At 43.9% G+C, this 234386-nt stretch overlaps 6 protein-coding genes across 10 annotated transcripts in view; 3 read left to right on the forward strand and 3 right to left on the reverse strand.

Moving 5' to 3' along the window:
* The window catches only part of LOC311228604 (uncharacterized protein), a 3682-nt gene extending 1481 nt beyond the window's left edge, over positions 1 to 2201 (forward strand). The window contains exons 3-4 of the mRNA XM_084314521.1: positions 177 to 320; positions 1012 to 2201. Coding sequence (XP_084170647.1) covers positions 177 to 320; positions 1012 to 1102 — 235 coding nt within the window. The 3' untranslated portion in view covers positions 1103 to 2201. The remainder of the gene's footprint in view (positions 1 to 176; positions 321 to 1011) is intronic.
* Positions 2202 to 16902: 14701 nt separating this feature from the next.
* Positions 16903 to 27752, reverse strand: mrps10 (mitochondrial ribosomal protein S10; the record flags this gene model as incomplete). The annotated part of the gene is made up of 7 exons (XM_084314634.1): positions 16903 to 18884; positions 20843 to 20932; positions 22642 to 22750; positions 23476 to 23615; positions 25573 to 25642; positions 25780 to 25835; positions 27681 to 27752. 7 exons carry the CDS (start codon positions 27750 to 27752, stop codon positions 18786 to 18788), a joined length of 636 nt encoding a protein of 211 aa, XP_084170760.1. The 3' UTR covers positions 16903 to 18785.
* Positions 27753 to 29771: 2019 nt separating this feature from the next.
* Positions 29772 to 143430, forward strand: tulp4a (TUB like protein 4a). The gene is made up of 15 exons (XM_084314984.1): positions 29772 to 29836; positions 30813 to 30870; positions 31492 to 32624; positions 89200 to 89328; positions 93072 to 93233; positions 99533 to 99713; positions 120767 to 120874; positions 121209 to 121375; positions 122694 to 122918; positions 125671 to 125905; positions 134031 to 134175; positions 136141 to 136285; positions 136438 to 136531; positions 136700 to 140196; positions 141170 to 143430. Exons 3-15 carry the CDS (start codon positions 32373 to 32375, stop codon positions 141284 to 141286), a joined length of 5457 nt encoding a protein of 1818 aa, XP_084171110.1. The 5' UTR covers positions 29772 to 29836; positions 30813 to 30870; positions 31492 to 32372; the 3' UTR covers positions 141287 to 143430.
* A 2386-nt stretch (positions 143431 to 145816) lies between these two features.
* On the forward strand, positions 145817 to 178100 carry tmem181 (transmembrane protein 181). Of its 2 annotated transcripts, none has more exons than XM_084315212.1 (17): positions 145817 to 146014; positions 147428 to 147531; positions 148570 to 148637; positions 159103 to 159193; positions 169242 to 169363; positions 169864 to 169980; positions 170083 to 170163; positions 170281 to 170380; positions 171035 to 171165; positions 171702 to 171793; positions 171886 to 171943; positions 172086 to 172188; positions 172875 to 172926; positions 173734 to 173816; positions 174553 to 174642; positions 175775 to 175841; positions 176254 to 178100. In XM_084315212.1, the coding sequence occupies exons 1-17, from the start codon at positions 145884 to 145886 to the stop codon at positions 176336 to 176338; spliced, it is 1575 nt and encodes a 524-aa protein (XP_084171338.1). In that variant the 5' UTR covers positions 145817 to 145883; the 3' UTR covers positions 176339 to 178100. The 2 variants fall into 2 exon arrangements, with proteins under 2 accessions (XP_084171338.1, XP_084171339.1); XM_084315213.1 differs by lacking the exon at positions 145817 to 146014 and adding an exon at positions 146975 to 147070.
* A 1362-nt stretch (positions 178101 to 179462) lies between these two features.
* On the reverse strand, positions 179463 to 183471 carry gtf2h5 (general transcription factor IIH, polypeptide 5). 3 transcript variants are annotated; one of them, XM_084314644.1, is made up of 3 exons: positions 183427 to 183471; positions 181723 to 181815; positions 179463 to 180710 (listed from the first exon to the last, which is right to left on the reverse strand). In XM_084314644.1, the coding sequence occupies exons 2-3, from the start codon at positions 181755 to 181757 to the stop codon at positions 180527 to 180529; spliced, it is 219 nt and encodes a 72-aa protein (XP_084170770.1). In that variant the 5' UTR covers positions 181758 to 181815; positions 183427 to 183471; the 3' UTR covers positions 179463 to 180526. The 3 variants fall into 3 exon arrangements, with proteins under 3 accessions (XP_084170770.1, XP_084170769.1, XP_084170768.1); XM_084314643.1 differs by lacking the exon at positions 183427 to 183471 and adding an exon at positions 182816 to 182861; XM_084314642.1 differs by lacking the exon at positions 183427 to 183471 and adding an exon at positions 182647 to 182802.
* Positions 183472 to 208863: 25392 nt separating this feature from the next.
* On the reverse strand, positions 208864 to 212417 carry LOC311229338 (cold-inducible RNA-binding protein B-like). 2 transcript variants are annotated; one of them, XM_084315423.1, is made up of 2 exons: positions 212327 to 212417; positions 208864 to 210384 (listed from the first exon to the last, which is right to left on the reverse strand). In XM_084315423.1, exon 2 carries the CDS (start codon positions 210349 to 210351, stop codon positions 209860 to 209862), a length of 492 nt encoding a protein of 163 aa, XP_084171549.1. In that variant the 5' UTR covers positions 210352 to 210384; positions 212327 to 212417; the 3' UTR covers positions 208864 to 209859. The 2 variants fall into 2 exon arrangements, with proteins under 2 accessions (XP_084171549.1, XP_084171550.1); XM_084315424.1 differs by having other exon boundaries at positions 208864 to 210381; positions 212327 to 212394.
* Positions 212418 to 234386: the final 21969 nt, after the last annotated feature.

A 234386-nucleotide genomic window follows, 5' to 3' on the forward strand; every position in this document is an offset into this window, starting at 1 on the left:
CAAATGTTCTTGCTGATGAATTCAGCACAATACGTAGACACAAATGTTCTTGCTGATGAATTCAGCACAATACGTAGACACAAATGTTCTTGCTGTTGAATCTTCAGTGACGTTCTCAAGCGGACGAGAGTATTGTTCCGCTTTTAAACGGCGCTCTTGCGCTCTCTCTTTCATAGACCAGGCCCACGCCCGCCTCCGCCCCACGGCCACCCAGGCTTCAGAGGGCGGCCCCCGCACCCCCACGGCCGGGGCATGCTTCCCCCCGGACCCCCGCGCCACTTCTACCCCCGAGGCCCCAGAGGCCCCAGAGGTCCCAGAGGGTAAGATGTTTTAACCATGCTACACCTTAACCCTTTCACTGCCGCACTACCAAAACAGTTAACCCTTTCACTGTGACAATACACAGAGGGTTAACCCTTTCACTGCCACACAACAGCCGGTTAACCCTTTCACTGCCACGCGACAGAAGGTTAACCCTTTACTATCACACAACCGACGGCGACCGGGGTTAACCTTCTGTCGTGTGGCAGTGAAAGGGTTAACTATGTGAGTCACAGTCCTCTTCACCTTTTTTACCCCCCCCCCCCCCCCCCCCTCTGATGTTCATGCTTTTGGGACTTCCCACGCGGATTCAAACACATTTGATTAGTTGCATGAGAACTCGCTCGCACCAGTTGTGTGCTTTTAAATCTACATTGCAGAATCTACATTGCAGAAATGGAATTTCACTGATCGTAAGGTTAATCGTCCCCCCCCCCCAAAATATTGCATCAAAATATGATAAATCCAGCTAGTGAATCCCTAAATAATAAACCATGCTCGTTTGATTTGGAACCATTATTGTAAAAGACATGTGCATGGGATAATATAGACAGAGGGGGGAAGCTACTTTAATTTTTAGGTGAAAGGGGGAGAGCATATTCCAGGGCAGTAGATCAGAAGGGCGTGGCTGCTCTCATCAGTGCGCCCAAAAGCCACAAATACAATGTGTGATTTCATCCTTTTACACAGCTACCACAATGGACCAGTGTCTCCTCTGCATCACCCCCCACCTGGCAGAGGCCAGAGGTGGCCAGGGCCCCCTGGTGGCCGACGCTTTTAACACAGCCTGACCTAAAATAGTAACAAGTGCTTCTTGTCCTGTAGCAGGGGGTCCTACGGAAATAAAACACAATAATAAAAAGGAATAAAGAATGAGGCCCCTGAATTATATGTCACAAAAGATCCAATTTTGAGTATCTTTATGAAACACTCTGTAGCCAAATGTCTTTGGTTATTAATATTGTCTTCTGCAAAGGACTAATGTGAGAATAACGTGACGACGACAACAACAAAGGACAATGCCTCATACCTTTAACAATGTAAAGGCAGTCTCTCTTTCCTCTGTCACTCATGTGTTATCGAGAAAAAACATGTTCTTGGTCCCGTATGAAAATATTTACTATTGTTGAGAAAAGCCTGTTTTTAAAAAAACAAAAAACAAGATTGCCTGTGAAATGTTCTCAAAGGGAGGGAAACTTGTTGTTCTACAAGTCGGTTAGATGTCCTGTGGTTCTTGTAGTGGTAACCCCCCCCCCCTCCCATTGTGTGTGAGAGAAGAAGCAGAACGGTACAGAAGGAGACACAGCCCTCAAGCACCAGTATTAACTAGTTTACTAGACCTTGGACCTCCCTAACCTTTGTTACACAGAGATAGTTTCCTATTATTATTGTCATTATACTATACTATTACAGTATAACGTCACCAAGCAGCAGCCGCAGCAATAAATCCTGCTTTAGACTCTCATTCTTTTCTCCCAGAGTGATTTAAATAAATATTTTACATGTCAAGTATTCATGGATATCTTATGTTACATTTTACATTATTATTATTAATAATGTGCAGCTATTTCTAGGTTATACATATTGCTGTTTGGAACATCCATGTGTTTGCTCAGCAGTCTATTCTGTGAAATGACAAATAGATGATAAACGATTATAAATGGATACTATTGAAATTATATACATTAGCATTTATACTTGAAAGCAAATTCCATTGAAGTACTTGCTTCACGTTAGTATAAGTATAAGATCTTTTTTGACTGTTTAGTTATTTTGAAGTGTTATCATATATATCATTTATTTACTGTAATGGACTTTAACTTTTGTGAATTTGTGAATGTGCTTTTGGAGAACCGTCAAGCGATTATGACGTAGTCGTGAAGAACAAAAAATAAATAAAAGTTAAAAAAAAAACTCAACTTCTCCTTTTTCTATTGTTCAGACCTGAGAGTTGTCATGACAATGTAACTAATTTGTCAAAAAGAATGATGGACGACAATGTCAGAATACCATACAACTTACACAGTCACATAATTTCTGTCTTAAATGTTTACTGTACTGTAAATGTATCTGTGTAACACAAACTGCACATTTGATACCTCATCAGAGGACTGCTGCACATAACCACATAATTAATATTGGATGGATATACAGTATATATATATTATTTATTTCATGAAGTTGGAGGACCAAGAGCCCTTTTGGGAATTAATGTAAAAATAAAATGGACAATAGAGAATGACTACTATAGTCTTGCTGAGGGCTGGAAATTATATCTCGCACACCAGAAAGGACTTAAACCATAGCACTTTTAGCCAACAACATTAAGTATTCGATAACGTGGATCTCTTTCAAATGGGACACAGCCACAGAAGATAAGATAAGATGGCTCCTTATTAATCCCAGTGGGGAGTATTCTGAAGTCAGCAGCATGAGGTGGAGGGGAGGTACGGGGTAGGGTAATAGAAATAAAATATAAGAATACAAGTCTAGTAGATGAATAAAGAGATAAAAATAAAGATGGAGGTCTGATCTGCACAGGATTTCTGAACAGGTGAACATGTTTGTACACATGGCCTTCCAGGTGAGCTTAGACCGGAGGACACGCGGCCATTGCACTCTGCAAGGCGCTGGAATGCTTCCCCCTGAGTTATCTCGCAACCTCAAGCCCCAGCGTGGTAGCATAAAAGGACGACGTCATCCCCAAAGGAATAATGTGACCCACGGCTGTAATATTTGACTACGCAACACGACGGAGGGAGTTTCACGCGCACCCCGACCAACCCAACCCACACAGGAGGGAACTGTACAGTGGGGTCCGTCCTGACCCTAACGGTGGTTTTTCAATGGTGGACAAACTTCAGAGAGACCTGGTCCAAAGTAGAACACTGGATATAGGACGAGTAACCTGCATCAAAGACCTGATGTTTCGACATGTGTTGAAAACGTCTTCAGTAAAAGTCCATTGTCCCGCGCCGTGTCTTGTGTGTTCCAGTTTTCTGCTTTGGCAAGTCTGTCTGAAGTTTGTCCTCGACTACAGAACACAGTGTTTGCATACAGCACATTTTAGGTTCAGAGAACACCAAGGGGTGCAGAGAATCTAACCGCCAAGTATTTCACACGTCTTCGCTATATATCCTCACATATACTCCTTATTTCCTTGATCCCGTTTTCTCTTTGTAATCATTATTTCATCTCTTAGTTTCTCGCCATGCATGCATTTGCATGTAAAGGTGCAATACAAGATGGAAACCACTTTATTATCAAATATATGATAAAATAAATGTTTTACAAAGCACAGTAGCACACTAGTATCTATAGTGTATATAGATACTGGACTGTATAGGACTGTGAAGCTATGTATCCCCCACCCTGTATCCCCCCCCCCCCCCCCCCCACTGCTTTGACACCCAAATTTCCCCAAGGGGATTAATAAAGGATCATCTTATCTAGTTATGGTCAATTATGGTACCATTGACATAATAAGAGTGTAATTTCTTCACGTGTTGCCAGTTTAGGCAATACTATTTTGAAAGGACAATAGAAGCTCTCTGGTAATTCGTGAGCAAAAATTTAATAACGGAGGCCAATTGTACATAGTACTGACAAACATCATTTGTATCCACTAAACCACATAGTGTTGGTTTCTCAAACATGGCCATAGACCTGAATACAAGTCCACAGCACCCAGTCCATACAACACATCCATGCAGAGACATCCTTCAATCAGGGATGGAACTCGTACTAGGCCACTACCCCGTGGCCAGGACTGGTCATACAAATAATAATAATAATGGATTGGATTTATATAGGGCTAGTGTAAAATTGCCCTCACTAGCCAGAATCTGAAGGGTGTGTAATGGCGATTTTATGTAGATGGTAGTCGAATAGCACCACTGGGGTGGAAAATCCTACGTTTCAATACAAGCACATCTCAACTTTAAAGCCTGAAGTGGGATCAGGCACAAACGGGTGTTGCACCTTCCCCCCCCCCCCCCCCCCCCTCGTCCTATCTGTCGGTCTGTTTCCTCTTTCCAAAATGAGTCGGTACCTTTCTACTGACCCCCCCCCCCCCTCCCCCAGTCTTTCTCTGCAGTCCCCTCTGTTGTTCCCCGCAGTTGATAACAGCTGGACTGTTGTCTTCTGAAAGAGGGAGGGGGGGGGGGGTTATACAGTCACCCTTGCAGGCCCCAAGGGACACGGACACGACCGTCATCTTTTCCCCTCCACTCCACTGGAGATACTGCTCTTCACTGCAAAGGTGAGCCTCCTCTTGTGTCCAAATCCCTAATCCTCACCTGACCCCACCCCACCCCACCCCACCCCACCCTCTGACACCTAGAGATTCTGTTTTTGCAGGACTGAAGTGGAGAGAGAGTCTGTGACGACACAAGCCACACCAAAGCAGGTGAGGCAGGAAGGATACGCTAGGTCGCTAGGGGGATATAGACCCTTTTCAGTGACACACTTGGATGGAACGGGACCATAATTAATCGCCGAATCGCGCTCCTGTCCGTACAGGCTGACCAGAGGCTCGCTGAGATTTGCTTTGTGTGCACCGTGGAGTACATCTCAGTGAGCCTCGGGTCGGCTTGTACAGACTGGAGTGTGGCCCCATTGACTTTGCATTGGTTTGTGGCTAACTATCTGGAGTTAGTTAGAGGAACGGTGTGGATTGTGAAAGAACTTCACAGATCAACCTCATCATTGGTAAGTAGGAAATAGGGCTAGGGTTCCAAACGTCTGAACTATCCCTTTAACCTCTTATCCTGCGCCCTCAAAAGTGGCCATTTTAGTTTGAATTTTTGAGGACTGCATACTTTTTTTGCAAACCAAAACAACATACTTTATACTTATAGCACATGCATGACCTTGGTCTCTTTTGAAAGATGACATTCTGAAGTTTCTGATTCCAGAAGGAAAATTCTATTTTAGTGCTAATGAAATAGAGTAACATAGGTCTGAACTTGTTACTCATGTTTTTCTGTAGTAGTTAGTAGTCCAGAGGTAGTATGGCTTACAAATCCATACGGACCCATAGCCTGAAGCCGTATGTAGTACATGGTATTTTGCGCAATACCGTGTACTTTGCACAATCCTCAAATACCGGCATGTAACTCGAGAACCGCTCAACGGATTTTGTCGGATTTTGTCGCTATCGACAGGCAACAAATAAGCATTCAATTCGATATATATATTGTATTACAAAATATGCACACCCGAGCCACTAGGGGTCGCCAAAGTGCCGGTGGGCAAATCGTCCTAAAAAGGGCCCACATGTGTGCCCTTGCAGCTTACTGATAATATAATAGCAGTATTTGCTAAAAAGAAGGTGTATGGAATCATAAAGTGATATGTTAGTTTTGTAGAACATTTTGATTGTTTATATTTCTTATTCCGATACAAGTCCATATTTTGTCGCTCACTTTCACCATTAGCTTCTGTGGTCGCAGAAATATGAACAGGATCAAAACTGAACATCAGATTCGATTTAAATGTATTGTCATTATACAGCACAAGTGCAGTACAATGAAAATAAGTTGGCATCCAACCAGAGTGCAAATGTAACAGTGAGGTGTAATAGTAATATACAATGTACAGGTGATATAAACTGTGTATAAAATATATAAATTAGTACTACTGAGTAATAATGCATACATCAGTCAGATGTATGTACAGTTTTAGTATTAATATGTACAGTGATACACGTGTAAAGACATTATGGTAGTAGTCATACTGGCCAGCAGCGTAAGAGTATGTATGGATATGTACAGATATAGATATAGTATCGACAGATATGTAAAAAGGATTATATGCAGAGGTATGTACAGATAAATGTATGTGGATATATACGGTAAGAATATATATATATATATATATATATATATATATATATATATATATATATATATATATATATATATATACTGCATTATAGTACATGCTATCATACATAATTATATAGGTTATATGCAGGTGTATAAGTAGGTATATAGAAGGATTATATGCAGGTATATTCAGATATGGATATATTATGCAGTAAATATAATATATAAATATATATATATAAGGTATATACAGCATTATTGTACATGCTATCATACAGAGTATATGAGTATAGTATGAGGTAGGTAGTTATGATTATTATGATTACTATGATTACAGTGTAGGGCAGTTGTAGACAGTGAAAGCAGTAGGTAGGTACACATTTAGTATAGGCAACAGAGTTCAAAGTTCGTACAGTATGGGTAACAGAGCCTAGGGTATATAGGCAATGGAGTTTATATGGTACTGTAACATTGTAAAACACTAACATCGTAAAAACCACAACATTTTTATAACGGATCCTCTTTTGCAAATATAATGTAAATCAGTTTACAGTAAATGGCACTAAACTCTTGTACCATAGACTCTCTCTTTTTTATTTTGTATATCCTTTCATGTTCCATTTCGACTTTCTTCATATGTGAGTTAGAAGTATGCTTTTGAGACTCTGTTTTCAAAACACATTGAAGTTAATGGAGACGAGGGAGAAAGAAAAGAACATCTCCATTTTCTACACAGCGACCACAGAAGCTACTTGAGTGTCTGTATATGGACTTGTATTGGGTTAAGAAACATAGACCGTCAAATATTCTACAAAACGTCCATATCGCTTCATGCATAACACTTAACAGTTGCATCCATAGGCAATCGCAAGATGCATAGTTTTCGGCCGTGAGAAGAAAGGATTTGCAAATCAATGTTACTTTTGCAATACGGATTACATTTTGCTATATGACCTGACTTTAGTTTAGCATTGATTTCATTATTATTGAAACAAATAGAATGTCATCAAACAAGCAAATGGGTCATTTCTAGTGCTTTGCTTTCACTGTGGGACATGTCACCAAACTGACCCTAGTCACTGACTCAACTCTCAACTCTTCACATTTCATATTTTTATACATGGCAGGTTTAAGGTGGAAGTCTACTATTTCCCCCTTTCACTTGTTTATCTCTCCAATAAACTCATTTGTAACTTGAAAGATCGCTGTCTAGTCAAGAATGATAATATGCATTCTTTTAGTTGTTGTTCATTAGTGATAATTTTTCATGACATTAAAGGTGCTATAGATAACAATTCTGTGACTAGATGTCACACTACAGCACCAGCATCATGTAATTCATCCAATCAGGTGCATTTCACTGAGAAAAACTGATTACTCTACATAAAATAATTATCTATAGTGCCTTCAAGCATTACGGCTTACATTACATTAGAGTTTTGGCCCTTTGGTGTTTGGAGGGACCAATTGGAGAGGCTGTGTACAGCCAGGCGAGCACAGTGGAGAGGAGAGGCTGTACACGCAGCCAGGCGAGCACAGTGGAGAGGAGAGGCTGTACAGCCAGGCGAGCACAGTGAAGAGGACTCGGGAGGCCTTGGTGCACCAGATTTGGCCAATAGTGGAAATAGAGCAGGTTTAAAGGGATAGTCCACTTATTTTAAGAAGCTCATCTGACATTTGACACGTCTCCGAGAAATCACAGGTGACATTGCTACTTTCTAACTGATATAGTAAGGTATATAGGTTTCTAGGGTCAATGAGGGTCCTCATTTCTGCTTCCAATATCTTAAGTCAAGTTTATTTGTATAGCCTATTATCACAAATACATGCCCCCCCCCCCCCAACCATAACCCGCAATAAAGATAAGGAACAATTCCCATAAAACCTTAAAAACAACTGACTTATTTAGCACATGTTGTGGAATATTTCAAATGAGCCATGACGGTCAACTGTAGAAATTTAGACGAGTCAATTTGTAATGTGTATATAAAAATATAGAACATAGTTTATTTCTGTGGCCAACAGAGCTCAGTTTACAATCACACGAACGTCTGACCAGAAAGTGAGAAAGAGCTCTGGTCAGAACTTATATAACCATAAATACATAATCAACATGACGTACATAAGATACCAGATATGACAAGAAATGTAAAAAAAAAAAAAATGCCCTAGTGAGAGAATGAAAACAAAGATTGGCTCTAGGGCTTTGTTATGTCTTCACACTAGAACTGGAGAAATTGGAGAATAGGCCAAATGTCATTATCTCCTAACCTTGGTCGTTGTTAAGAGACACTGTTAAGATGGTAGTCCTAGTGTCTGTGCTGTATGCTAGTTGATCATATTAACTAGTCAAGGCTGTGAGACATAGAATATGGATTTTAACACAGATATATAGACATATTTTCCTATCACACATAATCTCACATTCAGTTTTTCACACATTCATTTAGTTTGACGAGAGTTACTGAGTAAATGAAATTGCATTTCCTATACAGTACTTTCATCTACGTCATTTCATTGAGCTGTAATTAACACAATGGCTCCACACTCCCCCCCCCCCCCCCCAACAAGGGCAAACCTCTCGAGAAACCGAAAACACTGCTTTTGGAATGGACTGCAATGACTTTCTGTTTGTGACGTGTCCGATATTAGCACGATTAATGAAAGTGGACAGTGCCGGGAGAGGTGTTAGTTGGACAATGCCTAGGCTAACCGGCACTGTCCACTTCCATTCATTGTGCTAAGCTAGGCTAACGTGCAGCCAGATCGCTTTCTACTGAACGCACAGAGAGGAGACTGGTATCTATCTTCTCGTCTCTCTCCGGAGAAGACGGTAAGCTAATTTCCCAAAATGTTGGCGTGTTCCTTTAAAATTAACATACTGTGTTCAGAAACCTCGAGGAGACTACTTCTCTACCCCCCACGGTATGAGTTCTGTAATTCGAGATGTTATTATTACCTGGTGAATCTTCATGTGTGTGTAGAGCTGCTGCACGCTGCTCTCAAGAGTGGGGGATGACTCATGGTTATTTAATGATTAATGACTCGTGTTCGCATGACTCATCTTGATCCGGGGGGGGGGGGCTGGTCCCCTCAGGAGGCTTTATATAGATAAGTGGTCATGATGATGAAAGAAAGGAAAGTTTTACCAAGACATCTCCTTATATAACGAGCGCTATCCTTCACTTGCTCAGAGAATAAGGTCATGTGGGGGGTTTTAGTCTTAAGAGACGAGAGATCCGCCACTTACTACAGAGAGAGATCGACGGCACAGAAGGAAGGCTCGTTATTGGATTTTTGTAATTTAGCATATTGCCTTTTGCTTTTAAAATGGTAACATTTCAGGGGATGGGAACGCATTTTATATGCTTTGCTCAGTGTTTATTAAAAATAAAGAATTGATATTTTTCTAAAATGGATACGAATGATGAAAGAATGAAAGAAACCCTTCATGTTAAAGGACCATAACAGTGTTGGTACATGTCATTGTCATCATTGGCCACATAAACCTCGACCATTTCCCCCAAAATAGTTTTTTTGTTTGTTTGATATATTGTGTGTCCATATTCTATAAACATTACAAAATGTACCTGGAAATGTGTGCCAACGTTAGCGGAAACTAGTAACTGATGTTATCATTGGGAATAGGTCTGAGCTCGCAAAGGGCAAATACCGCCGCCTACGCCTTCCAGCCCGTATTGCACTCCATTAGAAACGATGTAGTTTATTTTCTGGGCCGATCTGAGCCATGCGGGCGGGGTTTAAATACTCCAGCAGGACGAGCGTTTACAACGATACATCTGCGAGGCTGCCCCCCCCCCCCCCCCCCCCTTCATATGCAATGCCGGACAATGTGGGAGGGACCTCCGCGAGCAGTATTTGGAATGGCGATCAGATAATTGGATTATTTTTTTTGCATTACATTAGACAAGGTAAGAACACTATCAAATCTTGCATTGATCTGATATTTCTTTCTCCCGCGATCGAAGCCGTCTGTGTGGACTGTGTTGTGCTTTTTACCGTTGGTGGCAGTGGGGAGGGGCGAGCGCCCCGCTACAAGCCCTATTTCATGGGTGCATGAGGAAGGATAATAACGATAATCTAGCGTTGATTTCAGGAAGATTCGATAATCAGGCGAAAAATGACAACGTGATAAGTGGATTTCACTAAAGGGCTATTATCGCGTCTTTTCCTGGGATTACTAAGAATCACCCAAACTATACTCCTATTCAAAACGGTATAAAACAGAAATGTACGGATGAAAAAACAATCTGTTTTTTGCATGTTGACCAGAAGCAACTCACTGACAATCAACGGTGTTATTAGACCCATAGCTATAATATAAGATATTTTAAGCACTCGCAAGTTTCACAGTCTCCCCATTGACTTACAGGCAGCGATGGCATTCTAGCCAGAAGGTAGACAGCGACCCCTGGCGCTGAATGAGTTAAAAGCCTCAAGCTAAAATCTTTGTTTGAAATGCAGAACTTGTAAGGAACTAGTTTTACAGACATATTAAAATGCGTCTCAACGGCTCCCTTGCGATTGATAGATCGGAGGGTTGTAATGGAGTATAATGGAGGTCAGAGCCAGACAGAGATGGGGTGCAGCCAAGGAAACGGGTTCCTTGTGAAGAAACCGGGTGCTTGTCATTGAGGCCGGCATACGCCCTCTTGAACTTTATATTAGCAGCTAGCTCCAGTCTGGCCACTTGCATGAACCGGGAGCACCAAGCACACTAATAAGGGTCCAAATATGTCCCAGCAAGAAATGTACATTTCTGATGGGATACCGTCAATTCCCGGAGCTTTGCCGTTTTTCATTCCGGATATGGCCTTCTTGAGTTCTTCTAATGTGATCGGTACTTCTAACTGTTTAGCGTCTTCATCTGTAAGTTTAGGGAGAGTAATTTGATTAAGATATGTGTCTAATTTGTCTTGATCAAAGGTCGTTTCTGAATTATATAAATCGGAGTAGAATTCTTTGAATGTATCGTTTATTATTTTGGGTTCTGTTACTAGAGCTTGTTGTTTCCTAATGGCAGTTATATCTGCAAATTTTGCATTAATTCTTAGTCGCATGGCTAATAGGTGACTAGGTTTAGAGCCTTGGAAGTACTGCTGTTGTCTTGTGCTGCGTATTAGCAATTCCGATTTTTGTCTGTATATTGCTTTGATCTCTGTCTTTAGAATGTTAACTTGGTTTTCTAGTCTAGTAGAGTTGTTGTATTTTAAAGAATTAAAAAGCGTTGAGTAAAGCGTTTCCATTTCAGATAGTTTTGTGTTTTGATTTTTGCGCAATATGGAGGAAAATCTATCAGAGAAATCCTTGATCATAGTCTTTACCGACATCCATAATATTCTGGGATCTTGCACCGAGTTAGCATTATCCCGTAGGAATATTGTGAGAGCTTCTTTAAATTGTGTAATGAATTCATTGTTGTTAAGCAGCATAGAATTAAAACGCCATCTTGGGGCCCGGGAAGATAGTGTACCAAATGTTGCTTTCAGGATTAAGTAGCAATGATCTGATAGCGCATTGGGTGTCATTTCCACTTCATATTTATCAAATATTCTCGGGGATGCAAAGACGTAATCAATTCTGGATAGTGTGTTGTGTCTCGACGAACGACAGGAGTACTTGCGGGTCATGGGGTTAAGTGAACGCCATAAATCAGTTACCCCTGTTGATTTCGACCAATCTTTTAATGCTTTAGATGAATTTTTTTGTTCGCTGGAAAAGGTAAGGTAAGTTTTGTCCATCCTTGGGTTCCAAATGGCATTAAAATCCGCACCTATTATATATGAGTACTCGGGATGGTTTAACATTTCTCCGGTTAGTGAAGTGAAGAAACCCACTTCGTACAAATTTGGGGCATATACCGCTGCCAATGCAATTTTCCTGTTATTGTGTATAATCCTAGCTATAGTTATGCGCCCCTCAGCATCCGACCATACCCCTTTCAATTCGATATTTAATTTGCGTCTGACGACTATGGCTACCCCTCTAGTTCTCGTAACAAAAGAAGAGTGACTAATATTATGGTATATGTTATCCGCTAACGTATTTATGTCTTCCTCTAAAATGTGCGTTTCGCTTAATAGAGCCACGTTCACATGTTCTTTTTTCATCAGTGTGAGCACGCTTTTGCGTTTGTGTTGTTTGTTTATCCCACCGGTGTTCCATACCATTATATTCAAAATAGCCATAGTCTATGCATGTTTTCGTGTAGTTTTTGGTAATGTTTCTGGAGTATGAAGCTACAATAGATGCACATCCAATTAATGAGGTCCCGTTGAGAGCTGAGCTTAAAAACATATATATATACAAATAAAAATCCCCTATTTTCCCCTCTCCCAGAAAGTCGAACATGCCTGTGTTCCAAGAACACATCCTCCGCGATTGACTTTCTCCCATGGTCCACCGGATTGCCCAACCTGAGCATTGTAATCCTAATTTTCCTATGCTCATTGCCATAGGATCTAACATTTCCATTCTATTGCAATAGAATGTCGCTTTTGGTCTTGCACCTTCCCTTACTGTAATGAAGTATTGTGATAAATAACCTAAAGATAAAAATAAAAAATAAAATAAAAAGAGAATAAACCTTTATCGACATATTCCTTTGAACCCTCCACCAACGTGTGAGGGGGAAAAAAAAAAAAAAAAAGGAAAAGATTGTAGATCAGTATTGACACTTAATGTGAAGAACATTGGAAAAGAATAATGTAAGTTACAATATATTTAAAAAATATATAGTAATATTGACACCTTAATGTGAAGAACATTGGAAAAGAACAATGTAAGTTAAATTATATTTAAAAAATATAGGGTGATGAGAAGAAAAAATTTAATAAAATAAAAATCAATGGAAAGATATAGATAAGGAATAAGAGATAAATAATTATCAACGTGGAGAAGCCACTAGAACCGATTTAACTGATTAGATAAGATAGAAAAGCAGCGCCTTTTAGCGCTTCAATGTGCCTTTAATGGAGTGATTACTTAAATTGTTAGAATAACCTTGCTGTGCCCATACGTTTATGTGTGGATAATTTTAAAGTATTATTAAGGGCTGATTGCACTTCATTTAATTTATATATGCTATGTGTATGCACACCGAATGTTATTGTTAGAGTTGTATGCTTCGTTGTCATGGTGCCTTATATTCTAGAAGGTTGTAGAATATACTAGTGCCTAGACTATTTTACATTCCAGAATGATCTAAGAGACCCAGGGCATTTGAGCGATAAACCCAGAATATTCCAGATAGATCTTTTTGCATTGATATTTATTTGTCCCCTCAGAGACCAGAGACTGAAATTATAATGTATTATGAATCGTATTATACACAGTACACATTGTTATAGACGACTTGCATATCGTTTGCTACTTTGATGAACACAGCAATGTTATTCCAACACTGGTGGAATTACCTCATTGATGAACACAATAAAGTCATTCCAACACTGGTATATATTTAGAGAGAGGCTTAACTGATTCCGGCATTTCCGTCATGCTTTGGGTTATTTGCTGCATTTTGAATCAGGAAATCCTCAGCATCAAAGGGTGTAAATGGACCTGACCTGCGGCCGTTATTGTCCAAGAATGATAACAGCGCCGGATATGCTAGCCTTGGCTTGTGGCCGGCTGTGTACAGCTTTTGCATCACAACTTTGTATGGTTGACGTCGGATGATGGCCTCTCTGCTCAAATCTTCGTAGATAAATATTGGTTTATCACCATACTTCAGCTTCCCACGTTGGTTGCGAGCATATTTGATGATTTCATCCCTTGTTGTAGTTTTCCGCAGAGTGACAATGATGACTCTCGGCCCGTTGATATTTTGCCCCTGGGAACCAATTCTGTAAACTTGTTCCACTTCTGGCACTTTGTTTGGATCGGAGTTATTCAAAATCGTTGATAACTCGTTTGGAAAGTTGATGTCATCGCAGTTCACTGATTCATCAAGCCCCACAATGCGGATGTTATTCCGCCTGTGGTAACGATGGGTTTCTAGTTGCCTCTCCATCACTTCGTTTTTAAGCAATTTTATTTCCCTCCGGTATTCATCTTTAACTTTTTCCATCTCTTCTCCCATCTCTGTCATGATACCTTCGTTCGCCTTGACTGCTTTTGTGTTTTCTGTCACCGAAATCTCCACTGTCGTGATTCGCTCTGACTGTGCATCGAACGCTTTCTTGACTTCTTCTAATTTCTCATCGATGTGATCGAATTTAGCCTCGATGCGATCGAATTTAGCCTCGACGTTTGCCTCGAGCGCCTTGATGTGTGTAATCTGCAGGTTAGACTGTTCTACCATCTGTTCTTTCATCAGGTTAGACTGTTCTACCATCTGTTCTTTCATCAGGTTAGACTGTTCTACCATCTGTTCTTTCATCTGGTTAGACTGTTCTAACTGTTCTTTCATCAGGTTAGATTGTTCTACCATCAGGTTAGACAATGTGTTGAAATTAGTTCATACGGACCAAACAGGCTTCATAAAAGGTCGCCTGATCAATGATAACATAAGGCGAATACTGCACGTACTAGATACAGACAAAGAGGACATCACACCTAAGGCGATACTATCCCTGGATGCTATGAAAGCATTTGACAGGTTGGAATGGTCGTTTCTATGGGCAGTATTGGAAAGGATGGGGTTAGGAAAAGGTTTCATTGATATGATTAAAGTACTATACAAGGACCCATCGGCCATGATTACAACAGGCACAATCATCTCCAAAATCTTTCCGGTATCACGCTCTGCCAGACAGGGTTGCCCTCTTAGTCCCGGACTATTCAATTTATCATTAGAGCCTTTAGCACAATATATAAGACAATCCCAATCCATAGAACCAATCGTAATCAAGGGCACACAACAAAAAATTAGTTTATATGCGGACGACGTAATATTGTTCATGCAAAACCCCAACACCACATTGCCTCATCTGCTCAAGTTGATTGAGAACTTTGGTGATTTATCGGGATTTAAGATAAATTGGCCGAAGTCGGCTTTCCTTCCACTTAACACCCCTGCAAAAAAAGATATAACCCTCCCAGGTGCGATACCGATGGTAAAACATTTCAGATGCTTGGGAGTGGAAATATTCCCCACCATAAGACAAACGGTGAAGCACAATTACACAAAAATACAGAACAAAATCAAGGACGACCTGGACAGGTGGGCAAAACTTAAAAACTCAGTACAGGCAAGGGTATCAATAGTTAAGATGGATGTATTACCAAGAATCAATTTCTTCAGCTCAATGCTTCCGTTACCTCCTCCAGAGGGCTACTGGAAAAGATTACAAACCTCCACATACAAATTTATTTGGAATAACAAACCACCTCGCATAAAAAGATCCACCGCACAGAGAAGTAAAGCAGACGGTGGCATGGCAGTCCCAGATTTTTTACAATATTTTAATGCCTTCACATTAAGACCATTGAAGAAGATATGGTTTGACCCCGAGGCTTTGGTATCTTGGAGAAAATTAGAAGAAAACATAGTAGCCCCACAGAGATTGAAAGACATAGCATACACTAAACTTTCAATCAAGCATTGTGAGCGAGAATTTGGCCCAATAATAACCCATGCAATCAGGACATGGCGGGAAACTCAAAGGAAATTTCCTAACAATCAAGTATGGCATAATCACACTCCCATATTCAATAACAATGCTCTCTTAATGGGAAAACGACCTATAAGATTCCCTGTATGGGAAGAAAGAGGCATACACTCATTAGGGGATATTTTTAATAACAAGGGCCTCTGTAGTTATGTCGAAATATGCATAAAGTTTAACCTCACCGAGTCCACATGGCTTTTTTACATACAGTTACGACTTTGTATGAGATCTCACGGTGTTCCATTACACATACCAATTGAACACCACAGATACCACAAATTTTTCTATGACAGAGATACATTGGGAGGTTTTGTATCAGGTTTTTATTCACAATTACTAACGTCCTCGTACGAAACCCTTCAACTAGACAATGTCTGGAGGAGGGATATACCAGACCTGGAAAATGACTTTGATTGGCAAGGAGCCTGGGCAAATGTCCGACTTACATCAAGGAACCCGGATCATCAACAAATCAATCTGAACTATATTCACAGGACATACTTGACTCCTATAAGGCTGTGCAAAATGGGGCTTATACAAGACTCCAAATGCTCCCAATGTACAAATGGGGACGAAGGAACATTTATGCACATGTATTGGGACTGCCCACCAGTTAAGGCATTCTGGGAAGATGTGTCCCAACAATTATCAATACTCGTATTTTGGAATATACCTGTACACCCCGCGGTATTGCTATTGAATGATGTTTTTGAGTTTGCAGTGAACCCACAACTAAAAAGATTGGTTTTATCGGGTATCACAGTAGCTAAAAAACTGATTGCATCACGTTGGTTTCAACCGGAAAAAATGTGCCGGAAAGTGTGGTTTCTTACATATCTTGATGTGATATATCAAGAAATATCAACAGCAAGAATTCTAGGGCTCAATGAATCCAAAATGTTAATGTGGTTAGAAGTGGTGGAGAGAATAAAAGCTAGCCTATAATGGTGATGTCTGGTTAGGAGTGAGGGATAATGGAGGTACTATCCAAGAGGGGGTCCGGGAGGGGGGGATTTGAGCTGGAGCATATGTGTGTAGGGTTTTAGAAAATAGGTATTCGGGGTATATTATATACTAACATTTATATAATTGTAACTTCGCTGGATATACACGGTATACGGTTAAAATGTTATTATTGACTATTTTTGTTTTATCCTGTTTCTGTACTTGCATATATTTTAACCACCTTTACTGAAAGTTTCATTATACATTGTGTGTTGAGTACTGACTTTTAATAAGTTTTGTTTTGCAATAATAAAAAAAATTTAAAAAAAAAAAAAAAGAAGGAAGGGTCATCACGTCGGAACACACAGCGTTCTATGCTCTGCTTGGTGCTAGTTCTATTGAAGCCTGTATTAAAATTCTAAATATACTAAGGCAAGCTATCTGAGGAAATATACACCCACCAATATATCAAACGTTAGCTAGTTAAAGGAACATGCCAACATTTTGGGAAATTGCGGACATGGACCGTTTAGTCTAGGCATTGTCCAACTAACACCTCTCCCGAAGGCTAACCGGTCATGTCCGCTTCCATTCATTGTGCTAAGCTAGGCTAACATGCAGCCAGATGGCTTTCTACTGAACGCACAGAGAGGAAACTGGTATCTATCTTCTTGTCTCTCTCTCTGGAGAAGACAGTAAGCTAATTTCCCAAAATGTTGGTGTGTTCTTTTAACATTGGCTGAATTACCTACCCAGCGTTCCTTCAAGTCTAGTAGTGTTTTTCCGTTTCAACATGGCAGTGAATGAAGTTTAAAAATGTAGGCCAAGATCTACTAACGCACACACTGTATACACTTGACATTTGTTGATCTCTGCTAATGGCGAGAAGTCAGAATTAGACTGGTATGGTCCTTTAAATATGAGTGTAATTTCTACAATTATATAATGTTTGGTCTTACAATATGTGTATCTTGATCAATAAAAAAAAAAAAAAAAAGGAATACCCCCTTGTGTGCTGGTTTTTGTGTCCTACCTACACATTCACAGAGCAATCAAATCCAGGATATTTCTCACACACACACATTATGGGAACTGCCCTTACCATCTTCTCCAGAGTCTAGCCTAGCTTACAACTCCGGGAAAGGTGTTCTTGACCAACAGCTAGGCTAGCGGTCCGTATCCATATCCATTCATTTGTGCTAGGCTAGCTTGCAGCTGGATAGCTTTCTACTGAACACGGAGAGAGAAAATTGGTATCTTATCGTCTTGTCTGACTCTGGAGAAGACCACAAATCGCTTCGGGCAGTCCTTTGTGCCGGTGGCATCAGGCTCCACAACCAGGCAGGGCCAGGGCGGGCTAACTGCCGTGGACTGGAGGAGCTGATTTGTGGACTGTAACTAATTAATTAACATCATGATTGGACTTGTTTCTTTTTTTTTCTTCCATTCACCACTTTTAGCCCTATTTTAGCTCTTCTTTTTAGCCCTACGTATTTGGGCATCTGTTTTTAACATGTACTAAATAATTGTATGTTATGTATTAACTGTTTTTAAATGGCTATGATGGACATCTGAATCTCCCCTCTGGGATAAATAAAGGTTTTCAATCAAAGTAAGCGCATTTCCCATAATCTTGCCGTGTTCCAAGACTAGAATACAGAGAGGGGAAAAATGTTATTACACCCGTTCTTAACATTGGCAATTTATTAACAAAGCATATTATATAATGATGTTGTTTCTCATCACGGAGAAATAACACAAGCGAGACAAAACATGGGAACCGAATAAGTGATGACTGATGGACATCATCATACAGTGACATAATGAACGGTAATTCTTCTAGAAGGGTTTCCCTTTACCTGCGCTTTATGGATGCCCTCACATCGTTTAATAGGATTTACTGGACATAATACCCATAACGGGGACGTCAATAACCCTGTTGGATGAATGTCACGTTGCGCTCAGACCTTCTCCCCTCGACTTGCCACTGAATGTTCAGAGTCCTTGTATATATATTAACCCGGCGGCCGAGAGGAACCGGTAAACAGGCAGCTGTTGCTCAGGACTCGGTTTTCATTGGCTGGGGGGCGTCATCCTCAGGGGGCAGGCTCTTCCACATGGGTTCGAGAATGTGTTCTGGGACCTTCTCCATGGCGACCTGAGGACGTGGACAAAGATGTTGGTGTAAACAAGCCTTCCCTGTTAAAAATATACTTTGAAAACACTTTGAAAGTTAATTGAGATATCTTTGAAAACAAAATACAAGGCGGTCAGGTGGCGTAGCGGAGATTGTGCTCGTCACCAATGCAAGAGGCTGCGGTCTCGACTCCCGGAGAGTCAGCATTGCCTTGGCTCGGGCTGATCGCTATACTAACTCTTTGGCTGAGTTAGGGGGAGGGGAGCCGTGGGTGGGTCCTGGGCGTTGTGGACAGCGACCCCTACAGTTCGGTCGGGGCGCCTGCACAGCGAGGGTAGGATCTGGAGAAAGGTAGTGTGACCTTCCACACGTTACACTCTCCCGGTGAGAATCTGCGCTGCCAGGCTGGCTGCCGGCTGGCTGCCGGCTGGCTGCCGGCTGGCTGCCGGCTGGCTGCACATGTATCGGAGGAAAACATGTGACAGTCTCCGGCCTCCCGGACCAACAGTAGGGGGGGGGGGGGGGGTGCAACAACCAGTAAGGGGGTTGGGAATTGGCATAACGACTAACAGTGGGATGGGAGAAAAATCGGAAAAAGGAGGGGGAAAAAGATAATAATAATAATAATAATAAAAAAAAAAAAAGTCCTTCTCCACCTCCCTGAAATGGTTTGTTAGCATTCCTAATTGATACCACGGGCACAGCTAGCTTAGTTAGTTATTTTTATTGAATTAAATCAGTTTGCATGTTTATCACAGGGATCAGTATTTATTTGAGTTATTTTAGTATTTAATGGCTATAACCGAGTACTGTATTTTGTGCTTCCATGTCCCATGGAAAAATAACAATAAACATGACAATGAATGCTTTCAATAGGAGGTTTTGTTTGGACAGAAGAGGACACGGTGGTAGAGAGTGACAGATTACACACAACACATAAGAATTTGACATAGTCTGCTCATCTACACCCTTCATAGACCACTAATAATCTCCACAACCATACTACATCCTGAGGCCTAGTAAGCCGAAACGTGTCGTCATACGAAGGTTTGACTCTGAAGACGACACAGTGCGTTGTCCAAACGCACCTCACTAATAAAATATTAAAGTGAACCGTGTTCTCCAGTAGTGGCCCATGGACCTGTTCCTGCTATATTTAGATTCAAATGTATTGCCATCGTACAGCACAAGTACAGTACAACGAAAAGAAGTTGGCATCTAACCAGAGTGCAAAGGTAACGGTGCATTAGCAATATACAGTGTACAAGTGATTAAATGTAATATATATAACAAGCTACTGAGTAAATATGCTAATTTGATGTATATAAGAGATAAGACAAGATGGTTCTTTATATATTTTATATTATATTTTTAAAGACAACCATGTTACAGTATAGACAAACATACATTACAGACAAGACATCAGAGAGACAATGTCATTAACCCCTTCCTTCCCTCCCAACCAACGTCATTCATTTGAAGTGGCACAGTAGCACACGTCCAAGGTTATATTGTATTGCACAGCCCTTAATTCACATTGCACTATCCCATGTAGGTTGCGACCACATTTCCATCATGCTTGTTAAGTAGGCTTATTGAATGTGGTACAATATATACAGTAATATTATATGTATCTATACTGCCCTATTCTGAGAGCACCGACCTCCAATTGAGCCAGGGGCTGCAGCGCAAGATATTCCTTCAACTCTGTAGCGATATATAGGAACTGCGTTATGCGCTTTCCACCAAAAGTGGCCGTGGCCGCGAATAAATCCAAAGTACCCGGACGCGCCGGTCTGATGTATATATACACATATAAGAAAGTTCCTGCGCTGATAAATGACACAGTGGCCCTTAGGACAGTTCTGCGTCAATGAATAGAATGACTAACCGATGTCGATGTGTACGCACAACAGAGCGGACTCATGGATCGAGTGGCTGGCTGCGTGTGTTCAGCCACTATAGGTCTCTAGCCTTACCTTGGACACTTCCATGGCTACGCCCTCGGGCAGGTTCCTCTGGATATATTCTAGGTACACCTGCGCCGTTGAGCCTGTTAAACGAGATAACTGGAGGACAAAAGGGGCAGACGTCAGATCGTGGGAAAACGCACAAGCGCACATCTTGGAATAACAACAACGTTCACAAATATTCTCTGGTCTAGTGGTCGATGTGCTCACCCTGCTGGACGCGCTGCCCCGCCCAGATCTGATCTTTTTTTTGTCCCTAGACCGACTTTGATAGGACCTCCGAAGAGGTACTCTGACATCACAGATTGGTGGCGGGGCAGAGTGTGCAACATGGTGAAAATATCAACCACTAATACAGCTAAATGTGTTTTAGTCACTCTTTAAAGAGGTATGTCTATTAAAGCCCTAATCTCTGATTTGCGGGGGAACAGTACTCATACCTATTACGGTACCTCTATACCTTTCCATCACATCTTTCATTCGTCATTGTTTACACTGATGGTTGGAAGAGTTTTCTTTCTGAATGTGAAACAATATGCTAAAGTATATGAATATAGCAAAAGGTGAAGAGTTAACTATCTGATAATAGCTGTGTGTGTGGTTTCAGAGTATATAGACCAGGGGTGGGCAATTATTTTTCCCGGGGGGCCGAATGAGCAACTGAAAATATGTTGGGGGGCCGGGCCAAAATTCCAAACTCAATTATGCATAATATACATTTTATTTCTATATAAAAAGCAGTAAATGGCATTGTTTTGACCCCTGGTAAGAATGTATGTTATTATTTGGCAATTAAAAGGTGAGGTTAGCTTTCAAAAATAGAATTTATTCAAATAGAATTTATTTCCAAAATGATAAACAAAATGTGAAACTTTAATAACAAAGGGCATTTTGAGTTTCATATACTATTGAAACAAGGATTTTCTTAGCTTTCTAAAGACATCACTTCATCTTATAGCAAAAATAAACAAGACATGTCACTGAACTGTGTAAAGAAAAGTGTCCCAGTTTTGTAGCCTTTTTTACTTTACATGCCTATATTAAACATTTAAGAAAAAAAAATATCAAGTGTCCCATTTCACTTGTTATATTTCCACATTTTAGTGTTCTTCAGTTCTTTTTTGTTTCATTCAGTGTGAGAAATCCAGTCTCTGTTGAGCTTTAACAAGTCCATCAAAGTCAGGTTGCATGTCTGAGGTGGAGATGCGAAGCACAGCTGCCAGATGTTCATCAGTGAGAGAGGATCTGTACCTGGACTTGGTAAACGAGAATGAGAATGTCTGTTCACATATGTAGGTGGATCCAAAGAGAACCAACATCTTCTGAGCATGTCTCCTAAGCGTATATTGTGCGTGTGAACGTTGACATGAAAAGAAAAAAGTAAAAAAAAAAAAAAAAAAAATATAAAAAAAAAGTTTTTTTTATTTTTTTTTTATTTTTTTTTATTATCATGTAATCTTTCGCGGGCCGGTCAGAATCATCCCGCGGGCCGGATGCGGCCCGCGGGCCGTACAATGCCCAGGTCTGATATAGACAATAGACAGTTACAAATTAGGCAGTACCTCTCCTGGCAGACAGGTGTCGCTACACCTGTGTTGACATTCTGGTGCATTTGTTTTTTGTTTTCGCTCCAGCAATCAGAGATTTGGTGGACTTAAAAAAAACATGAGTTGACAATAGCTCAGGGCCTGTATTTATCAAGCATCTTACAGTAGGAATGCTGATCTGAGACCAGATTGGCTCAAAGGTCATAGTGAGGTGTATATTTATGTTCATGTGTTCGGTGGTCCTGGATCAGTACTCCTCACCTCGATGCACCGGTAGTGTGTCCTCATCTCATACTGGACCCTGTGCTTCTTGAAGATGTGGATGGACTTGAGGAGTGTGAACCGCTCAATGTTCTTGGGAGGTTCAAATCTACGGCAGGGGGGAAAAAAGAAGATAATTAAAATACAGGTAGACTAAAGGACAACCAACATGAATACTTGTCACCGTTAGTTGTGTATAAATAGTAATAATAATTCATTTATTTTGTATAGCGCTTTTCAATGACCCAAAGTCGCCGACAATAGGCAAAAAAACAAAAACAAAGGAAACATAGAACCACAGGGAAACGGAGAACAGTATCAATACACAAGAACATAAAACCACGAGTAACGGATAACAAATACAGGAGTCAGTAGGGGAGAGTCGGGAAGTGAGTAAGGGAAACCGAGGGGGGTGGGGGGGGGGGGGGCAGGAGAGGAGAGAACGTAGGGCAAGGGAAAAGGGGGTGGTAGGTTGGAGGAGGGTGGTTATGGGTAAGGAAGGTTGAATGCTAGGGAGAACGGGTAGGTTTTGAGTCTGGATTTGAAAGTAGAGAGTGAGGGAGAGTCTCTGATGGTCTGAGGGAGGGAGTTCCAGAGTCGGGGGGTGCAGCTTGTGAGAATGCCCGGTCACCAAAACTTTTGAGTTTGGATGACGGGACAGTGAGGGAAAGAGTGGAAGAAGACCGGAGGGAACGGGTGGGGCGGTAGGGGACAAGGAGGTCAGTCAGGTAAGGGGGGGGGGGGGGGGGGGGGGCAGGCTATGGGATGTGCATTACATTCTTCTGTGGTCACTGAATTGACAGAAAGTGCATAGTTTTGTCTTTATGAACTCACACTTTGCCGAGAGTGATGCCGAACTCTTTAGCCGCCAGGGTGGCAAAGAACTCATAGCTGTCCAGGACGGCCTGGTCGTGACCCTTCACCAGCACGGACACTTTCTGAAACAGCGTGTCGGGCTCGTCTGTGACCGTGATCTGAAAGAAAGAGACTTTCAGAGCACCAAACGCAGCCCTGGAATGACTCCAGAGGACGGCTGTCCTTGTAAACCCGACTCTGTGCTACGGGGACTGGATACCGTGTCAGGCCCCAGAGTACCCGACCAAGCTCCTGTGTCTCCACACCCCATCCAGAGCCCTAAGGTCAGCCGACCAACTGTTGCTACATGTACCCAGGTCTAGGCTCAAAACCAGAGGGGACGGAGCTTTTTCCATAGCCACTGCCTAAACTGTGGAATAGCCTCCCCTTCCACATCAGGTCAGCCCAGACCCTTTAAGGTCTTTAAGTCCCAGCTTAAGACTCATCTATTGTCCCTGGCCTTTGACCAGAGCTGAGCCTAGGTCATTACTTTTAGTCCATTTATGCCTTATTTTTGTAATCTACTGCACTTTATTATTTTATTTTTTATTTATATCTGAACCCCTGCACTTATTTGTATCTGCACTATTATATTTAGTATATATATGTATAATATGTTTTTTTTGCTCTATGCTTTTATCTGTGACTGTGACGCACTTTGGTACATCATCTGATCATCAACCTTTATTTATTCTCAAATACAATTGAGGTCACCCTCATTTTCAATGTCGTCGAGACTTTACAGACATTTCAATGCACACATTTCTACAATATAACAATAATAAATATGAATAACTATCTATATAGTTACAACCCTGGAGACACTTCATCTATTCCAATCTTCTCCAAAGACTCACCACGGACAGTTCCAAGACCTCCTCTTCCCACAAATAGTTGAGTTCATTAATTAATTGTTTGTTCACCAGCTCTGCATTTTCACGACCACACGCTTACATTTAGTCATTTAGCTATCCAAAGACTTACAAGTTCTGTACAACAAGTCAGCAGGAAGGGATACAACTCTGGCAGCTAAGGGTAAGTAACATTGTTCGTCAAACACAGTGTTGCACTTGAGTGCTACAGTCTTGAATGCATAATAGTACAAACATATTAGCATAGTAGGTAGTAATATATAGGCATGGTAGATTACTTCGTAGCAAAGTGCAGTTTTTCCCCCCATTTCAGATTGATTGAAGAAGTGTGTTTTTAGTCGATGGCGGAAAATTGGGTGGGTTTCGGCTGTTCCGACTGTGGTGGGAAGTTTGTTCCACCATTGTGGAGCGAGGACAAAGAATAGCCTGCCTACCAAGAATAACCAAGAATAGGGGCCCCTTTAAATCTAGTGATTTTCCAGTGCCAACGCGAATATTTTTGTAACGTCAGAGATGTACGTATCTTCCAGAATAACACATTCAACATAAAAAAACACAAGTACAAATATTTACATTACATTTTACATTTAGCCGACGCTTTTATCCAAAGCGACTTACAGGTTCTGTACGACAAGTCAGCAGGAAGGGTACAACTCTTTCAGCCGAGTAAGGATGTTCATCAAACAGTGTTGAAACGTGGGCGCTGCAGTGTTGAGTTCATAGTAGTAGAGACATATTAGTATAGTAGGTAGTAATATAGGCAAGGAAGATTATTTAGTGGAAGAGTGCATGATAGTAGAAAACAGTAAGAAGATTAGGTGTTTTTCCCCCCCCTCTCCTTCTTTCATTTCAGATAGATTTAATTATATTCTCTCCACAAAAAAAAAGTCAGTTGACTAAGTCAAATCAGTAGACCAATAAACTTAAAGAGGAGCAGCCTGGGCGCCAGGGTGGTGCACCACGTTACTGCACTGCAGACCTACGCGGTCTACCCGGGTTCGTCTCCCGAACCCGGCGTACATTTGCCGCATATCTTTCCCCCCCCCTTCCTCTCTGTCGGTCATGTCTGACGTAAAAATGCTAAAAATAAATCTTTAAAAAGGACCAGCCTTACTCCAGAGTGATGCCAATGTAGCAGCATGCAAGCTAAATGTACAGTATGTATGTACTATAGTACAATGACGTGATTCATTGATAAACTCACTGATGAAGGGAGGGACGAAAGGCCCGCTCCAGAGTGGATGGAAGCAGTTGATGTCAGCGGAAGATGGGACCTGTTGAGGACAGATTCAATTCATTATTATCATTATCAACAACACATTCCCAGTATAACTTATTTAGAGGAAATGTAACAACAGACAACATGTGGATTGTGGATTGTTTACTAGAGGAGAGCAAACAGGTAACCTACCGGATTAATTTACACCTCCCACGGTCTCTAAAAGGGCCCAGCCCTCCTCCTGTTCCCTGGAAAACATACACATTACACTGTTAGCGTAAACAGACGGGTGACAAATTAAAGGAACAACCAACAAAGTATCTTAGTAAGGTGTTGTTGGGCCGCCAGAACAGTTACAGTGCTCCTTGGCTTCTATTCTACAAGTATCTGGAACCTTACTGGAGGGATGGAACACCATTCTTCCAAAACATATTCCCTCATTTGGTGTCTTGATGATGGTGGCGGAGATAGCGCTGTGACTTAACACGTCATCTGTCCAAAATCTCCCATAGGTGTTCAATTGGGTTGAGATCTGGTTACTGTGAAGGTCTTGATTCACATCATTCACATCACATCATCACTTCATACTCATCAAAGTGGCATTCAGTGACCCCTTGTGACCTCTGTGGCATTGATTGTCATCCTAAAAGAGACCATACTTCCACCAGGATAGACATGTTTCATCGTAGGATAAAGGTTTGATTGATTGAAAACTTTATTAACAGATTGCAGAATGGGTACAATACAGTACGGCTCAATACACACAATTGTTAAGGGGATGCAGACCAGAGAAAGACTTTCGTCTTGTTTACATCAGGGTCCCCCCATTTTCAATTCATAATGACATTAGTGACATACACAACATACAGATATATATCTTGACATTTCTGACTATACAGGTATACAGTACTGTCATACAATATAATGCAAATATACAGTACTGTACGAGGGGGAGGAAACTGTACACTAGGAGGGGGGGGGGTTGTACATTTACGGGGGCCATACAGATATATATCATGACATTTATGACAATACATGACAGATACAGGTATATATATACTATAGTACTGTTACATTTGTGAGGTGGTGCCTCTGAATAACGTTATATTGATTTGCAGTGACCCCCCCCTCCCCCTCATTCATTGAGGGTTTTCTTTTCATTTGTCTGTAGTAGGTGACAACGATATTGCTGACAAGGAAGCTAGTAGTAGAGAGAGAGGCTATTTAAGCTCAACATTACAGTACTGTATTTGCAAATCTGGTATGTCAGAAATGTATAGATGTAGCAGTACTGTCTATCTGTATGTCACCCAGATTCGGCTCAAACAAGGGACTAAACACGTTTCGCAATTATGCCACATCAATGTGGAACGCCCTACCTAAAGCTGTAAAGGAATGTGAATCACTACCCACTTTCAAAAACACTCTCAAAAAACACCTACGTGAGACTGCAATTCGAAACTGGCCCCTACAAATGTCCTAACCTAGTTGTACAGTAAATTACCAAGTAAGGCTTTGTCAGTATTCCAATGTACAGTGTAAAATGTGTATGTCCCCTACCCAACCCCCCCCCCCCCCCCCACCTCCAATGTACAGCCCTCACCCACCCACCCAACCCCACCCCACCCACCCAACCTCCTCCAATGTACAGTTTCTATGCCAAATGTATATACACTCTTTTTCTGGACACTTTTGTATCACAAACAGTACTGTATTTGCAGCAAATCTGATATGTCATAAATGTATAGATGTAGCAGTACTGTCTATCTGTATGTCATGTATGTCATATATGTTATGATGAATTGAAAATGGGGGACCCTGATGTAAACAAGACGAAAGTCTTTCTCTGGTCTGCATCCCCGTAACAATTGTGTGTATTGAGCCGTACTGTATTGTACCCATTCTGCAATCTGTTAATAACGTTTTCAATCAATCAATCAATCAATCAAACATCTCTGACGCTCTCACTCGGTAAGAAAATCGTGCTAAAACGGACACGCAGCAATTCGCAGACAACTTCTAGACCTGCATCGGTGAGACTTGAAGTGTGACATTATTGTACAATGCAAGTGTAGCAGCAGTTCATACTGTACCAATTGTGGGATCCCTGTGAATATCCTTGCTAAAGAGCAAATCTCGCGTCTGACAGCCATGGGGGCGGCCATGATGTGTGAGAGAGAGAGAGGAGGGGGGGGGAAGAGAACAGGGCGGATGATGCTGCCCCCTGCCGTATCGGATGGCATATACACTAGTTGAATGAATCCAGCTGTGACACAGCTGGATAATATAACGGCGTGGGTGGGTGATGATGAAAAGGTATTTAATAATGACAGATGGACATTTTTACTAAACTTCCAGCATCTACTATACTATTTATCTATGTCAAACGTCGTTTGTTTAACTCTTTACCGCATCTCAACCTGACAGCAAAACACGTGTGAATGAATGATGAATGAAAACTTTATTTAAAGGAAAACGCCAACATTTTGGGAAATTAGCTTATTTAACATCTTCCCTGGAGTTAGACAAGAAGATACATACCTTTTTTGTCTCTGTGCATGCATTAGGCTTAGGGAACGCCCACACTGTTAGCGTAGCTTAGCTTCATCACTGGAAGTGGGGCAGTCCTTTACCCTGAAGTTCCCTACAGTCCCCTACAGTCACAAAATACACTCCAAAAGATTTCATGTGAAGGTATGAATATGGTATGTATAAAGAGACTATTTCACTTTGATTAGGCCTGTATAAAGAGACTATTTCACTTTTATTAGGCCTGTATAAATAGGCTATTCTGTTTGTTTTATTATGTTGATGATTTTACGGTCAACAAATATATGGTATTTACTTTATATATTTAATTTCCTGGCATAGGCTGCACAGGCTATTTCTTTTTCATTATGCCTATGAGCTGTTTATCTTTTTATAGACTAAGGCTGTCATTTATCTAATTTCATTATTGCACATTTTGTAGCCAATTAAATGGCAATGAAGAGGAAAAAACCCTGACCTGCGATTTTGCCTTCGACTTTCAACAGCACAATAATTACAAAAACATAATTATAATTGGCGCTGAAGCTTTGAAGGCCAAAAAAAGGTATTCGAGACAGCCCTAATAAAAAATTATCACAAACACACACACTTTTTTAAGTTAGGGTAAGGTATGAATGTATGAAAACTTTATTTAACAGATTGCAGAATGTGTACAATACACATGCAGTACGGCTCAATACACACAATTGGGATGCAGACCAGAGAAATACATTTGTCTTGTTTACATCATGGTCCCCCATTTTCAATTCATAGTGACATTTATGACATACACAACATACATGACATCATGACATTTATGGAATATAGGGACATACATGACATACAGATAGTACTGTTACATTTGTGACATATACGATATGCAAGTACTGTTACCCATAGATCCTAACATATAATTTTTTTTGCTCCACATATTTTATATTCTTTTACCAATTTCTTTTATCAGTTTTATTTATTCTATGTTTCTCTATGTTATTCTATGTTTAGTCTTGCCTATTTTTTTTTATCCCTTCTTCCTTTATTCTTGCTAGTTCTTATGTTCTTTTAATTGTAGCGCTTTGAGATTTGCCCCGCAATTGTAAAGCGCATTACAAATAAAATCTATTATTATCTATTATTATATACATATGATGGGGAGGAGAGTGTCTTCTATTTGAAAGTAGCCAGATAGGTTGTCATATTTAGCCGACCGACACATATGGCAGTCGTTAATTTCGATTATTCACTCTCACATGATACTTTCAATTATTTTGGGGCTATTTTTGTTAGAAAATAACAAAAAGATTCGCTGGAAAAAAAAAAAAAAATCATGTGCCTGTCACGTGATGACCCAGTAGTTGGGGAGTAGGGTCCAGCTGCAGCGCCGGAGAATCCTCTCACTGGGCAAGCCTGTGTGGCAGCCACGAACCTACTTTCCCCAGTGAGAGGATACCCCGGCGCTGCAGCTGGACCATATTGGCCCTGGCGAGTAGGGTCCAGCTGCAGCGCCGGAGAATCCGCTCACTGGGCAAGCCTGTGGCAGCCACGAACCTACTCCCCAGTGTCAGAGGAAACGCCGGCGCTGCAGCTGGACCCTATTGGCCCTGGCGGTACAGTCAGAGCAGAGCAGAGCAGAGCAGAGGCAACACACAGACGAGGTAAGAAGAAGCACTTGATCAGACATTTGATCCATTGATATCTCCCCGAGCGACATTGACAACAGGTTTGATATCATTTCGTCACTTTGACAACTACACCTCGTCCCGGGGATGTTTCGGAACGACAGACGTGTCTAGTTTAAAAAAGAAACTAAGATAAAAACACCCAACTAGCTAACTTGCTAGCGAGCTACACCAGCAGCGAAAGACAGTTAGCTCGGCTACTAGCTTAGAGAGCCGCCAGCTAACGTTGTTGTCTTCTATCTTAGCATTCTTTGTGGCTTCGCTGTAACACAGATCTATCTATCTACTAGTCACATCTCACAACATCACTGTGTTTACCTTGTTGACATGTTGTGTTCTTTTGGTTTTACAGGTGTTTTTAATTGATCTGTAGGCCTTTTAACATAAGTGTTTTTACCTTGTTGAAATGTTGCGTTCTTTGGTTTTATTTACAGATGTTTTAATTGGTATACATGTTATTTCAGCTCTGAAATGTGCGTTAAAAATATATCTATTGTAAGAAAATGTGGAAATATCCAATCAAATGTATTGTGTACATGTACAATGACCTTGTGACAATAAACTTTTTTTTCAAATGAAAAAAATCGAGTCATCACATCTCACATGAATGAATTGAAAATGGGGGACCCTGATGTAAACAAGACGAAAGTCTTTCTCTGGTCTGCATCCCCTTAACAATTGTATGCATTGAGCTGTACTGTACCCATTCTGCAATCTGTTAATAAAGTTTTCAATCAATCAATCAAAACATCGGGCTTCGAGCCCTTTAGCTTGTTTATTGTCATCATAATAATAGCCCCGCGAAGCAGACTGGTCGATGTGAACTAATTTAATAATACCACACTGACGTCCCCCCCCCCCCCCCCCCCCCCCCCCGGCGGGCGCAGTCAACGTTTCTTTATTGTTTTAACGTTTAGCCGGTGGGATAATAGCGTGTCTCTAACGTTAATGGAGATGTTTCATTATTTTGACCCAATCCTTCTCTATGTCTGTGTTGTTGTTGCCAACGTCCCACAGAAGAAGAAGCAGCACGAACTCCAACATTAACTGGCAAAACCGTTTTAGCATCACTATGGTAACTGACCCCTCTCTCTATCATCATAACCTGGTCATAAACGTTGCAGCTGTTTTTGATTTGCTTATTGAGATGCGGTTAGGCGGCTCTGTTGTGTTGTTTTTCAGTCACTTGTGTGTTGGCTGTCTACATTTCAAGATGGTTGAAAAATGTGTATGGTGATATTAGTTGCTCTTACTGGGTGTGACTGACAGCCGCATTGTGTTTTCACGTTCATGTGACGGTATAGCCTGTACTGGGCCGAGCTCGGTTTTATTGCCTGATGACGATAACAGCTCGGTCCTTTGGTGGCTATTCGCCCACGCATCTCTCCCTCTCACCCCTACGCAGAAAGTTGGACGACGTTCCACTGTTTTGCAGGCTGTGACTTACAGGCGTAGAGCCAGCTCTGTGTAGGAGTATGTCTCTCTCCCCCCCCCCCCTTCTCTTTCAGTCTCTCTCTCACAGTCTCACTGTCTCTTTCTCTCACTATATCTTCACATCTCCCTTCCCCTCACTTTCCTTTTTATATTCACAGTATTAGCGTCTATTACTAGTTATTATGTTGCACCTGTTTACTTGACAACGACTGTGTTTAACTCTCACGTCTCACTTCTTCACGTTTTTGTTTTTTCACCACAGCATTCCTTGATGGGATCCCCGACGACGTGGATAGGAAAGATAAGCTGGTCGGCATAATGACGTTACCGGGAGAAGCGGCACTCCAGTGGGTTGACAGCTGATGTGAGGAGGAGCCCGTGCTCCTCTCGGACAGTGGAGGTCGCATTAGGAGGACAAACGGGTCCAGGAATGATCGGAGGAATTGGACCATACCCAGATTAATTGGAAGCGTTGGAAAGTTTGGACCTGAGAATGGACATGTTGCCGCTATAAGAGAAGGCAGGACTTTATTTCCCTGATAAGCCTAGTGCTTAACCCTTTATTCTGTGGATATCGTTGGCACTATTTTGGTCAGTCACTGTATGGCGGAACTCTGCAAGAAGAGAAAGTGCTACCGCAATCTTGTGAATGGTGACCATCCGGTAGTCTTTGATCCGATGCCTTGTCATGTTGAGACGACATTAAATAGGCAGCTCGTCGGTCGAACACATCAGAATGACATGAAGACGTGCCTTTTCTATTATGCTGTCTCAATTAATCACTGTTCAGTAATGTCGGCCTAAATCATTTCACAAGCGACATAATCTTGTGTCGCTTGAATTCATGACAGAGAGACCAACTCAATTGCGATGCTGTGGTAAACGTCAGTAACTAATAACTGGAACTATTGTAAAAGAAAGGACAAAGCACGAGGAAACCCATATAGCCTGAAGGAAAACGGGGGATACTATGCACCACCGTTGTCGCGGTTTCATCTCCGGCACCAAATTAATCTCAGCGGAGGGGAAACGCGCATAACGGGGTCCCCGCCACTCGGCAGAGTCATCACCGCCGCCTCCTGGATACATTCTGTCCGCCGGGGGGGGTGGGTAGAGTTGTGGTCTCTTCCCAACGCGGCAGGAATGTTCGCCGCGGTGGAGCACGGACCGGTCCTCTGCAGCGACTCCAACATCCTCTGCCTGTCGTGGAAGGGCCGCGTGCCCAAGAGCGAGAAGGAGAAGCCCGTGTGTCGGAAGCGCTACTACGAGGAGGGCTGGCTGGCCACCGGGAACGGCAGAGGGGTCGTCGGCGTCACGTTCACGTCCAGCCACTGCAGGAGGGACCGCACGACCCCGCAGAGAATCAACTTCAACCTCAGAGGACACAATAGTGAGGTGAGTCATGTTTGGTTTTTCATAAAGGAAGAAGTGGCAACAGGCCCATACCGATATTAGGGACTGGGAGTCAAATATTCCGATATTGATATATTGGCCATTATTCTTCATATATATATTATGTAGTCCCACCTTACTTCTTCCACACTAGTTTGCATTACATGTTCTATTTGAAATGGCTTAATCTTCACTAATGATGAATTTTTCTTTATATTTAGGTATTATAGGTAGGTTACGTAGGTATATTAAAAAAAAATACGTAATGAGTGAAGTCACTGGCAAAATGTGCTCTCTTACTAACGTTAAACTACATATTCTCTATATCAAGCTAGCTATGAGATTCATGCAGACAATGCTGCTGAGTCTGCTGAAAACAATGATGATTACGGCTGCTACTGAGTTATATGTAAACAATGGAGGCGGAGCACTCTCTCCCAAGCATTTTTAGAAAAAGGTTTTTATATCGGCACCTATCGGCAGATACCGATATGTCTGTGATAGACCAATATCGGCTGATTAAATCAGTCAGGCTCTAGTATGAACTGTTATCTGTCTGTATGTAATGTATATGTATGCATCTATCTATCTATCTATCTATCTATCTATCTATCTATCTATCTATCTATCTATCTATCTATCTATCTATCTATCTATCTATCTATCTATCTATAATACTAATCACAGTTAGATCTTGAGTCATTATAGTATTACTAGCTTATTACCTGCATGTTTCACACAAAAACCCAGCCTGTGTTTTCACTGTGAGTGGTTGTTAGTTACTGTGGGTCAGATGGAGCAAGGTGCTGTCTCAGCATTCCGTAAGGCAGCTGACTGGCGAGAGAGAGAGAGAGAGAGAGGAACCCTACAGCGAGTGACTGAAGCGCAGCAGAAATGTTGTCTAACTGTTGCCCAGTTGGATGTGCTCCAACAACTGACTTGTCTTTACTGTATGGTGGCTTGGTATACAGTGTTTGGCTCTGGGTCTCTGTGGGCCGTCAATTTCCTCCCAGAGGATGAATAAAGTATCTTATCTTTCTATCCGTCTGTCTGTCTGTCTGTCTGTCTGTCTGTCTGTCTGTCTGTCTGTCTATATCTATCTATTTCGGGGGGCTTTTCTCTCACATTTAAGTCACTTAATATGAAGACGGAGGGGAAACGGAGCCCCTCCTCTCGCCGTCCTCCCGTCCACTCATAATAACATCAGTAATGAAGTGGATAATGTCCCTCCCGCTTCCCCCGGTCCACATTTGATACCAAGCAATAAATAAGTGGAGCTTTGGGGAAGCGGAATCCATCACTTGGTCACCCTGCGCATGATTCGCTGTCCCTCGACAACGCTGCCTAATGGATTCTGTGGGGTTATGAGGGATCTGCTCACTCGGACACATCCCATCTCGGTTATTCCCATGAGCTGGGGAGAGGAGCCCCTTTCACCCTGTCCCACCATGCCCGGCAGCGTGAATATTTTCCCTAATGGAGTTGCACTTCCGCGTTCGATTTGCGCGATCTGATTGGCCACTGACGTTTCTGGTCATTTGACATGTGCGCCCAATCGTGTGACGCCTGTTTCTATCACCGGTTAAGCTTAGGCACTCTTTCGAAGTTGGTTAAGGTTAGAGTTTGTCTTAGAGCAGGGCGATAGAACACCAGCCCTGATTCCAAACTCTAACCTTAACCAACTTCGAAAGAGTCGCCTAAGCTTAACCAGTGATAAACTAGGCGTTAGGTAGTTTGCAGGCTGTTCGAGGCGGAAACAGGCGGCACACGATTGGCGCACATGTCACATGACCAGAAACGTCAGTGGCCAATCAGATCGCGCAAACCGAACGCGGAAGTGCAACTCCAGTAGGGAAAATATTCACGCTGCCCGGCAGACACACCTAGTAATAGTAGGGTTGGGTACCGTTCACATTTGAACCGATACCAACGGTACCTTTTTTATTTAGTGAAATCACAATTGCAATAGCAGTAAAAACAACACTTTTTTTCTTTCCAAACCCTTCAGCCCTAGTCAGTGGCTGGTAAAGTAGACAGACTTTAAAACCCATAACCAAAGATTTTGCCTGCTAGCTTGTGGCTGGTGGTAGTTTCCTATCCTGTCATTGCATCGTGGTATTGTCGACGCCAACACGGTCTTATTGTCTTTATGTAATGATAAAGATAGCAACGGGAATTAGCTTCTGAGAACGTTGAAACCCGTCGTTGACCTCAAGAGCCGCTCCCTCAGCAGTAGAGAAAGAAGGCGGCCCAGAAGTTAGACATGAGAAGCAGGCTTGTGAAACCCACACATCAGACCAAAACAAACAACCAAAAAAAGTAAACAAAGCTAAATACCAAGTGGGGCTCTTTTGCCTAGAGGTTATCGTTTGACGGCATTCCAGAATCTACCTTTTTAAACACACGTATTCAACATTGTCAGTGCGGGTGACAAGTGTCCTCTAATGCTATAATTACTAGGGGTGGAACGGTTTGCATTCGAACCGTGCACCGTTCGATAAGACCTCCACGGTTCGGGGCATGTGTGTATTGTTCGGTTATAACGTTAGCCGCAAGCTAACTGCGAAAATGCTCACAGCGAAGTGACTCCACGACACAAGATCCATTAGTGGGGACGGGGGGTATATTGACAAAGCTTGACAACAGAGGTTTAAAGATAACGTCACGTTTATTAGCTGTTCGTTTATATTATATCATCAGGGCTTCTCCAGGTTCCAATGCTGTGTGTTACTGGTGACTATTTACTTCCTGGTGTGATGTCACTTCAAATACGCCTAGCAAGACTCTCAAATAGCAAAAGCGAGTCAAGTTGATTAGGTACCATGCAGGGAAAAACGGCATAAGAGAATACTTCATAATGTTTCATGCAATTAAAAAGTAAATATATATTTAGTACACATGATTTATTTATTTTAAATAACACAGTGACTTTTCCTTTTTGATAAGAAAGTCTAGTGCTTGTTGAGCATATGCATACTCTGTGCATACTCTGTGCATCCCCTTAACAATTGTGTGTATTGAGCTGTACTGTATATTGTACCCATTCTGCAATCTGTTAATACAATTTTCAATCAATCAATACTTTATGTTGATGGCCTTTATCTATAATGTGGCCACAAAAAATATAATTATTTTGTTTGTTTGCACTAAGTTAATACTTTGACAAATGTTGCCTATATTTTTCAGTCAGTTTGGCCTTTGTGTGCCAGTTCGGTCTTTGTATTTAAGGCAAACCGCTGTAAACCTTATTTTTTACCAAATAAATGAGGCGTGTTTAAATCAGCAATGCCCCTCTTGCTGTACCAACATCTCATCATTAAAAAAACAAAAAAACAACGTATATCGAACCGAACCGAAAACCGTTAAACTAAAACCGTGATACGAACCGAACCGTGAATTTTGTGTACCGTTCCACCCCTAATAATTACCACTCATGTGATATAAGAACACACCAAAATGCAGCATGAGCTCACATTCTATTGGCGGCCAAGTCCTGCCAAGGTCAATATCTGTGCCAGGCGGCGTTCTTTAAGACTGGCCATTATCAGTGACAAAGGTAAGGTATACAGTACACACACCTGAGTGATCACTCGAACGGAGGCAACGTACTACAAATAGATGAGTTATTTGGACCGTAGCCCATAGGAGGCTGTGTAGTGTGTACTAGGCAGGAGAGACTATTAAGGCTGACAGGCTTTTGGTAAGAGTAGGACGGCTAGGGAGAGAGGACAGTCAAGGTTGTCGTGGCCCCACCATGGCACCCCTTCTTCAGCCTGATACGGACGTCTGAAAGAGTAGAGGTAATGACAAGGCTGCCAAAGGTCTGTCGGACCTCACTGATGAACATTAATGCCCCCCCCCCCCCCTGCGCATCTATTTCCCCTCAGCCGGGCTCAAAGGTAATTACAAAGTAGCCTCTTCCAAAGGACCAAGGTGTATGTGTTGTGTTGTGTGTGTGCGTTTGAAATGTGACACAAGTGGATTACAGATAGGAACAACTCTAATCTCGACTGCTTTGTCCGACACAATGATCTTTTCACGGTGAGAAGGGGGGCGTCGTGAGGAGGAGAGAGAAGGCAGGGTGGTTTCGGGCCACTGATCTACGATAAAACGCTGCTACATAGATCGGTGGTTAGATCAGAGGCAAAAATGGGTCTTGAGGACCATCTCAAAGCTGGGAGGTAGAGGAGAAAGGAGGAGAAGCCAGCTGGAAGGCAGGAGGATCGGAGAGCTGGTCTGAAGAGAGAGTGTTGGCGAATTACGTGGTCAGTGGTTTAGACGTGAGGTGCAGCTGCAGCAGTTTTAGCTAGCTGCGATTTAAACGGACTCTGATGTGAGCGACAGAGTTAGGAGAAATGTAGGTTTAGGATAGTAGCGTATGTGGGATTTTCCCTCTTAGTCGACTAATCAGTTATTAGGGATGTCAAGTAGTCGAGTAATTTAATATTGAGTTTCTGATCTGAGTCATTTAATATTGAGTATCTGATCTGAGTCATTTAATATTGAGTATCTGCTAGGGCTGTCTTAAATACTTCGAAGCTTCGTTCGATGGGCATGGGATTCGAATGGGGGAATTTTCTTTTTGTTGCAAAATCAACTCTGCCTCTCTTTGTTAACTACAACAAGCAATGCTGTTTGTTATTTACGATGAGGTTCGGACTCGGCACTGACAGATTTGTGTTCATTGTGCTGCTTTTATAAAGCCTCAAATGACTGCTTAGTACAATATTTTATGAAAGCAAAGTGTTTCGTTTGTCTAAGATTTAAAAAGGTTTAAACTTTACAGCACTGACAAAGTTGAACAAAGTGCTGTACAAGTCCCACAACATTAAAAAAAAAAAAGAAAGAAAATATTTAATTTATATATATATTTTTTTTTAATCTCGAAGCTTCGAATTAAAATCGAATCTCGGCCCCGAAGTTTCGAATGCCAAAAAAAAATTCGAAGGTCAGCCCTAGTATCTCTGCCGATGCCAAGTGAAGTCCCGATCCAATATTTGTATTTTCCTAGATAACATAGGAAAATATAATAGCAGCACGATGCACACTTCAAGTATATTAAAGTTAGTAAAACCAACTCAATGTAGCTAAGATATGCTTGGTAATTGAATAGTTCTGCTCAAAGGAAAAAAATTGCCTAACATTACATCACAGCTTTCCCTTAATGGTTTTAATTTCATGCTAGTCAGTAATTGACCTATCTCAAACCCTGCCCTCTTTTACGGATCCTCCAATCACAACTGTTGCTTCCAACAGTTTTGATTGGAGGATAAAAAAAAGAGGGCAGGGTTTGAGATAGGTCAGTTGTTTTGTACAGTGAGTGGTGGCAGGGAGTGCTGTCTCTTACTGGTCCGTCCATTTTTTACTCTTCGTTTTGCTTTTAGTGCAGGTCGTAGTACTAAAACATGTCTGGATACTTGATTATGATTAAAGTACTTCTTCTAAGCACTGGGCCTTTTCTAGTTTGTACTTTTTTGGGGACATCTGGTCTAGATTATAATGTTTAGACTAGTAATCTTTCCATTTAATCCAGCTATGTTGGTAATGTTGTTGTGGTGGTCCACCACTGTTTAATGAATGTGGAGGAAACGCTGGGCAGAGGGATAGTCAGGACCAGGATGAGACAGTTTGTCAGATTAAGCAAAGACACAAATATACCATATCTGGCTTCCTTCCTGTCGTCTGTTTTGCATTTCACACTGTGTATTTTTTGGCAACTAGTTACTAATGCACTTATAGTCGAGCTGAATCGCCATTTCGCAAGTATCTAGCTTCAGTGTTGTGACGTATTTCAGAGTGAAACAGGATAGGCAGGCGGGACATAACGTTGGGAAGAATTTGATTTGATCGTCGAAAAGCGGGGTGTCATCATAACAAGCCAGTGTTGTAATATATTTAATTTCTACAGAGCCAAGTGTATTTCTAATTGTCTTGTTGTCTGTCAACCTCCCTCAGTGTGGTCAAGTCGGCATATTACTACAATGATGATATCCACCAAGGCATCATGTGTTAATGACTTCAGTAAGTGTCTTACAGTTAAATGTATGGTCTGGAGCGTGTGCGCGTGTCCGTTCTGTGCACAACCTCTCGTGCGCCCAAATCATTCACGGTAGCGTGCCAGGCTCACAGACGAACGCCTTGTTTCTAGTCGACAAGGACTCTGCTAGCTTGCCAATTTTAAAATGAGCCTTCGAAGTCTGTCAAGTTTAAGTAAAAGAAACACCATGCCCTTTGTTCAATTACTTCACAAATAGCTTTGTTACAAGGATAACGACTTGGGCATAAAAGAAAATATTGTTTGGTTCCTGTTGGTTGTCAGTTAGGGCCATGGGTAGGTAGGGATTTTATAAAAAAAATTCCCACGGTGACTATGGATAGGGAATTTCTTTATTTAATTAAAATGTTCACAACAACATGGATGCATGTACTCTGCCAGCATGTTTAATATCCATAATACTAAAGGTTTGACTAAGATTTTTATAAAACTTTATTGTAAAATTTAATTTTTAATTTTTAATTTTATTTATTTAATTTAAAAAAATTTAACTCATAAAATAAATTGGGTCGCACCTAAATCAGCAGGGTCGGTCGGCAACCGGAACCAACCCATTATTTTTGTTAGGCCTTAGGAGTTTGAAACACACAGGTGCATGACGATCTTTCTCTCCTCTCTCTTTCTCTTATAATCTTTCAAGAGTGGACATAGGGCTGGGCGATATGGAAAAAAATCATATCGCGATAACGATATGATAATTTTATTTTATTTCTCGATATCGATAATTATCGAATTGTTATAAGTATTAAAAAAAAAAAAAAAAAAAAAAACATTTTTTTTTAACAACAGATGTATGTTTATTTTGCAGCAATTCTTTGTCATTGCCGCCATCTTTAGTGTTACATCCCCTCACACTCCAGTTCTCAGGCTGCAGCTGGTTTAAAAGCTAAAGTAAACCGGCTTCTCTGCTGGCTGTGGCTCCAGAGGAGTTGAACAGTTCTGGCTCTGCTCGTTTATTTTCGATCTTTTGGCGCTTTTTTGGTGGACAAACCACCGCACATGTGCACTGTCACTCGTGACTGGAGTCTAGTTCTGCTAGCACACATAGCCTACTGTGTACAGACGGTTTCAAAATGTATTTTAAATTAGAAAGCAAACAAAATAAATGGACAAGAGAAAAAGAAATCTGAATTTGGTCAGTATTGTCATTTGGACAAGCAAAGCCATTACTTTAAGTTGCAGGCAAGAAAGACAAGTCTGTCCACTGTATCTGGTTTTAAAACTGGCCTGTTGCAGGTAAAAAAAAAAAAAAAAAAAACGATTTTTCGATTTTTTTTTTAATTTCGATATTCGATATCGATTATTAAAATATATCGCGATATTTATCGTTATCGTTATATCGCCCAGCCCTAAGTGGACATACTGGACAATAGAAATGTTGCCTTGCCAGCTTCCACTGAAAACACATTCGTCTTTGTGTTGTTGGAACAGATTCCAGGTTGTGTGATTCAACAGCCTCATTGTCCTCAAGCCCAATCATTACCTCTGCGACATCTGTGGCACTTAGTCGCATAGTGACATTTCTCAGGTCTGAGAGACTTCCTCTCTACAGCCTCTATCACAAAGAGTAGGGGGTTCCCCCGACGTTCCTGGTCAAATTCCCTATCGGGCCTCTCACAGCAAGGCCACCTAATCATCCCTCCCCCTTAATTGGCTGATATCCATCATCCTCGTCTCCCGAGCCTTTCAGCCGTTGTATAGTGTGTTGTGTGCCTGGTGGCTGGTGCCAGTGTATGGCAGCCATTCACCCTGCGTAGGAGGCAATTTCCACCCTACGTTGTAAAGTGCTTTGAGTATCTAAAAAGTGCTATATAAACGCAGTGACACAACTACAATGGTTATGAAAATAGATGAAAGCAGTCAGTGGTCTGTCTGCGGATGTGAATCTAATTCCCTTTGGGACCTTGTCATATCAAACAGATCAGCCGTACTGAACACAGTGCTTATTTCACCAGAAAATATCAGCCTTACTGGTGACAACACAACACAGTGCTTATTTCACCAGAAAATATCAGCCTTACTGGTGACAACACAACACAGTGCTTATTTCACCAGAAAATATCAGCCTTACTGGTGACAACACAGTGCTTATTTCTGTGTTCAGACCCTTAGCAATTCCGCCAACTGATCTCCAATCTACCAACGTCAGCCCACGCCACCCCACTTCTTAACTCATTGAGCGCCAAAAATGAGATATCTCGTTTCTGAGAGCCAACGCTAGAGCGCCAATAACGAGATATCTCATTTTTTCGTTCCTTTTTCCTTTTTTTTGATTATTATTATTCTAAACACTCGCGCAGGCCTTTGTGAGTGTGCCTGGGACCTCTGGCTACGTTATAATTGCAATGACGATTGAATCCCGACAGGTGGCAGTATCGCCTACCTTATGAACGGCATGGGCCAGTTTAGTGTGGGGTCACCCCACGCCGCAGTGAGAGCAACCAAAGCACTAGGGAGTGAGCAGCAGTGAGCAAACTACAGCCATCTAACGTTTGACAATGGCGATCGCCTAGAGCAACCTATTTGATATTATGAAGAAGAAGACAAAACGGATGATATGGATGATGATTATGGATGATAAGGTGCGTTTTCACCAGACTATGTTGGACTCAGCACTTCTGGTAAATCATAAAAAGACTATAGTCAAACCGGCCGATGAGGAAACCTATGCGGCTCCGTGGTATAGTCTGGCCCCAGCACACGATAGTAGCCTGCAATGTAAGAAGACAACGGACTAGCCTCGAGGGCCACCTAACGTTATATGTATTGATCCTGTTATGATCCAAGACACTTGGAGCGAGAGTGGAGTACCTGCTGACAAAGGTAACGTCTATTTTACGTCTATTTTACCGAACCCCATCATAAAAAAGGCTTTTGTAATGATCGCAGCGTCGGCTTTGTGAAGAAACATATGGTCGTGTTTACCTTTGACCTGGCAATAATATAGGTTTCAGGCGAGCAGCTGCGAGATTTGCGCATTTGCGCACAAAACACTCTATATCTCATGATCTAGAAAACCAGCCTGGATTATTGTGAAATGGGGCGATCTTTACCGTGGTATAGCGCACAAACAAAGGTATGTAGAAATAAACTGTTTTGTCCCTGTTGGAGTATAAATAGTGCCTGTCAAATGAGCCATACTATTGTCTCCAATCCATATCTATAATATAGAATATACGATGGGTCCGCAAACATTGTGAAAATGGCCAATAACGCTGGCGCCAGGGAGTAAAGATGGAAAAACAGCGTGGCAGTCAATGAGTTAAGAGAGCTGCACTGGTCCTTGACCTGGCACATCGTGCAGTGAGGGGAACGGCTCCCTCCTACCTTCGGTCAATGGTCTCTAACTACACACCCTCAAGACTCCTACGCTCTGCATCTTCTGGCCGCCCTGAGACCCACTCCTATTCAAGCTCTTGGGGGGGGGGGGGGGGGGGGGGGTGTAATGAAAGCGTAGCAGGCTATTCTCTCTGACCTTTCTTCACAATGGTGGAATGAACGGACAGCTGAAACCCGCCCAATTTTCCCAATAAACTATGCTTACTGTAACTGAGGGGTACAATTCCCTGACTGTATGGTTAGATATGATACTTACTACCACTACCTCTTGTACTTTAGACTCTGGCCACCCAGTACTAGGTATGAATATGTTGAACACTCCCACCTGATAAACGGATCCAACACAAATGTACCAAATCGAAAGTTTGAGTTTTAATACATAGCAAAAGGTATGTACAACGATCACTTAATTACATTTATGATTTGAAATAGTATGCACTTTTATGGCAAATGAGTATTCGTAGGTAGATCAATATCGAATGTCCAATCTCTGATTGCGCAGGAAGCAAATATACAACCTGGAATATTTAGGGAACAATAGCGATGATACTTGAATGATTATATAGCTGGATACACTAGGGGAAGGTTCCGACTGCTTGTAGGACAGCTGGAGGGGGGGGGGGGGTTAGAGAGTCACTGGCTGGATCCCGTCTGGCCGAGGGTATCTTGGGAGAGTCCACAGTTGTGCGACACGGTGCCCAACGATCCTCGATCCACAGATGAATGCAGTTGGACCCTCTGTGGCCGGCGTCCTCCGGTCCACGACGGAGAGACGTGAGGCGACCTCACTGTGCGGAGCGCCATCTCACCTGTCGTCCTCTCCGGGGGGGGTATTTCCAACACACCGCAGTGTTGGCCTTTATCCATAGAATAATCAAAGTACTCAAAGCATAATCCAAGCCGGGGAAGGCTAGCCGTCGTCGGTAGAATAATCCAATATACAGGTCCACTCGCTCTTTGGCCTGGAGCTCCTCGGGTGCAGCTTCACGTGGGGTCAACCACCCTGGATAAGCGTCCAGCTGATGCCCGAAACGATGGGGGTGCTGATTACTATAGAACTCTTACCGCACGAGGCACTATATATGAATAGACTATTATTAGCTTAATAGAATACGTCCAACTCGACGATATAGTGCCAAATATGACTATTCAAATATTAATATACACGATGTCTCAATGCCGATACTGGGCCGAATTGGCCTTACTGCCCACACGTGGTTCGCGGGGAGGCTTTTGCGTCTGTCACTCTGTTGGAGGGTAAGGAACTGGACTAAAAGAAAGTTCTACTTTAATAGCGCAGTATATATACGCACTATGAACAAATAGTACCATTAGTGGTGCGGTAGACATATTCCTACGCGGAACTAGGACTTGTCCATACATGTTGAGCGGTACGATTGAACCTGGTCTGAGGGGTATGGCGACCTGGCACCAAGGTCTCGTCCAATGGTAGAATGGAGACTATTATGGGATGTTCAGTAGACTAGAAGGGATATTCAATGCATATTGTACAAGGAATATACAGGGGATATCAGGGGATATACAAATACAATTAAATATATATATATAAATAAATATATATATTCGGTTTAATCTGATCCTTCAGAACAGCCGCCCCCTAATTGGTCCCAACCTAATTAGTTAAGCAGAGACAGATTAACCGCACTGTCTACCACTCAAGGGTTCGCTGTAAGGGTCAGTCAACTCACAAAGTCATAGGGTCATGGTCATCATCGATTGTGTCTGGGAGTCGGGGCAGTTCTATGAGCCTCGCCACAGGACGGGTGTAAATGCGCCCTTGGACGAGTACTTCAGCTGCTCGGACCTTGCCATCGGCACCGGTGATCACTTTGCTTACGCGGCCAGCCGGCCACATAGCTCTGGGTAGTGACTGGTCAATAATCATGACGACTGTTCCTTCCGTCAAATTGTCTCTCTCTTTTACCCACTTCTGGCGGGTCTGTAGAGACGGTAGGTAGTGCAGTAGGAAACTGCTCCAAAACTTGTCGGCTAATACTTGGCTGTACCTCCACATTCGTCGGCCGTTCGCTTCTTCAGGCCGGTACATTGTCTGGGGTAACGCGGGATCTAGCCGCCCCATCAGGAGGGTGTTGGGGGTGACTGGGTCGACATCTGCTACATCACTGGAGACGTAACCGAGGGGCTTTGAGTTCAATACTCCCTCAATCTCCGTGAGGACTGTCATTAGGACTTCTTCCGCCACAGTCTGGGCCCCAAGTACTGCGTACAGGGCTGTCTTTATAGAACGTACTTCTCGTTCCCAAGTTCCACCGAAGTGGGGTGCGTTTGGGGGGTTGAATTGGAAGTCAATCTGGGCTGGAGCGAGGTGGGTCTTAAGTTCTGGGCCCATAGCTTGGAAGCTCTCCCTCAGCTCTCTTTCTCCGCCTTTGAAGTTTGTCCCGTGATCGGACAATAATGTAGACGGTTTTCCTTTCCGTGACGTGAATCTTCGGAAGGCCATAAGGAATGAGTCTGTGCTCATGGTCGGAAGGAGCTCGATATGTATCGCTCTGGTGGTCATGCATTTGAATACAATACCCCACCGCTTCTCGGTGCCTCTTCCTTTCTTTATGTGCAGCGGGCCAAAACAGTCCATGCCTGTTGAGTGGAATGGCTTGTCGCCGAGTCGGAGGCGACATGGAGGTAGGTCAGCCATCCGTGGTATGCTGGGCTGCGCGCGCCACTTTCGGCAGTCTAGACAGGTTCGCTGGAAGCGTCGCACCGCCTCTCTTCCTTGAAGTATCCAGTAACGACGTCTGATCTCCGCGAAGACTCTCTCTGCTCCTGCGTGGTGTACATCCTCGTCGTATTTCTTTATAATCAGCTCTGTGACCTTGTGTCGGCTGTTCAATACGATCGGGTACTTAATGTCATCCGGTAAATTGGGGGCTCTCCGCAGGCGACCACCCACTCTGATGAGGGTATGTGTGTCACTCTCGGGGGCCAGATGAATCAATCTGCTGTCTGATGGGACGGGCTTTCCTCCCTGTAGACAGTCTAGTTCATCGGGGAACGAGTCTCTCTGGGCTCGTTGCAGTAGAAGCAGTTCTGCTTCCTCGTAGTCAGCTGCTGACATATCAGCGGGGGACTGAATCTCTGGGTGGTGCCGCAGGAATGTCCGTTGCTGCGCACTCTCTATGGTAATGCAATCGTCTATGTTGGGGTCTGCGGAGACAACAGTGCTCAATCCACAGAACATAGGTTTCTTATTCTCAGCCTCCCTGTCACTTGCTTCCCTCGGGGTGGGCGTGGGCCAATCTCCTTCCGGGAGCTTGAGGAATGCTGGTCCGTCACTGTAGATGTTACGACGGGTTAAGTCATCTAGGGACATTCCCCGGGTGATGACGTCAGCTGGGTTGTGTTTCGTATCAACATAGCGCCAGTTTGCTTCTCCGGTTAACTCTCCGGTTAACTCTTGAATCTCAGTGACTCTGACTCCCACGAAGACTTTGTATTTGCATGAATCCGATTTGATCCAGGCGAGTACTGTCGTGGAATCTGACCACAGGGTTGTTCTATGCACCGGAATGGTGAGCTCACGTTGGATGAGCGTGGCTAGATGCGCTCCTGCGAGGGCTGCGCAGAGCTCTAGACGTGGGATAGACTGTTGCTTGCGTGGGGCTATTCTCGAGCGGGCGAGGATGAATGCTGTGTAGATCTCTCCCCCCTCTTCTTGGGCCCGCAAGTAGGCTACTGATCCGTAGGCGACCTCGGAGGCGTCACTGAAGACGTGTATATCCATTTTACATGTCTCTGGCCTCACCGTGGGTGGGAAGTAGCTTCGGCGTATATTAACGCCTGGGAGTGAGTGGAGTTCCATCTCCCACTCTCTCCAGGTGGATGCAAGGTGTGCGGGAATGGGGTCATCCCAGCCCTGGTCCTTGTCCCACAATGCTCGTACAATCATCTTTGCCCTGGTGGTGTACGGTAGTATACATCCTAACGGGTCATATTGTCGGGCGAGTGTTCTGTACACACTCCGTCTGGTGGTCGGTATTGCCGTCGACCTTCCCTGCTCCGTGGTCAGGGGTTTGTGTCTATAGTGGAGCGAATCTGTTTTGAAGCGCCACACTAGTCCTAGTGTCATCTCTTGGGCTTCTCCTGGGATTGTGGCCATCCAGGTCTCGCTGCTCGCTGCCTTGTCCTCGGAGGAGAGGCTGCGCAGTACGTGCGGATCGCTGCTGGCCCACTGCCTGAGATCAAAGCCGCCTTTGATCAGAGAGGCGCGGAGTTTAAGTAGGAGAGCCTCGGCTTCTTCCTGGGTCGAAACGCTTTGTAGACAGTTATCTACGTAGAAGCTGTTCTTCACACTGTGTCGGACCTCTTCGTCCGCTGCTGGGTCCTCTGCGACATGTCTCTGTAGTGCAAATGTAGCACAGCATGGGCTGCATGTAGTTCCGAAAGGGAGGACTTCCCATTGGTAGATGGCTGGGTGCTCATCTCCTGGCCTCTCTCTCCATAGGAACCGCAACAGGGGCTTGTCCTCCTCTACTAATCTCACCTGCAGGAACATCCCTTTGATATCCCCGCTGATAGCCACCTTGTCCTGGCGGAAGCGGAGTAGTACGCCTAGTAGGGAGGGGCCGAGTGTAGGACCGGGCAATAGTTCTTTATTCAGATTTTGGGATCCGATCTGGTAGCTGCAGTTAAACACGATGCGGTCTTTGCCGTTGTGATGAACCTTGTGGTGGGGCACGTACCACGATTCAGTCGTCTGGTCGGCCTCTTTAATGTCAATCTTTGTGACGTGTCCCGCTGTGATGAGCTTCTCAATCTCAGCGCGGTATACACTTTCTTGGGCGGGGTCCTTGGCTAAGCGCCGCTCTGTGTTTAGTAGGTACCGCTCTGTGGCGTCTTTCTTTGCGTGAAAGGTAGGCATCCCTTCCCGCCGCAGGAGTGGCGTGGCGTATCTCAACACGCCGCTGACTGGGACTCTCTTTGTTCCCGTCTCGAGGAGGTTAATGTCGTAGATGTCGTCTTTAGAGCGAATGTCTTTCTTTTCGTTCTTAAAGGGCATTTGTTCTAAGGTCCATAGCCTCTCTACATGCTGCAGGAGTGCGGTGTCTCCCTCTGTGACTCGGGAGTGGAGACAGCTAGTGGCTGTGGTTCGGTTGAGAGATTTGGCGAGTGGGCCTTGGAGAGTCCATCCTAGGCGGGTCTCGACTGCTGCAGGACAGCCTCTGGGTCCGGTATGAACCCGGTCTATCGGGACAATGAGGTCTGCATGGTCGGAGCCTATCAACAGTGTCGGGGTAGCACCGTCTATGAGTGGGATCGGTAGCTTGCGTAGATGTACATATTTCTCCATCAGCTTGGCTACGGGGTATGTGTACCGCGACAGTCCTATTTCTTGGCTGGTGAAAGCGTCTGTAATCCTGTACCGTCGCTCGGGCTGGCCGCTTGCTGCGATAGAGAATGAGACATTCTCGCCCTTTATCGTTTTCAAATCTCTTCTTATTGTCCGAATTGTCATTTGGTTTTCGCTCCCCCGCAGCCCTAGCTGGGCCGCAGCGGACGCGAGCAGAAGGGTCTTCTCTGACCCCTCATCAAGGACGGCGTAAGTGTCCATGACTTTATTCTGGTAGCTCAATGTCACACGGACTACCTTTAAGAGCACTCTGGCTCCGCTGCTGCTGGCGGGGTCGATGTACATGACGCTTGCTTTGCTGCTTGATGGTGCGGGTGGAGGCCGCCGTCTGTTACTGTCGTGGAGTATGTCCAGATGGGCTCCATCGCACCGACTGCACTTTTTCTTTAAGCGGCATTCGGCTGCCATGTGTGATCGCGCACAGCGAAAACAGCGTCTGTTGGACTTTATCCATTGACTCGCTTCCTCCGCATTCATCTTGGGGAATGAGTCACATTGTGACAGCCAGTGTTCTTTCTCACAGTAGGGGCACACTATCTTCCACTTCTCCTTTCTTGAGGGGGTACTGTGGCTCCTACTGCTTGGCACTGACTCCGATTGGTGCATGACAGTCACCGATCTTCTTCCATCATTTAGTCTCCTGGTTCCTTCTCTGGAGCCAGGGGTGCTCCGTCCGAATGTATCTAGCCGTAAGCTGCTGACTTCTCTCGCCAGGAAGTCGGCTAGATCGAGGAGGTTCGGTTCGGGGCCATTAGGGTCTCGGTGGTCTCTCTGCCGCCTAAAGCGCTCCTGTCGGGCGGGCGGTAGCTTCTCCAAGATCCTCTCTACATTTGAGTTGGCGTATAGTTCATGCCTACCCTTTTCCCTCTGCGCTCCCAGCATCCCTACCAGGGACTGCACTCTGATGGACAGGTCGTCCAGTGCTCGATTGTCTGTTGCTGGGGGTAGGCGGTCGATGTGCCTGATCTCCTGGATCACGTAATCCCATATACGTCCATATCTCTGGTCCAACGCTACCAGCGCTGCGGTGTATGGGGTCGTGGAAGTGGCGTAGGCGAGCGCTATGTTGTGCGCGCGGGGTACCTTTAAATGCTTCAGTAGTATCGCGTATTTATGGCGTTCATCAATGACATCCACCAACATTGTCTCCAGACACATGCGGAGCTCCGTATACTGGGCCCGGTTCTCCTGGGTGAAGTCTGGTACCATAGGTGTGCCAATGTATGACGCGGATTGTTGATACATCGGCGAGCGTTGGGGGAGAGGCCTCCTAGGCGAGTCTCCTCCTGCTCCTTGGCGTGGGCTGGTACCGGCTGTGTACCATGGCCCGCTGGTCCAGGTGCTGTTCCTCGGTGCGGGTCGTGCTTCGTGCTCACCCGTGAATAGCGTCGGGGGTCTGTAGCGCAGCTCCGTGGGGGTATAGCCTGGGCTGTACTGGACCTCCTGGTCCGGTAGAGTACTGTGCTGTCGTCGGGCGTGGTTCTCCTCCTCTTCCTCTTCGTCTTCCGTTAGGTCATCCAGGGCTTGTAGTCTCTGATTTAGCCTCTCCGCAGTGTATGCTGCTCCTTCCCGGTGGCTGGGTCTCGCTTGGACCGGTTGGGGAAGGGGGTCTGCGGGGGGTATAGACCTCGTCTGTTGGTCAAGTTCAGGGTCTCTTACTCGGCTAGGGGATGCCGCCCTGGAGTGATGTCTAGACGAGTTCCTGGAGCCTCTGGTGGAGGGAGGGGGTGTTGTCCTTCTGATCAGCTGTTCTATTAGTTGCGCTTGTGCTCTGTCGCGCTCGGCTTCGCGCTTGGTGAGATCCGATTCTCTCTGGGCACCGGTGGCGGCGCGCTGGGCGTCGGCCCGGTCTCTTGCCATATTCTCTTCCATCTGAATGCGTCTTATTTCCAGGCGTATGTGCTCTTCTTCGCTCCGTTGCTGTATCTGCAATCGATCGCGTTCACCCTGGAGTCTATCGCGTTCAGTAGAGGCTTTCAGGCTGACGAGGAATGCCTGCTGTAGTGTCCTCTCTGCCTCGCTGGGAGAAGACGGTTGTATAGGGGAGCCGTCCCTTGGGGTACTCCGTGCGGAGTCTTGGAGCTCTATCTCCACGGTGCTCTCCTCATCTTCTTCCGTGCCGAGTTCTCTCTCGGTAGTGTTGTCTTCCTCCCGGGACTCGTCGGGGACTACTTCTTCGGTATTGGCGGGGTGTAAAGTCATGTCTGGTTCCCCCTGGTCCCCACCGTGAGCTTGGTCAGTTACATTAGAACCCATAGGGGCCTCTATGGTCGGGGTAGCCTGGTCGTTAGGGTTAGACATAATTTTACTTTCTAGTTTTACCGCGTTTACTGTTGGTAGAAGACTAGGTTGTTGACTGACAGCGTAAGCCTCTAGGTACTGAGGGAGCTGTCGTTTGCGCCGCGGGCGTTGTTGGTTAGGAGGATCGTTTCGTGGAGTGTTCATCATAGGCCATTTTAATATTAATAACACTATATTAATATTACACTGATTACCCTCCGGCTCGAAGGACCAATTGTAACTGAGGGGTACAATTCCCTGACTGTATGGTTAGATATGATACTTACTACCACTACCTCTTGTACTTTAGACTCTGGCCACCCAGTACTAGGTATGAATATGTTGAACACTCCCACCTGATAAACGGATCCAACACAAATGTACCAAATCGAAAGTTTGAGTTTTAATACATAGCAAAAGGTATGTACAACGATCACTTAATTACATTTATGATTTGAAATAGTATGCACTTTTATGGCAAATGAGTATTCGTAGGTAGATCAATATCGAATGTCCAATCTCTGATTGCGCAGGAAGCAAATATACAACCTGGAATATTTAGGGAACAATAGCGATGATACTTGAATGATTATATAGCTGGATACACTAGGGGAAGGTTCCGACTGCTTGTAGGACAGCTGGAGGGGGGGGGGGGGTTAGAGAGTCACTGGCTGGATCCCGTCTGGCCGAGGGTATCTTGGGAGAGTCCACAGTTGTGCGACACGGTGCCCAACGATCCTCGATCCACAGATGAATGCAGTTGGACCCTCTGTGGCCGGCGTCCTCCGGTCCACGACGGAGAGACGTGAGGCGACCTCACTGTGCGGAGCGCCGTCTCACCTGTCGTCCTCTCCGGGGGGGGGTATTTCCAACACACCGCAGTGTTGGCCTTTATCCATAGAATAATCAAAGTACTCAAAGCATAATCCAAGCCGGGGAAGGCTAGCCGTCGTCGGTAGAATAATCCAATATACAGGTCCACTCGCTCTTTGGCCTGGAGCTCCTCGGGTGCAGCTTCACGTGGGGTCAACCACCCTGGATAAGCGTCCAGCTGATGCCCGAAACGATGGGGGTGCTGATTACTATAGAACTCTTACCGCACGAGGCACTATATATGAATAGACTATTATTAGCTTAATAGAATACGTCCAACTCGACGATATAGTGCCAAATATGACTATTCAAATATTAATATACACGATGTCTCAATGCCGATACTGGGCCGAATTGGCCTTACTGCCCACACGTGGTTCGCGGGGAGGCTTTTGCGTCTGTCACTCTGTTGGAGGGTAAGGAACTGGACTAAAAGAAAGTTCTACTTTAATAGCGCAGTATATATACGCACTATGAACAAATAGTACCATTAGTGGTGCGGTAGACATATTCCTACGCGGAACTAGGACTTGTCCATACATGTTGAGCGGTACGATTGAACCTGGTCTGAGGGGTATGGCGACCTGGCACCAAGGTCTCGTCCAATGGTAGAATGGAGACTATTATGGGATGTTCAGTAGACTAGAAGGGATATTCAATGCATATTGTACAAGGAATATACAGGGGATATCAGGGGATATCAGGGGATATACAAATACAATTAAATATATATATATAAATAAATATATATATTCGGTTTAATCTGATCCTTCAGAACACTTACTACTATGCTACTATAAGTTTATACTAACATACGAATATGTCTATACTACTAAGTATGCACTCAGAGTGTAACACTCAAGATCGACACTATTTTGAACAAAGCTGCCAGAGAGATGTACCCCTCCTGCTGACTTGTTCAGAAAACATATATCTGAACATTTTAATATTTGTCTTCATCATATCATCCAGCCCTGGCTACTAGCAGTCTGAACACACAGTTAGGCCTTTGTTTTTCTCTCTTTGTGTCTGTGTGTGTGTGTGAGAGAGAGAGAGAGAGAGAGAGCGAAAGCGAGAGAGAGAGAGCGAGAGAGAGAGAGAGGGAAGGAAGGAACATTAACAGTGACAGTCTCAAGGGGAGTGTATTACTTTTGCAGCTAAAAATATGAAACATTAAAAGGACTCCGCAGACTGTCTTTGGGGACTCTGAAATAAAGATTTGTCTTTCAGGCTGTGCCTTACATGGGGCATATTTAAATTACGTGCGGCCGGTCCGCATAAACCCACTGTTGACTCATCAATCAGTCAGGCAACTTTCCGGCTCCCGTAGGCCGGCCCTGGTGGGTCCAGCAGAAATTGTACCAATATAGCTAGCTAATGTCAATGTTAATGTCAATGTTAATGTCAAGTTGTGTGAAAAACTGACACACACACACACACACACACACACACACACACACACACACACACACACACACACACACACACACGGGCTGCGCACCATATATCTCTGGCATTAAAATGTCTATCTATTGTTCTATAATCTTACAAGCTGAATACGTTTCCTACCTCAAACAACCTTCGCAAAGTCTGCTTTCGCCGTTTTCTCTGCTCCCGCAATGTTAAATTGTGTGTTAAATTTCACTTTCAGTTCGGGCCTAGTTGTCGTGAGTCCGACGACCTCCTCCTTTGATTGGGAGGCAGGTAGCTTGATAGATTTTGTGGGAGATTGTATAGACGCATCATTTTGATGTGCGAGGGGGGGTATATGCTTCCAGTGACCTCTCTTTTTGTTCTGCGTAATTGGGAGCATTTGTGCGAGTGCAAATAATTGTTCTGGTGCGAATAATTTTTTCAAAAACTTGGGGGACGCCGAGCCTTGCGTTGTGCTCACACCGCCATCTTGGTCCACAGGCTTCACACTGTAGTTTAGTTACCAAAGATATTTCCGCCGTTATCGAGAAGCCACAAGAATGCTTTGGTGTGTTTGAATATTTTAGATTTTCGTTTGGGGCGGCTAAAGATAAATGCTCAACATGGGCCGCTTATTTTACAGGAAGAGAAAACATTGCAGACATAGCGTTATGTAGCATAGTAGAAAAACCAAAAATATCAGGAAAAGTACTCCTCTGAGTAGTACTTGATATATAGGTGAGTAGTAAATCTGTTTAGTGATCGTACTTTGTCTGCAATAAATGGCATTGATGCACGTCCAGTTTCAGACGTGTGTATGTCCTGCTTGTATGTGGCTATAAGTCCTGTCAAACAATGACATTCAAACATTGTGGTTGTTTGAATTATTTCATACTAATCCTGATTTAAGATGTATACACAGCTGAAGGCTTCACACTTTGCCTGAGTGAGGGATCTCTCCCTCTCTCTCTCTCCCTCTCTTTTTCTTTCTCATCCTCCTCTTATGCCCAGATGCACGTGTCCATGCGTTAAAATCTGTTTCCTGGTGGAGCCTCATGAATAACTCAGCTTCTCTACCTGGTAGAGGGGCCTCTACAGGGAGCCGGGCGTGGGTCTACCTGGTAGAGGGGCCTCTACAGGGAGCCGGGCGTGGGTCTACCTGGTAGAGGGTTCTCTACAGGGAGCCGGGCGTGGGTCTACCTGGTAGAGGGGCCTCTACAGGGAGCTGGTCCTGGGTCTACCTGGTAGAGGGGCCTCTACAGGGAGCTAGTCCTGGGTCTACCTGGTAGAGGGGCCTCTACAGGGAGCCGGGCGTGGGTCTACCTGGTAGAGGGGCCTCTACAGGGAGCCGGGCGTGGGTCTACCTGGTAGAGGGGCCTCTACAGGGAGCTAGTCCTGGGTCTACCTGGTAGAGGGGCCTCTACAGGGAGCCGTGCGTGGGTCTACCTGGTAGAGGGGCCTCTACAGGGAGCCGGGCGTGGGTCTACCTGGTAGAGGGGCCTCTACAGGGAGCTGGTCCTTGGTCTACCTGGTAGAGGGGCCTCTACAGGGAGCCGTGCGTGGGTCTACCTGGTAGAGGGGCCTCTACAGGGAGCTGGTCCTGGGTCTACCTGGTAGAGGGGCTTCTACAGGGAGCCGGGCGTGGGTCTACCTGGTAGAGGGTCCTCTACAGGGAGCTAGTCCTGGGTCTACCTGGTAGAGGGGCCTCTACAGGGAGCTGGTCCTGGGTCTACCTGGTAGAGGGGCCTCTACAGGGAGCTGGTCCTGGGTCTACCTGGTAGAGGGGCCTCTACAGGGAGCTGGTCCTTGGTCTACCTGGTAGAGGGGCCTCTACAGGGAGCCGTGCGTGGGTCTACCTGGTAGAGGGGCCTCTACAGGGAGCTGGTCCTGGGTCTACCTGGTAGAGGGGCCTCTACAGGGAGCTGGTCCTGGGTCTACCTGGTAGAGGGGCCTCTACAGGGAGCTGGTCCTGGGTCTACCTGGTAGAGGGGCCTCTACAGGGAGCTGGTCCTTGGTCTACCTGGTAGAGGGGCCTCTACAGGGAGCCGTGCGTGGGTCTACCTGGTAGAGGGGCCTCTACAGGGAGCTGGTCCTGGGTCTACCTGGTAGAGGGGCCTCTACAGGGAGCCGGGCGTGGGTCTTCTAGTCTGTCCCTTCTAGTCTGCCCCTTCTAGTCTGTTCCTTCTAGTCTGTCCCTTCTAATCTGCCCCTTCTAGTCTGTTCCTTCCAGTATGTTCCTTCTAGTATGTTCCTTCTAGTCTGTTCCTTCTAGTCTGCCCCTTCTAGTCTGCCCCTTAGTCCCCCTAGTTTCTCTTAAATGGTCTAGTAATTTTAGTAAAGTAAATCTAGTAAAGCAGCTTGACAACCGATATCCTTTGCGTCTAGTAGGCATGGGCAAATGTGTGATTTTGGTGGTATGTGCTATTGCACAGATGTTTGTCCCTTAGTATGCACACGCACGCACAGTATAATATGCATGTAATAAATAGTTTGTAATAAACTCTGTTACTCTGAGGATTTTCACTGTGCTCCTAAATGTCTTTTGTGTGCTCCTAAATCTTTTCATTTAGGAGCACATGTGCTCCTTGGGGAAAAAAAGTTAGCATTGAGCCCTGCGTAGGGGTCTTGAGGGTGTGTAGTTAGAGACCATTGACCGGAGGTAGGAGGGAGCCATTCCCTTTGTTGCATGGAATGCCAGGTCAAGAACCCCGAAGCTTGATTCGTGTGTCTCTCTGAAGCGAGTGTAGCTCTCTTGAGTGTGAACACTGCCAATTGTGTTCGTATGGGACGACTGACCGAGCCGGAGGTACCGCTGTCTGGAATTGAACAAACAACCTGTTTTTTTAGTGCAAACATTTTATTCGCACAAACCTGAATGGAAACAGCAGACATTTCGGTCACATGCTTCTGCTCCGCCAGAGAGCCAGTGAACGTAAACACCACACACTATATGTAAACTAACATAAACATTAGCATGTCATAAATGCCATATATTATTAAATGATGGAATAGATATACTGTAAATGTAAACTATCCATCTTTGGATGGCACTCTTTCAATTATGTAATCATGTAAGCTTCATACAAACAATTGATGGAAACAAACATTGATTTGCATTTTCCTTTGCCAACTTTCTGGAAATCCTTGCAACTTTTGGATGGAAAGTTATTCCCCCCCCCCCCTCTTCTCTATGCCTTTCTACACTGTCTCCATCCCTAAGCTCTCTTCACCTCAGAAGCCTCTCTTGGACCTTGTCCACATGAATAACAAAAGATTCTTAACAGATTTCTTAAACAAAAACTATCTCCATCCACACAAGTGTTTTATCACGGTTGCACTGAGAAGATATCCATCCATACAAGCTTGCCCGAAAGGCGAGAGAAACGCCAATTAGGGATGTGCGTGAGTAATCGATTACTTACTCACTGTTTCAACCGAACTCTACTAGTGGTTTTTGAGGGTGCTTGATTTTTTATTTGTAAATAATTTTATTTGGTTACCACCAAATCTCACTCTGAAACATCGCTCTGAAATCCTGCAAGGTGTTGCACGACGACAACAATGGTTACCTGTGGAGCACGGAGAGCTAACGGCCTCCTATATTCAGCCTCTTTGCTAAAGGTTACCTGTGGAGCACGGAGAGCTAAAGTCCTCCTGTATTCAGCCTCTTTGCTAACGGTTACCTGTGGAGCGTGGAGAGCTAAAGTCCTCCTGTATTCAGCCTCTTTGCTAACCGTTACCTGTGGAGCACGGAGAGCTAAAGTCCTCCTGTATTCAGCCTCTTTGCTAACTGTTACCCGTGGAGCACGGAGAGCTAAAGTCCTCCTGTATTCAGCCTCTTTGCTAACTGTTACCCGTGGAGCACGGAGAGCTAAAGTCCTCCTGTATTCAGCCTCTTTGCTAACTGTTACCCGTGGAGCACGGAGAGCTAAAGTCCTCCTGTATTCAGCCTCTTTGCTAACTGTTACCCGTGGAGCACGGAGAGCTAAAGTCCTCCTGTATTCAGCCTCTTTGCTAACTGTTACCTGTGGAGCACGGAGAGCTAAAGTCCTCCTGTATTCAGCCTCTTTGCTAACGGTTACCTGTGGAGCACGGAGAGCTAAAGTCCTCCTGTATTCAGCCTCTTTGCTAACGGTTACCTCGGAAAGTTTGTTGCACAGCTAGCTTAGCGTTATTTAAAAAGATTAAATCGGCTGTTCGTGTTTGTGCATTTCCAAATTGTGTCACCCACTTTGCGTAGCATTCAGAGACTAAGACCTAACTGGCGCTGCTCTGATGGCTGCCTTTCTGATCGCTCCGACGAGACTGTGCTTTATTTTGTTAATTTTTATAGTATTAGGAGTTTTATTTGCACCAACTGTTGGTGCATTATATGTGTATGACCGTCAGTCAATCATTGACATTGGATTAAGAAAAACTTACCGTTTGGATTGCTCTCTGGATCGGATCGCTGAACAGCAGAAATGGCCCGCCGAGATCCTTTGTTATGCCGGCCATGGCCAAGACCACCAGAAGCCGCCGCGAAGACGAGGAAAGAGAGCCGGGGTCCGGAACAGACTGAGGTCCAAACGACACAGAACCACATTGCCCAGCATATTGTTGGCCAATGTGCAATCGATAGGAAACAAATTGGACGACATCAGAGCAAGGATCCAATTCCAGAGGGACATTCGGGATTGTAACGTCCTCTGTTTCACAGAAACTTGGCTGAGTCCAGATGTCCCGAATCACGCAATAGAACCGGCAGACCATTTCTTCGTTCTCCGCAAAGACCGGACGGCAGAAGAGTCACTAAAGACGAGAGGAGGCGGCATTGCCTTCATGATAAACAAGGAGTGGTGCGATTTAGGCAACACAAAGGAACTGTCTAACCACTGCTCCCCAGACCTGGAGTTTATCACGATAAAATGTCGACCCTTCTTCCTCCCAAGAGAGTTAACGTCCATCATCCTCATCGGAGTGTACATTCCACCACACGCGAACACTGGGGTCGCACTTTCAAAACTTCACGACGAGGTAAACAAACTCCAGGCAGCTAATGTTGACGCTGCCATTTTGGTCTTGGGGGATTTCAACAGCGCGCGTCTTAAAAAGGTGCTGCCGAATTTCTATCAGCATGTGACCTGTCCCACCAGAGGCGAGAACATATTAGACCATGTATACTCGCAATTTAAGAATGGGTACAAGTCACAGGCTCTTAGTCCATTCGGTAAAAGCGATCACGCCGCCATTTTTCTTTTGCCTAAGTACAAACAGAGTCTCAAGCGAACGCCGGTGGTCTCGCGAGAGGTTAAGCGTTGGGCCGTGACGTCAGTGGAGTCACTCCAAGCAGTGCTGGGAAGCACAGAATGGAGTGTATTCCGTGATAACACAGCCAATATTAACGAATACACCGAAACGGTGATTGACTATGTCTGTACTCAGGTAGAAGTAATAATCCCCTCCACCAAAATTAATATCTACCCAAATCAAAAGCCCTGGGTAGACAAATCCGTCCGTGAGGCTCTGAAAGTGCGCACATCAGCATACAACACCGGGCTGGTGACAGGCAACATGGAAGAACACAAGATGGCAAGATACAACGTCAGGAGAACAGTAATAGAGGCAAAACGGCGTTACAGGGATAAAGTTGAACTTCAGTTTGAACAGGCTGACTCTAGAGGCATGTGGCAGGGCCTCAGAACAATGACAGACTACAAAGGAACCCCCCTCAAACTGAACAGTGACATCTCCTTAGCAAATGATCTCAACTCCTTCTATGCGAGGTTTGAGGCTGTGAATAACAACACCAGCCTACAAACCACGGCAATGGGGGGGGGGGGGGTCTGCTGATGGAGACTCAGTGTTCAGGGTAACAGAGCATGAGGTGAGACGGATCTTTAAAAAAGTGGATATCAGGAAGGCAGCAGGACCGGACGGCATCCCCGGCCGCGTCCTAAAAGTCTGTGCCGACCAACTGGCCCCGGTATTCACTGACATCTTCAACCTGTCCTTGGAACAGGCCGTCATCCCCACCTGTCTGAAGAAGTCCACCATCATCCCTGTACCCAAAAAATCTACGCCCGCTTGCCTCAACGACTACCGCCCTGTAGCCCTCACCTCCATAGCCATGAAGTGCTTTGAGAAGCTAGTGAAGGGCTACATCTGTTCCTCCCTCCCCATCAACCTGGACCCTCTGCAATTTGCATATCGCCCCAACAGGTCCACGGAGGACGCCATAGCCCATGTGCTGCACACAGCAGCATCACATCTGGACAAGAGGCAGGGGAACTATGTAAGAATGCTGTTCATCGACTACAGCTCAGCATTCAATACCATAGTCCCCTCCAAACTCATAGCCAAGCTCAGGGACCTGGGCTTGAACTATGACCTGTGCCAGTGGGTCCTGGACTTCCTGACGGGCAGACCCCAGGTGGTAAGAGCCGGCAACTGCACCTCCTCATCCATCACGCTCAACATAGGGGCCCCCCAGGGCTGTGTTCTGAGCCCCCTCCTCTACTCCCTGTACACACATGACTGCGTAGCACAGCGGAACAACAACACCATCATCAAATTTGCTGATGACACAGTAGTGGTGGGCCTGATCTCTGCCAACGACGAAAGGGCCTACCTGGAAGAGGTAGAGAACCTGTCACAGTGGTGTCAGGAGAACTGCCTCTCCCTGAACGTCAGCAAAACAAAAGAGATGATTGTGGACTTCAGGAGGTCGGGGGTCAAGGACTACAGCCCCCTCAGCATCGACGGGGCACCAGTTGAGAGAGTGAACAGTTTCAAGTACCTCGGAGCCCACATATCCGAGGACTTGACATGGACCACACACATTGACAGTGTTGTGAAGAAGGCACGACAACGCCTCTACTTCCTCAGGCGCCTAAGGAAGTTCCAAGTCAGTCAGAAGATCCTTAGGAACTTCTACTCATGTACAATAGAGAGCATCCTGACCGGCAACATCACCTCCTGGTTTGGGAATAGCACTGCACAAGACCGTAGCAGACTACAAAGAGTGACACGTTCAGCCGAACGCACAATTAGAGGGGGGCTTCCCACCCTCCAGAACATTTACAACAAGCGGTGCAAGGGGAAGGCTAAGAGAATTATTAAGGACTCGAGCCACCCGAACAACTGCCTCTTTGAACTGCTGCCGTCAGGCAAGCGATACCGGAGTCTTATGGCGAGCACAGAAAGACTCAGAAGGAGCTTCTATCCCCAGGCCATCAGGCTGCTAAACGAACAATAATCGCTAAACGAACAATAATCACTATGCAACAACCATCAAATGCACACAGCACACACACCCACACGCACACACTCACTCAAACAAACAACACACTGCAGCACCCACTCTCCACACTTTAGATCACACAAACACACTTACACTTTATATTTATTGATAAAGGATTTGCACTACAACTCGTACACCTACTGTGAATTGTACCTAAACTGCACCTCGTCCATTTATGCCTTGCACTATATAGTATTGTATATTAGTACACTGCACAGTATTGTATATTGTATGGTAACTACGTCTACGAACATTGTACATATGTCTAAACTGAATACTGTGACCTCTTTTTTTACTTCTAATTTTTACTATGTCTTTATTTCATACTTATCTTGTCATGCACAGTCTCTGGAGCGCAACAGTAAGAAGCATTTTGTACAAAAGTATTCTGTACTTCTGTATGACAACTATTAAAGAAACTTGAAAACTAGTATAATATACACATGCCATTCCATGAGCGGAGAGACCCGCTGCAGACCCGCTGCAGTAGAGATAATGTAATTATTACAAATGGTAACCCGGCTGGGCGATATGGCCAAAAATGATGTCACGATATCGATAATGATATCATATCACTCGATATCTATAATTATAATTATAATTAACTATACATTTTTTTTTTAAACAACATATGTATGTTTATTTTGCAGCAATTCTTTGTCTTTGCCACCATCTTTAGTGTTACAGCCCCTCACACTCCAGTTCTCAGGCTGCAGCTGGTTTGAAAGCGAAAGTAAACCGGCTTCTCTGCTGGCTGTGGCTCCAGGGGAGTTGAATAGTTCTGGCTCTGCTAGTTTCTTTTCTATCTTTTGGCGCTTTTTTGGTGGACAAACCACCACACATGTGCACCGTGACTCGCGACTGGAGACTAGCTCTGCTAGCACACATACTGTGTGGTTTCAAACTGTATTTTAAATTAGAAAGCAAACCAAATAAATGGACAAGAGAAAAATAAATCTCAAATTGGTCAGTATTGTCATTTGGACAAGCAAAGCCATTACTTTAAGTTGCAGGCAAGAAAGACAAGTCTGTCCACTGTCTCTGGTTTTAAAACTGCCCTGTTGCAGGTCACAAAAAGAAAGAAATGTTTTTATTTTTTTTATTGATATATTCTTTATTATCTATCGATTATTAAAATATATCACGATAATTATCGTTATTGTTTTATCGCCCAGCCCTATGGTAACTCCATGTTTTCACTGACAATACGCATTAAGCATCGGGTATATTGTTATGTCCACAGAGCGACACATAATACAATCAGTAGCGTGTGTGTGTGACTCTGCACAATTTCTTGTTATTGCTGCTGCGATGCTCTTTAACTCTTTCACTACCACACTACCAAATGGTTAACCCTTTCACTGCGGCATGAAAAAGGGTTAATCCTTTCACTACCACACTACAGAAGGTTAACCCTTTCACTACCACACTACAGACAGTTAACCGTCTGTAGTGTGGTAGTGAAAGGTTAACCTTCTGTAGTGTGGTAGTGAAACGGTTAAGATGCGTTCTAAAAATAGATTTCCCTAAACAATTACTTGAGCACTACTCCAGTAATTCATGCGAGTACTGGATCTGGGAAAACGATTACTCGTGCCCATCCCTAACATCAATCAGGTCATGCACTGAAGCCTGTCCTGAACCTGTTTGAGTTTAGCGCACGTGATCCAGCCTACTGCAAATTGCATGAAGTAGGCAACACAGTGTAAAAACTGTGAGAACTGAAATGTAAAAAAGACAGTTGTTTGCAGGCCAAAGTCAGAAGAATCAACAGGACATTTCCAAAGGACTGGCTGGTCATGGATTATCAAAGGACATCCAGTACTGCCCACGAAAGATCCCTGGGAAAAACCTTATGAAGCAGAAAGAGGCCAATTTCTTCCTGTTTTGTGGGCTGTTTCGGAAAGATTTAACAGAAAGGTGTGCACGCTTATTATTGCCATTCTCTAAGTAGTGTTGATGATAGATAAGAAGGATGATTGATGACGAGCATTATCACTGTAAGCCCCACAGCTAGTGGGCGTTTGTGCTGTGTGGTGAAATGAGTCAATTATAAGTCCCATCGTTGTGGGCATATTGTGTTTACTTGGCTCGTGTCAGAAGATGCAACTATACAGTATGTTCTATCAGTGCGCTGCACATAGCGTTGATTGTGTTTTGTGTTGGAAGTGAATGTGGGGCGCCTGCCTCATCGTTTTCACAACTCTCCGCCTCCTCCTGTCCACATTACCAGGCCAACCCAGATTTTTGCAAACAAAGAAAACGTTAGCCGTCTCCCATCTTTGGGACTCCGAAATGCCAGAGCTGTTTGGACGCTAGGGTTTGGTACCGTTCACATTTGAACCGATACCGGTACCTGTGTGAATCGATACTGGTACCCAACGGTACTTTTTTCCGGTACTTTAGTCTCTAAAAATGTAATCTACCTACCTTGGTTGTAAAAAAAAATTGTCCAAACTTCAAATTATTTATTATTATTATTTATTTAGAACAATCTGTTTATTTATTTATATATATATCTATCTATCTATCTATCTATCTCTCTATCTCTCTATCTCTCTCTCTCTATCTCTATCTCTATCTATATATCTTTAAATAAAAATTATGTTTTACAAAATAACAAGTAGGCCTGCCGCGATAAGCAATACATCGATTAATTGCTGCGATAATTAAAATGAATGCAATGATTTTGACGGGCGCGATTAATTGCTATTTGCGCGTTTGTTTTAATGAGGCGGAACCAGTGCCCCTCAGTCACTGTCCGTGTTGGGAGGCGGGCCGCTGACGTTACTAGAGTACAGCACGGGAGCTCCGTGGGGCAACGCCACATAGACATTTCTCAATAGTGTTGCTCCTTTTAACCAAGTAGCATTATTTGTAGGGGTGGGAATCACCAGTTTCATCATGATACGATACGATATCGATTCTTTGGACAACGATACGATATTTGCCGATATCACAAAGTCTCTCACGATACAATACGATACGATTAGATTCAGGTGCCTGCGATCGATATGAGATGATATCATATGCCCATTTAACACAATCAGTAACATTTAGATCAACAAAAAAAAGGTAATGAAAATATCATTTGACATTTGTATTTTTGAGCTCTTCCAGACATTTAAAGGAAAATCAATCTATTGTTTTTAATACAAATAGACCTCCTGTTCACTGTAAAGTGCCACGTTTTTTTATATTGAGCTTTAAACTTTAAGCTACATTTTTTGGAACTCAAAACTCACAACCTCCCTCTCCCAAACCGTTCCTACAACAATTTGTTGATGTTGCATGATCATGAATAGGCCTACATTCATTATGTATTATATTGTTTATGTTTAAATAACATTTAAACATCAAACTCCTCTGACCTCATCTGGTCTTTCCAAAGACGCGCGCACACACACACACACAGAAAGGGAGAATGCTATGCTGTAACATCTACACACACGGAGCTACTGCTGTTGTTCTTGGGCGGATATGAGACTCGCCACAGGATTTTCAAAATAAGAGTATCGATATGAATCGATCTTATTACATCGCATCGATCCGATTCGATTGTTGATAATTACATCGATGTATCGATCTGGATCGATGTATCGTCCCACCCCTAATTATTTGTAGTGTAACGTTAGCTATTTTTAGACCCAAGTAGTTACTCGCTACTGCCCGGAGAAACTGGACTGCTAAATAAAGATTAAAGATCTAGCGTTCGTTGATGCTCATTCAATGCTAACAACATTAGCTAAATATCTAACAAACGAAATACAACGTATAGCATAGCTACAAGTACAACACAGAATAACGTTAATACAATTACATGCATCATTGTTTACAATGAACGGGTGGGGCTAGTCAAAGGACTGGACACGGGGACAAGTTAAACATGAATTAATTTATTATAACACTCCGGTAGTTTCGAGTCGTGTTGCAGTGCCTACGCACCACAGCTATTCTATTATATACTGCTTTGACGCTTCCTCCTCATCGTTGATTGCCTGTAGTAGCTGCATCTAACGTTAGTAGCTAACGTTAAAACTAACCTAAAGTTAGTTGTTCACCAACAATTTGTTTTATCATTAGCTCAAAAACATCATATCATTAGCCCAAGTTGTCGGCTCATAGTTTCTGCTTAGGATAATCACAACAATACTTCCGGTCCGGTCGGTGGGCTTCAAAATAAAAGTCTAAACACCGGAAAAGACGGAGCGGTGGGCTTCAAAATAAAAGTTTTGGGAAATAAATTCCTCAAAAAAAATTCTCTAACCGGTCGCAATAATATCGCTTATCGCGATATTTTCGGGGGCAATTAATCGCCCAGCAAAATGTGTTATCGTGGCAGGCCTAATAACAAGTATAAAACGATTAAACAAACCACTGAATGAACTATTCTGCGGAACTAAAAGGTACACATCTATATATTTAAATAAATATACCTGAAGATGTCGATACCTCAGTGTCGTTGTCTGCATCTAGCTCGGTAAAGTGTAACCACACTTGCGACCGTTTTAGGCTTGCAGTTGCCCCGACTGCTTTTTTGTTGTTGAATCACGTCAAATCCTAGGTAGGAGTGTATTGTGCATGTGAACGTTGATGTGAACGTGCGGCACACTTCATAGGTTTCTTTATATATATATAGTATTTTTTTGCATTGCCGAAATTTGCCACCGGTGGATCTCACGTGAATCTGTAGTAGTACCGACGTGATTCGGTCGATACCCTTAAAAGTACCGGATTCCGTACCTATCCCTATTGGACGCTAAGTGCAAACGCAGCGAAGGTTCCGCAGTTTAGGACGAAAACGTATTAGTGTGAAGTGAACAAGCTCTCAGGAGGACGGAGGAGCCCGACCCTGTGCTGTATTACAGTAGGGGAGGTCAATGTACTTAGTAGTAGTAACAGCTTTAGCATCCTAATCTATGGTATTCCCTGGACGGGACATGTTGCATAACAAACACACGCACACGCACGCACACACACACACACTCATCTCCTCTCTCCCGTGCAGGTGTTGGCAGGGAACAAAATAAGTACCAGCCAACCGCCAATGGCTGGTAAAAAATCTGCCTGGCTGGTAGTTTTTAAAATCTACCAGCCAAATGGCTGGTAAGTCAAAAAGTTAAGTTTGTTCCCTGAGAGCAGAGCTACACAGCAGTGCGCCTATTTTGCGAGCCGAAATAAGTCTGTGGTTTTTTCTTCTTCTCACAACGGTTAAAATGCATCTAACATGCATTGCATCGTCGCCATTCCTTTATGCCCACATCGCCCGAAATGAACGTTATGTTAGCGTAAGCTAACAAGCTAATCCTGATCAGCGGCAGAGCCATAGAGAACAGCAGACAGTGTGGACTGGGGAAAGGGAAATGGGGGGGGGGGGGCACTCTCCCTTTCTCTGTGTGTGTGCGTGCGTTTGGAAAGACGATGAAGTCACTAGTCAGGACTCAGGAGAGGAGTATATTGTAGTAAACTGATTACTGAAACTGATACTATTACTGAGGATGCACAGATAATGTTGATATTCAAATATAAAAAGGTTTCGAGAGGAGTGGAAGTTTGAAGACAGACTAGACTACAATATGATGCGGGGGTGGTGAGTTGAAACAGTGTGTGTGTCCCCGACCCCACTTCTATGTTTCAATGAATTATTTGCATTTAAAACTATTAACGCTGACTCATTCCTTCAGTCCACTCAAAATTATGCTAATATTCCTTATGTTGTTTATGATATTAATTGAAAATAGCATATGAGAGTATTATATAGTAATAATAACACATGGCGATATACTAAAAAGCTATTTTAAATTTTTGGCTGGTAAGAAATCTGCCTGGCTGGTAGTTTTCTAAAATCTACCAGCCCAAATGGCTGGTAAGTCAAAAAGTTAATTTTGTTCCCTGGGTGTTGGTATGCTGTGTAAGGTTTCTCTCGAGGGAAATGTTGACTCATGCAATGTTCTTTTATTCTGTAGGCTATATGCCTCTGCGTCTTGTTTTAACCAATTGCATTCAACTTTATCATCTCGTTCCCCTCGTGTTTCTGGGTTTTAATGGCTTAGAAAGTCTCAATAAAGTTGGATTTCAAACCCATTTAGAGCCAGTAAACTGTAAGTAGTCTGACAGGCATTACTAAGTCTGTTCCCCTCTTTCTGGTGGTCTCTTTGTCTGGAAAGGAGTTGGAATTGAAAAGGGCAAGTTGTTTCCCCCCCGTAGGGTGAGTTGAATGTGAGGATCACCGGTCTGACAGGTGACTGGGGTTTTCATAATGTTAGGGGTGACAGTGGGTCAGGAGGAGGTAGAGCGGTCGTCTGGTAATCCGAAGGTTCCCGGTTCGATTCCAGCTCCAGTTCCCGGGCAGCTCCCGATGAGCAGGTTGGCACCTTGCATGGTTGCCTCCGCCGTCGGCGTGAGAATGTGTGAGTGAATGGGTGAAAATATGAGGCATAAGTTGCCATTCCATTCCATGTTAAAATTTTATGTTTTACTTTCAGGGGACTTCCAGAACTATGCTAAATGCCTGTGAATCCAAGTCCTACACAAAAGTATATACTTGTTTTGTCTTCCCTGAAGTTGTTTAGCCGTCGATTATTCAGGAAGAGAGTATTTGGTGTCAGTGCGCCAGGTGCACACCCTCAGCCCTCACAGTCTCCTCTATCTCCAGTGCTGTGGGGCATGGCTGCATGGGTGCTTCAAAGTTAAACCTTTTCATTACCCCCACAACCAGCTTTGACGGTTTTAAGGAAACAAAGCAGTTTCAATGTTTAAGTTTGTGTACCAGGTCTAATTTGTTGACTATAGTGACCGAATCAGGGCCAGGCAGCAGGCTACTCACCTAGCTAATGTTCCTACTTCCTAGGCAACAAGGGGGAAGCCGCCAGCTTTTTGCTGTGTACTTCCACATTCCACATGCGTGTGACATGGTATCTAATGAAAAGGTATATTAGCCTTTTAGGTTTTATTTACACATATCTTTGCTTCAAGGAGAACAAGCCAGCTACACAGTTTTGTGCATTATTTATTCAGTCTGGGGAGGGGGAGGGTGGCAGGCGACTGATGGTGAATGAGCTGGAAACTCACTATTTATTGTTAATTTGTTGTTTTAGCACAATATATTTCAGCATTTTCACCAGAGGGGTCAGAAGCAGGGCTGGGCAGTGAATTATATTTTATTTAATATTTTGGCTTCCAACGATTATGAAAATGAGAGAATTTTTATGGTCGAGCCTTTGAGCCAGTTTGTGTTTTTGTTTTTCAGTTGAATTGTATTTAAAGTTCAAGGAAATCCACTTTTTAAAAAGAGGGTTTTAAAAAGTTTCTTCTTTTTTTTTTGTTCAATAAATGCATGATGTTTCCAAAGTCAACGAGCAATCATGTTTAATAATTTAAATATTGACCAACATAATCATGAATATGATCTTTGTTCTAACCGAGCAGCACTAGTCGGAAGGCAGGGTCAGCTTTTTTTTTTAGGGGGGATTCAGTGTCTTTGCTCAAGGACACTTCGATGGGGATGGAAACATTGGTTATTTGCAGAGATGGGAACTGTGACCTTCTGGTTACGGGACTGTGTTTTTAACGAGCAGGAGGCCACGCCTGCCATCCTGTAATCTGTCATCAGGTGTCTCAGGGAGAGAGGCTGCAGGAAACCTGTGTTCTCCTTGAACCATGAGAGGAGAAACTGGGGGGGGGGAACTTGTGAGACAAGAGAGTGGTGAGTCTTTATTGACTGCACAGTGCATCCATTCAGTGACGTATTTCTGATTAGCTTATGGATATGACAGCTAAGTCAGAGCGACGTACAAGGATTCCATTATACTATAGTACCATTTTTCATTTTGGATTTTTATTTAACCTTTATTTAACCCGGCAGGTCAATTAAGAACAAATTCGTATTTACAATGATGGCCTGGCGAGAGGACAAAGAGGCCTCTTGAAGGGTAACAGGGAAAGGGGACAAAAATGTCAAAATAAAATAAAATAGAAAAGATACATACATCACAGAGGTAAGGGAAATAATTAAAACACATTATATGCCCAAATAATACTATAGTCTTTTCATAATAATCCCATGTGTTTCACTCGTGTGTTGGCTGTAGGGAATGAACAATCCTTTATGGATAACAGAGAAAAAGCAATTGTCACTAGTGATTTAACGCATGGAACTGTTTGCCTAGAGTTAACAGGTTGGTGTTATTGCATAGTCTAAATATAGTAATGACAGCCCACCGTCTACATGAAAATAAACAAATCCATAAAAGGGAATCTTACGTGTAGGTCAGAATGATAATATTGCATTCTTTGATATGAAAAACAAATCGATGTTACTATAACATTTAATCTAGAAAACGAGGGGTTGGCGTTACATCCAGGGTAGAGTCAACAAAATGACAGTATAGTGAAACTAGGATAGCACTTCAGGCTACTACTGAGTCCTAGCCCAGCTGGCCTCTGCTTGTTTTACGTAGAGAGCGGCGAGCCTAAAGAAACATTCTGTCCATCCATCTGAGTTGCTACTCTCCCCATGCAGCGCAGGCACAGCCCTGTGTTATGACCTGTGTCTGTGTGCTATTATCAGATATCGATATTTAATAAAGGTCCACACCATGCTCCCGCGGTCCTCATAAACATCTTGGACTTTAGCTCCCCTAAAGGTCCCGTCCCGCTACCTTTTCATGTCCCCCCACAAATCACTTTGCCCTGCACCCCCCTCCCCCTCTCTCTCCAACCCCTCTGCATTGGTCCTAGCACAGCGCTTTTCTCTAATTGAGTGCTGTGTCTGATTTAATGTCACGTCAGACACTGAAACAGAAGAGCGGAGAAGAGCGGGTGGTAATGTCTGTATAGACTCTCTCTCTCTCTCTCTCTCTCTCTCTCTCTCTCTCTCTCTCTCTCTCTCTCTCTCTCTGTGTTGTCTAGCATCGAGCCTCGTCAAGCCATTTTAACATGCAGTGTTGTCTAGCACAGTGGTTCCCAAACTTTTTGTTTATGTGGACCACTAATTGTTATAAAATTTTTTAGCGGACCACCTCGTATGCAAACAGTAAAAATAAATGAACATCAAACGTATATAAAGTAAAGACCGGAGATAGGACATGCGCTCACGCACGCACACACACATGTTTACGCTTATAGCAGACTTAATGATTTTAGAAATTAGAATAGTTCAGCTAATGAAGTTAAATCAACTATTCAGTTTGTTTATAGTGTAATTTGGCGAGAGAGAGAGAGAGGGAGATTCTTGTTATGCGCGGAGTGCGCACTGAGTCCGTTGTCTCAGGACTCTCAGGATTTGGTAGAGAGAGAGAGAGAGAGAGAGAGAGACTGGAAACAGATGACGTTATTACTTTCCTAACGAGACGGGTAATGTTGCTTTGCGTTTGTCTTGCACGTGAAAAACTGACTTCCCCTGAAGACTCCGATTGAGTCCATTCAAATGCTCAAAAATATCTGCCATGTATGCCAATTTGGCAAGCCACTGAGCATCACAGAAACGATGTGAAAGATCACATTTTGAGTCGAGTAAAAAAAACATTCTAACTTCATCACGCAACTCGCAACTCTATTATTCACTGCAAGCACCTTTCCTCTCGATAGCCAGCGGACCTCGGCGTGGAGAAGTAATTGCCGGTGATCACTGCCCATCTCATCGCATGAAGCTGCAAACAACCGTGAATTCAATGGACGGGCCTTGATAACATTGACAGTTCTTACCGCTTCGTCCAAAACAGTTTTGAGATCAGCAGGCATTTTTTTTGGCACCGAGAGCCTCCCTGTGGATGCAGCAGTGAATAATAGATTTCGCTTGCAGAGCCTGCACTGCTTTTACGCGGGTAAGTGCAGGTGTGTCGGTAAAACTCTCATCACGCACAAGCATGATAATGATTAGCCTAATTTGAGACAATAACAAACTATAATACCATGTTTTATATTACACAACGGTTTTACAATAAAATTTTAAATTAAATACATTTTCTATTGTATTTAGCTTTTTTTCCACGGACCGCCTGCAATACCCTCGCGGACCACAGTTTGGGAACCACTGGTCTAGCATCCAGCCTCGTCACACTGTTTTAACATGCAGTGTTGTCTAGCATCCAGCCTCGTCACACTGTTTTAACATGCAGTGTTGTCTAGCATCCAGCCTCGTCACACTGTTTTAACATGCAGTGTTGTCTAGCATCCAGCCTCGTCACACTGTTTTAACATGCAGTGTTGTCTAGCATCCAGCCTCGTCACACTGTTTTAACATGCAGTGTTGTCTAGCATCCAGCCTCGTCACACTGTTTTAACATGCAGTGTTGTCTAGCATCCAGCCTCGTCACACTGTTTTAACATGCAGTGTTGTCCAGCATCCAGCCTCGTCACACTGTTTTAACATGCAGTGTTGTCTAGCATCCAGCCTCGTCACACTGTTTTAACATGCAGTGTTGTCTAGCATCCAGCCTCGTCACACTGTTTTAACATGCAGTGTTGTCCAGCATCCAGCCTCGTCACACTGTTTTAACATGCAGTGTTGTCTAGCATCCAGCCTCGTCACACTGTTTTAACATGCAGTGTTGTCTAGCATCCAGCCTCGTCACACTGTTTTAACATGCAGTGTTGTCTAGCATCCAGCCTCGTCACACTGTTTTAACATGCAGTGTTGTCTAGCATCCAGCCTCGTCACACTGTTTTAACATGCAGTGTTGTCTAGCATCCAGCCTCGTCACACTGTTTTAACATGCAGTGTTGTCTAGCATCCAGCCTCGTCACACTGTTTTAACATGCAGTGTTGTCTAGCATCCAGCCTCGTCACACTGTTTTAACATGCAGTGTTGTCTAGCATCCAGCCTCGTCACACTGTTTTAACATGCAGTGTTGTCTAGCATCCAGCCTCGTCACACTGTTTTAACATGCAGTGTTGTCTAGCATCCAGCCTCGTCACACTGTTTTAACATGCAGTGTTGTCTAGCATCCAGCCTCGTCACACTGTTTTAACATTTTACGATTACGTTTAAAAAATTTTTAGTAAGTAATAATCTCGAACATTTTCACATAAATAAATGTCTATTTTGTGACTATCGCCGATTGATAACGCAACAGTGATTCTACCTCTATACCCAGATCATGAATGTTTTTACATGTGCTGTTCTGTGTCACCAGTAGCAACCGCAGATTATTAGGAATGAACAGAAGACTAAGCAGTAGTCGGGATGGATTTCCAAGATGTAAAGCAAGACAAATCCAGGGCAAGAACACGACAGCAATCATCGCTTATCGTCATCAACAGATGTCACTAAAACAAACAATAATGAGGATCTTGTAGATTACCACTTTAATCATACAAGATACAATCTGGATTCCCCCCCCCCCCCCCCCCCCCTTTCCTAAGTGGAACGGCTCCGACCTGTGTGACCATGACAACACCTCTCTGTGTCTCTACACTCTACCGGTGTCCTTTTACTTATGCTGACTCTGATGCGGCGAGCAGCTGTCCCATGATTTGATTTGGCCCCTCGGTGAGGCTGCTTGGGTCGCTGCTCGCTCGCTCGCGCCCCGCCCTCCCTCCCACCTCCCCCTCCCTCCCCCCTCCCCGGTCAGATGGCCAGGCTCGCACTGACAATAACCGTGACACACAGCTGGCACCCTAAACCGAAAGGCTGTGCCAAGTTTCCGGGCCGAGGTCCCGTTGTCAATGGCGCTGAGCTGTGGCCAGAGGGCAGCATTAAGGAGAGCGGAGCCTGGTACCTCTCTTTCTCTCACCAGGTATTAGTGAGGAAGGGATCAGTGTAATAAATGTGTATGTGTTAGGGGCATCGATTATTCTAAATGCATCGATTCTAATGTGACGATTCAACTGCATCGATTTCAAAATGTTAGAATCGATTATAATCTAAATTAAACGAAATTAAACATTTTAATAAAAAATGTTGTGTGTATTGTTTTTATTTACCTATTGATTCATGCTGCGTGAATCAGTTCCCCCAGCCACATTTGTGCATTCAACATTTTTTGGGGAATTAACTGATAGAAAATGTATCAAAAATGTATAAAAAAATAATCGAATCGAATCGTGGTCAAATGAAGAGATTTCATGATGCATTGAATCGTTGCCTGAATAATCGTAATTAATCGTTGTGAGGTCGCATCGTTACACCCCTAGTATGTGTGTCTCACAGTGTGTGAGAGAGAAAGAGAGAGAGTTTGTGTGTTTGTGAGAGAGTTTATGTGTTTGTGCATATGATAGAGTTTGAAAGAGAGATTTTGTGTGTGTGTGTGTGTGAGGGAGAATAGTTTGTGTGTGTGTGTGTGAGAGAGTTTATGTGTTTGTGCATATGATAGAGAGTTTGAAAGAGAGATTTTGTGCGTGTGAGGGAGAATAGTTTGTGTGTGTGTGTGAGTGAGAGAGTTTATGTGTTTGTGCATATGATAGAGAGTTTGAAAGAGAGATTTTGTGTGTGTGCGTGTGAGGGAGAATAGTTTGTGTGTGTGTGTGAGTGAGAGAGTACGCACACACGTGTATCTTTGTGTGCATGCATATGATGTGGCTCAGTGTGTGTGTGTTTGCGCTGCTTACAATTCTGGTCTTTCACTGTAGTTGTGTTTATCCGTATTATATTTCCCTGTAAAAGAGTTGTCCTTTGAATGACTCCTTAGCATGTATTGTGTGTGTGTGTGTGTTTGGGACCGGCCGGTCCCACTGTGTCCTGCGTGGCTGTCCCGTCTGATCCCGTCTGTCTCCATGTGACGTCTGAGCCCCTAAACCGCTGCGTCACAGCGAGGCGCTCAGCTGTCCCTCACGGGCCACTTGACCAGCTCCCGCTAATCCACACAGCTCCACGCTGGGCTAAATATACACACACATACTGTACACATGCACACACACACACACACACACACACACACACACACACACACACACACACACACACACACACACACACACACTGTACACATACATTACACATACACACTAGGAGTGTAACGGTACACAAAAACCACGGTTCGGTACGTACCTCGGTTTGGAAGTCACGGTTCGGTACGGGTTTTCGGTACATTGGGGGAAAGTTTGGCTTTCCATGTTCCACTCAGGGGTGATGTAGTGTGCAGTAACTAATTGTACTTGTGTAGGGCTGTCAACGAATATATTCTATATTGAAATTAATAATCAACTTGTAACATCTTTCATAATAATAATAATTATATTAGATTGTGGGCGGTCGTTAGTGGTTAACATACCGTTGTATTCGTTCGGTACACAGCCGTTCGGTACGGTACGGTACACACTGAAACGGTTCGGTACGGATACGGGTACCTTTACACCCCTAATACACACACATAATGTACACACACATACATATACTGTACACAAACACACACGCATACATGCATTGCACACACACATTTACATATACTGTGCACATACACACACACAGGGATTACTCTCACCTCTGTGGATAGAGGCCAAATGTGTGCACAGTGGCAAGGGAGAGTGCATGAAAACCATGTGTATTTGTTTTTATTATTTATCTTTTCTTATAGATTAATAGTAGATGCTATATTAATATAGTATTAATATGAAGATGCTTGACGTGACAAGAAATCATTAAAAGAGTCGATTTAATATATTAAAGAAAGATTATTATTAAATTTAAAGATTATTTATTAAATCTAGAATCATTAAACTTGAAGACACGGTTAAGTTTCAACCAATGTTAATTATGTTTAGGGCAAGAAATAATACACGGCCAGAAAAACTACTAAATCTTTTTCATTTAGAAAGTGAGTTTAGTAGGAGGAAATTCAATTTGAAACATCAGTTTGCACGTACCACACTTAAACACATGTGTCCTTCAGTTATTGGTGTAAAGTTGTGGAATTCTCTCCATAGCGAGCTTAAGGGATGTAATAGTGTTTGTCAATTCAAAAAGAATAATAAAAAAAAAAAATGTCAGTATGAAAGTCAAATGTGATCTGAATAGTGAGATCTTTTCTTTTTTTTCTTTTATTCTTTATTATTATCATTATCATTTAATTTTTTCTTTTTTAAACTGTGGATTGTTTGTTTCTTTGTATATGGTATACATTATTATTTTGTGTAAATTAGGTTGTACGCCGACCATCAAGTAATACTTGTTTAGTTTAGGAATAAGGGGCAGGTAATTTATTCTTCTTCCTGCTCCTTTTGTCCATGGTATGAAAAAACTCTATGATTGTATTGTTTCCATGTGGCAAATAAAACTCTGAATCTGAATCTGAAAGATGCTTGACGTGACAAGAAATCATTAACCCTCTAAAGCCTACATAGACAACGGTTTTTTATATTTTTGCCAATTCTTTTTTTTAACTACTTTTTCTCCTAATTTCTTTTTCTATTTTTCTCTCATCCCAATTTCATATTTTCCAATTCTTCCCTCCCCTGTCTTGAACGTTGCTAGACTATGCCTCCCACTGGTCGGCTGTAGTGAGGATAGAAGCCTTGCATCACGTGTCCCCTCCGGTACACGAGGAGGCAGCCTGTCGCATCTTTTCACCGCAGCAGCTCGAACTCTCAGTGGCGAGGAGTAACGCGTGGGAGGCTCACGCTGCCCCCGATACTTCCTGTTTCCACCGCACCGGCGCCACCCAACCGACCTGTAGGAGTCGCTGTCCACAACGTCCAATCCCCACCCACCGGCTTTCCCACCCTCTAACACTGCCAATTGTGTTAGTATGACGGCCGGCCAAGCCGGTAGCAACGCCGAGAGCTGGGCTCGAACCCAGCATCTCCTGTGTTAGTGGCGAGCGCCTTGCCCACTGCGCCACTCAGCCGCCTTTTTTTTGTGCCAATTCTGAGTTTATTCTTAAGTCAGTATCAAGTGTAATAACTTTTATGATTCAGGGGAACCTACCCTTTATTTCTGGTACAGTGTAAAGTCACCACCATACATTACCTTTGTGTGAGCATACAATATTTGACGTAAAAAGAATGCCCAGTAGAAAAACCCAGGGCGGGATCCACTAAGAATGGATTGTGCGGTGTTAAATGCACCCTTAACTGCACAGGGTTTGCCTGCGGTATCTGTTCCGTCTTTGCGAGCTATCCACTAAGGACATTGCGCGGATGAGATACCAGCACCGTTCATTTCGTATTTTATTTTGTTTACTTTGTAATGTATAGAGCTTGCTTAATTTGTATTTTCATGACCCATTGCATCCTTTGTTTTTTTTCACTATCTTTCGTCATTTTTATTGGATGATGGCGATGCTCATTTGCATAGAAAGGGAACATGTTCCGCCCATATTACCTCATTTAAATACGCACCAATTGCACCGGACGCAATGCTGACAGAACGCAGTTGCCACCTCATTTCACCCGTTGCGCGTCTTCTGTGGATAGAAAACTGAGTTTCAGAGCTTTAAGCACCGGCTTTGCGTCGTAAAAAGCCGCAGAAACCCTTTGTGGATCCCGCCCCCGTTTTTTTCTTTCAGTGAGTAAGTTCTATTTAGGTGTTTTGAACCTCCATGTGAAATTTGCTACGAATACACCTTTTCCTTAGTGAGTGATTGAGTTGTATTAACCCATTCAGTGTCAACCACAAGATTAGTCTGGTTAACTCGCCATGCGTTGAGTGCCAAGACCTGAGAAAACCCGAGAAAACTCGGGTTTTAATCGTTATTTCTTTTATTAGCAATATCCATAAATTTTTCATCCATCCAGCCTGACGTTATCATTGGGAATGGGTCTGAGCTCGAAAATGGCAAATACCGCCGCCTATCGTCTCCCGGATGGTATTGCACATCATTGGATTGGATTGGGTGGGACTGTGCATCAGAAAAAAACTCCGGTCCCGGGGTTTCCCTTCTCGGGCAAGCAGTAGCTGTTACCACATTCACTGGGGAGGCTGGGAGCAGCTTTCGATTATGTGTTTTGGACTATAACGTTGGATCAATAAACGCGATCAATATTTGGAATGGCGATCAGGAATTGGATTAATCTTTTTGCAGAACATCTGATCTGAGGTAAGGACTCTATGTTACCAGTCTTGGGTTAATCAGATGTTTTTTTCTCCGCCATCGCAGCGTGTGTGTGTGTGCGTAACGTTAACGCTGACCACGGCATGGATAATCGATTTTTCAGCCCGCTTCTCTAGCGTGCATAAGTACACATATACTATCGATAATCTAGCGTTTATTTGAAAACTATTCATAAATCAGCCGAAAAATTACAACGTGTTTTGTGTATTCCACTAAAGAGCTATTATCGCGGAATTTCTCTGGAATTACTAGAAATCTCCAAAACTATACTCGTATTCAAAATGGTATAAAACGGAAATGTACCAATGAAAAAACAATCCGTTTTGTACATGTTGACTGCAAGCAAGTCATTGATAAGCGACGGGTGTATAGGGATGGGCATTTTAAAGAAAAATCCAGATCGATTGATCGCATGCTATACTCGATTGATCGTGTATTACTCGAAAAAAAAAAAAAAAAAAAAAAATTGTGAAATATTATTATTATTATTTTTTTTTTACTTAATTTTGTTCATTCACGTATATGTTTAAGGAAACCAACAAAGTTATAATCTTACACATACATGTGAAACAAATATGTATTTTTTTTTAATAAAAATTATTAATACCGGTAATTTAAGATAGATTTTTCTCATAGCTACTCACGCCCATCCCTATATTAGACACATAGCCATAATTTAAGTTTAAGCGTTCGCAAATTTCCCCGTCCTCCCATTGACTTCAGTGTTGGCACACTAGCCCTAATATGGTCATAAGGGCGTGGCTCTGAATGTGTTAAGCATGACAGCAGTAGTGTACCATAGGTCTTAGAGGTATACCGATTCAAAGGTATTTTTACTATACAGCTGTCAATGATATATACATGTAAAATTATATATGATTTTTTTTTTATGTAATCTGAAAGATTTTACTTGTAGCAGTCTTATAAAGTTCATAATACCCTTCTAAATGGAAAAGCACCATGGCATTTTGTGTTACCGTTACAAAAAGATATCAAAACACACACTGGGATTTGCTCTGTAAAAAATAAAAAAATATATGGTCATACCGTCAAAAATAAGAAAGACTTGACAGTGACGTCATATTTCGACCATGTCGCACAGCCGCATACCGTCCTGTTGCATCGGCTGACCCATGTGGTGGGGAGTCTGTCTGAAACACCAGCGCCACAGGAAGAAAACGCTGGTTTTAAACTGAAGGCTTCACTTAGCTTATCTGCAGGGATACTACATTTTTAATAAGCACAAGCAGAGGCCCTGCGGCTTCACATATTTCTACTTGCCATTGTACGTCAGTGTGTGTGTGTGTGTGCCGTCAGTGTGTGTCTGTGTGTGTGTGTGCATGTGTCTGTCTGTCTGTCAGCGTGTGTGTGTGCGTGTGTCTGTCTGTCTGCGTGTGCGTGTGTCTGTCTGTCTGCGTGTGTGTGTGTGCGTGTGTCTGTCTGTCTGCGTGTGCGTGTGTCTGTCTGTCTGCGTGTGTGTGTGCGTGTGTCTGTCTGTCTGTCTGTCTGCGTGTGTCTGTGCGTGTGCTCCGTGTCCACGCTGCCTGGACATAAATTAACTGCTGTACTATCTGGAAAATTGATTTCGCTCAACAGAGGCCACAGACCACTGGTGAAGCGAAAAAGTGGATTTTTATTTTATTATTATTATCTTTTTTGTGTGTGTGTGTGGGGGGGGTGGGGGGGTTCCTGCTTTGTAATTCATCGCCTTCGACAACAACCTCGTCCCTTGGCCGGCCGGGCCGCGTTAACAGTGTGCCCTGGTGTAACCAACACTCGCTACCGGCGGTGACACCTGCGGCCAAATGATGGATGGCAGCCGGTCCACGTGTGAATACGGTCAACTCGTTCAGAATGACACGGAGACCTCGGTGCCGCCGGCAGAGCAGCAACAGGCCCGGTCTCATTGCGTTGCCTTCCCACGCGGCTTGTGAACGGGCCGGGGACGGGGCTCATAGAGCGCCGGTGTGATTTATGTTACTGGGAGCGTTGGGACCGAGCGGTAAATCTAGCACACAGGGCACCTTATTGGCCTGTTTCTTTGTGCACGGTGTGGGAAAGGAGTGTAGGTGTGTTTTTAAGTGTCTCTGTGTGTGTATTAAGTGTGCGTGTGCTGCAGACACAGTGTGTGTGTGCGTGCGAGTGCGCGCGTGCTTAATGCATAGCCGTGGGGGAGATGGATGCTCTTCCGTTCACCTGAGATAACTCTACTTGATTATCATGTAGCAGCATGTCAATGGCAGCCTGGACCGGCCCCCCAGCCCGCTCCTTTTTATTTCCTCTGCAAGAGTTCAGAGGTGTTATTAGTGGGCTATATATTTATAGTTTATTTATCTGTTTATATATATATATATTAGTGCTGTCAGGCGATTAAAAAAATGTATCTAATTAATTACAGGATTTGTAATTAATTAATCTAATTAATGGCATAACCATTTTATGCCTGATATTCTATATTCTATAATCATATTTCAAATTGCATGTGTCCAGATCGCAGAATTCAGTACTGTATCTACAAAACCTTCTGTTTAATCATCTTCCATCTATTAATTTGCTTAGATTTTTCAGGTCTGGTCAATTTGAGCATGGTGTTATTCACAGTCAAAGATAAAAAAAAATGTATTGATATTCTCATTTGGTTCATTACAATTGACTCAAAATAAAATTTTCATTCAATCAATCACCGCGCAGATTGATTGATTGAATGAAAATGTTATTAACAGATTGCAGAATGGGTACAATACAGTACGGCTCAATACACACAATTGTTAAGGGGATGCAGACCAGAGAAAGACTTTCGTCTTGTTTACATCAGGGTCCCCCATTTTCAATTCATAATGAATTGTAAGTAAGGGTGCACCTTGCACCGTGCAATCCATTCTTTGTGGATCTAGCCCACAGTATTTCTGACACCAATACATTCCCTGAGATTCATAGATGTCCCTAGAATCAGATACCAATTATTATGGAATGAATGAGATACAAAAAAAAATTATATAAAAAAGAAATTGTAATTAATTTTGAGTTAATTTTCATAACGCGATAATTTGCTGTGTAATTAATTAATCTAATTAACGCGATAAACTGACAGCCCTAATATATATATGTTTTGTGAATCATGACAAATTATTAACAATCAAAATATTAAAGGAGCTGTAAGTGGTATTTTTTTATATATAAAATAATAGTTCTACATTCTGACAATTATTGCTGATATAGAGTGTCTGGTCAGTAACATGGGTCTCTCAGTCCCTCCTGCTCTGCAGTAAACACAAAATACATTTCCTGGTATCTTGTTCCCACCTTATCCAATCGGGAGAGGGAACTTACTCCACACTGCAAAAATAAGAAATGAAAACTAGTTTCAAGCAAATATGACCTTGAAACAAGTATAATAATCTGCCAGTGCAGTAAGCACATTTTACTTGGCAGAGCGGAGGGACTGGGAGACCCAGGTTACTGACCAGACACTATATCAGTGATGGCTGTCGGAATGTAGAACTATTTAACCCTTATTTTAAGAGGAACATACCACTTATAGCACATTTAATTCCAATTCCTCAATTGAAGATCACAGTTTCAGTTCGCTAACCGTGTCAGGCTTCCTGTTACCATGTGTGATGACTGATGAGCGTCAGTTCTATGATGTGTGATCTTTCATACCTCAGATATTGCGAGATGTATTTTTCTCCCCTCATGCTGCACTGCCCTAGTAGTCGGTGTGTGAACTAAGCCTTGCCGCGGGTCAAACAACACACACTTTAATGAAGGTTGTTTCTATGGACTATAGATAGAAGTGGCAGGAGGGAGGGAGAGAGGAAGAGAGCGGAGAGAGACTAGAGAAAGCGAGAGTGACTGGCTGAGCTATAATCTTAACTCTCAGCCCACACACAGGAGCTGATCTGATGGATGTATGCAACTCAGTCAGTGTAAGCCACAGTAAAGCCTTCTCTCTCTCTCTCTCTCTCTCTCTCTCTCTCTCTCTCTCTCTCTCTCTCTCTCTCTCTCTCTCTCTCGCTGTGTGTGTGTGTGCGTGTGTTTCCCACGTGCTGGCAGGGTGAGGAGAAGGGATTATACCTCTGGGAATAGGCTGAGTCACGCTCCAGAAGACCAGACACACACGGAGGGAAAAGAAACACAAGCAATGGGGGGGGGGGGGATTAGAGGATCTGCTTGAGGTGAAGATGTTGGAAGTAAAGATGGTGATTTCAGATGCAGATAGGCTTTACAAACAAGGAAGAGGGAGAGAGCAATGGATTATATTTGGGCCTCGTGGCGGTTCCTAGTTTTAGGCTAAAATCAAAAGGTGACCGTGCTCTGCTCTATACAGCTCTATAGCTCACTCGGTTGGTTGGTTGATCGGTCGGTCTGTCTGTCCACAAAAGTGTCCCCACCCTCTAGCCGCCAGTTTTTGCCCTAGGAGGCTGAAATTTGGCATGAAGGTCAAGTGTGTGTGTGTGAAGATGTGTGTTTGTGAATGCATGGACACACACGGTCGCAGCTATTGCGGATTCACACTTGTTTTTGTAAAGTGTGTATTTGTTATTGTGTAATTGCCTCTCTTTTTCTTAAATTGTTATTTTTAATAGTGGTGGGACTCGATAATCTTTTTTTTTATCTAATTAATTCGAGACTTTATAGTTAATTAATCGGAATTAATTACATTTTAAACTCGTATCAATATTTTATGCGAAAAGTAAGGGTGGGAATCACCAGTTTCATCACGATACGATATCGATTCTTTGGACAACGATCCGATATTATTTGCCGATATCACAGTCTGCCACTATACGATACGATTCGGTGCCTGCGATCGACATGAGACAATATCATATAATAATAATAATAATAATAATAATAATAATAATAATAGATAAAATTTATATAGCGCCTTTCATAGAACCCAAGGTCGCTTCACAATCAGGATAAAATATAGGGCAAGGAAAATAGGGGGGGGGGAAAGGGGGGATGAGGGAAGGTAAGGGATAATGGACCTAATCTAATCTAAACTAACTGATGGGGAAAAGCCTTGGTGAAGAGGTGTGTTTTTAGAGCGGATTTGAAGGTGTCCAGGGTTGGGGCGTTGCGGATTTCGGGGGGGAGAGAGTTCCAGAGGGTAGGGGACGCCACGCTGAAGGCTCTGTCCCCAAAAGTCCGTAACCTGGTGCGAGGGATGGAGAGGAGACCTAGATCAGAGGATCGTAGGTTCCGGGATGGAGTGTACTGGTTGTAAGATTCTGATCAAACTGGCCAGTATCACGTCTTCGTCTGTTTGGCTCTCCATCCAATTCCTCTGCGTTGTGTACTTTTAATGGTCCTGACGTCTCCGATACTGGTAGATAAGATCCTTATCTCCCCCCCGTTAGTGCAATCCATAAACCATAATACTTCTCCACTTCCGTAAGAATTCGACACTTCGACACTGTGAGATACCTTATGAGGAGAAGCGTTGTTTTATTGCTATAAACAGAACCTCATGTTATCAGATGTTATCAAATTGTATCGTCCTTGAAGAGTCTATTTCTAATGATCTTTCGGTGTGTTCATATTATCGTCCTTTTGCTGTTCAGTCCAATAGTGTTCAGGCCTGTTCGTTAGCCTAAAACCATCCTCGTGGTAGCCGAAGCTACTGGTGATGTGCCATTCTCCCCCCCCCCCCCCTCTCTCTCGTCGAGAGGAGAGAGTCTCTTCTGGTTTCTTCCCTCTTAGTCTCAGTCAGATTTTAGTCTGCTCAACACCCGGAAACACCGTTCGACTTATAGATGTTCGTCGTCGCAACGACGGCCCCGCATTCTGGTTGTCATGTGACGTGTTGTCATGACAACTGCGTTTAACCTTTCACACATTAAAATGCAGTTTCATTCACTGTTGCATTAAGATGAACCTCTCTCCCTCCTGCTCGTCGAGACAGTACACTCTAATCTCAGATGTTCTAATGAGGAATGTCAACAAACATTCTCTCGCTGGCAGTGTGGCTCACAACAATCACCCTGCTACTGAACCACCGTCTCCTGCTTCCACCGTCCGCATGCACTTCGACCTCTCTGACCCGGCACCGTTTTAGCTGTGGTCACTCCCCCCAATCTATACATCACATACATTGAAAAACCACCATTTTCTCTCAATCCCCCCTTGATTCTTATCACCCCTTCAGAATCATAAATCATTATTTGGTTTTTTAATTAATTATGCCAAAAATAGCCTGTGGTTGAAGCAAACCAACCTCGTCTCTCGTGCACAAGAAACGAAGACGGCCCACGGTCAACCCAGTGATCCTGCTGCCTGATGTCTGTTTGCGCCCCCCTTCGTGCACAAAGGGAACCGAAACCGACCACCAAAACCAACAACATCCAACGACTCATAACCATTGGAGCCCCCCTGTCTGCTCCCAATAATTATATCCTGTTGTTCTACTGTTCTCCCTCTTATCTACCTTCTATATATATATATATCCTTCTATACATATATCTTATATATGAATCCTCCATTTATATCTCATACTCCTAATCAATGAACACAGGACTTCTCGCTGTTGTCTCGTCTCTCGATCTCCTGATTGACTCTGAAAGGAAGTCCCTGTTTGTTCATGATTCACCGCCCGTGCTCTGTTGTTTCAAAACGCTCTCTAAACAGCGTCTCCGCCGGGAAGGCCCCTCCGATGTCCGCCTCGTTCTCCCCTGGGCAACACCGCCTGCGACCGCTGGACTCCGCCTCGTCGGCCGTCTCCGCCCTGTTGGCCGCCTCCGCCCCGTCGGTCATCTCCGCCCTGTCGGTCATCTTGGTTGAGGCTCATCTCCACCGCCGTCGGCCCTCTCTCTCGTCGTGGACGATCTGTGTACCAGGCTGCCGTGCCTGGCCCCTGCGGCTTCCTCCTCCTCCAGTCTGTCTCCTGGCCATCTCCATCGCTGTCGGTGTCATTCCCCCCTTGAAAGCAGAAACACAACACCGGCAGTCTTTCTGTACACTCGACCCTGTGTTTTCTATTAGTCTACCGTGGCTTTGGGCCTGCAGCTCGTTCTCTATATATTTTTTTTCCTCTGCAAGCCCCTGCCATGGCCACGCCCTTTCAGACTGTTGGACGGTGTGAGTGTCCTACAGCCCATGGCGCTATTTGTTCTCTATTAGTCCCCCACCTTCTCAACACCCATATCTAATCCTACAGGGCTGTTCCCTGTTTTGTTGTCTTCCGGCGTGACACCAGCAGCTAAACGATACCCACTCGGCGCTCTACGTTTGTCCCACGGTTGACCCCCAGCGCGCGCCAGTTCTTTCTGGTGACGTGTCCCCTCAAGACTCTGCCTATTTATTAGGTGTGAGAAGGCCCCACTGGAGATCGAACTCCCTCTTATTTCATAATTAAACTTATTTAATTAACCTGTATATCGATCTTATTATTATGATAATAACATACAACCGAGCATCGCTCTAACATACAACAGAGCAGGTTGGTTCCCTGCTCCTAACTCACATACGTACTCGTACTATCATCTAACATACAACAGAGCTGTCCATCGCCCTATACCCTACGGGGCTGTCTACCGTCGCCCTGGAGCTGTCACCGTTGCTCTATACCCTACGGGGCTGTCTACCGTCGCCCTGGAGCTGTCACCGTCGCTCTATACCCTACGGGGCTGTCTACCATCGCCCTGGAGCTGTCACCGTCGCTCTATACCCTACGGGCCTGTCTACCGTCGCCCTGGAGCTGTCACGTCGCTCTATATACCCTACGGGGCTGTCTACCGTCGCCCTGGAGCTGTCCCGTCGCTCTATATACCACACTTTGAGTTCCTTTACAAAGTTCTCACATACACCACCGTGTATACACACAAGCAGTTGGTAATTTTGAAAAAATTCAACTCCTTAATTAACTTAAACTCTACATATTTGCCTATGGGTAATGGAAACTCCCCAGCACTACCCCCCCCCCCCCCCTCCGCAATTAAACTCCTTAATTGAATTAAACTCTAAATATTCCCCTATGGGTAATGGAAACTCCCCAGCACTACCCCCCCCCCCTCCGCAATTAAACTCCTTAATTGAATTAAACTCTAAATATTCCCCTATGGGTAATGGAAACTCCCCAGCACTACCCCCCCCCCCCTCCGCCACTAGGTGGCGACCTACTCCTCCATTTGCCTGTATTATCCCACTGCCCCCCTAGATGGCGGCCAAAACTCAGTCTAGAGGATTGTAGGTGACGTGTCACTTCCTGATTCTAAACCCCTCGTGGCTCTGCGGCCATTTTGACTCGGTGCAAATGGCTACTCTCTCAACAAACGGCCGCTGCCCTTCCTTCCAAGGCCTGAAAACACAGCTGTCTTTCCTCTCCATTATCAGGGGACGCTTTCTCAGACTAATACTCTTGCCTGATCGGACATAATACACACTGGTACAATCTCCTTTCGACTTTCCTTCTGTTATGAAAACAGTCCCGCCATAACAATTTTTCGATCTGATTCAAGCGCCCCCCCCCCCCCCCCCCCCTTTCCTCATCTCGCATTTACCCTCCTTAAACCAAAACTGTGCAGCCTGCCTCGTTTGCTTTTCATTCTCTGTAGATAACACCCTCGATTTCCACCATGGCTCTCTGCTCATATTATCACAGCTGGCATTCTCTGTGTCGAACTAGAAATGTTTACGTTTACGGATTCACTATCTGTTCGTTTTTATTTGGCTTAAAATCAAAACAACCGTGTGCACAGTGAACTCACATTTTTGATCGGAGCGCTGTTTCCCCTACAGCGCTGGTTCGCCTCCTGACCGCTCGACTCGCCGCTCTCTCCCAGGGCTGACCGGCCTTGCTTCGATCATGATTCTCCCACACATTGATGACTGTTGTCCACTGTCGCCCCATTATTGAAAAAGTCTTTATCCGTTGTTCTTATCTCTTGCAAATCCGGCTGTCATCAACAACCAACAACAACCAACTGTTCCCGTTGTTTTAATCTCTTGCAAATCCGGGTCCCAACGGCACCAACTGTAAGATTCTGATCAAACTGGCCAGTATCACGTCTTCGTCTGTTTGGCTCTCCATCCAATTCCTCTGCGTTGTGTACTTTTAATGGTCCTGACGTCTCCGATACTGGTAGATAAGATCCTTATCTCCCCCCCGTTAGTGCAATCCATAAACCATAATACTTCTCCACTTCCGTAAGAATTCGACACTTCGACACTGTGAGATACCTTATGAGGAGAAGCGTTGTTTTATTGCTATAAACAGAACCTCATGTTATCAGATGTTATCAAATTGTATCGTCCTTGAAGAGTCTATTTCTAATGATCTTTCGGTGTGTTCATATTATCGTCCTTTTGCTGTTCAGTCCAATAGTGTTCAGGCCTGTTCGTTAGCCTAAAACCATCCTCGTGGTAGCCGAAGCTACTGGTGATGTGCCATTCTCCCCCCCCCCCCCCCTCTCTCTCGTCGAGAGGAGAGAGTCTCTTCTGGTTTCTTCCCTCTTAGTCTCAGTCAGATTTTAGTCTGCTCAACACCCGGAAACACCGTTCGACTTATAGATGTTCGTCGTCGCAACGACGGCCCCGCATTCTGGTTGTCATGTGACGTGTTGTCATGACAACTGCGTTTAACCTTTCACACATTAAAATGCAGTTTCATTCACTGTTGCATTAAGATGAACCTCTCTCCCTCCTGCTCATCGAGACAGTACACTCTAATCTCAGATGTTCTAATGAGGAATGTCAACAAACATTCTCTCGCTGGCAGTGTGGCTCACAACAATCACCCTGCTACTGAACCACCGTCTCCTGCTTCCACCGTCCGCATGCACTTCGACCTCTCTGACCCGGCACCGTTTTAGCTGTGGTCACTCCCCCCAATCTATACATCACATACATTGAAAAACCACCATTTTCTCTCAATGGAGGAGATCAGACAGGTATCGGGGGGCGAGGGCATGGAGGGATTTGTAGGTGAGGAGCAGGAGTTTGAAGGTGATGCGGAACTTGACTGGAAGCCAGTGGAGGTGGATGAGGGTGGGGGTGATGTGCTGCCAGGGCTTGGTGTGAGTGAGAACCCTGGCAGCTGAGTTCTGAACATACTGGAGCCTGTCCAGGGCTTTGCTGGGTAACCCGAACAGGACTCCATTACAGTAGTCCAACCGGGAGGTGATGAATGAGTGGATCAGGGTCTCAGCCACTGAGTCTGAGAGTGAGGGTCGGAGACGGGAGATGTTTTTGAGGTGGTAGAAGGCAGACTTGGTGACGGATTTGATGTGGGAGTGAAATGAAAGTGTGGAGTCAAGGGTGACGCCCAGGTTACGGACTTCGAGAGACGGGGAGATGGAACAGCCGTCAACGTGGAGGAGGAGATCTCCAACCTTCCCGAGCAGTGCCTTGGGGGCCACAACCATGAGCTCTGTCTTTTTGCTGTTGAGTTTCAGTAATTTGGTTGACATCCAGGTTTTTATGGCGTGGAGGCAGTTGACTACAGACTGTGGGGGGAGCTGGGAGGATGCTGAGGTGCTGATATAGAGCTGAGTATCATCGGCATAACAATGAAAGTTGAGTCCGTGGTGACGTATAATCTGACCCGAGGGGGAGCATGTAAATGGTGAATAGTAGGGGACCCACTATGCCCATTTAACACAATCAGTATCATTTAGATCAGCTTAAAAAAGGCAACAAAAATATCATTAGACATTTTTCTTTTTGAACTCTTCCAGACATTTATATGAAAAACAATCTATTGTTTTTAATACAAACTGTACAGTGCCACGTTTTGATATATTGAGCTTTACACTTTATGTAAAACATTTTGGAACTCACAACACACAACCTAAAACCCCTCCCTACTTCCCTCTCCCAAACCGTTCCTACAACAATTTTTTTTATGTTGTATGATCATGTGTACATTTATTATGTATTATATTTTTTATGTTTAAATATCAACATTATCTGTCCAAATGCTCCCAATGTACAAATGGGGACGAAGGGACATTTATGCACATGTATTGGGACTGCCCACCAGTTAAGACATTCTGGAAAGATGTGACCCAACAATTATCAAAACTCGTATCTTGGAATATACCTGTACACCCCTCTGTATTACTATTGAATGATTGAGTTTGCAGTAAATTCACAGCTAAAGAGATTGGTTTTATCGGGTATCACAGTAGCTAAAAAGCTGATCGCATCACGCTGGTTTCAACCGGAAAAAATGTGCCGGAAAGTTTGGTTTCTTACATATCTCGATGTGATTTATCAAGAAATATCTACAGCAAGAATTCTGGGTCTCAATGAATCCAAAATGTCAATGTGGTTAGAAGTGGTGGAGAGAATAAAAGCTAGCTTATAATGGTAGTGTCTGGTTAGGAGTGAGGGATAATGGAGGTACTATCCAAAGAGGGGTCCGGGAGGGGGGGGTTCGAGCTGGAGCATATGTGTGTAGGTTTTTAGATAACAGGTATTAGGGGTATATCCTATATAAGACAATTAACTAAAATGTGATTTCATTGGATGTGCACTGACAACTAATGCTTGTATATCTTATCGTGTGTTGTCATGTTTGTTTATGTGTTTGTTTAAAAAATAATAAAAAAATAAAATACAAAAAAAAACATTATCTGTCCATCCTCAGTAAATACTATCAAACTACTCTGACCTCATCTGGTCTTTCCAAAGACCAGAGATGGGACACGAACACACACGCACACGCACACGTACACGTACACACACACGTACACACACACACACACACACACACACACCATGACCTGTTTCAATCTTATTTAATTCACTAGCTTAGATCATGTATAAAATGACTATTCTGATTAGGGGTGGGACAAAGAAATCGATACTGCGATATATCGTCGTACTTCCTCTTGCATATACTGGAACCAAGTATCGATATTTAAAAAAGAAATGCTTGCCAATCCCATTTTACTGCATTCGCAATGATTGGCATGAGGTAAACACACTGAAAATGTTATCTTATTAGATAAAATGGATGATGTATATATTTTTTTTTTATTGCAGATGGTAACAAAGGTTTCCGTTGGGGACATAATTAATAGTTGGTAATAATCAGTGTGTGTTAATTAAAGAGGCACTATGCAATTTGTTGTACATTGTTTCATGTATAATTGGGCAGTTTGTGATGCACAGAATCTGATAAGCTTTCATGTAAATTCTGTGAACAAATACACAATGCCTTTTTATGGGCATTTTCTCTTCTTCAGTTACACAGATATCATGACGCCAAATATCGGTCTTACTCTCTCCACTGTTATCTCCCCAGCTAGGGTATATAGACAGACAGTTCTGGACTAACTATTTTTTTTTTGTGATAAACTGTTCCTTTATTTTCCTTTTTCCACACGAAACAAGACACAACACAATACAGTAACAATAATAATAAACAAGACATCACAGGACAGTAACAGCAATAATAACAATAATGACAAGACAATTACATTAAATCAAATCGTTCTAATATAAATTAAATATATAAAGGAAAAGAAAAAAAGGAAGGAAAACAACCATACCCAGGTGAAGCTCAGCAGACCAGAACACCACAGGAGTGTCCACCCACCCCTGCTATCCAACCCAAAAAACAGCACCCCCATAGATCACAGGCCCACTGCACATAAAGCAGAGCATCCCAAGCCTCCAGCCCGACAGCTCCACGGCTCCCGGCCCATGAGAACCCCAAGTCCAGCATCCCAGGGAACCAGAGCACCACGCCTCAATGACACTCCGACTCCCAGAGACCCCGAACCCGGGGCCCCCACTGCCCAGAGCCAAGATCAGTTCTGAACTAACTCTTGTAAACAACAAATCTCTTCTCACATGGGGGACAAAATCAAGTTTATCTATTGGAGGGTCCTTTGATATGGACATTTTAGATCCAAAGCAGTGTTTTTGTAGTTCCTGATTAAAACGGGTCCCCCAAATTATTCTCTGATGGTAGCATCATATGAATATCCAAAGCCCTCTCAAATCCTTTTGAAAAAGGCAGACATGTTGAATAAAACACTGTAGGCTAGTAGTTTTAACAGGATACATTTTGTCCTGTTAGCTGACACAATTATCTGCCAAATCAGTTTTGCTTCACAAAAAATTTTATTCCGAGAAGCCAAGGTGTGTCTCCTGAGAAATGGTTTGACAAGCACCGACACAGATACTTTCCCTTTATCTTTAAACACGTACAGTACATCTATGATCCGCTCTAGGTGTGATGTGTAAACAGTAACAGTACGTTAATCCTTCCTGTGTTCTCACGCTAGCGCCTCGTATCCTTCCTCTCTGTCCTGCCTTCATCTTTTCTATGCAAGCTTCATTCTCTCTCTCTCTCTCTCTCTCTCTCTCTCTCTCTCTCTCTCTCTCTCTCTCTCTCTCTCTCTCTCTCTCCCCCCCCCCACTCTCTCTCTGTGAAAAACTGTGTGAGTTTGTGGGCTTTGCATATCATCAAAAATATAGATCCAGTGGTCAGCAGCAGTCCGTGAGAGATTAGATTGCTCACTTTTTATTTTCATGAATGAATGACAAAAGCATGAATAACGCACTCGCTCAACTCAAGAAAACCGTTGCTATTCGTACCGGGTGTGGACTCTTATGAATGTGATTCCATTCCAGTGGTGGTACAGTTACGATTCTCAGCTATTTGCTTCCAGTCTTATTGGTGTGCAGTAGTGCACTGCAGTCTCCATACGGTGACATTTTCCTGCCATGTTACTGATCTGAAGAAAGGAAGTGAGTGTGTGCGTGTCTGTGTGCGTGTCCGTGTGTGTGCGTGCATGCATGTGTGTGTGTGTGGGGGGGGCTAATAGAATCTCATTAACTAAGACATTCAGGATATTATCACCTCTTTTGCGTCACTTTGAAAATGAGGTTAACCCAATTTCCGACTTTTTCCTCTATCCAGTCTAAATTTAGCTGTGTGATATGCATTCTGCCGAGTTCTCATGATTTATTCAACTTTTTTATTTCCTGTGTGTGTCAGGTGGTCCTGGTGCGATGGAACGAGCCCTTCCAGAAGCTGGCCACCTGTGACACAGATGGAGGCATCTTTGTTTGGATCCAGTATGAAGGCCGCTGGTCAGTGGAGCTGGTCAACGACCGCGGTGCTCAGGTGAGACAGGCTGAAATATGAAGGGAAGTATGTCTCAGGAGCAGTGTTGTGCTAGTAGTTACTGAAAAATAGTAACTAGTTACCATTACTAGTTACTTTATTTCAAAAGTAACTCAGTGAATTTACTAGTTACTTACACACCCAAAAGTAATGCGTTACTCTGAAAAGTAACTATTTAGTTACTTAAAAAACAAAAACATTTCAATTGCTCCCATTAACTCAATGGTGGCCAAACCCGAGGTAAGTCGGGTTAACTCGCCATGCGTTGGGCGCCAGACCCGAGATTTCTCGGGTTTTGGTCATTTATTCCTTTATTCAATATTTTTATTCATTATTCATCCAGGGACCTTGGTGTTACCATAGGGAATGAGTCTGAGGTCGCCAAAGTGCAATACCGGCCGCATCCAGCTAGACGGCGGTATCAAGCACCCTTTGTAACCTTGTATCTTGGCCTGTGTAATGGCCAAATGTCTCTGGTTTCACTTTTCCTTGTCGGGCGAGGGGAGCGGTTCTCCCGGTTCCATTGAAGCGTGCCAAATATCCCCGATCCATATGTTGTGGCCGGTTATGCCGTGGAGCAAATAGACATTGGATGTACCAGATGGCGATCAAACAATTGGAATATTATTTTTGGAATACTCCCGATTAGGGCTGCACGATTAATCGATTTTAAATCGAAATCGCGATTTGGAATGATGCAATTATCAAATCGCAAAAAAATTCATAAAAAATCGCAATATATATATATTTTTTTACTCTTTTAAAATTTGTTTAACCAGGAAGTCCCATTGAGATACAAGATCGGTTTGGGAGAGGGAGGTAAGGGGTTTTAGATTGTGTGTTGTGAAGTTTAGACTTCAGAGAGGGAGAGTAAAGTACAGAAAAAAAGGTACCGTTGGGTACCGGTATCGATTCCCAGGTAAAAAGAAACATTTTCAGGCTCTGTGTCCCGAAAAGACCCACCGCATAGGTCAGATGCAAGCCGCATTTTACAATAAACCTCTGTGGGGCTGCTTACATTTTTTTTTTATAATCGCACATTTTATCGCAATCGCAATATCTGTCAGAAAAATCGCAATTAGATTATTTCCCAAAATCGTGCAGCCCTACTCCCGATCACAGGTAAGGATGATCTGACGTCAATTTTAGCTTGATCCTGCAATGCTTTTATACCGATCGGGCTGATAAGCGTTTTTAGTGTTCAATACGAATGCCGTTACTGACAATCAAATAATCAGAAACGACCCCCCCCCTTCATGCATTCACGATGGAACATAATACCTATGATATAGATTTGATTTCGGAATAATAGCGTGTACAGGCAAGAAACGGCAACGTCTATAGTGGAATTGACGTATGAGGCTATAACTCAGCATTTCGGGAATTACCCTAGACCGCTCTAAACTAAAACCATACTTATATTCACCACGGTATAACACGGGAACGTATGGATGGAAAAATTCATTCTTTTTCACATATTGAACGATAGATAGGTGATGTCAAATGGGCCATAGTATTGTATCCATAGCTATAATATAGAATATAGTTATTGTTCTGAAGGTCCAGATTAACACTGAAAGTCTGCGTTTATTATTTTGTATAACTTGTATATTGTTTATATATATAAGATATATATCTTTACGCCATCCGTTTGCATAATAGTATTCTTCGCTCGCCTCATTGGGTCCCGCCCTTGACATTGGAGGCGCCACCAGACGAGCCCCCCAGACATGGTTCTAGACATGTTCAGACAAGTTCAGACTTGCCCATAGCAGGCGCATTGATTCCGGACAGGTAACTCGGCTGCGCCCTAGAAATCAGTCTGAGTATATATATTGTGGATGGTGCAAGCAGCCGCGAGTCGGCAGTATCAGAACAGGAGAAGCAGCAGAGCGAGAGCGTGATACGTCCGGTACAGTTGTACACAGACCTACAAGCGGTGTATCGTTACAGATAGCTAGTAGCTACTTAGATACGACTATAATATTGTAGAGCCATTATTGGCGCAGTATAGTGACTTGTGTAAGCGAAGTAACGTGGAGAAACGTATAGTTAAACCCAGCGGCGTTTGGATCTAACTACTCATTGAAGACCGTCTGCGGGCTAGCTTCCAGTACAAACGAAGCTAGCTAGCTACCATCTATGCCAACGGGCTTTTGGATTAATAGCTATTAATTACAAGGACCGGTTCCGTACGAGACCCCTTTTCTTCCAGCGACGACAGGATTATCCGACCAGTCTCCAATTCCTCCGGAGCTTGGAGCTCCCGAGGGAAACCATTGTCTCCAGCTACCCTTGCTTTCCCCGTATCGCCTCGTCTCTTCTCACTCCCTGCAGAGCTCCGGTCGAGTATTCGTAACCTAGGAACTATTCATTACCGCTGACTTTGATACTCTGACATTCTATTATTAAAAGAGAAACGTGATAATTCAGATGTATGTTGCTATGACGATTAAAATGCTTATAAACCAGGTATCCTTGTCCCCGTGCCGTCAATTGAGTGTCCGCCATTTTGTCTAACTATACTGTCTGGCTATTAATATTCTTTAGTAGTGGTTTAATCTAAACAATCTTTAATACAGTCCGGGTTGTGTAGCCCCTTAGCTACAGTTATAGCTCTACAAACAAGGTGACGCACTCCTATCTTTTAAAGCGCGGCCTAGCTACAGCGGGCCGCGTCTAATGGCGGTCGCTGAATGAGTTAATGCCCTTACAGATTCGTACAGTCAAAATCTGTTGATCAACTTGACAATTTCCAGTGAATGACACCTGACAAAGTCAGTGATGTGTAGCGTCACTTAACGTTTCATAATGGTACCACTGGCTCATGCTAGCTTAAAAACTGAGCCCGCTATGGCCTTCAAAAGACAGTGATGGTTTGGATTTTTGGACATAGCGTGGTATGAAATACTTGCCAGTAGTGTAAGGATTAGGGCTGTCACATTATTTTCGAATTTCGAATTTAAGAGATTTGAACTTGAAGGGAGAAATGAGAATTTGAAATATCTTTTTATTATTATTATTTTTTTTTTTATAATAATATTATTTTTTTTAAACGGTCAGGTCATATAGATGAGACTGTGCTGAAAATAATGATACCAAACATTAGGTTTTAACCTTCCACAACAGAATACTGCAGTCCAAATGTATTTCCGATGCTTGATTCTTCTCTCAGACCGACGCAATGTCTTGAAACTATTCTGTTTATTGGCGAAGCGAGTGTATTACTAGTAGTAGTAGAGTAAACAAACACGTCCACAACGTGTCTTCGCATGACACAGGAGTCAGGACTGTGCTCAAGCTCGCTACCAATCTACATAAAAATAACGCAGTAACGCAGTGACGAACCATTCTGTTGCACCAAGGTCCCTGAGCCCTTTTCACTGTGCTTGCTTGGCTGCACAGCCTCTCCAAGGGCCAAAACTCTGATGTAATCTAAGCCACAGTGCTATAGATAACATTGTATGTAGAGTAAAAAAAATTCATCATCAATAATACAGTACATCCACATAGCTTTTAGAAATGTGCAGAATAAAAGTATTGCTTTTGATATATATTTCCAATGGAGAAAAAAAAATGGAAAAAGACATTTGAAATATTTTTTTCTTTTTTGAAAAAGAAAAAAATTTATTAATTAAGATTCAAATGCCAACGTAACGAACGAACGTTCGAACGTTTGGGCTCAGCCCTAGCTCCTAGTAGGTCATCTCGGTGTCGTTTAGCTGACCGCTTCTTCTCCGCAGGTGAGCGACTTCACCTGGTCCCACGATGGAACCCAGGCTCTCATCTCCTACCGGGATGGCTTCGTCCTGGTGGGCTCAGTCAGCGGGCAGAGACACTGGTCCTCCGAGATCAACCTGGAGAGCCAGATCTCCTGTGGCATCTGGACCCCTGATGACCAGCAGGTAACACACACACACACATATATATACATATATACTGTGTATATATTAGAGCTGGGCCGTTAACGGCGTTACCGGGCTAAGTTAACGCCGGACTATTATCACGCGTTAAACATGACCCGAGCGGGTCATGGGTGAAAATAATTACCATATCAAAACATCAGCTGCATGACAATGGAGGACGCTGTGAGCAGTGTGAAGCCGGGTTTGCTTCAGGGCTATTTAATTTACAAAAAGCTTCCCGATGGAAACCTCGACAAGACCAAGGTGCAAAGCTCAAATGGCTTACTGTAGGAGTTCCTCGAGTCTCAAATATCACCTAAGCAAAAAGCATCAAATTGATGTTAGCAAGGAAGGTGCCTGCCGGGCCAAGCACTGCTGCACCGGGGACAAGTGTTCGTCAAACTACACTGTTTGAGTGCAACCGAGGCAAGCCCATCAGCACAGCTTCATCAGCCAAGCTAACTAACCTCCTAGCCCAGTGGATTGCAGTCAATTGCCGGCCTATCAGCGTGGTTGAAGATGATGGACTCGAGCTTCTTCTCCGGGCGGCAACAGGCTACCTGCGAGGCGAATATCATGAGGAGAATCCAGGACCAACACGCCACAGAGAAAGCTGTGAAAGGTGAGAAGTTGGCCAGGGCGGCGTGTGTAGCAATGACTGGGGACCATTGGACATCTGTCAGCAACGATAACTACCTAGGCGTTACTGTACACTTCATCGATGTCAGCTGGGAACTTCACTCGTTCGCCTTGGGTACGTTTATGTAATTTAATTTATTTAATTGACCACGGTTAAGTTGGTTTCAGGCTGGATACCCAGCCATCCAACCATATTTTTTGATGATGATGTCATCAGAAGACACTGAATCATTGTGTTGTGTTAATAATGGGATAGTTTGGATTTTTATAACCCTAACTCTATATCTTACTTACCATTGATGTTGAGCGGTAGAGTCCTGTCTGCTGTTTCTCATCATACTACAGTAGCTGTGGGTAGTTAGCCCTGTTCATAATCATACTACAGTAGCTGTGGGTAGTTAGCCCTGTCCCTCATCATACTACAGTAGCTGTGGGTAGTTAGCCCTGTTCATCATCATACTACAGTAGCTGTGGGTAGTTAGCCCTGTCCCTCATCATACTACAGTAGCTGTGGGTAGTTAGCCCTGTTCATCATCATACTACAGTAGCTGTGGGTAGTTAGCCCTGTTCATCATCATACTACAGTAGCTGTGGGTAGTTAGCCCTGTTCATCATCATACTACAGTAGCTGTGGGTAGTTAGCCCTGTCCCTCATCATACTACAGTAGCTGTGGGTAGTTAGCCCTGTTCATCATCATACTACAGTAGCTGTGGGTAGTTAGCCCTGTTCATCATCATACTACAGTAGCTGTGGGTAGTTAGCCCTGTTCATCATCATACTACAGTAGCTGTGGGTAGTTAGCCCTGTTCATCATCATACTACAGTAGCTGTGGGTAGTTAGCCCTGTTCATCATCATACTACAGTAGCTGTGGGTAGTTAGCCCTGTTCATAATCATACTACATAGCTGTGGGTAGTTAGCCCTGTTCATCATCATACTACAGTAGCTGTGGGTAGTTAGCCCTGTTCATCATCATACTACAGTAGCTGTGGGTAGTTAGCCCTGTTCATCATCATACTACATAGCTGTGAGTAGTTAGCCCTGTTCATCATACTACAGTAGCTGTGGGTAGTTAGCCATGTTCATCATACTACATAGCTGTGGGTAGTTAGCCCTGTTCATCATCATACTACAGTAGCTGGAGGTAGTTAGCCCTGTTCATCATCATACTACAGTAGCTGTGGGTAGTTAGCCCTGTTCATCATCATACTACAGTAGCTGTGGGTAGTTAGCCCTGTTCATCATCATACTACAGTAGCTGTGGGTAGTTAGCCCTGTTCATCATACTACAGTAGCTGTGGGTAGTTAGCCCTGTTCATCATACTACAGTAGCTGTGGGTAGTTAGCCCTGTTCCTCATCATACTACAGTAGCTGTGGGTAGTTAGCCCTGTTCATCATACTACAGTAGCTGTCGGTAGTTAGCCCTGTTCATCATCATACTACAGTAGCTGTGGGTAGTTAGCCCTGTTCATCATCATACTACAGTAGCTGTGGGTAGTTAGCCCTGTTCATCATACTACAGTAGCTGTGGGTAGTTAGCCCTGTTCCTCATCATACTACAGTAGCTGTGGGTAGTTAGCCCTGTTCATCATACTACATAGCTGTGGGTAGTTAGCCCTGTTCATTATCATACTACATAGCTGTGGGTAGTTAGCCCTGTTCATCATCATACTACAGTAGCTGTGGGTAGTTAGCCCTGTCCCTCATACTACAGTAGCTGTGGGTAGTTAGCCCTGTTCCTCCTCATACTACAGTAGCTGTGGGTAGTTAGCCCTGTTCATCATACTACAGTAGCTGTGGGTAGTTAGCCCTGTTCCTCATCAATTTAACACAAGTACATCTTATTGAACATCATTTTGATATTTCATTACCAATTATCATAGCAAAACAGCTTTTTCAGTCTGTAATGCATTTTGGAAACGGGAGATGGGCTCATGGTGTAATGAGCCACCTGGCCTGAGAAACGTAAGGAGGAAAGAAAAAGTAAGGACTTACTTCTGGTCATTATTTGGGTAGAACACACATATTTTGAATGCCTTCGGCAGACTTCAAATGAGCCATTTTAATCTAGATTAATCTAGATTAACTCCAGGATTGCAGATAGATTAATCTAGATTAAAGAAATTAATCTATGGCCACCTCTAGTATATATACAAACATACATACATGCACACACACACACACACACACACACACACACACACACACACACACACACACACACACACACACACACACACACACACATACTGTACATATACACACACACACACACACACACACACACACATAGATACATAGACACATAACATACATACACAAATGCACACACACAGACGCGTACATATATACATACATACACACATAGGTGGAAAAGATATATTAACCCCCTGTGGTAGTGATAACAGATTGCTACCATACACACACATGTGCAGACGTCTGCAGCAGACTCCAGATAGATACATGGACCCCTGCAGCACTGTGCCAGCCTTTGAATACTAATAAACGGAGAGATCCGTGTTGTTGTTGTTTGCCAGTTGTTAGTATTCATTCTTCTTATTGCGATGCAGAACCAGACACACCCTAGGGGTTTGTCCTGAGAGTCAGCTAGCGCTTTCTGTCTTGCCTATGTGGCTGTTTTGTCAGGTAGTGTTGTTATTCATGTTTCATAGTTTGCCAGCTCAGGTCAGATGTCACCGTGCTATCAGTCTACATGTGTTTCTGCCCCCACACCCTCCCCCTCCTCATGTTTCCCTGTTATACTGTACTGTTACCTTTCTTTACTTGCGCTCTCAGTCTTCTCCATATCCGTCTCTATAGAGGCCTCTCGCTGCATGTTTACCACGCCCATGTTGTCCTCCGCGTTGGAAGAAACAGCGGTTGCTATGTGTTGATGTTAGGGATGGGCACCAGTAATGTCTTCCCAGATCCAGTACTCGCATGAATTACTGGAGTAGTGCTCGAGCAATTGTTTAGGGAAATCTATTTTTAGAGCGCATCTTAAAACGCATGGCAGCAGCAATTACGAGATACACACACGCTACCAATTTCATTATGTCTTGCTCCGCGGACATAAGAACGCACGGCAATATACCCCATGCTTAATGCGTATTGTCACTCAACACAGTCAGTTACCATTTGTAATAATTACATTACCTCCACTCTGTCTACAGCAGGTCTCTCCGCTCATGGAATGACATGTCCATATCAATAGTTTATGAGCGCTATGCAAAGTGGGCGACATGTTGTAGGCACAATTTGGAAATGCACAAACACGAACTGATGTTTTTATCTTTTAGATAACGCTAAAAGAGCTCCACAGCTCCACAACAACTCACGTGGGATTTCAGAGCGAGATTTCAGAGCGATATTTCAAAGCAAGATTTCAACGCAAGTTTTCTGTTTCGTTGCTACGAACAGGCCCTTTTGGGGGACGTATTTGGTGGTAACCAAAAAAGAAGAAAATTGAGCACCCTCAAAAACTATTCGAATTCATTTGAAACGACGAGTACTCAAGTAATTAAGTAATCGATTACTCATGACCATCCCTAGTTGATATACTGTATGAGAAACGTATCAACAAAAATGTAATACAAATGTAAAAAAAGAAATAAAAAATTATACTAACGTCTTATTAAATTACTGGATCGTGTGAACGAGACGCAGTGCAACTTGCTTTGCACCAGGGAGAGTGCTAGCATGATGCTGTTCCATAATATACAGATGACAAGAGCACCAGAGAGAGAGTGCTAGCATGATGCTGTTGTTCCATAATATACAGATGACAAGAGCACCAGAGAGAGTGCTAGCGTGATGCTGTTCCATAATATACAGATGACAAGAGCACCAGGGAGAGTGCTAGCATGATGCTGTTCCATAATATACAGATGACAAGAGCACCAGAGAGAGTGCTAGCATGATGCTGTTCCATAATATACAGCTGACCAGAGCACCAGAGAGAGTGCTAGCATGATGCTGTTCCATAATATACAGATGACAAGAGCAACAGAGAGAGTGCTAGTATGATGCTGTTTCATAATATACAGACGACAAGAGCACCAGAGAGAGTGCTAGTATGATGCTGTTTCATAATATACAGACGACAAGAGCACCAGAGAGAGTGCTAGCATGATGCTGTTCCATAATATACAGACGACAAGAGCACCAGAGAGAGAGCTAGCACGATGCTGTTCCATAATATACAGATGACAAGAGCACCAGAGAGAGTGCTAGCATGATGCTGTTCCATAATATACAGATGACAAGAGCACCAGAGAGAGTGCTACTAGCATGATGCTGTTCCATAATATACAGGTGACAAGAGCACCAGAGAGAGTGCTAGCATGATGCTGTTCCATAATATACAGATGACAAGAGCACCAGAGAGAGTTCTACTAGCATGATGCTGTTCCATAATATACAGATGACAAGAGCACCAGAGAGAGTTCTACTAGCATGATGCTGTTCCATAATATACAGACGACAAGAGCACCAGAGAGAGTGCTAGCATGATGCTGTTCCATAATATACAGATGACAAGAGCACCAGAGAGAGTTCTACTAGCATGATGCTGTTCCATAATATACAGATGACAAGAGCACCAGAGAGAGTTCTACTAGCATGATGCTGTTCCATAATATACAGACGACAAGAGCACCAGAGAGAGTGCTAGCATGATGCTGTTCCATAATATACAGACGACAAGAGCACCAGAGAGAGAGCTAGCATGATGCTGTTCCATAATATACAGACGACAAGAGCACCAGGGAGAGTGCTAGCATGATGCTGTTCCATAATATACAGTAGGGCTGACCCCTATTAATCGATTAGTCTACTAATCGGTCGAAAGGAGCCGTAGTCGACTGGCCAACCTCTTAGTCGAATATAATAATAAAAAAAATAATAATAATTATCATTCTTTCCAAAATAAAAGAGGCCTAGAAGCGTGGCTAACGCTAATGGCCCGCATACCAGAGGCTAACTGCCTACGAAAACAGGCACAAAGGCACTGAAAGAGGATTTCACCCATCTAATGAACACACTAGACTAGACAAATATCAAGATGTATCCATCAGTGGACCAATTGCATGCTTTTGCAGAGGACAAGAAGCCTTCCGTCGCCTCCTTCAGACATTAAGCACCCCCACAGCCCAAATGGAATGATAAAAAAAATAAAAATAAAAAATTATTATTATTTTTTAAGTCGACCAATAGTCGACTAACGGCAAATTTTGGCCAATCCTAGTCGACCATCCAAATCCTTAGTCGGGGACAGCCCTAATATACAGATGACAAGAGCACCAGAGAGAGTGCTAGCATGATGCTGTTCCATAATATACAGATGACAAGAGCACCAGAGAGAGTGCTAGCATGATGCTGCTACGATGACATGATGGCACTTTATTAACCATTAATGTACTAAAAATGCAATAGTTGTTGCAATATATTTCTGCTCCACAAAATGCACTCTCTCTCTCTCTCTCTCTCTCTCTCTCTCTCTCTCTCTCTCTCTCTCTCCATGATCTCTCCTTTCTCTCTCTCCATGATCTCTCCCTTGCTCACTCTCTCTCTTTCTCTCTCTCTCTCTCCCCTGAATGATCAGTAGTCGTACGCCACATGACGAATGGCTCCCGTCTCTCCCCCTCTCTCTCTCTCTAGGTGTTGTTCGGTACGGCAGACGGACAGGTGATAGTGATGGACTGCCACGGGCGCATGCTGGCTCACATTCTGCTCCACGAGTCGGATGGCATCGTCAGCATGTCCTGGAACTACCCCAGCTTCCTGGTGGAGGACAGCAGCGAGAGCGACACGGACTCGGACGACTGCTCTCCACCGCAAGGTAGAGGCCGCTTAGGCTCACAGTGTTATATGGTGTGTGACGCAAAGAGTAGCCCCCGGAGAGGGTTGGCGACTGGGCAGCGTAGAGGTCTAAGCACTTGCCTACCACCGCAGAGACTGACTCTGTGTTCGATTCCCGCTGTCAGCGCCGGTACCTCCAGCTTGGTCAGTCGTCCCTACGAACACAATTGGCAGCGGCGCCTGTTCAGCAGGGAGGGTATCTGGGGGAGATAGTGTGAACCTCCACACGCATTACATTCTCCTAGTGAAACTCCTAGCTGTCGGGTGAAACGAAGCGTCTGGTGACTCCACATGTATCAGAGGAGGCATGTGGTAGTTCTACACACCCTCCCCAGACGACAATAACCTGGGCAGCACAACGACCAGGAAGGGAATTGGCATAACGACTAATGACCCCTGTTTCTGGAACCACGTGTGCCCACGGTTTGAAACGAAGGGGGGGGGGGTCGTCATCCCGACCTCACGGGGCGGATAACAATTGTGTCTGGGTCTGGGATGACACAAATCACATTTATGGACGGTCCCCGGAATGGTAGATGAAACGAAGGTGGATTCATGATATGACCACACGTCATAAAAAAAAAAAAAAAAAACGAAGCCCTGAATCGAATCCTGCCAGACCCTTCTGTCATCTGTTTCCGCCTCAGCCTTCCCACTGCCTCAGGACACAAGAGGGAATTAGGATGTCCACTGTCATTTTAGGAAGAAAAGGTTGTGGTTAAGAGGACAGCTCTGGTTAATAATGTAGGCCTTCCTCCTCACACTCTTCATACACCCACACCTACTAGTACTCACTGTAACCACCACTACCTGCAGGGGCAAGAGATACTACTGAGTGCACCTGCGGTAGGCTTTTTTTCAACACACTGTTAATTGCAAGACGCATCACTGTTAACTTGGTGCAAATAATCAGTGTCGGTCAAACCATCATCGCTCAGTGTTATTTGATGCAGCTTTCCGCTCTGCTATCTTCTTTAGTCCTCTAAGTCCAAAATGTACAATACATTCCCTGAGATCCATAGATGTCCCTAGATACCAAGAACATGCAAATTTACTTAGGTATGTACTTTTCGGTGAATTCTTAGGTGAAATATAAAATGGATACCTTGAGGAGAAGGCTCATTATGTAAGCAGGTATAAGAGACAAATATAAAACAGATACCGTGAGGAGAAGACTCATTATGTAAGCAGGTATAAGAGACAAATATAAAACAGATACCGTGAGGAGAAGGCTCATTATGTAAGCAGGTATAAAAGACAAATATAAAACAGATACCGTGAGGCGAAGGCTCATTAAGTAAGCAGGTATAAGAGACAAATATAAAACAGATACCATGTGCTTCCTTGAAACCAAAGTTTGGTGCCGAATTGTAAACACATGTTCTTAAAAGTTATTTGTCGCTCTACTGCAAGACTTGGTCAGTAACCTGTGTTGCCCCAGAATTCAGTACCCCCCCCCAGTAGCTCTGTGCAGTATCATTTGTCTACCTCACTCCCTGTCTGTTCATTTCCTCTCTTCCACCTCTTATGCCTCAGTCTCTTCCTCCTCTTCCTCCCAGTCTCATTCTTTGTGACGCTCATTCCCTAATGATGCAGTGATGCTGGGCCAATGCATCAGAAGCTATTGTCATATTTCTTTCTGCATCATTGAAGAATTTCGGGACATTTGGTTTCTTTCTGCATCATTGAAGAATTTCGGGACATTTGGTTTCACTTTCACTTTCATTTAAGATGCTTGACAATGACATATGTTGACATATGACAATGACAATAATAATAATAATAAATTACTTATATAGCGCTTTTCTAGAACTCAAAGAGTCTTTACATTAGGGGTGGTGGTAGTGAGACAAATATAACACAAACACACAAGGATGGATGTAGTAGGGGGAGGCGGTGGAGAAGAGATGGGTCTTGAGGTGGGATTGGAAAACTGCGAGGGACTCTGAGTCTCTAATGTCTTGGAGAAGGGAGTTCCAGAGCCTGGGAGCTGCCCCGGAGAAGAGCTCTGTGTCCAAAACCGTGATGATTACCATTAACATGTTGACTAGGGCTGCACGATTAATCAAATAAATAAATTGCGATCTCGATTCATAGACCTATGCGATCTCATTTCTAAATTATGACGATTTAAAGTATTTTTTTTACTTGAAATCAATTAAAATAATTATAATCTTTTTAAATTTTTTTTGTAACTTAACTTTAAAAAATTATGACAAAATAAGAATCGTGTGAGAGAATCGTGATCTCAATTCTTAGAGAGAAAAATCGTGATTCACATTTTAGCAAGAATTGTGCAGCCCTAATTTTGACTACACTGCCTCTTTAAGCGTTAAACTGCTCATACTATACGGGAGGTTGGAGGGATGGGGGACTCTGAGGGCCACTAAAACAAACGAGGGGGGGGGATAGAGGTGGGGTGGGGTGTAGGGGTGGATGGAGAGGGAGGGAGGGAGGTATAGGAGGAGAGGACAACAGGGCGTACGATGTGAGTGACATTGCACCGACTTTGCCACAGGAAGTCCTAATTGCTGACTCTGTGCTGTGGGGTGGCGGCGCGCGCCGCGTCGTCACAACCACAACAGCTGTCCCACTCAGAGGGCGCACGTCAGCAGACCCCGAACGTGCGTCACCGCGATACCTAAGTGACCACTAGGGCCTTTGCCCCGTGGAAATAGAATTATAGAATGGATATGGTCGTAAATTCCCCGGTGTCTTCCATTACCCAGGTGGCACAAATGCTATAATTAAAAAGACTGAGCTCTTAGCGCCGTGGTCCCATAGCATCACCACTGCGGTATGGCCATTAGCAGTGCGACAGTAAAACATCCTCAATGGGCGTAATCATGTCTGTCTGGTGTTTGTGGCACTTTCTTTAGACCAAGCCTCTCCACAACCCCAGGACTCGCCTGGAATAAATGTGCTCATATCAGGGATAAATCCCAAGTGTTGTAGTGTTTAAGTTTATTTGGATCCCCATTAGCTGTTACCAAACAACATAATAAAAAATTAAAACAACAATAACAAACATACGAAACAATATACATAACATAATCAAACAAAATTCACCCCCCACACCCATCCAACCCAACCCAACCCACCTCATTACATTAGCATTATACCAAAATATTACAAAATGACTAGTAAAATAATAAAATGTCATATATCAAGCATTGTGCCTGTACCCAAAAGTAACCTTTTTACTTGATGTTTAAAGCTTTCTTTGCTTGTTGCTTGAGTAATTTCATATGGCAACCTATTCCACTGTGAGATGGCCCTATACATAGCAGTTATTTTCATTGCATTTGATCTCGGTAGAGGAATTGAAACATGACCCCTGGTGACTTGTCTTGTCCTGTGCTCATGTCTGTCTTGGGAAAAGGTTATTCTTGAGTACAGGCAGCTTGGTTGTTTAGACACAGTTATAATCCTGAATAATGTTAGTAGGCTGCGTGTCGATCTGTCCTCTACTTTCAACCACGCAAGATCACTATGCATTTGGTCTACACCTGTTCTAGTAGAACACCCGAGTGCAAGACGAGCTGCTCTATTCTGCACAATCTGAAGTTTGTTAAGATCTTTTTTTTGCTACACTTCCTGGGCAGTAGTCAAGGTTTGAATAACCTGTAAGAGGGTAAGTCGCGTTTAATAAAGAGGAGTATCTTCTTATCATAGATATTCCTTTCCCCATTTTACCTTGTCAATGTGATTCTGCCACGTTCAAGTCAAGTCAAGAGTTTTAATTGTCACGACATACAGGTATACAATGAAATGCGGGTGGTCTTGCCCGCAACGATGTGCAATACAGTGGTACATATAATAGAATCAAAAGAAGAAAACAACATTGTGCAGTAACAGGTAACAGTTAACATGGAGTGACATCTCGGTATCTGTACATAGTTATTTACAGAGCATGTGGGACATGCTAGTTAGCTTTGGTAGTGCAATACACTGTTCCTGTTATTCTAATTTAAAGTGTCCTTTCCTTTGGCCATAAGTGTGCGTGTGTGCGACATGAGTGTGTGCCCGCTCATGTTAAAGTGTTAAGTGGCTGCTCGTGTGTGAGCGTGCACAGTGTGCGTGTCGTGTGTGTGTTCATGTGTGGTTGTGTGTGGACAGTTCAATGTTCTGAGCACTCAATGTTCATTGTTCATGGCTCTGATGGCCTGGGGGAAGAAGCTGAGCCTAAGCCGCTCTGTCCTAGTAGCTGGGGTTCGCAGGCGTCTGCCTGACCTCAGCAGCTGAAACAGGCTGTTATTGGGGTGGTGAGGGTCTTTCATTATCCTGCAGGCTCTGGATTTGCACCTCTTGTTGTATAGAACCTGCAGGGGGGGTGGTGCAATACCCGTGGTACGCTCGGCTGAGCGCACCACTCTCTGTAGGGCCTTCTTGTCCTGTGCTGTGCTGTTTCCATACCAGGCAGTGATGTTTCCGGTCAGGATGCTCTCTACAGCTCCTGAGTAGAAGGACTGGAGTATCTTTCCCGATACTCTGAACTTCCTTAACTGTCTCAGGTGGTAGAGACGCTGTTTCGCCTTCTTTACTACTGTGTCTATGTGTGTTGACCATGTCAGGTCCTCTGAGATGTGGACCCCCAGGTACTTGAAGCTGCTCACCCTGTCCACGGTAGACCCGTTAATCATCAGTGGTGTGTGCGTCTCCTGCTGTCCTCTCCTATAATCCACGATCAGCTCCTTGGTTTTACCAATGTTCAGGAGCAGGCTGTTGTCCTGGCACCAGCGTTCCAGTACCTCAACCTCCTCCCGGTAGGCCTTCTCGTCGTTGTCCGAGATCAGCCCCACCACCACCGTGTCATCTGCGAACTTCACTATGGAGTTGGAGCTGAACTTGGCCACACAGTCGTGTGTGTAGAGTGAGTACAGCAGGGGGCTCAGAACACAGCCCTGGGGGGACCCGATGCTCAGGGTGATGGTGTTGGAGGTCTGACCCCCCACCCTGACCGCCTGGGGTCTTTCGCTCAGAAAGTCCAGTACCCAGGCGCTCAGGGCGGAGCTCAGACCTAGCTCGATCAGCTTGTCCACCAGTCTGGTGGGGACTATGGTGTTGAACGCTGAGCTGTAGTCAATGAACAACAGTCTCACATAGCCCCTGTTCATCAAGTAGGACTCCTAGAAGTTTAGCGTAACTTCACAGTATATTGTTCTCTTGTTTATAGTATAGCCTTGAAGTTGGCAGGTTGCTGGTTTGATCCCTAGTGCTGACAATGCCAATACTGCCAAAGTGCCCCTGAGTAAGGGCGCCTAACCCCCTACCCGATGTATATGTGTACCAACCTGCTGCAAGGACAGGTATTGGAAATGAGCTAGCCTAACATTATCTAAAATGCTGTGATACAACGCAATGTGCAGTTGCTTGCAATATGCCATTGTGGTATCTGTCCTTGTGAAAATAAACCATACATACGTTAATAGTGTTCTTTTTGTTTTTATTGAGTGTTAACCTAAGCAACATCTCTAAATATCACTTAGTAAGTGGTGCTTTGGCTCATCTAGGCAGCTGCCAGGGTACAGTCAGTGTTGTCTTGATATCCTCTCTGGGGAGAGACGTGTGTCTTGATATCTTCACTGGAGAGAGACGTGTTGTCTTGATATCCTCACTGGAGAGAGACGTGTGTCTTGATATCCTCACTGGAGAGAGACGTGTTGTCTTGATATCCTCACTGGAGAGAGACGTGTGTCTTGATATCCTCACTGGAGAGAGACGTGTGTCTTGATATCCTCTCTGGGGAGAGACGTGTGTCTTGATATCTTCACTGGAGAGAGACGTGTGTCTTGAGCAGCCTCTCTGGAGAGAGACGTGTGTCTTGATATCCTCACTGGAGAGAGACGTGTGTCTTGATATCCTCTCTGGGGAGAGACGTGTTGTCTTGAGCAGCCTCTCTGGGGAGAGATGTGTTGTCTTGAGCAGCCTCTCTGGGGAGAGACGTGTGTCTTGAGCAGCCTCTCTGGGGAGAGACGTGTTGTCTTGAGCAGCCTCTCTGGGGAGAGACGTGTTGTCTTGAGCAGCCTCTCTGGGGAGAGACGTGTTGTCTTGAGCAGCCTCTCTGGGGAGAGACGTGTTGTCTTGAGCAGCCTCTCTGGGGAGAGACGTGTGTCTTGAGCAGCCTCTCTGGGGAGAGACGTGTGTCTTGAGCAGCCTCTCTGGGGAGAGACGTGTGTCTTGAGCAGCCTCTCCTCCTCATCCCTCCTGCTGGTTCCCTGGGGGCACAGGTTGTTCTGCTGGTTGATTAATGGAGAACTCTGGCACAAGCTCTTTTTTCCTTCAACTACAGCTTAACTACTTAAGTTTGTATTGATGCGCAGAACAGGCCAGTGGTGGTCCTGCCCCCCCCCCCCCCCCCCCCCCCCCCCTCCCGTGCTGTGTTTACAGTGGGCCGAGTACTAAAGCTGGAAAAGTGCTGGCCTTAGCTGGAGCACTGATTACGCTCTGATTCACTAATTAAACCAGTCAATAATAATAATTGATTGGCCATGATAGAAATTATCATCTCTCAGGACAATGACGTCCAGGCTGAGATGGTGGCAGGTCCACCGCCACTCCCCTCTCTGCCAGATCCCTTCGGCGTGATGCACGGTGATGACGAATCCTTTTGACATGATGTACGACGATGATGACACACAGTGTTTGTAAGGTTTGCCTTGTGGAGGACCCAAATGCAGACGAGCAGGCTGGAGGCAGGTGATGACGCAAAAAAAAAAACACAATCCAGGATTTTTTTTATTGTACACGGCAGCAAACTGACAGTCGAGCTGACTAACCTTAAATAGCTAATAGAATAGTCTCGGACCCCTCCCATCATGTCTTACATGCCGTGTATGAGCTACTGCCCTCTGGGAGGAGGTTTAGAGTTCCACGCTCTAGACTAAATAGGTTTAAAAACTCCTTTATTTTCCGATCTCAGTTACACTTTTAAATAGTGCCAGATAAAGGGCAACTATCGAATAACTGATATTTGGTTGTTGTTATATCGATATTCGATAACCGATATTTGGTTTTTTTGGGTATACTATTATATTATTATACTAGTATATTTGGGTATACTATTCTAATGTGGTGTTGCCAGACATCCTGCTGTGCAGGTACTTTACTGTATCTTTTCTATTGTGTATCTTTTTCTTTTTTTTGTACTGTTGTATGCGTGGTGTATTGTGTCTGTCTGTTTTCTATCTGCTTGGTTGGACTGCCTGTATTTTTTTCAGTTTTTTCGTATTGTTCCTGTCTTTTTTATTTATCTTTTCTCTCCCCGGATGCGCCCCGGGCCGATGTAACTATTGGTTGAGGCCGAGGGCGCAATATAAATAAATGTATCATATCATATCATATCATCTCCTCTGTTTGGAGTCAGTTGTGTTGTGTCATGTCTGTATGTATGTGTCTGTGGCTGTAGTGGGTGTAAGCCCAAGAAAAATTTCGCAGCTGATGGGACAATATTAATAAAGTGACTCTTGACTCTTAAACTGAAAACTCAAACTGATGGCAGGAACGAACACGTGGAGGCAGGTAACGATGGGTACCAGACGGAGCACGTAGGGACGACTATACACCTGGGAATATAAACTTACAGTGACTAATGATCTGACTAAAGTGAACAGGGGAGAACAAACATGAATACACATGGGGGGGATGACATACTGAAAACACCTGGGTAGATTACAAACGAGGGACAGCTGGTTGTGAAACAAACTAACATAGAACTACAAGGACGTAGACAGTGAAACAAACTAACATAGAACTACAAAGCATAGACAGTGAAACACACTAGACATAGAACTACAAGGACGTAGACAGTGAAACACACTAGACATGGAACTACAAGGACATAGACAGTGAAACACTAGACATAGAACTACAAGGACGTAGACCGTGAAACACACTAGACATGGAACTACAAGGACATAGACAGTGAAACACTAGACATAGAACTACAAGGACGTAGACAGTGAAACACTAGACATAGAACTACAAGGAGGTAGACAGTGAAACACACTAGACATGGAACTACAGGACGTAGACAGTGAAATACACTAGACATAGAACTACAGCACGTAGACAGTGAAACACACTAGACATAGAACTACAGGACGTGGACGTGAATACACTAGACATAGAACTACAGGACGTAGACAGTGAAATACACTAGACATAGAACTACAGCACGTAGACAGTGAAACACACTAGACATAGAACTACAGGACGTGGACGTGAATACACTAGACATAGAACTACAGGACGTAGACAGTGAAACACTAGACATAGAACTACAGCACGTAGAGCGGTCAGGTGGCGTAGCGGAGATTGCGTTCGTCACCAAACGCCGGAGACGCTGGATTCGCCTGTTCGAATCCAGCTCCCGGCGTTGTCACCAGCTTGGCTGGCCGTTCACACTAATACAATTGGCAGTATTAGAGGGTGGGAAAGCTGGCGGGGTGGGTCCGGGTCGTTGTAAACAGCGACTCTCACAGTTCGGTCGGGGCGCCTGCTCAGCGCGGATAGGATCTAAGGGGGGTAGTGTGATCCTTCCACACGTTACACCCTCTCAGTGAGAGTCCGCGCTGCCAGGTGAAAAGAAGCGGTTGATTGGCTAGACGTGTGTCGGAGGAAGCATGTGATAGCCTCCACTCTCCCAGACCGACTGTGGGGGGTAAGTGCGCAGCGACCAGGATTGGGAATTGGCATAACGACTAACATTGGGATGGGAGAAAATCGGAGGAAAAAGGAGGGGGGAAAAGATTAAAAAAACTACAGCACGTGGACAGTGAAACACACTACAGGGCTGACCTTCGAAGCTTTTTTTGGCAATCGAAGCTTCGGGGCCGAGCTTCGATTTTAATTCGAAGCTTCAATTTTTTTTTTTTTTTTTTTTTATGTTGTGGGACTTGTACAGCACTTTCGTAAACGTTGTTGTTTTTAAATGTGCTCTATAAATAAAGTGGGTTGGATTAATTAATTAAGTAGCCCCTTTCGTGACTGACGCATCCAACAAGGTTTCACTCGGCTGTGTGATTTAATTCAAGGTGGATCGCTGTTGTCGTTTGAACAACTTCAGATTTCATGGGAACTACCAATCCCCCAAATCAAGAATGTTTAAGATGAATGAAGTAAGATTTTGATTATTTGAAATATGGCCTGTGTAGACTAAACTATGCACAGAATTATGTCAGTCTACAAGGTCCGGATTCTACATGGTCCGGCAATGTAGACCTTGTAGACTCCACTACAGACCAATTATCAGTGAATGTTCATGCATTTTTAAGAAGGGCAACTTTCACCAAAACATCTCAGTAGCACCTTATCTAAATGTTATATTTCATATATGGAGATTCATATTTATTGATGTATTGCATGCATTTCTACATTTTATTTCCTATTTTGTTTATTCATCCCAGTATCTTTCTTTCTTATGTGTGGAATTCTACAAGGTGCGCGCACACACACACACACCTACACACACACACACACACACACACACACACACACACACACACACACACACACACTTACATTTAGTCATTTAGCTGACGCTTTTATCCAAAGCGACTTACAAGTTCTGTACGACAAGACAGCAAGAAGGGTACAACTCTATCAGCTGAGTAACAATGTTCATCAAAGTGTTGCGTGTTACAGTGTAGGTTAGTTTATTAGGACAAGTGCATGACAGTAAGGTTAGTCACGGTTAGATTTTTTTTTTTTTTTTTTTTATCATTCAGATAATGGTTGAAGAAGTGAGTCTTTAGTCGACGGCGAAAGATTGGACGGGATTCGGCTGTCCTAACTGGGATGGGTAGTTCACACACACACACACACACACACACACACACACACACACACACACACACACACACACACACACACACACACACACACCTACACACACACACAAATCGAAGTAAACATTTTTTTTTTGAAAAATATATATATATATATATTTTTTTAAACTTCGATTTTTTTTTTAATGTTCGAAGCTTGTGCCATCGAATCGAACGTTCGCATCGAATCGAACGTTCGAAGCTTCGAAGCATTTAAGACAGCCCTACACACTAGACATAGAACTACAGGACATAGACAGTGAAACACTACTAGAGCATATTGTGACAATATTACTGCACAGCACTGTACAACATAGTATAAGAATAGTAGCATCATATACTGTAAATTCAACTGCTTTTTTACACAACCGACTTGATCAGTATGGTAAAGTAACATAATGGGTAGAACATTACAATGAGAAAAGAATAGCTTACTGTTTACGTTACATTTAGTCATTTAGCTTTTATCCAAAATGACTTGCGAGTTCTGGACAACAGGTCAGCAGGAAGGGTACAACTCTGGCAGCTAAAGGTAAGTGACATTGTTTGTCAAACAGTGTCAAACTTATAGACACATTAGCATAGTATAAAGTATATGTTGACAGTTAAATAACCCAGGGCATCTATCGCAAAGAGTAGGGGGTTTCCCGACGTTCCTGGCCAAATTCCCAACCAGGTCTCTGACATCAAGGCCACCCTTAATCCCTTCCCCCTTAATTGGCTGGTATCAGTCTTTGTCTCCTGAGCCTTTCAGCCATTGTGTCGTGTGATGTGTGCCGGGTGCCAATGTATGGCAGCCATTGAGCCTGCATAGCCCAATGTTGGGTGCGTCCAATGGTGATGAAGGAATTTCCACCCTACATTGTAACATTTAGAAAAGTGATATATAAGGTAGTAGGTAGTAGTATAGGCACAGTAGTTTACATAGTAGCAAAGTGCATAATAGTAAAAGACAGTACGAAGGTTAGTAGTTATTTGTAGTTGTTGTTATTGTTGTTGTTCACTTCACAGCACTGTTCAATGTAGTGTATAAATAGTAGCATTGTCTATACAGCCCACTGTACATTTTTCAATACAAGTTTCAAGTTTGCTTTTATTTGTCACGTATAAAGTACATGCACATTACAGTGAAGTGCTTGGTTCTGTATGAGCCCCTGAGAATGTGCTTCATACAGTCAAATAAAAAGTAAGAAAAAGAGGAATAAAGTCCCAACACTATACAATATTACAATATACAACTAAAGAACAACCTAAGTACAATGAGGTAAAAATGCAGGCAATGAGGTACAATGAGTGTAGATGGATGGGTTGATGTTACATAATTGAGTAATTGAGCATTGAGTAATTGAGCATCCTGATGGCCTGGGGATAGAAGCTCCTCTCTGTACTGGCCATGAGACTCCAATAGCGCTTGCCTCACCGCAGCAGTGCAACGAGGCAGTTTGGGTGGCTAGATTATTTGACTATTCTCTTAGCCTTGGCCCTGCAACGCTTGGTGTAAATGTCCTAAAGTATATAATACGTTACAGGAAATACGGAAAAGTAGGCCTGAGAGGTGTACCGAATATAAAGGTATACCATGCAAAGGTATGTATTTGTATTACGGTATTCCATCGTCAATATATACTAAAAAAATGTCTTTTATATATACATAACGTATATGTTTAAGTTAATACACTCTCGCCAAATGGGGATACTTAAATGATGGGGGTGTTGTGTGTGATTGTGGCACTGAAACACAGACCATGCAGCACCTCCTGATATGCCCCCTGCTAGAACAGCCCTGCACAGCATCGGCAGAGTTCAATGAGAAGGGACAGCAATGTGTTCAGCTGTGGTTAAACCACATCTAGCCAAGCCTTGTAATTGACTGTCTTGTGGACACGACAAGAAGAAGAAGTTAATACAAAAACAAAGTCCTTGTAGCAGTATTAAATAAAGTAAGCAGGGTTCGCACAAGGTCCTTGAAGTGCTTAAAGTGCTAGATTTTTTTACCAAAAGTCAAGGCCTGGAATTCCTTGAAAACAGCAATTTTTTTAACAAGGTGCTTAAAAAGTCCCTGAAATTCAAATCAACCATTCGCATTGAACGTTTTGTTCATCCATGATCAAATTGTTCTGAATCAAGAAATAGATTTTTTTTAATTTAAAGTGTAACTAATTGTGGGAAATTAGTTTTAAGCCGTACATATTGGATCTGATTTTTATATATAAAAAAACGACATTTAAAAGTTAATTTCATTTTGCAATGTCTGTGGGAACCCTGAGTAAGAGCATTTTGATTGAAATAGCAGCATGGCAAATGTATCGCAAGATAAAGACGTAAAAAAAAAAAAAAGGATCTTTCATAGTAAATCCTGATCAGTACGGTATAGACCTTTTCAAACCTGACACACATAAACCTTCCTAATGGACCAAAGTGTGTCTCCTGTCTCAGTGTTTGTTAATATCAACGGCGGACAGGAAATAAATCTGCCCCCAAGCTGTTCCCTAGCAACGCAGTTCCATTGGAACAAGGTCTACTACGGTATCGGATCATAGGTGGAAGATAAAAACGAGTCAGGGGTGGTGGGGGGGTGGGATAGGGTTAGCGTTTTCGTTATTTGGGTCACTGGGAACTCTGCGAGAGGACAGATTCAAGGGTGATCGCGGTGGGCAAGGGAGTAGGTGGCAGAGAGAGAGAGAGAGAGAGAGAGAGAGAGAGAGAGAGAGAGAGAGAGAGAGAGAGAGAGAGAGAGAGAGAGAGAGAGAGAGAGAGAGAGAGAGAGAGAGAGAGAGAGAGAGAGAGAGAGGGAGAGAGAGAGAGGAGAGAGAGAGAGAGAGAGAGAGAGAGAGAGAGAGAGAGAGAGAGAGAGAGAGAGAGAGAGAGAGAGAGAGATGAGAGAGAGAGAGAGAGAGAGAGAGAGAGAGAGAGAGAGAGAGAGAGAGTGAGAGAGAGAGAGAGAGTGTAATACATCAATACGTGGGATCTTTTCATTAGGACACAGTGTAGAGGTGAATCAATCAGAGGAGCTGCCAAAGATATAGAACTGCCCTTGTCTTTCCTGCACCACCTCCACAGCGTTTCCCATAACGTACTGTAGATGCAGTATATCTGTGGTGGCCCCACCTCAATATCGCAGAGACCCACCGCGAAGGGATTCCCCAGAGAGGTGATACAATAAGACGTTAACGGCGCTCGGTGTAACAATGTCTTTAACATATCGCTCAGCTGCTCGCCTATATGTAATCCTAACCCTCCCCAGCCTCCGAGCGCCACCACTAACCTAGGAGTCTTTAGGGGTGACACTGCACGTGCACCGTCTACATCCCCTCCGATCCATTTTCATGGCCCCACTTTGTAAATGCATATTGATCACACCCGTCCTCTGACGTGAGGTTGCTAAGGTGATCACGATGCTTCATGAAAGGTCTCTTTTTTTAATGCTGCGTGTGTAGGAGGCTTGTCGATGATCGGTCTCTTTCTTTTGTCTCGAAAGGCTTCAGTTTATATGCACGTTAACGTTCCAATATTATTTTGGAATACTTGAGTATATATCCAACGCAACAAACTTTTTGTGGTAACGTTGAGTGAGTGACTACAATTTACTGAGTTTACCTGGAAGGCACATACAGTGCATTGTGGGTACTGTAGTCTTTACCCAAAGTACTGCTCGACTTGAAGAACCTTGAGCGAGGGGTTTCAGACCAGTGCTTCGACCTATCGATCAACATATTGACAGGGCAGCCCTATAAACAACATCCAATTCCTTTTACTGTTGCATTTTGTGTTCTGTTTCCATGGTAGTAATACACACAATAATACTGAGCGTACTCATTTGTACAGGCATATTTGTGATCAGGATATGCAGATGAATGTAAACAGTACACCTTGTAGGCCTGTCACATTGTCCTACGTATATGGTGTTCTACAAGGACTGTCCTCTATTTATTTTTTTAATTATCTTTTTCCCCCTTTTTCTGTTTTTCTCCCATCCCAATGTTAGTCATTATGCCAATTCCCAATCCCCTCCCTGGTCGTTGAGCACTCTACCCCCTACCGTCGGTCCGGGAGGGCGGAGAGACTATCACATGCTTCCTCTGACACATGTGTACCCAGCCCACCGCTTCTTTTCACCTGGCAGCGCGGACTCTCACTGGGAGAGTGTAACGTGTGGAAGGTCACACTACCTCTCCTAGATCCTTTTCCTTGCTGTGCAGGCGCCCCGACCCAACTGTAGGAGTCGCTGTTTTTACAACGACCAGGACCCACCCTCGCCGGGTTTCCCACCCGCTAACACTGCCAATTGTGTTAGTATGGACGGTCGGCCAACCTGGAAGCACCACAGCTGGATTCGATCCCACTGTCTCTGTGCCAGACAGACGCTTAGTCTGCTGCGCTACCCGGCCGCCCTGTACTGTCCTCTATTAAGGAAATACCTACTCGACTAATTCTCGATTATTGTCCTTCTGCAAATGAATCCATGGCGAAGGACCTCCTTAAATCTGTTGTTGCTTATCAAAGACTAACATTTATTGGTGAACATTTTCCAGTGAATGACTAATTTAGCTTGAAAAACGAAACATACAAGCCATCTGATTAACTTAAAAAGACTCCCAGTCGACTAAGAGGTAGAAGACCTGCTCTCCACTTTCTATGTAATGCCTGACCTGGTTTTACTGTGTTTTCTTTTCCTTTGCTGACGCAGTTGTGTTGTGGTGGCAGCTAATCTCTACAGACATTCTCTCTGCTGTCTGACTTACTGTCTAACAGATCATTAATTTCCCCTGACTTTCTTTAACACTTTCACTACCACACTACAAAGGGTTAACACGTTCACTACCACACTACAGAAGGTGAACCTTTCACTACTACAGACAGTTAACCGTCTGTACTGTGGTAGTGAAAGGTTAACCGTCTGTACTGTGGTAGTGAAAGGGTTAACCTTCTGTAATGTGGTAGTGAAAGAGTTAATCTTCTGTAGTGTGGTAGTGAACGGGTTAACCTTCTGTAGTGTGGTAGAAGTGAAAGGGTTAACCTTATGTAGTGTGAAAGTGTTAACCCTTTGTAGTGCGGTAGTGAAAGGGTTAACCTGTAGTGCGGTAGTGAAAGGGTTAACCTTCTGTAGTGTGGTAGTGAAGGGGTTAACCTTCTGTAGTGTGGTAGTGAAAGGGGGGTTGATCTTCTGTAGTGTGGTAGTGAAAGGGTTAACCTTCTGTAGTGTGGTAGTGAAAGAGTTAACCTTCTGTAGTGTGGTAGGGAAAGGGTTAACCTTATGTAGTGTGGTAGGGAAAGGGTTAACCTTATGTAGTGTGGTAGGGAAAGGGTTAACCTTCTGTAGTGTGGTAGTGAAGGGGTTAACCTTCTGTGGTGTGGCAGTGAATGGGGTTAACCTTCTGTAGTGTGGTATGGGAAGGGTTAACCTTCTGTGGTGTGGCAGTGAAGGGGTTAACCTTCTGTAGTGTGGTAGGGGAAGGGTTAACCTTCTGTAGTGTGGTAGTGAAAGGGTTTAAAGGAGAGTGGGGCGGTCTGCTCCCCTTTTAGTATTTAGTCTTTAATGGAGGCGTTGGGAAAGGCTGGGAGTGTTGTGGTGGTGTCTGGATCCCAGGCCAGCAGCGCTACCTGTTGGTTCCTGAGGCGGAGGTCTTCATCACTACACCGCCTCCGGGCCTTATTGATTTCTGTGGCAAGACGCCAAGCCGGGAGAATAAGGAGGGTTATAAAGAATACAAAATAAATAATGGGTCTGACACACATCATGAACTAGAAGAAACAGCTGGATCTGACTCTGTGTTTGTTGTGTGGAAGAAGAAAGAAAAGCAGAATTGCCATGGTAACCATCCCAGACCACAACAAGTGTTCCGTCACCCTCGGGCAACTCGCGGTTGCGGGTTGGGAGCTATAGAAACACGAGATAGGCATTGTTTATCCTCACACGAGATACGTAGTTGCATCGGGAGACGTATTGATTCCCTCCGATTCTTTCCTGGAATGTGAAGGGTAACATGTGAATAAAGGCCGCCTGTGGAAATTGATCATGATTGATCGTATCCCTGGACTGCTGCTACGGTATATCAACGTGGATCAGCTGTAAACTGTAACGTGGTGCTGCATGGTATTTAGAAACGCTGTTGAAAGGAGATCAGCTGTTGTATATCCCAGCGTTTCCGTTAGCCGGTAATTACCGGTATTTGACCGGCAAAATCTGTTGAAGTCCGACATATTTCATCTCTCCGGTCTTAATGTCCGGTGAAAATAATTCCCTGAGTCTAAGCACAATTTGATTATTTGAATTGTATTAAAATAGGCTCAAATTAAATAGCCTATGCGATGAACGAAACGATCATTACATTTGTTTCCTCGTTGCTTCTAATAATGACAATGACGTCGTCAGCGAGAGCTTAGTGCTGGGTGTGCGAACTTTTGTGAAGCTGCAGAGCCATAGCAACAGCAGCACAATGCAGTATTCCAGCAGTACTCCAATTCAGCCATTTTCAGCCAATGTTGGGTGGGGGGCGCTGCTGTGCGGTTCCCAGAAAAGAGCCAATAACAGCTGAATCAGCTTCTCTGCAGCGCCATACTCTTTGCAAATAAGTCGTTGCGAGGTGGAGAGAGTCGTCACGCAAACCACGATAATGTTGCCGTCTCTCTGCTTTCTCAGTTCTTCGCTTGATATAATTAATACAAATGTCCAATATAACGGAATTCGTTAGCTCATAAAAATGTGATTATAACAGACTGCTGTTTAGTGTCGGACCGACTGCCCACATACGCGGTCTATTTTATTTCAAGTCAGCAGCAGCACGGAGTATCGAGGGACTTATTTTATTTGGAATATATTAATGACTGTATACGCAAAAGTAGCCTAGTTTTAAAGGGGTTATGCACTGCTATTCCTAGCACTATTTGGGCAACTTTACACACTTCCTGTGAGTCTATGTAACACATCTGTAATTTTTATTCCAAAAATAATCATTGTTTTATATTTCTAATCTTGTACTCAAAACCAGCATTTTTCAGCCTCATGAAAGCAGGCTATTATTGGCTTGGCTCCACCCATTCTGGCAGAATGCTTTGAGTGACAGCCACCCACCAAATAGCTCCGCCCATCTCCCCGTCAGAGATTAGGTTTCAGGTTACATACAAATATGGTATGTCATAAATATAGAGATGTAGCAGTACTGTCTATCTATATATATATAATATGTTACCATGAATTGAAATTGGGGGACCCTGATGTAAACAAGACGAAAGTCTTTCTCTGGTCTCCATCATAGCAGTACTGAGCAGTACTGTAGCAATACAAATATGGTATGTCATAAATATAGAGATGTAGCAGTACTGTCTATCTATATATATGTTACCACTATTTGTAAAAGCCACAACCACGTTACCATATTTGTAATAATGTAAATCATTGTGTCGTTGTACATATTGTGTATACACCGTTAGAAGCTAACATAGCTTAGCTTGGTAGCTATTGTGCTAACAACATATCCCGACGTCCGGCTCGCTGGCCGGCATGCACGCCCGACACAAAATGGTTCTCTCCTCTCTGTACACCCCCGTCCCCACGGGTACCCTGCCGGGGAGCCCATGGACGCGACAACGGCGGCAGCCGTAGGGTGCTCGAGCCCGCCGTAACGCTAGTGGTACACAATAGCTATGAGCTAACTAACGCTACGGCCGCCGCTGTTGTCGCGTCCACAAGCTCCCCGGCAGGACACCCGCGAGAACGGGGGCACACAAGGAGGAGAGAACCACCCCAAATCGAGCACTCATGCCGGCCGACAAGCCGGACACCGCGGTTGTTGTTAGCACAATAGTAGCCCACTGTGATGCACAGAGTGGGCCACCATTGATCAACATGCAGTGATGTGTAGCTTGCATGATGCGTGTGCAGTGCTTTGCCACACAGGTCTGAGAAGAGGACCTGCACATGATAGCAACCGGGAGCGTCGCGGAGCATTCAGCCTGCTGGCTACCTAGATCCACTTCAACCAGCCGAGCGTCGGGAGCTCCAGCAGCTTGTCGATGTGCTAATAGCCTGGAGCCAGCTACCGTTAGCTTGCAGAGGCTATTAGCACACCGACAAGCTGTGTAGCCAGCAGGCTGAATGCTCCGCGACGCTGGTTGAAGTGGATATAGGTAGCCAGCAGGCTGAATGCTCAACGACGCTCCCGGTTGCTAACGCCGGCCCCGGCTGGTGCTAAGTAGCTAGCGATCGCTCCCGAGTCCCGAGAGCTAACGCCGGTCTGTCTGTCGAAGACCGAGGGAACCGCATCAGGCTTCAGCTGATTAGTGATCTTCTGGACAAACCTTCCACCCTGCAGGTAGCAAGAATGGAGGCGGGCATTACTAAAACCACAGAGCCAATCACATCACCGTGCGCTATAAACAGCGCCCTGTGACGTGCACCAGGTCGTCAAATCAACATGACCTGATTTACTAGAGGCAAAGAGGGGATGGGCTGTAGCTGAGGAATTCGCCAATATAGTATTTAGGCCCAAAAACACATTGATACGAACTCCTATTACTATAATACAATGCTAGAGACTGAAAAATGACATTTATAATGCATAGCACCTTTAAGTAATACTATTATAAATCTACATGCCTTGAGGATGACATTCTTTATATAGCCTGCCTATCAATTGTTTTAAAGCTCAATAAACTATGACCGGAATTAATCTCATTTGTCCGGTAGATTGAAATCTTGCAGGTCACGGAGACCGGCAACAATTTTTTCTAACGGAAACCCTGGTATATCCCACGGTTCTTTGCATTTATTAAAACATTATTTTTATTTTTTCCTTTCAACCTTTTTCTCCCATCCCCCAATTTAGTCGTTCTGCCAATTCCTTTCCTGGTCGTTGCGCTGCCCTACTGTCAGTCTGGGGAGGGTGTACACTAACACATGCCTCCTCCGATACATGTGGAGTCGCCAGCCTGCTCCTGTTCACCTGACAGCTAGGAGTTTCAATTTTCCCCCTCAACATCCGTAATGGATATTCATTCGTTCGTTCGTTCATTCATTCGTTCGTTCATTCGTTCATTCATTCATTCATTCATTCATTCATTCATTCATTCATTCATTCATTCATTCATTCATTCATTCATTCAATCTTTATTTAATCTGGAAAGAAAATTGAGAACAAGCTCATTTACAATGGCGTCAAGAAATACAACACATAATAAATACAAAAAACAAGAAAACAATATAGAAACAGAAATAAATCAATTAAACATTTGAAATAAATAATTAATAACAACTGCAGACTATTGAAGTGGTTTGCTATTAAAGATATAAACTCACCAATAGATACAGGGTTCGCACAAGGTCCTTGAAGTTCTTAAAGTGCTTGATAATTATTATTTTCTTTTTAAAGTCGAGGCCCGGAATTCCTTGAAAACAGATTTTTCTTGAATTTCATTTTGCAATGTCTGTAGGAACCCTGTAGACAGTGTAGATACTAATGAATTGAGTTTTTAAGTGCATTGCAAAACGTGCCATGTTTCTGGGGCACAGAAGCTAAAAGCAGATTTTCCTAATGCAGTGCAAACTCTGGGAAACTTAACACTTTGAGTGCCAACGACGAGATTTCTGGTCCTAACTCACCATGTGTTGAGTGCCAATGACGAGATTTCTCGTTATTTAATCGTTATTTCTTTTATTAGCGATATCCATTCATTTTTCATCCATCCAGCCTGACATCATTGTGGGAATGGCTCTGAGCTCGAAAATGGCAAATACCGCCCCTATCGTCTCCCGGATGGTATTGCACATCATTGGATTGGATTGGCTGAAAAAGTGCATCGAACTCCGGTCCACGTTTTACTTCTGGGGCAAGCATCTCGATACTATTGCATTGACTGAGGGGACTGGAAGAAGCGTCGATTATCTGTTTCGGAGTATAACGTTGGATCAATAAACGCGATCGATATTTGGAATGGCGATCAGGAATTGGATTAATCTTTTTGCAGAACATCTGATCTGCGGTAAGGACTCTATGTTACCAGTTTTGGGGTAATCGGATGTTTTTTTCACAGCGACCACAACGTGTGTGTGTGTGTGTGTGTGTGTGTGTGCGTGCGTAACGTTAGCGCTGAGCACGCCATGGATAATAGATTTTTCAGCCCGCTTCTCTAGCGTGCATAAGTACACATATACTATCGATAATCTAGCTTTTTTTTTTTTTTTTTTTTTTTTTTAACTTTGACCAGTCAGCTGGTTCTTTTCGCGTTTATCGCTTTTTTTTCTGGTCAAGTATGACCGACAGAAACAGGTTGAATGGGGGTATAGATGGGGGGAAAGACACTCTGAGAAAGTACGGCTTGTCCGGGAGTCGAACTCGCTACCCCAGATCCGTGACGCGCACGGTTGTCCCCGACGCCGAAATAGCGTTCGAGGTACGCGGTGAGCTACTGGAGCTCCCCTGATAATCTAGCTTTTATTTGAAAACGATTCATAAATCAGCCGAAAAATTACAACGTGTTTTGTGTATTCCACTAAAGGGCTATTATCGCGGAATTTCTCTGAAATTACTAGAACTCTCCGAAACTATACTCGTATTCAAAACGGTATAAAACGGAAATGTACCAATGAAAAAACAATCTGTTTCGTACATGTTGACTGCAAGCAAGTCATTGATAAGCGAGGGGTGTTTTAGACCCATAGCCATAATTTAAGATATGGTTTAAGCGTTCGCAAATATCCCGACCTCCCATTGACTAAAGCGCTGGCACTCAAGGGGTTATCTGGGCAAAGGGGCGTGGCACCCAATGTGTTAAGTGTAAGAGCCAATCGCCAGGGTGAGTATGATCAGGCCCAGAGCTCCAATCCAGCAACAAGGTGACCTAGGGTGGGAGATCACCAATAATGGCCTTATACAGAAACGGCTGCCAATGCAGGTCACAGGCTAGTGACTAAACCAGCGAGCTATTAGACAAACATGTAATGAAACGATACCCTACTATTTAGTTAGAGGTTCGGAAACATCCACAGCCGCTGTGACCCTTGGTGTATCACCTGCTGGCACGAGCCAGCCATGTTGATCTCCCACAGCGTCCCCAGCACCATGGGTCCCATTGAATTTGTTGACGGTCAAACACTTCCTGCTGTTTCCATGCCAACTTGACCTCTCCTTTTCGGTAGCACTCCTCCTAGCATGGTGTCTGTCTCTTGTCTGTTCTCAGTGCATGGTGTCTGTCTCTTGTCTGTTCTCAGTGCACAGCCTGAAGCCTCTGCTAACGGTCAGCTTCACCTCCGGAGACATCAGCCTGATGAACAACTACGATGACCTCTCGCCCACCCTCATCCGCACTGGCCTCAAAGGTAGAAGTATATATAAATATGAAAATCCTGGGCTACCAGACTACTGATTTGGAGTGTGTGTGAGTGAGTGCGTGCGTGTATGTGTATGTATATGTGTGTGTGTGTGTGTGTATATGTGCGTGCGCGCATACACTTTGGAGTGTGTGTGTGTGTGTGTACGTCATGTGCAGGCCAGTCTGGCTCCTATGTTCCACTCACTCCCCACCCAATACATACATATGGGGGAGTGACATGTATATATTGTCTCATGTATATTTAGAACCCGTATTTATCTCTTCCGTCAGAAACTTAGCTAAACGTGTATTCCTCTGTGTCCTCCCGTCCCGTACGGCAGACGTCGTGGTCCAGTGGTGCTCTCAGGGGGACCTCTTGGCCGTCGCCGGGATGGAGAGAACCCACCTGCCCCCCGAGCCCTCCTGCGCCCCCGCCGCCAAGAGCGCCATCGTTAAGTTCTACAACGTCTGCGGGGAACACATCTACACACTGGACACGCCAGCACAGGTGATCAGCTGCCGGAGCGCCTCTACAACCTGCCGTCTCTAAGCCCTCTTCAGGTGTACGACCTCACAGAGGAGATTACAGCGAGCGTCCTAATGATGGGCTAGTGTAATTCTATCTTAGGCTCATCGCCAGCAGCAGACTGCATTAGTCTAGGCTGGTGACCTACCCAGTTTCTTCATGTGTTCACTAACTCTACTCTTAAGCTCAGTCTCCCCATCTCTCCCTCACTATTCTCCCAGACAGCCAGGATCAAGTTTCAAGTTTCTTTAATAGTTGTCATACAGAAGTACCGAATACTTTTATACAAAATGCTTCTTACTGTTACGCTCCAGAGACTGTGCTAGACAAGATAAGTATGAAATAAAATAGTATAGCATGTAAAATAGAAGTAAAAATAGAGGTCACAGTGTTCAGTATAGACATATGTACAATGTTCGATGCAGAATGAGAGCACTCCTCTTAGCAAACTCCTCCCAATGGCTGCAGAACAAAACCTCCTATCTGCATAAAAAAAAGTGGGGGAAAAACCTCCTATCTGCACTTTGTGAGGCACTAATACCTGGTCGGTATTGTAATATAGTCCCAAAACAGTGTATTGTATTGGATATTCTGGAATTTCCCCAAGGGGATCAATAAAGGAATATCTTATCTTATCTTATATCCTTAAAAAAAATTGCATTCTGCAAGAGAACAACATGAAAACAACACTTAACAAAAATGTTAACTTTTCAAATACGAGGTTTTATTAAACCTATATTGATCATGAAGATCCATCTAAGCATGAGTTTGGTACCGTTAGACCAACCAGACACCTTGCTTCAGATGAGAGTAACCCATCATTGTGCAAACAAGAAATAGGATGAATATACCGAACGTCACTTCATAGCACTGATATCTTGTCTTTTCAAGTGGGGACTGTTTTTTAGGGGTGCACTCTCAAGCACAGTTTAGTCTTGGGCCAAATGTACAATCGTACCTGTGTCGAGTGATGACGCGGTTGTGTGGGTTTCCTCCGGGTACCGCGGTCTCCCCCCACACCATATAATGACATGCATGATGCTAGTAGATATATCCTGCCGTTACCCTTGACCATGGTACTGGCACTACAGCTGGAGTGGGTCCCCCGGGCGCCACAGTGTGTGTGAGGCTGTGCCCACTGCTCCTAAATAGTTAGGATGAGTCAAGCGCAGAGGACGGATCTCCCCAAGGCGATTCATAAAAAGTATATATTATACATCATTAGCCAACTCATAAATAAATTAAAAAAAACTAAAAAAATCGAATCCTCATTACCGTGGCCTTCCCTCTGTTCTCACAGCGGCCAATCACCACGCTGTGCTGGGGTCACCGGGACTCTCGTCTGTTCCTGGCGTGCGGCCCGGCGCTCTACGTGGTGCGGGTGGAGCACCGTGTCGCCAGCCTGCAGCTGCTCTGCCAGCAGGGCATCGCCACGGCACTGAGGGAGGAGAAGGATGTGGCCAAGCTCACCATGCCCTGCCGTCTCTGTTCCTACGTCACTACTGCCTTCGTCCCCACCCTCAGGGTAACAGCAGGGGGCGCCAGAGGGGTGTTTCTGAGGGTTTTAGACCGCATGCTACACGGCGTGCATGTTTCACATTATTCATTATAACATTTTTATGTAGAGTAATCTTTGTATGTATATATATATATATATATATATATATATATATATATATATATATATATATAATATTTCCTGGTATTTTAGAAAGGTTTTAGATAGGTGTGGAATAAAAGTATTTATTTCCCCCCCCAAAAAAGTATTGATGAATGATTAAATAAAATTTAAAAGATTTTGACGGGTCCAAAATGGATGTTGTTGTTTACACATCGAGTGCATGTACCCCCTCCCTACTTCCCATTTCCCCACGCGGAATGCACCTGATTGGATAAATGGCACGCTGGTGCTCTAGTGTGACATCTAGTGGCTGAATGTTATCTATCTATACCTTTTAATAGTATTATTATTATTCAAAATAATTTATTGAGTTAATATAAGAGAGTTACGCATACAGTTATAGTTATGCATGTGACAAATAAAAGTTTGACTTTGATTTTTGCTTTTCTTTCACGCTTGTTGTGCACAAGTGCAATGGATGTCAGCAATTGGTTCAAGGTTCTGCCAATGAAAGATAGGGAAACAATGTCCAGGCACGCACTGTTTTTCCAAATGTATTGGCAGCCTGAAATCATATTATGACGTTTCGGTGTGAACACACCTTCTTCAGAATGGCTTGCAAGAGCTGAAGAAGGTGTGTTCACCGAAAAACCTGGAGTGCGTGCTTGGACATTGTTTCCCTATTTTTATGTATGATATCAGAGGGTACAGCACCCAGTGTCAAGTCTAGTGAGGTGAGCGCGTTCTACAACTTTTTTCTGCCAATGAAAGAGCCTGAAAATGTCAGGTCCAATGATAGTCGTTCCTTGAGTTTGGGCTGAGCTGGGCACGATGTTTATCATTGCTCACCTCGTCACATTAGGCACATTGTTAACACTTTCAGCGCCACGCTTAATCCCCATCTGCACTGCCTGTGGCCACGCTTAAAAAGATGGTCATTTTCACGGTGTTTCACGATGTTTGCAGAGCTATATTCTATATTATAGTTATGGAGACAATACTATGGCTCATTTGACAGTCACTATCTCTCCAACATGTAAAAAAGAGTTTTTGTCTTCTTTTTTTTTTGGCATGCATTAGGTTTAGGGAACAGCCGCACCGTTAGCCTAGCTTAGCGTCATTCACTGGAAGTAGGTGTGCCAGTGTAGCCTAGTTCCCAACAGTCACGAAATACACTCCAAATACAACTCCAAAACTTTCCTGTAAACATGTTGTGACCTGTGTATTTACCACCAAAAAAAGAATAAAAAAAATTAGACATTTTCATTTTCTAAGCAGATATATACTCTTAAGTATACTAAGCAGATTTTTTTTAAACTGGGCTTTTGAGGTGATGAAATAAGCAGCAGTGGTTCGGCAAATAAGTAGTTCTGAGTAGAGATCTGCTTAGAAAACTAAAATGTCTAATTTTTTTTTTTTTTTTTTTACATGGTAAATACTAAATACACAGGTCACAACATGTTTACAGGATCGTTTTGGAGTTGTATTTGGAGTGTATTTCGTGACTGTTGGGAACTAGGCTACACTGGCACGCGTACTTCCAGTGAATGACGCTAAGCTAGGCTAACGGTGCGGCTGTTCCCTAAGCCTAATGCATGCACAGAGAAGAAAAGGGTATATATCTGCTTGTCTAACTCCAGGGTAGATGGCAAATAAGCTCATTTCCCAATGAGTTGTTCCTTTAAAGCAAACTATTGTGATAAAACAACGTGAAATCAAATGGCAGTGACATCAGCTCAAAAAGGTTTGATATCTAAAACAAGGTTTCATATTTAGAACAAGGTTTGATATCTAGAGCGAGGTTTGATATTTAAAACTAGGTTTAATGCTAGTGAGAAGATCCTGAGTTCTTTTTATGGTTCTTTTATTGAAAGCCTCTTAACATTTTCTTTTATCTGTTGGTTCAGTGGTCTATCTATTAAAGATAAGAACAGCCTACAGAACACAGTGTGCTCCAAAATAATTGGAGTCAAACAGAGAGACCTATGTTCTCTCTGGACGGACCAGGTGGTCAAGAATGGGACGAGCATCAGAAATCAACCTCCACGCTCCGTCTCAGAGGTTTTCGCTGTTGCCTTCTGGCCGTCGTTATGACGTTCCTTTTGAGTAGTCCCCTCGGCTATCAGACTTCTAAACTCAAGACAGTAGTCACTTTAAGTAGCCTATACACCTAGTTGTCTGTCTTACTTTTACTGGACTGTGTATATCATGGAATGTTGTTGCTGTGTTGTCGTTGAGATGTTTTTGTTACTCGTGCATAGCTACAATATGAATTGCCCCACATGGGATCAATAAAGTTGTCTGAATCTCATATCTAAAATGAGGTTTGATATTCAAAACGAGGTTTGATATCTAAAACGAGGTTTGATATCTAAAACGAGGTTTGATATTTAAAAAAAGGTTTGATATTTAAAACGAGGTTTGATATTTAAAACGAGGTTTGATATTTAAAACGAAGTTTGATATTCAAAACGAGGTTTGATATCTAAAACGAGGTTTGATATTTAAAACGAGGTTTGATATCTAAAACGAGGTTTGATATTTAAAACGAGGTTTGATATTTAAAACGAGGTTTGATATTTAAAACGAGGTTTGACATCTAAAATGAGGTTTGATATCTAAAACGTGTCATTCTCTTCTGAACCGTCTCGCCCAGCCCCCCATCCCGGACCCCAACAACATGCGCGACTTTGTGAGCTACCCGACGGCTGGCAACGAGCGCCTGCACTGCACCATGAAGCGCACGGAGGACAACCCGGAGGTGGGCGGGCCCTGCTACACCCTCTACCTGGAGTACCTGGGGGGCCTGGTGCCCATCCTCAAGGGCCGGCGCATCAGCAAGCTGCGGCCAGAGTTCGTCATCATGGACCCCAAGACAGACGGGAAAACAGGTGAGGCTCCTCGCTCTCCCAGATGTACTCGAAGACACTAACATTCAGATGTCTTAATACCGCAAAACGTCATTTAAAAGCCCATTCCCAATTGAACACAGAGTCCCTTTTACTGGCCGGGTATAGCCACACGCTTTGACAAATAAAGGCCGGTCTCAATTAGAAGCCGGTTCTGAATTAATAGTTTTTGCTGTTACCACGGGTGCAGATTTGTTTTTCTTTTCATCATCATTTGCGCTCATAAGTCAGTGCTGAGCCAAACTCTGGAAACACAGCAGCGAGACATTTCTTTCTCTCTCTCTTTCTCTCTCTCTCTCTCTCCCTCCCTCTCTCTCTCCCCCTCTCTCTCCCTCTCTCTCCCTCTCTCCCCCTCTCTCTCCCCCCCCCCTCCCTCCCCCAGCTGATTTGGCTTGATCTTAGTAGCTCCACTTACTTAGCTCTCTCTCCCCTCTCTGTCAACAAAATTACAAATCCATCTACCAGACACCCGCACAACATAGGCTACACACAGAGATGATGATGTAACACTGCTCCTCATCATCATCATCACAACATACTGTAGGCTACACACAGAGATCATCCATGATGTAACACTGCTCCTCATCATCATCATCACAACATACTGTAGGCTACACACAGAGATCATCCATGATGTAACACTGCTCCTCATCATCACAACATACTGTAGGCTACACACAGAGATCATCCATTATGTAACACTGCTCCTCATCATCACAACAATGCTTGCTACTAGTACATCATTTTAGCCAACACTTGTAAAACTTGAGTGCGAACAACGTCGCTCTGTTCCTCCCAGCTGCTCTCTCAGTTTGTGAAGCTGGTGCAAGCAGAGATATATTACCAGAGTTTGGCCAGGTTGGAAAGCCCTCTGACACTCTTCTTCTTTTTTTTATAATAATAATAATAATAATAATAATAATAATAATAATAATAATAATAATAATAATAATAATAATAATAATAATAATAATAATAATAATAATAATAATAATAATAATAATAATAATAATAATAAATAATAATAATAATAATAATAATAATAATAATAATACTGTGATTGAAGCAAATAAAAGACCAGACTGTTGAAGTTTTAAGGTAGATTGATATGTCTAGGTGTTATCCAGCCCTGGCCGTTTAGATGGCATTATTTCACACATTATGGCTCTTCCCATAGTTAAGTGCGGCATTAAAAGCCTCCTTCTCCAGTGCCTTGTGTTTAATGGCGTCTTCTTTGTTTTAAGAGCCACTCTGCCCGACATTAGAGTAACTTTAGTTTAGACGGATGTTACTAGAAGAACCAAAACAATTACTGTTTTGTAATTGCAAAGTGATTATAATGAAATATAATAATCTTAAAACTGTCATAAAAAAAATCCATAATAGTAATAATAAATACAGTCTTTTAGAGTTTAATCTGAGTACCGGTAATATCTAAGGATATTCTTGGACATATTCAACCCAGGCGTAATTGTCTGCCGCTCCAGTACTTTTCCAGCCGCTTGGGTTTCGGGTGAAGTTCCCCCTGGTTGGCGTTGGGAGGAGGAGTGTGTGTTCGTCACATAGGGCAGACCGGGCCCATGTTAATTAAAAGCTGCTTAATGGGAGCTCTGATGGCCCCAGGGCTCCTCATCAATCAGCCCTGCTCTCTCCCACCACAGTGATAAATGAAGCCAGCCATAAAATGTATGCAGCCCATTCACACTTTAATGCCCATCAAATAAATTAGCTTGACCTAGACTGGTGCAGCAGTGGTCCACAGGCTCCATACGAATGAGGACCGCGAGGGGGAAAGTCACTCCTAAACAACCGCATATATCTGAGTGTGTGTGTGTGTGTGTCTGGTGGAGAATCTTGCTTCAGATGTACTATATGTAGGGAGGGTGCGCCCCCTACAGGCTATTGAAGTGGCTGGGGCTGTATGGTTTGTAATACTTTTCTATCTTTTTCTTTTTTGATGTCCTTCAATTTACATCTATGTTCTTATATATCCTAGTTGCTATTCCATGCACTTATTTGTGTTTCATTACACATATATTTACTGTACATGCTTACCAACTGTTTCGCCTGTTGCAACACTACTATCACCGACATCTAAGAAGGGAGATCCCCCCCTTGAACGGCCCATCTAAGGTTTCTCTCTTCCACATTGCCAGTCGTGCTTTTTTTCCCTATTGCTAGGTTTTCGTGAGTTTTTCCCTTACCTTCACGTGGGGTATGTCTGGGAGTGTTGCACTCAATTATTTTATTTATTTTAAATGTTTTGGACTTCATGGTGTTTTTGTTTTGTTCTTGATTTATTGTGATGTTTCTTCTTGACTTGTTTAAAGACGTGTCCGGCCCATGGGGACATTAAGGTGTGTTGTCGGGCCTTACAAATACATTTGATTTGATCTATAATAGTTATTATACAGCATTTATTTATGACTGCACATTGATCCCAAGGGGATCAATAAATAATATCTTATCTTATCTTTATCTTACATTGTGATCAGACGATGATGAATAGTTTTATTTTCGGTCTTTGTTTACAGATAAATCAAAAACACACATGTGTGGACTTTCAAAAGGAAAAGAAAAAAAGAAAAAATCACAAATGTACATATTCAAAGTAAGCTCACACAAATCCAAACTCAATGACCGAAAAAAGGAATAGGCTGAAGCACATGCTTATTTTTGCTATCCCTATACGAGAGGCATTCCATAAGTGCGTACAGCCACAATACAGGAGTAGGTAGGTTACAACTTGATGGTAGCACTCTGCCCTGTTTACATTTAATGAATTCATCAGATTACAGTCCCCTTGTTGCGTCGTAACTGCCACACATTTGAAAACCTTTATTTATCCCAGAGGGGAGATTAAGATGTCCTTTACAGCATAAGCAGCGTAACAGCAATTTAAAAACAGCAATTAAAAAACAGTTTATACATAACATACCTGTGTTAAAACAAGATGGACAAGTACACAGGGATAAAAATAGCTAAAATAGGACTAAAAAGAGCTAAAAAAGAGTGGTGAAAAAGAAACAAGTCCAATCATGAATGTGTTGTTAAATAATTAAATTAATTTGTTACAGTCCACAACCCAGCTCCTCCAGTTCACAGCAGTTGGCCCGTCCTGGCCGCGTGAATACTTTCGGCAGCCAACATGCCCTTCCGCGTTGCTCTGATTGGCCGAGCGCGCGCATGCGCATGAGCCGCGACAAGCTCCTCAGCCTCCTCAGCCGCTTAACGCAATTTATACAAATGGAAGTATTGATTACGCCGTAACGAATCATTAAAAAAATATACCGTTAACTGGAATATGTTGTTTCTTTACACATATGTTGGATTATGTAATTGGTTTGTCATGACAAACCAATAAAAAATCGCGAATTAACCGGTGGCTACAACAACACACAGTAACTACATGCATCATTGTTTACAATGAACGGTGGGGCTGTTGTTGTAGCCACCGGTTAATTCACGATTTTTTATTGGTTTGTCATGACAAACCAATTACATAATCCAACATATGTGTAAAGAAACAACATATTCCAGTTAACGGTATATTTTTTTAATGATTCGTTACGGCGTAATCAATACTTCCATTTGTATAAATTGCGTTAAGCGGCTGAGGAGCTTGTTGCGGCTCATGCGCATGCGCGCGCTCGGCCAATCAGAGCAACGCGGAAGGGCATGTTGGCTGCCGAAAGTATTCACGCGTCCTGGCCCTGCTTGGTTGTGGAGCCTGATTGCCACCGGCACAAAGGACTGCCCAAAGCGCTTTGTGGTATGTCGGGGGGGGATGAGTCTGTGGCTAAACGTGGACCGCATTGCGGTCAGCTCATCATAGAGGGGGTGGCAGGGGTTCTCAAGGATAGCATGCAGCTTCCTCCTCGTCCTCCCCTCTGCCACCACCTCCAGACTGTCCAGGTCCGCTCCCACCACAGAGCTTGCTTTTTTTACCAGTTTGTTTATTTTGTCTGTGTTGGTGTTGCCCCCCCCAGCATACCACAGCGAAAAAGAGGGCACCCACCACCACAGACTGGTAGAACATCTGCAGCAGTTTGCTGCAGACATTAAAAGACCTGAGCCCTCTCAGGAAGAACAGTCTGCTCTGTCCCTTCCTGTAGAGGGCCTCGGTGTTGTCCGTCCAGTCCAGTTTGTTGTTCATGAGAACACCCAGGAATTTGTAATTCTCCACCCTTTCCACCTCCACCCCCTGGATGATGATGGGAGTTGGGGGCATTTTCTGTCTGCTAGCTAGAGAAGAGAACTCCTGAGAACTCTGTCCTTTTTACCCGCAGTAGACTTTATTTGAACACTTTCACTACCACACTACATAAGGTTAAGCCCTTCACTACCACACTACAGACGGTTGTGTGGTAGTGAAGGGGATAACCTTCTGTATTGTCACAGTGAAAGGGTTAACCCTTCGGTAGAGTGGCAGTGAAAGGGTTAAGTACAACGTCTCGTTCCTGAGACCGTCAAAGAAAGAACAGAGACAATTTCTCAGGCAAATATAGCCACTGCCTACTCGGGTGAGGTCAACCAGCGAACGGGAGCTGTCAGGCAACCTCTCCCACAGTCTGTCTGCGTTTAGCCTATTAGAGGAACCACATGTCTGCTGGTTACAAAGTGACACAGGCTGTTTTCTTTGCCGAGGACCAGAATAGAACGATCAAAGTTCAAAGCTACTGTCTTTTGTTTTTACGTTTGAAACAATTCTCATTAATTAAAAGAACATTTTCCAAAGGCAACAACAACATACTTCATTGCCGCTGGAACTTTTTCTTTTCATCAACATAATCTTTGTAGGAACAACTCTTGCTTCTGTCTCCAAACTCCACGTGCATATTTTGGGGAGAGAGCCTGTAGGGACGTTCTGGAGACTTAGGCAAAGGTCACCGAACACGCAGCCAGGTCGTCGGATGTCACATGGTTTCATCCGGACCGTCCGTAGCCAAAACATCATCATTCTTCACAAACCGTGAAAGACACGGGTGTAAACTAACTAATTACATTTACTCTCGTTACTGTAGTTGAGTAGCTTTATTTGTGCAATTGTACTTTTGAGTAATTTTTTATCTGTCATTTAACTCTTTTAAGTTTAAGTGGCAATAAATAAATGGATGAGTAAGAACTTCCTGAAACTAAACGAGAACAAAACTGAAATTCTAATTATCGGCCCCAAAACAAAAAAAGAAACCTTGATAAAGAGGACTAACCCCTTGGATCAAATCTGAGGTCACTAGTCTCTGGGTTATCATAGATTCAGAACTGAACTTCAATTCTCATTAACAAAGTGACGAAAACATTGTTCTTCCATCTCAGAAATAAAGCAAAAGTACGACCATTTATTAATCAAAACGATGCTGAGAAGCTAATTCATGCATTCTTATCTAGCCGGTTAGACTACTGTAATGCACTTTTCACAGGTCTCCCTAAGAAAACCACAGAGAGGCTTCAGTTAATCCAAAACTCTGCAGCCCGACTGCTAACTAGAACCAAAAGGAGAGAGCACATTAGTCCAGTCATAGCTGTTTTACACTGGCTTCCTGTAACATTTAGAATTGACTTTAAGGTCCTTCTCCTTACATACAAAGCTCTAAATGGACAGGGACCTAGCTACATCGCCAACACTCTAATAAATGACAGGCCAGCAAGAACACTGCGATCATCAGCTACTGGACTACTAAAGACTCCCAGAAACAGTCAAAAGAGGATTGGTAATGCAGCCTTTATCAACTATGCCCCAAAACTGTGGAACAAACTACCCCAAAACATCAGGGAAGCCAACTCGCTAGACATCTTCAAAAGACAGCTTAAAACCTTAAAATCTCTTTGCTCAGGCATTTCAATGAAACATCAGGGATATCCTGACAAATTGTACCTTACCTGTACTATTCTTACTCTACCAACTTTCATACACTTCCAATCAAATTCATATGTCGGTTCTATGATGTTAGAACACTGCTCTGTTGTTCTATAAGGTAATTTAGAACTGTACTTTGTAAAGAAACTCAAAGTGTTAAGAGCGATGGACTGCTCTGTTGTATGTTAGAGCGACGGACTGCTCTGTTGTATGTTAGAGCGACGGACTGCTCTGTTGTATGTTAGAGCGACGGACTGCTCTGTTGTATGTATGTTAGAGCGATGCTCTGTTGTATGTTAGAACTTTGTAAAGAAACTCAAAGTACTAAGGGCGCTTTCACATATAGTTTTGGTGGACTCTGTGCGGTTCGGGGGGTGAAGTTGCAACATTGTTGCATTCTTCATTTGGTTCGTCTGCATTCACACTGCAATTTGTCAAGCGCACTAAACTTTCTGAACAATGTCACATGGTCGAAAAGGGCGCTCGTCTATTGGACACAATAGAGAGTGGAAATGTGTGTGTGTGACTGCGAGCCCTAACGTGTGTGTGTGTGTGTGACTGCGAGCCCTGTCTGACTCCAGATCAGCAGAGGCGTCACAATTTTCAGTCGGTGGTAGGGTGACCAGGTGTCCCACTTTTGGTTGTACTGTCCCACCATTTGACCGAATGTCCTGCGTCCCGCATATTGAGAGGATATCCCTCTTTTTGAAGCAAAAAAAAAACATGGGTCTAAAAGCCCCTCACTACAGTAAACGTAGCAACCCGCCTCTTGTCCACACACATTGCTCTGCTCGTGACGCTACCTCATATCGCAGATCTGATTGGTTAGGTAGTAATTTAGCGCTCTGCTCGTGAGAGTCGTGACTCACTTCCTATATTTGGTCCGCGTTTGGTCCGATGAAGCGAACTGAGACCTACGTTTTCAGGCGGACCAGAGTTTGCGCGTTTGGTCCGCACCAGAGTTCGACTAAGCATTCACACCACCCCAAAAAAAGCGGACTATCCGAGAAAACGAACTCTTGTCCGATAGTCCGGCCCAAACAGCTCTGGTGTGAAAGCACCCTAAAGGTGCTCCCATAGTCGAGCGGACCGTACACGGAGCAGACTCCCGCGGGCTCAAAGCTGACCCAAAGGGTACTCAAAGCGGACCCAACGCAGAGTCCAAGTGCGAAGCTCCTATTTTCTGACGCGCGGACGTCCGCGGCGCCCACTTGGTGTCGCACAAACTGGCGTGAGGTGTAAACTGGCGCGAGACATGTAGGAAATTGGTCCGCGGAGATCCGCTCGACTATGAAAGCTCAAAGAGTCCAGTGGACCTCCGCAGAGTCCAGTCCGTGTACAGTCCGCTCAACTATGGGAGCACCTTTAGAGCGATACACTGCTCTGTTGTTATATATTTTTTATTGAACAATCTTATCACACTTTTTTTTACTGTCCGTTCTATTTTATTATTTTTAGCCTATTTTAAACTGAATCAAACCGCACTTAATTTTTACTCTATCTAATCTATTCTATTTTATTATTTGTATTGCTGAAGAACTGTGATTTGCCTAACCTTGCTACCTCTCTATCTCTTTGTATTTAAATGTCTTTATTTTTTATGCTCGATTATGCCTGTATTTTTTATTATTGTGAAGCACTTTGAACTGCAACCTCTTTATGAAAAGTGCTATACAAATAAAGTTATTATTATTATTATTATTATTATTATTATTATTATTATTATTATTATTATTATTATTATTATTATTATTATTATTATTATTATTATTATTATTACTTTTACCTAAGTATGTTATGTGAAACCAAATTGCGTGCGCAGCACCAAAATGTCGTCATTGTTCACCCTTTAATCACAATTCTAGAAGGGCACGTGGAGAGATGGCTGCATACGCGCGACAGCGGGCATATCCATGACCCCCAGATATATAACCCTCTCGTATGTTAATGCTGAAGCCTAGCATTGTATTTGAACACTCGTGTCTCTTTCTCTCCTCCATCCCTCCTCTGTCCCTCCTCCTCCATCCCTTGTTCCCTCCCTCATTCCCTCCTACATCCCTCCTCTGTCCCTCCATCCCTCGTTCCCTCCCTCATTCCCTCGTTCCCTCCCTCCTCCATCCCTCCTCCATCCCTCGTTCCCTCCCTCATTCCCTCCTCCATCCCTCCTCCATCCCTCCTCCCTCCCTTGTTCCCTCCCTTGTTCCCTCCCTTGTTCCCTCCCTCGTTCCCTCCCTCGTTCCCTCCCTCCAGATGAAGTGTATGGCAACAGTTTGATATCCTCGATGATCGACAGCTGTAACTGCTCAGACTCCAGCGACATTGAGCTGAGTGACGACTGGGTGGGCAAGAAATCTCCAAAGATATCCAGGGGCAGCAAGTCTCCTAAACTGCCCAGGTAAACGCACGTCTTTGCTTGTGTTACGTGCCGAGCCCTTAACGACAGAATGAGCTTTCGCCTTTTCACATTTTGTTTTCACTGGGGTTGGGTTCATGTCACTTGCAATTCAATGTGAAAGTGGATTTTTGAAATATCAAAATACTGTAAAGCTTTTAATAATAATAATAATTTCTTACATTTTTACATAGCGCCCTTCAGGAAAGCCAAGGCGCTTAACACTTTGCCGCCCAACCACGAGTTAACTCGGGTTTCGGTGCCATGCGTTGAGGACCAGAGCCACGAGTTAACTCGTGGCAAGTTGTTATTGTTTTATTCCATATTAATAAACGGATCAAGATCCCCGATCGACTCTGCAGATTTACCCGCCTCCTTTAAATCGGCGACATGCAATACCGGCCAGATCCTCTTAGGGGCGCCATCGCTCCACTGCAGTATCATTGGGGGTGAATGGGGGAAAAAATGATTTTACTGTCTGGGCCTGGATCCCAAGCGAACATCCTCCATCTTTGATCACGGTTCGAAGCGCAGATTTCAGCCTGGAATAATGGGATTTATGATCAGCCAATGGACATATCGATCTACCAGATGCCGATGAATAATGGGGAAATGCTGCCGGCGATCACATGGGCTGACGGTAGGATACTATTCACCCAAATTACAGCCGGATTGGACATTGTTGTAAAACGCAAGCGATCGATCAGTGAATGTGGCTACTTGAACGCACACTGTATTGCTAATCAATAATACTAATCGGCGTCCCCCGCCGCCCCCATTTCATCCATAGATGCTCTGTAATAGTCCGGATGCTAAGCAGTTTGTTTTATTTCATTCGTATATATACAACAGAAATGCTGTTCGATATAACGTGACTAGCCTTTAGCCCTATAAATAGCTTTCCAGAAAAAATACGAGACGAAAACTGCGATAAAGCTTATATTCACGACGCTATAAAATGACAACCAACCGATGGATTTTTATTTTCTTTAAGCCATTATGAAGGCACGGTTTATGCACTCAAGTGACAATGAGAATGGACAGATAGCAATACTATAAAGTATATATATAGCTATCCAAAAGTACATCGGTTTGTTTACAAAGCGTGGTCCTCCAGCCACATATTAGATGGCTAGGGCCGGTCGTCAATGTGTTAACAGAGGAGGGCGGCAAACTAAGGGGAAGAAAATCAGAGGAATAATTAGGTAAAAAGAGGGAAGTCAGGTAGAGTCACTGATAAATTTGGTGAAGAGGTGAGATTTGAGTTGAGATTTGAATGAGTCCAGGGATGTAGCGTTGCAGATGTTTGGAGGCAGGGAGTTCCAGAGGGTGGGTGCGGCAACAGAGAAGGCTCTAGGACCGACCGTGCGCAGGTTTGTGGTGGGGATGGAGAGGAGACCGGAGTCCGAGAACCGCAGCCTCCGGGGGGTGGGATGTAGGGATGGAGGAGGTCAGCTAGGTACCGGGGGCAAAGGGAGTGAAGGTGATGAGGAGGATCTTAAAGTTGATGCGGGACTTGACTGGAAGCCAGTGGAGGTGGGGTGGGGGTGATGTTTTTTTTTTGGAATATAAAGGTTGTATTATCCAACCTATTGGCAAGTAAATGTGAACGAATGTTCCATAATCTGCAATTAAATAGCAATTTCTCTTCACATTTTGAATATAATAAATTGAAAGTGAATGAATCCCTGTTTCCCATCTATTTTCTTAACTCCCTATCATTCACTACCGTAAGTCTTGTATTAAGATATTGCTTTCCAGGAAAACCTTTCATACCCTAGCATGACACCTTTACTAATGTTGACGTCTTCACTTGGCCTGTCTCATAGCAGCTCTTTGCATGAAGGACGTTAATTCTAATGGAATGTTATGCCCTCTTCTGTTTGTTTTTGGTGCCCTGCATGCCTAAACCTTTCTCTTCGTGTGCTACCTTCTCTGTAGAGACTTAGTCTGTCCCTTTACCAACAGGATCAACATTGATCCCAGAAAGTCCCCCAAACTGAACCGCACTGCACAGGAGATCTCCAGGTCACCACGGTTACCCATACGGAAACCTTCCATTGGCTCCCCTAGTCTCACGAGGAGGGAGTTCCCTTTAGATGACATCACACAGGTAACGGTCCTCTCGGCTTTGAGCTTGATAGAAGATGGCAGCTTGAGCTGACATGTTGGGTTTCTCTAATCTAATTCATTAATCAAACCTTAATCGGTTGTTTTTAAGGTTCTTACATTCAATTAATTGGTGTTGGTTTCTGTCTGTTGCAGCATAATTACCTTGCTCAGGTCACATCCAATATTTGGGGAACAAAGTTCAAGATTGTGGGGCTTGCCACGTTCTTGCCAACAAATCTTGGTGCAGGTAACTGCTAGAATGATTTAGCCGACTCACCTTTTATGGGTCCCAATGTTAAAATGATCTAATTTCTAATTAATCTAAGTAATCTAATTTGGTCCTGCTTTTCTTGCACTCTTTTAATTCTCTCTCTCTCTCTCTCTCTCTCTCTCTCCTCCCCCCCCCCCCTCTCAGTCATCTACAAGACCAGCCTGCTCCACTTGCAGCCCAGACAGATGACCATCTACCTGCCGGAGGTGCGTAAGATCTCCATGGACTACATCAACCTGCCCGTCTTCAGCACCAACGTCTTCAGCGAGGACGAGGACGACCTCGCCGTCACCGGTGCCTCCGGCGTCTCCGACGACAACAACCCGCCCTGCACTGTAAACATCCCCATCGCTCCCATCCACAGCCCCGCCCAGGCCATGTCGCCCACGCAGAGCATCGGCCTGGTCCAGTCGCTCCTAGCCAATCAGAATGTTCAGCTGGACGTCCTGTCCAACCCCACGGCCGCCTCTTCCGGCGCTGCCGCCGGAGGCTCAGACCAAAGCCAGGACGCCATGTTGATGAAAGCTCAGTACACGGTTCCCACCAGGTACTCCAGTCCCGGTCAGGTCATCTTCGGCGGGCTGGAAATGGGTCGCCTTATGATGGGACCCTCCCATCACCCACAGCAACAATCACAACAACAACAACACCATCATCAACAACAGCAGCAGCAACACCATCAACTCCAAATCCAACAACAACAACAAATGCAACAACAACATCATCAACAACAACAGCAAATGCAACAGCAACAGCAGATGCAACAGCAGCAGCAGCAGCAGCAGCTCCAGCAACAACACCAGCTCCACCAGCAGCAGATGCTCCAGCACCAGCAGATGCAGCAGCAGCAGCTTCAGCAGCAGCAGCAGCACATTCAGCAGCAGATCCAGGCGATGCAGCAGCAGCAGCAGCACCAGCAGCTGCAGCAGCAGATCCAGCAGCAGCATCAGCAGCAGCTCCAGCAGCAGCACCAGCACATTCAGCAGCAGCTTCAGCAGCAGCAGCAGCTCCAGCAGCAGCATCATCACATGCAGCAGCATCAGCAACAGCCGCAGCAGCAGCATCAGCCGCAGCAGCAGCAGCAACAGCCGCAGCAGCAGCAGCATCAGCACCAGCCGCAGCAGCAGTACCAGATTCAGATCCCCGTTCCTTCCATGTCGGGGGCGACGGTGCACCAGCTTCAACCGGGCGGCACGCTGCACATCCAGATCCCTCCCGCCGCCGACTCGGCGACGACGACGGAGAGAGGCACGGGGGGCGAGCTCCACGAGCTTCACCTCCTGAAGATCAAGCCCGGCCCCCGCTCTGCCCCTCAGCTGGCTGACGGGGACACGGTGGTCTTCAGCGCGCCCCTGGAGCTCAGTAAGATGAACCCTCCGCCTCCCTACCCCGGGACGGTGGCCGCCGCCGTGGCTGCCGCTGCCGCCGCCGCCCTGGTCTCGGCCTCCAACTCTGCCTCTGGAGTGGCGGGGGGCGGCGCGGGCACTCCTCCTCCTCCCCCCCCCCCGGGGGACCTGTGTCTGAAGAAGGGCGAGTTCACCCTGTACCCTCCGGGCCAGCAGCCGTCGTCGCAGTATGCCACGCCGCTGGGCTACGAGAGGATAACCACGTTCGACAGCAGCGGGAACGTGGAGGAGGTGTGTCGCCCGCGGACTCGCCTCGTCTGCAACCAGAACGTCTACAGCTCCGCCACACTCAGGGTCACCTCTTCGTCGGCCTCCTCTTCCTCGGCCGAGGGGAAGAAGATCCAGCTGCCGTACGCCTCGGCCACCCTTAACAGACTCACTGTGCCCCGCTACTCCATACCGAGCGGGGACCCGCCCCCGTACCCCGACCCGGCCAATCAGAACAACACTGTTGGGAGAAACCCCGGACAGAGGCTCGACAGCAGCATGATCCACGCCACTCTCAGGAGGAACAGCCGAGAGGCTGCTCTCAAAGTCGCCCAAATGCTGGACCCACCCAGGCCCCTGCCTCCTAAGGCTAAAAACAACGGTGCAACAGCCTCCTACCAACAGAGGGTGCCGACTGCCCTGTACACGTGTAGTCAGTGCAGCAGTGGATCCAACCTCAGCAGCACTGCCCCTGGGAGCACTAATGGAATAGCAGGGGGGACCATCATTAGACAGGATTTCCCTCCAGGCAACGGAGCGCCTCACAGCACAGTGATCGTTCACTCCAACAGCACTTCTCCGCTGGCCTCCTCTCAGTCCTCGTACAACCTGCTGAGTGTCCTGGACGGCTCGGGAACCAGAGGAGGAGCCGGTGGAGGAGGGAACAGAGACAGGGCTGACTATGTCAACTCTGCGTTCACAGAGGACGAAGCGCTGAGTCAGTCACTCAGGCACCTGGCGCTCAGCGGTACGGACGTGTCGGGGCTGATGGTCAAACGCCCCCCTCCCTATCAGTGGGACCCGGCCGCCACGGAGGAGGTGTGGGTCCCTCAGGAACGGACAGCAACCCTGACCCCCACCGGAGCCCCTGGAGCCCATAAACCGCCGCCCCTCATTCTAAGCGCAGCTCAGCACTTGGACCTGTCCAGGCTGCCTTTTGTTCTCTCTCCAAAGTCCCCCACCAGCCCCAGTGCTGCGTCGTTCCAGGCCGCTGCGGCAGCCGCAGGCTACCAGATCTCTCTCCAGTTCCCCCCTGGCACTGCCTACACCGGGCCTCAGCTGCAGCCCATGCCAGGGTCACCGCGCCCCTGCTCCTCCCCAAAGGAGATGGTGGCGCCAGTGCCCTTCTCACAGCAGGACGGAACCTTGGTTCTACCTCCTGGCTATCCTGCTAACTTGGTCACCCTAGCTTGTTGCCCTCTCCCACCCATGTATCCCGGGGGAAGCTCCTGTGCTGGGCTCCCCATTGCCCTCCACACTCCCTGGGGTACGTATAACTCCTGTCCCCCCATGCCAACTCCTGCGGTGCCGCTGCCCCCGAAGGCCTCCCACATGGCTCTGGACAAAAACGTTCTCTCTCCCCCTCCTCCGCCGCCGCCGCCTCCTCCGCCGCCGCCAGCAGAGCTGCAGGGCCAGGGGGCCTTGCCGGAGGCCATGGCGGAGGCCGGGGGGGAGGGTTTCCAAGAGGTCCTCTCCCTCACCGAGAGCCCCGTGCCACAGCGCTCTGACAAGTTCAGCAAGAAGAACCGCAAGCGAGTCGACGGCCGGACGGAGGAGACTAACGTGGCAGAGGGGGGCAAGTCCAAGAAGGAGGGCCGGGCGCTGGGCGACTTCAACTCGCTCATCTCCAGCCCGCGGCTGGGCGGCCGGGACAAGAAGAAGCCTAAGGGCCAGAAGGAGCTGAAGACCAAGAAGCTGAGCAAGGCTCCCGCCACCAGCGAGTTCCAGGACAGCTCCGAGAGCGAGCCGGAGCTCTTCATCAGCGGCGACGAGCTGCTCAACCAGAGCGGCAAGAAGGGCTGGAAGAGCAAGAGGAGCCTCCGGGCGGCCAGTGAACTGGACGAGATCAAGTGTCGCAAGGGGAACGAGAAGGAGGACCGCGGGCTGGGCAGCCAGGGCTTCGTCTACGTCATGGCCAACAAGCAGCCGCTGTGGAACGAGGCCACACAGGTCTACCAGCTGGACTTTGGGGGACGAGTCACGCAAGAGTCTGCAAAGAACTTCCAGATTGAGCTGGAAGGGAGACAGGTAAGAGAACCTTAACCCTTTCACTGCCACACTATAGAAAGTTAACCTGTTAAGCCCTAGCCCTATTTTCAGAAAATGTGCCTAAAAATACATACCTAAGTAAATGGAAGATTGCTCCACTTCTACAAGGTCCATTTGCATGCTCTTGGTATCTAGGGACATCTATGAACCTCAGGGATTCATTTATTTTTTTCACATCTTTGACAATATGCGCCAGTTTCTGACTCAATGCGCTGAGATTTCTATAAACTCATATTTCACTAATAACATTTAAAATCATTGGTAAACAAACGTAGTGCTGAAAATATACACTTTGACTGCTGTTTTGACAGGGTTAGGTTCTTTACTCTTGGCTACATTTGAAAAAGAAACGCAACTGTAGGAGCCATTATGATGGTGGCATATTATTTTATTATTTGTAATATTATTATTGGACACCTGGTGGCGGGTTTTAGATTTGACAGCACTGGTTAGGTATTTAGGGTCACAGGTGCAGTAATCAACTAGGACACAGGTAGTGAGGAGCACACCGTTCTTACCAGTAGCTCAGTAACAGAAGCTCAGTAACAGAAGCTCAGCAGCTCAGCAGCTCAGCAACCAGAAGCCGAGAAATACCAAATAAATATAGAATACCATATAATTCCTACAGAACCCACACTGGCAATAAGAGATCACTCCCTACCATACCTGTGAAGTAACGGGCAAGAGAAAACAGGACATTGGAAATGAAAAATTGCCGTTACAGCAACATTAATTAATACATTCTGTATTGATTGATTTATGGCATGATATGAATCTCGGCCCTGTACCGGGCCCGTCGGGCTTAAGGGTTTAACCCTTTCACTACCACACTACATAACATATTACGTTATATATTTATTATATTTTGAAATGTGAGAAACAGTGGTGCGCTTAATGTCAATGTGTGCAACTTGACCTGTCTCTGTACTAATTAAAGTTTTTTTACGCTCAGGTGATGCAGTTTGGCAGGATCGACGGTAATGCCTACATCCTGGATTTCCAATATCCCTTCTCTGCCGTGCAAGCCTTTGCAGTGGCTCTGGCCAACGTCACCCAACGCCTCAAATGAGAAGATGTCCCGGTTCCTCGAACTCTGAATTCTACTATAAATGCTGCTTTAGCTTGAAGAAGCTAATGGAGGTTAGTGGGAACAGACACTTTACAGACAAAGACAACCAAATGGTTAGATTTCCTGTCAGAATGGCGCCAATAGAGGCATTTCTCTCTGTGCGGTTTTTGAAAAAGAGCAGCAGTAATACTTGAAACACTCACTCTGGAGATGGAAGACGTCTCTCTTCCCCAGAGCGCACAGGTACTACTGGGCACTGAAATCCATTGCTGTACGAAACGGTTATCACTTTATTATACCGCGTTTTGCTTTTTGGATTTTGATAGATTAAACATTGTGGAGGGAGGAGAATGTTGTTGTTTTTTTGCTCTATGCCATTTATTTTGTTACTATCCCAACCTTTCTTGGCTGGAATTTAAGGCTTAGATATATGCATTGTTTTTGGAGCACTAGTACAAATGATATTTGCAAGTCTCCCTGTCGTCACAAACTTGGAAAGGTAAGGGAATTCATATATGTACGTTGAGCTGCAGTCTTTTCTACAAGGTGTCTTGGGAATTTGAAGGAAGAAAAAACTATGTAACTCTCCTACGTGGATTAATTTATCTGTACATGTTTTTTTGTTTATTTTGTCACTATTCCAATATGGAATTTTACCATCGTAATCATTGTTGTTCATAATCACGTGATATCATACAATATTTTGTACCTTGTTGACATGGTTTTCAACGCATCTGCTTTATTTGGGAGACAGGCGGCTACAATTTGAATATTGCTGTATAATTTCGAGAATTTTGAGTAGGAGGGGTGTACAGAATTGCTTTGACCGACATATCCTGTACTTAAATATCTCCCTTTTCTCTGGTATGGTGACAAGGGAGCAAAAGAGAAACAAAAAAACACGTCATGGAGCTAAGGTTTCTATAACCTCTGGCATAAGGTGATTTGTCACCTGCTGTCACTTCTGTGAAGTGAGTGTGTAGTTACGGGGCTATCCCTACTCTTAAGAGACTACGCTAAACGTGTAAGCAAGGTACAGGAAATATTTTTGTATATTTCACCTATGCCATTTCATACTTTAATTTTTTTTTTTTATCAAAAAGTCATGTAAATACACACATATCATTCATATGTAGATGTTGTTATGAGATCGGGGGTGTGAGTTTGACAAGACATCTGTTTACACCTTTCTCCACTGTGTTAAAAGTGTAGAATCAGCTTGGCGAACAGAGCTTGTTTAGTACTGTTTTAATTGAACTGTCGCAAATCATAAATGCTAAGAAGATGAAATATTTTCATTCCTTGAACCTTTTTGAAGTTAGAACCCCAATGAAGGATGGAACTGTTTGAACCTCTCAGTTTAGCGAGCTGACACTGAAATATTTTTAAGCTTAAGATAACAAGTTGTTTCCTTGTAGGCAACAAGTCAAGCTTCTTTTGAGTTCAACGGAGCAGGGCTCACTGGTGGCTGTTCAAGCGGGAGCGGATAAATTCAATTAGATGTTTAACTTCACCAAAACCACTTGCGTAAAAGAACCGTAATAGAATACCTAGGCCTAATGAAATATTTAGGATCACCTCAAAAATGTGTGCCAAAAGATGAAATTGCTAAAGATTACTGGTGAAGACTGGGGACCTAGAATGAGACAGATTGAGTGGAGCCTATGCCTGATGTAAAGAAGTTGCAATCCATGTTTGGTCTTTTAAAATCAATGAGATTATTACATTTCTTTAGGATTTTTTTTTTTTTTTATCATCACACTGAGATGCATGTCTGTCTGTGGCGGTTGGACGGTTAGGGCTCTGAGAACTAGATGCGTTTTTAAGAAGGATCTACTGAGGAATTGTCTAACCTTGAAAGAAAGAACAAAGACCATGGGCATGGCTTAACAAGATATCCATCAATGTTTATTTTGTGTTAGTTGTGCAATATTTTCTAAGGAAGAATCTTCCTTTTCTACATTTTTTTTGACCACAATTTCACGCAAATGCTGAAAAGAAAACCTGTTAATTCGGCATCTCTATTGCTGGTCTGTAAATTTTATTTATATGAGATTATTTCCTAAAGGCTGTATATTATTACATGTGGACCTTTTTTCAACATTTCTTTGTTAATAAGGGTTTGTTACAAAATGTAGCCCGAATTTGCGAGAGGGGTGGGTGGGGGTGGGGCAGGGACGGTGGGGGGAGGGGCAAACCGTCAGTGTTTTTGTGAAGTTGGCATTGGGTGGGAAAAGATGTGAATGAGTAAGTGCCCAATTTGTTGAGTGTAGTTGGTATTGGTAGTCTTAGTTGTTTAGGACGTGTCCGTCGAGGTGTGTGTGTATTCAGTCGTGAGGTCTGCTGATCCCCATCAGTGTTATATCTATTATCTTCAATCAGTGTGTGTTATTTCCACCCTGAGAAAGATTACATTTTCATTTTCTTTAGCATTTTTTTTTTCATTTAATTTTTCACCCCCCCCCCCTTTTTTTCTTTTTATAAAACCTTTTATTTTTTTCTTTTTTTTCATCGTTGCTGGCAGGTCAAAGTTAGATTTTGGGTCATGACTTACTTTATTTTCAAGTTACATCGGTCCACCCAGCGTAAGCCACTGTCTGCGGTATACGTGATCAGAATTTGCCCGTGGACTGTGGTTGAGGATTCAACTGAGATCGATTGAATGAGATGACCTACTGTAGATATTGTAGGATTTGCCTTTTCTTTTGGAAAAGACGTGCTTTGTACTTGTAGATGTAGACTTAAAAGAACAAAAAAGAAAAACACTTGAAAAAAAAATCTGAGTCTGATTTGGTGACTGAATGTTTATAGTGACCGGTAGTAAAGGCATGCCATGTAAATTATTTTACAATTGTATATGTCACGCATCTTTTGAATAAAATGTCATTGTTTCAGAGAAAATAAACCTTGTTGTGACTCTTGTATCAGGGGCCATACAATTCATCTTACCGTCTGTGGGCCATACTCGGCTCAGGAAAAGATTGGTAAGTGAACCTGGTAATGTCTTAAACATTTGGGGAATTAAACTCTTATTCTGGAAAAATATTGCTGCTCATTCCTGTTAAACATGAATACAAATTTTATGCACTTGATTTACTGTTATTTTATATATTGTTTTATATTGTATTGTTCTGCAGCATATAGAGTGATACAGTCTGTTACATAACCGACTAATGTTCAAATAATACAGCCAGGTAATTATGTCAGAAAAAACATGAACATTTGAATTGGAAAGCATGAAGAAACTGAATAACTGGAACAGAAGTTTGGGAATAGAGAATGACCTGAGTCCTCTCTTGACGGGCAGAAGACTGGATGGGTTTTTGATGAAGACGGTAACAACGGTTCCTACTTTGCAATTACTCGTTATAGCGTTAAAGCTGCAGTAGGCAACTTTGGAGAAATGAGCAAGAGTGAGTTTATCTGCCCAGCAGAAATAGAGCGAGCTCAGCATCACTTTTCAAGCACTTGCACTTCAACAAAGGTTTCCCCACAGACTCCCAGAGGCACCAACAGCTTTAAGCTGAATCTTTCTAAAAAGAACAATAAGAAATATTTCCCAGCCACTGCTTGGCAAGTGGTTTTGCTCTTTTTGACAAGGAACACGCGATGGTGGTCTTGGGGTCTCTGTATACTTTTAATCATGTGTATGAGGAGACAAGCGGCTTATTATTCAAACATGTATTATTATTCACATACTTGCCTGCGTACATTTACTTATTTATTTAAGGACCCCCTCGAAAACGAGATAGCATATCTCAAGGGGTTTATCCTTCTAATAAATTTCTAATTTACCTGGATGATTGAAAAGTATCCACTAGGGCGGGGGGAGATCAAAAATCCTCAAAAACAATCGGATGTTTTGTGATGTTCCTGGGGTCAGAAGAAAATTAGAACAGCATTGCATTCCTCATCAAAAGTACACACAACCACCTGCCGGCCAGAGGCTGATGGCAGCAGCTTAAAGCTGCTTGTGCCTCAGGGAGTCTGTGGAGGATAAGGATAACCTTTGTTGGAGTTGCATTGTGCTTGAAAAGTGATGTGGCGCTTTCTTTCTGCTGGACAGGTAAACTCACTCTTGCTCATTTCTCCAAAGTTGCCTACTGCAGCTTTAATCGATCATTAGTAGGTCTCACGCTGTGCATCCTTCGCGGTATATAGACGCAGTGTCTCTATCCGTGGTGCTGAATTCTGTTCACGTGGTCCTCCTCCTCCCCCACGCAGTAGGCGTGTATATTTTCCCCAACGGAGTTTCACTTCCGCGTTCGGTTTGCGCGATCTGATTGGCCACTGCCGTTTTTTTTCAGCGCCAATCGCGTTACTCCTACCAGTCAGTGGCCAATCAGATCGCGGAACCCGAACGCGGAACTGCAAGTTTGTTGGTAAAAGACTACACGCATCCCGGTGTGCTGTGCGCTTCCGCCCCCTCTTCGTTTTTGGTGCTTTTTCTTTGACACAAACAAAACAGCTTTGCCTGCACTTTCAATTAAAAGAGAGGAACAATAAAAGAGAGACGCCGGCGGTGTTTTTTTTTGTGCGGCTGCGGATTATTTCCCATCATCGCCATTTTCAGGCTTTTCCGCTACTCGTTATTATAATGGACACCGATTACTCGGGTTTAGAAAACCCTCTGTACAGCGAGCTGAAATATTTCTGTAAGAAGATACAGGAGGCATATAACGAACTGAAGGAGGACCTGACACCCTACCGAGATGATCGGTTTTACAGGTACGTCTAATTAGAGTAGGTAGGCTATAATAAACAACATCCACAATTGTATATGCAAGAGAAAATACGGGTTGGCTGTATTAAATGTTATTTCGTCATTGATAAATAGGCTTTAAATCCGTAATAAGAATATTACGAACGCTAATCGTTGCACAAGTGTCCTCTGACACACATAAGCACAGGCCTAAGGAGAATAAGCTAGTATGCTCTCAAAGGGTTCTAACATGGCGCGTTATGATTGAAGTGTGCTATTTGCGTGTCATGTTATCCGTGTTTTTCTTGATTTGTTTGCTTCCGTTTCTGTCTGATTTAAGCCCTTTGTGGCCCATCAATGACTAATGCAACGGTGGCCTCTAATCGGGCCGAAATTGGCTATGTATCTGACCCGGGAAAACTCTTCCCTTAACAGCCATTTCAAAAATAATCACTGCAATCACTATACGGCCTCTACATTTAGGACATCGTCTCAAGATGTGATGGCGAAGACCGGCGCATGTGAATTAATACCTATTGACTCCTTTCTAAGGCAACAAGTGTTTTGGTCAGTAGACAAGAAAAGTAAACCCTTTACACACTTTCGCACTGGACATTGATGACGTTTTATACGTTATTGTTTCATTGGCTTGTGGTTTTTGTCGGTGAAAGTTAATGAGCGCATTTCTCCTTAATTCCCTTTAGAAATAAAGTCCTCCTGACGCAAATGTGCGTAGCCCCTCCCCCTATGAGACTACCGCAGCACTTCCGGTATTTTGAGCTCATGGGAGGACGCGAGCGGGGGGGGGCACAATATTACACATACACAATACGACACGAGCTCCATATAACGCGGAAGTGCAGTGGTCTACTACATAGATATATTATAGAACTATATATATCTATGGTCTACTAGTACTCACTGCTACCCACGTGACTTTGGCACCTCCCCCATTTGTTGACGTTGCGTCCCGGTTACGTCGCGAGCTGTGACGTAGTCTACACGGATGTGGACTCCTGTTTGACATTTTTATGTTTTCTCTCGCTGTCAATTATAGTGTGACGATCGAACGACATGGATTTGTAAGTTTTGTATTAGTACACCGGTACACACCATACCGTCTATTGCTGATACTAAGATGTGTAAAACGTTGATTTGAAATACCTGCTCGGGTTCCATCTGGTACTACTGCTAATGCTAACTATACTAGCCCGATAACAGTGCTGAGCATTGTTGACAGACAATGATCCACACCTCGACTTCAGGCAGGGGGCCAGCTCATTCTGGATGACCGAGCAAGCTTATTTTCTATAATATGCATAATCTGCTTTTCATGCACGCTACTATTATTGGAATCGGGGAATCTATAAAGAGTTATTTGAGGCCTCTGCTGTTCGTGTGTGTCAATTTATCTAATGAAATATGTATCCCTCTGACAGATTGGCCCCAATGCGGCTTTACACTCTCTCCAAAAGACACTTCGTCTTGGTCTTCGTGGTATTCCTGATGTGCTTCGGCCTCACAGTGTTCATTGGTATTGCAGGTACGAGATAAATGACGTTATATCGACGATACAAATAGGAGGCTTCCAACCTCCCTAGATCATTTTTGGCACTGTTTTTAAGTTTAGTCACATGCACCTAGAGGGGAGACATTCTGGGATGTTGTCTGAGTCTACAAAGACCTCCGGCTATTGTAATCAAAGACTTGATGGCGGACGTAGTGACACACTGCCCCACTATCTCATCCCACCCACCGACCTCTCTGTACAGCTTTGAGTCAGGCTGCTGAGTAAAGTAAAGACTGTATTGTTTTTCCTATGGCTAATTGTATTCACTCAGTAATAATGGACAACCTGGCAGCTGTGGCACCGTGGGTCTGCATGGTTTTGAGCTTGTTTTAATAAGCTCCAGTGACTGTGCAGACTCCATTTCCTCCACTGTAGCCTCCGTCCCAGGCCAGCGCCACCTTTCTGGAGACTATGTGTGTCTTTGTTGTTCTGTGAGCACTGGAAGGGGACATGAATGAATGAATGAATGAAAACTTTATTAACAGATTGCAGAATGGGTACAGTGCAGTACAGCTCAATACATACAATTGTTAAGGGGATGCAGACCAGAGAAAGACTTTCGTCTTGTTTACACCAGGGTCCCCCATTTCCAATTCATCGTAACATATATGACATACATGACATACAGATAGACAGTACTGCTACATCTATACATTTATGACATACCAGATTTGCAATTACAGTACTGTATTTGTGATACAAAAAGAGTCCAGAAAGAAAAGAGTATATACATTAGGCGTAGAAACTGTACATTGGATTGGGTAGGTGGGGGTGGGACTGTACATTGGAGGTGGTTGGGGGGGGGGGGGGGGGGGGGGTAGGAGTGGGGGGGGGGGGGGGGGGGGGTTGGGTAGGAGTGGGGGGGGGGGGTTGGGTAGGAGGGGTGGGTGGGGACTGTACATTGGAGGTGGTTGGGTGGGTGGGGGGGGGGTGGGGGTGGGTAGGAGGGGTGGGTGGGGCCTCCACATAGCTGTGTTAGTCTCGTTTTCTCACCAACCCCTTCATTTGCAGGTCCTAGGATTATTGCTGAGCAAGAGACCAGTGGTGAAAAACTACTTCTTAAGAATCACACTGTTCAGGTAAGGCATTCTAGGGATGACAGGGAATGTATTTTCCTTGTCTGAGATCCTTTAGTTGTCAGGAATGTTTTTTTTTTTTTGTTTACGAGTGCAGGCTCTTAACCAGGAGCCCAGTGTGAACACACTTCGTTAGGTGGTCGAAAAGGAGCCCCTCTGTAACCACTGGGCTCTGTGCGTTCATCTGTGTTTGCTTGCATTTTGTTCACTCACTCACTTGCCCGCCTCGCGCGGCAGGACACCTGATTGTCGTCACGCTATGCTGTGTGGCCGATTGCCAAGACGGGACTCCCTGTTTCATGCCATTTTGCTTCAGGGCCTTAACCTTAAAGGTGCTATGTAACATTCGTCCACTGGATGTCACACTAGACTCTAGTCTAGAGCACCAGTGTGTCATTTATGGGACTTTTTTTCCCTCACTAAGGACATAATGAGGATACAAAATCAGTTGAGTTTGCTACTGTTGCAATTTGTCCTAGGTTTTTTCATATAATGACTGGACTAAATAGGGTGCATTCCACATGGGGAAATGGGAAGTAGGGAGGGGATACCTGCAACATGTAAACAAGATAATTTATTTTGGACCCACCACATTTTTTCTAATTATAAATTCATGAATCTATTTTCCGATTTATTATATATATAAAGAAAAGATTACATAACAATGTTATCTATATAGCACCTTTAACTATAACCTTATAGTTGACACTTAATCCTGAGCGAGAATGGGGAAAAATAGGGAGTCCCTCTTGCCGAGAAATCTTTCTTCACTCATTTAGCATTTAGCACTGTTCCAGCGGGACCTGTCCAGTAAATGCTGGCAAACAGCTTGTGCAGCGCCTGTTGTTGTTTGACTGATGAACAAGTCGGAACCACTATACAACCTACTGTATCTGTAACGACCACTACTGCTTCACCGCCAACGTGGGCTCTCTTCTTACACCCTCATTTCAACCAAGCAACAACACACACAACTTAGCAAGTGATGACCACCAAGTACCGGTCGTAGCAGCTACTGTATACAACGGCGGCAGTATTATACATATATTGTATATATTATATCAGCATTATTATTAGTTTCTCAACCTGCTGTTGGATAGTGGACATTGGCTGTTGAGTGTACTGTCTATACAGCACTAGCACACCTGTTGGACTTTATTAGGCTACGTTCACACTGTCACTGCAGGCAAAAGTGGCCCAAATCTGACGACTGTATGAACGGCACAAATCACATTAATTCTGATCTTTTCAATTCTAATTTGATTTATCTTCTCTGGCTAAGTACTTACCGTACACCATGCAGGGAGCCTGTTCCCAGTCAATCAGTTTAAAGTGTTTTCTGCAGTGGCAGCAAGGCGCAGCCTGACTCTCTTACCGTTGCCAAGTGGGAATTGATCCATTTAGTGAAGGTCCTCTTCTGCACCGCCTCCTGCTCATCTGTCAATCAGAACCCATTGCAGTATTGTATTGTATGCAGCTGTGATGGAGGTGGTCAGTGGAGGGACAGTGAGGTGTTTACCTTAAAGGGGAACTATCTTATAAATGGCCTTTTTGAGTGTTTTTTTTTTTGATCCACTTTTTCTCCCATTTTCTATATTTTCTCCCATCCCAATTTCGTATCATCCAATTCAACCCTCCCCTGTCACGAACGCTGTTTCTTGCCTCCCACAAGCCGGCTGCAATGTGGACTAAGTCATACATAGCACAAGTCCCCTCCGGTACTTGAGGTAACAGCAGTCGCATCTTTTCACCTGCGCAGCTCGACCTCTCGGTGTCGAGGAGTAACGCGTGGGAGGCTCACGCTGCCCCCGACACTTCCTGATTCTACTGCGCAGGCGCACCAACCGACTTGTAGGAGTCGCTTGTTCACAACGTTCGATCCCCACCCTTCAGTTTTCCCTCCCCGTAATACGGCCAATGTGTATTACTGCGGACGACCAGCCAAACTGAAAAACAATGTGGAGAGCTGGATTCGAACACGCGAATCCTAGCGTCTCCACACTGGTGGCGAGTGACTTGTCCACTACACCACCTAGCCGCCCTGCCTTTTTGAGTGTTTAGCATTGTTTCCTAGCTATGTGAACTTATATTAATATGATCTATGTCTCAAAATGCTCATATTGGCGCATTCTTCCAATTCTCCTCTCACAATATTCACCCTCACTGAACTGAGTCATTTGAAAATGTGCCCTATATGTGATGTCAGAGAGACACCGCTGCATGTTAATGTTCAGGCGACGACGACGCTGCGCAGTGGTTTAGGAGCCCAGGCTCAAAACAGCTCGAGATCTTGAGGTAGAAAAATGCTGTTTTTGAGGACTTGATTAGAAATACAAAACAATGAATAAAAAAAATATATATATTACAGAGGTGTTCCATAGACTCACAGGAATTGTGTAAAAGTGCCCAAATAGTGAAAGAAATAGTAAAATAGTTCCCCTTTAAAAGTATTCGGGGAGATACTTCTGCTCCACTGCACATCCACTTGTAAATTAAACTATAAACTGTGTCCTCCGCCGGTTTAGCGTTAGAATGGAGTAGGTCGCATGTGACACAGCTGCTCACCCGTTATTTTTTTTTCGTTTTAAAAACATATTTTTAAACCATTAATGCGTTTAAAACTTGACGCATATATCAACTGAGACTATCAACTAACTATATTGACCAAAAGAATCGAGATGCCAAACACAAGGAAAGACACAGCGAGACCAAAACCAGTCGAAGAGGTCCCGCCGCGGGACCCAGGATTCGTACAGCGGACAGCAGGAAATATAGACTTGACAGAGGCCGCTTCAAGTTCAACCCCATCAAACACCTCCGCAGACACCGAACATATCATCCGGAAAATGGAGGAAATGGGGAAGACAATAATGAAGGAAATGATCCTCCAATCACAACTGTCGGAGAAGATAATAACTCAAAAAGTAGATGCTATTAAAGAATCTATTGAATGCAAAATTGATGCGCTGAGAGCGGACGCCGACGCACAGATTAAACGCACCGAGGCTCTGGAGAAAGTAATGGAAGCCCACGAAATCAATTACACTCGCATCTACAATGAAGTAGAGGTTAACAAAGTTAACCTAACTGCTGAGATGAAGGGGAACTACAATGAAATCAAGACGGAGCTCAGCGAAATAACGTTGGAGCTCACGCGAATCAATAAAGAACAGAAAGCCAAAATATTCGAGATGGAATATCAAAAACGCAAGCTGAATATTCGTATTGTCGGTCTGGACGAATCAGTGAGATGTACAAACCCTGAAGAGTTTGCCACAGAATTACAGAAAATCTTGGGAACAGGGATCCTTCCTAAAATACCGGAGGTGGATCAGTGCTTCAGATTGGGACCCCGCTCCATTGGCAATAACGCTAAGCCCAGAGTGATATTAGTTATACTGCGCCAAGTCAGTATAAAATAAATGATTATTCGTGAAACTCGCAGGATGAAAGGCAATCTGAAATACATGGAGGTACCAATACACTGCTTTGAAGATTATTGTCGTGAAGTAGTGGAACTGCGTGCCAAGTTCAAGACGGTGATGTCTCAACTATACCTGGGGAAATACAGACCCCTACTAATATACCCTGCAATACTTCGCATTGTCGACAAACAAGGAGCAAGGGTTCTCCTCAACTCGCCTGAAGATGCAGCCAAATTCCTGTCTGAACAACACGCAGAATAGTGTATAAATGGCCTTTTAAATCTCAGTTATGCAAGGTCACCATATAGTACAATCTTTAATAACCGAGGATTTGGGACAGAGAGACCTACGTGCTCAGAGTTTTTGAATGCTTTCCCCGACGTGTTTATATTATTGCGGACATATTGGATTCAAGATTGGAACACTCCAGAACATACTGGAACATTCAGACAATGTAAAAATGACATATTGGAATAATCTAGAACATCGAAGCATTCTTTGATATATGGAGCATTCTGGAATATCAGCAATACGTGGTCATTCACTCTACCAGAAGCCCCTCGGGGGAATAATCAACAGCTATCTAGATGCAGAACCACAGAGCCATCATAGCCGGCCGGCTGAAAGATCACTCTACACAACGATCATCGCCCACCCCGGTCAGGGGAAATGCTGCATATACGTATTTAAAAACTGTTTTTTATTAATGGGAAATAATTTCACTACTTCTCCAATTTATACTTTAGATGTTTAAGCATAGCAATGCTCTTTTAAGATCTAAGTTAATGTTCTCTTCCTTTTACTTGTTTTTTTTTCTTTTTCATCCGCTCTCTCTGATTTATTGAGGCTCTCTCTTCAGTTCAATACCTTCATATTATTCATGGGTTACTATAAATTACACAAGTTCATATAAAATGTAAGTGATTAGGGCATGACAATTGAAGCTTATTTTTGGTCTTTATTTTTAGTTTATCTCATTTAAATGTTTATTTATTTATTTTTTACGGGTAAGTGGCCAAGCCACAGTCGACATTCTACTTATGGTAGAATTTAGAGTGTTAGATCCTATGGTATACATAGGAATGTTAAGGATAATTGGATCATTCTGGGATATCCGGTGGTGCAAGGGAGGGAGTCATACGCAAAGGTTGTGTTCATGGAACACAATCCTGTACGACTCTCGGTGGGAGGGAAGGGTAGGGGATTTTTATTTGTATATATGTATGTTTTTAAGCTCGGCTCTCAACGGGACCTCACTAGTGGGATGTATATCTATTATTGCCTCGCACTCTAGAAGCATTACCAAAAATTACAATGCAACATGTATAGACTATGGCTAGTTTGAATATAATGATATGGAACACCGGGGGAATAAATAACCAACTCGAACGCAAAAGCGTGCTCACACTGATGAAAAAAGAACATGTGGACATTGCTCTGCTAAGCGAAACACACATTCTAGGGAAAGACATAGATAAATTAGCGGACAACATATACCATAATATCAGTCACTCCTCTATTGGTACGAGAACTCGGGGTGTAGCAATAGTCGTTAAACGTAAGTTGAATATTGTACTAAAGGGAGTATGGTCTGATGTAGAAGGTCGGATAACTATAGCTAAGATTGAACATAAGAACAGGAAAATAGCGTTGATAGCGGTATACGCCCCAAATTTGTACGAAGAAGATTTCTTCACTACACTAACCAATGCAATGTTAGACATTCCCGATTACTCATTTATAATAGGAGCGGATTTTAATGCCATCTGGAACCCAAGGATGGACAAATCTTACCTCGCCTTTTCCAGCGAACAAAAGAATTCATCGAAGGCATTAAAGGATTGGTCAAAGATTACAGGTGTAAATGACTTATGGCGGTTACTTAATCCCACGACCTGAAAGTACTCTTGTCGATCTGCGAGACATAATACACTATCCAGAATAGATTATGTCTTTGCATCACAGAGACTATTTGATAATTATGAGGTGGAAATGATACCCAACGCAGATCACTGTTATTTACTCCTTAAAGGTACATTTGGTATACTATCCTCCCGAGCCCCAAGATGGCGATTTAACTCGTTGCTGCTTAACAACAAGGAATTCATTACACAACTCAAAGAAGCTCTTATAGTATTCCAACGGGAGAATGCAAACTCGGTGCAAGACCCCAGAATAATATGGATGTCGGTAAAGGGAATGATCAAAGACTTCACGGATAGCTTTTCCTCCAAAATGCGCAAGAATCAAAGCACAAAACTGGATGAGCTGGAAACGCTTTACTCAACGTTATTTAATTCTCTGAAATACAACAACTCAACTCGACTAGAAAATCAAGTTAACGTACTAAAAATAGAGATCAATGCCATATACAGACAACAATCGGAAATACAAATACGCAGCACAAGACAACAGCAGTACTCCCATGGTTCCAAACCCAGCCACCTATTAGCCATGCGATTAAGAATTAATGCAACATTTGCAGATATAACTACCATTAGAGCACAACAAGTACTTGTAACAGATCCTGTAAAAATAAACGATACATTCAAAGTATTCTACTCCGACTTATATAAATCAAAAATGACCTTCAATCAAAACAAAATGGACACATTTCTTAATCAAATTATTCTCCCTAAACTTTCAGAGGATGACGCTAAACAGTTAGAAATACCGATCACACTAGAGGAACTCAAGAAGGCCATAACCGCAATGAAAAGTGGTAAGGCTCCTGGAAGAGACGGTTTCCCATCAGAAATGTACCTTTCTTGTTGGGACATAATTGGCCCCTTATTACTAAATATGATCTTATACTCAGTCAAGGAGGGGAACTTCCATAAAAATGACAATATTGCACTCATAACAGTCCTCCTTAAAAAAGACAAAGACCCCAACGAGTGCGGTAGTTATAGACCTTTAAGCCTCCTCGGAACAGATATCAAACTGTACTCTAAGGTATTAGCCATCAGATTACAAAAGCATATGACGTCTTTAGTTCACCCGGACCAAACTGGCTTCATAGGAGGCCGCCTGATCACTGAGAACATAAGACGTATACTGCACGTACTTGATGCCGACAAGGAGGACACCATACCTAAGGCGATGCTGTCCCTGGATGCTATGAAGGCCTTTGACAGGCTGGAATGGTCGTATCTGTGGGCAGTGCTAGAAAGGATGGGGTTAGGAAAAGGATTCATCGATATGATTAAAGTATTATACAAAGACCCATCGGCCATGATTACAACAGGCACAATCATCTCTGAAATATTTCCGGTATCACGCTCTGCCAGACAGGGTTGTCCTCTTAGTCCCGGTCTGTTCAATCTATCATTAGAGCCTTTAGCACAATATATAAGACAATCCCAATCCATAGAACCTATCGTAATCAAGGGCACACAACAAAAAATTTGTTTATATGCGGACGATGTAATATTGTTCATGAAAAACCCCAACACCACATTGCCTCATCTGCTCAAGTTGATTGAGGACTTTGGTGATTTATCGGGATTTAAGATAAATTGGCCGAAGTCGGCTTTCCTTCCACTTAACACCCCTGCAAAAAAAGATACAACCCTCCCAGGACAGATACCGATGGTAAAACATTTCAGATGCTTGGGAGTGGAAATATTACCTACCATAAGACAAACGGTGAAGCACAACTACACAAAAATCCAAAACAAAATCAAAGACGACCTTGATAGATGGGCAAAACTTAAAAACACAGTACAAGCACGGATATCAATAGTTAAGATTTATGTACTACCTAAAATCAACTTCTTCTGTTCAATGCTACCGTTACCCCCTCCAGAGGGTTACTGGAAAAGATTACACTCCTCCACATACAAATTTATTTGGAATAACAAACCACCACGTATAAAAAGATCCACCGCACAGAGAAATAAAGCAGATGGTGGCATGGCATTTCCAGATTTTTTCCTATATTTTAAGGCGTACTCATTAAGTCCATTGACAACATGGTTTGACTCCCAAGCATTAGCATCTTGGAGAAAAATAGAAGAAAACATAGTAGCCCCACATAGACTGAAGGACATAGCATACACTAAACTACCAATCAAGCACTGTGAACGAAAATTTGGCCCCATAATTACTCATGCGATCCGGATATGGCGTGAATCACAAAAAAAAAATCCTAACCCACAAAAATGGCACAATCATACTCCCTTATTCAATAACAATGCTCTCTTAATTGGAAAACGACCTATAAGATTCCCTATATGGGAAGAGCAAGGCATACACTCATTAGGGGATGTTTTTAACAAACAGGGTTTTTGTAGTGATAAAGAAATACGCAAAAAATTTAATCTCACCAAGTCCACATGGCTTTTTCACAAACAGTTAGAGCTATGTTTGAAGTCTCACGGTGTTCCATTAGACAGACCAATTGAACACCACAGATACCACAAATTCTTCTACGCAAGAGAGACATCGAGAGGTTTTGTTTCAGAATTTTATCATCAATTACTAACGTCCTCGTATGAAACCCTCCAACTTGACTCTGTCTGGAGGAGGGATATACCAGACCTGGAAAATGACTTTGATTGGCAAGGAGCCTGGGCAAATGTCCGACTTACATCAAGGAACCCGGATCATCAACAAATCAATCTTAACTATATTCACAGGACATACTTGACTCCTATAAGACTGTGCCGAATGGGGCTCAAACAAGATTCCAAATGCACCCAATGTACAAATGGGGACGAAGGGACATTTATGCACATGTATTGGGACTGCTCACCAGTTAAGGCATTCTGGAAAGATGTGACCCAACAAATATCAAAACTCGTATCTTGGAATATACCTGTACACCCCTCGGTATTGCTGTTGAATGATGTTTTTGAGTTTGCAGTGAATCCACAGCTAAAGAGATTGGTTTTATCGGGTATCACAGTAGCCAAAAAGCTGATCGCATCACGCTGGTTTCAACCGGAAAAAATGTGCCGTAAAGTTTGGTTTCTTACATATCTCGATGTAATTTACCATGAAATATCTACAGCAAGAATTCTGGGTCTCAATGAATCCAAAATGTCAATGTGGTTAGAAGTGGTGGAGAGAATAAAAGCTAGCTTATAATGGTAGTGTCTGGTTAGGTGCGAGGGATAGTGGAGGTACTTCTCAAGGTGGGGTCCGGGAGGGGGGGGGTTCGAGCTGAGCATGTGTGTAGGTTTTTTTTTAGATAACAGGTATTATGGGTATATCTTATATAAGACAACTAACTAAAAGGTGATCTCATTGGATGTGCCCTGACAATTAATGCTTGTATATCTTATCGTGTGTTGTCATGTTTGTTTATATGTTTGTTTAAAAAATAATAAAAAAATAAAATACAAAAAAACTGTGTCCTCCATGTTTACGTCCATCTTTGATATTGTTCATTTCCAACATGCGGGTCAGTTCAGGCGTGTGATCAGTTCACACTGGAATCTGATAATGGGCCACATTTAAAAAGAATAATGTGAACAAACAAATAAAAAAAAACATGGCCTTAGATATCTATTTGAAAGACCCTTTGGTTGCAAGTCAGTGTTCTAAGCACAGAGCCATACGGGTTTGTTGAACTTCACAGCTTAGCACTGGTTGTTCTTTATCTGTATCAGTTCAGGAGGCTGGTCATTGCATTGTAGGGAGGGAGGTGTGTGTGTGTAGCGGGGGGTAGAAATAATAATAATAATAATAACTTTATTTGTATAGCACTTTTCATACAGAAGTTGCAGTTCAAAGTGCTTCACAACAGTGAAAAATACAGGCATAAAAAAGATAGAGGTAGCAAGGTAAGGTAAATCACAGTGTTTCACATTAGTATCTAGCATCCCAATAGGCTCTCTGTTTACAGTTTCATTCAGTAATACAAATAATAGAAATAGAATAGACTAAATCACAGTGTTTCACATTAGGATCTAGCATCCCAATAGGCTCTCTGTTTATAGTTTCATTCCGTAATACAAATAATAATTAAAAGAAAAAGTGCGGTTTGATTCAGTTTAAAAATAGGCAAAAAATAATAAAATAGAACGGACATACAACAGGGTATTTAACATACAACAGAGCAGTGCATCAGTGAAAAGTAAAAAGTGTGATAAAATAGTCCAATAAAAATATAACAGAGCAGTGCATCGCTCTTAGTTTTGAATTACAACAGAGCAGCGCTCTTAAAATTACAGTGCATAGGAGAAGCAGTGAGATAAAATTTGCATAGAACCGACACATGAAGATAATTATGGGATGCCAGGATCTACTGTGGAGCCTTCTGGAGATGTTGAGGGTCTAACTCAGGGGTTCTCAAACTTGTTTATACCACAAACTCATCTTATTTAGGATTTCTTTTGGCGACCCCACACTAAAATGTATTGTGTAATTTCAACGTGGAATTAAGGAATATCAAATAAAAGCACACGTTGTTGAACTTGATCATGCATATTTATTAGAACATTTAATTCTTTACACATTTATAAAACAAGGCATATATATATTTTTTAGATTTATTTGAGCGTTTTTCCAGCTTTTTCATGGTCAGACATGACCGAGTACCGACAGAGGAGAGGGAGAACTGGAGAAGAAGTGGGGAGGACATGTGACAAATGATCCCCCGGGAGCGGGAGGCGAACCCGGGACGGCCGCGTGGGTGTGCGAGGCACTATGCGGTGCGCCACAAGGGCGCCCAAAACAAGGCATATTTAGCCAAAATATGTTGCCAGAATTTATTTTTATTTATTTTTTGCCAATGTGCTGTCACCTATTCACAACGACCCCACTTTGGATCGCGACCTGTAGTTTGAAAACCGCTGGTCTAACTCAACCAAACATTTTATGGTGGGAGGTGCCCACTTGATAACCCAATGACGTTACCCACACTAGGCACTGAGAACCCGGACACTTTTACATCTAAACTAGGCTTCCTAGCCACATACTCGCCATAGTCTGTGGCATTAAGGGATATAAGAGCAGCATATACTTTTGCAGTGGCAAATATCTGTCTTGAGATCAAACCATTTTGACCAGTTTTGCGTGTTGATCTTTGGTTTCAGACTGGGCCCTTCAATCTAGTGTCTCCTCCCCTCACCACCTACAACCAGCAGCTATGGCTCACCTGTCTGATGGAGGTTGAACACATCAATGGTAAGAGCTCAGAGAGAGAGAGAGAGCACTACAGAGGGTAACATTAGCTCGTCATGGGATCTTTTTATTTATTTACCCATGGCCATGGGTAGGTTCTCTGCTCTTTTTCAGCAACGCCCTGCTTCACATTCACACCTGGGAGCTGCCCGGTAACAACCACAGTCTGACACGGTTGGCCACTGTGGGATCCATTGAAGTCTACAGCCAGGCAGGCGGACTTGGCAGAACGTGCTGCCCTTCTCAGTTCATTCCGCTGAGGGCGGCTTTTTAAAAATGCTGCGATCTTAACGGGCCCTTTGTCCTGGGATGTGAGGTTGAGAGAGATCTTTGCATCTCTTGGACCTCAGTAATAGGATACAAGATACAAGAGTTTTATTTGTCACGGCATACAGGTATACAGTGAAATGCGGGGGGTCTCGCCCGCAACGATGTGCATACCGGTAATACAAGTAATAATATAATGCTATATTAGCGTAATATGTAGCACACGCATTTGGCATCTGCTCCGCTCCCACCAACGTTAATTTCGTTTAAAAACATTATTTGGACAATACCAAAAGAGATTAGACCACATCGTATGTATTGATAAGACCTTCTACTAGCTATATCAAAAGACAACATGAGTAAGAATAGAGGAAAGCCGGGAAAGAAACAAGATACGGTAACTTCAGCGGCGCAGAAAGAAACACGGTCAAGAAGACACGTTCCAGCCGACGCGGGTAAAGAGCCGTTGGCGACAAGCCCCGACGTGGAGAATGAAGAGGAAAATACACCGGGACCATCGACTATGGTCCCCGACAGAGAGTCAATAGATGTCAACATAACAGGAGTGACAGGAACAAGCTCCGTGAAAGATAGAGCAGCCGATCTGGATAAGATAATGGCAAACAAATCCACCGTCACCGTCACTGCACCTATATCACCAATTGAAACAAGCAGTACAACCACACCACCCGATTTCAACACACTGTCTAACCTGATGAAAGAACAGATTACACACATCGAGGCGCTCAAAGCAAACGTCGAAGATAAATTCGATCGCATCGATGCTAAATTGGAGGAAGTCAAGAAAGCGGTCGCTGCACAGTCCGAGCGAATCACGACAGTGGAGAATTCGGTGACAGATATTACACTGGCAGTCAAAGTGATCGAAAACACCATCGACAAGGGCATGACAGAGATGGCAATTGAGATAGAAATTGTGAAAGAAGCATGCCGGAGGGAAATACAAGAGGTTAAAAATGAATCGATGGAGAGGCTACTCGAATCCCAACGCTACCACAGGCGAAATAACATCCGCATTGTAGGGCTTGATGAAGCAGTAAATTGCGAAGACGCCAACTTTCCAACAGTGCTATCAACGATTTTGGGTAACAACCCTCCAAACAAAGTGCCGAAAGTGGACCAAGTTTACAGAATCGGTCCTCGGGAGCAAAGAAACAAAGGGCCAAGAGTCATCATTGTTACTCTGCGGAAGACATCATTAAGAGATGACATCATCAAAATTGCTCGCACCCAACGTGGGAATCTGAAATATGGTGATAATTCAATATTTATCTACGAAGATATAAGCAAAGACGCCATCGCTCGACGTCTACCATACAAGGAGGTGATGCAAAAATTGTTCAAAGCTGGTCACAAGCCAAGGCTAGCATACCCGGCGCTGTTATCGATCGTGGGCAGTGACGGCCGCAGGTTTGGATTATGCACACCTAAAGAGGCTGAGGATTATTTGAATCGACATGGAGTGGATACCCCAAGGCAGGACGACAATGTCTGAAAACAGATAAGCCTCTTTCTCAGTGTATATCAGAATTAGAATGACTTTATTGTGTTCATCAAGGTAGCAGACGATATGCAGGCCGTCTATACCAATGCGAACTGTGTATAATACGATCCGTAATACATTATAATTTCAGACTCTGGTCTCCGGGGAGACAAATATATATCATTGCAAAAAGATCAATCTGGAATATTCTGGGTTTATCGCTCGAATGCCCTGGGTCTCTTAGATCATTCTGGAACATAACAACAGTCTATTGGCACTAGTATATTCTACATCCTTCTAGAATATAATGCACCATGACAACGAAGGCCTACAACTCTAACATTAAACATTCGGTGTGTATATACATAGCAGATAATCAATTGAATGAAGTTCAATCAGTCCTTAATAATACTTTAAAAATCAACCACACCTAAACGTATGAACACTACAAGGTTATTCTAACAATTTAAGTAATCACTCCACTGATGAAGTGACTGGCACATTGAAGCTCTAAAAGGCTCTGCTTTTCTATTTTATCTAATCAGTTAATTCGGTTCTAGTGGCTTCTCCACGTTGATTATTATTCTATCTCTCATTCCTTATCTATATCTTTCTTTTTTTTATTTTTATTTTTCTCTTATTATTCTATTTTTTATCTCTATCTTTTAACGTACATTGTTCTTTTCCATTGTTCTTCACATTAAGGTGTCAATATTTCTCTACAATCTTTTCCTTTTTCCTGACTTTCCTACATGTTAGTAGAGGGTTCAAATGAATATGTCGATGAAAGTTTATTCTCTTTTTATTTTGTCATTTATCACAATATTTCATTACAGTAAGGGAAGGTGCAAGACCAAAAGCGACATTCTATTGCATTAGAATGAAAATGTTAGATCCTATGGCAATTAGCATAGGAAGATTAGGATTACAATGCTCAGTTTGGGCAATCCGGTGGACTAAGGGAGAGAGTCATTCGCGGAGGATGTGTTTTTGGAACACAGGCCTGTACGACTCTCTGGGCGAGGGGAAAATAAGGGATTTTTATTTGTATATATATATATGTTTTTAAGCTCGGCTCTCAACGGGACCTCATTAATTGGATGTACATCTATTGTAGCTTCACACTCCAGAAGCATTACCAAAAACTACACAAAAACATGCATAGATTATGGCTAGTTTGAATATAATGGTATGGAACACCGGTGGGATAAACAAACAACACAAACGCAAAAGCGTGCTCACACTGATGAAAAAAGAACATGTGGACGTGGCTCTATTAAGCGAAACGCACATTTTAGAGGAAGACATAAATACGTTAGCGGATAACATATACCATAATATTAGTCACTCTTCTTTTGGTACGAGAACTAGAGGTGTAGCCATAGTCGTCAGACGTAAATTAAATATCGAATTGAAAGGGGTATGGTCGGATGCTGAGGGGCGTATAACTATAGCTAGGATTCTACATAATAACAGGAAAATTGCGTTGGCAGCGGTATATGCCCCAAATTTGTACGAAGTAGGTTTCTTCACTTCACTAACCGGAGAAATGTTAAATCATCCCGAGTACTCATATATAATAGGTGCGGATTTTAATGCCATTTGGAATCCAAGGTTGGACAAATCTTACCTTGCCTTTTCCAGCGAACAAAAAAATTCATCTAAAGCATTAAAAGATTGGTCAAAGTCTACAGGGGTAATTGATTTATGGCGTTCACTTAATCCCATGACCCGTAAGTACTCCTGTCGTTCGGCGAGACACAACACATTATCCAGAATTGATTATAAGAATATTTGATAAATATGAAGTGGAAATGATACCCAATGCGCTATCAGATCACTGTTACTTAATCCTGAAAGCAACATTTGGTACACTATCTTCCCGGGCCCCAAGATGGCGTTTTAATACTATGCTGCTTAACAACAAGGAATTCATTACACAAATTAAAGAAGCTCTCACAGTATTCCTACGGGATAATGCAAACGCGGAGCAAGACCCCAGAATATTATGGATGTCGGTAAAGGGTATGATCAAGGATTTCACGGATAGATTTTCCTCCATATTGCGCAAAAATCAATGCACAAAACTGTCTGAAATGGAAACGCTTTATTCAACGCTTTTTAATTCTTTAAAATACAACAACTCTACTAGACTAGAAAACCAAGTTAACATTCTAAAGACAGAGATCAAAGCAATATACAGACAAAAATCGGAAATGCAAATACGCAGCACAAGACAACAGCAGTATTTCCAAGGTTCTAAACCTAGTCACCTATTAGCCATGCGATTAAGAATTAATGCAAAATTTGCAGATATAACTGCCATTAGAAAACAACAAGTACTTGTAACAGACCCCAAAATAATAAACGATACATTCAAAGAATTCTACTCCGACTTATATAATTCAGAAACGACCTTTGATCAAAACAAATTAGACACATATCTTAATCAAATTACTCTCCCTAAACTTTCGGAGGACGACGCTAAACAGTTAGAAGCACCGATCACATTAGAAGAACTCAAGAAGGCCATATCCGGAATGAAAAACGGTAAGGCTCCGGGAAAAGACGGTATCCCATCAGAAATGTACCTTTCTTGCTGGGACATATTTGGACCCTTATTACTAAATATGATCTTATACTCAGTCAAGGAGGGGAGCTTCCATAAACACCACAATATCGCACTCATTTCAGTCCTTCTCAAAAAAGACAAAGACCCCACTGAGTGCGGTAGTTACCGACCTTTAAGCCTTCTCGGAACCGATGTCAAACTGTACTCTAAGATATTAGCCATCAGATTGCAAAAGCATATGACGTCTTTAGTTCATCCGGACCAAACTGGCTTCATAAGAGGTCGCCTGATCAATGATAACATAAGGCGAATACTGCACGTACTAGATGCAGACAAAGAGGACACCACACCTAAGGCGATGCTATCCCTGGATGCTATGAAAGCATTTGACAGGCTGGAATGGTCGTTTCTATGGGCAGTATTAGAAAGGATGGGGTTAGGAAAAGGATTCATTGATATGATTAAAGTACTATACAAGGACCCATCGGCCATGATTACAACAGGCACATTCATCTCCGAAATCTTTCCGGTATCACGCTCAGCCAGACAGGGTTGCCCTCTTAGTCCCGGACTATTCGATCTATCATTAGAGCCTTTAGCACAATTTATAAGACAATCCCAACACATAGAACCAATCGTAATCAAGGGCACACAACATAAAATTAGTTTATATGCGGACGACGTAATATTGTTCATGCAAAACCCCAACACCACATTGCCGCATCTACTCAAGTTGATAGAGAACTTTGGTGATTTATCGGGATTTAAAATAAATTGGCCTAAGTCGGCTTTCCTTCCTCTTAACATCCGTGCAAAAAAAGACACAACCCTCCCAGGCGCGATACCCATGGTTAAACATTTTAGATGCTTGGGTGTGGAAATATTTCCCACCATAAGACAAACGGTGAAGCACAATTACACAAAAATACAGAACAAAATCAAAGACGACCTGGACAGGTGGGCAAAACTTAAAAACTCAGTACAGGCAAGGGTATCAATAGTTAAGATGGATGTATTACCAAGAATCAATTTCATCAGCTCAATGCTACCGTTACCTCCTCCAGAGGGCTACTGGAAAAGATTACAATCCTCCACATACAAATTTATTTGGAATAACAAACCACCTCGCATAAAAAGATCCACCGCACAGAGAAATAAAGCAGACGGTGGCATGGCAGTTCCAGATTTTTTACAATATTTTAAGGCTTTCACATTAAGACCATTGAAAATATGGTTTGATCCCCAGGCTTTGGTATCTTGGAGAGAATTGGAAGAAAACATAGTAGCCCCACAGAGACTGAAAGACATGGCACACACTAAACTTTCAATCAAGCATTGTGAGCGGGAATTTGGCCCCATAATTACCCATGCAATCAGAACATGGCGGGAAACACAAAAGAAATATCCTAACCCTCAAAAATGGCATAATCACACTCCCATATTCAATAACAATGCACTCTTAATGGGAAAACGCCCTATAAGATTCCCTATATGGGAAGAGCAAGGCATACACTCATTAGGGGATATTTTTAATAACCAGGGCTTCTGTAGTTATGGCGAAATATGCACAAAGTTTAACCTCACCGAGTCCACATGGCTTTTTTACATACAGTTACGACTATGTCTGAGGTCTCACGGTGTTCCATTACTCATACCAATTGAACACCACAGATACCACACATTTTTCTATGAAAGAGAAACATTGGGAGGTTTTGTATCAGGTTTTTATTATCAATTACTAACGTCCTCGTATGAAACCCTTCAACTAGACACTGTCTGGAGGAGGGATATACCAGACCTGGAAAATGACTTTGATTGGCAAGGAGCCTGGGCAAATGTCCGACTTACATCAAGGAACCCGGATCATCAACAAATCAATCTGAACTATATTCACAGGACATACTTGACTCCTATAAGACTGTGCAGAATGGGGCTTAAACAAGACTCCAAATGCTCCCAATGTACAAATGGGGACGAAGGAACATTTATGCACATGTATTGGGACTGCCCACCAGTTAAGGCATTCTAGAAAGATGTGTCCCAACAATTATCAATACTCGTATCTTGGAATATACCTGTACACCCCTCGGTATTACTATTGAATGATGTTTTTGAGTTTGCAGTGAATCCACAGCTAAAGAGATTGGTTTTATCGGGTATCACAGTAGCTAAAAAGCTGATCGCATCACGCTGGTTTCAACCGGAAAAAATGTGCCGGAAAGTTTGGTTTCTTACATATCTCGATGTGATATATCAAGAAATATCTACAGCAAGAATTCTGGGTCTCAATGAATCCAAAATGTCAATGTGGGTAGAAGTGGTGGAGAGAATAAAAGCTAGCTTATAATGGTAGTGTCTGGTTAGGAGTGAGGGATAATGGAGGTACTATCCAAGGGGGGGTCCGGGAGGGGGGGGGTTCGAGCTGGAGCATGTGTGTAGGGTTTTAGAAAATAGGTATTAGGGGTATATTCTATACTAACATTTATATAATTGTAATTTCGCTGGATATACACTGTATACGGTTAAAATGTTATTATGGACTATTTTTGTTTTATCTTGTTTCTGTACTTGCATGTAATTTTAATCACCTTGACTGAAAGTTTCATTATGCATTATGTGTTGAGTACTGACTTTTAATAATTTTTGTTTTGCAATAATAAAAAAAATATAAAAAAAAAAAATAATATAATATAAGAGTCCAACCAATAGAGCGACATAGTGCAATAACAAGTAAAGGAATGCAGTGCACTGATAACTATATACCGCTGGCTGGCTGGATATCGGGTTGATATCAGGATAAATACAAAGGTTAACATGCTGTAAATGTGCTGAAGGCAGAGCAGCTTGATTTTCTGCCTTTTTGGCACATAGAAGCATGTTGGATCTCTTAATGGAGAACCATTATATCTCAATAGCTTTTTCTCCACTGACTCCAAGCAAATGGTCCAAGTCTATACACTTCTGTAACAGTGACCGTACTCGCTTGTCGGCTGATTCTGAATCTGCAGATGTATTCTTATGGCTAGTAATTCTGAATGGAAGGTGGAGGGTGCCTTATTCACTCTTTTTGCTGTTCTTTTTACATTTGCTTTTACATTTAGTCATTTAGCTGATGCTTTTATCCAAAGCGACTTACAAGTTCTGTACAACAGGTCAGCAGGAAGGGTACAACTCTGGCAGCTAAGCGTCAGTGGTATAGTTTGTCTAGCATTTGAGTGCTTCACTCTTGAGTGTATAGTAGTATAGACATAGGGTACATTAGGGCGGCCATACCTTTTTTTTTTTTAAATTTTTATTGGAAAATCAATTGAGTTGGGTGTCTAAATTATGTGTTTCTTAATGGGGAATTCAAATGCGAGTTCATTTTTGTGATAGGGTAACTCTAACCTACATCATTTTGGATTTCAAAATGGTCGATTTTACAATTGTTCACCCCTTGGTCATACACAGGTGCCAGAATTAATCTGAAATAAATCCTAACATGCAAGGTGTCTAAATGATGTGTTTTTGGACCAGGCCATACAACTGATTGACAGTGGAGACGGTGAATGGAATGGCAGATGGCACTTCTGCAGAATGACAGGGAGAGACAGAGCGAAAGACAAAAAAATTCAAGCAAAACCAGCGCTTGAAGATGGACAGTTGAAAAAGAGGAAGGGTGCGGCAGAGAGGGAGAGAGAGAAAAATACATACTGCTTGTATTTCACAGAACAGTCAGATGGAAATTACTGGAAATTAAATGTTTCAACAGTGGAAAAAAGAGGAAGGGTGGACCAGAGAGGGAGAGAGAGAAAAAAAGAGGCCCTTGCAGGATATGCCGCTAAATGGGGCAAAATTGATCAAATGTTTTCTTGCACCACGGGACCACCAGGTTAGTCAGTGATCAAAATAAATATGCTAGCTCATCATCGTCCCCTGTCAAAAGTCCAATGTTAAAGCTGCCAAGAAACTGGACAATCAATAATTTAACCCTTGTGTCTGAAAACTAAAGTGTTACACTCTTACCATTAGGGGACTAAATTGTCCTCTTCAAAAAACACCATAAAAATATTATGTTGAAATACTGTTCCACTTTTTCTTCATAAATCTTTTATTCAACTTCAGTCCTGATCATAACGATCTAAATTTTTCTTGTAATGTCAGATTAAAAATGAAATACTCCCACTTTTCTGATAAGAGTTGTTGTTAAGTCTGACATTACAAAAACCAAAAAATCCATCAAAATCAGTGTTGTTGCTAATCATTGACACATGATGATTGGTGGTGAAGGAGGCAATTTCCACCCTAGATTGTGGGGAGCGCTTTGAGTGTCTAGAAAAGCGATATATAAATGTAATGAATTATTATTATTATAACAATTATTAGCCTGTAATAATCCCCCCAGAAAAATCCACTTTGCATTTGATATATTGAAAATATTAACATTTGTGGGTTTTTTTAACAATAATTTGATCACAAACAATGGCATTTAAAGGGTAAACATTTTAAAAGTCCTGCACCAGCATGCAGGGAATTAAGTCTTTGTAACAAACATTTTCCTGGTGGGGGACCCCAGACCCCCTGCTTAAAAAGTGGCCTGACTGGGGCTTTATTTCGCACTATATTTCCCGGCCTGAATAATTCTCCATTCTGGTAGCATGTTTTCCAGATAGTTATATAAAAATTTAAAAATAAAATGTAACACCCTCAGTGGTAGTAAGACTACCACAATGCCATCTCCCCAGCCATACGTGGTCTAGCAGTGTCAGAAATGTAGGTGGGGGAAGGAGGGTCATTTTGACACCTTGTATGTTAGGATTTCCTTCAGATTCATGTTGGCATCCATGTATGGCCAAGAAGTGAAAAATTGGCAAATCGACCATTTTGAAATCCAAATTGATGTAGGTTAGAGTTATCCAATCCACAAAAAAAACACCTATTTTAGACACCCCTCATGTTAAGATTTCTTTCAAATTCATGTTTGCACAAAATTATCGCCCGCCCTAGTAGTACATAGTAGTAAGGATTCTTTTTTCTTTTTAATAAATTAGATTAGATTTAAATGTATTGTCATTTCACTTCAACAAAAAGGTTTGGCATCCATCCAACCAGAGTGCAAATATAACAGTAAAGTGCAATACTAATACACAATGTACAGGTGATTTTAAACTGGGTATAAAATATATAAATGAGTACTACTGGGTGTAGTGCTAATCGGATGTATGTATAGAGTTGTAATATTAATATGTAAAGTGATACAGGTATAAAGACAGTATGGTAGTAGTCATACTGGCCAGCAGTGTAACTAGTAAGAGTAGGTAAATGGTGCATTTATATAGCGCTTTTATCCAAATCGCTTTACAATTTGTTCCTCACATTCACTCACACATTCACACACCGACGGTGGAGGCAACCATTCAAGGTGCCAACCTGCTCATCGGGAGCAGTTAGGGGTTAAGTGTCTTGCTCAAGGACACTTCGACATGCTGCCCGGGAATCGAACCGGGAACTTCCGTATTACCAGACGACTGCTCTACCCGAGCCAGATATGTAAAATGTTTACATTCATATATTGATTGGAAAAGTGTGTTGTTTTTAGTCGACGACAGAATATTGGACGGGTGTCAGCTGTTCCGACTGTGGTGTGAGGTTCGTTCCAGGACGAGAGAATTCGCCTGCTCTTACATTTCTATTACATTGCCGTCTGCTTTGGTTTGTGTCTTGGCCAGTGGTGGACTTCCAGCAGCACTTTGAGATCAACGTGGAGCTGAAGGGAGTGATGCAGGACGCCAGCGTCACGCACATCAGCAGCAACGTCCACCACAAGTCACGGACGCTGCACTGCGGGGCGGTGAGTGTCCCGCCGGCCAAACCCTCTCCCATCTCCCTTGATATCAAGCCCCGCCCTCTTTTCTCGATCCTCCAATCACGGTCACACTTTTCTTTGTCCGAGGGAAGCCACCGTTGTGATTGGAGGATCAAGAAATGTGAGCTTGAGATAGGTCAATAAGCCAGTCAGTCGTTAATTAACTACCCAACATTTGCTGTTTCTTTTTTTTAATATATTCAGTGATTTGATGTAGATACTAAATAAAACGTTGATTTAGATCTCCCAATAATGTAACTGAACATGAAATATAGCAACTAAAACAACGTGACAAACTAAATAACATCGAAATAATGTACCAACTCAAAAAGGATGTAACAAGCTACAATGGAATCGTGTCATGACTCCTCTGTGATGAATAGGATGGCTGGTTTTGTAAACTAACCCCAACAAATAAAAGGTTTTCCTCCTCGTGTTTGTCCCCCCCCCCCCCCCCCCCCCCCCCCCCCCCCCCCCCATGGCAGAAGTGCGACGAGTTCATCGTGGTGCACCTGGGCTACCTGAACTACACCCAGTACCAGATCATCGTCAGCTTCAGGGGGCTGGAGAACATCACCTACCCCCTCAAAGTGAACTTTGTGGTGAGCGTCAAACACTGGCAGGGTATTGTTCAAAGTTAAAGTTGTGGTGAGCATCAAATACTGAACATCTCTCTCTCTCTCTCTTTCTCTCTCTCTCCACAGTGGAAAACATACAATCCCACTTTCTCCCAAGTTGAAATCTGGTTCCGGTTTGTCTTTGTGGTTTTGACCTTCATGGTGACTGTAAGAAGACACTTGTTATTCAAAACAAGCACACAAAGTACACCACGTTCACCACAGATTTCCCCCTGTAATTTCTTTTCATCCACATTTTTGACACGTCGTTCTCGTCTTTTCCAGTGTATGTTCGCTCATTCTCTGAGGAAGTTCTCCATGCGAGACTGGGGCATCGAACAGAAGTGGATGTCCATCCTGTTGCCTCTGCTTCTGCTTTACAACGGTGCGTTTCAGTGTCTCTCTCTCTCTCTCTCTATCTCGCTGTCTCTCTCTCTCTCCCTGTCTCTGTCTTTCTCTCTCTCTCTGTCGCTCTCTCTCTCTCTCTCTCTCTCCCTGTCTCTGTCTCTCTCTCTCTCCCTGTCTCTGTCTTTCTCTCTCGCTCTGTGTCTCTCTCTCGGTCTCTCCCTGTCTCTGTCTTTCTCTCTCTCTCTCTCTCGCTGTATCTCTCTATCAGGACTCACATTTGGATAAGATGAGCAGAAAATGAATCGATCATTCAAGATGATTTATTGTCATATGCACAGTTAAACAGACAGTTTGCTAGTCTGCCCTTCACACAGATCACACAATACTTAAGTGGAATGAACAACTTAAATACAAGCAAATGCTAAAAATAAGGAGATCTTAAGAAGAAATGTATATATACTAGGCACGGGTGAGTAACATTAACATTATTGCACGTTCCGTTCACAGTGTAGGATCAAGGGTGTTTGCAAATATAAATATATGGAGGTGACACACCGTACATTGGGTCACAGCAGCAGTCACATTGAACTGTGTTACATGTACGCTTCCAGATCTCACAACTGCCCAACCCGACGGTCGAGTGACTCCCTGAGTTTGAAGCCCTTTGCTTTGTCGTTCCCTCTCCGCTCAGATCCGTTCTTCCCGCTGTCGTTCCTGGTGAACAGCTGGTTTCCAGGGACGCTGGACGCGTTCTTCCAGGCCCTGTTCCTCTGTGCCCTGCTGCTCTTCTGGCTGTGTGTCTACCACGGCATCAGGGTCCAGGTGGGTACAATAGCAGTGGAGTGGTCGTCTGGTAATCTGGTAATCGGAAGGTTCCCGGTTCGATCCCAGCTCCTCCCAGGTAGCGATTCGAAGTGTCCTTGAGCAAGACACTTTTAACGTCCTACTCCCGGTGAGCAGCTTGGCACCTTGCATGGTTGCCTCCGCCATTGGTGTGTGAATATAAGGCACAAGTTGTGAAGAGCTTTGCATTTGCATTTTTGTGCAATTCTCAGATTTTTTTGTGCACTCTAACCACTCTTTATCGCTTTACAACTCATGCCTCACATTTATCCATTCATTCACACACGCCAACGGGCAGAGGCAGCCATGCAAGGCAACAACCTGCTCTTCAGGAGCGGTTAGGGGTTGAGGGTCTCCTTTACTTCCGACATGCTGCCGGGAGGAGCCAGGATCGAACCGGGAACCTTCAGATTACCAGACAATCGCTCTACCTCCTGAGCCACTGGTGTCCCGTACTGGAATCCTTTACGGTCCTAAAGAGCGCACAGTTATAGTTATTATTTTGTCCCCTACAGGGTGATAGGAAGTGCCTGACGTTCTATCTGCCTAAGTTGGTGATAGTCGGTCTCTTGTGGCTCTCAGCTGTTACACTGGGGATATGGCAAACGTAAGTCTGACTGAAGTAATTACTACAAGAATATATATAATATTATTGTATACAATATATCATTCTCTTATCCCTTTCCCGGGGGTTCACAGGGTTAATGAACTCCAGGACCCCACCTACCAGTACAAAGTGGACATAGCAAATTTCCAGGTGAGTCTCTTCTTACCTGCTATATGAAGGCACATTCGTCATTGCGATGGATCGCGTGGGAAGGTCTCTGTAAAGTGTATTAGGCTTATGCGTCGTCACCTGCTAGGGGTTTAATGAGGATCTCTCGTGTGGTGTCCCCCAGGGCATGAAGATCTTCTTCCTGATCGTAGTGGCCCTCTACATCCTCTACCTGATCTTCCTCATCGTCAGAGCCTGTTCGGAGCTGAAGAACATGCCTTACTCGGGTAAGACTGTTTACCCACCTTTTTAAAGGAATATGCCAACATTATGGGAAATGCACTTACAGTTTTACCGTCGGACAAGAAGATGGATACCAGTTTCCTCTGTACGTTCAGTAGAACTCTATCCGGATGCAAGCTAGCCTAGCTTAGCACAAATGAATGGAAGCAGATATGGACCACTAGCCTAGCTTAACACTCTGGGAGAGGTGTTTTTGGCCAACAGCTAGGCTAGTGGTCCATATCTGCTTCCATTCCTTTGTGCTGTGCTAGGCTAACGTGCAGCCGGATAGCTTTCTACTGAACGCACAGAATAATCTTCTGGTCTGACTAGTGAAGACGGTAAGCTAATTTCCCATAGTGTTGGCATGTTCCTTTTAAGCTGATGTACCGGTAATCATCTTCATGATTGAAATTCCTAGTATTAGTATTATAGATTGTAGTAGTATCTGATTGATGAAAGTCACATGAAAGTAGGGTATTCTTTAGGAAATGCTACAAAATAATGCTGTTCTGGTTTAAAGAAAAGAAGAAAATAATTATTATAATATATATTATATTATATTATATATATATATATTACTGTGGATCAACCGGATTATTTTACCACTGATAACATAGTTTAAGGTTTTCTTTTCCGTATTTATTACGTTATGATGATGTTAGTATGTGATGTCATATCTCATCAACAGATCTGCGGCTGAAGTTTTTGACGGCGTTGACATTTGTGGTCCTCATAATAAGGTTTGTCTGAGAAATGGAAAAGATCTTCTTCAACTCCTCAGTTATCTTGAACTACCATCTAACTAATTGACCGACTTCATGCATTGTATATTCCCCTTCCTGAGGTCAGTGATGAAACCTCTTTCTATGAAGTGCCGGTGGTTTCTGGAAGAATTTTCTCCATGGCAGTAGCCCCGAGCAAAAATTAAGATTAGCCACAATATCTTTTTCTGTGAAATTTTGAAAATCGACCACGCTTTTCCGAGGTCATGAATTAGTTGCATAGATTTCTTTTGGGCTTGTCTACACCAGGAAACAGCAGTTGCAAATAAGGTTGAAACCCTGACAATCGGTGATCATTACATTAATAATTTATTACATTTGTGCAACTGTTTTATTATCTCGTAGAACTGTGGATGTCTATGTTTCACAGTAAAAATCAATGTGGCTAATCTTGTTTTTTCGTCAGACCTACAGCAACCCGAAGGACCCCAAATCGACGGACCCCCATTTGATAAGAATTTGTCCCGGGAACCCCCATCTTGAGAACATATCTGTTGTTACATAATATGATTTAGTCCAGAATCCCATAACCGTTGATACCGTAGGCAAGGAAATAACAGAGGAGAGAGTGAAAACTATGATCCGAATAGTCACTACAAACTCATTATTTTACTGTAAAATATTAGTGAAATTAAAGTCTTCCCCATTTAGCTGGGGACCATCTTGAACCCCCTCAAGGACCCCCGGGGGTCCCCGGACCCCACCTTGAGAAGCGGTGGGCAAACTCCGTTGTCTAATGTGTCCATCTTGTACCCCCCTCTCTAGCATGGTCATTCTCTACCTGAGGTTCGGTGCCAAGGCGCTACAGGACAATTTTGTGGCCGAGCTGTCCACCCATTACCAGAACTATATCCTTTCTCACCAATATTATATATGACTGTCCTGCTAAATATATTGATATTATTCATCATATTCTCATGTGTTCTGCCTTGTAATATGGCGCAGCGCCACAGATTGTAACATGGTTGTAATTTAATGATAATCGCCTGCTATTTGGTTACAATCACCTGCTTCCATCTTGTGAACGAGATGTCTGCCTCCAAATACTATGTATACACACTAGGTAGGTGCTCTATATACACTAGGTAGGTGCTCTATACACACTAGGTAGGTGCTCTATATACACTAGGTAGGTGCTCTCTGTACACACTAGGTAGGTGCTCTGTACACACTAGGTAGGTGCTCTGTACACACTAGGTAGGTGCTCTCTGTACACACTAGGTAGGTGCTCTATATACACACTAGGTAGGTGCTCTGTACACACTAGGTAGGTGCTCTCTGTACACACTAGGTAGGTGCTCTATATATACACTAGGTAGGTGCTCTGTACACACTAGGTAGGTGCTCTGTACACACTAGGTAGGTGCTCTATATACACACTAGGTAGGTGCTCTATATACACACTAGGTAGGTGCTCTGTACACACTAGGTAGGTGCTCTGTACACACTAGGTACACAGCAGGGGCCACCTTCCTAGGTCTAAGCACGAGATATTCAGTTAATTAACCAAATAATTATGTCAATATTCTTTGGACGCCGTATTAACTAGCATCGAAAATGATTATTCCTTAACTCCAGACATACCAGCCGAATTCTTGTCATTCTATGGTCTACTCAACTTCTATTTGTACACATTAGCTTTTGTGTACTCGCCCTCTAAAAATGCCCTATATGGTAAGTAACTGTATACACACACACACCAGGACATTTACTAGTGCAGGTACTTTTTCGCCTCGGATGTGTTACAGTACATGAACCCATGACCTTTTATATACACGCACATCATTATCCGATGATGAATACTTATATTATGCTAAAGCGATATATGAACAGACATTTTATAAATGTGTTTTATTACTGGATCTTATAAACATTTCACATTGGAACTACTCTACCACTGAACAGCAATTAGGAATTTTCTTTCAAAAGTGGTTACCAATGGGCGGCTGGGTGGCGCAGCGGAGATTGCGCTCGTCACCAACGCAAGAGACACCGGGTTCGACTCCGGCTGTCCGCGTTGCCTCCGGCTTGGGCCGGCCATCATACTAACTCATTGGCAGAGTTAGCGGGTGGAAGTCGATGGGTGGTAATCTGGACGTTGTGGACAGCAACTCCTACAGGTCGGTTGGGGGACGCCTGCACAGCAGAGACAGGAAATGGCGGGGGTAGTGTGAGCCTCCCACACGTTACACCTCGCCAATGAGAGTCCGCGCTGGCAGGTGGAAAGATGCGACAGGCTGCCTCCTTGTGTACCGGAGGGGACACGTGATGCAAGGCTTCTATCCTCCCTACAACCGACCAGTGGGGGGCATATGCGAGTAACATTCAAGACGGGGGAGGGGAGAATTGGAAAACACGAAATTGGGATGGGAGAAAAATTGAAAATGAGGAGAAAAAGTGGACCAAAAAATAAAAAGTGGATACCAATGGTTACAAACGGCCATCTTGGAAGGACAACTACATGAATGTTTGTGTAGTTCTTTCTTCCAACATGGCTGCCTGTAACATAGCAACTATTGTTTTGTGTTATATGAGAAATATATTTATCTTATTACTGGATCTTGTGAACAAGTCACAGAAGAACAGTAATATCATGCCATTCCAGTGTTTTACCTGCTCTACCACTGCAGAGTGTGGGCATCATCTTTTGAAAGTGGTTACCAATGGTTACAGGCAGCCATACTGGAAGAAGGAGAACTACACAAACATTCTGTGCAAGGCCTCTGTTGAAACATGGAGTGCTTTGTTGACTGAGGTCTAGTTGTCCATTCAGTTGCACCGCATTAAAATCTGATTTGTTTCACAGACTCTCAGTTGAAGGATAATCCTGCTTTCTCCATGCTGAATGACTCGGATGATGAGGTCATATATGGGTATGTCTTCTTTTGAAGTTTTTATTCTGTAAGAGCAAAGTCGAAACAAAACAATGTACTCTGTATTTCCAAACGATACTGGAAGCCTATTGATCCCATTCACACAGTGGCCATTTTGCCTTAAGTCATGCTCGGTTTGGGTTCCTTTCCACCCCGTTCCCACCCCCAAGGTGCAAAAGAGCAAAATGGCCGCCATGTGATTATAGTCCACGGCAGTGGAAATCGGCAAGAAAAATAGGCACCAATTATTTTACTATTGGCTTTGGTATTTTTGAGTGTACTAGCTTAGTAAAAGCTCATTATTAAACATTATGACTCAAGATGAATGCTTTTCTGCGTTCCCAATGTGTAAAATGTTTTTAGGTAATCAGTAGCTTTCATACTCATTGATCTTTTGTTTCTCTTTCTGAAGGAGCGACTACGAGGAAATGCCTTTACAAAATGGCCGTGCCATCAAAGCAACCGCCAAATACCGCGACGAGACCGACAGTGACTGATCAGCGCATTCCGTCCCCCTCTTCCTCTTCACTGCTGGAAACCATCGAGTGGAACACGGCAAACTCGTGTAAATAAGGAGTATTTGCATAGTTAATGCAAATAGTGATAATATACTGTAACTGTACATAGATATATTTTTTAATGGTAATGTAATGTTTCCTGGATGTAATTTCACTGGAGGGTGCACTAGGATTTTCGAGGTCCAGCCACTAAATCGTGTAATTGTACACGGTTGAGTCTACACAGTACTCGTTTCAAACGATCGGGAACCTTTGGTTAGTGCATCTCTAACGTATACAGACATAGCATAGAATGTTACTTTTTTTTTTTTTTTTTCATTTTATGCTTTCAACCTGAGAATAAGAGAAAACAACAGCCACATAGAAACAACTATTCTTCAGTCTGTACACTGTTCTGTGTTATGACCAGAATCTCCTTTGCCACTTGATAAAAAGTATAAATGAACATTGCCGTTTTAAAAGGGAAGAGTGCCAACGTTGATTATGGGATTTCTTATTTATAATTTTAGTTATTTTTTTATGCATATTTTGTGTTTAACCAGTTATATCTGTGCTTGTACTGTTTTGCTTTTGCCATTCCCAGTATCTCTTGACATTCTGACAATACAGAGGGGAGGCTTCAGATGGCTTAAGTGACGCTAAATTCAATTTCACATTTACGGTACAAAATGATAACTAGTGATTGAACGGGTACGTTGTCACTTACAGATTTTCACTTGCATCACTCTCAAATGGGAGTTGAAGCCCCATAGCAGTGCTTGTTTTCATTAACCCTTTCACTGCCACACGACAGAAGGTTGTGTGATAGTAAAGGGTTAACCTTCTGTTGTGTGGCAGTGAAAGGGTTAACCCCTTCACTGCCACATGACAAAGGGTTAACCCTTTCACAACCACACTACAGAAGGTTAACCCTTTCACTACCACACTACAGAATGTTAACCCTTTCACTACCACACTAGACGGTTAACCTTTCACTACCACACTACAGACTGTTAAGTGAAAGGGTTTAAGGGGTAGACTGACACGCTCACCTTCTTATGATCACTCTTACCAGCCCATTACTTGTGAGAGAGCTTTATTATAATTGCACTCATTAGATTTTATTTATTTGTTTTGCCTGAAAATTATGAGTCTTGATTCTGTATAGTCATATTGTTTGTTGAACTCCTATGAATGTTTTTTATCTATTTTGTTATGAACGTTATAAAATGTTACAGATTATTGTTTAATTTTTATTTTTGTCATCTATGAAAACCTTTTGCCTTTTATAGGATTTTCTGTTAGGTGATTTGTTTTTTTTGCACTTTGTGAATTTCCATATTTCAAAATCAAATGTAGGCTATTAATCGTGTAGTGTTGGACTCATCATCACCTTTTACCTTTTTGTTTTATAAGATGTATGACATTTCATAACTTAATCCAAAATCGAATGCATTGTACTGTAATAACCACTCACACCCTGACCCCTGATAATGTATTCTAATGAATATTGTGCCTTTTCACTTCATACCAATGTTAGGTTTTCTAAAAAAGAAAAAAAATTGTTAAAAGAACAACAAAAAAGGCTTTGATATTAACGTCTGTGATTCTTTGAGAATGAATGTTGCTAATGATGATTGGTTTATTGAGTTGGGATCTTGGATCTCCAAACTGGAGGAACTGGCATTATCTCTTGCTTTGAAATAAGAATGTATTATACACCCAGCACTCTGTAATGTCACTTGTAAATAAAGTAAATGGCTATGTATAGCAAAGTAGTCATTACAGTTCCATTTTCAGAATGTGTGTGTTGACTTGGAGGGGAGTGGTAGTTGTGTACTTGAGTACATTTGAGGTACTTCTACTTTGAGTATTTTCATTGTAGGGAACTATGTACTTCTACTCTACTACATTTCAAAGTTAATATTGTACTTTCAAATTTGATGCCTGCCGACATCATCAGAGCAGCATAACTGGACCACATACCATTTTAACATAACCTTTATAGAGGTCAATGGATTGAACACACCCAAGCACTGGAATAAAAATGTCATGTAGAATGCATTCTTTTGATACTCGAGTACATTCAACATCAAATACTACTCTACGTTTATTTAAGTATAATTGTGAATGGAAGATATACTTTTACTAGAGTACTATTTTATCTGGGTATTTCTACTTTCACCAAAGTAAAGGAACTGTGTACCTCTTCCACCACTGGGGGGCTTTGCATAACAGTGAGCATGTGGAAATATTAAACAATTTCTTTGAGTATCACAAATGCATAAAACATACACAATAGTTTACTACACATTGCGCTGAAAAGTGGAAATATGCTCATGAATTGCATGGAATGTTCCCACACTCTGACATAAGACTTGTTTTTGCTAATTGTGCTAAACACGTCTTGTAATATGTACATTTTCTTTTAGATGATATATGATGGTCAAACATTTTTGCAAGTAAAGGTGGGCACTCCAGGTTTATCTTAGCATAGTTGTTTGGGGGAGTAGCTGGTAGAAAAATGCAGTACATGAGGACTCTGATGATAATGAACTGGGAAAATGTTATATCTATCGGGTAATTAAGCCAAATGTTTTGTTTGGATGCACACCATAGCCTTGCTATGTACATATCCTCACGTTTGAACTGGAAACTATTGGGTGGATTACAGCAAACAACCCTGTGTAAATAAGGAATACTTGCTTAGTTGATTAGACTAATTACTAAACCGTATAGCTGAAAATATATTTTTAAACAAAATGTCAACAGTGTGCAATTTCACTTACAAGTTCAAGTTACACTGGGTAGTTGGAGAAGAAAGGAAAATACCCACTAGTTACAAATGCTTGATATGTTTATAATCTCAACAAATCCACAAAAATCGCCCTTTGAAACAAAGTGAACCAAGAGGATGCTTTGTATAGTGAAGGTGGTGCAGGGGTAGGAGCGGCACAGACCAGCAGATCATTTCTAGTTTCAAACAGCGCTCCAGTTTTTACATCATACTTTATTTGGACTTTTCAGAGCCTAGTATGACTGTACAAAGATTTGTTTTGTTTAAAATGTTTTAACAATGTTTTCAATCTTTCAAATGTGCGAACAAGAGAAACCAACAGCCACATATAAACAATATTCTTTAATTATTCCACACATTTAAATTAAATAAAAACTAGACCAAGAGTGGAAAGATGATCAACCACACAATTTGATCAACAAAGATGACCTACACAGTAACAATCACTTCAGAGTACATTTAGCCACTGCATACGTAAGTAGCAAAATGTGAAATTCCATACGTTACAAAGTTATATTATGGAAAAGTAACCTGGCTCACAACCGGCCTCATGTAATCCTTGTCAAAACGCTGCGGCCGGCCAGGGAAGTGCCTTCGTGCCTGACTTATACCATCACTTTGGGGTCATTGGGGAATCTTTTTTTTTTATATATACATAATGAAATGTAATGTAAATGTAATATATCTAAATACATTTTTCTCCATTAGAGATCCAACATGTTTGTGTGTTAAAAATGCAGTAAATCAAGTCACCATGTTCTGATTTCTAGCAGGGTACACATTTCTTGGCGTCCGATTTCTGTTTTGGGGAAATTCTCAAATACAGATACCCCTATTTGAGCCTGGTATCGGACTGATATCCCATACCGGTATCTGTGCTGCGCATCTCTAGAAGAGACCAAAAATAAAAAGCTACCGCAACGCCATCTTCTTCGCTCACAATTATAACACCTTCATGTGGGGGACAACGTTTCAGACAGCAGGCAGGAACTATTTGTCTCATCGTCCCTGGAGTCTCCTATGCACACTCGTCATCCTGGACTCAGGTGTGTAAGGGCTCTACCGCTTCACACCAATGCAACCAAAAGATATTGAGCCACGTTCCACGTTGGTCTGCAGTTAAAACAGTGCAAACCGTGCTCAAGTACAACAAGACAACCCATACGGAAACAGTTCAACAAGTTCCAAAACATAAATTGGCTCTGGTTTTATCAGCGATATAGATTATACAATCGACCTATCACAAACCCCGCCCTCTTTTCTTGATCCCGTAGGATACCCGATAGTATCTTTGTTTGTCCAAGGAACAGTCGTGATTGGAGGATCAAGAGAAGACGACCTGGGTTTGAGATAGGTCACTTTGTATACTCCTGGTGTTCCTTTGCCATCTCTTATTTCTGTCCAGAGACGGCGAAGGAGTTCTGGTCCATCAGCTCCCCGACCCGCTCCTGCAGGATCTGCACCACCTCCGCCAGGATGAAGACGTGGGTGTCGTCCAGGTCCTGGATGATGAACTTCTTGCCCAGGGCGGACGTCTCGTCCAGGTACAGGAGGAACTGCTTCATGGCAGGATCGCTGTGGTCCGTCCAGAGGCACAGGGGGAGAAAGTGTCTTCATCTCTTTTGATTCCACAATCAGTATTAAGCAATTTAATGATGTATTTTGGTCAGGGCTCGGAGGTGTACCGAATATGAAGGTGCACCTAATATGAAGGTATACCGTCATGGATCTGTGTAAATATATGGATTTTTACTATATACCGTCATCCATGATATATATGAATGTATGAATGAATGAATGAATGAAAACTTTATTTAACAGATTGCAGAATGGGTACAATACAGTATGGCTCAATACACACAATTGTTAAGGGGATGAAGACCAGAGAAAGACGTTTGTCTTGTTTACATCAGGGTCCCCCATTTTCAATTCATCATTAGTATATATATAATAAAAAGAACATGGAACTATTTTAAATGAAAAGGCACCATGACAATTGTATTACAGGATAAAGACATAAAAGTATGTCATATCACATTACCATTATACCGTAAAAAATACAAAATAAAAGATATTGTGATATGATATTTTGGCCATATCGTCCAGCCTAATTTCAGTATACATTTAAATATTTGTGTCTTATATATTTCTGTCCTAAATAATTCATTAGGCTACCATTGCCGTCAACAACATTATTCCCCTCAGAGACAATAACATGTCTCATCTTGTTGAACCATCACGCCCCAGCAAGTCTGCCCTATGTTCCCTCAGTCTAATATTCCCTATGTTCCCTTAATCTAATATTTCCTATGTTCCCTCAATCTAATATTTCCTATGTTCCCTCAATTTAATATTTCCTATGTTCCCTCAATCTAATATTACCATTACCAATATTTACCATTTAATATGCTCCTTCATAACCTTTCTACATTGTTTTGATGTGGGTTGCCTCATTGCATTTCCCCCAAGTGTATGTCCTAGACTAGTCATGCTCCCTCAAGCAAGATCCCCTATATTCCTTGGCTTTATTACCATTTCTGTAATTGTACACAGTGCACATGGGGCTGAGATGTGATCCCTTACTTACCATTCAACAAGAACACCCTTGAGTACGTTGACCATGTTGATTAGTGATGTCAGATGTGAAGCTGTGCAAAGTCCACGTGAATATCCCAGATACCTGCAACACAACACAATAAATTAACAAATCTATTGGAATGGACTGAAACAGGGCTACTAACGTATGCGTTGGCCATAGTTTTGTTTGACGTTTTGTTTAGTTCGTTTAGTTTTGTTTGACTAATAACGTTAGCTGGCGTTGTGTTGGTGGTAACGTTACTGGTGAATTGAGGCCTTGCATTGACTCAATGTTTGTGTAGTTCTCTGTCTTCCAGTATGACAGCATGTAACCGTTGATAACGTTAACCACTTAGAAAAGAAAATGCCAAATTGCTGTACAATGTACAGGTAATACACTGGAAAGGCATATTACTGTTCTACTGTGACTTGTTTATTTTTACTTGATATATTTCTCATTAGCACATAGCAACCGTTGTCTCTTCCATTGTCATGTACAAGACAATCGTTGCTATGTTACAGGCAGCCATGTTGGAAGACAAAGAACTACAAAAACATTGATTGATTGATTGATTGAAAAGTTTATTAACAGATTGCAGAATGGGTACAGTACAGTACAGCTCAATACATACAATTGTTAAGGGGATGCAGACCAGAGAAAGACTTTCGTCTTGTTTACATCAGGGTCCCCCATTTTCAATTCATCATAACATGACATACAGATAGACAGTACTGCTACATCTATACATTTATGACATATCAGATTTGCAAATACAGTACTGTTTGTACCGGTGCCACGGCCTCTATTAGGAAAATGTCAGTGAAACCACAGAGACGTGGTGTGTCAACCCTGATCTTTAACTTTACTAGTGTCCGTTCAGAACCGTATTGTTGCTGCTTGCAGATTCCTCGATAACCGTTCAACTTCACACACTTTGCACTTTCTTTGCTCCTCATCAGTCAAGTGTGAAGAGTCGATGGGAAGAACGGTCCTCGAGAAAATCGAAGGACAGATAAAAAGAGATTCCTTCCCATTTTAGTTAGATGAAGCTGGGGAAACTAAATAGCTCTATATATGTATATGTCATACACACAAAACGTACCTGGGTTTGAGCTAGCGGCTAATGTTGACAGAAATGCTACATAAAGAGAGGCATTCTGGGAAAACCACACGCCTCTTCCGCGTGAAGACCAAACCAAGCCGCATTTATCGTCTCCGAGAAATGCGGCTTGGTTTGGTATACACGCGCCTCTTCCCATAGATGCCTCTTCCCACTCAGGTCTGTACTTCTGGAGCAACGTGAAAGCGCTCGTTCTCATTGGTCGTGAGCTGCTGAGCGCACGCCCAATCATAGCAGAGTTGCCAAGTCTGTTTACTTTCCGCAACTTTTAGAAAACAGCGGAGCTCTCACATTCCCGACCTTAAAATACGGGACAAGGTGCGTGCGTCCCGTATCAGTTCAATACGGAACGTGTCTTTAAGTTTCCGTACAGGCGGCAACCCGCCCCCCCCCCTAGCTCCCCCAAATCAATCACAATTATCTGACGCCGCCGCTGCTTATAAGTCTTGGAGCATAATATCTTTAGGTCATAAGGATGTGCCAACGCCAATAAAAATCTAAAGAAGAAGAAGAATCTTTAGGTCATTCGACATTGTGAAACAGTACTGAACAACACACTGGAGAATTAACACTGCTGGATTTGTTTCTACTACCTGTCAAGATGCCCTGTTGCCGTTGGCCGTTTTCCCTTCGAAAGGTGATTCTCGAAGTCAACTTCCTGTCTTGTTTAACTTTCTGTCTAAGTGCATGTCTATGGCTTGCACTTAGAATCACCAGAAAAGCGTTCGAAATTGTGAAATGCCATGTTGACCTCAATATTTTCAAAACAAATTATATTAAAATGTTATGAAATGAACAAGAATGTGATCAAATGTGTAATAAAATATTACATTTCCCCAATACAAAGATGGCGGCGGTCTCGTGACGTCAGAGTGTCTTCGAGAATGGTTCACGGAGTCGACGTTTTTTTACTTGTGTATTCTCGAAGGCACTCTGACGTCACGAGACCGCCGCCATCTTGGTATTGGGGAAACAAACGGATTTATACTGATAAAATGTATGCGTTGAGCTCCGTTTTTATTACATATTTTATCACATTCTTGTTCATTTCATAACCTTTTCATATAATTTGTTTTGAAAATATTGAGGTCAACATGGCATTTCACTATTTCGAAAGACTTTCTGGTGATTCTAAATGCATGCCCCCCCCCCAAGCCATAGACATGAATGAATGAATGAATGAAAACTTTATTAACAGATTGCAGAATGGGTACAGTACAGTACAGATCAATACATACAATTGTTAAGGGGATGCAGACCAGAGAAAGACTTTCGTCTTGTTTACATCAGGGTCCCCCATTTTCAATTCATCGTAACATATATGACATACATGACATACAGATAGACAGTACTGCTCCATCTATACATTTATGACATACCAGATTTGCAATTACAGTACTGTTTGTGATACAAAAAGAGTCCAGAAAGAAAAGAGTATATACATTAGGCGTGGAAACTGTACATTGGATTGGGTAGGTGGGGGTGGGGGGGGGGGGGGGTTGGTTAGGAGTGGGGGGGGGGGGGGTTGGGTAGGAGTGGGGGGGGGGGGTTGGGTAGGAGGGGTGGGTGGGGGGGTTGGGTAGGAGGGGTGGGTGGGGGACACTGTACAACTGTACAAACAACACTGTACATTGGATTATTGACAAGACCATACTTGGTAATGTACTGTACATTGGAGGGGGTTGTGTTCGGACATTTACAGGGGCCAGTTTCGGGTTGCAGTCTCCCTTAGGTGTTTTTTGAGAGTGTTTTTGAAAGTGGGTAGTGATTCACATTCCTTTACAGCTTTGGGTAGGGCGTTCCACATTGATGTGGCATAATTGCGAAACGTGTTTAGTCCCTTGTTTGAGCCAAATCTGGGTTTAACATGATTTGTGGAGCTCCCTCTGGTGTTGTGATCGTGGTATTCACTGACCTTTGGGAAGTATTTTGTCATGTACATGGGTACCTTGGTCGTGTAGTGTATCTTGTAGACCAGGCCCATTGCAAGTTGCTGTACTCTGTCGTCTACTCTAAGCCATCCTAGGTTGTCAAAGTGGGCAGGGGTGAGGTGGGTTCTAGGAGTAAGGTCAAGCAGTAGTCTGACCAGTTTGTTTTGAGATGTTTGTAATTTTGTTTTTAGCGCCTTTGAGGTGCTTTGGTACCATGAGGTGCAAGCATAGTCGTAGTACCCTTGAATGAGTGCTCCTGCTAGAGTCTTCAGGGTATTCTTGTTTACCAGTGAGGAGATCCGGTACAAGAATCGAGTTCGTTGGTTGACTTTTTTTATTACATTGGATGCCATTTTGTCACAGGAAAGATTTGCCTCTAGGATGCACTTAGACAGAAAGTTAAACAGACTGATTGATTGATTGATTGAAAACTTTATTAACAGATTGCAGAATGGGTACAGTACAGTACAGCTCAATACATACAATTGTTAAGGGGATGCAGACCAGATAAAGACTTTCGTCTTGTTTACATCAGGGTCCCCCATTTTCAATTCATCATAAGCAGATACAGCTACATTGTAATAATCACTTATGTAAAAGATGCAGCCCAGGCAGCAGAGCTGGGAAGATTGCATAATGATCCCACATATATGACACACACGACATACAGATAGACAGTACTGCTACATCTACATTTATGACATACCAGATTTGCTATACAGTACTGTTTGTGATACAAAAAGAGTCCAAAAAAGAGAGTATATACATTTGACGTAGAAACTGTACATTGGAGGGGTGGGTGGGGGACACTGTACTGGGGGGCAGCTCGTTCCACATTTTGGGGGCGACAACGGAGAAGGCACGGTCCCCCCTGAGCTTACGCCTAGTTGTAGGCACTACAAGGAGCAGCTGGTCAGCTGACCTGAGAGAGCGAGAAGGTGTATAGAACTGCAACAGCTCAGAGAGGTAGGGTGGGGCAAGGTCATGAAGAGCTTTAAAAGCAAATAAAATAATTTTAAAATGAATCCTAAAGTGCACGGGGAGCCAGTGGAGCGAGGATAAAATCGGTGAGATGTGGTCATATTTACGAGTGCCAGTTAAAAGGCGTGCAGCGGCGTTCTGCACCATTTGAAGGCGAGCCACTGAGGATCCACTCACCCCTATATAGAGTGCATTGCAGTAATCCAGCCTAGTAGTCACAAATGCATGGATTACTAACTGGAAAAAGCTTGATTTGACCACAGCCTTGATCTGGCTGTCAAATTTAATTAGGGCTGAGGTCACCTGTTATTCAGCTCAAATCATTGACACATTGAAAGCTAACATTGGGGAGCTGCAGTGATACCTTTTATGAAACCTGTATGGCTTTCTAATTGTGATACCATTTATGTTCAAGCAACAAGCTAAATTATATCAATCATGTGAATGCAAATAAAAAGCTTGCTGGGTGTGTGAGTAGGCTACTTTACCACATAGATCACATCTTAAAGTCTTTTCTATGTCTACTGTCTTGCCTTTAACAATTTCTCACATCAATGATGTAAATTGTGTGTATTGCTTTACTCCATACAGAAGGACTTCCTGTCCCTGACGCAGCGGAAGAAGAAGGTGGACGCGGAGCTGACGTCGCGCCACGAGCTGCAGGCGGAGCTGAAGAAGCTGGAGGGCGACTACGAGCTGCGCCTCCTGGAGCCCAGCCGGCAGAAGGAGCTGCTCACCTCCTCCAGGCAGGAGCAGGACGACCGGGGCCTCAGCCAGAGGCTCGGCACGCTGCAGGAGCAGAGCGAGAAGCTGTTGCAGGATCTGGAAGAGGCCAAGACTAAAGCTGTCACGGTTACCCTCCCCGTGCCGACGTCCCCGTGCCAACCGGGTGTGGCCCCTCCCCCTCATCCTCCTCCGCCCGGGCACACTGTCTTGCCCCCTCCCGGGTTTCCCGGCATGCCCCCTCCTCCTCCTTCTCTGGGGCAGAGCATGCCCCCACCCCATGGCATGGGGGGCTGGGGCTCCCCTGCACCCCCCCCACTGCCCTTCGGACTCGCGCCTAAGGAGTACAAGCCTGAGGTGCAGATGGAGGAGGAGGAGGAGGAGGAGGAGGAGGAGGAGGAGGAGGAGGAGGAGGAGGAGGAATGGTCAAAGCGGGTCAAAGCGGCTGTTGAGCTCCGGTATGAGGAACAGGAGTTTCTGGGGGAAGGAGGCTTTGGAACCGTGTTGGCCGGCTATCGCAAAGAGGACAAGCTACCTGTGAGTCATATACACCTGGGTTGGGATCAGTTCAATGAAAGAAAGTTGATTTGTATTCAAAGTAAAAAATGTAAACACTTTCAGGCACGAGAAGGTTGAATTATGTAGCCTATTGACAATACATGAGAATGGATGTCCCATCATTAACATGTAAATGACAATATCAGTTTACATTTTGAATTGATTAGATTCAAAGTTGATTGACTCACACATACATACACACACACATACATACATTCATAGAACATTTGCTTGACATTATGTCTCTCTAAGTGTTGCAGACAATAGAAGAGTGTTTTTGTGTCTGTCCTGTAGGTGGCTATAAAACGCATCCCCATGGACGGAGTCATCTACACCCAGGTGACGGGCTCAACAATGGATGAGGTCCCCCTGGAGAGACCCGTCCCGTGCTCCGACGACCTCCTCGATTACATCGACAGTAAAGGGGGGAAGCTGCCGGAGCTCCAAGCCAAGGTAGGTGGTTTGTGTGTGTGTGTGTGTGTGTTTGTGTAAGTGTGTGTGTCTCTATATTTCATCAACATTCTCTCTCTCTCTGTTTCATCAACATTCTCTCTGTATGTTCCAGGTCTTCATGAGGCAGCTGGTTCAGGCTGTAATAGAGTCTCTGTCTCTCTCCCCACCGCATGTATATATTCCCTCCCCGCCGTATGTATATCTCTCTCCCACCCACCCACCCACCCCCTCCTAATGTACAGTCCCCTCCCCATCATATGTATATACTCTGTCAGGATCTAGGGGTAACAGTACTGTATATTTGAATACCGTTTATGTCACAAATGTATCAGTACTAAATACCTATATGTCCCTATGCCATAAATGTCATGTATGTTGTGTATGTCATAAATGTCTATATGAATTGAAAATGGGGGACCCTGATGGAAACAAGACAAACGTCTTTCTCAGGTCTGCATCCCCTTAACAATTGTGTGTATTGAGCCGTACTGTATTGTACCCATTCTGCAATCTGTTAAATAAAGTTTTCATTCATTCATTCATCATTCATTCATTCATTCATTCATTCTCTCTCTCTCTCTCTCTCTCTCTCTCTCTCTCTCTCTCTCTCTCTCTCTCTCTCTCTCTCTCTCTCTCTATATATCTCTCTTCTTCTCTTCATATTGTTTTCTTTCTCCGTCTCTCTCCAGGAACGTACTTTCCTCCAGAGTGTCATCTCACTAAGGCCTACAAGGCAGTGGAGTTCACAGTGTGGCAGTTGGGGGAGGTGCTGTACTACATGCTACATGGTTACAACCCCTTCAGGAGCCTCGAAGAGATCCTCTACTATGATCCCTACATTGGTAAGGCACACACACACGCACACCCACACACACACACACACCACACACACACAGACACACACACGCTCACCCACACACACACACACCCACCCACACGCTCACACACACACGCACGCTCACACACACGCTCACCCACACACACGCGCTCACACACGCTCACACACACGCTCACACACACACGCACACACACACGCAAAAAGCGTCCTTGTTGTTAGTAGCTTAGTCATTCATTGTGGAACATCTTTATTTTAGGCTTCCAAGAAGATACATACCTATTTTCTTCTCTGTGCAAGCAGTAGGAGTAGGAAGACGCGCACCGTTAGCCTAGCTTAGCGTCAGTCACTGGAAGTAGGTTCCTCCATTAGCCTAGTTCCCAACGTCTTCCTACTCCTACTGCATGCACAGAGAAGAAAAAGGTATGCATCTTCTTGTCGAACTCCAGGGTAGATGGCAAATAAGCTAATTTCCCAAAATGTTGGAGTTTTCCTTTAAGCACTTATAGTTGCTCTAGATAAGAGCTTAACATGTAAATGCGACATATATTACACACAGCAAATATTTTCACCAAAATCTCTCTCTCTCTCTCTCTCTCTAGGTCTCTCTTGCCCTCCAAGATGCAAGGATATGTTGCGGAGCTGTGTGTAATATGTCTAAAGACCCTGCAGACCAACCAACCCTAGAGGAGCTGTTGCTGCACCCCTGGCTCCATCTTGTGGTGACAGATGATGAGGAGGAGGAAGAGCAGGAGGAGGAAGAGCAGGAGGAGGAGGAGCAGGAGGAGGAGGAGGAGAAGGAGAAGGAGAAGGAGGAGGAGGAGGAGGAATGGTCAAAGCAGGTTAAAGCGGCTTTTGAGCTCCGGTATGAGGAACAGGAGTTTCTGGGGGAAGGAGGCTTTGGAACCGTGTTGGCCGGCTATCGCAAAGAGGACCAGCTACCTGTGAGTCATATACACCTGGGTTGGGATCAGTTCAATGAAAGAAAGTTGATTTGTATTCAAAGTAATAAAATGTAAACACTTTCAGGCACGAGAAGGTTGAATTATGTAGCCTATTGACAATACATGAGAATGGATGTCCCATCATTAACATGTAAATGACAATATCAGTTTACACTTTGAATTGATTAGATTCAAAGTTAATTGACACACACACACTCACACATACATACACACACACACATACATACATTCATAGAACATTTGCTTGACATTATGTCTCTGATGTTGCAGACAATAGAGTGTTTTTGTGTCTGTCCTGTAGGTGGCGATAAAACACATCCCCAAGGACAGAGTCATCTACCCCCAGGTGACGGGCTCAACAATGGATGAGGTCCCCCTGGAGGTGCAGCTCCTGCTGAGGGTAGCAGAGGAGCCGGGACAGAGCGCAGCCGTGGCGCTGTTGGACTGGTACAGCCTGGAGCAGGAGGTACTGCTAGTCCTGGAGAGACCCGTCCCGTCCACCGACCTCTTACATTACATAGAGAGTAGAGAAGGGGGCAAGCGGTCGGAGCTCCCAGCCAAGGTAGGTGGTTTGTGTTTTGTGTGTATTAGGTGGGTTGTGTATGCATGTGTGTTTGTGTAAGTGTGTGTATGTGTGTTTGTGTTTGTGTGTGTATGTGTGTTTGTGTAAGTGTGTGTATGTGTGTTTGTGTTTGTGTGTGTGTATGTGTGTTTGTCTAAGTGTGTATGTCTCTCTGTTTCATCAACATTCTCTCCGTATGTTCCAGGTCTTCATGAGGCAGCTGGTTCAGGCTGTAATAGAGGTCCACTCTAGAGGAGTTGTGCACCGGGACATTAAACCTGAGAACATCCTGGTAGAAACCGGTTCTGACGGCCCACGCCTCAGGCTCATAGACTTTGGCGTTGGCTGCGACCTGCATGATGGACTGTATACGGATTTAGCAGGTATGCTGCCCTGTTCTGTTCTGACCCTTCACTGCCCAGACCTTTGTCTCTCTATCTCTTTATCGCTTTATTGACATGGGAAACATACGTTTACGTGTAGTAGTACAGAAGGAATCTTTTGTGTGATTGACCATCTTTACGGCGGTTGCATTCCATTGGATGTCCTTTTCTTGTCACAGCAGCTCACACATCTTGCTGCTGTGTTTGCACATTGTTGTGTTTCTCCCAGTAGGTATGGGAGTTTTGAGTTATTTGCCAATGATTTCAAAGTCTCTTTGGGTGTTTTTACAATTTGTGGGAAGCATGTCTCTGATGTCTTGGTATAGTGGGCAGGTTGTATCTCTCTCTCCACATTGGTTCTCTCTCTCTCTCTATATCTCTCTTCTTCTCTTCATATTGTTTTCTTTCTCCGTCTCTCTCCAGGAACGTACTTTCCTCCAGAGTGTCATCTCACTAAGGCCTACAAGGCAGTGGAGTTCACAGTGTGGCAGTTGGGGGAGGTGCTGTACTACATGCTACATGGTTACAACCCCTTCAGGAGCCTCGAAGAGATCCTCTACTATGATCCCTACATTGGTAAGGCACACACACACACACACGCACGCACGCACACCCACACACACACGCTCACACACACGCACACACACACGCAAAAAGCGTCCTTGTTGTTAGTAGCTTAGTCATTCATTGTGGAACATCTTTATTTTAGGCTTCCTGTTCTCAGGCTGTTGACTGGGCTGTTAACCTGCTCTTAGTGCTGCTTTCTCTGCCTACTTGCTATGTTGCCAATACTGGAATTTGTGCAAACTTTACTGGAGCACTTAAGCACTTATAGTTGCTCTAGATAAGAGCTTAACATGTAAATGCAGACATATTACACACAGCAAAGATTTTCACAAATCTCTCTCTCTCTCTTTCTAGGTCTCTCTTGCCCTCCAAGATGCAAGGATATGTTGCAGAGATGTCTTTCTAAAGACCCTGCAGACCGACCAACCCTAGAGGAGCTGTTGCTGCACCCCTGGCTCCATCTTGTGGTGACAGATGATGAGGAGGAGGAAGAGCAGGATGAGGAGGAGGAGGAGGAATGGTCAAAGCAGGTCAAAGCGGCTTTTGAGCTCCGGTATGAGGAACAGGAGTTTCTGGGGGAAGGAGGCTTTGGAACCGTGTTTGCCGGCTATCACAAAGAGGACAAGCTACCTGTGAGTCATATACACCTGGGTTGGGATCAGTTCAATGAAAGAAAGTAGATTTGTATTCAAAGTAAAACATTTAAACACTTTCAGGCACGAGAAGGTTGAATTATGTAGCCTATTGACAATACATGAGAATGGATGTCCCATCATTAACACTTTGAGTGCCAGCCACGAGAAATCTCGTTATTTCATGCCATGCGTTGAGTGCCAGGGACGAGAAATCTCGTTATTTAATCGCTATAGCTTTTATTAGCGATATCCATACATTTTTCATCAATCTAGCCTCACGTTATCATTGGAACTATCTATGAGCTCGAACAGGGAAAATACTGCCCCCTATCGTCTTCCGGATGGTAATGCACCCATTGGATTGGACTCAATGGAAATGCATGGGGGGGGGGTGGGGGAACGGAATCCACATTTTACTTCTCAGGCATGTAACAGGAGACGATTGGATTCATTGTGGACCCTCAGAGCAGCGTGGATTATCGGTTTCGAGTACCTAACATTGGATCAATAAACGCGATCGATTTGGAATGGCGATCAGGAATTGGAATAATCTTTTTGCAGAACATCTGATGTGAGGTAAGGAATCTATGTTACCAGTCTTGGGGTAATCAGATGTTTTTTTCACATATTTCGCAACGTGTCCCATATGTGTGTATGTGCGTGTATGACGTTAGCGCTGACCAGGTCATAGATAATCGATTTTTCAGCCCGCTTCTCTAGCGTGCATAAGTACACATATACTATCGATAATCTAGCGTTTATTTGAAAACGATTCATAAATCATCCGGAAAATGACAACGTGTTGTGTGTATTCCAGTGAAGAGCTATTATCACGAAAAAATATTCTAGTAATTTCCAAAAACGTCCGTTTTTCAAAATGGTATCAAACGGAAATGTACTGATGAAAAAACAATCCGTTTCGTACATGTTGACTGCAAGCAAGTCATTGATAAGCGACAGGCGTATTAGACACATAGCCATAATATAGAAATAGCTCTGTGAAAATCATGAAATATCGGAAAATCTGTCCAAAAAGGCTGGCATTCAAGCGATAAATAGTGCGCCCCCTGCTGGCACTCAATGTGTTAACATGTAAATTACTTTCAGTTTACATTTTGAATTTATTAGATTCAAGGTTAATTGACACACACACACATACATACATTCATAGAACATTTGCTTGACATTATGTCTCTAAGGGCGCGTTCACACCTACCCTGTTTGGTCCACTTTAAGTGGACCATGGTCCCTTTAAGTGGACCATGGTCCCTTTAGATCGATAGTCCGTTTGGTTTGTACAGGTATGAACGCAAACCGAACTATAATGAGGACCAAACAAGCGAACCATGGTCCTCTTGAAAAGTTGGGACTTGGTTCATTTCAAAGTGGACCATGGTTCGTTTGCTGTTGGTGTGAACGCAAAACGAACTTTATATAGTATCTAATCTAGAGCAAATGAGTGACAGGTGCCTAGTGGCGGCGGTCGCGCGACCCAACTTGACAGCGCCAAGTGACAGCTTGCGCGCACGTTGCAACCCAACTCAAATGAATGACAGGCGCGCGGACAGTCTCTCTCTTCTCTCTCTCTCTCTCTCTCTCTCTCTCTCTGCCTCTCTCTCTCTCTCTCTCTCTCTCTCTCTCTCTCTCTCTCTCTCTCTCTCTCTTTCTCTTTCTCTTTCTCTTTCTCTTTCTCTCTCTCTCTCTGTCTCTCTAGACTGGCGCCGCGCGCGGACAGTCTCTCTCTTCCTCTCTGTCTCTCTAGATGAATGAGCAGTCGCGCGAGTCGCGACCCAACTCTTCCCCAAAGAGCGCGCAGGCGCAACTCCACCTAATAACTTCATCCTCACATTAGCAGCCTTGTCTGTATCTCACAGCGGCAAAAAATAAAAATAAAAAAAGACAGCAATGAGTCGAGGATCAACGTGGGGTAACGACGAGGTGAAGGCTCTTTCCCTCGCGCGCTAAACCCGCAAATGTTAATACGTCACTTGTGACAGGCATAGCAACCAGGCATGAGAGTAACAGCTAGACCAGTGGTTCTCAAACTTTTTACACCAAGTACCACCTGAGAACGTAGCTGGCTCTCCAAGTACCACCATATGACCGGCGTTAAAATACAGTCTATTCAGCTATGCACAGTTCACGCAGGAGGCAAATGTATTCCTGATACCATTATTTATTGTTAACTTTTGTCAGACACAGCCACAATGTACAAAGAGATAGCACTAGAACTACGCTTCCACACAACTCATCCAATGCAAGGGGCATTGAGAACATAATAACTAACATTCTCACATAGCAAGTGAGAAAATTAAGAACAACTGTATTTCAGCAAATGTACTTAATTATCTCTATCTCTCTCTCTCTCTCTCTCTCTCTCTCTCACTCTCTCTCTCTCTCTCTCTCTCTCTCTCACACAGCAAGCAATTGTCCGTCATTCTCTCTCTCTCTCTCTCTCTCTCTCTCTCACTCACACACACACACACACACACACACACACACAATTATTTTGTTACAAAAACTTAATTACCTGCATTCTGGTGCAGGCATTTTTTTATTTTTATCCTTTAAATGCCAGTGTTTGTGATGGGCACCACAAATTATTGTAAAAAAGAAGAAAACACATATTCAATACATTTTTGAATGTTTACCCTTTAAATGCCAGTTTGTGTGATGGCATCACAAATTATTGTTAAAAAAAACACACAAAAAGTAAAATATTTTCAATATATCAAATGCAAAGTACATTTTTCTGGGGGGGATTATTACAGGCTAGGCATGTGTCAATGATTAGCAGCAACACATATTTTGATGGATTTTTTGTAATGTCAGATTTAACACCAACTCTTTTCAGAAAAGTGGGAGTATTTCATTTTTTATCTGACATTACAAGAAATCTAAAAATAAATGGTTATGATCAGGGCTGAAGTTGAATTAAAGATGTATGACTGTTTAGACTGCATTACTCTCTGTCACAGTGATCTCCTGGTTGTTCCCCACATAGATTATCTAACTATCGCGCCGCCGCAACCAGAAACACTGGCCTGGCCTGCTTCTAAGTTCAGTGGCCTGACTGCAAAAAAAATAAATAAATAAATAAACTATGTTTTTTTTGCTTTTTTGGAAATGTTTTCAAGTACCACCAGCAGTACCATCAAGTACCACTAGTGGTACGCGTACCACAGTTTGAGAACCACTGAGCTAGACAAATGAAATCTAAACAGTCGGCGTGTAGGCGAGGTGTGTCAATACGCTGGCGGCAACTGTTTACGTTTGTGAGTGCTAGTCCAATAGATGAACGACTTGGCGACAGCATGTCCTTTGTTTACAAATTAGATCCGCACCAAACAGGGTAGTGTGAACGCAGACCAAAAGCAAACAATGTATCATTTTCACATTTGGTCCACCAGAAAGTCCGGACTATCCCTGGACTTTCAGATGTGAACACACCCTAAGTGTTGCAGACAATAGAATAGTGTTTTTGTGTCTGTCCTGTAGGTGGCGATAAAACACATCCCCATGGTGTCATCTACACCCAGGGGTGACAGGCTCAACAATGGATGAGGTCCCCCTGGAGGTGCAGCTCCTGCTGAGGGTAGCAGAGGAGCCGGGACAGAGCACAGCCGTGGCGCTGTTGGACTGGTACAGCCTACCTGTGAGTCATATACATCTGGGTTTGGATCAGTTCAATGAAAGAAAGTTGATTTGTATTCAAAGTAAAAAAAAAATTAAACACTTTCAGGCACGAGAAGGTTGAATTATGTAGCCTATTGACAATACATGAGAATGGATGTCCCATCATGCATGTAAATGACTGTAGTGGCCGACTGTCACTCCCCGAATGTGTTGACAGGCGTCATGAATCTGCACCCATAATTAGTTCTCTACTCAGTAACAAAGTTTGTGATGTAAATATAGAAGAATGTCCAAGTTGCGGCTGGTACAGTTTGCAGGGTTTTATTGTCCAAAAGTGAATGATAGTGAATGAAAGGTTAAATCAGAACAGTTGTCAATTGCTCTATTTGTCAGTTCCAAACAGTGAAACAGGTAGGAAAACGTATCTCCATAACAGGTGCATGAATTACAGTAATCAGCTAGGTTACTTATAGAGGAGGTGTGCCCCCTAGAGTTCAAACATAAATACGACAGCCTGTTCTCAGGCTGTTGACTGGGCTGTTAACATGCTCTTAGTGCTGCTTTCTCTGCCTACTTGCTATGTTGCCAATACTGGAATTTGTGCAAACTTTACTGGAGCACTTAAGCACTTATAGTTGCTCTAGATAAGAGCTTAACATGTAAATGCAGACATATTACACACAGCAAAGATTTTCACAAATCTCTCTCTCTCTCTCTCTCGCCCTCCAGGATGCAACCATATGTTGCGGAGATATCTTTCTAAAGACCCTGCAGACCGACCAACCCTAGAGGAGCTGTTGCTGCACCCCTGGCTCCATCTTGTGGTGACAGATGGGGAGGAGGAGGAATGGTTTTTTGAGCTCCGGTATGAGGAACAGGAGTTTCTGGGTAAAGGAGGCTTTGGAGACAGCGCCTCCCCCTCTTACCCCACCCCCTAAAGGGCGGTATGGACGCTCTGCGACAGCGCCTCCCCCTCTTACCCCACCCCCTGGAGGGGGGTATGGACGCTGGGCGACAGCGCCTCCCCCTCTTACCCCACCCCCTAAAGGGGGGTATGGACGCTCGGCGACAGCGCCTCCCCCTCTTACCCCACCCCCTAAAGGGGGGTATGGACGCTCGGCGACAGCGCCTCCCCCTCTTACCCCACCCCCTGAAGGGGGGTATGGACGCTGGGCGACAGCGCCTCCCCCTCTTACCCCACCCCCTGAAGGGGGGTATGGACGCTGGGCGACAGCGCCTCCCCCTCTTACCCCACCCCCTAAAGGGGGGTATGGACGCTCTGCGACAGCGCCTCCCCCTCTTACCCCACCCCCTAAAGGGGGGTATGGACGCTCTGCGACAGCGCCTCCCCCTCTTACCCCATGGATGCTGGGTGTCAAAAAAGAAGATTGCCAGGGTGCTGCTGGGATTCAAGCAACATTCAGACAGGGAGTGGCAGGAAATGCAGGTCTCTTAACTCCTTAAGGAGTTAAGGAAGTTCAGAGTATCTGGGAAGATACTCCAGTCCTTCTACTCCGGAGCTGTAGAGAGCATCTTGACTGGAAACATCACTGCCTGGTATGGAAACAGCACGGCACAGGACAAGAAGGCCCTACAGAGAGTGGTGCGCTCAGCCGAGCGTACCACGGGTATTGCACTACCACCCCTGCAGGTTCTATACAACAAGAGGTGCAAATCCAGAGCCTGCAGAATAATGAAAGACCCACACCACCCCAACAACAGCCTGTTCAAGCTGCTGCGGTCAGGCAGACACCTGCGAACACCAGCTACTAGGACAGAGAGACTTTGGCTCAGCGTCTTCCCCCAGGCCATCAGAGCCTTGAACACTGAACTCTCCACACACAAGCACACATGAGCACACACACGACACACACACTGTACATGCTCACACACTAGCAGCCACTTTAACATGAGCAAGCACACACTCATGCTGCACACGCCCACACTTATGGCCACTAAGGAAAGGTCACTTTAAAAATAGTATAGTATAACCGGAGATTGTATAAATTAGCATGTACAGAAAGACAATACCAAAGGACCTAGCTCTGTCCTCCATGCTCTGTAAATAACTTATGTACATATACTGATATGCCATAATATGTTACTTGTTTATTGCACAATGTTACTTGTTTATTGCACAATGTTGTTCTATTGGATTCTATTATATGTTATTGCACATCGTTGCGGGCAAGACCACCCGCATTTCATTGTATACTTGTATGCCATGACAAATAAAACTCTTGACTTGACTTGACTCTCTTGTCAGGGCTGGTGATGACCTGACGAGTCTCAGGTGTGCAGATTGAACCTGGCTGACAGTGTGTGGAAGCAGCGACAGGAAGCTGCCCATATAAGGGCGTGGAAGCAGCAGGTGAGAGAGAGGCCCTGGCTGTGATTGTAACAGTCCGGGTAGCAGGAGCTCATCAGCATGTCCCACATCTCTGTGTTGAGCTTCATCAGAAGGCTGACATGGAATGTTACTTCTACCATTATAGTCCATGGGCCAGAAAAGATTTGTTTTATTTACTATTCCTAATTAGTATTAACTCAGTTTTAATAAGCTCACATTGTAACACTCCCCCCCCCCCCCCTTTTTTTAATTCCAACACTCCCAAATGTCAAATAACCCCGACACAATCACAATGGTTTTTTTTTTTTTTTGATTGAATAACCTGCATGCCCTCAAAACATATACCAGTGTATTAGGTGCAGCTGGGTAGCGTAGAGGTCTAAGCACTCGCCTACCACTGCAGAGACTTTGGGTTCGAATCCAGCTGTCAGTGTTACCTCCGGCTTGGTCAGTCATCCCTACGAACACAATTGGCAGTGTTCTCGGCTGGGAAGCCGGTGGGGTATGAGTCCTGGTCGTTGCAAGCAGCGACTCCTACTGTTCGGTCGGGGCGCCTGTTCAGCAGGGAGGGGATCTGGGGGAAATAGCGTGAACCTCCGCACTCGTTATGTTCTCCCAGTGAAACTCCTCGCTGTCAGGTGAAGAGAAGCGGCTGGCGACTCCACATGTCGGAGGAGGCATGTGATAGTCTACACCCTCCCCAGACTGTCAGTGGAGCTGTAGTATAATCACAATCTCTCTCTTATTGTATGAATAAGAAAAAAGAAAAATATTCATACATTCAAAGATACATTTAATTAGAATTTATATCCGAGAGGGAGACACCACAAGTCTGAGTCCAGAAAGTCAGAAGTGCATAGGAAGGAGGGAAACAGCTTAAAGCAGAACGGAGGAGGAGGAAGTGCCTCTATTAGCAGGCTACCTCGCTGACGTTTTGCAAAACAAACGAGATAGTAGCAAAAACAGTGTAGTGACACAAACATTCAAGGTTATATACACTTAAATGGGAAGTTCATCAGTTTCTTCTGCTGTCAAAAGTAACTTATAATCAATCCAAAAGAGGTATCCAAAACTTGTTTTTCAGTTGTCCCATCGGGCGAGAGGGAGACACCACAAGTCTGAGTTTGGACAACTGAAAAACAAGAGCAAAAAGGAATTTCCTTTTTACACAACAATTTATTTTCCAAATTCAATTTATCTTTGAATGTATGAATATTTTCCTTTTTCCTTATTCATACAGTAAGAGAGAGATTGTGATTATACTACAGCCCCACTGACAGTCTGGGGAGGGTATAGACTATCACATGCCTCCTCCGATACATGTGGAGCCGCCAGCCGCTTCTTTTCACCTGACAGAGAGGAGTTTCACTGGGAGAACGTAACGCATGCAGAGGTTCACGCTATTTCCCCCAGATCCCCTCCCTGCTGAACAGGCACCCCGACCGACCAGTAGGAGTCGCTGTTTGCAAGGGCCAGGACGTGTCTATTTTTTTACCAACAAACTTGCATTTTTCCGCCATCTGATTGGCCACTGACGTTTCTGGTCATGTGACATCTGCGCCAATCGTGTGACGCCTGTTTCTATCACTGGTTAAGCTTAGGCACTCTTTCGTAGTTGGTTAAGGTTAGAGTTTGTCTTAGAGCAGGACGATAGAACACCAGCCCTGATTCCAAACTCTAACCTTAACCAACTTCGAAAGAGTCGCCTAAGCTTAACCAGTGATAGAACTAGGCGTTAGGTAGTTTGCAGGCTGTTAGAGGCGGAAATAGGCGCAGAAACAGACGTCACGCGATTGGTGCAGATGTCACATGACCAGAAACATCAGTGGCCAATCAGATCGCGGAAAAATGCAAGTTCGTTGGTAAAAGACTACACGCGGCCAGGACTCATACCCCACCGGCTTCCCACCTGCGAATACTGACAATTGTGATCGTAGGAACGACTGACCAAGCCGGAGGTACCGCTGACAGCTGGATTCGATCGCAGTCTCTGCTGTGGTAGGCGAGTGCTACCACCGAGAGGGAGACACCACAAGTCTGAGTCCAGAAAGTCAGTATTGCATAGGAAGGAGGGAAACAGCTTAAAGCAGAACGGAAGAGGAGGAAGTGCCTCTATTAGCAGGCTACCTCGCTGACGTTTTGCAAAACAAACGAGATAGTAGCAAAAACAGTGTAGTCACTGTAGTGACACAAACATTCAAGGTTATATACACTTGAATATATACACTACCCAGCCGCACCTAAGACACTGGACATATGTTTTGAGGGCACGCAGGTTAAAAGCACCATTGTGATTGTGTCTGGGTTATTTGACATTTGGGAATGTTGGAATTAAAAGGGGGGGGCCGACTGTTATAATGTGAGCTTATTAAAACTGAGTTAATACTAATTGCCCTCCGAGAGGGCAATGAAATGTCACTTTTTCTTATTTTACTACACTTTTTATTTAATTTTGCACTGTAAATAGTTAAAACGTATAATAAATAGTAAAGTTGTCCCCCGAAGAGGGGGGGGGGGGGGGGGGTGGATGGAATGCCCTTAAAAAACACCTGGAAAAAAAGCACAAAAAAAAAACTAATTAGGAATAGTAAATAAAACATTTTGCCCCCTTCAGTGGTACCGAAATCTGTTCTGGCCCATGGACTAATGGTAGGAGTAACATTCCATGTCAGCCTTCTGATGAAGCTCAACACAGAGATGTGGGACATGCTGATGAGCTCCTGCTACCCGGACTGTTACAATCACAGCCAGGGCCTCTCTCTCACCTGCTGCTTCCACGCCCTTATATGGGCAGCTTCCTGTCGCTGCTTCCACACACTGTCAGCCAGGTTCAATCTGCACACCTGAGACTCGTCAGGTCATCACCAGGCCTGACAAGAGACCTGCGTTTCCTGCCACTCCCTGTCCGAGTGTTGCTTGAATCTGGAGACATCAGCACCCTGGCAATCTTCTTTTTTTCTTTTTCTTATCTTATCAATACATTAACATGTTCATCATTAAACATTTAACATCATTAAAAACATGTATTTATATCTGGAGAGAATATAAATGGAAGGTCATTAGTAGGTTTTTCAAGACCCCCTTATTGACTGCTAAAGCAGGTACGACTCCCACAAGCGAATGCTGGAGGGGATGTGGTGAACAAATAGGTAACCATACACACATTTTCTGGACATGCCCAAAACTATGTTACTTCTGGGATGATGTATTCAGGGATGTAAAAAAAAGTATTCGACATAGACATTCCACAAGATTTCAAAACTGCCATCCTCGGAGTCATACCAGAGGGCATTGAGGAAAGGAAAAGTGTGTATCTTCTTCAAATACTGTTAACTGCTGCCAAGAAGATTATCACAATTAATTGGTTAAAACCCAGTCCCCCAACACATAACCAATGGCTAAACAAAGTTAAAGAAATTCAGGACATGGAGAGGATGACTCATCTGATCAGGTTGCAAGGTGAACAGTTCGATAGAAAGTGGGCTTGTATAGAGAGAATAGGGCTATAAAGGCAACGTATTACTTATTTTCATCTTATTATTTTCATCTTACTCCCCATTTTATTGTCATTTTCTTTTTTAAATGGTTTGATCCACACATGTAGTATATTCTGGTTTACCTGTTTTTTTGTATTTTAATTTTTTTAATATTATAATTTATTTTATTTTATTTCTATTAATGTATTTATTTTTACGCCCCTTCCCCAAGCATAGCTGTCTCTTAATGACACGGTACAGACAGGATGTTAATTGAGAACTAGTTGTAAAATATATCTGCATATCTGTACTGTCTTGATTTTGTGCTGAATAGAAAAAATATATGAACGGGAAAAAGGACGCAATCCTAACTGCATGCATTTACATGCTTTTAAGAATAGTCAGTGATGGAAGATGAAAAGTTAGATTTATAATGCAATGATGGTGATACAACCAAAGCTCTGGTATAAGAAAATGTTTACTATTACTGTACTACACCCAGAGAAGAGAGGTTGACATGTAGTATATTCTGGGTTACCTGTTTATTTATTTATTTTATTATTAATTTTTGTGTGTGTCCCCCACGCCCCTTCCCCAAGCATAGCTGTCTCTTAATGATACGGTACAGACATGATGCTAATTGAGAACGTGATGTAAAGTATATCTGCACATCTGTACTGTCTTGATTTTGTGCTGAATAAAAAAGATATGATCAAAAACATGTATTGTATTGTTTAACCCTTCTGCCTTGTTAGGTAACTCAACTGACAGAGTTGGCACATCAGTGCATGAGAAGATTGCATCACGTTCAAGGTCATAAAAAACTTGATTTGTAATATTTCGTTCCAATTAATTTTTTTATGAATACCACTATGAACCTAACTCAACATATCTATCAAAGATTCCAAATATTTCCAAATTGTAACCCCTTATATTCCCGTTTGTGTTAGGGTTATGGTTATGGTTATGGTTGGGGTTAGGGATAGGTTTAGGGTTAATGGCATGAAATAAACCACTAGGGATGTTTTTTCCTGTCAAATGGGTAACTTTTCTTTTAGAGGTCTTCAAAATGTAATCTTCTCAAATTATGGAAATATATGGAAATTAAGAAATTAATCATCAACACAGCCACCGTTGTACACACACACACACACACACACACAAAAAGTCTAAATACATGAAATCCTTGCTGAGGAGGCATAAGGGTTAAATATCTTAAATGAAATAAAAATGTATTAAATATTAACATATAAGTATGTCATCTCAATATGTATAATATACCATATATCTCTAATATAATATAGGCAATAAGCCCTGTTCATAGCTACCAGTACTTTGACACTGGTCAACCCAGCCGTGTGCACACACTGTACCCAGAGACAAGCTAAGGCTAGGCTAACTAATGAGACACACTTTACCCAGAGACTAGCTAAGGCTAGGCTAACTAATGAGACACACTTTACCCAGAGACTAGCTAAGGCTAGGCTAACTAGTGAGACACACGCTGTATCTAGAGACTAGCTAAAGGTAGGCTAACTCGTGAGACACACACTGTAACTAGAGACTATAGCTAAAGCTAGGCTAATTCGTGAGACACACACTGTACCCAGATACTATCTTAGCTTAGACTAGATTAGGAGTAAGGCCAAGCAGCAGTCTGACCAGTTTGTTTTGTGATGTTTGGAGCCTTGTTTTTAGGGCCTTTGATGTGCTTTGGTACCATGAGGTGCAATCATAGTCGTAGAAACCTTGAATGAGTGCTCCCGTTATTGTCTTCAAGGTATTCGAGAGGAGATCCTGTACAAAAATCTGTGGAACCGTACCATGCAGACTGTGAGGATGCTTTGAATTATGGCGGTGTAGAATTGGACCAGCAGGCGTTGTTGGACTCTGTACTTCCTCGGTTGCCTGAGGAAGTACAGGTGCTGCATGGGCCTTCTTGATGATGGCAGTGGTGTTAATGTCCCATTTGAGTTTATTGCTGATGTGGGTGCCGAGGAACTTGAATGATTCCGTTAGGGTTATGGGTTGGTCTGAGATGGTTATTGGGACATTAACCAATATGATATAGTGAATATTTATGATTTTACCCCACTCCACTATGTTTTTTTTTTATCCACTTTTTTCTCCCAATTTCTATATTTTCTCCCATCCCAATTTCGTATCATCCAATTCAACCCTCCACTGTCACGAACGCTGTTTCTTGCCTCCCACAAGCCGGCTGCAATGTGGACTAAGTCCACATTGCACAAGTCCCGTCCGGTACTTGAGGTAACAGCAGTCGCATCTTTTCACCTGCGCAGCTCGATCTCTCAGTGGTGAGGAGTAACGCGTGGGAGGCTCACGCTGCCCCCGACACTTCCTGATTCCACTGCGCAGGCGCACCAACCGACCTGTAGGAGTCGCTGTCCACAACGCCCGATCCCCACCCATCAGTTTCCCACCCCCTAATACGGCCAATGTGTATTAGTACGGACGACCAGCTAAACTGAAAGCAAATGTGGAGCGCTGGGCTCGAACAGGCGAGCCCAGCGTCTCCAGATTTCATGGCGAGCGCCTTGCCCACTACGCCACGTAGCCGCCCACCCCACTCCACTATGTTATGATCATCATGTTTTGGACTGATGAATGAGTTGAAGAAGGATGCAGCTACAGTTCATGTCAACCTTTAGGCCCAGTGGCCTCACTATAGAATGCAGTCTTAGAGGGCACTCGTATAGAGAGCCAGAGAGCCGCGATGGAGAGAGCACACTACAATTATGGTGTCCTTTATGGCATCTCAATTGTCCATTTTGTCTGTATGAAATGCTGCCTTGACAGTTTTTGTTATCATAGATACATGCATACACACATCGCTCATGCACAGACATGCATACAGAGGTACAACCGAGAGCATCCTGACTGCAGGAAAATCACAGCATGGTATGGGAACTGCTCTGCCCTCAACCGCAAAGCTCTGCAGAGGGTAGCGCGGTCTGCCCAACACACCGGCAGGGACTCCATCGAGGAACTGTACAACCATCTGTGTGCAAGCAAAGCCTGTAGGATCATCAGAGACCCCAGCCACCCCAACCATGCATGCTCTATTGAGAGCATTTTAACATACTCCATCACAGCATACGCAAACTGCACAGAATATGAAAGAAAATCCCTCCAGAGAGTCATAAACACCTGCCAAAAAATCATGGGTCTCCCCCTGCCCACACTGGATGGCATCTTCAGAACGCGCTGCCTCCGCAGAGCTAGCAGCATCCTGAAGGATGAAACGCACCCCTCTCACCACCTCTTCTCCCTGTTTCCATCTGGGAGGCGATACAGGGCCTTCAAAGCTCCGTACCTCCAGGCTGCAGAACAGCTTCTTCCCGAGAGCCATCACTGAACTGAACAATCACCCCCCCCCCCCCTATTGCCACCCCATCTACATCTACCTCTCACTATAATATATACTTGTATGTGCAATATGACAGATGTTGGGACACGTGCAATATTTTCCGCCGATGTGCAATCTTTTTTTTCTACTGTGATGATTTTGCAATGCTTTTTGAACTGAATTTGATCAAGTGAACTATTTTATACTATTTTCCCCAATAAAAAATACCCCAAATTATGAAAAAGCAATATATATATATATATATATATATATATTTTTTTTTTCAATCTAAGTGTTGTAGTACAACCAGTAGGATAAAATGTATCTGTTAAGTAAGTTTGGTGACACTACACTATAAGAGTGAAGATATTTAATGTTTTTTTTCCAATACAAAATCCCCAGAATTATGAAAAAGCTTTTTTTTCAAATCTAAGTGTTGTAGTATAACCATGTGTGCAGTGATTTTGGTGACACTATACACTGTATGACAGTGAAGTTATTGAATCTTTTTGTAGTGTCTCTTTTCGGTGTTGCACTTTTTAGACGATCCCTGGCTGCGCACTTGCCCCAAGGCCGACTGCACATATAGATCAATATTATTAAATGTACAGCTCCGAGGCCGGCTCGCCTTGTTTAGGTGAAAATAAGGTTGTAGCTCATTGTCTACCTTACTACGATAGGAAAGAGGTGTCCTTTGTGTTTTAAAATCATTTCGCTTAAGAATTATTGACCACGGAAATTCGAATCTGTGAATATCTTTTTAACTTTACCGGTACCTAAGTCTCCCGATTCCGATACAATAAAGTGAATCCTCATCACAAATCATATTCTCAAAACAATCTGACGGGCAGATATTATTGCTGGTGGACCGGTCTATTTCGGCCTGCGGGGCGCCTATTGCCGACCACTGAACTAGGATATCTGTTGGGTAACGTGCGTTTAGACAACACTATTTGGGACAGACCACACAGGCTATTTCCATATAGGTGGCTATTACTTCACATAAAATATCATGTCTAAATGAAATGCACAAAACAAAAAATGTATGTATCATAACGTTACCCTGGTATAGATCTGTATGCATGTATTTATGTATTTTATTCATAACGTTATACATATTCGTTAACGACAAGCTGGATGTAGCCAATTACTTAAACATTTTCTTCACAAACATAGCCACAACACTGGTAAACAAACTACCCTCCCACTCAGGGCATTATGGGGTAGAGCACATAGTAGCATACTACAAAGACGACTTCAAACTGGAAATGGTAACAGATGAGGTACTCAAAAAACTGAGCGCCCTCCAACCGAACAAGGCCACTGGCCATGACAACATCCCCTCCAAATTCCTCAGAGACTCAGCAGCCGCCATCACCCCAGTCATCACACACATAATAAACATCTCCATAAAACAGGGACACGTCCCCAAGGACTTCAAAATTGCGAGAGTAACACCCCTGCACAAAAAGGGCAGCAAATTAGACCCAGGCAACTACCGCCCTGTTTCTATCCTTACCTCCATCTCGAAAGTCATGGAAAAAATAGTATACGAACAGGTCGAAAAGTACCTGAATGAATGAATGAATGAATGAATGAATGAATGAAAACTTTATTTAACAGATTGCAGAATGGGTACAATACAGTACGGCTCAATACACACAATTGTTAAGGGGATGCAGACCTGAAAAAGACGTTTGTCTTGTTTACATCAGGGTCCCCCATTTTCAATTCATATAGACATTTATGACATACACAACATACATGACATTTATCGCAGGATTAATAACGTTAATGTTAGTTCGGCCATATAAACAATTAAAATATACTAATTAAAATGGTTGAACCTGTGAGATTTGTACTTTGTAGGTCTGCATTTTAAATGTAAGGAGTAAAAAGTATGTTTTTTTTCTCTGAAATGTAATGGAGTAAAAGTACAAAGTATACAAACAAAGTACAAATCCCCCAAAACAGTACAGTAACGAAGTACAATTACTCAAGTACTTTACACCCCTGAGTGCCCCCCCCCCCCCCCCCCAACCACCTCCAATGTACAGTCCCCCCCCACCTACCCAACCTCCTCCAATGTACAGTTTCTACGTCAAATGTATATACTCTCTTTTCTGGACTCTTTTAGTATCACAAACAGTACTGTATTTGCAAATCTGGTATGTCATAAATGTATAGCAGTACTGTCTATCTGTGAATGAATGAATGAATGAAAACTTTATTTAACAGATTGCAGAATGGGTACAATACAGTACGGCTCAATACATACAATTGTTAAGGGGATGCAGACCTGAGAAAGACGTTTGTCTTGTTTCCATCAGGGTCCCCCTGTTTCCATCAGGGTCCCCCTGTATGTCGTGTATGTCATAATATGTTATGATGAATTTAAAATGGGGGACCCTGATGTAAACAAGACGAAAGTCTTTCTCTGGTCTGCATCCCCTTAACAATTGTATGTATTGAGCTGTACTGTATTTGTACCGATTCTGCAATCTGTTAATAAAGTTTTCAATCAATCAATCAAAACGTTAGATCGTGCATGGCTTTTACATTGAAAAATGTACATGTCACGTGGTTCCGTTCTCAATTATTCACATCAAAAAGGAATAACGAAATAAGGAATGGCCAAAAACCAAAATCGGCCCATTATTTACTCCCCACTTGATTCTGACACCAAAATACGAAAAACTGCTCCGTATTTCTGTTTTCCCCCGTTTTTTCGATTTTGGTTTCAAACGGAAATAGGGAAACACCTCGTATTTCCGTTTGAAACTGGCCATCGGAAGCATAGATATATATATATATGATTGGAAGCACCGTCCGGGAGGCGGGAGTTTTCCGCAACAAAAAAAATAATATATATATATTTTCTCCCGCGCAGTCAGGCCACTGAATTTAGAAGCAGGCCAGTGTTTACTTTATAGTTGCGGTGGCGCGATAGTTAGATAGTGGATAGTGAGGAACAACCGGAGATCACTGCGACAGAGGTTAACGCAGTCTAAACTCACACAAGATGGAGAACTCTCTCGCTCTCACACAAAGGGAGCCGCATGTGATGGTGGAGGCGGGACCATTACAAAAAAAACTAAAAATATATCAAAATCAGTGTTGTTGTTGCTAATCATTGACACATAATCCCCCCCCGGAAATATCTACTTTGCATTTGATATATTGAAAATATTATATATAGTTATAGTTATTTTTATGGCGTGTTTGAAGAGGACAATTTAGTCCCCTAATGGTAAGAGTGAGTATGTCTTTCAATCTGACATTACAACAAAAAAAAAATCAATCGAAATCAGTGTTGTTGCTAATCACATATGACATAATTATGACATATGCTAGCCTGTAATAACCCCCCCCCCCAGAAAGATCCACCTTGCATTCGATATTTAAAATATTGTAGTGATTGTAATGGATAAGTCAAGATAGACTGCGCTCACAAAATATAACACTGGGTGCTGAAATCCCGTAGAGTATATTAGAAAAAGAAAGCAATACGCTTGGACCAGCACTCACAGATTTTGATTATTTAATGGCAGCCTGAAACAAACATGTTTCGGAACAATTTATGTTCCACTGAGGAAGGAACATAAATTGTTCCGAAACATGTTTGTTTCAGGCTGCCATTAAATAATCAAAATCTGTGAGTGCTGGTCCAAGCGTATTGCTTTCTTTTTCTTTCAGTGATTGTAATGGTACATAATTCACCCACGGAACTATTGTTAGGAGCATTCTAGAACATTAGGACCGCCCGAACATTCTGGAACGTTTGTGATGTCATGGCAGACCATTCTAGAACCTTAGGTCTGCCTGAACGTTTGTGATGTCATGGCAGTCTATTCTAGAACCTTAGGCCTGCCAGAACATTCTGGAACATTGGTGATGTCATAGTAGTCCATTCTGGAACGTTGGTGATGTCATAGTAAAACCTTCTAGATAATTGTTTTTTTTTTTAAACAATGTGATGCCATCACAAACACTGGCATTTAAAGGGTACAAATTCTAAAATTCCTGCACCAGAATGCAGAAAATGAAGTCTTTGTAACAAACATTTTAAATTCACTTGCTTGTGTGAAACCCATGAGTTGACAGTTTACCTTGAAACCGGTGCAGACATCCCTATGCACAGCCAAGAATTATCCTCCATGCACATCATTTTTACAAGACCATCAAGGCACCCCCTTTTCTTTTTTGAATTCTCTAGTCTACATTGTCCCATGTCATTGTGTGCAGTGCTTTATTACTGGGAGGAAGCAGATTGTTGATAAAAACAGATATAAACAAACAGGTCCTGCATGCGGCTGTGCCAGATCCAGCATCCTGCGCCATCATTTCTCTATATTAATTCCTGTGACCTTGAAGTCAGTGCTGCCGTATTCACTCAGTTCATTTAAAATTGAAATCCGTATTTATTGACCATAGCCTGGCTGTTAAACGTCAACTACAGGCAAGAAACAATTGTCGAGAACTGCACTGCCCTACATATACATTCAACTGACACTTATCCAAAACGACTTACAAGTTCTGTACGTCAGCAGGAAGGGAACAACTCTGGCAGCTAAGGGTAAGTAACATTAGTCAAACAGTGTAGTCTTTTCTTTTGTTAATCAAACTTTTTATTTTTCATAAATCGTTTAGTAGGCTCGATGAATTAAAAAAAAAATACTTCAATGTTGATACAAAGAACAGAAAGTACAAAAATGCTCTCATTCCAAGTTTTATATCGGTGAGAGAAGTTAACGACGTCGATCACTTTATACAAGTTCAGTTCAGTCCATTCTAACAGCACATTTAAAATGCAGACGTTGAGCAAAGCAAAAAAAACACATTGAACAGCCGACCACATTAGGAATGTAGTTCACCAGTCTGAAAGGAATTCACTTTTTTGGAAACTGAACATATACAGGACCCTCGGCTAATCTATATTTAAAAAATGACGTGGCTGAGGCATTGCTGCCTAGCAACACTATAGGAATGTACTACAAAACCCAAAAGCCTGTTTGAGCTACTAAATGGATTTCTCATTCAATAACTTGGCAGGAGGTAGGTTGGACAAGCATTAAAATGAAGGATAACTCAAACAAAAGTAAACCAGCCCAATTGAATTTCCCCTATATCCGAGGAAAAACAGGAGCTGCTTAACAGTGCGAGGTAGGTGCTTCAAAATCCTGGTTGATCAAAAAAGAAAGAAAAGCAGCTAGAGATAATTTCGATTTCAGAGCGTTCCAATTTTTCATTTAACAGCACCAATCAAATCAGATATTGTACTTAGTCAAAGGGTGTGAGGTTAGGAAAAAAAAAGGCTGTGAGAACAATTGCCCTCAAGCAGGAAAAACATCTTCAACTTTTGTGTTTGAACATGGTTTGTCAATGAATGGCCAAAACTATGGCTACATTTGCACAATGCTTGAGCTACGGCAACATAATATAACTACAAAGAGAATCAGGTCAACATCATGTGGACATTTCTTAAGGGAGCGCATCTTTTAAATACAGCCAGTCAATGGATGATCTTGAATCGGGGGAGTTTCTCGTGTGCAGCATAGCTGTATGATCCAGAGCGCTCCCCGTAGCTCCCCCCACTACTAACTACTCTCTGTATCCTCCGCCACTTCTGTATCCACCACCACCGCCGTAACCCCCATCTCCACCACCACCGTATCCTCCACCGCCTCTCCCTCTGCCACCGCCGTATCCTCCACCTCCGCTGCTGTATCCTCCTCCACCTCCGCTGCTGTATCCTCCTCCGCCTCCATATCCTCCTCCACCTCCGTATCCGCCACCACCTCCGTATCCTCCTCCTCCGCCGCCGCGACCTCTGCCGCCACCACCCTGGCCTGCTTCATTCACACGAATGGCTCTGCCGTCCACCGTCTTGCCGTTCATTCCATCCATCGCATCTTTGGCATCCTCTGTGTTATCGTATGTAACGAAGCCGAAGCCGCGAGACCTCCCCGTTTCTTTGTCTCTGATGACGTCGCATTTGGCGACACTTCCGTACTTTGAGAACGCTGCCGCCAATGAGTCCTCGGTGGTGTCGAAGCTCAGTCCGCCGACGAAAAGTTTCCCCTCGTCAGACATCTTTTTGACAAATGGTGGACCCGTGCGGTGCTGCTGCAAGTGAAGAGTGGGAGGGGTAAGAAGAATACATAATTAGCATATTAGGTAGTAATATAGGTGAGGTACATTCCTTAGTTAGCAAAGTTCATAATAGTGAAAGACAGTATGAAGGTTATTCAGTCAATGAGACGTGTTTCGGTAGTCGGACTATGGTGGGAAGTTCATTCCACCAATAATAGCCTGCTTCTATTTACCCTACAAAAGGCAATCGCTGTAACTGCGTTATCTCGGCAAACTCAGCAGGGTAGAATTCCCCATCTACAAGTGTATGTATACTAGGGATGGGCGTGAGTAATCAATTAATCGTAGCTATGAGAAAAATCGATCTTAAATTATTAATGATTTTTAGGGGGGGGAATATTTAAAAAAAATTACATATTTGTTTCACATGCATGTGTAAGATTATAACTTTGTTGGTTTCCGTAAACATATACGTGAATGAACAAAATTAAGTAAATATTTTTTTTAATGCGTTTTTTTGAGAGTTTCCCCCCCTTTTCGAGTAATACATGATCAATAAAGTATAACATGCGATCAATCTATCTGGATTTCTCTTAAAAATACCCATCCCTAATGTATACCACTATATCTGTTAGGGATGCACCGATCCGATATGACTAAATTATCTGGATCAGGTATCAGTATATATAAAAAAAAAAAAAAAAAGGATTTATTTTTAATATATAATATAATAAGAAATAAAATAAGGAACAACAAACAATTCAGTAAGTTTATATTTATGTGTTAATTTGTTACATTTTGTTTCACCAAGTTAGGAAAGTAATGCACAAAAGAATGATCCCAGTCTCTGCCACACAGTGAGGCATAGTTTATTAATTGAACAATGGGTATCGGTCGATACCCAAAGACCAGGTATCTGGACTGAAAAAGTCGGATCGGTGCATCCCTAAATTATGTACACCTCTACATAATGCAATATACCACTATATCAGTAATGCTCCGAAAGGCAGTAATGGTTTTGTAGGCCTGTACTATGATTGTAATGTTGGTACATAATTCACCCACGGAACTATTGTTAGGAACATTCTAGAACATTAGTTCCGCCCGAACATTCTGGAACGTTTGTGATGATGTCATGGCAGATCATTCTAGAACCTTAGTTCTGCTCGAACATTCTGGAACAGTGCAGATTTAGCACAATTACGTCCAGAAGCAAAGGACCGCTCGACATTTTACATTTAATTTCTGGGCCTAAAAGCGGCGGCAAGACCAGAATAGTCTTCTCAAACCCCGCCCTATTTTCCTGATCCTCCTATCACAACTGTTGCTTTCCTCTGACAAAACGGTTTGTCCGAGGGAAGCAACCGTTGTGATTAGAGGATCAAGAAACGCGGGCGGGGCTTATGTGACCGGCCTGAGGCCTAGGGGGATCTGAGTCGGCACAACTGATGCGCAGGCGAGGCGCGCCGTGCTGCATGATGGAGAATAGACACGTCATCGTTTCTAGCCTCGCTATGCTGCCAGCGGTTTATTCTCGACAAATATATATACACAAAATATTCCTTTAACATTCCAATACTCCCAATTCTTAAATAATAATTCGTATTGTACTCAAATATACCTAATCCTGTAGTCGGAACAAATCACATTCAATGTACAAAAACCAATAGTACATATTTTAAATTGAATACGCTTACATTCATAACCTTAGCTCAAATACACATCGACGGTAACAGTAACACGCTCAGTCTTACACGCACGCACACACCCGAGCACCACGTGTACTGTCGGTGTAACACTGAAAATAGCTAGCTAGCAGTTAGCCATTATTCAACTCGACCAATTATTAAAACTACTCATCTAAACTTGCAAACGGGTTCAAGTACACACTCAAAACGTTACATAACATGTCACTGATGGTCCACGTTCGTTTTAAATCATCTTTAGGAATGTTTTTAGATAATTATTTTCTTACCTGTGAATGACGGAGAATAGACACGTCTCTTCGGGCCTCGCTCTGCTGTTACTGTGAGCGGTTTCTTCTGAGTTGTGACTGCGCATGCTTGGGAGCCAAGACTTATACTGATTTCCTCTATCACTCACAGACAGTAGCGCCATCTACTGACTTGGATGTCTAATAAGATGTAGCATCTCATTCAAAAGTAAATGACTGTTAGAGTAGTTGTGAAGAATCTTAAAAAATAGTGGGTGTGTGTTTTTGTATAAAACTTTACATGGAGGCAATTTCAAACCCTCTACACTTAGATACATTTAAAAAGGTCTGAGCTGGGCCTGGCTCACTCTCAGAGAGGTCAACGGGATCTAACTGTAGCAGATGCTGTAAGCCTATATCTCCCTAGGCCAAATGGCTAAGCAGCAAAATTGTAGGCTGATGATGAACATGATTGATTGATTGAAAACTTTATTAACAGATTGCAGAATGGGGACAATACAGTACGGCTCAATACAAACAATTGTTAAGGGGATGCAGACCAGAGAAAGACTTTTGTCTTGTTTACATCAGGGTCCCCCATTTCAATTCATCATGACATTTATGACATACAGATAAACAGTACTGTTACATCCAGATATTTATTACATACAAGATATACAAATATACGGTACTGTTTAAGAGAAGGAGATCATAAAAAAAATATATACATTCGAGGGGAAGAAACTGTACATTGGAGGGGGTTGGGTGGGTGGCTGGGGGGGGGGGGAGTTGGACATTTACCGGGGCCAGTTTCGAATTGCAGCCACCCGTAGGTGTTCTTTGAGCACGGTTTTGAAGGAGGGTAGGGATTCACATTATTTTACGGCTGTAGCCTGTGGGTAGGGCGTTCCACATTGTTGTGGCATAATTGCAATACATGTTTATTCCCTTGTTTGAGCCGAATCTGGGTTGAACATGATTTGTGCAACTCCCTCTGGTGTTGTGGTCATGGAATTCACTGACCGTTGGGAAGTATTTCGACATGTACATGGGTATCTTAGTGGTGTAGTGTATCTTGTTGACCAGGCCCATTGCAAGTTGCTGTACTCTGTCGTCTACTCTAAGCCATCCTAGGTTGTCAAAATGGGCAGGGGTGAGGTGGGTTTTAGGAGTATGGTCAAGGTCAAGCAGTAGTCTGACCAGTTTGTTTTGAGGTGTTTGTAGTCTTGTTTTTAGGGCCTTTGCAAAATTGTAGGCTGATGATGAACATGATTGATTGATTGATTGATTGATTGAAAACTTTATTAACAGATTGCAGAATAGGTACAATACAGTACAGCTCAATACACACAATTGTTAAGGGGATGCAGACCAGAGAAAGACTTTCGTCTGGTTTACATCAGGGTCCCCCATTTTCAATTCATAATGACATTCATGACATACACAACATACAGATATACAGCTATACAAATCTAATCTAATTATGACATACAGGTATACAGTACTGTTCCATTTGTGACAGACAAGATATGCAAATATACAGTACTGTTAAACAGCAATAATTTAAAGAAAAACACAGTTTAATAACTGTTAAGTGGGTCGTTTTCATTCAACCATTTGCATTTGTGTATCAGTTTTGCACCGTTCAGTTAGGTCAGTATTGTAATCTGTTGGTGCCTACTTTGGACGTCTTTGGAAAGTGCTCAGAAAAGGGGTTGTATTTACCCCAGATATCCAGTAGGAGGCAGTCATGTACATGCCATTTTGTCTTGTTTTGTTGTAATCTTTTTGTCAAAATAAATAACCAAATGTATGTCTTTACATTGACGGAGATTTAAGTTAGGATGGACCAAGGCACTATTTATTCACGTCACTCATATCATATCTTATAATCTTATCAAGAGAGTGATTGAAACCACCTGAGCGGGTCAGACTGAGCAAAGCATGCAGTGTGAACGTAGAAACTGTGGCGTAAAAGTTCGATAAAAAAAAAAAAATCATGAAAAGACTGAGTCCCGCTGTTTTACTCAGGCTGAACTACAGTGTCTATTCACAGGCTCGTCCGACTACTAAACGGCACGGGGGCTTTGGCCTGGTCCGTTTCCGGCCTGGGCCGGTGCACCCCTCCTTGGTGGGTAGGCTTTTTTTGTTTTGTTTAGGCGACCTGGTGGTCCCGGGCTCCCCCAGGAGCACCATATCCATACCGAACTTAGCGCGAACACCCGATCGTCATAGTCCACTGCAGCTCAGAACCCCTGAGCTCAAACGATCCGCCAGCCTCAGCCTCCCAGCAGCTTGGATTATAGGCGCGCGCCACCACACCCGGCGAGAGTTGGGGGGACCAGTCGGGCTTTTGTCTTTAAAAAAAAGTGACGTCACCAAAGTCTATTAATAATAATAATAATAATAATAATAATAATAATAATAATAATAATAATAATAATAATAATAATAATAATAATAATAATAATAATAATAATAAATAATAATAATAATAATAATAATAATAATAATAATAATAATAATAATAATAATAATAATAATAATACATTCGATTTATAATGCACTCTATATCTGGAAACCAAGTCTCAGAGTGCTAATGTATATGTATATGTCTATCAATGTATATGATGGCATCTAGTGGTGAATATAAATTTTGATTGATTGATTGATTGATTGATTGATTGATTGATTGATTGATTGATTGATTGATTGATTGATTGAATTGATTGAAAATTGTATTAATTAACAGATTGCAGAATGGGTACAATACAGTACGGCTCAATACACACAAGACTTTCGTCTTGTTTACATCAGGGTCCCCTATTTTCAATTCATCATAACATATATGACATACAGATAGACAGTACTGCTACATCTATACATTTATGACATACCAGATTTACAAATACAGTACTGTTTGTGATACAAAAAGAGTCTAAAAAATAGTGGGTGGGGGGGGGGGGGGGTAGCTGTATATTGAATTATCGACGAAACCTTATATATTACTTGGTCCCAAGAAGAGGGTCTCGTATATTACTGGGTTAGGACATTTACTGTACATTGGAGGGGGTTGGGTTAGGACATTTACAGGGGCCAGTTTCGAATTACAGTCTCCCGTAGGTGCTCTTTGAGAGTGGTTTTGAAAGTGGGTAGTGATTCACATTCCTTTACAGCTGTGGGACATGATAGGCTACAGTAGTATCTACAGAAATATATACACACAACTATTATAATCATCAAGTGTATAAATGGCTACTGAGTTACGTGAGAGCACATGTAACAAACATAGACAGTAACTTTAACAAAGAGCAGGCTCCTGGTATTCCCATATCATGCTACTGACATATCAGTTGTCCTCTTCTGTAAAGCCTAGTCTCCACCAGCTTGAAGTCAACTGACATCACAACAGTTTTCAGATCGCATGATATTATAGGTTGCAACTATGATCTTGCCGTCCGCTTTACTGGACGGCAATTTCCTAATAACCTCTGCTATTTCATCCTCTGTTATTGGGGTGTCTAGATACTCACGTTGACCCGCATCTAATGTAGGGAGATCCAGCCAGACCCGGCGCCATGGGCAGGCATTGGGGGGCCTGGCCCGCCCACTGAGTCAGCTGTGCCCACCCTAAATTTTTATTTTTATTTTTTTGGTCAATCAAAGTCGACTATCCAAATGCTTAGTCGGGGACAGCCCTAGTGGGCACTGATGTCATCAACAACACTACTGAAGCTAGCACGGCACTCTGTGAGAATTCGTTTTCTACCCTCAAGAACATCTTTACAGAACATCGCCTTAGTATGCTTCATCGACGCAAGGCCAATTTAATTCAGTTGGCATTTGAGAAGGACTTAACAACAAAATTCAGGAATGAGTGGAGGGGCAGTGTTTTAAGAAGATTTCACTCTGTCCCCAAACGCCGCTTGCCGCTCTACTAATGATGGTGAGTAGCCTGTGGAGGAATTTTGTTTGCTTTTTTATGCACCTTATTTTTGTCAGTTCAGTTCAGTTTGTCAGTGAATTCAGAAGTGTTGAATAAATGGAGACTTTTCAAAGATATAGAATAGAATAGAATAGAAATGTATTACCCTGAGGGAAATTTGACACTGCAAATCACTCAACATTAAACATTTAGACAGAACAAGTCACGAATAAGAATAACAAAACAAATGGCCTAAGAATAGAATAAAATTAAATAGAATAAAAATAGAATAAAAGATACAGTAAATAAATACAGTAAAAATATACTGAAGTCTACAGTAGGTGTAATATTGCACAGTGCTGTTTAAAAAGTAAGAGTCCAGGAAGATGGTAACTGTCACTCTGTGCTCAGTGATGCAGTGAGGCACAGTGATATTGTATAGTCTGATGGCTGTCGGAATGAAGGACTTCCTGTGCCGTTCAGTGCTGCATTTAGGTAGTGTGAGCCTATAACAATACATGCTCCTCCTGTCAGCCAAGTCTGTGTATAGTGGGTGGGAGGGGTTTTCCCTGATGGCCTGGAGCTTAGCAAGGTTCCTCCTCTCCGCCACCCTCGCTAGGGCTAGGGCGTCCAGCTACACCCTAACCACGCTACTGGCCTTCCTGACCATCTTATCCAGCCTGTCTGTGTCCCCTGCTCTCAGTCCGCTGCCCCAGCAGGTCTGTTATATATATCTGTTCAGTCTGTTTTTGTATAAGTGAATGTTCTTAAGATAGAGAAATTTGATTTTTCAATTGCCTCTCTGCTGTTTAGTTCAGCACCATGGGCAGCGCCAAGCAAGCCACAGCGCCGTTGTCCCAGCTGAAACGTATAAAACGGAACCTGTGTTGAAAAACCATTGTGCCCCCCCGAGAACATTTTATGCCCCCCCACTAATTTGTTTCTGCAGCCTGGTCTGGATCCAGCCCGCTAAAAATAAAGGAATTTCCTGCTGTGTCGCCTTGGAAGAGGAGGTGTAAAGACCCATGTAGAATTCTTTAAAAGCATTGTTAATATCACTAGCCTTAGTCACAAGGGCTCCCCCCTGTACCTGGATAGCCGAAATAGTGGATGATGACTCCTTGTGTTTAATATACCTGGCCAGCAACTTCCCGGCTTTGTCCCCCGATTCAAAGTAATTCTGCCTGGCCCTAAACAATCCAAACTCGACCTTCTGCAAAAGGATACAATTATACTCATACTTTAATTGTGTTACAAGCCTTAGGTTATTTGGTGATATTTTTTGTTTTAAGCTGTCACTCCTTTTTTCTAAATCACCAATTTTTTTTAGCGTTCTGCTTTTTCTTATATGATGCATATTGAATTACGTGACCCCTCACAAAAGCCTTCAGAGCTTCCCAAGCAACCCCTGCGGATGGCGCGGAAGGAACATTTGTCTCTATATACATATCAATCTGATTTTTCAGCATGGCTTTAAAGTCGATATCCTGCAGTAGAGATGAGTTAAATCTCCATCTATCTAGAGGACCTCTTTGCACGGTCAATGGGGAGCAGCTCAAGGGTCACCCTTGCATGATCTGACACTATAATGTTGCCAATTAGATGGGAGCAGGTCTTTAGAGATAAAAAAAAGAATCAAGCCTTGAGAATACACTGTGAACCGAAGAAAAAAAGGTATAGTCCCTTCCCTTAGAATTTCGCATAAGCCAAGCATCCACAAGCCCCAGGGCAGAACAAATTCCTCCAACTGTGGAAATTGATCTGGGGGGTCTAGCAGTGGTTGGTGTACTCCTATCCAGAACAGCATTGTTAACAGAATCCGGCTATAGGGCGACAATAATGTGGTCAAGAGGCATGGTTTCCAGTCTTTAGCCTTTAACTGGCTTGGTTTGTTTATTCACATGGTGGGAGCATTAACACATGAGTCCTCTCTTACTGAGAGACTGGGGGGGGGGGGGGGGGGGGAGAGAAAGAAGGGGGAGGAGACACAGATACTTATGCTACCTGGTAGTACTCCAGAGTGTCTCCGCCTAGAACGCCCTCCAGTGGACACATATATATGCAGGTAGACAGACACTAGTGCGAACAGTTACATTATGCAGTTAGACAGATACTAACAATCCTACACAGAGCCTCTACCTTCAACACTCCCACTTTTTAGTATACTGGCTGACTTCTTGGAAAAACATTTTTACAAAGGAAATGATATAATCACAAAAACATCAACAGAACATGGCAGTCAATATCTACACACCAAACATGGCCTTTGCAAATCTCTTCAATTTCAATTTGGAGGCAGGTTTCGTCATTGCATCTGCTACCATGTCGTCCGTGGGACAATACATCAGTGTCATCCTTTCTTCTCTGATGACAGATCTAATGAAATTATATTTTATATCGACATGTTTACATCTCTGCCGACACACAGGGTTTCTGGCAATTGCAATGGTTCCCTGGTTGTCCTCATAAACAACAGTCTTCTTGTATACATAGGTATCCATCCCTTCAAGCAGTTGTTCCAGGTAGATACACTCCTGTATGGTCATAGCTAGAGCCATATATTCGGCTTCACAAGTTGATAAAACCACGGTGGGCTGTTTCTTTGTTTTCCACGAAACCAATGAGCTGTTTGGGTTCAAACTCAATATCCGGTGGTACTCCTTCTATCTGTGGTGTCAGCTGCCCAGTCTGCATCACTGTAGGCTTTAAGCGCTAGGCCCTCGCTGCTCTTTCTGAAACACAGTTGTCTGTCGGCTGTACCTTTAAGATAACGAAAAACATGTTTTACCGTAATCCAGTGCTCCTCTGTGGGATCAGCAAAATGCTGTGACAACTTACTCACTACAAAACATAGGTCAGGGTGAGTACATGTCGTCAAATAGATGAGGCTATCCACTGCTTCCCTGTACATTTTCACATCTGTCAAGTTTCTGAGCATCCTCCTGGTAGTCCAGCTTTTGATCACATGGTGTATCCCTTGTTCTACATTCCTGCATGTCAAAACGTTTGAGAATCTTTTCCACATATCTCTTCTGGGATACTGTTACACAATTGGCAGACTGCTCAAAATCCATACCTAGAAAGTGTTTTAACCTCCCAAGGTCTTTCATCTTAAATCTATTGGAGAGCATCTCTTTCACCTGAGCTATGCTCCTGGTGTTGTCCGCTGCTATGATCAAATCGTCTACCCAGATGACGATGATCACTTTCCCCGACTCCTTTGATTCCCTCGAGTAAACACAGGGGTCTACTGGGTTCTGTAGGAAGTGATCTTTGATAAGGCATGTATGAAGCATCTCGTTCCAATTTCGCCCAGACTGTTTTAGGCCGTAAATGGATTTTTCCAGCTTACACACTAACTTCTCTCCTTCCTTTTTGTAACCCTCGGGTTGTTCCATATATATCTCCCTATCTATGGGTGCGTGCAGATAGGCTGTCTTCACATCCATCTGATGTAGAATCAGATTGTCCTCAGCTGCTTTCTGAACCACTACCCTTACACTGGTCAGATTGGCAGTGGGGGAGAATGTTTCACCATAGTCTATCCCCTCCCTCTGACTGAAGCCCTTAGCTACAAACCTAGCTTTGTATTTATCGTGGCCTTCAATTCCCTCCTTGATTGAATACACCCATTTTCCTCCCACTGTCTGTCTGCCCTCCAGTAATTTGGTGAGAGTGAAGGTGTGGTTGTCCTGTAAAAGACTGTACATATCTAAAGCCTCCTATGGAATCGTTCCTTACTGGACCGGCAAGGTCTGTGTTAACCAACGCAAGTGGTACTTTAACTTTTTCTGTGGGATTCCTGTTTCTCGATTGAGCAAACTTCCCCTTTATGCACACGACACATTCTTTATCAGGTCTACGCTTATCGCCTTTAATGTGCATGCCTTCTGTCACCGTTTGCAGTTTCAGTAAATCCTCGTAATTACAATGACCCATAATCTCATGCCATGTCTGAATATCATGGCTGACGGTTACTGTTGTGAAGGATCAGATTAAACCGAATATGTATATTTATTTATATATATATATTTAATTGTATTTGTATATCGTTTGATATCCCCTGTATATTCCTTGCACAATATGCATTGAATATCCCCGTTTCTACTAAACAGCCCATAATAGTTTCATTCTACCATTGGACGAGAACCTGGCGCCAGGTTGCCATACCCCTAGGTCCAAGTTCAATCGTGCCGCCTAACATGTCGAGGCAACCCCCGGTTCCGCGCAGTAATATGCCGGGCGAAATACGAATGGTACTATTTGTTCATAGCGCATATATATATGGCGCTCGTAAAGTAGAACTTTCTTTTAGTCCAGTTCTTTACCCTCCAACAGAGTGACAGACGCAAAAGCCTCCCCACGACGCACGTGCGGTGTAGTAAGGCCTACTTGGCCCAGAATAGGCATTGAGATATCGTGTAGATTAATAGTTGAATGGTCATAGTTTGGCACCATACCGTCGAGTTGGACGTATTCTATTAAGCTAATAATAGTCTATTTATGTATGGTGCATCGTTCGGTTAGAGTCCTACAGTTATCAGTACCCCCATCGTTCCTGACGTTATCTGGACGCTTAACCAGGCTGGTCAGACCCCTAGTGGTGATTGCATCCGAGGAGCTCCGGGTCAAGAGCGACTGGACCTGTATATTGGATTACTCTACCCCGACGACGGCGAGCCTTCCACGGCTCTTGGATTATGCTTTGTGTGCTTTGATTATTCCATGGATAAAGGCCAACACTGCCGAGTGTTGGAATTACCCCCCGGAGAGGACTCCAGGTGAGGCGGCGCTCTACACGTGAGGTCGCACCACGTCTCTCCGTTGTGGACCGGCAGATACCGTTCCACAGAGGGTCCAGCTGTATTCGTCTGCGGCCCGAGGTTCTGTGGGCACCGTGTCCAAGACTTTGGATTCTCCCAAGACACCGTCGGCCAGATGGGATACCGCCAGCAGCTTCTCTAACCCCCCCCTCCTACTGTCTTACAACCAGCGGGACCCCCCCCCCCCCCTTAGTGTATCCAGCTATAATCATTTAAGTACCATCGCTATCGTTTCCTAAATATTCCAGGTTGTATACTTACTCCCTGCGCAACCAGAGATTGGACATTCAATGTTGATTTACCTACGAATACTCATTTGCCATAAAAGTGCATATTCCATATTTCAAATCATAAATGTAATTAAGTGAATGTTGTATACACCTTTTGCTGTATTAAATATTCGATTTGGTACATTTGTGTTGGTTCGTTTCATCAGGTGGGAAAGTGTTCATCATACTTATATCTTGTACTGGGTGGCCAGAAGTTAAAGTACATGAGGTAGTGGTATTAAATATCATATCTAACAATACAGTCAGGGAATTGTACCCCTCAGTTACAATTGGTCCTTCGAGCCGGAGGGTAACTAGTGTAATATTAATATAGTGTTATTAATATCGAAATGGCCTATGATGAACACTCCACGAAACGATCCTCCTAACCTAGAACGCCCGCGGCGCAGACGACAGACACCTCAGTACTTACACTGTCAGTCAACTACCTAGCCTTCGACAAACGGTAAACGTGGTAAAAGTAGAAAGTAAAATTATGTCTGACCTTAACGACCAGGTTTCCCCGACCACAGAGGCCCTAGTAGGTCCTAATGTAACTGACCGAGCCCACGGTGGGGACCAGGAGGGAATTGACATGCCTTTACCCCCCGCCACTACTCAAGAAGTAGTCCCCGACAAGCCCCGGGAGGAAGACAACCCTACAGAGAGAGAACTCTGCACGGAAGAAGAGGAGGAGAGCGCCGAGGAACTAGAGCTCCAGGACTCCCCAACGAGTACCCCCAGGAGCGGTTCACGCAGGAGCGGCTCACCTCCACTACCGCCTTCCCCCAGCGAAGCGGAGAGGACACTACAACAGGCGTTCCTCGTCAGCCTGACAGCCTCTACCGAACGCGATCGGCTCCAAGCACAGACGCTTAGCGAGCGCGAACGTCTCCAAGCACAGGCGACCAGCGAGCGCGAACACCTCCAAGCACAGCAACGGAGCGAAGAACAGCGCACAAGTCTGGAGATGAGACGCTTCCAGATGGAAGAGAATATGGCAAGAGACCGGGCCGACGCCCAGCGCGCCGCTGCCGGTGCCCAAAGAGACGCAGAGCGCGACAGACTACAAGCGCAACTAATAGAGCAGCTGATCAAAAGGACAACTCCCTCTCCCTCCGCCAGGGGCTCAAGGAACTCGTCGAGACAACAGTCAAGAGCAGCGTCACCGCAACGAGCAAGCGACCCTGAACTTGACCAACAGACCGAGTCTAGACCCCCCGCAGATCCCCTTCCCATACCGGTCCAAGCGAGACCCAGCTACAAGGAAGGAGCGGCCTACACTGCGGAGAAGCTAAATAAACGATTACAGGATCTGGAAGATTTGATAGAAGAAGAAGAGGGAGAAGAGGAGAACCAAGCCCGACGACAGCACAGTACTCCACCGGACCAGGAGGTCCCATACAGTCCAGGCTATACCCCCGCGGCGCTGCGCTACAGACCCCCGACTCTATTCACGGGTGAGCACGACGCACGACCAGCCCAGAGGAACAGTACCTGGACCAGCGGGCCATGGTACCCTGCCAGTACCAGCCCACAGCGAGGCGCAAGAGGGGACTCGCCCAGGAGGTCTCTCCCCCAACGCTCGCCGATGTAACAGCCATCCACGGCGTCATACAACGCCACGCCGTCATTCCCAGACTTCGCCTATGAGAGTCGAGCACAGTACACGGAGCTCCGGATGTGCTTAGAGACAATGATGGTGGATGTCGCTGATGAACGCCACAAGTATGCAATATTATTGAAGCACCTGAAAGTACCGCGAGCGCACAATATAGCGCTAGCCTATGCTACCTCCTCGACCCCATACACAGCGGCCCTTGCAGCGCTGGATCAAAGATATGGACGTATATGGGATTACGTAATCCAGGAGATAAGGCATATTGACCGCCTACCCCCAGCCACAGACAATCGCTCACTAGACGACCTGTCAATCAAAGTGCAGTCCCTGGTGGGGATGCTGGGAGCTCAACGGGAGAAGGGCAGGCATGAGCTGTACGCCAACTCTAACGTTGAGAGGATTTTGGAGAAGCTGCCACCCGCAAGACAGGAGCGCTTTTGGCGGCAGAGGGACTACCGAGATCCCGACGGCCCCGAGCCATCCCTCCTTGATCTGGCCGACTTCCTGGCGAGAGAGGTCAGCAGCTTACGACTGGACACCTTCGGGCGGAGCACGCCAAGCTCCAGAGAGGGACCCAGGAGAATAAGTGATGGAAGAAGATCTGTGACTGTCATGCACCAATCAGAGTCAGTACCGAGCAGTAAGAGTCACAGCACCCCCTCGAGAAAGGAGAAGTGGAAGATAGCGTGTCCCTACTGTGAGAAAGAACACTGGCTGTCACAATGTGACTCATTCACAAAGATGAATGCAGAAGAAGTGAGCCAATGGATAAAGTCCAACCGGCGCTGTTATCGATGTGCGCGGCCCCACATGGCAGCCGAATGCCGCCTAAAGAAAAGGTGCAGCCGGTGCGATGGAGCCCATCTAGATATACTACACGATAGTAACGGAAGACGGCCTATACCTGCACCACGGAGCGGCACCAAGGCAAGTGTCATGTACATTGACCCCGCCAGCAGCAACGGAGCTCAAGTGCTCTTAAAGGTAGTCCGTGTGACATTGAGCTACCAGGATAAAGTCATGGACACTTACGCCGTCCTTGATGATGGGTCAGAGAAGACCCTTCTGCTCGCCTCCGCTGCGACTCAGCTGGGACTGCGGGGGAGCAAGAACGAAATGACGATTCGGACAATAAGAAGAGATTTAAAGACGATAAAGGGCGAGAATGTCTCCTTCACTATCGCAGCCAACGGGCAGCCAGAGCGACGGTACAAGATCACAAATGCTTTCACCAGCCAAGAAATAGGACTATCGCAGTACACCTACCCTGTCACCAAGTTGATGGATAAATATGTGCACCTGCGTCAATTACCTATCCCGCTCATAGACGGCGCTACCCCGACCCTGTTGATAGGCTCCGACCATGCAGAACTCATAGTCCCGATTGACCGGGTCCATACAGGCCCCCGAGGCTGTCCTGCAGCAGTCGAGACCCGCCTAGGATGGACATTGCAAGGCCCCCTCGCTAAATCTCTCAACCGAACAGCAGCCACTAGCTGCTTCCACTCCAGAACGACAGAAGAAGACACCACTCTCCTGCAGCATGTCGAGAGGCTATGGACCCTAGAGACAATGCCCTTTAAGAACGAAAAGAAAGACATTCGCTCTAAAGAAGACATTTACGCCATCAACCTACTCGAGCAGGGGACAAAGAGAGTCACAGTCGGCGGAGTGATGAGATACGCAACTCCACTCCTGAGGCGAGAGGGAATGCCCACCTTTCACGCAAAGAAAGACGCCACGGAGCGCTATCTACTGAACACAGAGCGGCGCCTAGCAAAAGACCCCGTTCAAGAGAGTGTGTACCGAGCTGAGATTGAGAAGCTAATCACAGCGGGACACGTAACAAAGATTGACATTAAAGAGGCCGATCAGACGACCGAATCATGGTACGTGCCGCATCACAAGGTCCATCACAATGGCAAGGATCGCATTGTGTTTAACTGCAGCTACCAGATCGGATCCCAAAATCTGAATAAAGAGCTCTTGCCCGGCCCCACACTCGGCCCCTCCCTACTAGGCGTGCTACTGCGCTTCCGCCAGGACAAGGTGGCTATAAGCGGGGATATCAAAGGGATGTTCTTGCAGGTGAGACTAGTAGAGGAGGACAAGCCTCTGCTACGGTTCCTATGGAGAGAGAAGATCGGAGATGAGAACCCATCCATCTACCAGTGGGAAGTACTCCCCTTCGGAACCACATGCAGCCCGTGCTGTGCTACCTTTGCACTACAGAAACACGTCACAGAGGACCCAGCAGCAGATGAAGAGGTCCAACACAGTGTGAAGAACAGTTTCTACGTGGACAACTGTCTACAAAGCGTCTCGACTCAAGAAGAAGCCGAGGCTCTCCTAATCAAGTTACGCGCCTCCCTAATCAAAGGAGGCTTTGATCTCAGGCAGTGGGCCAGCAGTGACCCGCACGTATTGCGCAGCCTCTCCTCCGCAGACAAGGCTGCCAGCAGCGAGACCTGGATGGCGACAATCCCAGGAGAAGCCCAAGAAATGACACTAGGATTAGTCTGGCGCTTCAAAACAGACTCGCTCCACTATAGACACAAACCCTTGGCTCCAGAGCAAGGAAGGTCGGCGGCGATACCGACCACCCGACGGAGTGTGTACAGAACACTCGCCAGACAATATGACCCGTTGGGATGTATTCTACCTTACACCACCAGGGCAAAGATGATTGTACGAGCACTATGGGACAAGGACCAGGGCTGGGACGACCCAATACCCGCACACCTTGCCTCAACATGGAGAGAGTGGGAGACGGAACTCCGCTCACTCCCAGGTGTCAATATACGCCGCAGCTACTTCCCATCCACAGTGAGGCCAGAGACATGCGAGATTGAGCTACACGTCTTCAGCGACGCCTCCGAAGTAGCCTACGGATCGGTTGCCTATTTGCGTGCCCAAGAGATGGGAGGAGAGATACACACTGCTTTCATACTGGCCCGCTCAAGAATAGCCCCACGTAAGCAACAATCTATCCCACGTCTAGAGCTCTGCGCAGCCCTCGCAGGAGCGCATCTAGCCACGTTAATCCAACGTGAACTCACCATTCCGGTGCATAGAACAATCTTGTGGTCAGATTCCACGACAGTACTCACATGGATTAAGTCTGATTCATGCAGATACAAAGTCTTCGTGGGAGTCAGAGTCACCAAGATTCAAGAATTAACAGAAGAAGCAAGCTGGAGGTATGTGGATACCAAACACAACCCAGCTGACGTCATCACCCGGGGAATGTCCCTGGATGACCTAACCCGTCGCAACATCTACAGTGACGGACCAGCATTCCTCCAGCTCCCGGAAGGAGATTGGCCTACGCCCACCCCGAGGGAAGCAAGTAACGAGGAGGCTGAGAACAAGAAGCCTATGTTCTGTGGACTGAGCACTGTCGCCTCCACAGACCCCAACATAGATGACTGCATTACCCTAGAGAGTGCGCAACAAAGAACATTCCTGCGGCACCACCCAGAGATTCAGTCCACCACTGACATGTCAGCAGCTGACTACGAAGAAGCAGAACTTCTTCTACTACAACGAGCCCAGAGAGACTTGTTCCCCGATGAGCTAGACTGTCTACAGGGAGGAAACCCCGTCCCATCAGACAGCAGACTGATTCACCTGGCACCAGAGAGTGACGCACATAATCTCATCAGAGTGGGTGGTCGCCTGCGGAGAGCCCCCGATCTACCAGATGACATTAACACCCGATCGTCTTGAACAGCCGACACAAGGTCACAGAGCTGATCATAAAGAAATACGACGAGGATGTACACCACGCAGGAGCAGAGAGAGTCTTCGCGGAGATCAGACGTCGTTATTGGATATTGCAAGGGAGAGAAGCAGTACGGCGCTTCCAGCGAACCTGTCTAGACTGCCGTAGGTGGCGCGCGCAGCCCAGCATGCCACGGGTGGCTGACCTACCCCCCTGTCGCCTCTGAGTCGGCGACAAGCCATTCCACTCCACAGGCATGGACTGTTTTGGCCCGTTGTATATGGAGAGAGGAGGAGGCACCGAGAGGCGGTGGGGTATTGTGTTCAAATGCATGACCACCAGAGCGATGCATATCGAGCTCCTTCCGACCATGAGCACAGACTCATTCCTTGTGGCCTTCCGGAGATTCATATCGCGGAAAGGACAACCGTCTACATTGTTGTCTGATCACGGGACCAGCTTCGGAGGCGGAGAAGGAGAGCTGAGAGAGAGAGCTTCCAAGCTATGGGCCCAGAACTTGGGACCCGCCTCGCTCCAGCCCAGATTGACTTCCAGTTTAATCCCCCGAACGCACCCCACTTCGGTGGAACCTGGGAACGAGAAGTACGTTCTATAAAGACAGCCCTGTATGCCGTACTCGGAGCCCAGACTGTGTCAGAGGAAGTCCTAATGACAGTCCTCACGGAGATCGAGGGAGTATTGAACTCAAAGCCCCTCGGTTACGTCTCCAGTGATGTAGCAGATGTCGACCCAGTCACCCCCAACACACTCCTAATGGGGCGGCTGGACCCCGCGCTACCCCAGACAATGTACAGGCCTGAAGAAGCGAACGGCCGAAGAATGTGGAGGTACAGCCAAGTACTAGCTGACAAGTTTTGGAGCAGCTTCCTACTTCACTACCTACCGTCTCTACAGACCCGCCAGAAGTGGGTAAAAGAGAGAGACAACTTGACAGAAGGAACAGTCGTCATGATAGTTGACCAGTCACTCCCCAGAGCTATGTGGCCGGCCGGCCGCGTAAGCAAAGTGATCACCGGTGCCGATGGCAAGGTCCGAGCAGCTGAAGTACTCGTCCAAGGGCGCACCTACACACGGCCCGTGGCGAGGCTCATAGAACTGCCCCGACTCCCAGATACTATCGATGATGACCATGACCCTATGACTTTGTGAGTTGACTGACCCTTACAGCGGACCTTGAGTGGAAGACAGTGCGGTTAATCTGTCTCTGCTTAGCTAATTAGGTGGGACTAATTAGGGGGCGGCTGTTGTGAAGGATCAGATTAAACCGAATATGTATATTTATTTATATATATATATTTAATTGTATTTGTATATCGTTTGATATCCCCTGTATATTCCTTGCACAATATGCATTGAATATCCCCGTTTCTACTAAACAGCCCATAATAGTTTCATTCTACCATTGGACGAGAACCTGGCGCCAGGTTGCCATACCCCTAGGTCCAAGTTCAATCGTGCCGCCTAACATGTCGAGGCAACCCCCGGTTCCGCGCAGTAATATGCCGGGCGAAATACGAATGGTACTATTTGTTCATAGCGCATATATATATGGCGCTCGTAAAGTAGAACTTTCTTTTAGTCCAGTTCTTTACCCTCCAACAGAGTGACAGACGCAAAAGCCTCCCCACGACGCACGTGCGGTGTAGTAAGGCCTACTTGGCCCAGAATAGGCATTGAGATATCGTGTAGATTAATAGTTGAATGGTCATAGTTTGGCACCATACCGTCGAGTTGGACGTATTCTATTAAGCTAATAATAGTCTATTTATGTATGGTGCATCGTTCGGTTAGAGTCCTACAGTTATCAGTACCCCCATCGTTCCTGACGTTATCTGGACGCTTAACCAGGCTGGTCAGACCCCTAGTGGTGATTGCATCCGAGGAGCTCCGGGTCAAGAGCGACTGGACCTGTATATTGGATTACTCTACCCCGACGACGGCGAGCCTTCCACGGCTCTTGGATTATGCTTTGTGTGCTTTGATTATTCCATGGATAAAGGCCAACACTGCCGAGTGTTGGAATTACCCCCCGGAGAGGACTCCAGGTGAGGCGGCGCTCTACACGTGAGGTCGCACCACGTCTCTCCGTTGTGGACCGGCAGATACCGTTCCACAGAGGGTCCAGCTGTATTCGTCTGCGGCCCGAGGTTCTGTGGGCACCGTGTCCAAGACTTTGGATTCTCCCAAGACACCGTCGGCCAGATGGGATACCGCCAGCGGCTTCTCTAACCCCCCCCTCCTACTGTCTTACAACCAGCGGGACCCCCCCCCCCCTTAGTGTATCCAGCTATAATCATTTAAGTACCATCGCTATCGTTTCCTAAATATTCCAGGTTGTATACTTACTCCCTGCGCAACCAGAGATTGGACATTCAATGTTGATTTACCTACGAATACTCATTTGCCATAAAAGTGCATATTCCATATTTCAAATCATAAATGTAATTAAGTGAATGTTGTATACACCTTTTGCTGTATTAAATATTCGATTTGGTACATTTGTGTTGGTTCGTTTCATCAGGTGGGAAAGTGTTCATCATACTTATATCTTGTACTGGGTGGCCAGAAGTTAAAGTACATGAGGTAGTGGTATTAAATATCATATCTAACAATACAGTCAGGGAATTGTACCCCTCAGTTACAGTTACTTTACACATATTATTGTCATTACACTCTGTTTTCAGGTAATACATTCTCTGATACACGTCTATGTCAAATTGTATACCGTTGGGCTCTACAAGAACATTTTTACCTTCCATGAAGGACACTCTGGCCCCGTTCGCAGCAGCAGCCATTACAGAGAATAGTCCTTGTGGGAACGATGGCACATAGAGAGCGTTCCTTAACGTCACTGTACGCCGACGCCCCCCGCTGTCCGTGAGGTATACCTGTGCGTCCCCTCTCCCTCTCGCCAACCCGTGGATGCGCCTTCCGTCTGCCAGCTCCATGCTGTGTCCCTCCGGGCGGAAGGTTTTGTCAAAGTTCTTGAACAGACTCCTGTCATTGATGACGTGGGACGACGCACCTGTGTCCACGATCAGTCCCTTCCTTTGGGCCTGTTGCAGCTGCGTTGGCCTAGTAACGTACGCCGTCTGCGTCCTGGGGACGAAGTCCTCTCGTTCCGCTACTCTCCAGTCGTCGCCTCGATCCGTCTCACGTCGACCATCGCCGCCATCTTGTCCATGTGCGTGTCACACGCCCTGTTCACGTTTCACCATGCACGCTCTGCTTGCGTGCCACGGCGATCTGCAGGGGCCACACCAGACAGTCCTCGTGCAGTTACTTCTCCGATGGCCTTTCTCTCCACATCGCCAACACGCTTGCTCCGTCGTGGTCCTGGTCCTCTCCCTTGGCGTCGCTCGGACCTTTAGCGCCCTCTCTCTCGCCTCCGCGGTGGCTGGTTGGGTATCTTCTGAGGCCTCAAAGTTCCTTAGCTTAGCCTTGAACTGTCCCAACGTCATGTCCGTTGAACCGTGTGTTACCAGGAGTGTGAACGGTTTGTACAGCTCCGGTAGTCCTCTCATTATCATCGCTATCATCAGCCCATCGCTCGGTGCTTCTCCGGCACCCCTCAATGACGTTGTGATTCGCTCCGCTCTGTTGACGTATTCGGTCACAGTCTCGGTTGGTCCCTTCCTCAGGGTCGTCAGTGCTATGTAGAGGGCCATGACTCGGGGTCTTCCTTGCCAGATGAAATGCTCTCTCAGTACCGCCAGGCTTTCTCTGCCTCTGTCTTTAGTGTCACGGAATATCAGCCCCAGGCTGGTGTCGTCGAGCATCGGCGCTAACTCGCAGCACGCGCTGGCATTCCGTTGGTCGTCCAGGGCTTGCTCTTCCGTGGTCAGTTCTCCCGTGGGGGCCGTCAGGATCGTCTCCTTCAGCCCCGTACCGTGCATGTAGCATAGCATGCGCTCTTCCCAGAGTTCATAGTTTTCTGCTTTTCCATTGAATGGTGGCCCTTTGTTCCTCCCTCTGGCCGCCACGCGTTCCAAGGTGGGGTTCTCCCCCTCGCCTCCGCTGTGCCCAGCGGGCGCCACGCGCTCCGAGGCGGGGTTCTCCCCCTCGCCTCCGCCGTGCTCAGCATGCTCCGTCTCCCCCGGCGCCGCCTCCTCGGGGCTCTTGGTCGCTGCCTTCCAGCGACTCCCGGCTGCTGCCTTCTTGGCTCTCCTGTGGGTCTTCTTGGCTTTCATCCTCTTCGTTAATGGTATGCTTAGCTTTACTCTTGTTGGCCTAGCGACTAGCCACGCGGTGCTCCCGGTGCTATCCTAGCCTATAACTTCAGCTAAGCTTACTACAGTACCTCCACTATTTCGCCCCGGCGTTATCTGGGCCCATAACCTGTTAACAGAATCCGGCTATAGGGCGACAATAATGTGGTCAAGAGGCATGGTTTCCGGTTTCCAGTCTTTAGCCTTTAACTGGCTTGGTTTGTTTATTCACATGGTGGGAGCATTAACACATGAGTCCTCTCTTACTGAGAGACTGGGGGGGAGAGAAAGAAGGTGGAGGAGACACAGATACTTATGCTACCTGGTAGTACTCCAGAGTGTCTCCGCCTAGAACGCCCTCCAGTGGACACAGATATATATGCAGGTAGACAGACACTAGTGTGAATGAATGAATGAATGAATGAAAACTTTATTAACAGATTGCAGAATGGGTACAGTACAGTACAGCTCAATACATACAATTGTTAAGGGGATGCAGACCAGAGAAAGACTTTCGTCTTGTTTACATCAGGGTCCCCCATTTTCAATTCATCGTAACATATATGACATACATGACATACAGATAGACAGTACTGCTACATCTATACATTTATGACATACCAGATTTGCAATTACAGTACTGTTTGTGATACAAAAAGAGTCCAGAAAGAAAAGAGTATATACATTAGGCGTAGAAACTGTACATTGGATTGGGTAGGTGGGGGTGGGGGGGGACTGTACATTGGAGGTGGTTGGGTGGGTGGGGGGGGGGGGGGGGGGGGGTTGGGTAGGAGTGGGGGGGGGGGGGGGGTTGGGGAGGAGTGGGGGGGGGGGGTTGGGTAGGAGGGGTGGGGGGGGGACACTGTACAACTGTACAAACAACACTGTACATTGGATTATTGACAAGACCATACTTGGTAATTTACTGTACATTGGAGGGGGTTGTGTTCGGACATTTACAGGGGCCAGTTTCGAGTTGCAGTCTCCCTTAGGTGTTTTTTGAGAGTGTTTTTGAAAGTGGGTAGTGATTCACATTCCTTTACAGCTTTGGGTAGGGCGTTCCACATTGATGTGGCATAATTGCGAAACGTGTTTAGTCCCTTGTTTGAGCCGAATCTGGGTTTCACATGATTTGTGGAGCTCCCTCTGGTGTTGTGATCGTGGTATTCACTGACCTTTGGGAAGTATTTTGTCATGTACATGGGTACCTTGGTCGTGTAGTGTATCTTGTAGACCAGGCCCATTGCAAGTTGCTGTACTCTGTCGTCTACTCTAAGCCATCCTAGGTTGTCAAAGTGGGCAGGGGTGAGGTGGGTTCTAGGAGTAAGGTCAAGCAGTAGTCTGACCAGTTTGTTTTGAGATGTTTGTAATTTTGTTTTTAGCGCCTTTGAGGTGCTTTGGTACCATGAGGTGCAAGCATAGTCGTAGTACCCTTGAATGAGTGCTCCTGCTAGAGTCTTCAGGGTATTCTTGTTTACCAGTGAGGAGATCCGGTACAAGAATCGTGTTCGTTGGTTGACTTTTGCCTCTAGGATGGAACCCAGGTAGGTAATATCTTCTTTCCTTGTGACAATATTGTCACCCACTGTAACTGAGAAGCCGTCGGTCTTGCTGAGTTTGTTATTTGAACCGAAGAGAATGGACTCTGTTTTGCCCATGTGTGTAATATTCATGCTTTGAATATATCATTTACGACAGGCGCGCCAGGCGCACCTTCCTATTATGTATACCTGACAAGGGGTCCTGACAGTCAGTTGGCTGCCAGCCGTGGATGGAGTTACACTCATGCTTAACGAGTACTTACCTTTGAATAAATATCTAAATGCAATCTCCTCGTCCTGAAGATTATTCTATATATATCGAATACGACATGGTGTCAGAAGCGGGATGAACATGGATATCAACGGAGTCCCGTCGCCACGGATGAATTGGGATTCTCTGGACTTACCGGGAGAATGGAAGAAGTTCAGGCAGCATGCAGAGCTAATGTTTTCGGGCCCACTCAAGAAGAAAGGAGAGGACGAGAAATGTAGCTACCTGCTACTGTGGAGCGGAGAAAGAGGGAGAGACATTCACAACACATGGACTCTCAGTGCAGATGAAGCAAAGGTATTGAAGAGCTACTATGACAATTTCGAAGCATATGTACTTCCAAGGAGGAACACGATTTTCGATAGGTACAAATTCCATGAGAAAACCCAGCAACCTAGCGAGTCATTTGAACAATTTGTCACTGCATTGAAACTACTCGTGAAGGACTGTGCATATGTGAACAATGATGAGATGGTTAGAGACCGCATTGTGTTTGGCATACACTCAGCAAAAGTAAGAGAGAAACTATTAAACGTTGGATCAGACTTGTCGTTAGACAAAGCGGTAGATATAGCTAGAGCCCACGAGCTAGCACAATCACAGATAAAGAGCTTTACTGGCGCCACGAGCAGCGCGCAGGAGCAGCTCGTGCACGAGGTACACAGACATGAACAGAAGTATAGCGCACAGAGATATCGCCCCAGAGCAGAGTGGACAGAGAGAGCGAACAGAGCGAGCGACACAGACACACGTAAGAACTGTGGATACTGTGGGGGTAGAGCTCACAAGGAAGGGGATAACTGTGTAGCTAGGGGGAAACAGTGCACAAAGTGTGGAAAATGGAACCACTTTGCCAAAGTCTGCAGGGCCGGTAGTTTCCAGAAAAAGTCAGTACACGAGATTAGCATGCGCTCTGAGTCAGGAGAAGAGTCAGACGAACTGTATGTAGACACCGTGACAGACAGACGATTTGATGCAACAGAACAAGCGTTCGCAGACATACAAGTAGGAAAACAGGGCACAGAGCTTAAATTTAAGCTAGACACAGGTGCACAAGTAAATGTAATTCCTTTGAGAGAGTATCACAGTTTACAAGATAAACGCAAAATACAGCCTACTTCACGCAGACTGACAGGATATGGTGGAGAGAAGCTAGTGGTAAAGGGCACATGCACATTAAAGTGTAAATACAAAGAGCGTGGCATGTTGTTAGACTTTTACATAGTAGACACTCAGGCACCCCCAGTTCTAGGTTTACAGGCATGCCTGAATATGGACCTCATTAAACTAGTGTTATCAGTAAATGCACACACAGATAAACAGACCATCATGGAAGAATACCACGACGTGTTTAAAGGGATAGGACTATTCCCAGGAGAGTGTCACATCCATATAGACCCAGACGCCACGCCAGTAGTCTGCCCACTGAGAAGGACACCGATCGCCCTGCGTGGCCGACTAAAGAAGGAGCTACAGAGTATGGAAGACACACAGATCATCGCTAGAGTCATCGAACCAACGGAGTGGGTCAGTGCACTGGTCATTGTTGAGAAACCACGCACAGGCAAGCTCAGACTATGTTTGGATCCTAAGGAGCTAAACAAGGCTATCAAGCGCCCCGCACTACCCTCTGCCGACACTAGAGGACATCACACCCAGACTAACAGGCGCACGCTATTTCAGCGTACTGGATGCAAGG

The sequence above is a fragment of the Notolepis coatsorum genome (genome assembly GCF_963971535.1).
Source record: "Notolepis coatsorum genome assembly, chromosome: 5".
Classification (NCBI taxonomy): Eukaryota; Metazoa; Chordata; class Actinopteri; order Aulopiformes; family Paralepididae; genus Notolepis; species Notolepis coatsorum.

Coding starts and splice junctions, on each gene's coding strand:
- gtf2h5 (XM_084314642.1), bottom strand. CDS start 182,669: ATGAGGAGCAAAGAAAGTGCAAA. Junction 181,816..182,646: donor AGGAGCAAAGAAAGTGCAAA/GTGTGTGAAGTT, acceptor GTTGTGTTGCAG/GTATCTGGGATATTCACGTG. Junction 180,711..181,722: donor AAGGGTGTTCTTGTTGAATG/GTAAGTAAGGGA, acceptor GACGGACCACAG/CGATCCTGCCATGAAGCAGT.
- tulp4a (XM_084314984.1), top strand. CDS start 32,373: ATGTTCGCCGCGGTGGAGCACGGACCGGTCCTCTGCAGCGACTCCAAC. Junction 93,234..99,532: donor GGACCCCTGATGACCAGCAG/GTAACACACACA, acceptor CTCTCTCTCTAG/GTGTTGTTCGGTACGGCAGA. Junction 120,875..121,208: donor CATCCGCACTGGCCTCAAAG/GTAGAAGTATAT, acceptor CCCGTACGGCAG/ACGTCGTGGTCCAGTGGTGC.
- LOC311229338 (XM_084315423.1), bottom strand. CDS start 210,351: ATGTCTGACGAGGGGAAACTTTTCGTCGGCGGACTGAGCTTCGACACC.
- tmem181 (XM_084315212.1), top strand. CDS start 145,884: ATGGACACCGATTACTCGGGTTTAGAAAACCCTCTGTACAGCGAGCTG. Junction 147,532..148,569: donor AGTGTTCATTGGTATTGCAG/GTACGAGATAAA, acceptor CTTCATTTGCAG/GTCCTAGGATTATTGCTGAG. Junction 171,794..171,885: donor ACACTGGGGATATGGCAAAC/GTAAGTCTGACT, acceptor GGGGGTTCACAG/GGTTAATGAACTCCAGGACC.